The sequence below is a fragment of the Lepisosteus platostomus genome, chromosome 12 (assembly GCF_059453375.1).
Source record: "Lepisosteus platostomus isolate fLepPlt1 chromosome 12, fLepPlt1.hap1, whole genome shotgun sequence".
Taxonomy (NCBI): domain Eukaryota; kingdom Metazoa; phylum Chordata; class Actinopteri; order Semionotiformes; family Lepisosteidae; genus Lepisosteus; species Lepisosteus platostomus.
Genome location: NC_142622.1, coordinates 30424555 through 30710229, shown reverse-complemented (window position 1 = coordinate 30710229; position 285675 = coordinate 30424555). Strand labels below are relative to the sequence as shown.

At 38.8% G+C, this 285675-nt stretch overlaps 4 protein-coding genes across 8 annotated transcripts; 2 read left to right on the top strand and 2 right to left on the bottom strand.

Annotated features, from left to right (window-relative positions):
* The first annotated feature begins 6377 nt into the window (after positions 1 to 6377).
* Positions 6378 to 18670, top strand: LOC148651392 (tektin-2-like). Of its 3 annotated transcripts, none has more exons than XM_088600293.1 (10): positions 6378 to 6475; positions 7163 to 7350; positions 8256 to 8381; positions 9026 to 9231; positions 13859 to 14002; positions 14313 to 14427; positions 15918 to 16025; positions 16114 to 16257; positions 17668 to 17747; positions 18336 to 18670. In XM_088600293.1, the coding sequence occupies exons 2-10, from the start codon at positions 7195 to 7197 to the stop codon at positions 18535 to 18537; spliced, it is 1281 nt and encodes a 426-aa protein (XP_088456419.1). In that variant the 5' UTR covers positions 6378 to 6475; positions 7163 to 7194; the 3' UTR covers positions 18538 to 18670. The 3 variants fall into 3 exon arrangements, with proteins under 3 accessions (XP_088456419.1, XP_088456418.1, XP_088456420.1); XM_088600292.1 differs by having other exon boundaries at positions 6384 to 6475; positions 7160 to 7350; XM_088600294.1 differs by having other exon boundaries at positions 6388 to 6475; positions 7182 to 7350.
* Positions 18671 to 26070: 7400 nt separating this feature from the next.
* On the top strand, positions 26071 to 36531 carry stmnd1 (stathmin domain containing 1). Its single transcript, XM_088601602.1, has 5 exons — positions 26071 to 26253; positions 33718 to 33862; positions 34995 to 35131; positions 35660 to 35791; positions 36056 to 36531. The coding sequence occupies exons 1-5, from the start codon at positions 26179 to 26181 to the stop codon at positions 36338 to 36340; spliced, it is 774 nt and encodes a 257-aa protein (XP_088457728.1). The 5' UTR covers positions 26071 to 26178; the 3' UTR covers positions 36341 to 36531.
* Positions 36532 to 80641: 44110 nt separating this feature from the next.
* LOC148651390 (adenylyl cyclase-associated protein 2-like) lies at positions 80642 to 204002 on the bottom strand. Of its 2 annotated transcripts, XM_088601624.1 has the most exons (14): positions 203753 to 204002; positions 175991 to 176127; positions 163188 to 163321; positions 160827 to 160927; positions 147713 to 147790; positions 133276 to 133419; positions 127043 to 127128; positions 124536 to 124641; positions 119549 to 119729; positions 110350 to 110525; positions 109199 to 109322; positions 93314 to 93396; positions 83854 to 83994; positions 80642 to 81578 (listed from the first exon to the last, which is right to left on the bottom strand). In XM_088601624.1, the coding sequence occupies exons 3-14, from the start codon at positions 163309 to 163311 to the stop codon at positions 81495 to 81497; spliced, it is 1428 nt and encodes a 475-aa protein (XP_088457750.1). In that variant the 5' UTR covers positions 163312 to 163321; positions 175991 to 176127; positions 203753 to 204002; the 3' UTR covers positions 80642 to 81494. The 2 variants fall into 2 exon arrangements, with proteins under 2 accessions (XP_088457750.1, XP_088457748.1); XM_088601622.1 differs by lacking the exon at positions 175991 to 176127 and having other exon boundaries at positions 203753 to 203996.
* A 40939-nt stretch (positions 204003 to 244941) lies between these two features.
* On the bottom strand, positions 244942 to 253999 carry rbm24a (RNA binding motif protein 24a). Of its 2 annotated transcripts, XM_088601601.1 has the most exons (5): positions 253568 to 253999; positions 252333 to 252456; positions 251830 to 251884; positions 246724 to 247114; positions 244942 to 246220 (listed from the first exon to the last, which is right to left on the bottom strand). In XM_088601601.1, exons 1-4 carry the CDS (start codon positions 253733 to 253735, stop codon positions 246769 to 246771), a joined length of 693 nt encoding a protein of 230 aa, XP_088457727.1. In that variant the 5' UTR covers positions 253736 to 253999; the 3' UTR covers positions 244942 to 246220; positions 246724 to 246768. The 2 variants fall into 2 exon arrangements, with proteins under 2 accessions (XP_088457727.1, XP_088457726.1); XM_088601600.1 differs by having other exon boundaries at positions 244942 to 247114.
* Positions 254000 to 285675: the final 31676 nt, after the last annotated feature.

Below are 285675 nucleotides of genomic sequence, written 5' to 3'. Positions count from 1 at the left end.
TGCACAAAAGTAGTGACATACCGTGTTCATTCATGTTGAGCAGGCTGGACTCAAAACAGGCCAAGTAAACTAAGGAAAACTTAGCAATAATGTTGTTTGTTCAAAGTTTAAATACATTTCTCATCTCATCTGTCCCAATACAAAGATAACACTACAAGGAACATAACATGTTCATTCACGTTAAACAACTTTTGGACAAAGCAAACTAAATAAGGTAAACATGGCAGTACCTCAAAGTTTTCTACTGTTACTTTGTCTTTCGGTGTAGAAAATACACCACAGGTAAACAAATATTTATCAGTCGAAAAGGGGTAACAAAATTATTGCTTTATGTCAACACTTCATAGCTAGAATGCATATGAATCTAACCTGTGTGCAATTAAAGTGGCTAACCATTTCTAAATCATACTACTTGATGTTATGGGTTGCTTGTACTCAGTTCTTGCTAACAAATAAGTCTGCTTGCCTGCATGTCTGAATAATGGGGGATTTGTTATTCCTTGTGGCTCCACGAGGGCTACAAGAACTGTGAACCATTCTCTCAAGGAGACTTAAGAGTTGCATAGACACAGTCATAAAACCATTTGGCCATGAACAAAGTAGGCCTGGTGATTCTCAAGTCAAGAGAAGAGAACACCAAACACAAGTCCATAAATTTGGGGCCACTACTTAGCAAGGAAGGACTTTTGTAAGCTGCAGTTTAAAGAAAATGAGCAAACATTCCTTAAAACCATCCACAAACAGTATACTGTATATGTACTGTGAACACCATGTTTTGTAAATTCTACTGATATTAAATGAAGGAATCACATGGTTACATTAAAAAGAAACATTACCAAATCCATTAAAACTCAAGAAACAAAGTATGTCCAAGCAAATGTCTGTAGATATCACTTGTTTCATCTTAAATTAAAGGGCAATTTCTAATAAAACAGATGAAACAGTCAGACTTCTAATCACAAAAAAACATTTTTTAAGGATTCAGAATTTAGAAAACAGATTATTCTGATCCATCCACATCAATTGAGGGTCCCAGTGAGGAAAAGTGAGTCACTCCTCTAGTGGCTAAATAGGATACAGCCCCCTCCCATTGCTTGTATAGCAAATCAGAATTTTGACCCAGTAAAATAGCATCCTTCATTGCTTATTGGTAAAAGACTGTATGAAGTACTGGCTGTATTGCCAACGTTTCATACTTCATTCCCTAATAAAAGTGTAAACCAGACATCTTAAATTAAAATACAACGTAAGGCATCATAATTATTTCAGGAAGAAGTGGGCTATGCTTGTTTGGTATTAAAAGAATGGACAAAGCATGAGTAGTTCAGAATTCTAATTATTAAACTTGTTTGCATTATTCAGAAGAAGTTATGAGTTTTCCCAAGTACTGGACATTTCACCCTGTCTCTCGCGATAGAAACAATAAAAATTTCTGAAGGAGAGAGATGCAAATTGCAGATTTGAATTGGCCAAGCAGAACCCTGGCAGACAAGACTATGGAATGTCTTTGAGGCTAATAAACAGGGCAAGCCGAGAACCACACCTTGGATGTCAGGCCCGTGAGACTGAAGGAAGTTAGGCCCACGAAGAATACTAGAAGTTAGGCCTGAGGAAGTTATATGCTGGAAGATAGGCATGTGAGATCCAGGACGGAAAGCCCAAGAGGACTGGACGTCAAAACCCAAGGGAGCCCGCATCTGAAGGAGAAAAAGTAGCAAAGAGCTCAACTGGACCAGGGAAGCAAAGTCCGATATGCTGCTCCACCTTCTCCAGCCAGCAGTCCACCTACTTGCGCTCCACAGCAACACTGGATCAGCTCCTGAGCTGGGTCACAGCACTCCTCTCCTAGCAAATCTCCAAAGATCAGGTGATGCCTACTTCTCCGCTATTCAGAATATAAGCAATAGGACATACATACAGTACCAAGCTCTCTCATTTGCACACCTCTTAAAGGAATAGGTTGCATTCACCTTGTGCTTGGGTTCAATACTTGATAGCGTAAAATAGTACCTTAATGAGAGTTTATATCACTTTATGCCTTTTGTCTCAAATTATATTTTAGCAACTCACACTTTTCTAATTCTTATTTGCACCAATTTCCTCATCTCTTTCCATAAGCCTTTGTTGTATTAATGCTATTTCTAATAAACGCACCTATTTTAATCAACCAAAGCAGTACTGATTTGAATTCACACAGATTAACCTCACCGCTATCTTGAATTTGTGTTGTTAAGCATTGTATTAATTATCACATTAATCTGGCTGTGCTTTCAGAGGACATGGTCATATAAGGGTTGGTGTGGTGATTATCACTAGATCACCTGGTCTTGATGTTTCAGTATCCTAGTACATGTGGTTTGGGTCTCGCGGTCGAAAGTGCTTATAACAGGATCTAAGATTTAGTCACATGTGCTATTCCACCAGAATATGTACACGATTGACTGCAGGTTCGGGTAACCCTCCAAAACCATCTGATCTACATATTCAGATTGAACACACTTGTCTTCGTAAGGATAAATACATCTGTTTGGTGAGTGCCCACTTTTGGGCATTGCATATAAAGCAATATGACAAAGGAGCTTCTGCGACAACTAAGGAGCAGAGTTGTGGGCAGACACAAGTCAATTGAGGGATTTTAAAAGATTTCTGATACATTGAGTATTATTAAATCAATTATAAGGAAGTGGAGGATTTACAAAAAACCAGGTCATCCTGGCAGCAGCCAAGAAGAAAATTGATCAGAGTAGCATTCAAGAAGCCAGAAACAACCCTCCAAGATCTACGGTGTCTCATAATTGAGATGGGAGTGTTACGCTCAGCTGTGTGGGTGTGTTGTTAGAAGATAGGAGGATCCTGGGCTGAGTTCAGGAAAAGATTTCCTGGACAAAGTTTAATGTGATCAGCAAAGCAAAAGCCGAAAAGAACTCCACCATATCTGGACTATGTGGTAGAGTGGCAAGGAGAAAATCATTTGAAAAGCTCATATGAAGTCCCTTCTTGAAAAGGTACAGTATGTAGGAGCTTCTGAAACAATGTGGAAAAATAGTTATTTGATCTTAATGCCAAGCGGTTAAAAAGAGCACTGCTCATCACTCACAAAACACCATCCCCACATTGAAGCATGGTGATGGCAGCATAATGTTGAGGGGTGGTTTTTCATCAGCAGGGACAGTAGGCTTGTCAAAATAGGGCAGAATGGATTGAAATATAGGCAGATCCTGGAGCAAAACCTGGAAAAGTTTGCAAAAGATCTAAAACTAGGACAGAGATTCATATTTTACCAGGATAATGACCTCAAAGCCATCGTCAAGTAGCTTAAAAAGAAGGTGGAAGACCTTGAATGGCACAGTCAAAGTCCAAACTTAAATACCATAAAAAATCTGTGGCAGGAACTGAACATTACTGTACAGCTCCTCCAGCAACCTGCAATAGCTGGAACAATTGAGTAAAGAAAAGTGGGCAAAAACTAAACCCACAAGATAAGAAAAGCTGGTTACAACGTAATGCAGAAGACTTAAGGCTGTGATTGCTGCAAAAAGGGGAGCAACTAAATACTGAACGCTTAAGGTCTCAGGAGGGTGAATACTTGACCAAACTGGATTTTTCAGTTTTCTATTTTTCATAAAAATTGTCTTTTACAATACCAATTATTAACAAAACATAATATTTTGATGGTGGCATAATCATACAACAAATCCATACAACAAATCCAGTTTGAGGTTACAGCCTACTTGTGCCAGTTTGAGGTTGCTGTGCAGCAAGATGAGGTAGAGGTCCAGGGGTGTCAATCTTTCTACACCCACTCTATATACTCACCGTCCTGGGTTCAATTCGGGGCTGTTATCTGTGTGGGGTTTTTGTTCTAACTGTGGGTTTCCTCCCACAATCCAAAGGTATGTTAATTGGCTTCTGGGAAAAAAAATCTGATGGTGCATTTGTGTCTGTGTATGCCCTGTGATGGACTGGCATCCAGGATGTATGCTGCTTAAAGCTTGTTGCTTGCTGGGATGGACTTCAGCTCTCCCATGACCGTGTCAACATCCCTGTGATACATTGGGTAGAAAATGGATGGATGGATATGTACTCACTTAAAAGTTTAATCCCTTCATACCTAAGTTAATTTTGTAAAGCAATCGACGAATGAAAATGTAACAATTTAATTATATTACAAGAAATAGATTCTTATGGCAGCAGTGCCACAAGAATCTGTTTTCTCCTCAAATGTTTTTTTGAGGATAATAGAACTCCATTCATACTATTTTTTCTTCATATCTTCAAAGTAAAAAATAATGGTAAAGATTTTAAGATTGACTTTTTGATTAATATTGTAGAGCAAAAGCACACTAATTGCATGTCCAAAGCATAAACTGCCTCTTGCGGAAATAAGACAAGCTCCTTACCTTCTTTGTTTTCAAGCATATACTGTAGTAAATAATGACCAAAATAATATAACAAAACTATTTATTTAATAACTATAAAACAAATTATATTGTTTTTAATTATTTTATTTCCAACATTACTTTCTTGTATCTTGTTTAATGTAATACTGTGTACTGGCAGTGTTGTAATGCGCTTTGCTCTGGCAGACAACCACGTTTTTAAGGCAGACACGCAATCCAACAGCAGATGCTCGGTGATATCCGGAGGTTTACGGACTCGTCGAGAAAAAGGGGAAAAATGGCGGAAAGGGAAAATACAGAAAGTCAGGAGGTAGGGCAGGATCAAGACAGGGAAGAGTTGCATTCTCTTGTGGTTACTGTAGGTGCTGTCGGTTTTGGCGTAATAGGCAGCAGATGAAATCTTATTTCTGATGCTATTTGAAGAACCGTTTGGGTCAGAGAGCTCACTCCTAAGCAAGCTGTATTCTTCCACTTCAACAATAAGTTTTAAGTTGACTCTTCTTTAAAGTTACTCTTGACTCTTCACTCTTAACTTACTCTTAACTTTTCACTGAACCCAAACAGGATTTGAGATGTGGATTCACAGTTCATTGTTGATATGCTTATGGGTCAAGTAAACTCCTCACTTCAGCCACAGAGTTTGAAATACAGCATAGGATAAGTGGAAATTGGTCTGGCCAGCACCCCTGCACACATCCTGTAAATTTCTGGAGTTAAGTGGGCTATTGGGATACCATTTGATAGGATGGTATGATGAAACAATAGAATATTCCTATTGCTTTATATTGCTGATTTAAGGATGCTTAGCCTCTGTCCTGCTGTGCTGCTAATGTGCTGTGCACACTGCCAGTAGACTGTAGCATTAACTACACTGAGCTTGTAAGAGAAGTGTCAGATGATCATCAGATGAATGTAAAAAACACATTAAAAACGTGTCTAATTTAGCTAAGAAGATTAGCTTTGATGCAGTTTGTTTTCATTTCTTCTATATATAGTTTACACATAGAAAGCAAAGGAGGAGTTTTGTATTGTAGTTAAAGTCTTGTGTTGAGAAAAGTACATTTGGGTCGAGGTCAGTCTTGTGGTGAGACAAATCCTGGGTAAGGGGTAGTTTTAGAGTCCTAATAAAGTGGTCACTTACAGTATAATACTCAGTGTTCACCATCTTTGTAGGTTTAGAAACAAGCTTATAGGAAAGGTTTGTTTACGATGTGTGCTTTCTCTGAGATGCAAGAACTCCAGTGAGAAAAGAGGTGGGAGCTTCCTGGTGGATGGAGTCACTTCAGCCAAGAGTTCAGGCATACGAAGTCCTGTAAGGTTAAGTAAAAGGGGAAATGGTAAAGGCCTGTAGGTTCTCACTATACAAGGGTCAGAAAGCTGATTATACAAGGGTTTTTCTGTCCTCAGCCCAATTTCTGTATTAATTTAGGACAAAGAAGTCATAGTTTACCCAAAGAACACAGGATGGTTATAAAGTTGGTATCTAGTTTTGGTATCTAGTATCCCATTTGTCCAAGCATCTCACCCGGATGGACAATATGGCTTGATTGGTTGTTAAATATGATCAAAACCATTTGGATACAGAAGTCTCCCATTTAAAATGCACTAGTGCGTTGTGGGTCACATTAAACCAGAAAAGTCGTTGGTGGGTGGGACAGGCTTCTCAACAAATTGGGCTCTTTCATGAAACCATTGGTCAATATTTTAATTTTATTGAACTGCTAAATGAACAAGATGGGCTGAATGTCCTTCTTGTTTGTAATTGTTCTTATGTTTTTATATTTTTAAAATAAGTTAAAAAAGGAAGAATTATATATGTGCCTGAAATTTACAATAAAACATACATGGTTTTATTCTTCATTCTGCATAAAGCTTCCGTGCACCATCTTTTCAGTATCTGTCCATTCCGGTGTGATGTCATAAATGTGATGTGACAGCTGATGATGTCACAGTAAGAAAAAACAAACATTCTCTAATATATTCTAAATCTGTGTTCAATTCATATTTCTTATTTTAAGTAGAGCTAATTTTGTTGCCTTCGTTAATAGGTTTTCTCCCTACACAGCATCATTGTGGTAAGTAAATAAACAAATGTTGCCATTTTATAATGCCTTAAAAAAGGGTTAAGTACATTCCGTAGGCACATCAGCTCATCCTGGATTCTGTAGGGTTAAGTACATTAGTTTTCAGTGGATGAGACTAGTCCATAAAAGGGATTATCTGCAGCCATACAGGTACAGTACACACTTGTTCATCTGGGTAGACTGGAGCAACTGGGGTAAAGTACTCACTGAAGGTACCACTGGAGGGTCTGCATCAGGGACTTGATCCCACAGACTGTCAGTACTTTAACTGACAGCTTTACAGCAATGCTGTGCTGCCTTTACTTGTACCTTATAGGGCCAATTGTACACACATTAGCCAATTATTATGTTTCATTTCCTTGGTAAGCAGTTGTGAAATATTTTGCATAATAGACATAAACAAAATTACTATTATTTTATATATTTAATTTTTTGTGCCTCTTTTTTGTGTCCAAAGGAAATCTTATTTTGTTGTTTTATTGATTATCTACAGTATTTAAATATTTCTGCAAGATAACTACAATCATTATTTTAATGTTTTTGAAAGTTATAACAACAAAAGTAAGTGGCACAATAGAACATTATTGAAATACCTGGATTTAAAATGGTATACAGATGCAGTTCAGGAATCTTATGTTGCCTGTGTGTCTTTGATTTTCCTTGAATTATCTTAAGAAGGCTCAACTTTGTTGTGAAGGAGATTTCAAACCATGGCAACAGGCTTTGAGAAGCCATCTCCCAGGTATACACACTCTGATTGGACTGCAAGCTCTCGGGTCCTGATAAAACATTCTGAACAGTTGAGGGATACAGCCAATAAGATAATACAAGATGTAAAATGTACGATGGAAGAAGCCACCATTCAGGTAAACACTCCCTAGAATCTTTCAAACTGATGTTATGATTTGGGATCCTACTTTCATTGTTCTGAAAATGCTATGTATTCGCTAAGCATCTATATTAAATTAACTGAAGGGGCACTGTACTGTTGCATCAGCTTTCATTCTGTACTCTTCGTTATGGTACCTGTCCAGTTCACCTTATCCTGGAAACACAGGGACTCTTCACTCTGTTCTAGATTGTTCTGTAACATGCCACTTATAAATGCCAAGCTGTAACATGCACACAGCTGCCAAAGGTGATTGATATTGTTTTATACCATCTTTGTCTTGTCTGCCATGTTTTGATTGTCAGCAGCCTGTTGCTTGTTGATGGTGCCTGCTCTCAGCAGTATCCTGACAAAAAAATGAACTTGACTCAGATGTGATTTACTGATATGATTTTGTGGTGCATGTGGTTGTTGGATGGCTGCAACTTGGAGTGGTGCAGCTGACATAGTCACAGCCTTGTGCAGGTGCTTGAACCAGCCCCATCACTATTTAATTAGCATATATAATTGGATTTAAGTGTCCATAGGTTTAATGCTTGGAGGGCAGTACCACTCAGGGGTTGGTGGAGTGGGGAGTTTTTTAATTTATTTTTGGATTGTGATTTATGTTTAGAAAAATAAAAACTTGTTTGCAAAATGTAGTTTCGTGGCCCTCTAAACCCCTGGATGTTTGCATGTATACAACAGATTTTGAAGTTATTGGAAGTGTGAAGGAGCAATACCATTTATGTGGTCAATTGTTATAAAAAAGCTAACTTAATTATCTTACCTATCTTCAGGAACTGGTCATACTAATTATTTTGAGAGAAATAGAGAACAGCATTCTTCAACACACTGAGTATGCTTCTCATTAACAAAGTTTGGGACCTGGACTCTTCACAGAATAACTGGGTCCAGAGGAACACACAGAGGAACTTGTGCAGCAGAATGGAGGAGCTGACTCAGTGGAATGAACAGATAGGAAACTGCATCGATAGGCTTGACAGAGAACTTGGCTGCTTGGAGAAGGTGTCACTAGTTATTTTTGAACAGGAGATACATACCTAATCGTTGCTTTTATGTGTTGATGCTAACTGATTTGTAAAGAGTTTTGTGCAATAACTAAATGGTAACAAATCTACACTACCACCATTTCTCACACAAGTTTGTAATTTACTCTAGAGATTTTTTTTTGCTTTGCATTTTACAGTTCTGTCACATTTTATTGTTATAAAACACATTTCATTGACGGTATTTGCTAGGTGTTTCCTATGTATACAGATTTTCATGATGGCTTCATATTTCCCTCTATTTGTAGTTTTGTGCCTTAGTCTTTTTCACCTATATCATGAAATAGTGTGTGCTTACAGAAATATACATGCAGTGAAACAGTGCTTGTTTCACTGTACAGTATATATGCAGTACCTATAGTATCATCTGGTTTAGCTGCCAAATATTATTTTTATGAAGATCTAAGGCAGTGCTCCTTATTCCTGGTCCTGAGCTTTTGAGCTATAATTAATTGACTTGAGTGTTTACTTAATTGTTATTGAAAACAATTCCTGCCAAGTTTTCAGTACTTTTTGTTTGAATCCCACTAAACACTTGCTGCATTTTGGATCTCCAGAACTAAGAAAGATGATCTCTGACTTGAGGTATTTCCCTGTTTTCAGGTAAAGATCGCAGCAGAGGAATGTCTGCAGGAGAGGCTGGTGTATCTGAATATTGTCCTGGAATGTTTTACTCTGCGGGATGTACGACAGGGTGGTGACCTGATCCACGACCCTTTTGAGGCCCAGTTAAAGAAGGAGAAAGAGCTTTGTGAGAGCATGAAAGACCTGTTTCAGAAGAAGATTTTTGCTTCATTGAACCAATTAAGGTAACATCTTCATAGTTTTTGGTTATTAAAAAAAGGTTTTTAAATGAGAACAGTTTTACAATGGACTGGTTAGCATTGTTGCCTTGCAATGCTGGGACCCTGGATTCAGTTCCTGTGATGCTATCTGTGTAGAGATTGTATGTTTTCCCCATTTTCGCATGGGTTTCCTCTGGGTGCTCTGGTTTCTTCCAGAAGTTCAAAGACGTACTGGTAGGTCAACTGGCTTCTGTAACATTGGCCCTGGTGTGAGTGTCTGTGTGCCCTGTGCTGGACTGGTTCCCATCCAGGTTGTACACTGCCTTGTGCCCATTCCTTGCTGTGGTTAGAAAATACAAGGATGGAGTTTTATTATAGCCAAGAAGTAACGGTATTTAGTGAGTGATGCGCTCTGACCGCAGGCTTCTCTCCCTGTATGTGTGTCTACAGTATGTGTCTCATGGAGAGCAAGCTGGGGTATGTGAAAAGACAAATTCGTTGTGCAAGAAATTGTATAGGGCTAATAAAGTGATGTTATGTTATGTTATCTTATGAGTTAGTTGTTTAAAAAATGAAAATGCTGCTGCATTGATTTTTTTCCCCGATCATTTACTCTTTTAAAGTTTCAGGTTTGAGAAAGAATGGCATTGTGTACTTCTACATGACTAATTCATTTGCCTGTAATGGGACTTTTTATGGATTTTTATGGATTAAGTGGAAAATACATTAAGGACACAAAGCGGGACATGAATCTTTATAAAAGGAGGTTCTGGGGTTTTGTAACCAACTCACTGGTCAGGTTATTCAAAAAGAGGCTGTTGGGGACGGTAAGAATGATGATGTTTTTGGATCAATAAGCTGTTGATCCGTAAGCAATTAGCTAGGGTTGGGTACTGCCTCTGGAAAACGTACTGCGATGTATACCGCGGTACACATGCATTTACCACGATACGTACTGCGGCATCCCACAAACTATTTTACATGTTTATATGTGGAGACTCTCTCATAGTTTGATTTCATGATTAGTAAAGCATATTGAGTTGTATACAAAATAATGAAAATGATGTTGTTTTGTTTTATGGGAACCAAAGAACTACCAATAACACTGAACAGTGTAACAGAACAATTTAACAACATGCAGATTTTTGTCAATCGTTAAATGATTAAATCTTTTTTCACGAGGTATTGGAGGTTAATTTTGCTTAGCAAGATAATGTAAAATTCAAAATTTTACATTATCTTTTACATTAAATTTTACATTATCTTATTAGCTTGTAAGTTGTCACATTTTTTCTTAAAATGAGTAAAGTTGACATTCACAACCTTATGAAACATATTTAGCATTTTCCTTGGCCCTTGGCTATTCCATCTAAAACTTAAAAAAATCCTCAATAATTGTTTAAAACATTGCTGAGACAAGACATTCTATATTGACTTAAACAGCTTAAGACAATTGTACTTGCAAGGTCAAAGCATGTCTAATGGCAGTAATGGAATTAAAAACATGATCAACACTAGACTTCCTTCCTGACTAGAGTTACAGCAGAATCAGAAAAACCAGAAACAACTGCACATGTTCAATGGGTCATTGGGAATGCCCATATTGATGAAAGTCAAGGTTGTTCTGAGCCAATCAGCTACAATTATTTCCCTGTGATTTAAAAAATCACATCATATTTTTGAACATACTAGCCAATGATATGCAGGAAATACCTTTAGTAAAACTTTTTTTACTCAGTCTTTTAAAGTTAATGACATTTTTTTGCAGTCATTTTGTTTTTTGAATCAAATTTGATTTTATGAATGTAAACAGTAGAAAATCGTTGTTAAAATAGAAAAAATAAAGCCACTGACTGAAATTACAGAGCATACTGGTGCGGTCTAAAACGTACCACAGTACGCACCACGTGACTAAAGAACCGTGGTTTACCAGTATACCGATTTTACTGAACACCTCTGTTATTAGCAACCAAAGAGGCAAAATGGTGCAAGTGGTCTCCTTCCGTTTGGAACTGTTATGTTCTTTCCACTTCCCTGTCAACGTCCGTTTTTTTCTTTAAAGATCCAATTTCTCAGGTATTTCCAAGGTTTCTCATGGACTGATGTCCTTTGATAGTAGATAAATTACCCCAAAATAAATATTTCAGATTATTTTCTCTATGTTGTCATCATAAATTATCTGTAATTAGAGCTAAATATGGCATACAATAAATAATCCCACACTGCTAATATTATTGTTTGTTGTTTGTTGTTTACTTCTTGAATTTAACATGAAGCTAGTACTTGACATTTTATTAGCCAACTGCAACTGTTTCCCCAAGTGAGTGTTACCTCTGTATAGAGAAACTGGATATATAAATTCTGGAGGGAAAATGACATCTAAATAGACCAAACCTTTTCTACTCAGGATATTTGTGGGGTTTCATTATTGAGGAAAGAGGGACATTGTCCATTTTGACCACTCAGTTAAGCATCCTCAAAGTTTTGCATTTTCTGCTTGAATTTGGGAGAGAGAGCTCCTGAGACTTGCTGGGCTCTTACACACATACAGTGACTTACTCTCCTGTTATGCTGTGGCGGCTACAGTATGTTAAAAGAGAAACGTCTCTGACAGGTGGGCATGTCAGAGGCATGTACAGTGGGTATAGAAAGTCACCACCCCCTTTCAAAATATTCACTTTTGTTGCTCTAAAGCCCAAAAAGAAGACAAATAAAATCAGACTTTTCCCCCAGTTTTATTTACAAATTGTACCTTGCAACATCCAAGTGAAAAAAGAATGCAAAACTTGAAAAATAAAAATAAAGTAGAATAACTGGGTTGGATAAGAGAACGCCCCCTGAGTTAATACTTGGTGGTAGCACCTTTTGTTTGAATTACAGCCTTGAGTCTGTTTGGATACATCTCTATCAACTTTGCCCACCTAGAGGGAGGAATATTTGCCAATTCCTCCTTACAGAATTGTTCAAGCTCAGTCAAACTGCATGGTGACCCTTGATGGACTGCCTTCTTCAAGTCATTCCAAAGGTTTTTGATAGGATTTAGGTTGAGGCTCTGACTAGGCCATTCAAGTACATTTGCCTTCTTTGCCACTGTACGGTTGTGATGGGTCATTGTCATGTTGAAAGGTGAATCATCTTTCCATTTCCAACTTCCTGACTGAGGGCTTCAGGTTTTCTTCAAGAAATTGTTTGTGTTTTGCACCAACCATCAGCAGCCCCACAACAGGATCCTGCCACCATCGTGCTGTACTGTATGAATGGTGTTCTTTGGATGGTAAGATGCATTGGGTTTTCGCATTCCGGTCAGAAAGTTCACTTTTGGTCTCATTGGACCACTGTACCTTTGCCACTTGGCCACAGAATATTTTAGATGCTTTTTAGCAAAACATAAACGAGACTTGATGTGGCTTTTTTTAAGGAGTGGCCTTTTTCTTGCCAACCTCCCATACAGTCCAGATTTGTGGATGCTTGTGATATTGTTGTCACATGCACACAATGACCAGTCTTTGCCATAAAGGCCTATAGCTCGTTCGAAGTTGCCATCGGCCTCTCGGTAGCCTCTCTGATCAGTCTCCTTCTTGCTCGGTCATCTGTCCAAAGGACATTGTTCCAGAAATCTTGTGATTTGTTCAGATGCAACTTTGCAAAACTAAGCTGTGCTGCCATGATCTTTTTGGAGAGAAGGGGCTTTCTCTTGGCTACCCTTCCATGAAAGACATAGTCGTTCGGTCTTTTTCTTATCGTACTGTCAAGAACTTGAACATTTAACATGTTGACTGAGGCCTGTAGATCCCTAGATGTAGCTCTTGGGTTCTTTGCGATTTCTCTGAGCATTATAGGGTCTGACCTTGGGGTGAATTTACTGGGACGCCCACTCCTGGGAAGATTGGCAACTGTCTTAAATGTTCTCCATTTGTGAATAATCCTTCTCACTGTAGAATAATGTATCTCAAATTGTTTGGAAATAGCTTTATAACCCTTTCCAGATTGATGAGCAGCAACATCTGCTTGTCTGAGTTCAGTGCTGATGTCTTTTTTCCTTAGCACGGTGTTACCACACACCTGAATGCTCCAGACCACTAAACTGCCCAAAGTTCTGCTTTTATAGAGGTGGTCACACTTCCTGATGATCAACTAATCAAGTGCATTTGATTAGCAGCACCTGGCTCAATTTTTCCCACATGGTTTCAGCATTTTGGCTTACTTTGTGTTGAATAAATAATGACATAGTGAAATCTGTTTTGTGTTGTCTGTTATCTGAGCTAGATTTGTCTAATTATAGAAGTTGGTGAGGACCAGACGATTGTTATTTATGCCCTGATATGTAAAACCATTGAATTGAAAGATTGTGTACTTTCTTTTTCACATGACAGTATATATATATATTTCTATATATTTTATTGTAAGGTGTTCTGTTTTTATATGATTTCTATATGTTAACTTCCACTGATGGTCCAGTTAATTCTCTTAACCAAGAAGTAAGACTTTTTATAGTTTTACATTCAGAAATAGTAAAATTCATTAAAAAAATCTTATTTACCACACTGTATTATAATGTAACACTAATAACATGAGAAGTTGGAATAGTGTGAATGTTTATTCTTATAACTTTGCTATAATGAATATTCACTTTGTGTTTCATGTGTCTCAGGTCTCTCAGTGAAATTCGTAAAAAGCTTGCTGTGGATTACCAGGATACAGCTAAAGCTGTAAAACTCAATGGCCAGTGTCTTTCATTTGACCCCAAGTCACCAGCAGTGGGGTACAAGTGTCACACCATGCTCATGACAAAGGAGTATGTTACATTATTTGCTGTAAAATCCTGTCTTCTTTCCTGTATTAATTAATCAATTAATTTTCCAGTCAGAATCTAAAGCACTTTATCCCATCCACTGTTAACTAGTTTCCATTCATAAAATGGAAACTATGACAGCAAATAGCTAGAAGACTGTCATGTTTTCTGTTACATGATATACTATTAAAATAAGAAGAGCAGTAATCGTGTCACTAATTGAAAATTCTGAGTGAACTGATTTGTTGATTTGTAAAAACAAATTGAAAGCCATTTTGTTTTGTTTTTTATCATGTGATTGCTTCTTACCCAGCATCCTCAGCTATGAGGAGTGGGCTGCCCACTGTGATCATTTGAAGAAGACTGGAGAGAAGGAGGTTGCTCGAAGTGCTCTGTTTCGTGGAGACGCGGAAGTAGCTCTGTCAAAGGTACAAAAATTACTCTGAAGTAGTGTTTATGTGAAGTTTAATAATTTAATATTATTATTAATTTAATTTAGTCTAATAACCTTTTGTTATGAAAGGGCTTTTCATATGAAACAATCTTTATAATGTTGGGTATTGAAGCACAGGGAAAAGAATAAGAAGGTCAGTTTTTGAGAGACACTTTTCTGGTTTTAATGTGTAGTTATTCCCATTATTGCAAGCTACGTTTGTCCATTCAAAAATTGTACTTATCTCAAACTAGATTCTTAAAACATATTATATGAATCCATAGGTTTTCATATTTTTTTATCTTAACTTTGCATGAGAACTAGATTTGCAAAAAACTGGATGTGTAAACTAGATTTGCAAAAATGTCTGCAAAATTATATGCAGGAAAACTATTGTGTAATTAATTGTGCGTGAATAACAACATGCATCCAAATTAAATATCAGTTATAAGTTGCAAGTAGGCATCTGAATATTTGATATCTAAATATCTGAATCTAAAAGGTTTCTTAATTAAACTTCAGTTTAATTAACTGAAGGTTAAGTCAGGTTAAGTCGATAGGTAAAAAAAATATTTATAACCCTCAACTTGAAATCAACGTTATTTCTCCAGAATATGCCCCAGTGGTTGGTATAAATAGAGGCATGGTGAAAAGAGTTATAATCCAGGCATACTTACAGTAGTTAAACAAATACTTCCAATGATGACAGCACAGACACTACTAACATAAACATACAACACACAACTTACTCTACATGTATGTACAGTATTTACAGACAAGGGTGTTTCAGAGGTCTAACATCCTTATCACCCAGAAACCCCCCTGCAGTGCAATGCATCCTGCAGTTAAATCTCTCTCTGTACTCCGGAAGCCACAAAATAAATGGGAGCCTATATCCCTACTCTAAAAATGCACCCAAAGCAGGAAAGATGTCTCTAACCAAGGTATCTTTTACCCAGGAAACCCAAGTTTCCTGAAAACATAAAATAGCAAGCATTCTCTAGCAAGGTTCAAATACTTAGCTCCAGTCAGGTTCGGTTGATAATGTAGTAGGGGCTCTCATCTGGCACAAGTTCAAGATCCAACTCCTCTCTTGTCTTGTCCTCCTCTTCTTCCCTGCCTCTTGTCCTTTTTGTGTTGTGCTTCCACCTCCCTTTGGTCTTAATGAGATCTTATATCTACTGCTCATTGACAATCATTAACACACAGCTTAATTACCTAGGTATACCAAGGTAAACCTAACAATTGTTTTTTATGAGGGAATCCCCCACATCTCAGCAAACATTCCCTCTGCTTTGAAGCTAGAAGTGTTCTACTCTGCCAAGAGGTGTCATGAGCTTTATCTAAAATCTAAGAGACACTTCCCTGTCAGTCACCAAAAGCTGTAACATTTTTCTTCTTTTTCAGTCTTTTCAGTAATGTGAGAAACTTGAGATTAATTACTACCATTCATAATATTACAAAGCTAATTCTGTTCTTGTGCAGGCAGCTAACATGGCAGAAGCCCAGCACAGTGCTACCGAGTTTGCTCTTCGAAAGAGACTACACGAGCTCAACCAAGCAAAAGATAACCTGGAATGGGAGAAACAGCACGTGAGCTTGCAAATCATTCATCTGCAGGGTCTTCCATTTTTCATTAACTTCTAGAAGAAAGATGTACTGTATATCCTATTTCTTACAGATCAACGATACAATAAGTGAACTGGTGAAGGAGATTCAGAATTTAGACCTTCAAATCCAGAACACAGCCAATCAGATCAAGCTGTCTCACACACGGCTGGAAACACTATCCCATCGCTCTAATGCCGAGCTTTGCAAGGACCAGGTTGGTGTGAAGGCAGAGATACAACTTTTTTTTTTGTCTTTGATAACAGTTTAATACACAGTTTGCCTTAGATCACAAAGCTTAAAAAAATGTGCTCCACAGAGAATACTAACTTTATTTTTTACTGTTGCATTACTATATTCAGTTGAAAACACACATGAAAACACAGAAGGGTACAAAGGTGAAACTCACATGTGTCCATGCAAGGCAGTGGTTTTCATCCCCAAGAGGCAGTGAGCTGAATTCCCAGTAAAACTGCTCAGTTTTCAAGGGCGGCTCTTAACTTTATCATACTCTAAGTCATTGACCAATCCCAGAGCACTTCACTGTACATCTTCAGAGATCCCAGAGCACTTTACATTATATCCATCAATGAAGTTCAGGATCCTCCTGAGTGTCTTAAGAGTATCCAATCTGTATCATCAGTTCACTATACAACACATATTGGAAAAGTCAGAGTAATTCAATAGTTAAAATCAAATAGAATTTTAAGTAGAGTATAATAATAATAATAATTGCTTACACTTATATAGCACTTTTCTGGACACTCCACTCAAAGCGCTTTACAGTTAATGGGGACTCCCCTCCACCACCACCAATGTGCAGCATCCACCTGGATGATGCAACGGCAGCCATAGTGCGCCAGAACACTCACCACACATCAGCTATTAGTGGGGAGGAGAGCAGAGAGTAATGAAGCCAATTCATAGATGGGGATTATTAGGAGGCCATGATTGGTTAGGGCCAATGGGAAATTTGACCAGTTGCACCCCTACTCTTTTTGAGAAACGCCCTGGGATTTTTAATGACCACAGAGAGTCAGGACCTCGGTTTTACGTCTCATCTGAAGGACGGCGCCTGTTTACAGTATAGTGTCCCCATCACTATACTGGGGCATTAGGACCCACGTGGACCACAGGGTGAGCACCCCCTGCTGGCCCCACTAACACCTCTTCCAGCAGCAACCTTAGTTTTTCCCAGGAGGTCTCCCATCCAGGTACTGACCAGGCTAACACCTGTTTAGCTTCAGTGGGTTGCCAGTTGTGAGTTGCAGGGTGATATGGCTGCTGGCGTATGAGCAATACTACTTTAGAATGTAGTCAAGACCAGGAGGATAGCTATCTTAAGTTCATTAATGACCACATTATGAGGTCCAGATCTCAGTGTAATGTCATTTACAAAAGTCTGTGCCAATGCAGCAGTTTTCCTTGTCATCCTGAGGCGTTGTTTTAATTGGAGTTTCTGATTTAGTGGGCAGGCCATCAGCTACATGTCCACCAAAACAGCTTCCAGGTGGAATGTTGGGTATCCTGTCTGAGTGCTGACTAGAGTCAGTGTTACTGGTAATTAGTGTGTGTGAATTGTGATTTTAACTGTGTTCTTGACTTCACGCTCATTTTTTATTTTAAGCCCCATATAGGTTTGTTGCATGAAACTGTACAACTGGAAAGAAATGTGTTTTCTTTGAAGAAGAAGATAGTTTTGTCTCAGTGAGTACACAGCTCTAAGGTTTGCTTGATTTAATGTACTATAGCACTGAAATGCAATGCTTCCACCGTATGGTTTCAAAGAGAATACATTCTCAGTATGACTTTCTATATACTGTATACTCAGTAGAAATGATGGAGAAACTTTCACTTCTTACAATCTCAGTGAAATCCAAAGGTATAGGTTTGGCAGTATTTGTGTTTACATTTTAATAAGCAGCTAGTTTACAGGTAGCTAGACAACAAGTATCCCCTTTCAGAATCAGTCTTTTTTTCTCTTTTTTAAAAAATATCTGGCTTCTGTTTGCAAAGCAGTTATCATGCAGAATGCAATTTCAAGAAAAGTCAATGTTTTGCATAATGGAAAGACAAGCATAATCAACAGATACAGGCAAACTGGTTACTAAACAAAAATTCACTTTAAATGTAAATGTAAGCAAAAACAGTATACGTAATATTCTGAACCAATACTAAAACAGGAGACTTCCTAAACACCATTTAAAACAGTCATCCTAATTATTAAAAAATATGCTGCACTAGAAACTCGGAATCAAACACCAATAAGTATTCTAATATTTTCTTGCCATGTAGGAATGTATTAAAAGAGATGCTGAGACATCTGTCCCATGTGGAGGATGAGCTGTGCCACAAGACAAGGTCAATTGAGATTGATACCAAGTGCCAGGAGATAAGAAGGAACCTTCTTCCACTAAAACGAAATCCTGCAGCCTCCATCAATCGTACTGAGTACCAGCTGTCCCCTCTGAATTCTTGGCAAAAGGAATATCAGTGAGAGACTTCACCATAGTTGTTGAAACTATACACTATAATTGTCAAGAAAGACTGTACTTCTAAATTTCCAAGTTACTTTACAGTGCAGTTATTTTTGTAATACTTTCCTTATTGAATAAAAGCATTCAGTCATGCATTTCTGTGTTAATGTTTTTCCAATTACTTTTATTCTGCGGTGTTTATACAACTATGTATACTTTTAGTTGCTAACTGATCAGATGGACTTATCTAGATGTTGCTTGAAAAACAAGATGACATTGATTTTCAATAACATACTGTAGCTTGGTAGCTTATTCAGCATTAGCTTGTGCACTATTGTACATATTCCCTACTGCTGGATTTAATTATTGATTTATTGAAAATGTTCGACAATCTCTGACCTCTCTTCCAAAATTAAATTCTTCTGATGTGGTCCAACATAAGTAAACATTCCAGAATTGAACAAGACATTTTAACTACCAAGGTGTATGTGTCAATACAGTTTACATATTTAAAGGTACAATTTTACCTTTTTTAAAAAAATAAAATAAAATAGACTACAATTTACGGCATTTGCCGATAATTTTTCTATTGACTGGTTTTCTGGTTTTAGTCTAATCCAGCTGTCCTTGCATAGCTTTCTTCTACTCAGATGCCATCTTAAGTGAGTGGCTTTAAATATTTTCATTTTTTCTTCTGTGTTCTTGATAGCCTTTCCCTCAGCCTATGGCATCTGCAGTGGCTGTGTGATCTCAGCACTCATCACTCTGTCCCAGCACTGTGAAAGAAAACAGTTGCCCAGGACTTGTTGCCATTGTTCCAGGCATTCTGTGGGGTACTATTGAAAGATAGTGTACCATGAAAGATGACAGTCCAAAATATGCAACTTTCTTGCACCTCCACTCATGTAGCCTCCAGGCTATGTGAGTCTTCTGCAGGGCAGTTTCCTTTTTTTGTGGTTTCCTGGGTCCTTCTGCTGATTTTAACACAGTCGACTTTGGGGAGGTTACACCCAGATAGCACACAAGAGATATGCTGGAATATGGGTTGCATTCTTAAAGCTTAAAAAAGAAAACCGCTTTCCTTAAAGGAGCATTGTGTGCCAGTGGAGAACTCTCCTGAACCTGCTGCACATAAGAATTTGCGATGCAGGCATGAGAGACACGGGTAGCTGCAGGAGAGTTGCATGTTGACTAGCAAGTTATGAGATCAAGCAATGACAGCTAAAGGGGTGTTTTGTGTGTGTTGCACCTTAGCCTGTTCTCAGGCTTTGGCTACATTCTCCAGTGACTAGCATGCCCACTATAGAGTGAAGAACAATAAAGCTGTCATAATGAGCTTGAAGCAGTATCTTCCAGCTTCTCACTCCCCACCTTGCCTACTGTACACAAGACGGGTTTCTCCATGTGGGTGTCAGAGCAGGAAGAGTCATCTCTATGGAAAGAATGGAACCTGAGACCATAGTAGATCGACTCGGCTCTCCAATCATAAGTCACAGAAGCCATAACAGAGGGTTAGCAACGAGCATGCCAAAAGCAAAGTAGGGTAGTGTATGTGCCCATTCAGAAATTCCAGATTCAGTATGCCAGAAGTCTCAGGTTGATGAAAGAATTACAAGAAGACAAGAATTCTGCAAACTATTCAGTGCACTAGAAGTAGGAGATCACATAAGTGATATGCATAAGCGTCATACTAGCCAAGGGGGAAAGTGAGTGGGCACAGAGTGACCGGGGTAGTGAGTGCAGGTGCGGACAGCCAGAATAAGAAATCTTGGGGGTCTAGAGAAGGACCTAGAAATGAAGACTGATGTACTTTTATATTTACAAGACCCATCAAACTCAATACAGGAAGCCGTCAATCTCATAAACATATTTTCTGAAATATCCAATTATCCTATAAAGTATAATATTACCACTGTGAGGTGACAGCTGGAATGCGGTGGCTCAAAAACAATCTCTTCAGGTAATATAAGATATTTAGGTATCAACATTTCCTCTAAGCTGTCAGGCTTATTTCAACTAAATTTTGACCCACTGCTTAAAAGAATACAAGATGATATATCAACTCTTAAGAAAAGAGAAAAAGAAAAACACAACAATAGTTTGTAAAATTTAGAAACTATTATGTTGTGTTTTTCTCTTTCTCTTTTTCTGACCACTTTTTTAATACTTTTGAGATTTGACTACCCTCTGTAGTTGCCAAGGCGATTATTACATTATTAAAATTTATGAACACGATGAATAATGCTAACTTCACCTTTTTGCAAATTTGGATCCACAAGTTCTCTACAACTACAGACCTATCTCAAATGTTTCATTTTTATCTAAAATTCTTGAGGGAATAGTTGCGGCCCAACTTCAGTCTTATCTGGATTCAAATAATATACTTGAGAAATTCCAATCTTGTTTCTGCCCAGGCCACAGCACTGAAACTGCATTAACAAGAGTTGTAAATGATATTCTGTTAGCAACTGACACAGGGAATCCAACAGTGCTTGTGCCCCTAGACCTTAGTGCTGCCTATGACACAGTTGACCATTTTATTTTGCTACACATGCTTGAGTCTGAGGTTGGCCTATGTGGAACCTCCCTAAAGTGGTTTACCTTCTATTTAACTAACCATTTTCACTATGTTCAAACATCTATTTTTACTGCTTCGTCACTGTCACCAGTCAAATTTGGGCTACCACAGGGATCAGTACTTGGACCAGTTTTGTTCTCTCTGTACATGTTGTCGCTAGGTAGGATAATATGAAAGCATAATATTAACTTTCATTCCTGTGCTGATGACACTCAAATATACACTACATTTCATTTACACCTAATGACAACTGGTCGATTGTTACTTTAGCTAATTGCATTAATGAAGCAAAGTCTTGTATGTGTGAACATTTTTTGTCACTCAACTCTGAGAAAACTGAGGTTCTGTTGTTCGGAGGCAACAGTGCGGATAGGACTGCTATAACCTCAACACTCAACTCTTAGGGATTAAAATTTTGCTTCAAAGATTCGGCATGTAATTTAGGCGTCATCTTAGACACAAGGCTCTTATTTAACTCTGATGTTAATGTAGTATCAAAGGCATGCTTCCTACAGTTAAGAAATATTGCAAAACTAAAGTATTTGCTCTCCACTCAAGACACAGAGAAACCAAGACATGCTTTTGTATACAGCAGATTAGATTACTGTAATGCCCTACTATCAGGGAGCACCTATCACACTTTCAGCATCTTACAGCGAATTCAAAACGCGGTAGATAGAATTGTTACCAGGAGTATAAAGTACAACCACATTACGCCTATAAATTGCTCTCTCCATTGGCTTCCTGTTAGGTACAGGGCAGACTTAAAATTATTTTACTTACTTAGAAGGCTCTCAGAGGTCAGGCACCTGTCTGTTTAATGGAGCTAATTAATGTATACAATTCAAGTCGCCCACTTAGATCACAGAATGCAGGTCTACTTCTTATTCCACATATTAATAAAAAAACAGCTGGCGGTACAGCCTTCAGCTACAGGGCCCCTAGTTTATGGAATAGTCTGCCTGCCTACGTACGGGATGCTGAGTCAGTCTCAGGATTTAAATCCAGACTGAAAACCTATTACTTCAGCCTAGCCTTCTCATACCTTACATCATAGCTCGTTGCAACTATGGCTGCTGGTACTGCTGTACATGCCATTGTGTGTATTAGTGTTGGTCCACCAGGTAGATACATCTGTTCTGACCAAACTATCCTATTCTACTCCCCAAATGTCTGGATAGTACCTGGGCTGGGCACTATCTGAGTTCGATGCTGCATCACTGCCATGAATCCAAGAGGGAGATCGTGAATATAGCTATCATTTAGGAGGATTTGCTAGTCTACAGAGAACTGCATGGAGTACTGGCACACAGAATGACACGATGGAAGACTTAATACTCCACATTTAGTACTTTTTAGAATTGTATGTTAGCATGCCCAGGGGGATTGGGCAGCCAGTTAACCTTTGACCCCTAGAGTTTTTTTTCTCGTTACAGAGAGTTTTTGGTTCCTCTCCTCCATTGTCTCCTGGCTTTTTCTCTTTCTGTATTGTAGTGTCATGTACTGTCACACAGCTTTGTTAAGTGCCTTGGGGCAACATTGTTGTGAAAGGTGCTATATGCAAATAAATTGAAAATGGAAATTCTGTTGACTCAACAATATCCCTACCAATTGTAAAGTGGGAAAAAGACTTATCATTTAGTCCCGGCACTGGCTTCTGGAACACGTTTTCAATTACTAACAATACTAATATACAGCTTATTCAATATAAAGTGAATTACAGAGTACATCTCACCCAGCACAAGATTTATAAGATGCGTTTAATAAATTCAGATACATGCTCACACTGTACACTAGACACTCCAGATAACTACTTCCATGCTATTTGGCTCTGCCCTACAACACAACGTTTTTGGCAGACAGTTATTGATAGAATGTCCCTCCTTGTGAGCAACGGCATTCCTCTGTCTGTATCTTTTTGTTCACTGGGAGATCTCTCAGTAATTAATTCCCCCATTCAGTACCCCCAAATAATACTCATCGCCTTAACCATTGCCAAGAAAGTTATTTTCTTAAACTGGAAAACCAGAAATACACTTAATGTCACACAATGGTTAAATCTTCTTACAGAACATTCAGTAATCAATAAAGAAAATGAAAGCACTATTAAAAATAAAATTACACATTTAGAATAAATTTGGGCTCCATTTATTGAAGATCTAAATCCATAGTGCACACTCGCACACACTGTATACAGTACATACGAAGAGACGTACATATACAATACATTTAGACTTTAAAAGTATCACCATGTCTGATTTTTCAAGGGTACATTATCTTATTTATCATCCCATATTATTTATGTGATTATCCCTCCTTTAGATGTAATAAGTAACTGGTACTAAATGGAACCATAAAGTTTCCCTTCTATACCTCACATTTACATTCTGTCCTGTCCTGTCATGTATTTTGAATGTGTTTTATCCTATTTGTCTGTCTGTCAAGTTTTTTTCCTATTCTTGTTGAATTTGCAGAATCAAAATAAACTGTAATGAGATTTCTTAACCACTCCAGTATTGGATCAATGACGGCCCACAGATGGGATAGCAAAGTTATCTTTTTTTTTAAACAAACATATATTTTGCCGAGGGTATTGAGTCTGACCTGAATAATATTCCCTATGGGATAAGATGGGTGACTGGTACTGTGTCCTGCTTTGTGGCACTTGCCCCTAGAATGCTATTCCCCAAAAAGCCTGACAATCTCCTGCAGTGAGGTGTGCGTGACTGCGACCCTGCCTGCTGGCCCCCTGGAGGGGATCAAGGTTCAGTGCTGGATCCTGAGGATACTCTGTGACTGAAGGACAACACCTGAGCACCCTGTCTATCCTGTACACTGACTGCCATGTCTGGCTTGTGGATTTCGGGGACATGGTCAAGGTGGTGGACGTTCCAAGTGATGTCCCACCATCACACTAGTGATGCTGCCACATATGCATTTCCCAAGAAAAGCCCAGGAAAAGTTAGTTATACACCAGTCTGTCTACAGTCTCACACCATACCCCCGCAGTACTTAATGCATGGCTGCTCCAGAGACCCTGGAAATAGAACCCCCGAGGACATGTGAGATAGAGAATGTTCTTGGAGAAGTTAGCAGACACCAAGGCCCTCTCAAAATGCAATTTAGACTCTGAAACATACAGTAGGCGATGACTGAGAGGTAGAGCAGCCACAGGTAGTCCGCTTTACCACCTAGCAATTTTAAGTATTTTAGGACCTTTTTTACCACTGCAACAGGTTCTTTATATCTTATAGACCTACCAATGCATCTACAGTACAAACCAGCACAAGGCATTAGTATCAAATTGCCCTTTTTATTCTTCTAACACCTACTACATATCACTATGTCTCTAAAAGCACAGAACACATGATGCAAAAAGTATCCCCACAGACACACACTCACAGAGTCACATGAACATCATGGACCCCAGTTACCCAAACAGTAATGTTCAAAGGAAATGTCCGGCACCACCTTTCACCAAAAACAGCTCCTTCGGTGCCTTGGAGTACCTCCTTCCTCCATAGAAAAGAAGTACTGTGGAGTCTTTTGGTGGTCTTAGGCATCTTCTTCAGTCCAACCAAAGTGGTGCCTTATAATCCCCTCACTACCCTGTTTTCTCTGAGTCCAACATTGGTTACGGGAGAGAAGGCAATGCCAGTAGGGGAAGGCCTATTGCTCTCATGTCCAATAGTGCAGTCAGTGTCTGACTAAACTTTTCTCTGTTCCTATGTTCTCAGTGTGACTCCCCAATGGGGCTCATGATACCCTTTTCCAGATTTTCCAGCCAGGGCTCAGAACTCATTCTGGTGGGAGCTGGACATGTCCTTGTGATGTCTGGGGTATAGGCAGAACCTGGTCATTTAACTAATTAACAATGCATTGTCTGTTCATACCCTGTTTTAGAGCCCCCCTCTCACAATCACAGTCACAGAGGTCCAATTAGACATGTGTTGCAATCCCAGATGTCAGCTTAGAACTTTGTGGTAATAAACAAGTGTCTGTGTGTAACAAATATACCCCTGCATATAACAGGGATCTCATCCGCCCAGTCTGATGGTGTTCTCCATTAGCTCAGCTGGCAAGTTCCCTGTTGTTTGACACTGGGTTTGTGCCCAGGCACTGAGGGATGAACTGGCAGGGCAGAAGTGGCGAGGATGGAAACCCCAAGAACTGTTACATGTGCAAGAAGGTCCTTTGATCAGTTCAAAGGATAAAAAAAGACAAATGCACCAATCCTTATAGAGGCATTATGCAAATTTAAATAAGTACAGCTCCCGACACCTGCTGCCACACCACCATTTTTTCATTCCAACACTACCACACTGACACTCCCATGCCAACCTGTAAAGTGAAGATCAATACTGTAAGGCCGTATTGGGGAGGCAGATCCAGTCTCTTCCACCTTATTATTCCTCACCTCATTTGTACGAGACCTGTATCACCACAATACACTCTTCCAAATGTTCTAATCGTGTTCCATAGTTGACTACAGTTTGCCATGGTTTATAAATACCCTTTTATACTTTATATTTTATACTTTACAATGATTTCACCATGTTTTAAATCTACTGCATTTTTACTATAACATAGTTTAATCTTTTTAGTGCAGTGCTTTGTAAGAAGCGTTTGTTACACCTACTGATACAAAAGGAAATGGGAATGCTACATTACACAAAAGCCTCGGGGGTGCCCTTCATACAGAGCTTAAGTTTAAATAATGACACTTCGTTTAATTAAGCAGCGCAGTGAAGCTGCGTAAAGAAATATGGTACATTTGTAGTTTAAAAACTTTTTGAAAAGACGTAGATGTATTTCGCTTTTGCCACCTTCACAATGATTGGTCATTAATATATTGCACACTTATGTCTACAAACAAACTCAGGGAACACTAATTAAGGCTTTTAACTCGACAGTGAGGTCAAATTTATTGTAGCAACGATCCGTAGCAACGCCGGGAGTCCATGACAACTGCAGTCGCCATAACTGGCAGGAGTATAAGAATGTGAGAGGATGAAAGTTTGTGTCGCTCGCGCAGTCGCTATAAACGGAGCTGTAACAGGACAGCAATCCTAGACTTTCTGACATGGGATGTGGAAATTCGAAGTCCACGATTGTCCAACCCGTAGGCGAACGCAATGGCTGTGAAGAAGGAAACAAGGTATAATTATTAAACTGTACTCATGCTATTAACTGCAATTGGGTTGAAATTTAAAGTTGCGGACATTTCAGTGTTAAGTATTTACAAGTTTGGAAGGTAATTTCTTCTACCGTAAACTCAAAGAAAAGAAAAACTCCAGTATCCCAGCAATGCTGTTTGTTGAAATCAGCATTGTTTTTGTCTTTCCCCGACTTTTGTAATAAAAAAAGACAGAATGAATGCCAGCTGGAAAAGTTCAGCATTCGTTCTAAAGTCCCGCAGTGCTTTGTAATAGTCTTGTTACATGTTCTTGTTTTTAAAAAATGTGACGAGAGCATGTCAAAATTCCTTCAGCCCTTAGACTGCAAACACTTCGCCCGAAAGCTGAAGTACGTTTGCCATGACTCATGTACATTTACAGTATGTTACTGAACTTAAACTATGATCATTTGTATGACATCAATTAATATAATGAGCATTGTAAGGAAGAGTGGCTCATTAGTAATTTTTTGTGTAATGTTTTCATGACGCTCCATGGCGACACTAGGAAAAACATCTGTAGAGAATTGACTCTACCGGGTAAGCACGTAGAGGAGAGAAAATTAGCTCCTACTAATTTTATATAAGTGCACACCAATGACTTGTATTATACTTTACTCTTGTAATACCTTTCTAATGTGTTTTTTGCATCAATAAGATGTTTTTTTGGTACTATGGAGTATCATTCCAAATCTTGTTTGTGAGTATAACACATAAAACATTTTTTATTACCTAATATAGTAAGAGAAGAGTGTTTAAAATAAATGTTTAGCAGGCACAATTATTTATGGTGATTAACATATGAAATAAATATGGATTAGCACTGCTGCATTATAGTGATGGGATCCTAGGTGCAAGTCCTGGGGTGCTTTCTTTGTGGAGTTTGGATGCACGCAATCAGAATAGAGACCTCCCCTCCCTTTGTTATGGTAAGGAAGAGGAAGGAGTAAGCCTGGTGAAAGGTAAAGGGGAAAAAATCAAGACAGTCCAATGCCAGGGGGTGGAACTCTACAATACACATCAAGTGGTATTTAAGTGTTTGTAGAACTCGACACAATTCGAATGACCAATATGCGACAGACATCTAAGTGAGCTCTGTATTTTTCAATGGCTTGGAGAGCTTGGGACAGTTAAACATGGAGGCAAGCTAAGTGAGAAATGTCTGTCATGTCTGTTTCTTAAGATGGAATAAAGCAATGGCCATGAGTTGTATGTGGCCATGTGGGATGAGATGGTAGCAAAACATGAAAGCAGCAGGCAGGTGGTAGGAGGCTAGGTACACGGGCATGTTTCAAAGCCAGATAGAGATGCAGCACAGTGACAGCAAAATGGGAATTCTACAGTCGTAGCTGAGACAAATAGGCAAGGTTTATAGCACGGGAAATAATTGGTCCAAGGCACCAACAGACAAATTCAGAAACATGGTCAAGGCAAAGTTAGGGTTTAGTTTCCAGGGAGAAACACAAGTGAGAACACAGGAACTTGGCAACACAGATAGGGATCAAAGAAAGTGTCAGAGCTAAACTCTATACCAGAGCATTGTCATTGCAGACCTTAAGTATTCTGAACCACCTGAGGAGGGCATGATTGACAGGTCTCCTGTCTGTTCGTGAATCCATGGCAGCTGGCAATGATTGACAGACAGGTAGAGGTGTGGCCAGCTACTATGGCAGTGTTAGCTTTCCCTGCAGCACCGGTCGGTCACCTTAGTGAAACAAATGTGTTCAGTGAAAATTTCACAGCAGAGAATGTTTTTTTCTGGCATTTAACAGAAACATTGTTCTAGTCGAAATCTTCACTTTTTAAGTAAACACAGCTTCAAATACTAAGAAAAAGTCTGCCACACAATGTCAACGGACCTTTGCTGTCTGCAACATTCCAAATATTTGAGGGCCGTTTCAGACTGAGCCCATAATATTTCAAAGGAATACAAACATATTTCCAAAGGCTTTGTGTATCATCTGACTCAGAAGAATTAACAGAAATGCATGTATGAAATGATTCTGTTTTGGTTATTGGAAACAATACCAAAAAACTAAACTTGAATAGCACAAAATGGATTCCCAAACTACTCAGTTTTAATGGTGATAGGTGCTGCCATTTGCTGCATCTGTGATTGTAGCTAAAATTCTGTTTAAAGGAATAACGCTTACAGTATAAAGATAATGAAATCATACAAGTTCATGTGCAGTATGATTTTCTATCGTGCTGTTTTTTTTTCTTGTGTATATTTATCTGTTTTGAATGATGCAATAAATCTGTTATACAGATGTAGCCATTCAGAATGCACTTCACCATGGCATATGATTCAGTGGCCAAAAATGATCGAAAACATTTCGATCATTTCATGGAATGATCGAAACATTTCATGGAAAACATTTGTTTGTTTTAGCTACATTTCTGAGTGGTGAGTTGATGCAGTGGGTTGGGTGCATGCCTCTCGGACCCTAGAGGGTTCAGTTTCCACTTAGGGCACAGGTTTTTGTTCTAACAAAGAAAGACTCCTTTTTAAAAATAAAATAGTAAATATTATGTAATATTGATTTTTAAAATTATTTTTATAAATCAAATCATGTTCAATGTTAAATGATATTGTTAAAACATGAATGATGTATTACTGTCAACAGTGGGAGTAAAAACCAGTTCACCCAGTTTAATTAAATTCAATTCAAAATTCTTTGTCCATCCCTGTAGGGCAATTTAACAGATGCCTTTACAACAAGCCTTAAAACAAAATCATATATATTATAGTTATAATTCAGAATAACAAAGTAGTATTAAAAAGATCACTTAAACTTATAATAATATATAATGTATCAAATCATTATTAACAATATGAATTATTAATAATTAATAATTTCAAACTTTTTTGTTCAGGTCATTGGTTTTCTCAGGTTTTCATAACCTTTACTTTCTTATTAAAATTCCTCTTTGTGAGACACAATGTTTCAGATGTCAATAACTTTGCAAACAAGTAAGCATTTTAAAGACAGCGATCTGTGAAAATTTTCAAAACTTTTCTTTAAACAACATCTAGTACCTGGTTCCATTTTTAGAAACCTTAGTTTGAATAACGTTTGAATAAATTGTAAAAAATGTAACATAATACTCTACGGCCTGTATACTGTATATATATGTCATGTTCATTTTATTTGCCAACCTGCTTTAAACCATACAGTGTTGTGGGAAGTCGGAGCCTACCCGGCAAGCAACGAGCGCAAGGCAAGGTGTTGCACTCCATCAGCCACGGTAAAGGCTGAGGGGCGAAATTTGGCCCAGACAGTGGGATAACTCCCTACTCTTATCGAGAAATGTCAGGAGATCTTTAATGACCACTGAGAGTCAGGACCTTGGTTTAATGTCTCGTCCGAAAGATGGCACACACTACAGTATAGCATCCCTGCCACTATATTGGGGGCGTTAGGACTCACACAGACCACAGGGTGGGCACCCCCCGCTGGTCCCACTAACACCACTTCCAGCAGTAACCATAGCTTCCAAGGAGGTCTCCCATCCAGGTACTGACCAGGCTCAACCCTGTTTAGCTTCAGTGGGTAGCCATTTGAGAGCTGCAGGGTGATATGGCTGCTAGCCCATTTATATATATGTATCTGCCTCAAATAGACATTGCATGACTTTAAAAGCTAAATGGGTTTAGATAACAGGTGATTTTTCTGCCTCGTGAACAGCTTAGAATCTTTGTGTACCTTGTATAAGTTATAAAACATTTTTTTTAAATTTTTTAATTAACGTAATTTTAACACACTTTAATTTCGTAAACGCAGCACACGTTTCAGACAGAAATCCCCTGGATTTGGTGTGACAGTTCGTTTGGTGTGGTGTGAAGCAGATCAGCAGGTCTTTTAGTAATAACATGAATGAATGAACCTCCAGACCTTCTCCAGGATGCTCAGAAAGAGAACAGGGGGATTGTTTTGTGCCGGCTGGCTAGTGCATTATCACCTCACAGTTCGGTGGAAGAGAAACTCTCCATCAATACACATACCCAATAAGAAACATTTAATTCCAGATAAGAAGGCTCCACAGCCGAAACATTGTTTGTTTTCTTCTCTTTTCAATATGGAATAAACCTTTACTTGTTCCTATGCAGCCTACGCATGCTGATGCAGCTGCCTACTTGAAACACATTCCCAATAGTGACTGATGCAGCTTTAGCTAAGTAATTCCTGGTTTTAAGAGGAGAATGTGATTTTGTTTGTATATATTTCATGTTGCATTGGCAAAATTATTTTTACTTACAGTGTTCACAAAGATTCTAAGCTGATCACGAGGAAGAAAATTCACCCATTTCGTGCAAAATGAGTGGTGTTTAACTATCTAAAACCATTTTTATAGCTTTTAAAGTCATGCGATATCTAAGCTAGGTGAGGACACGTCATTGTTTTGTATTTTGTATTTTCTTTAAAAAGTAAAAAAAAATCAGCTGCCCACTTTTACCTTGCCATAACTATAGTGGGGCTGTAGTATATTTGGGGGCTTGTTCAGGGTCTTTGATCTGTTTTGTTAAGCCGATATTTTTTCCTTGGTTCTTGGTGCACTTGGGTTTTTTTTTGTTTTTAGTGGTCCTTTGTATTACGGGTATTATGGTTTGTATTACTGTTAATTGTGGTGTCCATTATGGTATTTAGGATTTTACTCTATGCCCGACATTGGAGCAATTTGAGAAATGTCGCATGGCAGATATTTTATCGATAGCAGGTTTTAGTCTCTCTGATTACCAGGGGCTTATCAGATGTTAAATTGAGGAGGGGAGACAACCCCCATCACCCAGGCAGAAAAATGTGATAAAGGTGATAAAAATTCATTCAAATTGGTGCAGTGTGTTAACACCCACTCTAACACCAACTCAGTGCCGCTTGTAAGAGCGAGGTGACTTTTTCCTCAATAAGAGGTACAGTACAGTCAGACAGATTTTATTTTTTTTTAAACAAAATTAACTGTTTGTCAAAATCAGATACTTTGCAAGCACTACACAACTTCTCAAAAGGTACCTTTTTCTGAAACAGTATTGTATATGTAAAACTGAAAGAGGCACATCGCGTTTGCAATAAAATATTTTTATATATTCAGCTATGTAAGAAGCAAACCAAAAGTAAAGCTCTGATTGGGCTTTAAACCGCCAGGGTGCAGCGTACTACATTAAGTCTATAAGCGTTTCATTGTCCATTACCGCTATAAGGACAATAAAAGTAAAAAAAAAAAACGAATGTCAAACTTTTTTACAATAACAGCAAGTTGTGTTTTTACTACGTATTCTTAGAAAAGAATAAAACATTATAGCTTTTTATGAAGTACAGTATATATTACATTGCAACTTTTCCAGAATACCCACCATAAGTTACTAAGTTAAATGATGCAAAAAATATTTATGAAGAAGGTGGAATACTGTTTTGTACTTTTTTATATTTATCTACCATTACCATCTACTACATGTGCATTAGGTACAGTATATATTATGCTATACTTCTGTTTTTATTTTCTGCTACCAAAATTTACCTTTAGATTTTCTCACTGCAGAAATATAGATGAAAGAGGCAAATCGTGTTCACAACCAGCTACAGTATAATAATTAACTCATTTTATATATCCAACTGAGTAATTTTGTTTTGATAAAATAGACATACTTTTTAATTAATCTAATATTTAACATACTGTAATACACAGTTTACAATTAATAAAAAACTTAACAGCATACAGCTTAAATTCTATAATTGGAAAAAGATTATCTCAAGGGGCTCAGCATTGACCAACATTCAAAACCAGGCGATTTCTGGTAATAGCTCTAATGCTTCCAAATCTCATGTTAAGCGTTCACTGCGCTACCTGGTAGTTATACAAAATAGTGCAATTCAAAAACTTTTGTTTTTTAAAGGGTTGCATTACAGCGCACAGTGATGCAGTACCCGGCACATATTCTGAATGGCTGGATCTATATATTAATTTCACAGAACAATATCATTATTATTATATTCATCTTTAGTCTAAGATGTGTAAATGCTTTGGTATAAGAATGCCAAGTGTCTGGATAAAAGTCCTGAAGGTCTGCATGCAAAACATTAAGTATATACTTATAGTTTGTCACTTAGGCATGGATGTAGTGGAGCAAAATAAACTATATGAAAATATCCTGTATAAACTACACAGGAAAATGTATTTGGCTGTTTGTTTGAAGGAATTCATTGAATCAAGTCAGCTGGCCATGTATTTTATTTACCCTTACATCTGATTGTAAACATTATGAGGTGATAACCTGCATTTTATAGATTATCAGTCAGGCTCTCACAGCACCTGTACTATACTGTACCTATTGATTGGTACTTGATCCAAAACTAAAAACTAAACTAAAAATTAATGGTGATGATCATTGGAATATTGGATAATGTTATTAACCTTATTTTTCAGCAAATCCCCATGAGATTTTAATAATAATTCCTTACACTTATATAACATTTTTCTGGACAGTCCACTCAAAGCACTTTACAGGTAATGGGGACTCCCTCCACCACCACCAATGTGCAGCATCCACCTGGATGATGTGATGGCAGCCATAGTGCACCAGTACACTCACCACACATCAGCTATCAGTGGGAAGGAGAACAGAGTGATGAAGCCAATTCATAAAGGGGATTATTAGGAAGTATGATTGGTAATGGGAAATTTGGCCTGGACGCCAGGGTAACACCCCTACTCTTTTCAAGACAAGCGTCCCCTGCTGACCTCACTAACACCTCTTATAGCAGCAACCTTCGTTTTTCCCAGGAGGTTTCCCATCCGGGTACTAACCAGGCTCACACTAGCCTAGCTTCAGTGGGTTGGCAGTTGTGAGTTGTGGGGAGATTTTAACTTTGATGATCACTGTGCTTTAAGAAGACGCTGCATTAGTATTCAAACCCCTTTACTACGGCAACTATAAATCAGCTCGGGTGCAAAAGAAAAGTTTGAAAGATCACAAAAGTAATGTAATATTCTTTGGGTCTGATCAAAAGAGATTTAATCTGACTTCAGAGTACCTTTCTCTTTAAGTTTCCTCGGATATTGAATTTCAAGCCAGAACTTGCATAGTGATATGACAAATCAACATGAGGAGATTTTGAAGCACATTATGGATAATGTGACAGAAAGCTACAGATGAGGTTAAGGTTCCCTAACTCTCTGAGTACATTGAAGTTCATCATTAAGAAGTAAAATGTGCATTATACCACCCAGACACAATCTAGATCAGGCTTTCTTCTGAAAACAGGTTAGGGATGCCATTGTGAAGTCAAGTGACTTTGAAAGATTTGCAGAGTTCTATGCTTCAGTCACTGTTAATACATCAACAATATTCTGGTTTTCTTATTTATAATACTATTGGCAGAAGGTTAACACATTTGCAAGGAATTGTATTTATGAAGCTGTCTGAAAAATCATACCTTTAATTTCAAGGGGATGGGTTCTTCCAGTGGCAAGCTAGACAGTCTTCGGGGACATTCAGCAGTGTCAAAGCACACAACAGACAGTGGCCTGGGGCTGGACAGTGAAGGGACAAACTTACCTGGAACTGTGCCAAGGAAACTGCCCCCTCTGAGAGGTAAGAATTATAGATGCTGTTGGGAAAAATAAGACCATTTCCACAATCTCAAAAAATGTTAGAAATGTATCTACAGAAAATATGAACAACTCCAGTTGAAAAGGAATAGCATTCTCAAGAGGTAAAGAAAGTGTTGTTATTATTGTACATACCGGAACACAGAAATACCGAATATCTGACAACTGTTGAAATATACAGTATATAGAGAGCAAAAGGAGGAAATGTAATAAAATTAAAAATCCAAGACTCTTTGCAATCCAATCATCATTCAGTGTGCTGATATGTTCAATTAATAATATTTTGGTATAAATAATAAAACTTTACAGATTTAACACAACTAGTGTGATGGGTGTAGAGTTCTAAGTCTTTGATTGTGTCAGGAAATTGTCAAAGATCCCTCGAATGCCTCTAAACCATAAAGGTTGATTAGAGGAGCAATGGAGAAGATTATTATGGCAAAACACTTATAGACATAGTTTAGAACACAAAATGAATGACCGTGTCATGGTCGACATCCCTCCCCTAGAGGGCACTTCACTACTCCCGTCATTAGTTCTCTGTGATTGCTGGAATGTTCTCCAGGTGTGCCTTGTTTCGTCTCCCTCTATTTAATCCTAGTATTCAGGGCTCAATATTAGGGTTCGGATGTCACAAGGCCAGCCTATCACCAGGCTGTTGGATGCCTGAGGGCACATGACACATCCCCGACATCACCTGACTTTCTGAGCCCGGGGCCTGGAGGACCTCGCCCCTTGATCCCAGGACTTCCCGTGTTCGTGTTTTACCCTTCCCGGGGATTTTCAACCTTGTGTTGTCTCAGGATGGATCTCCCGGTATCGGAATCCTGGACTGTGCCCTGACCCTCCTTTGGACCTGTTCGGATTTGGATGCCTCTCTTTGTTCCCCTGTTCATCGGTTAACGAACTGTCACTGTTATTTTGATGCACTATTAAACCCCTGTGTGTTTTACCCAAACTATGTCTCCTGTTTCCTCCAGCTCATACAACTTCGCATAGAGTCTAACTTAACACCTGAGACGGACTGCTGAGCCAATCCGTAACAAGAAGGCTTGGAGATGCATAAACTAGACTGGTTATCAGCTCTCAGTTTAATGTTTCTTGTTGTGTCTTAGCTGCTGAAAGCCCTGGACTCTCACTGGAGCCGAAAGAGAGACAAAAGTCCTCTGACATCCTGCAAGAACTTCTCAGCATGGGCATTATTCAGAGCCAACCCAGAGTGGTCAGAAACGGAGAAGCCTACGATGTTAGGGTAAGTGAAAGTTTTTACTATAACAACTTGTACTTCAGAACGGCGTTAAGGATTTTTGTGCTTAAATTATGGTGGGGGAAGAAAAGGGGTTGCATAATATGTCTTTAAATGGGTTTAGATAGATAGATAATACTTTATTAATCCCGTAGGGAAATTGATGAAAGTGATTGATGATATAATAACATTAAACTAGTTAACATACATTGCTAAAGAACCATCATTTGACTTTCACACCAGAACTCACAATCCTGAAGTTTTACCCTGTCAATTTGTGTTGGGCTAAGTTTTATACTGTCCTTTTGCCTATACTGTTGCTAACCACACAGGGGTGTTTATTTACTATTTTATTTTCCACACCACCACTGCTGCTTGGGAATGATCTTCAGCTAATTCAATTTAAAGTGAGTGCACAATCATAACTACTTAGAAAATTTGACAAGAACTGAGATAAGTGTCTGCTTTACCCTTTACTACATGACATCATAAGCCACACAAAACTCATGCAATGAAAGTGTATTCAATCGGCAGGTGGATTGCTCAGACAATCAAGTAAGGGGACCACCTCCTCGTTTAGAGTCTTTAAAGGCCAAGAGGGAGCAGACTATTGTATGCAAGGAAGACATTGATAAGAAAATGAAGGCTGTGGAAGAAAGGCGAAAGGTAAGAATTACTTTAAGGGCTGCTGTGCACAGTAGTAGTTTCTGTAAAACATTTTCAGATTGTTTTCATTTAAAAGCAAACTAATGTTTTGGATGAAATGTGTGAAAGTTCAATTCCAATCTCAATCTCTTTGATAATAGGTGCTGGGCGCTGAATACTGAGAATAAGTGTGCTTAGAATGTTTAAATCATGTGGTGATCTTTAATATCACTCCAATCATAACAGTTTTGAACTGCTGTCCTACCTTATGACTCTCCTCTTCAGACCAGAGAAGAAGAGCTAAAGAGCAGACTCCGCACTAAGTCCGCGAGGTGCCGTAGTGTTTTAAGACATCAGGAAGACCTTGACCAAGGGACCTGTGAGGAACCTCATGATTCAGAGGCCGTTGTTTTAAATCAAAGGACAAGTGTTGAGCAGCCTGCTCATTCAAGAAGGAGTGTAACGGGAAACAACAGTGAGCAGATGAATGGCTTTGTAGAACATGAGACTGAAGCCACCTTCAACAGTCTCAGTACGAAACCCACAGATGATAAGGATGAATTTTTTTAGCCCTTTTTTAAAAGAGTCATTGCAATATTCTAGTATAATATAGTGCAAAGGCTTTTTCACACCCAGGTCAATGAGACAAGACAAACCAAAAATCAATATAGAATGGGTTTTGTGTATTGTAGCTTTTTTTAGTAAGTCAATGCAATAATAATAAGTATATAGTGCAGATAAAAATGTATATCTTGACATAATTCAACAGTAAGGGCTTTTTTTATAATAAAAGGGCTTTAAATATTGAGCTAAGTTTCCATTATAGCAGAATTATGACTGTGGAAGTGGTTAGGCAAAAATATAAAACTAATTAGATTGAGCCACATAAGGCTGTCTTGTTGCCATGGCAACTTGACAAGCAAGAAGTCACTATGTAAGACTTTTATTGTGGAAATTACAGTTTGGTTAGGCACTGGATGGACATGATTCACTATTTATTTATATGCAGAACCCTGGGGACAATAGTGAGAAATTGTATTAATTGAATTTATCATAACTTTTGAAAACAATAATCATCATGTAAAAACCTGTCAGAACAGCAATGTGTTTGGTTTTCTATCACAAATTATCATCACAATTTTCCTGTAAATAAAACTAATCCTTTCAAATAGTAAAGTAAATTTGCTTTATTTTACAATAACATTAAACATTCTTATTATATTACGTTTTTGATATACCTTTCCATAATGAACCCACTTTCTTTATAGTGATAAAATAAAGTGTTTCCAATATGTATTTATTCATTTTTTTAAAAAATTGACATGGTATAAAGTTACTTAAACTGGTATCTATGGGGGGTGCCATGGAGGTGAAAACAGTTATGTGGTATATTTGTGGGGGATTTGGGACTACTTTGTCATTTATGTCTCATCTGTGAAAAATGTAACTAGCTACCATTTGAATATAGTATAATCTTTTGGTTTCATGCAGCAAAAAAATAACATGAGCTAAACTATTTTTTACTTGATTATCCATCATGAACTACTGTAAATTACGGGGAAAGCACAGTGTCACAGATGGTGGGGGGGGTACAAAAAATTGAGAAAATCAGGAACTAACCAATCATAACCCCCAACTTGTAAGGATTTCTCCAAGAATATATCTGAGAGATTGGTATAGTTGTGAATGTGAATTCTTTGTTCTCTGGTACAGCTTTGGTGAAAGGAATGAAAATTCAGGCACACTTGGTTAAACAAATATTTATTAACAATAGCAAACACTACATCACATAAATATGTAATACGCAAGTTTCTCTTTGTACAAGTTTACAGGATTCAGACTTGCTTGATCAGGGTGGGGTGAATTGGCCAGGGCTCTCTCCTGGGTGTTGTTGGTGCTGCCAGTGAAGAACATGTCTCTCTTACCCAATCAGGGCTCAACCTGTGGTATGGGGATGTTAAAAGATGAGTGGCCCCAATGTGGGCAGGTTGAAGGGGTCGGACAAAAATAAAGGGTGATTCTAAATTTAAAACCTTCAGATGTGTAGAAAGTCCACCATTAGTTTGAGTTTAGCAATTGAGTTTTAAAATCTAAACAGTTTCGTGTTATGTCTGCCATAAGAGAAAGCTATATATAAAACGTAATTGTAAAGAAGTTTAATTTTTATATTTTATTGTGTGAAATAATTTGGTAGCACTTTTGTTTATGGTGCATAAACAACCATGTAATATTATGGTATAAATGATCCAGTTTCACTGTGTAATTATAGATAATTCATCTACAATATTCTTTCATTATTATTACTTATATATATAATAAGTGAGTAGTGAAGGTTTTTCTTCCCCAGTATAATGACATTTTAATAGTTTTCAGATTCATCGTAAAACATGAATGAATTTAAAACTCATTCGTTTCAAGTTCATGCATAATTATAATCAGGTTACGTTTGTAGTGATTTGATGGTTTGAATTAATTGATATAATTTTTTGGGTTTACTTTCATGGCTTTGCAAACAACCAGGAAGACCTCCAATATTCATGATCTCTTAAGCCCATGCATTATTAAAAGTAGCCTTCCCAAAGCAAGCAAATTGAGCATGTAATTCGAACAAGTTTAGGTTTAGGATTAGAGAAAACCATTAAGGTTTAAGTTAGTTTAACATTATCGTGGAACTTTGGCAAAATTAGTAAAGGTGAAAAGATGGATTGGTATTCATCCTACTTTTGATTTCACTCCATTGTAGACTATTGTTACTGTAAGCAGTAATGTAATATATTAAGCTCATATATGTGGAAGAAATTGAGGATTTGAGAAAACTGTCGGACATCCTTCATTTCAAATGGGTCCTAAAATGTTCAAGTTCAAAATTTTATCGCCAATGACGACTAGTAGCATGGAATGTACCTGTCACGCCTTCTCCCCACCACATTCTCACACGGAAGCACACTCGCACTAATCACACTCCAGCCCTGAGCACTTCTGCTAAATGACACCACTCCTGCCAATCAGCCAACCAGAACACTCCATCAATCAGCGCACCGCCTCCCTCACACAATACTTAAACCCTCCAGAAGCCCCTGTTCTTTGCCTGGTATTGGTTGTTTGTTTATTCATCTACAGTACCTTGCTCTGTTTTCCTTCTTGTGCTTTGTTACCTACCACTGAACTCACCTTAGACTGTCTACTGTCTTGCCCCTTTGGATTTGGAAGCCTACTTGTTGACCTTCACCTTTTGACTCACAGAATTCCCTTTTTGACCATGACTTCAGCCTTGCCCTATTCTGGATTGGAAACCTTCTCTCCTGCCTTTTTCTATGACCCTCAGAACTCGACTTGGACTCGCCTCTCGTCTAGCCCCCTTAGGTACTGCATAGAGTCCATCTTCCTGTTTCCTCAGCGGGTCAGTCCTGACAGTACCCATGAGGTCAAGAGATCTCCAAGTAATGTGGGAACTTAAACCCAAAAGGGGCCTTCAGAAGACTGCCCAAATCTTCAAGGTTAGTAGAAGCATTCTTTCTTTGAGTGCTCATCTAGTCATCCATTTTGTTTTGCCACATTCATCTGCACAAGGAACGCTGATGTATCAGAAGGTAGAAACTTATGCTCAATCCACAATTTATGGGTGCTGTATGACAGTCTAGGATCTTTTATTTCTACCTCTAGCTAAGAGCTGCTCTTTATACTTCTGGGCTTCTCTTGGGCACAGAACTTATTTCTCACCTGCTGCATAAAATATAGAGGGGGAAAAAATGGGGGGGGGGGGGGTTATGAAAAGGAAAAATCAGTAATTGACTGAGTGGCTTAGTCAATAAATTAAATTAACATAACCCCCAACTTATAGGTGATTTTGGCTGGAATACTGTATACCTGAGGGGTTAATATAGTCTGTGGCATATGAATTCATTATCTGGCACAACTTTAGTGAAAAGAGTAATAATCCAGGCGCATGTGGTTAAACAAATATTTATTAACAATGATGGTAACACTTACTACACTACATGCGACATAAACAAATCACACAAATTACTGTATTTACAAGTTTGCAGACAAGGGGTTTCAGAGTCCTATGTTGAAACCACCCAGAAGACCCCAGGTGGCTACCAAGTATTTGACTCTTAAATAATGCGTATAGAGGCCAAACAAGAGATTAGCTGCCTACTAAATGCAATACAACCTGCAGTTAAATCTCTCTCTTTGCAAACCCAGATACTACAAAAATAAATTGGAGACTATCTCCCTATTCTAAAAATGCACCTCCAAGTCCAAGCAAAATGCACCTCCAAGTCTTTAACCAAAGTGTTCTTTGCTCAGGAAACCCAAGTTTCCTAAAAACGCAAGGAATATCAACTTCTCTCTAGCAAGGTTCAAATGCATATCTCCAATCGTGTTTTGTTCAGATGATCATGAAGTAGAGCCTTACTTCTCCTCTCTCTCTCGTGGTCAGAGCTTCTAAATGGTGACCACTAAATTCATGAACTGCTTTAGTTTGTGTAGGATTACACCACCTAACAATTTTAGAAGTTGCTTGGACCTCTTTCTCCTACCACAGGAGTGGTGAGTAGATGCACAAAAGTACAACATTGTGTCAGTTGACCACACTCCCTTATCTAGAGCCATTTTCCCTAAACTAATGCCCCAACTCCAATGTCACAGCCACACATTGTGTTGGTAAGTGCACATGCATGAGTGTAATTGAAAATAATGTTCAGGAGGGAGTCCTTTTTCGAAGGTCACCAAGGTGGGAAATGGACTTTGACATGTCAGAGCATGAATTAACGTGGCCTATTATAGTTCTAAGGAGCCAGGGAGCTATGAGGGTGTGCAGGGCCTAGTGAGGGCCCGCTGCACACAGTAGTTTGGGGAAACCTAGTCAGAGAAAGGAGGCAAAAAGGGAATAGAATGCCTCACGGCATCTCAAGAGCCAGAGAGGAGTTTCAAATACAGTGCATAAAGCATGGCAGGGGGCCTAGTTTTAGAGTAAAAATAAAGGGGGCCAAATGACTCACAGGTTTGAATCTCACCTTCAGTGTCTCAGTTGCCAGAGAGGAGTTTCAAACACTGCTTAAAACATGTATGGAGTACTTTGTACTCCAAAAATAGACTTGGTTTGTAGGGGAGACATGGGGCGAAACCATTCAAAGACAGGGTATGGACACCCTCAAGCACACACTCTGGGGTGCAACAGTAAAGAACGCTCTATGGATAACAGAAATAAAATTCTGTCTCATTCCATCTAATTTGTAACATCTGTGTCAGAGACAGACAGTAGTTACATTTTAGACCTAAATCCCTCATAGAGTTAAGGTGACAGAACAAAATTCATGAACCACAAAGGCTGCAAAGTTTTAATGCTATTACACAAACACGGAGCTGAGCTATTCTGTCTAGCACAGTAAAAAAAAAAAAAATAGAGTATGGTATATGGGGTATGGCATTGCCTCAGTTTCTATGCAAAATAAGTAGTATATTTGAATCGATCCGGCACTTGGCTACAGTTTCTCATCTGAATACAACAGATTTATAATGATGACATTCATGCTGTCTACATGCATGTCTTTTACAAATTTTGGCACATAAGCATTCATTGATTTGACCTTCACATCTAGTTTTGTAGAAAGAATTGTGTAAAGCACTTTGTCTATAAATTCCTTTCTATTTATATAATTCTTCACTTCTGTAGTTGTTTGATTTGAACCTGTGAAAAAAAGAATGAACATGATGGTAGGAGGTAATCACAAGGTAACTATAATTTTTTCTACATCTACATCATTCCTGGCGAGAAGACCTGCAGCCCACTGCATCGCCCGGCCAGAGAGGTACGCGACCATAAATGCAATATGTTCGCGGTCAGTGGGGGAAACAATCCGAACGAAGGCTGAAAGCCATCCAGAATTGAGTCAGATAAGTCTGACACATACTCGGGGTGCCATCAAATCGGTCCGGTGTGGGAGGAGGCAGGGGAGAAGAGGAGGGAAGAGAAACTGGTGGCAGAGTGGGACTTATGGGAGGGTGGGAAACAAGAGGCTGAGGACGGGAGCTGGAGACCAGGTTAGCGAGGTGTTGAATGCTGGCATTGAGCTGGTCAAGAGCCACCATACTTTGGCTCATGATTCTGTCACGCAGGGGCTGACTGCGGAGGATAGGGATCCAATGCGGTGCGCTAGGTAGGGTTGGTGCTAGACATAGGCGGAGTCGGAGTAAACTGGCAGGAGTCAGGATCCAAGAGAGCGTTCTAGAGGCGAAGGTACAAAATCAAGTGGCAAAGAGGTAGTCCGAAAAAGCAGAGTCAAGGTCCAGGGGAGAATCAGTAGTAAGGCGAAGGCTTAGATAGAAGGTAAGCTCAGGGAGAGAATCTCAATCGTGAGCACTGACTCGTGAGAACTGATGAGAGTTTAAGTAGAGGACTGATTGACGCGTGCACGTTTGGTACAGGGAGAGCTCGTGGGTATGCGGGAGCGCTTGCCTGCGTGAGGGAGATTCGTGACAGCCCTAAGGCCAGCAGCATGGACCCTCACTTTCCTGATGCAGTCATCTGTCCTGCCAGTCTGCTGAAACCTTCTCTGCAGTCAGGATACAGTGGAGCGTCTTACTCCATAGTGTCTGGCAACGCCGGCACATGACATTCCTGCTTGCAGCATGCCAATGGCCCTCTCCCTAGTTTCTGGTGACATTCGAGGCATTATGGAATTCACAGAAAATTAAGTGTGGCCTTTTTCTTGCAGTGACCGAGCTTTGAATTAAGGTCTTTTTAAAGGTGACCTGTTCAGGCATTGTTCCATCTGGACCTTGTTGGGTACAAGTGCACCTAACAAGCTGTCGTGTGATTGGCAAGTTGCAATGCCTCACTGCACAAGCTGTATGGCTGGTCAGAGGACAACGTTTTGTGAAAGTACATAAGCTATAACTATAGTATTCTCATTCCAGAAAATGTTGAATTTCTTTTTTCCATCAGTATATTTTGGAATCCACAGTCTCAAACACTGAATGTGTGTAATTGTGGTGATATATTGCAGTTACTAGTCTGAGTGCTGCATCAGAAGTCAGGCTGAGAGTCTACTGTATGTCCAATGATCTGGAGATAAGAGTGGCCTGGGGGAGGTGAAACAGTACTGACGGTGGATGAGAACAGGCAGGACAGGGAACAGGGGAAAGGAGTGAGAATTATGTAGAGGTGGCAGCAGGAGAAGCAGAGATGCTGCTGCACATCTTAGGAGGCACCGCTGAGTGCACCTAGATCAGATCACTGAGGAAGGGTAATAGGTCAGCAACAGTAAGCAAGCAGAAAGCAACCAGTACAAAGGGTGATCCAAATGGCGGAGTCAGAAGGCAGGTGCAGGTTTGAGCACTCAAAGAAAGCATGCAGATAGCTTGGAGAACTTGCTGGAGTGCAAAACTAATTCACAGGACGACTACAAACCTGAAGTAGGAATCTTAGAACTGATTCAAAAGCAATGACAGAGGGCTGGTTTGGGGCAGAAACTGGTATCTATAATCTGGTGCTTGATGATGTAATTGCCCACTAATCAGGGGCTGACAACTCTGAGCTCCAGAGCTGACCTGGTTCTCATGGCAACGGGCTGATCAGGTTCCCAAAAAACAAATACTGTCTGTAGTCATGAAAGCTGGAGGCTGTGAGCGTTACAGGTGTAATACAGGATTATTATTAAGATTTTTCAACAGCTGACAAATTTCTCCCTCAGTGTCTGCTGTAACATTATAAGCCCCCTGGATTCGGGCAATCTATAATACTGTTCCCAAAGTCTGGACACACCTAGAGAATTATAAATGTCACAAGGACTGCTCAAAACCTATGGACTACCCATTGCGAAATTACAAACTCAACAAGAGAAATGGACCTCACTCCAATGTTGCAGGTCACAAACAAAGCACTGATCAATTAAAATAGCTTTTAAACAGGTTTGTGAGAAGCCAAAAAAGTGGCATATTTCTTTTCTATTATGTTCTTTTCTTTCCCTTTCTTGTTATTCAAAGCACCAACCACCTAGAGAAAATGAATGTGAGAACAGTGTGGCAGGTAAATGCGACACAAGTAGTATCTTTTTTTCCTGCTTTCCTGCATGTTGTCTGGAGTATGGTTCAATGAATGCAACAAAAAAAAAATGCAAGGAGAAGCTCAGCAGGCATGGGGAACCCAGGTCTTTGTCTTTGCATCAGACTGGAGTGTAGCACTGCTGATTACATTGGGGAGAGATATACTGTAGAAGTTTACTGGAATCCCAGTACCTAATTGTAATTAGAAAAATAACCTTCTGTAAATGAAAAACATCCTAAAAAATGGTCACTTTTTGACTACAATAATGTTCAGCTATGATATCACCCTCAGCTCTGCCACCCTATTGATCCAGATGAATGATCCAGATGAATAATCCAGATGGGAGGAAGGTCATCACAGTGCACAGGTGGAGGGGAGGAGGACTTTCTTTCCTAATGGCGGGCAGTGATATGCAGCACAGCACACACACCAATGATGTCACATGCCCTGTCTGTGGATACCACAGGCAGAGTCATGTACATGTTGCTGATTAGATACCATGCGTCATAATTATTTTTAGAACATAAGAAACAACGTGATGGTGGAAACTGTTCAATATGAATTCCTAAGTCTGGGTACACCCATTGTAGGCAAACACATTAAATATGTCTTTTTATGGAAATAATTGATAGTTTTTATTGTCTTTTTTGTTATTGATGTTCATATTGTTTAGGTGAAAAATTTTATTTTTTAAGTTTAAGTTCACATTTATTTTACATTCCAGCCATATACAAGCATACAGTGGAATGAAATATCGTTCCTCCTCGTCCACGGTGCAAATACAGACAGGACACTGACATAGACATTGTAGACAGGATACACATAGTGCAAAGTGCAGATAGTGCAAATACATAATACAATATACACAACACACTGGGGGGATTTAAACCCTGTTTCTGGAATTGGGGTGGGTGCAAGTAGATTCCAGGGTGTTGAGGAGCCTGACAGCCTGTGGGAAGAAGTTGTTAGAGTCTAGTGGAGCTAGCCCATACATATCTTTTTCCCAGATGTCAGGAGGGCAAAGAGTTTATGGCAGGGGTGGGAGGGGGCATCTACTATACTGGAGACCCTGTGTAAGCAGTGTTTGTGATAGGTGATAGAAATGGAAAGGAGGGAGCCTGGCATTGTTGAAAATAGTAGGATAATGCTGGTAATGAACCAGGTGAGGACAATGAGGTGAGGGACCCCCTAGTTTTTCTGGAACGTGTGTGAAGTTATTAATTAAGTTAATAACTGTAAAGTTGTCAAGTATCATACAGAGTTTTGGTTTTGTAAAATTGCACAGGATAGGGAGCTACATAAAAGCTATAAACACAACCCATGGCACTCTACAATTAGTGACTTTGTACAAATACATCGGTTTTAGGCTAGGTTCAGTAATCTGCTATATTCACTTACAGTAAGTCACCAAGGTCAGTTGAATGCTGAGGATTTCTTAAATCACATCTCAAACCTCTTACGCAGCCATACAGAAGTCCTAACCTATGAAAATGGCAGAATCATTGTGACAAATTATGTATGGTGGTGCACGTAGAATATTTAAATCCATTCTATTCAGTAGATCATTTCAAAGAAAAAAAGTGCAACTCATTGGTTGAAATTACACAGAGTAATTTTTGTTTTGTGGGCTGTAGATAGATCGATAAGATGTGTTACAGCAGTCCAGCCCAAGACAAGCAAAAACAGACATCAGAATAGACAAAAAATTATACAAAATAAATATAAAATAAATACATAAAAATAAATACATAGGTGTGTGCAAAATATGATGATCATAGTCACTGTAAAAACAATAGAATATGTGCAAAATGTGCATGGGTTTATACAGATTGATTGTCCAAAAAGTACAATGGAGCAACATGCTGTCCATAGACGAGCAAATGAAGGGCTAACAGTCCTAGCCTAGGGCAGCGTTATACACCCTGACAGCCGCCGGGAGGAAAGACCTGCGGAAACGTTCCCTTGAACACCGTAGCTGGAGCAGTCTGTTGCTAAAAGTGCTCTGCTACTGATACAGATACAGGTACAGTGTGTTGAAAAGGGGTTGCTACGGAAATGCTTTTAGACACAAAACAGATACAGCAGGATTTGGGTATTCTAGAATGGTGTGAAAACAGTTTATCATATGTTTCCATTTTTGAACCAATGATTTCAAAGTGGTCGTTAGAGTTCTGTAATACTCAGATTCTGGCTTGCAGTAGTTTACAACAAGGCCCACCTCATCAAACCATAGAACACTATTTATGCTCTTACACGATGAACACATCTACAAGATTTTCAATATAAAAGCATTTCTGTCTGTGAACGCTGCCTACAAAACACTCATTTGTGCACTTAAATGTGTAATACCTGTTCACCATGTCAGGAAAGGGCAGCAGAATTTAATACCTGTCCAATCTGTAGGTCTTTCTGCAGGAGCTCTGGTTGTCTGGAGAGGCACTGACTCTGTCACTGTGTGTGCTTCAGTGTGAGAGCAGAACTGTAACAAGCAGTGTGAAGAACCCTATGCAGGTCAGGTAGCGAACGAGTCTAGTAGGGCAAGGTGAAGACGGAGTCGAGTATACAGGCAGTGTCATTATCCAGGAGGCTGTTAAGAGGGTGCGAACAAATCCAGAGGGCGAGACGAAGATGTAGTCAGGTTTGTAATTAGTGTTGTTTCCAGGAGGCATGAAGAAAAAAGGGGATTGCAAGGTTTCAAAGGTAAGAGCTAGGAAAATGGTAGACTGTTTAATAACAAGTGGTGAAGTGAAGGTTGAGGAGGTTTAAACAGCAGGTGCGGTGGGAAGCGAGAGACATGATAGTATGATTTAGCTTGTGTGTTGTCGTTTTCGGGAATTGGATCAGGCTGGTGCCTGATTGACAGGGGTCGTGGGAATGCGCTGGCATTTATCCGAATTATGCGGTTGATTATGTGAGAGCGTGACAGTACCCTCCTCTCCAGGGTGGCTTCTGATGCCCTAGACTGCCAGTCCAGGAAGTCGCGATGAAAGTCCTGGATCAGGGTTTGGTCCAAAATGTCCTTCTCCGGAACCCACGACCTCTCCTCCAGACCATAGCCTTCGCAGTCAACCACATATTGAAGAGAGCCCCGGAACCATCTAGAGTCCAGGATCTCGTTAACTGTTAAAGCCGGGATTCCATCAATGAGACGTGGAGGAGGAGGAGGACATGGTGGAGGTCTAACAAGGGGGGACCTGTGGAAAGACTTAAGGAGGGAGACGTGGGGTGAATCCGTAGCGTTGGTAGAAGCACCAGGTGGTAAGAAACAGGCATGATCCGAGTGAGAACACAGAAGAGACTGACATAGTGAGGACCCAATTTGCTGGAATGTTGATGGAGCGGTAGATTCCGAGTAGACAACCAGACAAATTGTCCTTTACAAAGTCTGGTAAAGGGTCTGCGGCGTCGGTGAGTGGCCCTCTTGTATCGACGAGTGGTCTTCTGCAGAGTACGTTTTGCTACTGTCCAAAACAGTGGGGCTGCCCCGTGGAAGAGATGGTTAAAGAGTTGTGTGCATACTCTGCCCACGGGAGTAAGTGTATAAAATCATCCAGGGAGGCAGAAATGTAGGCTCTCAAAAATGTCAGAAGACTCTGATTAATCCTCTCAGTTTGGCCGTTAGCCTCAGGATGATATCCAGAAACCGAGACTCCCGGTGAATTACAGAAGGCTTTCCAGAATCTTGAGACAAACTGGGGTCCCTTATCCGACACCACGTCTCTGGGGATGTCATGGAGCCTGAAAACGTGATGCACAAACAGGTCTGCCATCTCTTGGGCGGTAAGGAAATCCACAGATATATGCAACCATTTCTCCTAGAGATTACAAAAATGGTATTGTACATGCACCAAAATGAAGCAGAAGACCCCCTTGTATCCACAGAGATGACGACAGGGTGGTTGACTGGAGTATGGTGTACCCTGAAGCTACCAGTGGCAATAGAAAAAGGTTAGTAGTAATGCTCTACAACCCTGGCCAAAGTGACAGGTGACAGTAGGGTGGAGCTGGGTGCTTCAGGTGTGATGTCCTACTTCCACTTCCATCAGCTTGCAGATACACTGTCCATCATCAGCATCGTGTAAGTATGGAGAGTTTTGGCACCTTGTACACTTCACCATCTTCCACCCATCCATCAAATATACAGTTAACATATCTTCCACTACTCTTGTGTTTCTAGACATAAACCTATCTATTAACCATCCACGGCTCTTTACTTCGGTCTATTACTAACCCACAGATTCACACAGCTGTCTCCTAATACCCAATTTCACTCCAAACATACTAATACCTCTGTCCCCTTTTCACAGTTCCTCAGACTACGACATCTTTGCAGTGATGACATGGATTTCCAAAACCAAGCACCCAAAATGCACTCTTTTTCCGTCAACAGAGAATATCCCACCCATGTTATCGACGGGGCTCTCACTCGAGCCAAAAACAGCCTTCAGATAATCAGATCAAGCATTCCTTTGTTGCTTTCCTACCACCCTAACACACTTCCTATCCCTAGGACCATTAACGACAACTTTTCCATCTTACAGGATGATCCCTCCATCTGTACCCTTTTTTCTGACTGCCCCATCATCGCCGACCACCTAATCTGCATTACCTTCTTGTTAACATCTCCCTTGACCTCTCTCACTTTCCCCTGCAACAGAACTTGCTGCATCACCTGCAAATATATAACTAACAGTACGCTCATTCAAGACCCCTCTAGACAAATCTGAATCACTCAGATGACATCTGAGTGATGCATTTCTTGCAGAAAATACCCAGCTATTTACATTGGTGAGACAGGAAGGAGACTGGGAGACTGCTTCAGGGAAAATGTCAGAACTGAGGATCAAAAACTCTTCAAACTCATGGTTTCCCATTTCACCTATAATGACCATCATACTGTCCATTTTTCCAGGAGCTCATGCAGAACAGGATGAACATTAAAATTAAAATCACCCATGACAAGAACTTCAAAGTTAAAGTTCTCTGGGAATGGATGTTTGTGAAAAGAGTGAACGTGGCACCAGAGGTACTGTACGTTTGGGTCATGTTCAGTTGCTGCTCAGTGCCAACGCAAAGCAGTTGAACTCATCGTGCTCCTGGATCCTGATGAGATTATACGCCACTCTCAGGTCATTTTTCATGAAGAAGGTCATCCGGCTGGCTTTGTCCAGAATACTGGAATGATAGGTAAAGGATAGCGGTTCATCTTTGTTACCTGACTGAGTCCCCTATAATCGATACATGGCCTTAGAGATTCATCCGTTTTCTTGACAAAGAATCCAGGTCCTGCCGGAGAAGAGGTTGGGCAGATGAACCCGGTCCACAGATTTTCATTAATACATTCTATCATAGCCTTTGTTTCTGGTTGAGAGAGCAAACTGGCATCTTCTTGATGGTTGGCAGGGTGGGTGAGGAGGCTGGGTTGAGGCTCCTTGTGCAGAGGACACATCAGCTAAATTGTGATAACAGGAGGGGAGAGAAGAAAGATCAATGGTTACAGACCTGATGGTAGGACTGTGCTGTGTGTGACATGTATAGCTGTGTATAGAGATTTGTTGCAATAGTCTCCTGGTGTCTTCTAAACCTCGTGGCAGTTCCATGGTATGCTTGTGCTGCACTTAAAGTGTTGCCTCATGCCATGCCAGGAGCTGAGACAGGTCAAAGGCCTCCACTGAGCACTCCTTCTGTAGCTGTGTCATTCTGTAATGAAGCAGCAAGGTAATAAAATAGCCGCTTCTAACCTATAGCTCAAAAGTAGGTTTCAGGCAACAGCGAGGTGAAGAACACTCCAACAAAAGAAAAAAGAGGAGTCAAAAAAAAGAAAAGACACACAAATATGTTGTCTCGTGTGTGTATATATGGGACCAATCACCGATGCTTGCTCGGGCATAACACCTTTTCCTTATGTTGTTAAAAAAAACATATCTAAAAGGTCTTAAGGCTACTGTATGTGGTTGACCTCATTTGCTAGTTTGCTGTGCTGCTGTCTTCACATATAAATATACATTAATTAAAGCCAGACAAGGGCAGAGTATTGCCATACGTTGTGCTGCACAGATAGATCTCATACAAGCTATTTCTAAAATTGAATTGAATACTCTTAAAAGTAATATAAGCCTTTTAGCTAATCAAGCTGTAAATCTTAAGAAAAGGAAAATGTTATAAAAGCTTTATTTAAAAAGAATGTATCTGTTAGAAGAAAGAGGACTCTGCTGAACCAGTTTGGTGGTTTTATTGGCACATTACTCTAGGCATCACAATCCCCCTCATCACAGGACTGTTAGCAAACAGTGATGCAACATGTTGTGAAAATGTACGTGGTGCTTCTTAAGCAACTGGAATGACTCTAGGTAGGACATTCTTTTGAAAATGATGTGAGGAAAATTAGGACTGAATTAGGAAATGAGGGGCATTCTCCACAATACATCTTTAAGTGAATATGATAAGGCAAAACTTTGTCAAGTGCTGCAGCGTTATCTGGCTTTGGTGAAACAAGCTGCTGAGGAGAAGGAAACACTAACTCTGCATATGCCTGCACAAGAACCTACTGATGGACTGGAAAGCAGCTCTCTCAGAACCTGTGACCAAGAAAAATGTTGAACTGTTGTTAAGGAACATGTCAAACAATACCTCTACGGCTTTCTGGATTGAGAAATGTGAATTCATGCATAAGGGTCAGCCTGTGATTGGTAACCATGTGATTGACTTGCTCAACACATTAACACGTCCTCTAACAAAGCATACTAGACCTTCAGGGTGGGAACGTTTTATGAATGCTATGGCTGAAATCAATGTTCTTCTTACACTCATCCCCATCCAAGCGAACAGAGATTTGTTGGAAGGGCTAAAAAAATACTCATGAAAGGGCTGGGATAGAAGCCACAGCGACTATATCAGAGATCCACCCTGTCCCTAAAGATTGCTTCAGACAACATGTGTGTCTCATAGAAAATGAAAATTATTTACAACACAAACATGGTTAACTAAGTAAATGTGTATGCTTTTTTCATGTGTTTAGCTAATTATTTATACTTAAAAAAATGTTTGTTATATTCTGCAGTGTGCAAAACATTGACTAAGTAAGTTACTGTACATTTTGAAACTTTCTAAAACATTTACAAAGTTATATTTAGTGTGAAAACTTTCCACACTACAAAACTTGTAGTTAGAAAATAAATGGAGTGGTGGATTTAAACCTGTAAAAACATTCCAATTTAAATGCAATATGGAAGATAATTATTAATAGAATTAATAATGAACATGAATGAGTCAGCAAACTTGGATACTATCAACGGCAGGGGTAAAAACAAGCCTTAAAATTAACAAGTAAAGGTTTATTACATGCAGAAAAATGTAATAGAAGAAAGGAGGCACGACGTTTCAACTTCTTCGATGTAAAATGAAATCATCGATTTTCCCACAAGCCCCTAGACACAACATGAACAGCACAGTAGGAAAGGGAGAGCCAACTCTCTGTTCAGGATCAGATATTTTTATTCCTTCTGTTAGCCAATCCCCCTCACAGTGTTTTCCACCAGTGTTGGTTATTTTGAATAGGCAGTTTTGCTTGGGGAATGGGGCTGAATTTACAGTCTCTTGCCCTTTTCTTCATTGTTTGTTCCTCAATCCCATGCTGAAAATTGTGTCTCATTTCTTTTCAGCATTTCAGGAATTAACCATCACTTGTTCCCACCGTCCATTAAAACAAAGTATGCAGGTCACAAAGTCTCACTGTTCATCCTACAGAAAAACCCCCCTTAATCACAAAATCATTACTTAGAATAATTTATCAGGATAAACACTCTCATGGTGGAGTCAATTTTTCCAGAAAGAATTAACCTCCCAGTATGTCTTTGAACTGTGCAGTACTGTGCATTATGTTCTATTGTGGAGTAGTCAAGTGCAGTATTATAATAATTGCTTACACCTATACTGTATAGCGCTTTTCTGGACACTCCACTCAAAGGACTCCCCTCCACCACCACCAATGTGTAGCATCCACCAGACAGCAGCCATAGTGCGCCAGAACGCTCACCACACATCAGCTATGAGTGGAGAGGAGAGCAGAGTAATGAAGCCAATCCATAGATGGGGATTATTAGGAGGCCATGATTGGCAAGGGCCAATGGGAAATTTGGCCAGGACGCCGAGGTTACACCCCTACTCTGTTCAAGAAATGCCCTGGGATTTTTAATGACCACAGAGAGTCAGGACCTCAGTTTTACGTCTCATCCGAAGGACGGCGCTTGTTTACAGTATAGTGTCCCCGTCACTATACTGGGGCATTAGGACCCACATGGACTGCAGGGTGAGCGCCCCCTGCTGGCCCCACTAACACCTCATCCAAAATCATCTCACAATCCTGACACTGTGTGAGAGACAATGTATCAGACTTTCAAAATCCTGAACTTCAGGAAATTTTACTGTACTGCACTATGGCATTGAAGCATATTTTATGTAATGCCGAAGTGTCATAATCACTGAAAAAGGTTTTTTTTTCATTCAAAAAGTGAGACAATGACAAATCATTATGAATTGCAATTAGCCTGCCCTGATCTAGATTTTCTATGTACTTTAACATGCCATGTTCAGAATGTCACAACTCAGAAATGCAACAGTGAAGTGTCGTAATTACAAATGTACATGGTGAGTGATTTTGTGTCTCTTACCTTAGTGTCGGACGGAACATTAAGATGTTTTGGTAACAGGGAAGGAGGGACAAAGCAAATCAGCAGGTGCGCTATGTTGTTTACTATAAATCCTCACATGCCATGTGTCTTTTCACATGTTGTGTTCAGAGGGTCATATTTTAAAAATGGTACAGCAAATTCCTTGTACTTCAGGATTTTGAGAGTCTGTTACATTGTTTCTCACACCTCGGTGTCAGAATTGAGACGTTTTTATAATCAGAGGGGAGGGCCATAGTAATGAGCAGAAAATGCAATCACCTTTTCCCAGTGTAAATTTGTGTTATTGTGAGTTTTTAAAATTGGTTTGCGATTTTCTGCAATATATTCCATACAAAAATACAATTTGGACAGTCGCTATTTATTTAGATACTCCCTTTCACTGAGGATATTTACACTAATCCATCAGGATTAGTACATTTAAAAATGACTGTAGAGAGCCACCTAAACGCGAAAGGTGGCATAACACCACAGCAGCACCATTTAAAGTGGAACAAAAAACGCGAATAAGCCAACTTCAGCCTCGTTTATGTCTGGGAATTCACTTCGACAAACTGCATTTGAAATACTGTACTACTGTGAAATTAATGATAGTGAAAGTTTAGTGAAGCCACTAGTACAACAAAAAAAGCTGGTTTCGTGATTTTGATGCGGCTGATCAGCAGAACTTCTTTTGTGGAGTTGCGTGAACCATTTAAAAGAAAACCAGAGGAATGATGACCGTTGTATGACGTTAAAATTCTAGAAAAGTCAGGTAAGAAGTGAGTAATAAAATAAATAATTCGTATCAGACGAGTTAATTATTTGTAAGTCGAACATAAGACATGCGGGTCTGATTTTCAAAATAAAATCGGAGCACTGAAAGCGCCGTGGGAAAAGCTAGTTTAAAGCACGATGTGTGTACACCAACAGTTCAGGAGTCGAATAGAAACCTATGCCCTCAGGCAGCGGACGTTGGGCGACCTGGTGCTAGGCGGGTCTCAAGACATCCGAATGTCAATGCTGAGCCAAGACAACTGAAAGAGCCAGAAATATATAGCCCCACCGGATGGACAGCAAAGCACCGGAAACAAGAGACAGGACAGAGAAGGAGCGCCCTCTGGCTACCGAGGTCGTGACATTAACCCTTATGGGTTGTAAAAGTCAGTCTTAACATACTGTAGTACTGGGTCGATGATCTTAAGTTCTCTGTCTCCATGGAATTTGGGAACTTTTGTATCCAGATAATGTGTCTCTATTAATTTCTCTCTTCCTCTCAGTGCAGTGTTAACGTACTAAAGGATCCAGTCACTCCGTGTCTGTATTAACCCATCTCTCTCTGTGCGGTTCTTAATATACTACCGGGGTAAAGTTAGCTTGAAGTTCGAAAACGATTTTGGCACGCCTATAGAGGTTTCGCGAAACCTCTTAGAGTTGCGAGAACACTTGTTTTGTGTATAAAATACTTTGTGAATGCTTTCTCATCCTTCACTTTGTCGTTTTTATGACATTTGTTTGACCACGCTCGAATATTATTTTGTCCATATCTTCGCAATGGAAACACAGAACGCCTTCAAATCAAATGCATTTTAAAGACCACGACTTGTGGAAATTTCCACAGCCTCTACATCAAATTATCAGTGAGCTAATGATCTTTTTTAAACCTCCGGTTTTTCAATGATGCGCAATAACGCACTAACTGGAACCCGGGGGACCGCAGTGTATACACATTCACAACGAGAGACATACTTCTCAATATGGCTTCATGCGAAAAACCCGTATATCACCATAGGAAGGAGAACAGCGCAGTCTCCAATTACCCAGACTGTAAGCATGGGAATAAAGCTTTGTTTAATTTCTGATACCCTTTCTTTACATCCTGTTTTCATTCAGGTAAGGGTCAACTATATTCACAATACTGCTGACAGCAGGAATATTCAAATATGCTTTACTCAGCAGCTTATTAAAAACAGCTCCCATGATGTTCAAACTGATTTTTTTTTTACACAGAAGACTGACACACCTTTGCGTTCTGAATCTCTTTTTCTCATGCTTTTATTTAATGTGGCACAATGCACTGGGATAGGGGTATTCTGTTCACAAACCAATAGCATTTAAACCACAGCACCCACAATGCTGCAAGTAAGTGTTTTACACACTAAGCAGGTCCTCTAACCTTTCTAAGCCTTGCTTTGGCTTGTGAAACCTGTTTTATTTTTTTAAAATTATTTTTTCAATACGGCATTATTAGACATGCAATACACTGGGATAGGGGGTCTTCTTCATGGCTAAATAGCATTTCAAGCACAACAGCCACAATGCTGCAACCAAGTGTTTTACACACCAGACAGCCCCCCTAACCTTATACAGCCTTGCTTTGGGTTGTGGAACCTTTCTTTATTTTTTTAATGATTTTTTTGACTGTCATCAAGTGTTGTGCTCACTAGGCAGACCTCCTGACCTTTCACAGTCACACTTTGTTGTGTGAAACTTTAATTCTCTTTTTAGGATTTTTTTAACATGGCAACTTCCACCGAGATGAGTGGGGGGTGGGGTGGTCCAGGATTTTAACAACTATTATTATTGTTTGCTAGAACCAAAACAAATCTATGTTAGACATTTTCATCTTCAGCCAAAAAAACACAACCTTGTGTGTTGTAAAAAACTATTGGTTCAGCTTATGGGCTTGGTGCAGATCAAGCTCACGAGGTGCCGTATGTCCCCCAGCTCCGAGCCCATTGGGCCTGCTGGTGTGACCAGAGCTGCAGGATAGCCATGCTGGTGGGGGTCAGTTCGGCTTTTCTGTTAGAGTGAACAGGGGGGTTACATGATGGTGTTGTCTGTAGTCTGGCTGTCCTGCTGGTCTGGATGAGGGGTACATAGTGTGGTGCAGGTTCTTTTCCCATCCTGCTGTTGGTCCAGGTTGGAGGGTTGCACCGATTCTGAATCTTGTTAGCTGGTATGGATGGGTTTGGGGGTGTTGATACCAGAGTGGTCCAGGAGGGGGGTGCAGGTGTCTCGGGGGCATTCTTGCTTTTCTATGAGTTTAGGTTGATTCTGTTGGTTCTGAGTGTCTTGGTTACATCCGTTTGTGTGTATAAATGAAAAAGCTATTGAAGAGCACCCCACCCATCTCGGTGGAAGTTGCCATGTTCAAAAGTTTCTCACAACAAAGCATGACTGTGAAAGGTCAGGAGGCCTGCCTAGTGTGCACAACACTTGATTACAGTCAAAAAATCATAAAAAAAAGTTTCACAGCACAAAGCAAGGTTGTGTGAGGTGAGGGGGGCTGTCTGGTATGTAAAACACTTGGTTGCAGCACTGTGGCTGTTGTGCTTGAAATGCTATTGAGTCATGAAGAAGACCCCTGTGGTCCAGTGTATTACCTGTAGTGTTATCTTTATAAAAGCATAAATAAATAAGGAAAGGTTCCACAACCCAAAGCAAGGTTGTATAAGGTGAGGGGGATGTATGGTGTGTAAAACACTTGGTTGCAGCACTGTGGCTGTTTTGCTTAAAAAGCTATTGACTCATGAAAAGCACCCCCCTATCCCCCTATACTGCCTCTCTAATGGTGCCAAATTGAAAAATCATAAAAAATAAATGTTTCACAACCCAAAACAAAGCTGGGAAAGGTCAGAGGACCTGCCTAGTATGTGAAACACCTAGTTGTAGCATTGTGGGTGTTGTGCTTCAAAAGCTATTGAGACATGAAGAAGACCCCACTATCCCAGTATATTGCGTGTCTAATGGTGCCATATTAAAAAAAAAAAAAAAAAAAAGGTTTCACAAGCCAAAGCAAGGCTTGGGAAGGTCAGAGGACCTGCTTAGTGTGTAAAACCCTTACTTGCAGTATTGTGGGTGCTGTGGTTTTAGTGCAATTGGCTTGTGAATAGCATTCCGCTAGCATTCCGAAGCCGTATTGAGCAGTATTTCTCGCATTGTGAACGTGTGTACACAGCAGTCCCCCGGGTTCCAGTTAGTGCGTAATTACGCATTGTTGAAAAACCGGAGGTTTAAAAAAGTTAATTAGCTCACTGATAGCGTGATGTAGAGGCTGTGGAAATTTTCACAAGTCGTGGTCTTTAAAATGCATTTGGTCTGAAGGAGTTCTGTGTTTCCATTGCGAAGATATGGACAAAAGAATATTCATGCGTGGTCAAAAAAATGTAATAAAAATGACAAAGTGAAGGCTGTTAAAACATACACAATGTACTTTATACACAAAACAAGTGTTTTCGTAACCCTAGGAGGATTCGTGAAAGCACTACAGGCATGTCAAAATCGTTTTCGAGTTTCAAGCTAACTTTACCCCGGTACGGGTTTTTCACATGAAGTCGTATTGAGCAGTATTTCTCATGTTGTGAAGTAAGTGCGTAATTACGAATTTATGAAAAACAAGAGGTTTAAAAAAAGAGAATTAGCTCACTGATAGTTTTATGTGGAGGCTGTGAAAATGTCCACAAGTAAAGGTCTTTAAAATGCATTGGTTTGAAGGCTTTCTGTGTTTCCATTGCGAAGATATGGACACAAAGCAAGTGTTTTCATAACCCTAGGAGGTTTCGAACTTCAAGCTAACTTTACCCCAGTGTGTTAATGTAAGTATTGTTCAGATAGTGTCTTTATTAATCTTCCTCTCTCAGTGTAAATAGTGCTGTAGTGTCCTGGCAGTGTACCTGTAATAACCACTCTCTCAGTGCAGTGTTAATATACTGTAGTATCTTTTAAGTGAGCTGTATTACCTACCCTTTGTCTCAGTGCAATGTTAATGTTCTGAAGATCCAGTCAGTTAGTGTGTCTGTATTAACCCTTCTCTCTGTGTAATATGAATATGAAAGATCTGGAGGTGACACTGGGCAAGGGGAGAGAAACACACACAGACACTTCTCGTATAGCATTAATCCCCTTGTCTCTCATTGTGGTGTTAATGTAGTGTGCTGTCCAGTCAGTGTGTCTACATTAACATCTCTGTCTCAGTGCATTTTTAATGTACTGAACAGTCCAGTTGGTGTTTCTGTACCCGCTCTCTTTCACTGAGGTGTTAAAGCACCAAGGTGTCAGGTGTCCAGTCAGTCTTTGTGTCTGTATGAACCTCTCTCTCAGTGCAATGTTCATATACTGCACTGTGCCATCAGTCAATGTTTCTGTATTCAAACCCCTCTCTATTTGTGTGTTTCTAGCAAGACTGAGTGAATGGGCAGTCTTCAAGCTTTTGAACTGTGTGGCGGTGTTTCTTCCCTGGTTTGACAGAGCCTAAACTGATTAAGCCTCTAAGGCCAGTAAATTGTATCATCACCTTTCTGTTTTCACTTTCCCTTTCAACACATTAAAACTACACTGAGAGAGATGTTAATACAGACACAGTGGCTGACTGGATCTTCAGAACATTAACACTATACCGAAAGAGAAGGAGGTTAATACAAAGCACTTACTGACAGGACACTAATTAAATTAACCCTACACTGTGTGACAGACACATTAATATAGAAACAGCGAGTGGATACTCCAGTACTTTGACATTGCATTGAGAGAGAAGAGGTGAATGCAACCACATTTCCTGACTGGAGACTACAATATGTTAAGACTACATTTAGAGAGAGATGTGAGTTAATACACTGTAATCAGACTGACTGGGAACTGGGTACATTAACACTGCACTGAGACATAGGGGAGTTAATACAGACACATTTACTAGACACAACAGTACATTACAATTCCACTGAGACATTGAGAGGTCAATTAAGACACAGTAACCCCGCACTACAGTATGTTAAGACTGCGCTGAGAGAGAGGGGTTAATACAGACACACTGACTGGATCCTTTAGTACATTAACACTGCACTGAGAGAGACTGGGCTTAATACAGACACTATGACTGTATCCTTCAGTAATTTAACATTGAACACTACAGTATAATTAAAAAACATTTTAGAAATGACACTGGGGTTGAGGTGGGAGAGACAGCCACAGAGGTTGTACAGATGGGCTCAGAGCTCAAACAAGGACATGAAGGGTATGGAGCTAACACTTGTTAGGGACAGAGAGAAAAATGGCAGTGGTACTGATGGGTATACAAGGCTCACAATGGGTGAGTATGAGACACAGAGGTAGTACTGAAAGACATGAAGGGTGAGAATCTGACATTTGACTGGGAGTGAGACAAGAACACACACAGGTAGTACTGATGGGAGCACAGCTGGAGTTTAGGCTGGGAGAGAGTATCGGAGGCAATACTGATGGACATGAAGCTGACACTGGACTGGGAAAGAAACACAGAGATAGTGCTGTGCGACTCAGACAGACCTGGCTGCCCAGAGAGGACAGGCTGTGCTCCCACTGCCAGTGGGGAACAATAGAGACAGAGATGCACTTGACAAATGTTCTTGGACTGACAATCTTCCCAAAATGTACAAATCTAGTTCCAGAACTCCCACACCTGCCAGAATCACAACAACTCCTGATCCTACTGGGAGAAGGGGGATGGAGCTCGGTTGAACTGGCAGCCCAGTATGTGATCTTCTGTCACAGCCAGAGGAACAGTGAGCCCGTCTCTCAAAAATACTTCATATTTGTATGTAAAGCTATTATGTTGTGTCTGTATTGTAAATGTCTGTAGATCTTATGTTAATTGTATATACTTTGGCAACACTGATTTATTCACCGCTCATGCCAATAAAGTTTCTTGAATTGAATTGACACAGACTGTGGTGTACTGATGGTAAGGAAGGTTTTGGAGCTCACACGGGTCTGTGTAAGAAAGAGACAAAGATGCAGTATTGATGGGCATGAAGGGTTTGAAGCTGATACTGGCCTGAGAAAGACAACTGAGCAAAATAACTCACATTTTATTTCTGACAGACCGCCATTACGAAGCTGAAGTGGGGCACGCACAGTCTATACAGAGCCAGCCATTCAAAATGCGCAAAGTATGCTGCATCAAAACACAGTAGGCATGGCGCATCACAACGCATCATACAGCATGTTATGATAATAGTATCCAAAATTACCTTGTAAAACCACCAGGTGGAGCTAATAAAGCTTAATGTCTCTCGCCAGGAATACGCCCGGTTTCGAATCCTGGTCACTGCTGAGGGACAGTCTTTTTCCAATTAAGAATTTAAGTTGTATACTCTTTAGACTTTTAATAATTTTAAACTGTTTATTACAGCATGTTAATCACTAAACATTAAGAAGTTGGTATATTTTATAAAAGCAAGATTGCTCAGTTGGACAAAAGTACACAACCTTCCACCTTCAGCATAAATATTTTATGCATCAAAGTCTTTAACTTGGTAACTTGGTGGGTTCTGGTTTTAACGTGCTTGTTCTAACATTATTAAGCTTACATTGTGTACTTCATAAAAAAGTTATAATGTTTTATCCTTTTTTTAGACTACATAGTAAGAACACCACTTGCCATTATTGTAAAAAGATAAATGTTGTAGTGATTTAACATCATATTATATGAATATGGAATCATGTAACTAAGCAGCTAAAATATAACAGGTGGACATTTCGGAAACATTTTGACATCCGTTTCTTTTTAAAAACTTTTATTGTCCTTGTAGTGGTAATGGACAAAGCACTGCACCCAACGGTTCAAAGCGCAATCAGAGTATTACTTTCAGTTTGTTTCTTATATAGTGAATACATAAAAATAGTCCACTACAATAGCTTGTTGTTGGCTCTGGCGTGAATTTGTGTATCTGGATAAATTAAGTGATGGTATTGTGATTAAGGATTTCTTCATGAAATTCTTTAAGCTAAAGGAGGGAAGAAGGGTTATTTTTACAATTGGCACTCTGTGATTCTGATTGATTTAATTCCCCTCATTTAGCTAAAACGGATAAAGAAATCATGCAGTAGTTACAGTAAAGGAACAAGTAATAGGTTTATTCCATGCTGAAAAGAGATGAGACAAAATACAATGTTTCGGCTGTGAAGCCTTCTTCAGATGTGATTTGAAGACCCTCACACCTGAAGAAGGCTTCACAGCCAAAACGTTATGTTTTTTACTCTCTTTTCAGCATGGAATAAACCTATTACATGCTCCTTTGCAGACTACGCATGCTAACGCAGCTACCCACCTGAAGTAGTTGGTCTTAGTAGTGAAGTAGAAGTAGTATTGGAAGGCGCTCTCTTTTATTAACAGACAATCCGACTCAAACACTGTGTTGTACAGTGATATAGACGTGGGTAATGTCATCCGCATTATACAATGTGCTTATCGCGCAAATCCTGTTAAACTATAAAATAAGACACAAGAAGAGTGTTATTGGACAATTTTGTCAAAGGTCAAATTCTTCCACATGGGTGGTACCTTTAAAGCAGAGATGAAAAATTTTGTTGCGCCCTCATTTTAAAGCCCTGGCCAAATATGAAGACAGGACGTACAGTTATAATTCAAACTGAATTTCTTATTCGTTTAAACAGTGACTAAAATTCAGTCCACAAATTAAGGCAAATGAACATTTAGAACGTTAAAGTGCTAGAGGTGTAAAAATACAAAAATGCACATGAGCAAAAAACTTTAGAAATGGAGCAGGTGTTACTTTGAAAGAAGCAAACAGAAAAAAGCCATGACTAGACATAGTGCAGAAGAGGGATGCAGGAACGCTTGCAAAAGCTTAGATGTACAAAACAAATCACAGAAAGGTATGTGTTACAAAAGAACATGCAAACATGAAATAGATTTGGCAGAGAGTGAGGGGCTTGAATAATCAGGTGCATTTCTGGCAGGGAGAGTATGAAGGTTTGATGGGATAGAGTCAGAAAATTAGCACACATAAAAAAACAGCAATTCTGTCAGAGAGCCTAATATGAATCAATTGCAAATATGGTTTCTTGGAGGGCCTCTCACATAGTTGGGCATTCAGGTAGATTGCCAGGTGAAAGGATTTGTAAATATATTTTGTTAAAGCAGGTCCGTTTTTTGCAACACATAAAATACATTTTTCCAAGAAAGTTTAGCCTTTGTCACTAATGAAACCACTAAATAAAGACATAAATATAGAAATCTAAAGATTTTTTATTCAATGTTTGTAGCAGGATGAACTGTCAGGTTGAGCTAAGTGTATATTTTGTTGCAGAGTTGCTGCAAGATGTTAACAGTGAAAACAGGTATTTAGAAATGACTCATTTCAAGAAGAAGAAGATTTTCAGAATAATTATAAATCTAGCACGATAGAGAAAGTACTGAAAAAGGGTACTGTAGTTAGATTGATCAGGTAAGTATGCAAAGCCATTTAGCAAAGAGGGTGTGAGAAGAGTGACAAACTAGTAAACTTTAGATCTTTTTTCTGAACCAGGGAAAATCTGATCATATTTCTCTAGAACACTAATACATTTTTTTATTTTATATAGCACTTTTAAAAGTAGCATCTCAAAGCAATATAGTAGGTGTAAAAATAGTTATAAGGACCACAGATTACAAAGTAAATACATGTAAGAAAGACAAGCAGTTAGAAGTGCTACTGAAATTAGAAAATGAAGCAGTTTCAGGCACTAAATAAGTCTTCTGAAAAGAAAGGTTTTGAGAAGATTTAATTATTTAAATGCACTCAGGGTAGTTGACTCTGATAACACTGGGAATACAAATCCAGAGCTCTGGGGTGCAGCTAGAGAAGTTCTGGGGAGCAAGAGAAGTTAACGGAGGTTTCTGACTGGGTGTCAGAGAAAAAGAAACTAGGAGAATGCAAAGAGAAATTGAAAAAGAATATGGCTTGTTTAGCGGTGTGTGGACAGAGCAAGAGTGTAGAAAAATGCATGAGTACTGGAATAAAAATAAGCAAACTGAGTCAGGGCTGATATTAGGAAACACCTGAAATGTAGACAGAATATTATCGAAAAGACCGAATGTGATAAAACACAGAAGTCCCTGACAGAAATATTAAAAGCAATGGTGGAACGAAATGAGGTACTGTTTGCAGAAAAGGAAAAAGCTAAGGGAGAAGTTGAAAAGCTTAATAGGGAAGTAAAAAAATGCCGCGACATAAATATAACACCCAAATTATATCCCAACCTGATAAATACAACAAGGAGGAGGAGACGACTGGGATAAATATCCCGACTTGCCCTATCCTGATGGGGGATCAGATTGATGATACCTGGTACAACAGGGACTGGGATGGGTCGCGCACACCCGGCGTAAAATTGTTCCCAACAACGAGAAGCGGGCACGAAATCAGACGGAGAGGAAGAAAGGCCTAAGGCGGGAGATCCCCAGGGCAGATCTTACATTAAAGATGATAAACCTAAACCTGAAGATATAGACCGTTGGGCTAAAGAGGTTCTGCACCCTAAATCTGGTATGCAGCAGACATGGAGTGCTCTTTAAGAATTAAAAGTTATGTGCGGTATCAAACCCATAGAAGCTGCAATGATATTGAGACACGTAGGGGAGAAAAAGGCAGGACAGCTAAGAACATCATGCAAGGATCATAGTGATAAAGGGGGGTGGGAAATCATGTGGGCGTTCTTGAAGGAACACTACCCACCCTGGACAGATTGGAAAAAGGTTTCCTCATCTCAACAGAAGGAAAGTGAGGACGTTTCAGATTTACTGAAAGGTTAATTACATTATAGATAGAATATTCAGAGCTAGCAGATGAAGGGGGGAGTGAATAACGATACTTTGTCAGTGATAAAACAGATTTATCTGAGCGGTTTGAAGCCAGATATAGCTAAAACCATCATTCTACGCCACCCTGAACTAAAAGAAGGAGACGAATGACTCAAAATGGTCACCAGGGAAGCCCACAGAGTAGAGCGGAGCATGTTTGCCAAAGTGAGGGCTGTGCAAATGGAAGGAAGTAGTGTAGCTCCTCAAAGTAAGGGCAAAGGAGGCCCTGAGGGCACAGGAATGGTGTGCTTTTATTGCAATAAACTTGGGCACATTGCAAGAAATTGCCTCAAAAAGAGGGCTGAGGCTGGTAAAAATGGCAGGAGAGAAGATAGAGAACTCGCTTTTAATCCAAATAGTAAGGAAGGACAGAAGGGGCTTGTGTCTCAGTTGAAAACTATGACAGAAGCAGAAAAAAGGGCTTTAAGAGATGTGCTTAATTTAAACTAGACAGACCCCTTGTGATCTCCCTAAGTCTGACACAGAGCCTAGGGAAAAGGGAACTAATGTTACAATGTATTGTAAATGATGTCCCTGTATTACTGTTATGGGACACTGGAGCTCAAATATCCTGCTTATCTACTAAAACTGCAAAACAATGTCAGATACAGATACAGATACTTTGTGAAACATTTGGAGGCTACTGGGGTAGGGGGGCAGAATGTGTGTTATTTGTATGGGGGACAATGTACAGTTTCAATTGCCCATGTGGGTGGGGAACACTCCAGATCTATTGGGATGGGATGCCCCGCAATATTTACAGGGAGTTTCATTGCTAGTACAAGAAAGTACTGTACAGGTAAACATTTGGTCTCTGCAAAAAGATTACATAAAAGGGCATGCTATATGGTCAAAAGACAAGATGAGTGTCGGCTTTTGGTTATGCCACCTGTTATGTTTACAGGGAGTCAGCCTCCTTATACGAAACCACATAGGATTAGTTCTGAGGCAGAGCAGGGCATACGACCTGTGGTACAGAAATTGCTGGAACAGAGAATCATCAAGAAAACTCTAAATAAAAGTAATAGCCCAATTTGGCCAGTTCAAAAGGCAACGGGGGCTTGGAGATTCACTGTCAACTACAAGGTGGCAAACCAATATATTGACAAATTGACACCCTTGGTGGCAGATCCCTCTACTATTTTCCAGTTACTGCAGCCTGACCAATATGTTCTCAGTTGTAGATATGGCTAATGGTTTCTGGTCTGTGCCATTGCACCCAGATGTACAGGACTGGTTTGCATTTGTGGCTGACAGGGATCAATATACCTGGATGCGACTGCCGCGGGGTTTCATAATAGTCCAGCAAGCGATATCACGCTGAGGGGATGTCATGGGCAGACGCAATCTCACCTGTTTTTGTGCATTGTACTAACCGGGCTGTGGGCCTCAGTACATTTGAAGTCATCACAGGACGCCCAGTGAGACTGCCTGGATCACCAGACATGGGAACTCTGAGTTTACTAACTGATTGTCTGTTACAGTACAGTATGTGCAGCTCCTTACGACAGCAATTCAAGAGGCCCGTAACCAAGTACTGAATGGCCTGGGAAAACTGACGGAAGGAGGACATGACCTGTTCCCAGGAGAGTGGGTCTGGATTAAAAAAATTCCCTCACAGACCCTTCAACCTAGGTGGGAAGGACCTTTTCAGGTGCTCCTTACTACAGATTCTGCAGTTAAGGTTGCTGGAAGAAACCGGTGGGTTCACACATCTCACTGTCACTGAGCTACACCTCCAAAGAAAGACTGAAATAATGTGGGTACTCCTGGGGTTGCTCTATTTAATTAGTGTAACTAGGGGGATATACTGTACTGGAACAGCATGCACAGCACTGTCTAGATAAAGGAGAGCATGATGTCAATACATTCTTTGCTCTTTCCTATCAGCTGGCTTGAGACTCGAAAAGTTGTCTGTTGGGTGTGTTGGGTGTGTTTAGCAATCCCCAGATATACAGTATGGGGGGGTTCTCCTCATGCCCATGCCTTACAATCTATCGGATGATTGGGGGGGTAGGAAAATGGTTACAATTTGTGTTCAGAACATGGGTAGGATCCCTTGTACAGTATATTTTTATAGGTTTGGATTTGCTGGTCATTCTTATTCTTTGTGTAACTTGTCTTAAAGCAATATGTGTTAAGGTAACGAACTCTGTTATGGTCGTTCAATATAATCATTAAGGCGAAAACCCCATATTATAGAACATGATTGGTGATGTCGCAATATGTTCTAAGGGGGGGACTGAGGGAATTAAGAAATGTTTAACTACTCTTCTTTAATCTTTCTTGCTTCTTGACAAAGAATTGAACTGTTCACCTCTGTGCCCCTACAAGTACCACGGGATTTGTGCTGTTTCAGCATCACTAAGAATAACATAAGCACAACCCCTTATGAAACGTTGACCACATATCCTCTTTTCTGAAGCTGTGTTCTAAAACTTACCATATATAGAATTGTTTTTCTGTTAACCCAGCTCAAGAACATTGTTAACATTTGTTAAGGATGTTGTAACAGAAGAAATAAGGTTCTTGATCCCGAGATGAAGTGAAACAGATGAGTTTATTGCATGCAAGGAACAATAAAGCCGAAGTCTTGTTTCCCGCAAGAAACAACAAAACCGAAGTATTGTTCGCCGTATTGTTACAAACTTTTGGGTTATATATAGTTTTCTTCTCCGTTTCTGACGTCACTCGGTCTGATGGTAAAGAGGGGGGTTCATGGTATTTGGCCAGTTTATGATGTTCTGGGCAAATGGTCAGTTTAACATTACACCCAGGGGGGTTCCTAGCTGGCATCTGCACTCCTTATCAGTTAACCCCCTTTCCTGCCATAAACCCCCGCTTGTGACTTGGAAGTCTAAACCCCCTACAGAAAAGATTAAATACAAACCCCCGTCTTCACATCTTTCTTCATTCCCCCCTTATAAAATATGGCATACGTCAGTGTAGCCTATTTTTATACATACAATGTCAGGGCAGATCTTTCCTTTCTTGGCGAACAGGTATGTATTGCCATGACATTGTTCGTTCCACGGTTATGGCAAGATGTGATACATGTTTTTGTGCACGTGATGATTACAATTACACATATAAACAATACTATTCCTACAAATAAACACTGTAAAAAAGTTCCGCCCCAGGCCCCAAACACAGACTTTACCCAAGATCCAATTCCCCAATTTTCAGTATAATAGTCCTGATATTTCTGTCCCTCATTGTAAATGTGTTGGGCCAGATCTGAGATGTGCTCAGAATTATCAGGGATATATGTGCAGCATTCAGTGCCAATTACTGCACAAGTTCCTCCTTGGGCCGCCAGTACATAATCTAAAGCTAGTCGGTTCTGCATGGCCACTGTTCTGAGGGCTACCATCTCATCATTAACAGCCTTCAGACTAGATGAGGTAGAATTTGCTAATTCTTCTAAAGTCGAAGCCATTTGAATTAACTCTCGACTCAGAAAGTTCATGCCGGCTTGTGGAAATATTATACCTAAATAATATTCCCAATCAGCCAATTTTCTTTGTGGTCTGTGGTTAGGTCCGAAGGGGGTGTGGGTTTGAACACGGATATGAGGAACCACATATCCTAAATAACATGAGCCAGACCACTGGGCTGGCAACCATGGGTAGGCTCGTTTTCCACAAATGAAATATGTTCCGTTTGGCGCTCCCCATGCCTCTGAAAATAAGAAACTTATACCGAATTGTGGGGTGTGCCGATCCCATCCTGGAATTTGGAAGGTAGAGGTGGATATATTTGCAGCGATGGTAAGGTTGCAACGACTCCATCCAACCAAGTGCAGACCATTAGTGTGCTGAAAGCATATGTTTCCCTCACGTTCCTTATTTAGAGTCAGGTATGGTGGTGTATGGCTTCTGTTATATTTAGGAGCGTAAGAGCCTGTGAAACTCGTGGGCTCTAAGCCTCGCTCCTGTAGATACTGTAATGTTGTGCAGGTTAAAGTCGTGTTATGGCAACCCCCATAGTTTGTCATATTAAAATCTCCTAAATTATCCCTCCAAATGATCATGCCTATGACTTCCTCGAGACGCCAAGGAATGGCCCCCATAGGAAGTCCTCCCTGTACATATTTGGGTAATGCGGCACACACCCAGCAGGCACTTTGGTTGGTTTTCTTAGCTGTCAGATAGGAGAGGCCTAAAAAGGAATTAATTCCATGTTCTCCTTTGTGGGAGAGATGATCATTAATCCCTGCGGAACATAGTTCTACAGCAACAATTATCATTATTGACAGAAATGTTTTCATTCTGGGTCCGGGGATGAGGCTCGTCGGCAGTGTGACGCGTGGATCCAGCGATCTTTTCCTTCCACTCGAACCGCAGACTCGGTTGTCAACAGGATCTGGTAGGGTCCGTCCCACCTGGGCTGGAGAACCTGTGAAGGAAATTTCCTGATCCACACCCACTCTCCTGGGATGAGGTCGTGCCCTCCTTCAGGTGGTGGTCCCCACGCCTCCAGGACCTGCTCACGGGCTCCTTGGGTGGCCTCTGTCAGCAACTTGCAATACTGTAACAGAGAATCAGTTAGTATACTCAAGCCTACTCTGTCATGTCCTGGAGAGTCACTCAGTCTCATGGGACGCCCCGTGATCACCTCAAACGGGCTCAGCCCCACTATTCGATTTGTCCCAGCCCGGATGCTGCACAGTACGGCGGGCAATGCATCCACCCAGGGGATCCCTCCCAAGTGGTACTTTGTCAATTTAGCTTTCAAAGTCCGGTTCACCCGTTCCACCATGCCGGAGGACTGCGGGTGATGAGGGCAATGCAAGTCCCATTTGATCCCTAGTAGGTCTGCCACCACCTGACACACTTTTCCAGTAAAATGTGTGCCCTGGTCTGAGTCTATGCGACACGGGAGTCCCCATCGGGGAATTACTTCTGTCACGAGATATTTGGCAGTTGTCTGCGCAGTCTCTCGTTTGACAGGGACAGCCTCCACCCATCTAGAAAACTGGTCCACCATCACTAGGAGGCCTGTTTTCCCTTTACAGGGTGGCAGTGAACAATAGTCTATTTGCCAGTGTCTAAAGGGCCCCTCGCGTGCAGGACGTCGAAGATTAGGAGCCCGAACCGGCGGTGCTCCAGAGGCTTTTTGGCACTCTCCACAGCGTTGTACCACATCAGCTGCGAAGGGTGTGAAGCCTGTGCCCACCCAGCTCTGAGCAAAGCGTCGAGTCATTTGGCTAACGCCTGGGTGCCCTGTGGAGTGTATTTGTTGTGCCAGGTAGGGCATTAGTTGCTTGGGACAGGCGGGTCTGCCCGTACGCTGGCACCTCCAGGTCCCATCCTTCTGCAGCCCCACATTGCGTTCCATCCAGGTCCATTTCTCAATCCTTGGAGCCTGGGCCTGGAGCTCGCTGAGCTGTTCCGTCCGGAGTGCCTGTATGTTCACTGTGCAAACTGAAATAATCTGAAGAGGTTTTTCTATAGCCCACTCCTCCCATTGCCCCAGGGCAGCTTGACGTGCTGTCCAGTCTGCTAGCTTATTGCCCCTGGCCTCGGGAGTGTCCTCTCTGCTGTGGCCCTTACATTTGACTACAGCTACCTGCTTTGGGAGTTGGAGAGCCGCAAGCAGCTCAGACACCAGATCTGCATTCTTTACCGGAGTGCCAGCAGAGGTTAAAAAATCCCTATTACTCCATAACCTTCCAAAATCATGGCATACTCCAAATGCGTATCGTGAGTCTGTGTATATTGTGGTGGTCTTGCCTTTTGCTAATTTACAGGCTTCCACCAAAGCTTTCAGTTCAGCTCGCTGTGCTGACGTGGGTACCTCAAATCTTCCCCCACATTGGATATCATGTTCTGTAGTCACAGCCCAACCCGCTTTCCTCTCCCCACTAGAATTTATGAATGAAGTTCCATCAGTGAAAAGGATGAGGTCTTCATTCCTTAGTGGTTGCTCGGCTATTTTGATGCCCTCATCTTCTCCCATTGCCCAAACATCACAGCTGTGTTCTAACATGTAGGCTTCTGATGGGTCAGGTAACAATGTGGCTGGATTAAGAGCTCCTTCACGTTCAATGGTAATATTTGGAGCCTCTAACAAGACCTGCCACTTGCTCCATCGTATCGCATTAACCTGACTGACCCGATTCAGGGACATGAGGGTGTGTACCGCATGTGGGCATCGAACAATCAGTTGTTGATCTAGCACTATGTTATTGACTGCCTGTACTGCTAGACAGACGGCCTGAACGGCTCGTAGACATGGTCCCCAGCCCCTGGCTACCTCGTCCAAGGATCCAGAGTAATACCCTACCGGGCGGTACCTACCCCCATGTTCCTGTGTTAGTACAGCTGTCCAAAATCCATTCTTTTCACTTACGTAGAGGTAGAATGGTTGGTCTGTCTGAGGAAACCCCAATGCAGGAGCCTGTAACAGAGCTTGTTTTAAATCATTAAAAGCATGTTCAGCTTCAGGACTCCAAGCAATAGGATCAAGGGACCTCCCTCCCCCCTTTAATAGGTCTGTAAGTGGTTTGGCCCTTTCAGAAAAAGCATCAACCCAATTTCTATTGAAATTGCACAGACCCAGAAATGATCGGAGCTCTCTCACCGTATTGGGACTAGGGTGTGTTCGGATTGCCTGGGCCCGATCTTCTGTCAATTCCCTTTTTCCCTGACTAATCTTTTGTCCCAAGTAAATTACGGTGTCTAGGCATAACTGTGCTTTGCTATAACTAGCCTTGTGTCCTTTTTTAACCAAATGGTCGAGAATAATTTGGAGGTCCTTCTTGTGGGTTTCCTCGTCAGGAGACGCGATTAAAATATCATCCACATATTGGATAACGACGGAGGACACTTGAGGCAGCTCCCGGAGATGCCTCCGAAGTGCCATGTGATACACGGTGGGGCTGTTATGAAACCCCTGTGGTAACCTGGTCCAAGTATATTGTTCTCCATCTACAACAAAGGCGAACCAATCTTGTACCTCTGGGTGTAGAGGAACAGACCAGAACCCATTAGCCATGTCAATTACTGAAAACACCTGGTGCTCAGGGGTCAGTAGTTGAAAAATAGCAGAGGGGTCTGCTACTAAGGGGGTGAGACGGTTGATGTGTTGATTAGCTTTTGAGTAATCAACTGTGAATCGCCATGCTCCGCTGGCTTTCTTTACGGGCCATATTGGACTGTTGCTTGTACTATGTGTTTTTCGTACAATGCCTTGAGTCAATAGTTTTTGTATTACTGGTCGAACCCCTTCCTCCGCCTCTTTGTTGATTTTATATGGCTTTGTGTATGGCGGGGATTTCCCAGTAAATGTGGCGGGTTCCATATCCAGAAGCCCGCATTCGTCCTTATCCATAGTCCAAATTGGATGCCCTTTTAGTTCGTCTTTTTGGAGGGACCAGATGTTTACCTCCACCCTCTCTTCATGTACGGTTAATGTAACCCCTTGTAGGTATTTCAGAGCATCCCATCCCAACAGATCTGGGGTAGATCCTACCCACATGACAGCATTAAATGTTACCTCCCCATCTCCTAGTCTAATCTTGAGTTCTTGAGTTTCTCTGAGTGTTATTCTATTACCCCCTACACCAGTGGCCTCCAGCTCCTTCCCTGTGAACATGACACCACACCGTTTGGCTGACTGTTCAGATAAACACGATAATTGAGCCCCAGTGTCCCATAAAAGTGACATTTGAATCCCATTAATCGTGCATTGTAATTTGAGCTCTTTTTCACTCAGTTCCTGAGATAGGCGTAGGGAGGCCACTAGGGGGAGTCCTAGTTTAAAAGCTCCCTGATAGCGCGTTTGTCTGCTTCGCTCAGATCCTGTAATTGTGACAACAGGTTTGTTTGCCCCTCTCGATTCGAGGGATTGAAAGGGGGATCTCGGTATCTTCCAAACCTGCCCTCACTGGCTAATCGCTTTTTGCAATTCTTTTGCCAATGTCCGAAATTTTTACAATAATGGCACCGAGTTGTAATTTCGCTTTTTGGATTTAGTCGGGTGTCAGGGCCAGCTCCACCCTTCAGTATGGGGGGTGTCCACCCTGTTTGTATTGCCCGCACCTTAGCATACATATTTCTCTCGATTTGCCGTGCCATTTTAACTATTTCCTCAAATTGTTTAGTCGTATCCTGCCCTATTTCGGGCTCTTTTAACTGAAGGGCTTTGGCTATATCAGGCTTAAGACCGCCCAAATAAATTTGTTTAATTACAGCAGAGGCGTCGCTATTCACATCATCTTCGTCACTCAGTCCTGAGCATTCCAGCCAGAGTGTGACGAAGCGGTCAGTGAAGTCAGCCACATCCTCGCTTTCTTTTTGCTGACACGCAGATATCTTTTTCCAATCTGTCTTTGGTGGATAATTTTGTTTAAGCCATCGCCAAACCCATTCCCATCGCCCTCCCCTGCCGTTATCCTCACACAATTGTTTAAGTTCTCCGACACGCTTTTCCCCTGTCCTTCTGAGGATCATAGCGGCAGTCAGGGGGGAGATACCATAAGTATCTTTTAATTCCTGAAGCGCACTCCAGGTTCGCTGCATCCCTAATTTTGGGTGCGGTACTTCTCTAGCCCACCGGTCAATATCCTCCGGTTTTGGATTTGATCGTATTGGGGGTTCAGGGAAGGTAGGTGCGAGAACTGACCCCCTCGGAGGGGTGCGAGACGGAGTTAGAGTGGCGCTGTCATCAACGGCACCAGCCCCTGCTACATCAAGTCCTTTCCCACTTCGAGTGAGAGTACAGACCTGCGGGCGCCCTCCCTCTAACAGGGGAGACCCTGATCCGTCTTTATCACACTCATACCAAGTGTTATCCCAATCAGACCCCCCTTCTCCATATGGCCACTGAGGGAATTGATCCCAATTATTTTCGTTTCCTGCCTGTTTGTTCCCCTGTGGGAGAGCAGGATATAACTTAGTCGCCGGCTGTAGCACATTAACCAGTGCAGCGTGACCAGGAGTTAATTCCTTCTTTAATTTCTCATTCTCCTGTACTGCCTCTTTTAGTTTTTTTTCTAGTACCTCTTTTGCCGCGAATAAATTATCTTTCCTCTCATTTAACGCTTTTATTTTTTCTGTGAACTCCTTCTCTTTTCTATCCCATTCTGATTTCTCCTTCATGCTAATCTGCCACCTCAGGTGTCGGCCGATCACCAGGGCTGCAGCTAAATCTTTGTTTTTGTTCCAATGTTCGTACGCTTTTTTACAGGCATCTTCGCCCCAAACTCCTTCTGACAGACTCAGCTTCTTCCTATATTTCTCTTCCCTTTCAGTCAATTTACACTTTTCTGATATGTAATCAGATACTTCCACCACTTTCTCAAACACCCAATTAGCACACATGTTTGGTTTCTTTAAGATTTACTTTTGTCGTGTGTGAGGTAACAGCTCATTCAGTAGGGGGATGTTTTCACTTGGAAAAACCTGTGCATTACTGCACTCATTCAGCTAAGGGCGTCTGTTACCTCCAGATCTAAATGCCTCTCCGAGACTTTAGAGAGGACTTACACCGCACTGTTCACAGGTAAGAAACGAGACCTCGAAAACCCCCTTTCTTGATCAGTAATTCACCATCCCCAGAACGCCAGCATCGCTGCTTTTGCCCCGGGGTGGACTTACGCACTGAGCTCAATCAGGGCGATTCTCGGGTCTCAACGTCCTTTAAATCCTGCTACTTAATGCTTTGCTCTTTTATTATGAGGTGTGTTTATGTTAGTGTAGTGCGTGTGTATATGTATTTCACAAACAAGGAAAACACCAAAAACATACATACATATATCTCTTCTACTCCTGTTTCCTTTAAAACAAAAAAACCACGCCACGCCAATCTGTGCACGATCAAGGCGTAGCTAATCTCAGGACCCCGGGCGTAATTAAAGCCCACACCAATCCTGGATTATACGTGCATTTAATGCACCACTCAGCTCCAGAACCCCGGGCGCAATTAAGGCCCACACCGATCCCGAGCCACAGAACTCCGGGTGCAATTAAGACCCACACCAGTTCTGACCTTCAGAACTCCGGGTGCAACTAAGACCCACACCAGTCCTGAACTACGTGCATTTAATGCACCACTTGCTCTAGAACCCCGGGCGCAATTAAGGCCCACACCGATTCAGAGCCTCAGAACTCCGGGTGCAATTAAGACCCAAACCAGTTCTGAGCTTCAGAACTCCGGGTGCAATTAAGACCCACACCAGTCCTGACTTCACGGTAAGGGTCCAAAACCCGTTCAAAACTCCACGCGCAATTAAGGCATACACCAGCTTCGAACGCCTGTACACAATACCGCGGAACCCCTGCCAGACCAAATTCTGGGCTTACAGCAAACAACCCATTACATACACCGGTGCCTTCCCCGGGCCAGAGGAATTCAGAAACTCACGTTTACTCCGTCATCTCGGGCGATTCTCGCAGGGAGCAGAGATTTCCCAATCGGTCAGAGAGAGTCGGGACTTTTAAATAAAAGAGGAGTCCTTACCTCTTAGTTATGTGCGCGCTGACCGTCTCTCCTGCCGATGGGAAGTTCTGCGCCTTCTGGAGCATCCGCCGACTACGCCAAATTTGTTGTAACAGAAGAAACAAGGTTCTTGATCCCGAGATGAAGTGAAACAGATGAGTTTATTGCATGCAAGGAACAATAAAGCCGAAGTCTTGTTTCCCGCAAGAAACAACAAAACCGAAGTATTGTTCGCCGTATTGTTACAAACTTTTGGGTTATATATAGTTTTCTTCTCCGTTTCTGACGTCACTCGGTCTGATGGTAAAGAGGGGGGTTCATGGTATTTGGCCAGTTTATGATGTTCTGGGCAAATGGTCAGTTTAACATTACACCCAGGGGGGTTCCTAGCTGGCATCTGCACTCCTTATCAGTTAACCCCCTTTCCTGCCATAAACCCCCGCTTGTGACTTGGAAGTCTAAACCCCCTACAGAAAAGATTAAATACAAACCCCCGTCTTCACATCTTTCTTCAAGGATATTGTGTTATGTGTTGTCTATGCCAAACTTTGTTTGTTACACTGTATAAAAGGACTAACTTTATAACCTTTCGGAGAGACTGGCCGGTGCAGGCTGCTCTCCTGTATGCATACGAAATAAATGACTCTTCTTTCACAGACAGCAGGAGACTGTCATTTATATGACACAACATTTCCCAGGCCATTATCAGCTCCAAAGCCTTCATTTCCATTATTGTCTCTGTATCTGTCTCCTAGCCCAGAGTCAGCTGTGAATCCTTCATGTCCATCAGTACTGCCTTGGCAGTCTCTCTCTCTCCCCCGTGCCAGTGCCTGCTCCAAACCATTAATGGCCATCAGTATTGCCTCTGTTTCTGTCTCTTTTCCAGCCCAGTGTCAGATCCAAACTGTTAATGTCCATTAGTAGTGCCTCACTGTCTCTCTCTCTCCTCCAGACCAGTGTGAGCTCCAAACCCTTCATGTACTGCGTGTCTCTGTCTGGCCCAACCCAGTGTCAGATCCAAATCCTTCTTGTCTATCATTGCTGCCACTGTGTCTTCTCAAATGTTAGCTCTAATGTTAGTTCATGCACACTGGTACTGTTATTCAGTTGTTATCAAATGTTCTCAGTGTTCCCAAATGTACTCCAATGTAACCTCATTATCATATGCTGTCGAATGTTACCAAGTTTTTTAATATTCCCAGCGTTTTCAAAGGTTATCGTGTTTCTATTGTTTCCAAAACAGTTTTTCAGATCTTCCCAGTGTTTTTAAATGTGAACAATGTTAACAATGTCTTTAAAGGTGCACCTTTGTTTAAGCAACATTTTTTTCAGTTTTTTAGAAGGAAAGCTAGCATCAGGGTTAGTGCTTTTATACTGAGAAGCATGCGTCGCACAATTTCTACAAATGCTTCGTAAATATAAATGAGTAAATTTCTTTTTAAAGTACTACCAAATAAAAAAATAATTGAGTGAACAATGTCAACATATGCAGCTTTGCCAGAGAAAAAGGTCCTACTGTAGCATCAGGTGTAAACCATTGTTTGCTGCTGTTTTAGGGGTCAGTAAGTTGATCCACAAGCTCAAAAGACAATCAGGCTTTTTTATTATTGATATAGAAATCTGTTTGGTTTCATGTATTTCCTAGCATCCTCTGCAGCTATAAGTACCTCTTGAACATTGGATGGCATGACTTCAGGTAAGATCACAGATCTTTTGCAATGCTTTGAAGCTCTCTGAAACCTTTATGTTTTTAAAGTGTAACACCACAACATTAAGTTTATTTGTCATATGCAATAAAATGCTTATTTTCATGTATACTCCAATACGTAGACATTAAGGAAAAAACTAACATAAACACAGAACAGCAGTAACAACAAAGTTAAATAACATATAATTTAAATACAAGTCAGCACAAACAGTATGCCAAAAAAAACATCACATCAGTGTGATTTAGAGGTAGAGGTAGAATACAATAATCTGACACTTTGTAGGAAGAAGCTGTCTCTGAGTCTTAAGGTTTGTACGTTTGTGCTCCTATAACAGTTACCAGAGGAAACTGGAGAGAAAAGTGAGAAAACGGGATGATAGTTATTCTTAGCAATACTCCCATCCTTCCTGAAATAGCGAGTTATAAAAATTTCCACAATAGAGTGGAGTTTTAATCCAATAATGGACTGGGTCAACCTGATCACCCCCTGTAATGCCTTTCAGTCAGAAAATGAGCTGCTGCCAAAACACACTGTTATACCACATGTGAGCATACTCTCAATAGAGAACCTACTTTATAAAATTTAGTAAGAATAGTTGAAGACCAATTTTTTTCAATTTTCAACTGTGAAGTAAAGGCGTTGTTGCGTCTTCTTTGTAGCTTCAGTTACGTGCTGGGACACAATGTTTCGGCTGTGGAGCCTTCTTCAGGTGTGAGGGCTCATACCCGAAGAAGGCTCCACACCCGAAACGTTGTTTTTTTTCTTCTCTTTTCAGCATGGAATAAACCTATTACTTGTTCATTTATCAAGTTTTATGTTTTGTTTATACAGTATAAATATTACTGTAAACATTATTTTTTTCCATGCATTGAAAAATCTTATCTTCTGGTGCAAAACTTCTCCAGTCCAAGAAAGTAAAATAAAAAATAACAAGAGTACTGTCACGCCCTCTGCAGCCAGAGGGCGCTCCTTCTCTGTCCTGTCCCTAGTTTCCGGTCTGCTGTCCTTCCTGTCCCTCTCTTTCCCTTGGGCTATATATTTCCGGGTCTTGCACTCTGTCCTGGCTCAGCACTGACGTTCGGATGTCCTGAGACCCGCCTAGCACCAGGGCGCCCCACGTCCGCTCCCTGAGGGCATAGGTTTCTATACGGCATTCCTGAACTCTTTGCACTAATGAGCCCTGGCCTTTTTCCCGTCTCGCCGCTACGCATATGGGTCTTTTTCCGCTCTCCTGCTCCCCACGGTTAGTCCCCTTGGACGTCCGTGACAAGTACACTTTAATGATGAAAGAATGTTTATTGTACGTCACAATATTTTTTTAAATAATAAAACTAACATTGTAAAAACTGCAACGGAACAAGTAAAGGTTTATTCCATGCTGAAAAGAGAAGAAAAGAAACAATGTTTCAGCTGAGGAGCCTTCTTGGGGTGTAAGGGGAAAGAGGAAAACTGTCAGTAGATAAAGCATGAGAGAACAAAAGCTGGGATTGGAGAGGAGGCGAGAGCGGGAGAGAAGCAGTATGATGGTGTGTGAAGGTGTGAAGTCAAAACCTGCATATGAATAGAGAAGGAATGAATGAATGAATACTAGCAGGAAACAAGTCTGTTTTTGAGAGAAGGAGGAAGGTATGATCCCAGTTTTAGGATAATTTTGGTTTTGGATGTCTTTCTGCAATAGGAGTTTCAAAACCCCTCTGTGAGAACGCAGATGGAGAGATCAGTATGATCATGGCATGATACTGCTTCTCTCCTGCGTCTGCCTCCTCTCCGCTACCAGCTTTTGTTCTCTCATGCTTTATTATCTTCCGGTTTTTCTCTCTCTGTTTGCAGCCTACACATGCTGACGCAGTTATCTACTAGAACTTATTTAATTGTAAAAACTGTAGGGGTTTTGTGCATTTGCTGGGACAATTATTAATAGTAGCAGTAAGTCACATTATTCTTCGATGGCTGTTAGAAAACCGACCTTGCAGAACAACTCAGCAACGAACACACACGGCTACCAATACACAAGAATATATTTATAAATACATAAAATGTGCATATAAACATAACAGATCTTAAGAGTGAGGGTTAGCAGAATACATAAGGTTTATATTCAATCACAGAGAGTTACAAATACTAAGAGACATAAATTCAGTATACCATTCATTTATACTGATTCGTTAATGAGCTTTGATTACAACGTCTACACTAGATACTCAAAAGCAAGTACATCACTCATAGGAATTAAATTGACATCAACTGGAATTGAGGTAACAATTGAATTCCAGAGCTGTAAGGTAGAATGTTGAATAATCATACAATTTATGTGGATTCAGATTTCCCGTAGACATAAAGGAACAGTAACGGGCTGTTGCTGCATCCAATCGGTGTCCTCTGGCTCGGTGACACGTGGGATTACCCTGCCCTACCAGTTCCTGATTGGCTGATCAAGATGGAGGATGAGTAACAATGCTCTCTGACCTTACGGTTGTAAACACCTTGGGATGAGACTCTCCCTTGGAATCTCCCAGACAGAAAGGCACCAGAGATGATCATTCATTATGGTGGCTGGAGAATCTCAGACCTGTGAGTTCAGGAAACTCTGACAGAAAAACACCTTAAATCTGAACCACATGGAATGGCCTCTCTGTGTCCAGCACCCCAGAGATGAGGGAGAGAGAGACTGGCAAGGGAACAGCAAACTTGATTCCTGTATTATTAATAAGCATTGCCACTACCAAACTATAGTCTGCCTATAATTTGCCATTGATCAGCAATTTTTAAAAATATTTTGGAAAAATACTGCCGCCCATCCATTGTTATTAGCAATAAGAGTGACTGTCACAAGGAAAATGTCAAATAATAGGAAATTGAGAAATACAGGTACACTTTGGGGATCTATTCTTAGAAAGTGCACCGTAAACCTACATAAATAATTTTCCCAATTAAAATTTTCAGAATTAAAGGATTAAATTTAGAATTTGATTATAATCAACTATGTACTTTTTACCTTTCCTTCCTGCTGAGTGTGTTTTTCTGGACAGGATTTTTTATAAAGAAATAACTAAATGTGCTGAGCTGACATTTTAATCCAAGAATAGGATAATACTATATAAGTAATAGGAAACATCCAGTGGAAAGCCAACAGACAAGATGTAAAAAAAGACCTCCAGCCAAATAGTCATTTTCCACCTGGAATGATGTTCCCTAAAACATGACCTTCATTTGTAAGGTTATACATTAGAAGCCTGGTTTATATCCTGAATAAAGTCTAACCCCTTGGGCATTAAGTGTAAACCATCATTTTTTTTGTCTTACTGTGTCCATTTAACAGACAGAAATATCCAGGACAAAAAAATAAAAAAAAACAAGAAACTGATTTTTTTCTTGTCTTCAAAGATCGATTTTGGAAGTTGCCGCCCTGTCAGTCAGCTAAAATGCTTGTAGACCTTGTCCTGTCTACTAGTTTGAATAAAAATTAGAGACAAATTGGACAAATAAATAATGAAAATATTCTTCATTATTTTTTTGTGAAGACAGGACTTATAATTTTCACATATGCAGAACATTTATTTTAAAATATTAAAAGCTTGGCTGAGTGTTCTTGAGTCATTTTACAGAGGCAGTGACGTCTTATAGGGCTCTGAATAGTAAAAAAAATAATGAATGACAGCAATATAAACCAATTAGACACCCTTTTTTTCCAGACTTGGACATCATGGTCAGCTGAACAAATTTACTTTTTCGCTTGACCCAGTGGATTAGCAAGTACATTACCACTAATGTATAAAGTATATATAACATCTAATCTTATATGTGTTGCTCAGCTTTTGATTTTTAGGTTGTATTTTTGTGTGAGATTGTTATTATTGGTTTATGATGATGGTTCCTTAAAAAAGGTGTCGTGGAATTTTATCAAAGAAGAGCCAGGAGAGGTATTCTCATTCACTCAGTAAGGTCTTTATTCATAATGCAATATGGGAAAAACCCATAACCCATCTGTGCAGAGAAGCTAAAGCTGATTCAAAAGCAAGCAGGGAGAGCCCTTGTTTTATATCTTTTTTAAGCTGATGCAACACTTTAAGGACAGGCAAAGCAGTAATTTTCCATTCCTTATAGGTTTCTGCTTTAAGCAAAGAAGAGCAGTTATTCAAATAGTTTCTCATACTCGCTTCTTCAAGCAGCAGAGATAAACATTATTAAAACATCCCGTGCCCTTGATGAGTTGGGTGCTATCACACTTTGTTCTAAGTATCCAGCTGCTTCTGCAGCACAGCTCTGTCCGTAAACAACTTTTTTAGGATAAAACACCTTTTCTCAGTAACTTTCCATTACAAAGGAAACAAGTAACAAAGGGCTGTATATATACATAAAACTGTATATAGCAAAACAGTTTTAGAAACATTGTAACTACAAATTAACACAAAGCATAGTTTGGGCCAAACTTACATAAGAATATTTACAACTGAACAGTAACATGTCACTAGAAAACATATTATGGGTGGCTATCTTTTATTTGTGGTTATACAATGTACAGTATATATATATATCTCTGCTCTTACAATTAACTAGTTATGATGAAGCAGTGTAGGAAAAACATAACATCAACAAAAATTTTTAAAATCCTAAATATATTGGGTATTGTTTTTCTTATTTCAACTTATATCGTTCTGAAAAACTGAAAAAAAAAACCAAACATGTAGAAGTCAAGATTTATAAGCAATGCTAGGAACAAGATCATGAACCAAAAGAGTTCAACTGTCAATGAATATGTATGATAAATTAACAACATACATTAAAAGTGTTGTAATATGAATTACAATATGAAACAAGTCAACTAAAAAAAGTCATAAACAATTTCTTTTAACAACGGTGATAAAATACTTGGAATTATGCTAGCAATAAATAAAATGAGCAGCTCCTGAAATGGTGGTGTACTTTCAGGGTTGTCTAAAGTATTTAATATGATTTAAGTTATAAATGTTTTTAACTAGTTTGCTTTTGGGACAGAATGGAGTTCAGAAGTAAATTTGACATTTTCTGTTCCATGCTGTTTGGATATACTGTATATAACTTACTGTTACATAAACATACAGGGCCATTTTTAGTTTCACAGTGTTATCTTGTATCTTTCCATAGTACTGTATATAATTTATAGACACACGAAGAAGGGTCCACAGCGGAAACGTTGTTTGTTTTCTTCTCTTTTCGGCATGAAATAAACCTTTACTTGTTACTTTATAATTTATAGATGTGTTTTCTTTGTATTTCTTGCTTTGTAGAGTCTATCCCAGATGTCTTCTGCTGTTTAAGTCCCACCTACAGTATTTAGAACACGCATTTTCAATCAAAAGTATATTTTAAAAAGCTTACAGGATTAACTCCAGTACTACATTGCACAATTCTCAACTGAAATGTTTTATTACAACAGCCACCAATCTGATAAAATAACCTTTATTAAATTGACACTTTCAAACACAGGACTTCAGAATAAGAGTTATTTTGTACATCAATAGTGCGAAGACTGACAACTTCATGACTTCATTGAACTTCTGTACATCCAAACTCACTATGATGTTAACTTTGTTCATGTTATGAAGAAGTTGCACTTGTTTTCATGGAGAATTAGTTAAATCAGGTTTTCAGCCTAGGTGTTACCAATAAGTAGTTACCAAACTGACACCACAATGGAAGCAGATATGTGCCAAAGATAAAACATTGTAGAGCACTTTAAAAGTATATTTAAACCCAAATATAAATGTCAAATAATTGAGACTTCGTAAAATATAAGTATCTTCAGTGAAGAAGACATTGAAATTGTAAATAAAAAACACAGTAAAGACATGACCTCATTTTCACATCAGGACATTGGCTCAATTATGAAGTAGATTCCCACTAAGATTGTTACAATAATCTATAAACAGGAAGTCATTTTAGACTATTCTTATATTTGTACAGCCAAGTGCTTTGGAGAGAAAGAACAAATTCTACAGTTTTCATTTGTTCATTCGAAACCTAAAAATGCAGGACAGAAAATTTACATAACCAAAAGTTTCTCATGCATCAAAAAACGTAATTATTTTATTATTTCTTTATTAAGAAAGAGTGAAATGTAAATATTGGTATAGCAGTTATAAAATAAACATTTTAATATCAGCTATTAATATATTTAGAATCCTCAGATTCTAACTACAAAACTCGTTCAAATTACTACTTGAAAGTATTAATTAGAATCATAAAAATGAAATTAGCCAGCAATCTCAGTTGGTTCTGTGATCAGCTTTGATCCATCCCAGATTGTTTTGAACTGCTCAGGAACAGGAAATTCTCTCTGCAAAAGAGACAAAGTACCATTTATTAAAGGTAATACATAGTCAGCCCATCCTGTAATGATTACTTATCTTAAAAACTTAAATAAAAAATATAAGCACAGAAAACCAAAAAAAATACTTATTTCTTACAAGTTTCATTATCTGTATCAATGTGTTGCAAGTCTAGTAATGTGAACCATAAAAGATAAAAAATAAAAATGTTTTATGTTTTTAATGTTTAACTTCTTAGATCTTCCTGTAAGGTCAGTGGCCAACTACAATCCTCAGGGAAGGAGATGTTATATAGACGTTTATTTTTCAGATAATCTGAGGCAGGTTTGCATTACTCTGGAAAAATTGGTGGCTGGTGGCGCACTGAATCCGTAAAAGTACCACAGCTGCGTGTGGCTGTCACACAAATCATGACAGTATTAAATGTTTATTAACCCATTAGTGCTTTCTTGTGCTAATTAAACTGTATGTATACTGTACTAGCAACATCATCAAATACAATTTTTACATTTGGTGAGACAGGATGTTGTTACCATGTTGACACCAGAACTATAAATGACATACTGTGTAGTGTGTCACAGTCACAATACTATATAACACTAATACTGTCACACTCAGCAGTTTTTAAACTATTGAGATCACATTTTGGCCAGCAGCCAAATTTGAGACCCTGCAGCTCTCAAATGGCTACCTACTGAAGTTAAGCAAGGTTGAACCAGGTAAGTACCTGGATGAGAGACCTCCTGGGAAGCTATGGTTGCTGCTGGAAGTGGTGTTAGTGGGTCTGTGTGGGTCCTAATGCCCTGGTATAGTGGCTGGGACACTACACTGTAGTGGGCGCCGTCTTTCGGATGAGACATTAAACCAAGGTTCTGACACGAAATGGTCATTAAAGATCCCTGGGCATTTCTCAATAAGAGAAGGGAGTTATTTCCAGGCAAATTCCCCCCCTTGACCTTTACCGTGGCCTCTAAATTGTCCCCATGTATGACTGGCTTGCACTTGCCCTGCAATGGAGTAGCGCCCCATCCAGGGTGTACTCTGCCTTGCGCTCGTTGCTTGCCGTGTAGGCTCCGGCTTCCCACGACACCATATGGTATAAAACGGTGTGGCACATGACATGACATATCACATTTTGCCGTTTTCCTTATGGTAAATGTTTGCAAGATATAAACAGTTATACCACATAAGTTTAATGATCATTTGGGAAAGCAGGGGTGCTAGTAATGGCAGACTGCAACAATGACGCAAATCAGTACTATACTGTTGTTGATGTACTGTACAGAACTGTTAGGATATCTGTGAATATGATCATGCTATTCTCATGTGTCGCACGTCAGGAATTGTAGTCTATATGTTCATGCATTTGGCTCACGTGGCCGATGTTTTAAAACTATAGTACAGCACTTGGTGTGAAGGAAATACTTCCTGTTCCATCTTAAATAGACCATTTTAAAATAAAAAAAGAAGTTAGACTATCATCAATAATCTTTAATCTCCAAAAACAATGTGCTATGTTTGTGCTGGTTTTTGCCGTTAAAAGCAGCATTCATGCAGTTTTTGTTCCCGAGATATAGTGCCTTTTTTAGGGGTGTCAGCTTCCCATGAGTTGCACAGAAGAACTGCACTAATCCCTTTTATTAATGCTCCAATATTGCCAGTTTGTGCCATACAATAGTACAATTAAATCTTAATGTTGTCATATAATAACATATTTTGAGTTTGTGGTTCTGCTTCATATGATCTTTTGGTTATTTTGCATAAATACCTGTTAAACAGTAATTGAATCAGTGTATGAACTGACGATTGCGCATAAACAAATAAATTGTAAATGTTTTATTATAACATATAACATTATAACTTTTTATGAAGTATATAAACTTAATATAGTCAGAAGGAGCACATAATAACTTTTCCAAAATAACCATGGCATGTAACTAAATGAAAGACTGATATATGCACACCACTATACATACTATATCACTATTTCCAGCACCACAGCAAATCGAGCTGTTGTACTCTTTGGATACTTAACCACTGTGTACTGGGTGCTGTCATTGATACTATTAAAAGCTCTGAGTGCACTGTCTAAAACCATAAAATATGTTATTCTCAGTACTTCAATAATATACTAAAACACACACCAATATCTAAAGGAATCTTTAGGAACATTCTATCTTTAGAGAGAATAATCTAGATTTTCCTTGAAATGACCTTTCATTAAACTATTAACACATAAAAATACAAATAAAGTGGGTTATTGTGAGATGCATTTAAACTTACATAATCACCATCCAATGGCACCAAAATGTTCATTTCTGAAGACTTGGCACTCACAATCTCACAGTTCAAAGATTCTTCACTGAGGTACACGTGGCAGCCTTCTGTTTTGTTAATAGAAATTAATGGCACCTTCCCCATTACCTGTAGGATATAATGAATGAAAAAAACATAATCAATCTTTAAGGAAAATGTGGTATAGCACGTTGCTTTAATTGTCAAGTAGTATTTATACCGCTACTACCGTTGAACTGCAAAATCCCAAGTTTGCACCTGGAGTTCGCTAAACATTACTGGAACTTTGATTGGAACCAGGTTCTATGGTCACACTAGACAAAAATAGAGCCTTTTGGTAACAAACACCAGAGTTGGGTTTGGTGTAAAAAGAGTCAAGGTCATGCAGAAAAGAACCTAATACCCAATGTTAAGTATGGTAGTGGATCTGTGATGTTGTGGGGCTGTTTTTCTTTCAAAGGCCCTGGGAATCTTATTAAGATACATGGCATCATGGACTCTATCAAATAACAAGCGATTTTATATCAAAATCTCGCTGCCTCTACCAGGAGGCTAAGACTGTGTAGTGGTTGGATCTTCCAGCAGGACAATGATCCAAAGCATACCCCCAAATCCACACAAAAAGGGTTCACTGACCACAGAATCAAGCTTCTGCAGTGCCATCCCAGTCCCCTGACCTAAGCCCCATCAAGAAACCATGGGGTGAGCTGAAGAGGAGTCCACAAGCAAGGACCAAAGACTCTGAAGGATTTGGAGAGATTTTGTATGGAGTAATGGTCTCAGATTCCTTTAAATGTGTTCTCCCACCTCATCCAGCATTATAAGAGAAGACGCAGTGCTGTTATCTTGGCAAAGGGAGGGTGCAAAAAGTACTAAATGCAGGGGTGCCAATAACTGTAATGTGTGAAATGGAAATCTAATGGGTAAATTGATTCTTGAAATGTAAAGAGCTTTAGAAAAATATATAACAAAGATGTAACTGCTGGGCTACGTGCAGGTTGTCAGAAGACAGTTTGTCAAGACAGGACGTACTGTCTAGATGACCAAATTAGCCGAGTGTAACTGCTAAGCTTTGCAGAATATGTATTGGCACTTCTTCTTTCGTTTCTATGCTGTAATCTTTCTTGTCCTAAGGAAAGGGGAAGTATTAGAAAAGTGCTGTATTTTTCCACTGCATACAACATCTTTATAAAAAGTTTGTACTGCCTGTAGCAAGCTGAGTCTCTGACACATTCTGCAGAGTGACAGCAGGGCTCCTAATATTGCAATATTGAAACAAAGACCTCACTCAGGTGAGAACTCTCTCTTGTTGCTTCCTTGACATATAGATTTCCATAACACGTGTTTTTGAGAAAAAGGTATATTTTCTCATATGAATTTTTTTTATTTGAATATTTTTACCCCACTGAAAGGTTAGGTTTATCTCATATTTTCAGTGTAAGATCAAGCTTATAAACAACAAATACTTTTTTTTGCTCATCGTGACCAAGGGTGCCAATACTTCTGGAGGACACTGTATATGTTCTAAACACTGCATTTCCAAGCCTGGGTTGTATCACTGGCTAATTGTGACCAGGATTCCCCAAGCAGCAGCACACAAGTAGGTGTGTGCTATATGAAACTTATAAAGGGCTGAAACAGTTTACAAACAACATAACCAAAACAGCAGAATAAACATTTGCCTTCATCTTACATTTCTGCCATATTGTATATACAAAAATGTCAGCAGGTATGGAGGATCATGCAAAAAAACCCAACAATTGTCTGATTGTGAAGAAACACAACAAACAACAAAAACGTCTACACATAAATATCACTGCATATTTTCTCATAAACTAGAATCAGAGATAAATTGAATCCATGTTTCCCAGTATTTGCTAAACCTCTCTGCCTGCAATCTGAGAGAAAAAGTTATTTTTTTCCATTATGTAGATCTCATTCACAACATTAACCTATTGTTCATGTGTTGGAGGTTCTTTTATAAGCCATTTTAATGTAATTACTTTTTTACTAGCTGCTAGAAGAAGCCTTAATATATATCTATCCTTTACTTCAATATCATCAAAGTCGAAATTGCCCAAGTATATACAGTAACAGAAAATTCAAATGGTATATTCACAATTACTAAATTATTAAGAGTTAAATTTATAGATTTCCAGTTTTGGTGTATTTTTGGGTATGACCAAAATATGTTTGAATGAGTCGCATCTTGCTCTCCACATAATCTCTAACAATCTTCCTTTTTGTTTGTCTTATATTTTAGGGCTGATAAACCAGGTCAAATTCTTCCAACAAACTCTCTCCAAGTCTGTGAACTTGTAGAGCCCTGTTGAAATCTACTCATATAGTTTCACTGATCCATAGAAATTGTTGTGTTGGTTTCTTTTTTCCATTTTGTTTTAATATATTCCGTTGAGTCTTTTTCATATATTCAATACTACTGTACCACTTTGATATAATTTTTTTCAACTTACCTTGCTGATATACAGCTACAGAGTTATCCAGCAATTTATTACTTTCTTTTTTACGTGGCTGCTTTCTCCAGCTATTTACAGTATATGTCTAATTTGAATATATCTATAAAAATCTTCTTTTTCCAGATTATATTGTTGTGATAGATCTTCAAAGTTTTTCAGATGGTCTTGTTCCATCAAAGTACATAATCCCTTTTGTAGCCCAAATCTTAAACCTTGAGTGTCAGATTGTGTCAGATTTGTGCGATTTCCCAGAGGGGAAATCTCAGTCAGAAACTATCCATCTTAATAGTTTTACCTCTCTCTCCAAGTCACAGGTTTTTATTATCTTAAACCAAATTTTAATTCGTAAAGTTATCCAAGGTATAGCCGTTTTATATATAATTTTTTGCCAAACATCTATCTTCCAGGACCGTCTGTATTGGGAATTCACCTATAATCAAACACTCCATCTCTTTCCTTTTTGCAGTATAATATCCATCACACCAACATATTAGTGTTCTATGGTGAGCTGCTTGGTAGTATGACTTTAGACATGGTAGGGCTAATCCACCCTTCTCCCTGGACAACTGTAGTGTTTTAAACCTAATTCTTGGTTTCTTTCCATTCCATATGAATCTTTCATTCAAATCATGTATTCCCCTTCATTAAACTGTTCTGATGAAATTTCCACTGGAAGAGACTGAAAAAGATATAGTAATCGCGGCAGAATGTTCATTTTAATGACTTCTACTCTTGATCCCAATGAAAGAGGTAGCAGACTCCAGCCAGCCTGATCATCTTTTATTTTACATATTAGAGGACTGAAATTAAATTTCTACCCTGATAGCAACCAAAAGATCCATCACTCTGACAAATGATTCATTGGGGTCATCCAAATATAGCAGGACATCATCTGCATACAATGCAATCTTATGTTTTTGTCCTTTAATTTCTATACCTTTAATTTTTGGGTCTTTTCTAATCCACTCTGCTAAGGGTTCTATATATAGAGAAAAAAGAGGTGTCAGGGGACATCCCTGTCTTGTACCTCTTTTCAAACAAAATCTCTTAGACAGATGTCCATTGATTTTGATTTGTGCTATAGGATTTAAATAAATTGTTTTTATTATGTTGATAAAATCGTCAGTAAATCCAAATCTCTCCAATGTCTGATATAAAATTCCCAATTAACCCGATCAAAGGCTTTTTCTGCATCTAGGCTGACTAAAAATTGCTTCCCTCCTTTGATCATTAATATGCCTCATAATATGAAGGGTACATCTAATATTGTCTTGTGTTTGTTCTGAATGAAACCAGTTGGATCTAAGTAATAATCTGAGGTCATATTTTCTCTAATCTTTTAGCCATTATTGAAGCATAGTCTACATTAAGTACAAAAATTGGGTGAAAAGACCCACATCTAGTTTGATCTTTTCCTTCTTTTGGGATAACAGAAATGATAGCTTCATTCCAAAAGGGTGGTAAATCCCCTCCACCTCTCATCCAGTTGCAAGTGGACAGGAGCAGGGGAGCCAACTGTTTTTTGAATGTCTTATAAAATTCACATGGAAAGCCATCTGTCCCTGGTGTTTTATTAGATTTAAGATCTGAAATAATATGATTTCCACCTCATTTATTACTCTAGTTAATGCGTTATTTTGTTCCTCATTTAAAATAGGAAGGTTAAGTGACTCTAATAAAAGTACTATATCTTGTTAATTTTGAGTTTCAGAAGGATATATAAGTTTTTATAGTATTCTGTAAAGATTGATTGTATTTCTGGAGTGTATTTGGTTGGTTACTGGATTAACTATTTTGGAGATTATTGATTTAGAATGTTGTTTATGTAACCTTCTTGCTAATATTTTTATTGATTTAGCTCCTGATTTATACTAACTTTGTTTTAGAAAGTTTCGTTTCTTCCTCTATAATTTGTAATTTATTTATTTCTTCCCTAATTTTCAGTTATTGTTTACGTATTGTACAAGTGGGTGTTTTTAAAAAGTACAGCTTTGACTTTATCCCATAATATTGCTGGGGAAACCTCTCCAGTATCATTAATCTGCAAAAACTGTACAATCTCATGCGTAATTTGATCTTTAACATCATTATCATTCAATACACGATAGTTAATCGTCCTAGCAGTATTCTTTTTTTTACCAGATTTAAGTCTAAAGTCAGATAAACTGGTGCATGGTCAGACAAATCCAAGGTTCCAATTTCACAGTCCTTTACTCTTGATATGTCTAATTTATACATAAGAAAGTAGTCTATTCTACTGTATGAATTATGAGGTGCAGAAAAATGTGTATAATCCATTCCTGTAGGGTTTAAAATCCCTATAAACTAGGCCAAAATCTTCTATACATCTATTCACATACTTCTCTAAAGGCTTAAGTTTCCTTTTACAATTCTTAGAGGTATCTAATTTTGTATTTAAATTGAGATTAAAATCTCTGAATATCAGCACTCCTACTGTTCTGCAGCTATCAAATCAAACACTTTTTTGAAAAAAAAGACCACTTCCTGGTGGTGCATAGATATTAAACAATGTAATTAAAGAGTTTTCTATCTTCCCTCTTATAACGATGTATCTACCATCGTTGTCGTTGATCTCTGATAAATACCAAAAGTTAACTGTTGACAGAATGAGTATAGCTACTCCCCTTTTACGTCCCACTTTACGAGATGAATAGAACACTTTATCAAAACTCATCCTTTTCAATTTAATAACTAACTAACTAACTGCTTACACTTATATAGCGCTTTTCTGGACACTCCACTCAAAGCGCTTTACAGGTAATGGGGACTCCCCTCCACCACCACCAATGTGCAGCACCCACCTGGATGATGCGACGGCAGCCATAGTGCGCCAGAACGCTCACCACACATCAGCTATCAGTGGGGAGGAGAGCAGAGTAATGTAGCCAATTCATAGTGTTCTATTCATCTCGTAAAGTGGGACGTAAAAGGGGAGTAGCTATACTCATTCTGTCAACAGTTAACTTTCGGTATTTATCAGAGATCAACGACAACGATGGTAGATACATCGTTGTAAGAGGGAAGATAGAAAACTCTTTAATTACATTGTTTAATTTAGCATGTTATTCATCAGATAGATGTGTCTCCTGGAGAAACACTACCTGGGTCTTATCTCGCTTAACTTTTATTAGTGTTCTACTTACAGTGCCTTGCGAAAGTATTCGGCCCCCTTGAACTTTTCAACCTTTTGCCACATTTCAGGCTTCAAACATAAAGATATAAATTTTTTATTTTATGTGAAGAATCACCAACAAGTGGGACACAATTGTGAAGTGGAACGAAATCTATTGGATTTTTGAAACTTTTTTAACTAATAAAAAAATGAAAAGTGGGGCGTGCAAAATTATTCGGCCCCTTTACTTTCAGTGCAGCAAACTCACTCCAGAAGTTCAGCGAGGATCTCTGAATGATCCAATGTTGTCCTAAATGACTGATGGTGATAAATAGAATCCACCTGTGTGTAATCAAGTCTCTGTATAAATGCACCTGCTCTGTGATAGTCTCAAGGTTCTGTTGAAAGCGCAGAGAGCATCATGAAGACCAAGGAACACACCAGGCAGGTCCGTAATACTGTTGTGGAGAAGTTTAAAGCCGGATTTGGATACAAAAAGATTTCCCAAGCTTCAAACATCCCAAGGAGCACTGTGCAAGCGATCATCTTGAAATGGAAGGAGTATCAGACCACTGCAAATCTACCAAGACCTGGCCGTCCCTCTAAACTTTCAGCTCAGACAAGGAGAAGACTGATCAGAGATGCAGCCAAGAGGCCCATGACCACTCTGGATGAACTGCAGAGAACTACAGCTGAGGTGGGAGAGTCTGTCCATAGGACAACAATCAGTCTTACACTGCACAAATCTGGCCTTTATGGAAGAGTGGCAAGAAGAAAGCCATTTCTCAAAGATATCCATAAAAAGTCTCGTCTAAAGTTTGCCACAAGCCACCTGGGAGACACCCCAAACATGTGGAAGAAGGTGCTCTGGTCAGATGAAACCAAAATCGAACTTTTTGGCCACAATGCAAAACGATATGTTTGGCGTAAAAGCAACACAGCTCATCACCCTCAACACACCATCCCCACTGTCAAACATGGTGGTGGCAGCATCATGGTTTGGGCCTGCTTTTCTTCAGCAGGGACAGGGAAGATGGTTAAAATTGAGGGGAAGATGGATGCAGCCAAATACAGGACCATTCTGGATGAAAACCTGTCGGAGTCTGCAAAAGACCTGAAACTGGGACGGAGATTTATCTTCCAACAAGACAATGATCCCAAACATACAGCAAAATCTACAAAGGAATGGTTCACAAATAAACGTATCCAGGTGTTTGAATGGCCAAGTCAAAGTCCAGACCTGAATCCAATCGAGAATCTGTGGAAAGAGCTGAAAACTGCTGTTCACAAACGCTCTCCATCCAACCTCACTGAGCTCGAGCTGTTTTGCAAGGAAGAATGGGCAAGATTTTCAGTCTCTCGATGTGCAAAACTGATAGAGACATACCCCAAGCGACTTGCAGCTGTAATCGCAGCAAAAGGTGGCTCTACAAAGTATTAACGCAAGGGGGCCGAATAATTTTGCACGCCCCACTTTTCATTTTTTTATTAGTTAAAAAAGTTTCAAAAATCCAATAGATTTCGTTCCACTTCACAATTGTGTCCCACTTGTTGGTGATTCTTCACATAAAATAAAAAATTTATATCTTTATGTTTGAAGCCTGAAATGTGGCAAAAGGTTGAAAAGTTCAAGGGGGCCGAATACTTTCGCAAGGCACTGTATTTTTATCGGATTATGTAGACCATTTATATTAAAATACATTACTTTAATATTCTGTGAAGACATATTCTTCATCTAATTCTTAGATGAAGAATTCTACATTTAAACCTCCCAGTCTCTCAACCATGCTGCCATTTTAAACTATTGTACAAAAACAATCATAAACAAAAAAGAACAACAACTTTTATTTTTTTAAACTTCAGAGCTTTACGTGGGGGTTCTAGAATACAACCCCACCCTTTATGCCCCGATAAAAATCTCAGGGAATTAGGGAACAAGAATAAAATTAAACCTCTTCTTTTATAAGAGGACCCTAAATAAATATACTACTATGTTTCCTCGCTTCTCTCCATCTCTAATCTATTTGAATTTATTTAACGAGGACATTTTTATCATACAAAAAACTAACATTATATTAAATCTTAATTTGCAAGATTAAGTTTATTATTATGTATCTACATCAACCAAATTTATATTACAAAACACAAATAACTCCATAAATTTCTTACTTCACAACTAATTGAATCTAGTACTTTTGGAAGGTAATGAAAGGGGTGGAACCTTACAGTGAATTATAACATTAATCCCATAGATAAAACAGGCGCTTTAGTTGTAAGGCAATACAGTCTCTGTCATCTGGTGAAGTTTGGCGGCAGAAATCTTGGTCTGGGCTGGGGGTTCACTGGTTTAGGGGCAAGAGCTCTGTGAGCTCTTTCAATCTCTAAATCAGTCTCAGGGGGGAATTCAAATTGTTCTCTAATAAATTTTTCAACGAACTTGGTTATTGACGCTCCTTCGCTCTCCTCTGGGCTTCCATAGATCCTCAGGTTCTGTCTCCTCAACCTGCCCCCCAAATCTGTTATTTTGGCCTCTAACTGCTTCTGTTTCCAGAGCAGGTCTAAAAGCACGCCATCTGTTTTTTCACCCCACGCTTCGGTATGCTCAATGCGTTCATCCATTTAGTTTACCCTCTTACTCATTCTGTTTATCTCTGTAAATTCCATCAAGGTTTTGTTAATATCCCTTCTGAAATCTCTCAGTTCGTAAAAAAAAAATTTCGAGGCTCACAGGGGATTCATGATCTTCACGAAGTTTATCGGACTGGCTCCTTAAGCCCCGCTGAGCAGGCAAAGTATTGCGTTCTCCCCGTTCCTTTTCAAAATCCTTTTTCAAGTAGTTTGGAGTGTTTTTACGTCCTTTTCCTCATTTTTCCATTGTCACCCAACACTAAGTGTTTGTTTTATATTATTTAAGACACAATTTTAACAAAGTTGTTGGGTTTTTTAAAAGATAACCAAGAGAGCGAAAAAATGAAGCAGCCATTGCTCACATGACTTCACTGGAAGCTGCCAGATGTACTTTAAAGGTCCTTAGCAATAAAACCATAACACCTTAAAGACCTATCTCCAGGAGAAAATATTAATTCCAAGTAGAACCATGGCAGATTAAAAGGCTTGAGAGAAAATGGAGAAACAAGTCACTGAGAAGAGATGGTAGCAGCATGATGATTGGTATCTTACTAACCAAGGAGGCATTTCTCCAGATGCCTGGAGAAGCTGAGGGAACAATATGAAGGAATTACTTGGGTATAATCCTGACAGGAAGGAAGTCTGTTCTAAATCTGTCACTTCAGATATACTGTAAATCCCATTCATGAAATGAGGCTGGTAGCAAGGGTGCATTCTAGATATGCTAAGTTATAAATAAGCCAAGAATCTGTAGGGGAGTGCAAGTCCTGTAGAGATGGTTGGTTTGAAATGTGCTACATAATCAGAGATGATTGTGCTGACAGGTTATCTCTGTGACTCAGATCCATCTCAGGTATAGTTGTAGCAAAGGTATAGCAAACTGGCTGTATGATCACTGGGAATTAGAACAGAGAAGGAAAGAGAATCTGAGGCATATGAGTTATATTATATTATTATATTATTACAAACTCCTGAATTTTGGTCCAAGCTAGGGTGGTCATGATTAGGGTTCTGTGAATAAAAAATAATTAATCTACCAATTATCTACCATGTCCTACATAGTTTAGTATTGTAAATGAAATGAGTGTAAATACAGTTATTGTCACATGATGATGATAGCATCCATAATCACATAATGTCACAATATCAATATTTCCATTCATATCAATAAGGTCTTTGAATGAGGTTTTCAGCGGCCTTTGAGATTTACCTGTATTTGAACATCTCTTGAGTTTATTATCTCCACAATGCCAACCACATTGTTAAATATCAGGCCAAGCTTCTGGCAATTGTCTGAAAAAATAGAAGAACAAGGTATAAGTCATGGATCAAGTAACAGTTTAATTCATTCTTTGACTGAAGATTCCATTAAAGATAAATAATTCATAGAGCTTCTCTTTTGCCTGTGTAAGAAAAATTATTTTGATTAATTTATTGGAGATCTTAAAGATGACAAAGTACTACATACTTCAAGAATATAAAAAAATATAAAAAGTAAAAAAGAAAACAAATTTTACTGAACAGGTTGCTCACAAACTTACATAAGCCAAAATGTATGCAAATCAGAACATACTCTTGAAACATTATGTTTGTAGTTTCAACTGTTATTATTACTGCAGAACTGTAATAACAGAGAATTACACCATTACAATATTAATAGTAAAATAAAAAGTATTATTAATTACTACAGTATACACTACAGTACTTTAATAATAAAACTACTCTTGTAACACGTATTACTCTTGTATCAATAATATAAAGTAATTGTATCACGCTTCTTCACTGCACTTTCACATCACTACTTTTCAGCCACACACAAGGCAATCTGGAACAAGAATGAGATCACATTAAACTCTGAGTCAGCTTTACGTAAATCAGCCTTATATAAATTGAGTGGTACTTTTATATAAAACTTACACATCAAGCAAAGAATTACATATCAAGAAATCGTAAATACATTTATTTTTATAATTATAATCTAGAACAGGGGTTCTTAACCTTTTTGAAAGTGCAACCCTTTTTTAGGGTTAAAAATATTTTGCAACCCCCCCCAAGAGATTTAAAAATTGTCACTTTGTATAAATTGTAAGCCCACTCACTTAATGGGATGGTTGAGCATTGTGCATTGATGCACAGAGGTGTTCCAGACATGGCTTAGTAGGGCCGAGGATGTCACGAATCATCTTCTACCCTGAGATGGGCTCTGTATCTGTTTTGAAGGTAAGTATGTGTAGAAAATACAGACTCACATAGAATTGTCGATGCGAAGGGGACAAGTTTTTTAAGTGCCAAAGTCTTCAGTCTTGGAAATTCAGTTTGTACTGAAGTCCAGAAGTAGGCCAGAGGCCTCTCCATGAACCTCTGCTTCAGGGCCATATCAGTGGTCAGATAATCAAGATGAGCCCGAATAAGCACACACAGGTCAGCCTTTAAAACAGTACTTTCATTCAAACACTCCTCTAGTGAAGAGAAAGTTCTCGTCGACCAGCCGAGTTTGCCACAAGCACAGATTTCTAAGCTTAAATTTTGTTGGAGAAAAAGATGACGGATGCATATTTCCCTTGCAGTCCCGCATTCAACTCGTTAAGACGTTTACAAATCTCAGCCAAACAGGCCAGCAGGGCGAGTCATTATTTTCGGCAGAAAATTTAGCGGCTAGCATGGAGTTTTTCTCAAATAGAAATGTTCTCGGCTCCTCTCAGAGTTTGTAAAGTCGATTCAGTACGTAACCCATGGACAGCCATTGTACTTCACTGTGGTACAACAGCTGATGATATTCAGATACTCCCAACTCTTGACAGAGAATCTTGAAAAGTTCTGCACTTGTTGCACTGGCCTTGATGGAATTTACAGTATGAACAGTTTCATCCTTTACTTGTTTGAGTTCGTGACTAGCCCACTGTGTTTGCCAGTCATAGCTCGTGCACCGACGGAGCAGATTCCCACACACTTGTTCTAGTCATATAAATTATTTCATGCTCACGTATATATGTGTCCAGCAAAACGAAAGTTGATCACCAGTGGCATGTGGGGAAAAGGAAGAAGGAAAAAGAAAATTAATTTCTTCGGAGACATCAGTGGTCTCAATTGTTAAGAAAAATACAGACTAGATCTTACTGATCACCTGGTCTTCCACGTCTCTTGAAATACACCCAATGCAGTATCATTTGAGATTGGTATCAATGCTAAATATTTAAGAACTGTTCTAGGTTAATTTGAGAAAAATTCTGAGACAGACTCCTGAAACGGAAATGGGTAAAAATGCAAGCTTGCGGATTTCTAAAGCAGGTAAGCCCCACACTATTTTTGAAGAACCTTATTTACCATTGGCAAAAGAGCAAACGTATTATGTGTGGAGAAAAAGCTGCTAAACAGCTCGACCCGCTTCCCCCTCTGAAAGACACAGTCACTTATAGAATTATTGAAATGGTGGATGATATCAAAAGTACGCTGATAGAGCGCATTAAGATGAGCAGATGCTATTCACTGCAATTAGATGCGTCTGTAGTCGATTTGGCCAGTTTGCTCATTTACGTTAGATACGAGTTTGAGGGTACGTCCCATGAGGACTTTCTGTTCTGTAAGCTGCTACCAAAAGGAACTACAGGAGAGCACATATTTCAGCTTCTGAATGAATTTATCGAAGAGAATGGCATCGACTGGATAAAATGCGTCCGAGTTTGTACAGACTGTGCTAGAGCAATGACAAGCCGACACAGCGGTGTAGTGGCACGAATTAGAGAGGTTGCTCCAGAAATGAATGGACACAATGCAACATCCACCGCGAGACCTTTGCCGTCAAGAAAACGCCTGACGATTTAAAATCTGTTAGACTCTGTTGTGAATTGTATCAAGGCTCGAAAAATGAATTAACATCTGCTTTGCTCGACTAAACAGGCAAACCCCTCTCACTGAAATGGTGCTTTTTTATTGTTTAGTTTTATTTGATGTTGTTCCATTTTTTTTCTGTAAAGCGTTTTGAGAAGCAACCTCAAAACGCTTTACACTATATCAAATTAAGTTTATTATTATAATATTCATTATATGTGTATGTGAGTGTGTGCGCACATGCTCATGTTGGTCACTGAGAATTTCTGGGGTTCCTCTGAGAAGATGACTTGTACGTGGTACTTGGATGCTTTGGTTTGATCAGAGGTGGTACTTGGTCCAAAAAGTTTGAGAACCACTGCCTTAGCCCATGGTAAGGCAAAAGTCTGACCTAATGTGTGTGGCTTCCAAGTTTTGACAAACCAATCTATGATGAAAGACGCCTGAAGTGCCTTCTGGTTCACAGGGTAGATTGTTGGCCTCTTAGCTCCTGTAGCTTTCATTCAAAAAACGGTCTGGTCTGCAAGTGGCACAGGAGTTTGGAGGGCTTGAGGCTTTCCTTAGCCAACACTTCGCCACAAATCACACATAGTGGTCATGCATCCTCTCCATCACTTGTCTGTGTAAATCCGTACTTTAGGTTCTTTTTGTTGTATTTTCTCATTTTCTTTGTTTTTTTCTGTTCTGAATTTTCTGTTGTGCGCTTCTCCACATCTTTAGCTCTCATTCTTCCAGTGCCACCTATTAAAAAACGCTCAATTCCTAGCCTAATCACGACTGCTTTGCACAGAAGAAAAAAGTGCTACCAATATAAATGCAGTCATGGCCTTATGTTACATTAAGGTGGTGCCACACTCATCAAAATTATTTTCTCTGTATTTTCAGGACAATTTACTTTCACATCTTTATAGTGACCCCTGGGTTAAGAACCCCTGATCTAGAATAACAAAGTGGTATTAAGAAGGCAACTGAAACATACTACTTTCTAAAACCACCAAGTAGAGCAGTGAATGTTTAATGTGGTGTGTAGAAGCATTTGGGCTGTCGCCAAATGAATCCCAGTCAATGAGGAGCCCCTCGAGTCAATCTATTTTGAATGATAGAATTTAAGTTGTACACTGTTAAATCTTTTATTAATTTTAAACTGTGCATGTCAAAAATGAAGTTAATTAAAAAGAAAGTTAATTCAAATTCAAAAAAAGAACGTAGGGTCATTTTACAAAAACAAAATTACTCAGTTGGATATATAAAAAAAAGTTTATTATTATACTGTAGCTTGTTGTGAACTTGATGTGCTTCTTTCAGGTTTACATCTGCATTGAAATAATCTATATTTTGTCTTAATACAAATTTCAGCAATGAGTAATCAGGAAGCAATTTAAATTTACATTTTGATTATGAAGAATATATTTTACACATACTGTACTGATTGGCTTTTAAAGCCGTGTGATCATACATATGCCATACGTAGATGTTAGTTGTAGCTAAATTAAAAAAAAGTACACAACTGTATCCCAGACTTCTTCAAAACATTTAATGCATCAGTCTTGTTCTTGTTCTAACTATATAAAGTCTATATTCTTCATAAAAAGCAATACTGTTTTAACTTTTTCTAAGAATACATAATAAACACATTGTACTTAGCTGTTGTTTTTGTTGAAAAAAAGTTGTCATACTGATTTAATACCACTTGACAGGGAATATACAGATGCAGCCATTCAAAATGCACGGTACATACCCGCGGTACGGGAAAGCCACCGCAGGGCACCGCGGTAAGTGATTGGCTGGCCAAAATGACCGACAGGGGCACTCGTGGTGCATTGGTTAGTAGTGAAAAGATTTAATCATTTAATCTCTTTACTGTGCACATTTTAATCCATTTAGTATTGAATATTTATATGAAATTTTACCACTAAAGGGAAATTTTAGCAGCTGAGCATAAAAAGAAGAGGAGCATAACGCATCTGAAGGTCATAAACGATATTAATTTAGGAACATAAACATTACTGTATGTAAACTGTACTGTGTATGGCTGGTCTTGGTAGTTTAAAGAAAAAATACACACCAGTCTTCCATTTCTCCCTAAACATTTTAAGCATGAAAGTTTTATGAAACGGTACCCAAATATGCGATTGCTGTATAGAATGAATTTTAATTTAAAAAAATATTTAACACGAAAATTAAGCTGTTTACATCTTCCGCCTGAGAACATAGTCACCAGTTGCTACCCAACGCAGAAACACAGCCACTAACTAGCAAAGAGGACATTAGCTTGCCAATATGATAAAGAAATAAATGACTATTTTGTTTATTTCTTTTGCACATTTATTTGAACATTTCCATCGATAGTACAAGCACTTGGAAACGCCCGTTTTCCATGTAAATAGTTCCCTGGTTCCGCACCCCGCACCAAACAAATCTATATTTCTAAATATCACAACATGATCTAATTTAAGTCATTTTAATAACAAGGAATAGTCACCTATGCGTTACAATATAAACATTTATATTGATTTAAATCGCCTTTATTTAAAACCCATAAATAAAGCTGATACTGTTTAGACTTTTAATTATTTAAAACTGTATTACAGCAGCACAATGCACAATGCAACGTAAATCGCTATCTTTGTCTTCTGCGTAATAATGTTCAACTCTCTGTCCAGCAAATTAACAACAATAATAATAATAATAATAATAATAATAATAATGAACTTTATTGTATATTGCGCCTTTAAAGGTGGCTCCTCAAAGTGCTTTACAGGATAAAAACAATAACAACAATAGTGTTAGGCTGGGCAAACTATTTTTTATTATAGAAATACAAAATGAGATATAATGATGTGTTCCGGCTTAGACATTAACGAAGCACCGATGCACTGCAAGTACAACCCCCCTCTCTGCGGGAGTGCTGGCTGTGACGAATTAAACCGGTTTCACAGGTATTTTCAAAGTAGAAGGGGGCAAGATTTCCAGCGAAAGACACCTTCCCCCCTCCAAAATCCAGTAAGTAAAGTACTTACTAGTTAAGAAAGTTAGGCTCCTCAATGAAATCGCTTTAACATGCTAATGCATTGGTGTAACAGTCCGGCTGTGTCAAGCTTCTAATGTCAACCCGACTACGGCGAAAGGAACCCTTCTTTCATTGGAAGACAATGAACATATTCTAGCCCTAAATGAATTAATAGCAAACATGGTTTACATAAAAGACATTTTTCCAAGAAAGTTTAGGCTTTGTCACTAATGAAACCAATAAATAAAGACATAAATATAGAAATCTTAAGATTTTTAAAATACATGACTTTGCTAAAATGTATTTTAAAATAAAAACGACTACAAACGCCTGCGGAGAGAGAGAACAGGGGAGGGATGTAGGTTTTGCATAAGGGGCAGGGCTATGGAAATGAGGTCTATTTGGGAATGTGGAGTTACATGTTCTGGCTGTTTGTGAATTATCGTTGTTGAGTATAGAGTTTTGAGGTATTGATTTTGTGTAATGCTTTATGTTGAAAATTGAGCTGGATTTTGTTTATAATAAAGAGGATAAACTGGGATGGGAGGAGGGTTTGGTTTTGCATAAGGGGCGGGGTTATGATAATTGGAGGAATTTGAGAGAGTTTGCGGGCTATTTTTGGTTTGTATTACGAATAATTCGTACAAGATATTGAGATTTGTTGTTGTTTTGTTGAGATTTAACTCCGCAAGTCTGAGTTCTTGTGCCCGTCCTATCCGAGCCCGAAAGTATTACAATATGTATCTTTATAGCAGGTGGTGTACAGCTTTTTAGTATAGATTACACTTTTCTAAAATATATGTAAAAAATAAAAACCTATGCTGAAAGTTTATTAAGATACTTAGAAGACAAAGATATCAATTTATGTTGCATTTGTCTGATTGTGAATAAAAAAACACATATATTTAAACACGCGTTTGCGATTTAAATCAAAACGTGATTTAAATCTATATAAATGTTTATATTGTAACGCATAGGTGACTATTCATTGTTATTAAAATGACTTAAATTCGATCATGTTGTGATATTTAGAATATAAAAGTCAATTAATTGTCCATAATATTGCTATTCTATTTTTTTAAAGAAATGTCACAGTACACGAATATAATCATATCGTTATTCATTTCTTTAGATACGCAATTCCATATTATATTAGCAGAAAAGCTTAAAACTACCACTTTTTTACACGCTATTTCACAAGTTAGTTAAAGACTTCGATGCTTAAAATGTTTAGGGAGAAATTGAATTTTTTCTTTAAAGTACCGATTCCTGGAATCTGACTGGCTGACACCCTTCTGAAGTGGTTCCATAATATCTGGCATACGGAAAAGAAAGCGTTGATTTTATGAAAAATCAATTATGAAATTATGAAACGCTCTGTTAAAAGCAAGGGAGTTTTTATGTCCGTTGCAGTAAAAGAAAATGCCTGACAAAGTAGGGCTTGGGCAGATTCCAAGTGCTTGTACAAATGTGCTAAAGAAATTAGCAAAAAAAGTCATTCCTTTATCATTCCTTTATCAGATTGGCTAGCTAATGTCCTGTTTTTCAAAGAAAAATCTAAAAGTATTTTAGTTTAAAATGACGGTTAGAAAGAATGTGGACCAGCGTAATACTTTGAGTTTACAGCTTTTCCAAAGTCATTCATTATCAATACTATCAGTAATATCTTCGGTAAAGGCTTTGATGCATAAATATTTCTGAAATCTTGCTTTCATAAAATATACCAACTTTTTAATGACTGATGATTAACATGCTGTAATACACAGTTTAAATTTAAAAGCTTAAATGCTGTACATGAGAGGTTGTTTTATTGGCTCCTCCTGGCGGTTTTACAAGGTGATTCTGGATACTTTCTGGCATGACGTCAAATGATGCGATATACCGCGTGATACTGCCTTTTGATCCGACGCCCAACGGGGTATTCGGCAAAATACCCCACCCATTTTGAATGGCTGCATCTGTAATATGTAATCATGTAAAGAAATGTTGGCAGCTAAAATATTTTGGAAACATTTTGATGTTCGTTTTAGGCTTTTGTTCTCGTAATGAATAATGAACTGCTCATAGATTGTTATATAGAGCATTGCGTTCAAGCAGCAGTTTTTTTACATAGACAGATTGTCATGATTGCAATCCCTCCCCCTTAAGGGCGCTCCGGCTCGTTCACATTTTAGTTGATTTTCAACACTTGCTCCCTGTTCCAGTCTCCCTACAAAAGCCAGACACTCACTCTGTTCCGGGCTCTGCATTGGAACACGGATGCCTGGAGGCCCGCCTACCACAGAGCCACCCTACGTCCACGGCTCAGGGGGCATTCGCCTCATATTGGCATTCCGAACTGCATGGGCGGTGCAGCGGCTCTGTGGCTAAGGATCCACACCTGTGACTGGAAGGTTGCTGGTTCGTATCCCATGGCCGGCAGAGGAATCCTACTCCGTTCGGCCCTGAGCGAAGCCCTTAACCCCAACTGCTCCACGGGTGCCGTATAAATGGCTGACCCTGCGCTCTGACCCCAAGCTTCTCTCCCTGCCTGTGTGTGTCATGGAGAGCAAGTTGGGGTATGTGAAAAGACAAATTCCTAATAAAGGAAATTGCATATGGCCAATAAAGTGATCTTATATATTATAAATTGGAAAGTTTTTACAAGCATAAATCCACCAGTCCAAATATTTTTTAACAGCTTTATCCAGGACAGTCAAGGCAAGCGAGAGAGAACATGCAACCTCCACACAGATAGAACCCCAGGAATTGAACTGGAGTTCCTCAACTAAAGCTATATCAGTGACTATTGGGAATGTGTAGTGAAGGCAAAGTGTGATAATAAAAGCCCTCACCTCCCCACTGCGAGGGGAGACCCTCTAGGCACAAAACACACCCTCCACTTCAGAAAAGTTAAGATGAAATAGGTGCTACACCCTACAAGTGCAATTTTGTTGTACTCACAACTTTTTAGTTGTTCTAAAAACTAATTCTAACAACTTTGATGATTAAAACTACTAATGTAATAATACAATATATAAATGCTATAATTTTATCAAGTACTAGGAAGAAAAAAAGGGAAGCAAAAAAACATCTAAAAATTAACATTTATATTTTACATTTTATCATTTAAAAATATACATAGTGGCATTAACATTTTTATTTAAAACTAAACGCTATACCCATAAAAACTCAATTGCGATTTCTGTTTATATTCAAATTTAAATTCTCTTGCTGCTTCCAGTGAACCTCGAGATTGTTAGTTTGTTGGTCTGGAGGCTCATTCATTACTTAATATTTAGAAATGTGAATATAGTTTACATATAATTTTATTGTTAGAGAGTATTCATTATGCCCAAGGAACAATTTGTTAAAAAATATAACTCAGGTCAGTACTGGAATCGAACCCAGACCCTTTTGTGTGATAGCACAGAATCCTACTACTGAGCCATCAATGTATTTAAAGGAGCAAGTCACCACTTTCCCAAAGTTACCGCAGCAATTGACCGAGTTGATGCAGAAAATGTTCATGAAGAATGTGGAATACTAATGAGTACCTTGTTTTTATTTTTAGCTATATACAGATCCATCCATGCCACTACATACCCTGGATTTACAGTCTCATTTTATTATTGGCTTTATTAAGGTAGGGGTGTGACCTACAGTATTATGTAACATTTTTTATGTATTTGAGAGACTTTGAGAACACTTTGACGGATGTGTAAAAAAACGTAACATAATGCGTGCTATGGTGGCTATTGAGCACAGAGTGTCTTTCCTCCTGTCAAAGAAATGCATATGTAGTTTATTTTTATATGAGTAAAAACAGCAAATATGGAAAGAGTTTCACAAATTAAAGAGAGGTTGAACTCAAGGAGTTTGTGTTATTCTGCTTGATATGGTCAGGTGTTTCGTATACATAGCTTTTGAATAGTAATTCTTGCATTATGAAGTCACTTACACCAGGGATCCGCTATATTCAATTTCTAAAAATGGAACCAGGTACTGTATGTTGTTTAAATAAAAGTTATGATAGTTTTCACAAATCGCAATCTTTAAAATGCCTGTGGTTTGAAGGCTCTGTGTCATTTGTTCGCAAAGTTACTGAAACATTGTGTCTCAAAAATAGGTGTTTTAATAAGAATTTGAAGGTTGTGAAAACAGTTCAAAATAATTATTTATTCTTAATGATGATCTGAGACATTATTATACTCTTATTTGTTAATATAATTTCAATATTTAATGTTGTGATATATAAAATAGTGTACAAATGTCAATATAGTATACAAATTATTTACTATTTCATTTTTTAGGAAGTACAGATGCAGCCATTCAAAATGCACGGTACAAACCCGCGGTACGGTAAACTACCCACAAGCCACCGCAGGACACCGCGGTAAGTGATTGGCTGGCCCGACAGGGGCACTCGTGGTGCATTGGTTGGTATGAAAAGATTTAATAATTTAATCTCTTTACTGTGCACATTTTAATCCACTTTGTATTGAATATTTATATGAAATTTTACCACTAAAGGGAAATTTTAGTAGCTGAGCATAAAAAGAAGAAGAGCATAATGCATCTGAAGGTCATAAACGATATTAATTTAGGAACATAAACATTACTGTATGTAAACTGTACTGTGTACGGCTGGTCTTGGTAGTTTAAAGAAAAAATACACACCAGTCTTCCATTTCTCCCTAAACATTTTAAGCATGAAAGTTTTATGAAACAGTACCCAAATATGCGATTGCTGTATAGAATGAATTTTAATTTAAAAAAATTATTTAACACGAAAATTAATCTGTTTACATCTTCTGCCTGAGAACATACTGTAGTCACCTGTTGCTACCCAACGCAGGAACACAGCCACTAACTAGCAAAGAGAGGACATTAGCTAGCCAATATGATAAAGAAATAAATGATTATTTTGTTTATTTCTTTTGCACATTTATTTGAACATTTCCATCGATTGTACAAGCACTTGGAAACTGTCCAATCCCTAGTTCATCAGGCATTTTCTTTTACGCTGCGGGCATTCTCCTGGTCTGGCGCCGTTTAGGATATAATGCCAGCGATTTTTTGTTAAATTTGGGTTTCCAATAATGCCGCAGCAAACTCTTGTTTTTATGTCCACTATAACAGACAATCTCCTTTGCTTTTAACCGAGCGTTTAATAATTTCCTAAAATGAAAATTATTTACTTTATTTCCCTCACGGGACCGATAAAAGTATCTATCATCTATCTAAACTATGGGACAGAATTCTGGGGTCTCCCTATACCAGAGATTACGGTAGGGCTTCAGAATGGTGATTGGCTGACACCATCTGACCCCTCTGATTGGAGAAAAAAGACGTGCTGGTCTGCTATACATACTGTACCAGGAAGAGGATTTCTTTCTATTCGAAACGTGTATTTTAAAAGTTTAATTAAGAAGTAAAAACCTTACAGCGTACTCAGATTTCTAAACTGATCAGGAGGAAGAAAAATCACCCGTGTTTCATCCGTATCAAAACCTGTTTTATTTATTTTATTTTTATTTAGATTAAGAGTTCCTGTCACCCCCATTCCCATTTAAATCACAAACCCCTGTTTAATCAAATGTCTTTTAACGTAAATTGTTATCTTTGTCTTATGCATAATAATGTTCACCACTCTGTCCAGCAAATTAATAATAAACTTTATTTTATATAGCGTTTTAAACGAATAAGTAATTAGATTGCTCATAAACCTATTCACTTATTCTACATAAACACAGCGTAATTGCTCTCTGAAAATGTTTTTTCTTTTTATTTAGGCTCAGATTTCAACTACAGATCGTACACTAATTACTAGCAGTAAATACTGATGTTTTGCTCCCTCTTACCACAAAAATATTAAAAATAATGTATTGTAGCTGGGATGAACTTTTTTTCGAACGTGTCTCTACCTGCAGCGACTCAGCCACGGAATGGTTAAAGATGGCTGTTTCAGTAACCAAGTATATATCTAAAGTAATAATTTAACAATATATGTAAATGTTTTAAGATATGTTTATGTTGTGAATGTCTGTAGATTGTATCTTATTTTTAGTTTTTGTTTTGTTTCAAATGGCCTTGCAGATCAGATACTGTATCAAGGAATATCGCGCCCGGCTCCTCAATGGAATCGCTTTAACATGCTAATGCGTTGGTGTAACACTCTGTGTCTACAATACATTGTGAAGAAACCCGTTTCACAGGTATTTTCAACCCCCAACCAATGTTATTTCATCGGTTGTGATCCTGTAAAGCGCTTTAAGGAGCCACCTTTAAGGCGCTATATAAAATAAAGTTTATTATTATTATTATTATTAATATTGATAATATTTTTCCTCCCAGAACTTGTAAATTGTTGTTGTTATTGTTGTTGTTATCCTGTAAAGCGCTTTGAGAAGCATACTGTCCAGCTTGTCAGGTGCATTCTTTTGTAAAATAATAAGTAGAGCTTTGGGCTTATTAGAGCTCCACTTACAGCAACCCAATGTAAATACATTTTGTCTCCAAATCCACCACCACTTGTATGAATCATAGCCCTGCCAATGATGCAAATTCCCCTGCAATGGTTGTGTGCAGGAATTATTCAGTTTGGCATCTCCATGTTCAAGTAAACACTGCTCTGTGTGCAAATGCATTTAAAAAAAGTTTTTTTTTAAAAAGCCACCTTTAAAGTCGCTATATAAAATAAAGTTTATTATTATTATTAATATTGATGATATTCTTCCTCCCAGGACTTGTAAAATTGTTGTTGTTATTGTTGTTATCCTGTAAAGCGCTTTGAGAAGCATACTGTCCAGCATAATGTATTTCATTGCACTTTGACAGATCGTCTTATAATCACTTGTTGTTAGAATATCCCCCAAGAGGATATTACCCCCAAGAGTATATAGAGGATATCCCCCAAGAGGTATCCAGGTAACAGTGAAACGGGCGTACAGTCCGGGGAGATCGCCCATTTTCCATGTAAATAGTTCCCTGGTTCCGCACCCCTTGGTCTCTCTCTCTCTCTCTCTCTCTCTCTCTCTCTCTCTCTCTCTCTCTCTCTCTATTTTGATTATTACATCCAATAATCAAAAATGACACAATAAACATACTAACCATAATAACGACCAACCAACAAAAACAACCATATAAACATAATACCAACCAAAAACATAGATAACAATTGCAATACAAAATCAAATATATCAAACCATTAAAGCAAAACCGTCCTCCAATTATCAACAAATCTCAATATCTTGTACGAATTATTCATAATACAAACCAAAAATAGCCCGCAAACTCTCTCAAATTCCTCCAATGATCATAATCCCGCCCCCTATGCAAAACCAAACCCTTACACAAAATCAATACCTCAACACTCTATACTCAACAACGATAATTCACAAACAGCCAGAACATGTAACTCCACATTCCCAAATACATTTCCATAGCCCCGCCCCTAATGCAAAACCTACATCCCTCCCCTGTTCTCTCTCTCTCCGCTGGCGTTTGAAGTCGTTTTTATTTTAAAATAAATTTTAGCAAAGTCATGTATTTTAAAAATCTTAAGATTTCTATATTTATGTCTTTATTAAGTGGTTTCATTAGTGACAAAGGCTAAACTTTCTTGGAAAAATGTCTTTTATGTAAACCATGTTTGCTATTAATTCATTTAGGGCTAGAATATGTTCATTGTCTTCCAATGAAAGAAGGGTTCCTTTTGCCGTAGTCGGGTTGACATTAGAAGCTTGCCACGGCCGGACTGTTACACCAACGCATTAGTATGTTAAAGCGATTTCATTGAGGAGCCTAGCTTTCTTAATTAGTAAGTACTGTACTTACTGGATTTTGGAGGGGGGGAGGTGTCTTTCGTTGGAAATCTTGCCCCCTTCTACTTTGAAAATACCTGTGAAACCGGTTTAATTCGTCACAGCCAGCACTCCCGCAGAGAGGGGGGTTGTACTTGCAGTGCATCGGTATAGATGGGAAAGCCAGAGCCGACCGCTACGCCGCCCACGTTTTATGCTCTTCGTTAATGTCTAGGCCGGAACACATCATTATATCTAATTTTGTATTTCTTAAAAAAAAAGTTTTCCCAGCCTAACAGTATTGTTGTTATTGTTTTTATCCTGTAAAGAGCTTTGAGAAGCCACCTTTAAAGGCGCCATATACAATAAAGTTCATTATTATTACTATTGTTAATTTGCTGGACAGAGAGGTGAACATTATTACGCAGAAGACAAAGATAGCGATTTATGTTGCATTGTGCATTGTGCTGCTGTAATACAGTTTTAAATAATTAAAAGTCTAAACAGTATCAGCTTTATTTATGGGTTTTAAATAAAGGCGATTTAAACGCGATTAAATCAATATAAATGTTTATATTGTAACGCATAGGTGACTATTCATTGTTAATAAAATGACTTAAATTCGATCATGTTGTGATATTTAGAAATATAAATTTGTTTGGTGCGAGTGAAGTTTTATTTAATCTCTGAGCCAGGGAAACGTTTTATTTTTTCAAAGAAATGTTTGTTAAAAAAAAAAAGTCATGGCTCCAGTTGGATTCGAACACGCAACGTGTGATGTAGGAGTCAGGAACCTAACCCACAGCGCCACCGGCAAGGTCACATGAGGAGTGTTGAAAAAGCCCTACAAACATTATCAACAGACATCGTACAGCGTGTACTATTCTTGTGTTGCGGTACATGAATATAATTATATCGTTATTAATTTCTTTAGATACGCGATTCCATATTATATTTCCTTTTAATCAAATTCTAAAAGTATGCTTGTTGACTCCGGTATCACGTTAGTTAAAGACTTCGATGCTTAAAATGTTTAGGGAGAAATGGAATACTGGTGTGTATTTTTTCTTTAAAGTACAGAGACCAGCCATATACTGTATGTTTATGTTCCAAAATTAATATCATTTATGGCCTTCACAAGCGTTACAGTATGCTCCTATTCTTTTTTTGCTCAGCTACTAAGATTTCCCTTCAGTGGTAAAATTCCATATAAATATTTAATACTTAAATGGGCACAGTAAAGACATTAAATATACATATACATACTGTATACAGTACAGTTTGCATACAGTAAAATGTTTATGTTCCTAAATCAATCTCTTTTATGAGCATGTGAAAGGCATGGTTAATCGGAGATTCTAAAAAATTACTTGCGTGATTGGAAACAAATGCGATATTGCGAAATGCTGTGGTGTTACTTTTACAAAGACGGTCAATGAAAGAAAGAATATGGACCAGGGCAATACTTTGAGTTTACAGCTTGTCCAAGGTCATTCATTATTAATACTATTAGTAATATCTTCGTTAAAGACTTTGATGGCGACAGCGCAAACATGAGAGGTTGAGCTTCATTAGCTCCACCTTGCAGAAATTCCGGATACTTTTATTTTACTTGCGGTACTATAGGAGAATTTACGGTAACTCGCGGTAGACTGCGTAAAGCGCACCGCAAAATAATGCGGTATCGCCCGCTTGTTTTGAATGGCTGCATCTCTACAACATTTTTACAACAATAACGCTAGCAAGTATTAAAAGAAAAAGATAAAACATTATAGCTTTTTTAAAGTATATAAACTTAATATAGTCCGAATGAGCGCGTAAAATGTTTTCCAAAATAACCACAGCAAGTGACCAAGTTACAGGCTTTGATGCAAAAAACGTTTATGAAGAAGGTGGAATACTGTTGTGTATTTTTTATTTTTAGCTACCACTACCAACCGTATAAATATGTACAATATATTTACTGTATATTCCTAAATTAATATCATTTATGACATTCAGGACGTTATGCTGTTTTTATTGTCAACTACCACAATTTCCCTTTAGAATATTAATATTCCATATTAAGTGGATTTAAAAATAAACAGATGATATTTCACTAACGTCTATCGCACCACAAATGCCATATATTGATTGTCTTTGGCCTATGAATCACATAACTTACCACAACAAATGACACATTCTGAATGGCTGCATCTGTACTCTTAGAACTTGCCTGGTGGTGCTTATATGCAGAAATTGCTCTTATGGAAAGAAGAAGATTTTTTGCTAAAGCAAAACCTAGCAAAATATAGAAGTAGCCTTTTCCTATACTAGAAACTCATTTATTTACCCACTTTTTCCTTGCCTTAATGTGAGATTTTCAATTTTTTACTTTTTGTGACATTTTTTTGTGCTGTTTGGCAAATCATTAAAAATGTTTAAATGCCAATGTATTCTTTGTAAAATGAAGTAAATATTCTCAAAAACTCACCAACAATAATGGAATTGATTTTGCCTTTTATCTGTAGTGTGGAATTACTGCACTTGAAGATGTATATCACCTGTTTCAGCTCAGTTTCAGATATGACAAGATCATTTGACCCATTCTGGTATTCCTAAAAAGAAAAAAAGAATGGAAAATAATTAACTTCATCTGGCCCATGTGTTCAACAGTGAGATAAATGTGCACATGGTTGCTTCACTATAATTGAAGATATTCAGTAAAGCATTTAGATCATTCAGATCATTTACAAAAGAAATTCTAAAAACCAAACTCTCCCTAGCAAGAAAAGTCTGAGATTTAGCAATAGCTTAGTGAAAGCAGTGAAATGACTTCAATGAGCACCAAGTGCAAGGATATAAACTCTTAACCCTGCCTCTTCCCCCTGTGCAATGCAAGATGCCTTTTCAGCCCAAGCTGAGTCAGTATTTAAACTCACACCAGATGTCAGACAACAGATGCAGTCTGCCTGACCACAGGAGTTCATGAGATGAAAACGGGGGGGGGGGGGGGTTATTGTGTTAATCACATATTTTTGAAAGATCGGAGTTTGTGTTTATCAAAACAAAGTTACACAACAGTTTACAAAATTACACATTTATTTGTAATACATTACAAATTTACCCCCCCCCCCCCAAAAGTGCCAGAATTACTGGCACCCCTATTTTCAGTTCTTTCTTTGTGTTATTTCAAAGATAACAGAACGGAGCTTTTTCTATAATGTTTTATGAGACTGGAGAACACACGGGAAGGTATCTTATACCATTCCTCCATAAAATTCATCCAGATCCTTGATTTTTCAGACCCAGTCCACACATATAGGCTTATTCAATTCAAAACACAGGTTTTCAATGGGGAAACTCAGATGTCCACTGCTAAATATTGATTATGTTGTCAATTAACTACTTCTTCTTAGATTTTGATGTGTGTTTGAAATCAGTGTCTTGCAGAAAGATCCACTTATACCAAATACCAAAACGTCCTGGTATTTGATAAGAGTTCATGATTTAAAAACAGACCCAGGACCATTGGAAGGAAAACAACCCTATAACATCAAAGATCCACTACCATATTCGACAGAGATGATGTTCTTTTCTGCACACACACACATTCTAAAGCAGCCAGGTTCTTAGGGTACGTACCACTCTCCATTTTTTGCCCTCGAGCTGAAGCAGTGGTGGATGGTTGTGGGATGGGCTTCTAGGGCAGGGTAGGTTGGAACTGTGGCTCTTGCTTGGTGGCAAGCATCCTACCCCACCCTGCAATCTCAGGCTTGGGTTCTTGTAGGTTTTTTGGTCATCAGAAATATGCCGGAGGCCTGTGATGCAAACAAAAAAAAAATACAGCATACTATTGCAGGTGAAAGAATCGACGACTGACACCAGAAACTAACCCAACTGAGGCTGACTTACAAATGCAGCCATTCAAATTGCAAGGTACAACCCCATACCGCGCAAAATTATCTACAGTTCACCACGTTGTACTGCAGTACTGTAGGTGATTGGTTGGCCAAAACAACCGACGGGGGCACTCATGGTGTATTGGTTGTTAGTGAAACGATTGAATAATTTAATCTCTTTACTGTGAATGTTTTAATCAGCTCAATATTGAATATTTACATGGAATTTTACAACTAAAGGGAGATTTTAGTAGCTGAGCAGAAAAATAAGAGGAGCATAACACGTCTGAAGGTCATAAACTATATTAATTTAGGAACATAAACATATTATGTAAACTGTATTTGGCTGGTATTGGTAGTTTAAAAAAATACACACCAGTATTCCACTTTCTTCCTAAACATTTTAAGCATCAAAGTCTTTAATTCGGTTTCATACCGTGGTTATTTAGACAGTTTTTACGTGCTCCTTTTGACTATATTAAGTTTATATACTTCATAAAAAGTTAAAGTGTTTTAACCTTTTCTATGAATATGTGTGCTCGTTATTGCAGTTACAAAACACATTCTTTAGAATTTGATTAATAGGGAATATAATACAGAATTGCATATCTAAAGAAATTAATAATGATATAATTATATTCAAATAGCTCAAATTATCACAGTAGAACAATTTCCCTGTCAATATCTGCAGCAGTTTAACTCATTAACCTGTGATTACGTGAAAACAATTTGCCTGCCCTTTGCAGCTACAGCTTAAGCTGTTAAGCGACACGTTGGTGTAATGGGCTAGGCGTGTGTTATGCTGGAGGTCAGGGGTTCGAACCCAGCTGTCAATATGAGTTGTCTTTTAACAAATAAACATTTATTTGAAAAACTAAAATACCAAATATTATGGACACTATATACACATTTTTGATATTTCTAAATATCACAACATGTTCGAAGCTAAGTGATTTATTAATAACAACGAATAATTTCAAACTCCTACTGTACTGCCACTAAAGTATATTTTGTGGGAAATACATTTATTTGTCCTGCATCAAAGTTTAACTCATTCAGAGTGCCCTACATTACAAACTCCAAGCGTTTCATTTTGTCTATTGCTACAATATCAACAGCAATGTAGTTAAAAAGAACGTCAAAATGTTTCCAAAATAACCACAAGTGAACGAGTTGAGGGATTTGAAAATAATAGAGAAATCATAACAATGACCCCATGTTGCTAATCCTGCATACCCAACTGAAAGAAGGAAACTTAAATCGACACGTGATGGTTTTGTGTTTAAGCATTTCTTAATGGAAATCTTTAAGTTAAACAAGGAAGGGGGAATAGTTATTTTTTTTACAAATAATCGCAGTAATCGGAGAAAAGCATATCAACACAATGGGCAAACAATTTTTTTTATTTAAAAAAATTAAATAAAAACTAAGATACAATGAAGTGTTCCTGCCTAACTCAAACATTGTGTGGCTGTAAAAATGGTTTAGATAGTTCAAAACCACTTTTTATTTTTTTTAATAATGTTTAAACTATTTCATAAAAGTTGTACTGATTTAATACCTCTTGATAGTAATATTAATATGGAGTCATGTAACTAAGCAGCTAAAATATTTTGGAAACATATTTTGGACATTTTGGAAACATTTTGACATTTTTTTTTAAAGCTCGTATTGTTCTTACAGTGGTAATGGAGAACATACTGTACAGTATGTTGAAACCGTACCATGACAGTGAAGACGTGTTACACCTTCAAGTAAGCCAGTGACTGTTGAAATTAGGTTGTGTAACCTTGCGGACATTATTCTGTACGCTGAAGAGTTAAAGAGCAGGCATGTCGTATATCACCTCATACACTGGGTTCGAACCCAGCTGTCGCCAAGAGTTTTCTTTTAACAAATAAACATTTCTTTGAAAAACTAAAATAGTAAATATTATCTATATTTATAGCAATATTATTAAATTTGTTGGGATTTCTAAACGCTTGTTATTGCAGTAAAAAAATGCTTTTTAGAATTTGATTAATAGGGAATATAATTTGGAATCGTTTATCTAATGAAATTAATAACAATATAATGAAATTAATAACAATATTAATTTAACGATCTAAATATATGTATTTATAAAGCTGGTAGTATTACTGGAATCCATTTTCTTTGTAAACATGTTTTATTTTTAATTTAATTCATTCACACATGATGAATTGTGAGAGAGTGATAGATGGAGACAAGATGGAGGTTCTTGTCAAAACTACATTCCCTGGAATGCAGTGGGAAATAATGTGCCACCCTCAGTCACCTGACCAGCTGATGCACTGCTGATTAGCCCATTAAGAGTGAGTTTATTTTAAACAACCTGGGGGGAAGGAAAAGTGCCCGCAGTCATTTTTATCACTGACAAAGTTGATTAAAACTCATTCAAAGGTGGTCTTGTGTTAACACTAACTGCTTAACAGAGCCACAGCTATATCACCCTGCAACTCACAACTGACAACCCACTGAAGCTAAGCAGGTGTGAGCCTGGTCAGTACCTGGATGAGAGACCTCCTGGGAAAAACTAAGGTTGCTGCTGGAAGAGGTGTTAGTGGGGCCAGCAGGGGGCGCTCACCCTGCGGTCTATGTGGGTCCTAATGCCCCAGTGTAGTGACAGGGACACTATACTGTAAACAGGCGCCGTCTCCGGATGAGACGTAAAACCGAGGTTCTGACTCTCTGTGGTCATTAAAAATCCCAGGGTGTTTCTCGAAAAGAGTAGGGGTGTAACCCCGCCGTCCTGGCAAAATTTTCCATTGGCCCTTACCAGTCATGGCCTCCTAATAATCCCCATCTATGAATTAGCTACATTACTCTCTGCTCTCCTCCGCACTGATAGCTGATGTGTGGTGAGCGTTCTGGCACACTATGGCTGCCGTCGCATCATCCAGGTGGATGCTGCACATTGGTGGTGGTGGAGGGGAGTCCCCATTACCTGTAAAGCGCTTTGAGTGGAGTGTCCAGAAAAACGCTATACAGATGCAGCCATTCAAAATGGGTGGGGTATTTCGCGGTATACCCCGGTGGGCGTGTCGCATCAAAACGCATTATCACGCGGTATAACATGGCATTTGACATCATGCCGGAAAGTATCCGGAATCACCTTGTAAAACCGCCAGGAGGAGCCAATAAAGTTTAACCTCTCATGTACAGCATTTGAGCTTTTAAATTTAAACTGTGTATTACAGCATGTTAATCATCAGTCATTAGAAAGTTGGTATATTTTATGAAAGCAAGATTGCTCAGTTGGACAAAAGTACACAACCTACCTTTATCAGAAATATTTATGCATCAAAGCCTTTACCGAAGATATTACTGATAGTATTGATAATGAATGACTTTGGACAAGCTGTAAACTTAAAGTATTACGCTGGTCCACATTCTTTCTAACCGTCATTTTAAACTAAAATACTTTTAGATTTTTCTTTGAAAAACAGGACATTAGCTAGCCAATCTGATAAAGGAATGATAAAGGAATGACTTTTTTTGCTAATTTCTTTAGCACATTTGTACAAGCACCTGGAATCTCTCCAAGCCCTACTTTGTCAGGCATTTTCTTTTACTGCAACGGACATAAAAACTCCCTTGCTTTTAACAGAGCGTTTCATAATTTCATAATTGATTTTTCATAAAATCAACGCTTTCTTTTCCGTATACCAGATTTTATGGAACCACTTCAGAAGGGTGTCAGCCAGTCAGATTCCAGGAATCGGTACTTTAAAGAAAAAATTCAATTTCTCCCTAAACATTTTAAGCATCGAAGTCTTTAACTAACTTGTGAAATAGCGTGTAAAAAAGTGGTAGTTTTTAGCTTTTCTGCCAATATAATATGGAATCGCGTATCTCAAGAAATTAATAATGATATGATTATATTCGTGTACTGTGACATTTTTTTGAAAAAATAGATTAGCAATATTATGGACAATTAATTGACTTTTATATTTCTAAATATCACAACATGATCGAATTTAAGTCATTTTAATAACAATGAATAGTCACCTATGCGTTACAATATAAACATTTATATTGATTTAAATCACGTTTTGATTTAAATCGCAAACACGTGTTTAAATATATGTGTTTTTTGATTCACAATCAGACAAATGCAACATAAATTGATATCTTTGTCTTCTAAGTATCTTAATAAACTTTCAGCATAGGTTTCTCCCCGTTTAGATTTATTTTTCTTGGGATCTTGGGATCAAACGTGGAAAGATTAGATTGTAATCGTTTTTATTTTTTAAATACATTTTAGAAAAGTGTAATCTATACTAAAAAGCTGTACACCACCTGCTATAAAGATACATATTGTAATACTTTCGGGCTCGGATAGGACGGACACAAGAACTCAGACTTGCGGAGTTAAAGCAAGTTAAAGCCTTGATTTTATATATCACCTTTAAAAGTGGCATCTCAAAGCAATACAGATTACAAAGTAAATACCAAAAACTGATTGTACCCATCTGTCATGCTAATAAAGCACCTTAAATTGAAATGAATCGAGAGAGGGAGGGGGGGAGCATGTTTGAGCTGTCGCCATCAAAGTCTTTACCGAAGATATTACTAATAGTATTTACAGTATAATGAATGACCTTGGACAAGCTGTAAACTCAAAGTATTGCCCTGGTCCACATTCACAATGCCTTTCACATGCTCATAGAAGATATTGATTTATGAACATGTGTACTGTACTGTATACAGTATGTATATGTATATTAAATGTCTTTACTGTGCCCGTTTAAGTATTGAATATTTATATGGAATTTTACCCATCGTTTTTAATTTCTTTAGATACGCAGTTCCACATTATATTCCCTATTAATCAAATTCTAAAAGTATGCTTGTTGACTCCGGTATCGAGCGTATTCACAGAAAAGCTTAAAACTACCACTTTTTATACACATGTTATTTCACGTTAGTTAAAGACTGCGATGCTTAAAATGTTTAGGGAGAAATGGAAGACTGGTGTGTATTTTTTCTTTAAACTACCAAGACCAGCCATACACAGTACAGTTTACATACAGTAATGTTTATGTTCCTAAATTAATACCGTTTATGACCTTCAGATGCGTTATGCTCCTCTTCTTTTTATGCTCAGCTACTAAAATTTCCCTTTAGTGGTAAAAGTTCATATAAATATTCAATACTAAGTGGATTAAAATGTGCACAGTAAAGAGATTAAATGATTAAATCTTTTCACTACCGACCAATGCACCACGAGTGCCCCTGTTGGTCATTTTGGCCAGCCAATCACTTACCGCCCTGCGGTGGCTTTCCCGTACTGTGGGTTTGTACCGTGCATTTTGAATGGCTGCATCTGTATATAAGTGTAAGCAATTATTATTATTATTATTATTATAAGGTGACTTTCTGCTATCTAAACCATTTTTTACAGGTTTTAAAATCACGCAATGTTTGACTTAGGGAGGAACATGTCATTGTATCTTATTTTTTATTTCATTTTTTTAAAATAAATATAAGGCAACCAGCAATCAAATGTCCTGTTTTTTTCTTAACACTCATTTTTCTATCCATATTGTAGTTTGAGTCTTTGTGTAAGCTGTAAGTTCTTTTTACTTCTTAAATAAAAATTTGAAACACTTTAATTTTGTAAACGCAACAAATTTCTGTACAGAAATAAAATATTGTTTTCTACTGGTGTTAAGCACATTAGCCATGTAGCGGCGAGGCTTATTAATAAGAAAGAATTAAGTGTTCTGAGCTTTCCCAAAGAGGCCCCATCTCTGTTCATCTCTGTGGTGCAGCCACAGAGAAACTATTCATGCAGGCTGATTTAAGGTTTCCTCAGATAAGGACAGCTCCCAAAGGGGGATGCACTTAGCTAAGCCTGGCTATCATGATCAATGGTCATCCATTGGCGCCTATCTGTCTAGGGAGTGCCAGATGGACATCTGGACTGCATTCCTAAGTGTCAGGAGTAAGTGACTCATATCTCACCTTGATCAACCAATCAGGGACTGGTAGGGCCGAGTAACCCACGTGGGGCTCTGATGCCCATGGAACTTTCAGCCAATCAATGAGCTGAAGTTCCTCCAGGTAAAAACAGGCAACACAGAGAGCCTGAGAGATTCAGTAAGATTCAGAAGGAAGATTCAGTAAGATTCAGTGGAATTCTGTGGACTATTCTAAAGGGAATTCAAAGGAGAATTCCAGGGCAGGACGGCCCAGGAGCAGAAGGCTCCCAAGGGTAGGACATTCTCGCAGAGCGCCTCCTGACCATCCTGAGACTCAGCCCGGACAACCACGGAATGGCCAGTGTGTCCGAGTGCCAGAACTTTCCTTTGTTCTAAGTCTAGAGCGGAGGTTGCCAGAGAGTAACCAGAGGATCCACCCGAGGCTAGCACCAGCAGCAGGCCTCGTGAACAGGTCAGAACTGTGGACAGCTGAATCACTATTCAGAACTAGCTCTTCATCAGGAACGAACCGGTCCTCTTCCTGACTTGCTGGGACCCACAGTCATCTTTTCTCCTGTGCACAAACTTTGCTAGTTAAAGCCAACACTAACTAGCCGGTCAGTGAACATCTGCAGCGCACCATCGCAAGCCGCACAGCACAGCCTGGCACCGAGCCAGAGAGCGCGGATTGGACAGCAACAGCCTGCAACTGTTTCTTTGTGCCCGCAGGAGATCTGAATCCCCAGAGATTGGATGAGTATTCAACTTCAATGCATTACAGCTCGAGAATTCAATTGTTATCCCAACCAGTTGATATCAACTTAATTCCTAAGAGTTATGTACTTGTTTTGAGTACCTAATGTAGAAGTTATAACCAAGTTCATTTATGAAACGGTCTTAATGAATGATATACTGAACGTATGTCCTCCTGATATGTGTAACACTTTGTAACTGACTGAATATATATCTTTTGTATTCTGATAACCCTCTCGATAAGATCTGTTAGGTTTATATGCATATTCTATGTATTAATAAATGTATCCTCGTGTATTAGTACCTGTGTGTGTGCGTTGTTTGAGTTATGTCGCATGGTTGGATTCTAAAGCCATCAAAAGAATCAATTTTGTGATTTACTGCTACAATTAATAATTGTCACAGTAAATGCCCAAACCCTACAGAACTGGTGCCTTCAGAGAGCCACTACATTACATTTTGGCTATGGCAACGTTACATATTTGGCGTCCCTGGGCCGGCTATGATTACAGCCAGTTACTGACAAAATAGCGCACCGTCCACCACTGCCCAGTGATATAACTTTAATATAAACAAGATCAAGAACTTTACATTTTTATTTCCCACAAATTGTAAATATGATGTTTACATTGGCGTTTTTATTAAGTTTTCACTTAAGCGTATGGGAAGTGTCAGCTGTGAAGGAGAGTTCCCCCCTTCCCTCCACGGACAGACTGATAAAGCAATTTTGAAGTGTTAACTATCAGGCCATTGCAAGCCACTGCAGCAGCCACAAATAAATAAAAAATAACCTTTTTTTCTCCTGATAGTAACTGTAACAAATTTGTCACGTTTCACATCCTTGTGAAACAATCATGACGTTTTCATCCAATCAAAGGTTTGATGTTTTTTTTTATTTTGAAACTGTGATCTTGACATGCAGGTGTGAAGTAGAGTTAACAGCTTCAGATTTAAAAGGTTATTAATAATATCTTCCGTGTTGCATTAACACTGGAATGTTCTTACAAGTATAAAAAGAGGCGATACACAATGTGTCTCCTCTATAACTCTTCAGTTTACAAAGAAATTCCGCCAGAGCCACACAAAATTGTCCAATAATACTCTTCTTGTGTCTAATTTCTAGTTTCGCAGGATTTGCACATTGTTTGATGGGGATGACATTACCCACGTCTACTGTATATCACTGTACAACACAGGTTTGAGTCAGAGTGTCTGGAAACAAAACACAGCGCCTTCCAATACATACAGTATAACTACTTTATGATTTCTTTATCCGTTTCAGCTAAATGATTGGAATTAAATCAGTCAGAATCTCGGAGTGAAAATTGTAAATATAACCCTTCTTCCTTCCTTTGTTTAACTTAAAGAATTTTGCAAAGAAATCCCTAATCACAATACTACTGTATCACTTAATTTATCCAGATACACAAATTCATGCCAGAGCCAACAACAAGCTATAATAGTGGACTATTTTTATGTATTCACTATATAAGAAACAAACTGAAAGTAATACTCTGAACTCGCTTTGAACCATTGGGCGCAGTGCTTTGTCCATTACCACTACAAGGACAATAAAAGTTTTTTAATGGATGTCAAAATGTTTCCGAAATGTCCACCTGTGATATTTTAGCTGCTTAAAGCCTTTTTAAAGACCATGCATCTGTTTATTTATTTTGTACTAACTCAACAAAGGTTTGATTTACAGATTTTTTAGCACTTGGGTTCCAGCTAATACCCACTACAGCCCCCTGCAACACAGCCATATTACAACCCCTAATGTCAGTGTTTAAGCCTGTACTCCTCCACCGATGTCTGCAGCTCCTTGCTGAGTCATAACACCTATACAACCATTTCACTGTTTAAAGTCAGTTGCTACACTAATGAGCCCTAATAAAGGTGAAACAGCTGTTTGTGGCTTAGCTTTTAATTTAAAATCAGAAGTTTACTGTATGAACTGACTCAAGTAAATTATCAAGCCATACAGTGGAGAATAGATATTTCACAATTAAGAATTATTTTTTAAAGAAAATGTTCTTTCTGCTGAGGAAAATAAAACAAAACACTGATCAACCCACTTGGAGAATCCCACTCAGAGCTGTGTATAGATATGTCCTAGGATTGACCTCATAATCATAGAGTTTAACCTAGGCCTGGGCAAGTGTCTTTACTGGTTTAGTTACTCAGTATGCCACAAAAGCTTTTGAAGAATCTTTCTCTTCTCTCATTGACTTGCGCTTTGGTTACCTTTGGTGATAGTTTCTCCTTGGTTGAGCTGGGCAAAGAGAGCAGAGTGGAGTGCTGATGAGTCTGTCTTAGGAACTTCATTTTCCTGGACAGGAGGAGGTCCAGGAGGAGGAGGAGGGGGGGGTGGACACTGCCCTCCAGCAGGAAACCCAGCAGATGAAAATTCAGAGACCAATGGGCCCTGGAGAGGATTTGAAAGAGAATATAGTTCAACTCATTATCACTGTTTGATACCATGTAGTTCAACATGGTACCAATGATGATAATGCATTTATATAGCACTTTCCCTCCCAAGTCTAAAAGCAAATACAGGAAGAGATCCACTTCATCTACCACTGAAATGCTACACCCATTGTGTTTACACATGATAGCCATTATGTACCAGCAGCTCTTAAATAAGTGAGACAGTGCTTCAACAACTGACATTTTCACAAATGTCTCAATGTCAGAACTCCCCTTTCAGCTGTGTTTGCTTACATTTATGCAACCAACTGGGTTTCTGCCAATGGAAAAACAGCAATTGTTTGATATACTGTCATTTTCACTTACAGATCCAGCCATTCAGAATGAGTGCCGGATAATTCACCAATTTACAGTGCGCACACCCCAGCGGAACATAACGTAACACCGACAGTAGTAATTAATAATTGCCTACACTTATATAGTGCTTTTCTGGACACTCAACTCAAAGCGCTTTACAGGTAATGGGGACTCCCCCCCCCCCCACCACCAATGTACAGCATCCACCTGGATGATGCGACGGCAGCCATAGTGCGCCAGAATGCTCACCACACATCAGTGGGGAGGAGAACAGAGTAATGAAGCCAATTCATAGATGGGGATTATTAGGAGGTAAGGGCTAATGGGAAATTTGGCCAGGACGCCAGGGTTACACCCCTACTCTTTTCGAGAAACGCCCTGGGATTTTTAATGACCACAGAGAGTCAGAACCTCGGTTTTACGTCTCATCTGAAAGACGGCACCTGTTTACAGGATAGTGTCCCCGTCACTATAATGGGGGATTAGGACCCACATGGACCACAGGGTGAGCACCCCCTGCTGGTCCCACTAGCACCTCTGCCAGCAGCAACCTTAGTTTTTCCCAGGAGAGAAGTGGTAGCATGGAAATATAAGTTAAAAATAACCTTATAGCTAGAGAATTGAAACAGGTGGGTACAGTTTAGAACTTGTATGACTTAAGTGGAAAATATAATTTAAGGGATTTAGCAACAGTTGCTACACATCATCTAACACAGCCATGGGTGCAAGTTCTTAAAATCAGGAAACTATGTAGCAAAAATGATGGTATATTATAAAGATATTTCAACATTCAACACATGTATCATTATGGAAATTCAGAAGCCAAAACTGATATGGCTAAAAATGACATGGCGTATTAACGTATTAACAAACATCAACAGAACAGGTGCACTGGAAGAAAAGGGATAGTAACACAGTATTGTTAAATATACACTTAAATTTTAAAAACAGTCTAAAAATAAGGTTAACAATTTTAAAAACTACAAAGAAATGAGGAAGGCTTACAAGCAGTTAGCTAGGAACAGATACATAATCAATGGTTAAAGACTGGTCATATTTCAATAACACAATGCTAATGACTCAAAATGAATTAATTTTTTAAAACAATGAAGATTAATGCTATTAAAGCCTTAGTTTAATGGAAATATTAAACATCAAAGTAGGAGAGTGTCCTACAGTATGCATAAAGGCTTTTATAGGCTTTTTATAGCCTTTTATAGGCTTGGAGATTCAAATACAAAAAAGAATACTGTATTCTGCACCTTGGTACAAGCTGAAAAAATACATTAAGAGTAGTCATTACAGGGAAACTATACTTTAGTTTCCACATTGGGAATAACAGTAGATGACAGACATGCTAAATGAACGTCTCAAATGGGTTTATACAGTAGAAGATGTCAATGGCATGCTCCATGTTTGGATTCTCCATAAGCACAAAACTAAATTCAAATCAACCTGCAGTTAAATCTCTCTCTCTCTCTCTGTACCCTGGCTGCCATAAAATAAATATGTAGCCTATTTTCTCGTTCTAAAATGCACAATAAGCAGGAAAGATGTCTCTAACTGAGGTATCTTTTACTCAGGAAATGCATGTTCCCTGAAAACACAGCTAAGCAAGCTCTCCTAGCAAGCTTTTGTCTGGATGATCATGAAGTTGGGGCTCTTGCCTGCTGCAAGCTTCAAGTTCCAACTCCTCTTGGCTCATCTCTGATCTTGTTTCTCCTCTACTTCCTTGTTTCTCGTTGTTCCTGCTTCTTTTTTTCCCCTGTGCACTTAATGTGATCTTATAGGGTGTGTTTCTGTAAAGCTCGTTGACAGTCATTAATCCACAGTTTAGCTAGGTATGTCAAGGTAAACTTTATAATTGTTTCTGCTCAAGGGACCCCCCACATTTCAGCAAACATTCTCTCTGCTTTGAAGATAGAAGTGCCAGGTGTCAAAAACTTTATCTAACACCTAAAGCTGTAACAATACATACTGTTTAATGCTTTCTTTCAGTGTAATGAAAAAAGTAATGCTTGTAGTTTTTAATTCATGTCATCCAAGCAGAGGTGGTTCAAGAATTTTTGTCTGTCATGTGGAAGGTTTGGGTTCAATTTTAGCCAATATGCAAGTTGTACTTTCAACAGTTTGATCCTTGGGGATAATATAGACTCTTTTTCTAATAATACAAAAATAATATCCTACATTTACAATTTTATTAATTTTATGTATCACTGTATGTTAAATATTAAATTAATATAAATAATATAAATAGCACATAGAGTACAGTGCAGCAAACATGAAACACGGGGGCTGTTTCACATAGAGCTGTTTTACTCAGCAGGATACACAAAAAATAGTTTATTGTGCAGCCTGTTGTGACGTGAATGTGGTCTTTTCAGGTTTACATACACATTAAACAATTTATATTTTGTTTGAATGCTAATTTAAGCAACAACATCAATGAAAGAGGCAGCTGTCAGTACTGATGTAGCCAGGATTTATATTTGGAGTGGCAGGGACACCAGCATAAAACAGTAATCCCAAGATCTGGAAGTGTTGCTATTTGACAACTAGAGTGCAGAACTTTGCAGCCACTTGCCAAAAACGTGGCATATCTAAGCAAATCTGGTGCGTATGCTTTCCTAATAATGTATTTCTGATACTCCTCTCAGAGGCTGTAAAATTTGTTGTTTCTGAAAACCAGGGCAACCAACTAAGTACAAGAAACACATTTCTCTTACAAAGATAAACTGCCTTTTTATTCATTTGGAGATAGTTAAGAGGGTAAAATGTACCCTATATTAAGGTTACATTATACTAAGCTAAGTACATAAAATATTTCATTGATAATGTAAATATTACAATTGTTAGCAAAAGTGGCAATTATGTTTGCATGTAAAATACTTTTGGAAAGTAACCTCTTGCCACAACAACAAAGATTTATGCTACTTACTTAGCTGGGTGAATATGTGCTGTCTGCCATACACAAGAGGAGTATCAAAAGCCCTAATTGGGAGAAAAAAAGTATTGTGTACCATACCTGAATATTTTAGTATAAGACGGAATTTGTGTAGTAATACTTTACACCCACCCACACAGCCATTACTGGTACAATACATGTCTTGTAAGTATGACTTGCATTATTAGGCGAAAAACAGTACAATTGCAATTATATTCAACATTGTATTAATAGTTACCATAAGTACAAATTCTAAACCAAATCTGAAATCTTTTTAAGAAACAAGTTATTAACTTTGTTTTGCACCCACTTGAGAGTTCAAGCAGGGTGTGCCCAACAAATATTGTGTTAAGATTACTGAGGGTGTTAAGATTCAATGCGCTCCACGGCGCTGTGACACAAAGTGAAATTGAGTGATGAGTTTGTCCTATATTTGTCTGTAGATGTTGTGTTGATTGTACACGGTTTGGCAACACTGTAATTCAACTATATATCTTAAAATGGTCTTTTTATTCCTTTCTTACATTTTCCACAGGAGTTAATGATGTTTCAACATAATTTTTAGCCTCATGCATTTTAGAATTCCCAATTTGTGTTTGTAGTTTGTTTTTTGTACCTGCTTAAGCTTAGACTTGCCAATATCAAATCTGTGGAGTGATTGCTCCATCTTGAATTCTACATCTTAAACAAAAATTAAGAGAATTTAATCTGTTGCTTCAAAAAATGTTGGTCTATCCTGCTGTTTTGTTTTCATCTGCAAGTATGACTAGTTTACTTTATCAGAAACTCAATAAAATACAAAACATAGCAATTCCCATACAGATCCCTGTGATATTCCTCAAATAATGTCATCCCAATTTGAGCATTTACCTCTTAGCTTTATTCTCTGCTTTCTAAAGTTCTCAATTAAAAAATATACATTTTCCTAAATGCCTGCACTGTGGAAATTAATATTTTAAGATACAGTTTGAGATACTATTCTAACAAACACTATTCTTAAATGTATGGTAATGTACAATATGGAGCTTACATCTACATTTCCAACTCAAATGTCTGAGTAAACAACTTGCCCTGTTTTCATATAATCTGTGTTTTATTGTTCACTGTATCTATGTGAATTTTTTCTATTATGATACATTATACATTATTATTACACTTCTTATATTATTATATAATAAGTAAGCATTTTAAAACATTACATACTGTTCCAAATAGTCTTTAAATGCATCAATTGTGCCTCTGACAATATATTTATAATTACATTGTAACAAAAATGCAAAACAAGGAAACTTTTTTAAAACTTACACACATTAATGCTTTTCTTTACACTTCAGAGAAGTTTAAACTTTTCTTATCAATGTTTTTTTTCTGAGAATGCATTATAGAGCTTTAGCATATACCAGTAGCTGCAACAGAAGACACTGTGTGAAGGCAAAAACATGAGACCTGAGCTTCTCAGCAGCTCAGTATATCCTGTTGGTACAAAAACAGTACAGTACTCACACTCTTGCTCCAAGCCACCCCTGTAGTGTGGTGCTCTTTGATGTAGGCTTGCAGCTCTGTCCAGATATTCAGATATGACTTTACCCAGTCTACATGTCGCTTATCACTGTGAAGCAGAAAACAAACACTGGAATTATGATAGGAGCCTTGGGAAGAACGAAATTAAGGTAAAATGGGAAGTACTGACTATTATGGTGTTAGCTGTATCTTTCTGTGAACCTCAACTTTGAAATATCTAATTCTATTGCTATACTTATTATTATTATTATACTAAAGAACATAGAAAATGCAATGGTCCTTGCTGTAACTCCACTAGAAGCTCATGTCCTGCTAGTATGCTCCTCAAATTCCTGTCAGCATATAGCTACTGGCACCTCAATGCCACACCACACCACCAGGCTGTGTCACACACTCAAACACAACTAGCAGCTACTGGCTACACCTGGGTTCAGCCAACTGTTTCTCACACATTCTCAGCCCTGCACCACCAGGATGCATCTCATACACTCATTAAATACATATAGCAGTACTGGCTCGACTTGGGTTATGCCAGTCTGCCTCTGACACAGTAATGAAACACAATAATAGCTAACATAAAACACACTCAAATCTCTTATTTGATTATGTAGATAATAATGGCAACAGAATGAATTCTGAAGTGTACAGAAACATTTTGTCCCACTAATGTACAAAATTCTTCCATACTTATTAGGAGGTGCTTTGCCATGCAGTGTAACAATGACCAACAACATGTGAACAATGTAAACAAAAGACCAAGAGGATTTTTTAAATCCTGAAGAAAAAATTAAAGTGAGTACATTCCGATAACACACTGAAGCAAAGGTCTGGCAAACCATCTCAATTATTACATTGAATATGTGATAATATATATATATAACAAAAAAACATATCATTAATATAGTTCATATAGTGGTCATAATACTTCATCATGCGTGAATGAGCAAAATGAGCAAAATTAAAAATAAAACGTGTTTACAAAGAAAGCGGATTACAGTAATACTACCAGCTATATAAATATATTTAGATCCTTAAATTAATATCGTTAATAATTTCTTTAGATAAGCAATTCCATATTATATTCCCTATTAATCAAATTCTAAAAAGTATGTGTTTCTTTTACTGCGATAATGGGCACAAGTATTCATAGAAATGGTTAATCACTTAACTCACTTAACCTTGAATGTGTTGTGATATTCAGAAATATCAACAAATTCAATAGTGTCGATAATATTTACTATTTTAGTTTTTCAAAGAAATGTTTATTTGTTAAAAGAAAACTAATGGCGACAGCTGGGTTCGGACTCAGTGTAAGAGGTGATACACGACATGCCTGCTCTATAACTCTTCAGCGTACAGAATAATGTCCGCAAAGTTACACAACCTCGTCTCAACATAGTAAACAACAGTCACTGGCCTACTTGAAGCTGTAACATGTCTTCACTGTCATGGTTTGGTTTCAACATACTATACAGTATGTTCTCCATTACCACTATAAGAACAATACAAGCCTTTAAAAAAAACGAATGTCAAAATGTTTCCAAAATGTCCAAAATATGTTTCCAAAATATTTTAGCTGCTTGGTTACATGACTCCATATTAATATTTATATCAAGTGGTATTAAATCAGTACAACTTTAATGTTTTTACAGTAAAAGCACGTGGTGTTCTCACTACAGTACATATTCTTAGAAAAGGATAAAACGTTATAACTTTTTACAGAATATAAGCTTAATAATGTTAGAACAAGCACGTTAAAACCAGAACCCATGTAAGTTACCAAGTTAAAGACTTTGATGCAAATAAATATTTATGATGAAGGTGGAAGGTCGTGTACTTTTGTCCAACTGAACAATCTTGCATTTGTAAAATATATTGACTTATTAATGTTCAAGGATTAAGATGCGGTAATACACAGTTTAAAATTGTTAAAAGTCTAAAGAGTATACAACTTAAATTATTAATTGGAAAGAGATGGTCCCTCAGCAGTGACTGGGATTCGAAACCAGGTGTTTCGAATCCCAGGTGTTTTCTGGTGACAGCTCAAATGCTGTACATGAGACATTAAGCTTTATTAGCTCCACTTGGCGGTTTTATGAGGTGCTTCCAGATACTATTATATTTCAATTTGCATGTGTGTAATGCGGTATGATGCACCATGCCTACCGCATGCCAAGTTAAGCTTTCACTGCTCCACCTGCCGGTTTTACAAAGTGGTGCAGTCCCACAACTGAATATTTCTAAAAAGCTACAGTATCCCACAGACACTGAAGTGCAAACTACTGCAGAATCTCCCACGCATTCTGAATGGCTGGATCTGTAGGATACCATAGTGTGTATGAATATTTTTCATATTAATCACATATACCATTTTTTACCTTATTGACCAAGTACTTTTGGTGAGCATTGTTATTCTTTTAAAATGTAATTTTCTAAAATAAAAAGTACTAATTCTCAGCCTTAAGCTTCTGTAAGAAATGAAGACTTACCTGTCTTTGTAATCCTTTAACACCCTGTTAGTATAAAAAATGGCTGCATCATTCATCTCTTTGACATAAGGACCTGGTTTCTGTGACTGAAGCAGAAAAACATTAGAGAAGGAAATGATCAGTTAAAGTAATTACACAAGTAATAATATTCTACACAAGTAATAATCTCTAAAAAAATGTGAATGAGGTTTCAAATACATTTTTTCATGTTAAAATATTTTGGTAAAATATAAATATAAATATAAATTATATAAAATATAAAATTTGAAGATATTATCCTTATCAGAGAGTATTGGAAGTTATAGATAACTAGATAACTCAAAGATAACTAGGGAAATTTTATAGTTGTAAGGGAAAAATATTTGGATCAAAACCAATCTAAGTCTAAATATCCAACAGGCTTTATAATGATGTATGAACTGAACAGTGAGTTATTAAGGAACAGGTACATACAATAGATACATACGAAAAAGTGAACCCCTAGTTTCATACACTCAATTAAAGAAATAATTAGAATCAGGTGCTTAAATAATTTGGTCGATCTTGGGGGCCAAGTTTAAAAGGCCCCATCTTGTATAATGATCAGAAACATTGTGACACTGGTCTTCACCATACAGGTTTTTAGATTATAAGGAAATCAGAAAGGACTGTTCATCAGTCTGAAACTTTTTCTAAGGATTTTGGTTTCCAACAAACCACTGACAATCTATAAATGGAGACATTTCAATACCATAGCCACACTACCTAGAAGCTGTCATCTTACAAAAATCTCTAAAAGAACAAACCAGAAAATTAAGAAAGTTGCCAAGACCACAGAGTAACACCCAATTAACTGCAGACCACTCTTTTCTAGGTGAATGTGACTCTTCATGACGCAGATATCATTACAAGAAGAAAAACACAAGGCTTCTGAAAGAATGGTCTCTGGACTCCTTGACCTCAATGAGAAATGTGAAAATTTAGTGAAAATAGTTTTCCAAATGAACAAAACTCATCAAACTCTAAAGCGTGGTAGTGGTTTGAGATTGCTTTGATGACTCAGGATGTGATCTGCTTGCCATCATGAATGGCTGAACCAAAGGTGGGTCCAGCAGCAAAATAACTATCCTGAACATACAAGCTGATCTACACAAGAATGGCTGCAAAGAAGAAATTTCGCATTTGCATTGGCCTAGTCAAAGTCTGGACCTAAACCCCATTAAAATATTTTGGAAGACTGTGAAAAAGTTGTTTCAAATTAATAAAAATCCTAGGGGGTTGTAGCAAAGCTGTGGTTGGAAACACGGGTGAATTCCCCAGGGGTGGGGTCATCTCATTTAGGAGAATCACATTCTTCAGATTCTCATGGGGAAATCACTAAATTGGCTGCACCTGGTGACTTTAGCTCTCTATAAAAGCAGTTCCGAAAACAGTCAGAGGTTGTCTTTTCACGGACCCTCATTGTTTAGTAAGACTGTGAGTATTCAATTCAAGCTCTATTGTCCCCTAGGGGAAATTTGTTTTACGGCACAGTCAAACACACAACACAACGACAAATAAACATCATCAAAAGGGAAGAGAATACAGTAGCGTTACAGGAGAAAAGAAACAAGAGACAAGGAAGTTATTTGGAATTTTCTAAAAGTGTAATTGCAGTGGGAATGAAAGATTTCCTGAGTCTGATGGTTTTACACCTGGGGGCACAGAAGCATCTCCAAGATGGGAGGAGTGTGAATTTGCAATGGAGGGCATGAGACACACACTCCATGATGCTTTTGGCTTTCTTAGTCACCCTCTGTTTGTAAAGGATGCTTAATTCCTGATTATTTTGCTACTTATATTCAGTAATTTACCAAGCTTATTACAATTACTGGTACTTATGTTGCGAAACCAACAAGTGTTAAGTGTAAGTGTATGTTAAGACACTTTCAATCAATAATGTGTGGAAAAGTGTAAGAATAGTTTTATTTACCTTATAGTAGCTGCGTTTTCTAAGAAAGAAGAGTCTCTGTTGACCTTTTTATAGTGTCACAACAGCTAGCAGCTATATCACCCTGCAACTCACAACTGGCAACCCACTGAAGCTAAGCAGGTGTGAGCCTGGTCAGTACCTGGATGGGAGACCTCCTGGGAAAAGCTAAGGTTGCTGCTGGAAGAGGTGTTAGTGAGGCTAGCAGGGGGCACTCACCCTATGGTTCTTCTGGGTCCTAATGCCCCAGTATAGTGATGGGGACACTATACTGTAAACAGGCGCCGTCCTTTGGATGAAACGTAAAACCGAGGTCCTGACTCTCTGTGGTCATTAAAAATCCCAGGGCATTTCTCGAAAAGAGCAGGGGTGTAACCCCGGCGTCCTGGCCAAACTTCCCATTGGCCCCTACCAATCATTGCCCCCTAATAATCTCCATTGATGAATTGGCTTCATTACTCTGCTCTCCTCACCACTGATAGCTGATGTGTGGTGAGCATTCTGATGCACTATGGCTGCTGTCGCATCATCCAGGTGGATGCTGCACATTGGTGGTGGTGGAGGGGAATCCCCATTACCTGTAAAGCGATTTGAGTGAAGTGTCCAGAAAAGCGCTATACAAGTGTAAGCGTAATATTATTATTATTATAATTATTTGTCCCATTTTAGGTTTTTGTCAATGACCAGTCCCAAGTATTTATAGACATCGACCATCAATTATAGTGGGTTGAGGGGTTGTGGTGTTTTTCCTAAAATCAATAATCAGTTCCTTTGTTTTAGAAACTGAACTTTAGGGAGAACTCATTGCACCAGTGAGTAAAATTATTTAGAATGGGCCCATGATGGTATTCTGTGTCCTTTAGTTAACTGACCAGGGCTGTGTCATCAGCAAACTTAATGAGATGTCGATCTGTGTGTTTGCTTATGCAATCATTAGTGTACTAATGTACTAATTACATGGGGACAAGACACAGCCCTGTGGTGAACCAATTGATGTGTAGGGAATGTCAGATAAGCACTTCCCCAATTTGACCTGTTGAGACCTGTTAGTTAGGAAGTCTAGCATCCACCTCATCAAGTTACCATTCAGATTGAAGTACTTTGAGAGTTTCTGTGCAAGCAACAGTGATTGTATTGTATTGAAAGCAGAGAAGTCAGCAAATAAAATCCCTACAAAGGTCCCTGTTTCAAAGGTTTAAAGAGACAATTCAGAGATAACACTTTTGTTAAGCACTACAAGTCAGAAAGGACTTATAACGGGATATAACGGGTCGCAGCCTCTATCGTTCTCTGAGTTGGTACGCCGGTAAACAAGAAGACTGTTAATGAGCGTACCTGGGCAACTGGAATCGACTGAGAGAAGTTATTACCACTGCTATCCATGGAAGATACAGTTACGGTTTGTGTGGAGACCCCCTCCCACTCCTCTAAAGGGAGATCTTTCACAGGGGTTCACAACCTTTTTCTTACCAGTGTAAGAAAATTTATTTTTAATCTATTAGAATCACAATGTATCTTTCCTATCTACACAAACCAATATTGACTAATAAAATTCTTCAATTTTGTTGTGGCTGGGGAAAGAGGTAGGTTTTAGAAATGTTAGCAATGACTGTAGTCCTCGGTAAAGTTGCCTTTTTATGATGGTTTAAGACGATGGATATTGTTTTGCTGTATAAAGAGAGCTTCTGTTGGCTTTTGCACCCAGTTTATTCCTTCTGCTTCAGAACTGGACATTGCTTTGGATCCTTGTCCTAAACAAAATGCTATCTATAGCCATAATGCTCCATGCTATTTTTTTAAGTAAGCAATACAAAAATGCAGAGCAGAAATGTATAAAAACAGACCAGTTTAAGAAAATACTAAGGTCTGTTCAGTTAATGTCTGTGCTCTGCTGCTCCGAGTTTTTCCCAGTCCCGTAAAGATTCCATGAGCTTTCACTACAACTCTGTAATAAATATGATGAAATGTTTTGTGTGTTTTTCTCAGTAAATTCATCCAGCATTTTTAAAATTCATATAATTTTATTTTCAAAACACTTCTGGTTCAAACGTTATCTGTTTTGTAGTGTTTTAATTAATACAGCAGGTTTTTCAAACTTTTTTGCAAGAAGGAACCTCCATAGTATAGAACTAGCCAACGTATGTGCAATGGTCCATGACAAATATCTATTATTTATCAATAATAAACATTTGTGCTGTCTAATTTTGGGTCTGATTATTACTCTATTATTAAGCTGTACTGAAGTAAAAATGATAATCACTGACATTAGAGGTGAAAGTATCTTTATAATTGATTTAATGACTGCCATGAAATTATCTTTATAATTGATTTAATGACTGCCACATTTTGTCATTTTATTATACCCAGGTTTTCACAAAATTATGAAGCACTGACTAAAAATTCTAAATATTTACTAATAAAATCTTTTAGTACTTAGTCGAGTACTTAGTCGAGAGTAGAGTAGAGTGATTCACTACTTCCAGAACAAGGCTAAATGCAGAGGATGTATCCATCCTTGTTGCAGTTCAGCTGTTCCACTCTCAGCAGTAAAATATCTCCTACAGTCCAATAGAAAGTCTACAACCCTTTCGAAAGTTACACATTTTCTGGCCTAACAGCCTGAAATCAAGACGGATTAAATTAGAATGTATTTACCTTTATTTACACATTGTAACACACAACCTCTAGGAGAATAATAAATGCCAAAACATTCTGAAAAATAACTACCAAATCCTAGAAAAAGTAGTTGCATAAATGAGCTAAGCAAACGTTTGTGGAATCACTTTTTGCTTGTCACTGGTGTAGAGGCTCTTCTGGAAAACATTTTAAGCAGTTTAGGTTTCCAGAGGAGCTGCATAGTGACCAGGGTTGGAAATTCGAGTAAGCTGTCTTTGGGGAGGTTTAGAGATCTATAAGATTTGAACAGCTCCATGACACCCCCAGAGTGATGGGCTGACGGATAGCTTCAATTGGACACTTGCTACACAGTTTATCACCCCTTACTGCCACTCACCATGAGGAATGGGACAGACACTTGTGAAGAGTTTATTGAATGTACTCCAGCAGATTTGATGCTGGGGCAGGAACTGTGTACCCAGTGAATATGGTGTTCAGTAGGCCCCTGGATTACTACTGGAACAAGTGGTCTCCTACAGAGTATCTAATCAGCCTCTAGGAAAACATGGGCAATGTACATACATTTGCCCTATGACATCTGTCTAAAGTAGGAGCCAGGCATAAGAGGAAGTGTGATGTCCACCAGGCCAGATGGACCTTTTCTGCTAGGGTGCTGGTGTGGATCTATAAGCCTCAGAGGGAAAAGGGTCAGTCATTCACCATCCTGGGAGGGCCCCTTTACTGTGCTTAGTCAGCTATTGGATGTGCTCTACCAGGTGAGGCTCGGGCACTGTCACTGGTAGCTGTGCTGCACTGGGACCGGCTGGCCCCCTATGAAGACACAAGGACTCCACATCAGCCAGTGGCTTAGACCCAGACAGGCCAAAGGAGCCAGGTCCAGAAGGTCCCACACAGGACCTTTCTGATGCATCTCCATAGCAACAGAAGCCCCACTGGAGCTTTCAACATGTATCTGTATACCCACAAGCCTCTTAGGGGACTTTGAGTGTAGCCTTGTAAGACTACTGGGGGCCGATGGAGATGTCTAGCTTAGGTGGGGTGAAGCGCGACACCTAGAAAGAAAAGAAAAATAACCACAACACCGCCTTAAGATACTATTGAGGGCAATGATGGCACATTAATTATGTAGCCTCTGCCCCAGAGGTGCTGCTGAGAAAAGACTAAGAGTTGCTGTACACACATACATTGTCTTTGTATGGTTATTTCTTCCCTATATCTGATCTCCCAATTTATTTAATCTCCCAAGTTAGACTCCTCACCAAGTTGGTGTTTGCAACCTTGTCAGCAGTGGGAGCATCAGTTTACTGAAAACTGGACTCCAGTGGTCTATGGACAGGCTGTTCTGATGGTGAGCAGCAGCGTGTTTTTTTAATGTTTTTGGTGATGTTTTTGTAGTTGAACCAATATGGAGGATGTATTTACCGCAAATCTGTTTTCATCCTGAGTGTTGTCTTAAAAAATTCAGTTTTCCTTTCCAATTTGTTACTATGGAAAGGATGTGTAGGCTTTCTATAAACCCCATATTAGTTGTGAGGCTTACTGTAATGGACTAGCCTCCTGCCTTTATCAGCTCTTCTAGGCACCCTAATGATCCTCCAAAGAATGAAGAGGATAGCAGGATATGAAATGTTTAAAAGCCGAGACCTACCACAGCAATCCAACCAAGGGCAGGGATACTTTCACTGACAGCTGACAAATGGTTGAACAGCTTGCTACCACGATTCCTTTCCCTGAAGTTTTGGATCTCCTGGATCTTTTCTGAGATGGGCTCCAGGAAGGTGGCAAGTTCTGCCTGTAAGAGCAAAAAGAAATAGTGGGCTAAAAATAAGAAACAGCAGGTTGTTATCTCTCATCCCATATAAAATTAATCTCTTGGCTTTGTTTCTCATTCAAGACTTTTGTTGAATGCAAGATTTAAGAAATGTATTTGGCTTAATTACATATGAAACTTTTAATCCTCATTACTGCATTAGTGGTAACGCAGCATAGCACAGCGTGGTTCACTGGCCAAAGACGATTGATACAGATTCAGCCATTCAGAATGCAGTACATTACAGTGTGTGCTGTGGGGCATTGCACATTTTAAAAAATATTCAGTTGTCAGACTGAATACGTTGTAAAACCGCCAGATGGGGCAGTGAAAGCTTAACACGTGGAAGCATTTGGGCTGTTGCCAGAAAACACCTGGTTTCAAATCCCAGTCAATGCTGAGGGACAATCTTTTTCCAATTATAGAATTTAAGTTGTATATTGTTTAGACTTTTAATTTTAAACTGTGTTTTACAGTATTTTAAATATTAAATTAATTAAAAAAGAGGGTAGGGCTATTTGACAAAAAAAACATTACTTACTTTGATATATGAAAAATAGTTTTACATCCACATTGAGATAATCTATATTGTGCCTTAATGCAAAGTTCAGCAATGACTAATCAGAATAATTTAACTTTAAATTTCAATTGTGAAAAATTTCACACATACGGTAATGCAGTGGCTTTAAAGCCATATGGTCTCATACAGTACATAGTATATACCTAATGTACATACAGTAGATGGTAGTGGTAAAGCTATGTTTAATGTTTAATGATAAATAAAGCATTTCAAGTTAAAATAAATTAGTTACATTTCATTATTAAGGCAGACACGCTCAGTACCATAAACACTGCAAGCTGCAGAACTGTCTCCTTACAGTACCGCCTCTTCTCTGACTGAGCTCAGTGGGCGGTGCGTTATTTTCTCAGCCACCTGCTAATTTTCTTCACACCATGGGAAGACAGGAGAATGTAATTGTACTGTATCTGTAGGAAATGTGTGTTGTGTTTACAAATTTAAAATGTTTAAAATGTTTAATTAAAAAGTTAAAAAAAACTTACATCTTACACAAAGATTCTATGCCGATCACAAGGGAAAAAAATCACCCGCTTTAATGTTTTTAACTAAACCCGTTTTTATGGGTTTTAAAACCATTAAATGTCTATCTGAGGCACACATGTTATTGCTTCCTATATTTTATTTTCTTTCAAATTAAAAGAATTGGTTGCCCATCATGCCACACAATATGTTACATTTTTATGTTTTTGAGAGACTTCAGAAGGCTTCAATTGAAGCACAAAAATATAGAATAATGCCTTCTCGCGTTATGAAGTCACTTGCACCTGGGATCCGCTTTATTCAAACTAAGGTTTCTAAAAATGCCACCAGGTACTAGATATTGTTTAAATAAAAGCTGTGAAATTTTTCACAAATCACAATCTTTAAATCTGTAGGTTGCAGGCTCTGTGTCATTCATGTTTATATTTCATTAATATTAATATCATTTAACATTGAATATGTTATAATATATATATAAAAACACAAGAAATGTTAATATAGTGTGCATAATATTAACTATTTTAGTTTTTAAAACAGTCTTTGTTAGAAGAAAAACTTGTGCCCAAACCAGGTATTAAACTCAGATCACCTAGATAAAACCCCTATCGGCAAACCCGCTGTACCAACGGGCTGCTCTGAAACACAGCTGTGACGAACAGCTTAAAAATGTTTCTACAGTAATCATGCGTGAATGAGTCAAATTTAAAATAACACTTGTTTACAAAGAAAGTGGATTATAGTAATACGACCAGCTACAGAAATACATATATTTCGATCCTTAAATTAATATTGATATTAACTTCTTTAGATAAGCAATTCCATATTATATTCCCTATTTAGCTGATTCTAAAAAGTATGAGTTTTTTTATTGTGATAACGAGCGCAAGTGTTCATAGAAAAGGTTAAAATATGGAATACAGAGGGGGTTTCAGAAATTAAACAGAGGTCTGGAACACCCTGTCTCAAAAATAGACGTTTAATGAATTGAAGATTGTGAAAACAGTCACAAATCCCCCAAACAAAATACGATTTTAAAATACAAGCAGTTCGAAATTATTAGTCGTTATTAATAAATTTTAAACTTTGAATGTGTTGTGATATTTAGAAATACCAACAAATTCAATATAGTGTCGATAATTTTTACTATTTTAGTTTTTCAAAGAAATGTTTATTTGTTAAAAGAAAACTCATGGCGACAGGTGGGTTCGAACCCCTAACCTCCAGTATGCAAGTCATATGCCAAAACCATCACACCAATGTGCCGCGTGACAACTTAAGCTATAACTGAAAAGGGCAGGCAAAAGGTTTCCAAGTAATTGTGGGTGAATGAGTCAAATTGATGCAGATGTTTAAAACGAAAGTGTACTTCTGTAATAATTAGAGATATGTGTACAGATGCAGCCATTCAAAATGAGCGGTAAAAACCCGCGGTACAGTAACCTACCCGCAGGGCACCGCGGTAAGTGATTGGCTGGCCAAAATGACCGACAGGGGCACTCATGGTGCATTGGTTGGTAGTGAAAAGATTGAATCATTTAATGTCTTTACTGTGCACATTTTAATCCGCTTAGTTTTGAATATTTATATGGAATTTTACCACTAAAGGGAAATTTTAGTAGCTGAGCATAAAAAGAAGAGGAGCATAACGCATCTGAAGGTCATAAACGATATTAATTTAGGAACATAAACATTACTGTATGTACATAAACTGTACTGTGTATGGCTGGTCTTGATAGTTTAAAGAAAAAATACACACCAGTCTTCCATTTCTCCCTAAACATTTTAAGCATGAAAGTTTTATGAAACAGTACCCAAATATGTGATTGCTGTATAGAATGAATTTTAATTTTTAAAAATTATTTAACATGAAAATTAAGCTGTTACATCTCCGCCTGAGAACAGTCACCCGTCGCTACCCAACGCAGAAACACAGCCACTAACTAGCAAAGAGAGGACATTAGCTAGCCAATATGATAAAGAAATAAATGATTATTTTGTTTATTTCTTTTGCACATTTATTTGAACATTTCCATCAATTGTACAAGCACTTGGAAACTGTCCAATCCCTAGTTCATCAGGCATTTACCGGTCTGGCGCCGGTCTGTGTCTTCTAGGATATAATGCCAGCGAACTCTTGTTTTTATGTCCACTATAACTACGCTGGGCAAACGAGGTGGAAAGGCTGTTTCCTTAAGCCAGCACTATAAAATATTTTATTCTCAGTGAGATGCTGCCATTTCATAGTGGGTTTCTAACACTGTGTATAGTTCCATCCACATAGTGCCTTTACTTCCATCCATTTCTAATCTCTTTATCCAGTACAGAGGATTTGGAGCCTATCCCAGTAACGACGGACACAAGGCAGAATACACCCTGGACATAGCGCCAGTCCATCACAGGACAGACAGACACAAACACACACACACACACACACACACCAGGGCCAGTTTTCCCATAAACCAATTAACTTAACAGTATGTTTTGGAGTGCGAGAGGGAGTCATATCACACATATGGAGAAAAACCATGTAACCCAGAGAGAACATGTAAACCCCACACACACAGGATGGCAGGAATTGAACCTAGGACCCCAGTGCTGCAAGATAGCAATGCTAACCACTTCGCCACCATTATAAATGGATGGATATCTTAGTTATCTTTCTAGTTCACAGGTTTGCATGCATAATTTAATTTTGAAAGCCACTGAGACATCAGGTACTACTGTTGTATTTATGAAAAAGAAACAAAACAAAAAACATACTAACAACTGTGCCATCCTACTCCTTAGTTAATACATTTTATTATTCATAAACAGTTAACATTGTTAGCAAAATATTTTGAATTATATTTAACCCTATTTTTTCTTTAGTTTTGTATTTAACTTATATGATAGTCAGACTTAATGTATATTTGAACAATGAAAATATATTTTTACAAGATGCGGGGGAAAGTGCAACAGCTTATTACAGTGCTAAATTTAATATTATTGATTGCTAATAGTTTATGCTAACACCTAACTTTCTTAATTAGATGTATTTAAAACAGTGAACTAAGTGTTACATACTATTCAGAAATACAATAGAAAATAGTTTTGTGGTGTTTGTATGGATGAAACATTTCTAAAATGTATAACGTAACAAAATTAAAGACGATTAAAATCTGTAATCTTTCCACTTGTAATGTCATTAGACAGAACAACACGTTTCTGGTTTGACTAAGGATGGTATCAAAAAGTAGTCTAAGTGGTGAGAAAGCTGTGCTTAATGATAATTAAGGGACTTAAAAGTAAAAAGAGATGCTTCATATTGCTTGATTAATTTTAAAAACTAAGTTATAAATGCAGACGCGATTGCTGCCATAAGCGCTCCAGGCAGCAGAATGTTCGTTCTGTACTGCTGAGCTCCGCGCCTCCTCCCTCTCTGTAAAATCCTGGGTTCGGTAAAATGTTTCAGGCATTGATGTGAAGGACAACAGAGCTTTCACTGGCCGATTATCATTATTATCATTATAATCATTATTATTAATAATGATATTAATTTAAGGGTCTAAATATCAAAACATATGTATCTGTATAGCAGGTAGTATCACTGTATTCCACTTTCTTTGTAAACACGGAAAAACAGATTCACAACGCAAAGCTGTATCGCTGTGTAAAAAAACCCGGTTTGTAATGAGCTGCTGAGCTAAGAATAGGAATGTTCCTGCTGGCAGAGGGTGTGGAAAGTGCCTGCGGTCATTTAATTAGTATTGCAATTCGCACTGATTCCCTTGCGAAGATATGGACTTAAGAATATTCGTGCCTGGTCAAAAAATGGCATTAAGCACTTAAAATTAATATGGTTAATAATAGTAAACTATAACATGCTGTAACAAGATCGGCTAAACTGCGAAGAAAATGCTTTCAGAGAAAATGTTTCAGGTGTGAAGAACATAGATCTCCAATGCAATTTCAACCAAACCTGTTCCCACATACCCTGCCCCCACTACCATTAGAATATACACAAAGCACTGAAATCTTTCGAGCTAATGATCAGGTGACCCGAGAGAGAGCGAGAGAAACACCAAGGGGTGCGGAACCAGGGAACTATTTACATGGAAAACGGGCGATCTCCCCAGACTGTCCGCCCGTTTCACTGTTACCTGGATACCTCTTTATTTAGAACTCACTAACACTGATTTTTAGTTTAAAAGGATTCAAGTAGGGTTTTAGATGAAAGGCAGACCTTAATCAAGCCCAAATCATAATTGAACCCATTCAGAGCCTACATTACATTTTAGCGTTTCATTCTGAGCAGAAGACCCTCACACCTGAAGAAGGCTTGCGTTTTCTCTCTTCTCTTTTAAGCATGTGTACAATGTGTAATACAATTACAATGTGTAATTACAATGCTGTAATACAATTTGAATAGTATGGGGGGGGGGGGGGGGGGGGAGGTGTCTTTTGCTGGAAATCTCGCCTGCTTCTACTTTACGAGTACAACCCCCTCTCTGCCGGAGTGCTGGCTGTGACGAATTAAACCGGTTTCACAGGTATTTTCAAAGTAGGAAGTACAGTGTTAACTGGTAGCTGGTTCAAAACGCGATTCAAATCAATATAAATGTTTATTTTGTAACGCATAGGTGACTATTCATTGTTATTAAAAATACTTAAATTCGATCATGTTGTGATATTTAGAAATATAAATTTGTTTGGTGCGAGTGAAGTTTTATTTAATCTCTGACCAAGGGAAACGTTTCATTTTTTCAAAGAAATGTTTGTTAAAAAATAAAGTCATAGTTCCATGGGATTCAATCAGACCATGTGACATGGGAGTCAGGAAACTAACACACAGCGCCACCGGATTTGATAACGCTATAAAAACGCTATAAAATAATGTGACTAGGCACAGAACAAGTTTCCAGCACAGTACAATAATAAATGCTGACCATGACTTTAGAAACATAAATTGCCTTACACTCAATTTAAACACAAGCTGTCTTTAGCCCTCTAAGCTGGTTCATACAGAAATTTAGAGATCCAGGCTCAGAACACACAGCTTCATTAGCGAATACATATGCAGGACAACTAGAGAAGACGTTTTAGGATGGATTTTTAGAAACATCCCATCAGTGACATCACTGAAGTCAACTCCTAGGTACTGTAACTGTCGTGTGGATAGTTTCACAAGAATCAGACAAAGGTTTAAGCATCGCTTGTTCTAGATAAAACTGCAAAAAAAACCAACAACAACCCATAATGTACTTCTTTGTGGCTCTGTTTGCCCAAATCATATATTCACAACGTGAAATCTAGAAAATAATATTACGTAACCAAAATCCGCAATATGGAAACAGAACCTGTGTAATTGTTGATAGATGATGTACTCGTAACATTTTTGCAAGACGAACTACAACATTTAAAAAATGACTTGTATGTACAGATGCAGCCATTCAAAATGGGTGAGGTATTTCACGGCATACCGCGACACGCCCACCGGGGTATCACGCGGTATCACGTGTGTCACGTGACTAGCTATCCGGCGTCGCCTTGTAAAACCGCCAGGGGGAACTTAACCTCTCATGTACAGCATTCGAGCCTTTAATTTTGAACTGTGTATTACAGCATGTTAATCATCAGTCATTCAAATGTTGGTATATTTTATGAAAGCAAGATTAATCAGTTGGACAAAAGTACACAACCTACCTTTATCAGAAATATTTATGCATCAAAGCCTTTACTGAAGATATTACTAATAGTATTAATAATGGATGACTTTGGACAAGCTGTATACTCAAAGTATAATTTCTTTAGCACATTTGTACAAGCACTTGGAATCTGTCCAAGCCATACTTTGTCAGGCATTTTGTTTTACTTCAACGGGCATAAAAACTTCCTTGCTTTTAACAGGGCGTTTCATAATTTCTAACTACGAAAATGATTTAAAATGCGACACCTATCATGAAAAGAAAAAAATACACACCAGTATTCCATTTCTCCCTAAACATTGTAAGCTTTGAAGTCTTTAACTAATGTGATACCGGAGTCAACAAGCATACTTTTAGAATTTGATTAAAAGGGAATATAATATGGAATCGCGTATCTCAAGAATTTAATAACGGTATGATTATATCCGTGTACTGCGGCAGGGCTGTTTCGCCTGCCTGCTTATGCGAGCTGTCTTGTAGCCTACTGGTCTAGGTGCGTGACTACCAACTGGCAGGTTGTGTGTTCGAATCCAGCTGGTGCTGGACCTTTCAGTTTTATTTATTTATTTTTTAATCGCGTAACATAAACATATTACCGTATGCAAACTGTACTGTATACAATATGTATATGTATATTTAATGTCTTAACTGTGCCCGTTTAAGTATTGAATATTCATATCTAATTTTACCACTGAAGGGAAATCTTAACATAAACATACAGTATATGGCTGGTCTCGGTACTTTAAAGAAAAAAATACACACCAGTATTCCATTTCTCCCTAAACATTGTAAGCTTCGAATGAAACCACTAAATAAAGACATAAATATAGAAATCTTAAGATTTGTTTTATTTAATGTTGGTAGCAGGATGAACTGTCAGAGTGTATATTTTGTCGCAAAGTTGCTACAAGATGTTAACAGTGAAAAAGGTATTTAGAAATGAGTTATTTCAAGATGAAAAAGAAAACATACACGAAACATGGTTTCATTACGACCAGAATCGGTCTTGAGATATTTTTAACTTGATTTACAGTATTTGAGAGGTATGTCTTAACACCGATACTACAGTGCTTAAGTACTGCTCACGTATATGTTTCTAGGTTTATATTATGCATTTCATACGGTCAAATTACTTTTGAGCAACTAATAAGAAGCGCTAAACGGTATGCGTTTTAGTTTCGTTTTGTGCTGGAACCCGTGGATTGATTAGAGATATCAAGTACATACAAGTCATTTTTTAAATGTTGTAGTTCGTCTTGAAAAAATGTTACGAGTACATCATCTATCAACAATTAGGTTCTGTTTCCATATTGCGGATTTTGGTTAGGTACAGTATTATCAAATCCAGTGGCGCTGTGTGTTACTTTACTGAGTCCCAATCTGTGATTGAAACCTGTAAAACCGGTTTAATTCGTCACAGCCAGCACTCTTCAGGTGTGAGGGTCTCCTGCTCAGAATGAAACGCTAAAATGTTTGTGTATATTCTAATGGTAGTGGGGGCAGGGTGTGTGGGAACAGGTTTGTTCTTCACACCTGAAACATTTTCTCTGAAAGGATTTTCTTTGCAGTTAACTGATCTTGTAACAGCATGTTACAGTTTACTATTATTAACCATATTAATTTTAAGTGCTTAATGTAAAATCTCGTAAAAATATATTTTCATTGTTCAAATATACATTAATATACATTAAGTCTGACTATCATATAATAAGTTAAATACAAAACTAAAGAAAAAATAGGGTTAAATATAATTCAAAATATTTTGCTAACAATGTTAACTGTTTATGAATAAAATGTATTAACTAAGGAGTAGGATGGCACAGTTGTTAGTATGTTTTTTGTTTTGTTTCTTTTTCATAAATACAACAGTAGTACCTGATGTCTCAGTGGCTTTCGAAATTAAATTATGCATGCAAACCTGTGAACTAGAAAGATAACTAAGATTTTAATACTAATTAAATGACCGCGGGCACTTCCCACCGCCTCTACATTCTCAGAGTAGAACAGACTAACCTTCTAATGAAAGACGGTCCACCCCCCACGGACAGGAAAAGTGCCCACAGGCACTTAAACTTAATATGGTCAGTAACGGTAAACAGTAACATGGTAAGAAGGAGCACGTACAAACGTTTTCGAAATAACCACATGTAAGACTCTGATCCTAAAAATGGGATTTCTATATGTCTTTATTTAGTGTTTACATTAGTGACAAAGGCTAAACTTTTAGCTTCAGTAACGTGTACATATCTCCCCTTTTTATAAAACGACTTGGTTGAAAACTGTTCCAGAGCCACTGTTGTTTCATCAGTGAAAAGTACATCATGAAATGCCTCTCCCTGTTCAATCCACTGGAAAAAAGAAAAGGAGCATAAAGCTTCTGATGGTCATAAACGATATTCATTTAGGAGCAGCATCAGAGGTATGTTTTTAACTGCACTGCATTGGAGAGAATACCATAGTGTGTTTTTTTTTTTACTCCCTGGCGGAAACTGGCTTCCAGAAGAATCAGTATGGCTCAGAGATTAAATAAAACTTCACAGACATTAACGAAGAGCATAACGCGTGTACTGTATGCACCGCAAGTACAACCCAACTCTCTGCAGGAGTGCTGGCTGTGATGAATTGAACCGGTTTCACGGGTATTTTCAAAGTAGGAGGCGAGATTTCCAGCGAAAGACACCCCCCCCCCCCCCCCTCAAAAACCCAGTTAATACAGTACTTACTAGTTAAAGGCTAGGCTCCCGACTACGGCGAAAGGAACCCTTCTTTCATTAGAAGACAATGAACATATTTTAGCCCTGAATGAATTAATAGCAAACATGGTTTACATAAAAGACATTTTTCCAAGAAAGTTTAGCCTTTGTCACTAATGAAACCACTAAATAAAGACATAAATAGAAAAATCTTAAGATTTTTAAAATACATGACTTTGCTAAAATTTATTTGAAAATAAAAACAATTACAACCGCCAGGGGAGAGAGAGAACAGGGGAGGGATGTTGGTTTTGCATAAGGGGCGGGGCTATGTTTGGGTATGTTTGGGAATGTTTAGTTACATGTTCTGTCTGTTTGTGAATTATCGTTGTTGAGTATGGAGTGTTGAGGTATTGATTTTGTGTAATGCTTTATGTTGAAAATTGAGGTGGATTTTGTTTATGATAAACAGGATAAACTGGGATGGGAGGAAGGTTTGGTTTTGCATAAGGGGCGGGATTATGATAATTGGAGGACTTTGCGAGTGTAAAATGGTTTGATTATTTGATTTTGTATTGTGTTTGTTATCTATGTTTTTGGTTGGTATTATGTTTATATGGTTGTTTTTGTTGGTTGGTTGTTATTATGGTTATTAATAATACGATCTATAGTTGAAATCTGAGACTAAATAAAAAGAAAAAGCAAGTGATTAGGTTTATGAGCAATCTAATTACTTATTCGTTTAAAAAGCTATATAAAATAAAGTTTATTATTAATTTGCTGGACAGAGCGGTGAACATTATTATGCATAAGACAAAGATAACGATCCTGATCAGTTTAGAAATCTGTGTAGGCTGTAAGGTTTTTACTTCTTAAACTTTTAAAATACACGTTTAGAATTGAAAGAAATCCTCTTCCTGGTATAGCAAACCAGCACGTCTTTTTTCTCCAATCAGAGGGGTGTCAGATGGTGTCAGCCAATCACCATTCTGCGTTGGGTAGCAACGGGTGACTGTTCTCAGGCGGAAGATGTAAACAGCTTAATGTTCGTGTTAAATATTTTTTTTTAATTAAAATTCATTCTATACAGCAATCCCATATTTGGGTACCGTTTCATAAAACTTTCATGCTTAAAATGTTTAGGGAGAAATGGAAGACTGGTGTGTATTTTTTCTTTAAACTACCAAGACCAGCCATACACAGTACAGTTTACATACATACAGTAATGTTTTAAATTAATATCGTTTATGACCTTCAGATGCGTTATGCTCCTCTTCTTTTTATGCTCAGCTACTAAAATTTCCCTTTAGTGGTAAAATCCATATAAATATTCAAAACTAAGCGGATTAAAATGTGCACAGTAAAGACATTAAATGATTAAATCTTTGCACTACCAACCAATGCACCACGAGTGCCCCTGTCGGTCATTTTGGCCAGCCAATCACTTGCCCTGCGGTACCCTCCGGTGCCCCGCGGTGGCTTGTGGGTAGGTTACCGTACCGCGGGTTTTTACCGCGCATTTTGAATGGCTGCATCTGTACTTGATATCTCTAATCAATCCACGGCGACATTGTTAAAAGCAGAGTCCCAGCACAAAACGAAACTAAAACGCATACCGTTTTGCGCTTCTTATTAGTTGCTCAAAAGTAATTTGACCGTATGAAATGCATAATATAAACCTAGAAACATATACGTGAGCAGTATTTACGCACTGTAGTATCGGTGTTAAGACATACCTCTCAAATACTGTAAATCAAGTTAAAAATATCTCAAGACCGATTCTGGTCATAATGAAACCATGTTTCGTGTATGTTTTCTTTAAAGTACCGAGACCAGCCATATACTGTATGTTTATGTTCCAAAATTAATATCGTTTATGGCCTTCACACGCGTTGCAGTATGCTCCTATTCTTTTTATGCTCAGCTACTAAGATTTCCCTTCAGTGGTAAAATTAGATATGAATATTCAATACTTAAACGGGCACAGTTAAGACATTAAATATACATATACATACTGTATACAGTACAGTTTTCATACGTTAATATGTTTATGTTCCTAAATCAATCTCTTTTATGAGCATGTGAAAGGCATGGTGAATTGATTCTCAAAAATTACTGTACTTTGCATGATTGGAAACAAATGCGTGATTGCGAAATGCTGTAGTGTTACTTTTACAAAGACGGTCAATGAAAAAAAGAATGTTGACCAGGGCAATACTTTGAGTTTACACTTACAGCTTGTCCAAGGTCATTCATTATTAATACTATTAGTTATATCTTCGTTAAAGACTTTGATGGCCACAGCTCAAACATGAGAGGTTGAGCTTTATTAGCTCCACCTTGTGGAAATTCCGGATACTATTATTTTGCTTGTCGTATTATAGGAGAATTTACGGTAACTCGCGGTATTTGCCGGTAGCTTGCGGTAGACTGCGTACAGCGTACCGCAAAATAATGCGGTATCGCCCGCGCATTTTGAATGGCTGCATCTGTATATAAATATATCAATATTAATTTCTTTAGATACACGCTTCCATATTATATTCTCTATTAATCAAATTCTAAAAAGTATGCATTTTTTTTACTGCAATAATGAGCGTAAGTAGTCATAGAAAAGGTTAAAACATTATAACTTTTTATGAAGTATATAAACTTAATATACTGTAGTCAGAAGGAGCACATAAAAACTTTTCCAAAATAACCACAGTATGTAACCAAATGAAAGACTTTGATGCTTAAAATGTTTTTGAAGAAAGTGGAATACTGGTTTGTATTTTTATACCAATACCAGATATACCAATACCAGCAATATACAGTTTACATAATATGATTATATTCCTAAATTAATATCGTTTATGACCTTCAGACACATTATGTTTCACTTCTTTTTCTGCTCAGCTACTAAAATTTCCCTAACTTTGTTAAATTCCATATTAATATTCAATATTAAGCGGATTTAAACATGCACAGTAAAGACATTAAATGAAACAATTGTTTCACTAACAACCAATGCACCACGAGTGCTGCCTCTCTGTCATTTTGGCCAGCCAATCACGTATTGTGGTATAATGCGCTAAACTTTAGATAATTTCGCGTGGTACGGGGTTTTACCATGCATTTTGAATGGCTGCACCTGTATATTTATTATGAACTGTTGAATCATTTCTGCTGAATGCAAACTCCTGTACACATCAGTTAAACCTATGTCTTAACCTGCAATTCTTAATACAATAGCTACTTTCTTTGCTCTACGTTTAACACTACGTTGACAATCCAATTTTGAATTCACCACCAAAAGTTGAAAACAAAAGATGGAGAACTCAACTAATGCTATAAATTCTCATTTGTTATGTTTTAATTACTTTCCATTATATTAACATTTTCTATTGGTTAATCTTTTTTTATCAATCTGGAAAAGGTTAAAAATTTGGGTACCCACATTTCATTATCCCATATTCTAGTACAAAAAAACAACATTGTGAATTGTGCGTATTAATACAAATAATAGAAGTAATACTAAAATACAAAACAAATGAGCTGAATATTTACAAAAAAAACAACAACAACTTGATATTGCCTTGAGATGAAGGCCAGTAACCTGCAGGGGAGTTTGCAGAGGTCAACAATAAATTTTCTCTTTTCGGTTTTTCAGAAGCTGTTTCAATATTCACATTTACAGAAGAGTTGGTATTGATGTTTGAAATAGCAGCCAAGAAAATGATTCCTAATGACTGTAAATCTTCCCACTCTCCTTGCTTTTACAGTAGGAATGATAGTGTGAAACTGATCACATCAGGATATGTTTTTGGATTCCAAGTCACCAGAACATTTTCTGAGGGTCTGAAGTCCAATCACGGACTATATAAAGAAGACTAACAGCACCGGTCTGTTATTTATTTCCATAGTATAATTATCAATGTAAAACTTGACAGTTGACACAAGCTTATAACAATAATAATAATAATAATAATAATAATTGCTTACACTCCACTCCACTCAAAGCGCTTTACAGGTAATGGGGACTCCCCTCCACCACCACCAATGTGCAGGATCCACCTCGATGATGCGATGGCAGCCATAGTGCGCCAGAACGCTCACCACACATCAGCCATCAGTGGGGAGGAGAGCAGAGTGATGAAGCCAATTCATAGAGTGATCTGAAGCTTGGTGAAAAGTGTGGCTGGCATCTATATATTAGTTCATTTACAATATTTTTAAATATTTCATTCTTTTGTCTGAATGTTTACAAATTTGGTATAGAAATAAACTTAAAATTAACAATGGTGAACAATAAAGTTGTCACCTTCCTCCAAATCTAAAGGTTAGACTTTAGCTTAGTTGTTTTTAGCACAACACTCCTTGAAACCATATACTGACACTGTAGCCCATTCACACTTTGCTGACTACAATTCCATCACCAGCTCCAATTCTCACAGCAGAATATTCTTTTAAACTTAAAGCCTCCGTAACATGGATGATGAGGTTAATACAAACAACATGGAGAAACTAAAAGAGCACAAAATACCAACACAAATAACACATTGTACTGAACAATGAATTGTACTGATTTTTTTACCTATTCAATAACTCAAATTCAAATGTTATGAAATAGGACTTGGTGTGATTGAAAAAATGACCATTTTGCAAATGTGATCATCGAGAGGAGACTAATTTAAGACCGAAATTGTGAGAAATATCATTTGACACAAACAACAGTGGGGTTGTGCAACAAACTACTAAATCTTGTAACGCTAAGATTCCGAAACTGATTAGCTTCTTCCTGAACATATTCATCTTATTTTTAGTAATATATTAATAAGGGAAATGGTACAACCAACCTCAGGTGGCTGCTGGTGTAAACTGGCCAGTTTCAGAAAGCTTCTTTGCAGTTGGAAAGCAGCATTCACCATTTCAGCCTGTAAAACAACAAAACAAATATCAACAATATTTGATATGCCAGTGTTAAAAAAGTAATATTTAATTTCTTGCCTCTTTACCTTTATCAGAAGTGCCTTATTGTTTTAAGATGTTCACTACACCATGTGAGGACAATTCAGTCTTAGGTTCACCATCTTGGTCGGTAACAGTTTAAAATGATAGCAGTTTCTAATGTGAATCTATTGACATAAGCAAATACAGTGTCTTGCAATAGAATTTACCCACTGCCGAAAAGATTACATTGATAGTAATGTATATTTTCATAAAGACTTTATTCAAAACTGGAATGATCAAACTGAACACTACTAAATACGGTATGACAGAGGATCAATATCAGCAAAACCTGCAAAGTGTATATTCAATGTGAAATTTTATAATAATAATAAACTTTATTTCATATTACACCTTTATAAAATACAACAACAATATTATACCACAACAGTAAAAAGAATACACAAGATAAGCACAATGAGAATACAGATAGAGGACACAGTAGATGGTGTTACTAAATACAGTAGGAGCAAAGGGGTAAATAACAGAACCAGTTAAGTAAAGGCTCTTCTAAAGAAGAAGGGTTTGAGTTTGGATTTGAAGGAGTTTAGAGAAGGTGACTCTCTGATATCATTGGGGATAGTTCCAGATCTTTGGGGCATGACAGGAGAAGGCTCTGTCACCCATTTAGTGTAGACAGACTTGGGGGACAGATAGGAGACCAGAATAAGAAGAGTGAAGGCTGCGACATGGGAAGTAGGGCGATAATAGCTCAGACAGGTACTGAGGTGCCAAGCCACGCAGAGCCTTATAGGTGACCATGAGGATTTTCGACACGAAACTTGACAGTAAGCCAGTGCAAGGACTCCAGGATAGGAGTAATGTGATCACTTGTACTAGACCTGCTAAGGATTTTGGCTGATGAACTGTAGACATACTGGTGTTTATTCAATGTGGATTTAGAAACCCCAGTGAGTACAGTTACAGTAGTCGATTTGGGAGAAGACAAATGTGTTTATCAGCTTTTCAGACACAATTAGTGATAACACAGGAGGTAGTCTATCGATATTTCTGAGGTGAAAGAAAGATGTTTTGACAATATGCTGCACATATGGGTCGAATGTCAAAGCCTAAATCAAATATAACCCCCAAGTTTTTAAATTTAGACTGAAGCTCAAGTAAGGTACCATCCACAGATAGGGTTACAACATTGGCTTTACTAAATTGAAGGGGGATACTAATAAGCATGACTTCAGTTTTGTCACAGTTTAGATGAAGGAAAGTTTGAATCATCCATGTTTTTTTGTCAGAGATGCAATGAGATAGGGTAGAGACAGTCACATCCCAGTGTCAGGTTTGGTATGGATGTAGATTTGAGTATTGTTAGCATAGAAATTATAGTTGAAGCCATGTGATCTTAAAAGCTGACCAAGTGAAAACATGTAAATGCTGAAAAGTAAGGAGCACAGTATCGAGCCCTGAGGAACACCAGACTTAACAAGTCCAATTTCAGACCTAAATCCACCAAGAGAGACAAAGTGACAGTGATTAGTGAGGTAAGACCTGAACCATTTGAGAGCAGTGTCAGAAACTCCAAACACAGTCTTAAGATGAGAAAGTAAGATATCATGGTTAACAGTGTTGAAAGCAGCACTGAGATCAAGAAGAACGAGGATAGAAAGAGAACCAGAATCAGAAGCTATTAAAAGATCATTAGTGACTCTGACCAGGGCAGTTTCTGTGCTGTGAAGTTGCCAGAAGCCAGATTAAAGGGGTTCAAAAGGTTATTTGCAATTAAGTGTTTATTTAACTGAATTGTAACAGCACATTCTAGAATTTTTGCAAGAAAGGGTAAGTTGGAGATGGGGTGAAAATTGGTTAGATTGTTCAGAGCCATGTTAGGCTTTTTTGGCATGGAGTAATGGAGGCAATTTTGAGGATCATAGGTACAACACCAATGTATATTGAGGACAATGGGGCAGAGAGAAGTGAAACAGGACTAAAATAAAGGGACAGGGATGGGATCTAATATACAGGAGGTGGATTTCATATGTGAAGCCAGTTTACTGATGGATGCAGAGTCAAGAAAAGAGAAGTTGAAGAGAAGGGAATGATATACATAGTGGAAAGAATGTAATGGTGGATGTTGTAGATCTTGGAGCAAAAGAAACCTAAGAATGTGTTCCAAAGTTGCGATGAGCAAGTATTGTAGTGGGGCAGTTTGGCTTAAGCACTCTGTTGATGGTGGAGAAAAGATGTCTGGGGTTGTTATGGTTATTTTTAATGATGTGAGAGAAGTAGGTTGATCTCGCGGACCCTATCATATCTTTATATTCAGACAAGTAATCTTCCCAAGCCTGATAATGTATGTTTAAGCCAGAAAGATGCCAACTACACCCAAGTTTTCGTGAGAATGCCTTCATTGATCGCAGATGGTCAGTGCCCAAGGGGGAGAGTGAGAAAAAGACATGGTTTGAGTTTTTAGAGGAGCAAAGCTGTTGAGGGTAGATAAAAGAGCACTATAAATTAAATGTATTTTGTCCTCTAGAGCAGTGGTTCTCACTTCTGTTTCTTTCACTTCTGTTCTGCATCTTACTCGCATCACTATCGTCGCTATATTTGCATTTCAGAGTGCTATATTTGAACCAGTGATCCATAATAACCCTTCTGCTTTGACTGCTTCTTTAAATTACACCTTGAACTTTCAAACTCAAAGTAAGATATTCAAAAGTGAGAACAAAACGGTACGAACAATAATAAGTGCAACGGTCGAACCACACTCACATATCAAAAAGTAAACGGCGTAACCACGCAATCATGACAACTAGTGATGTGCGGGTTTGACTCAAGTTAAAAAAAAGATTTTAGATCGGGTTGGGCAGGTGGGGGTTGATATATGACCAAAAACAAAATATTGCAGAAAACCGATCATTTGTATCTTAGATTTAAGTGATTTTAAGTTTTAAAGCTGACATTTTACCATATTTAAGCCCCATTTGGTTGTATCACAAGGCAAAGAAGGAGAAAATGAAATCAAACAGAAAACATTGTATTAGTAATAGTATTACAAAGAAAAAAACATAATGACAACCTCGTTAGGGCAGATGAGGAAAGAACTCCAGAACAGTGAGATAAAATAAAGAAGAGAGACGGACAAAAGCCACGTAGGAGAAGTTTGGCGAGCTAGGCAGCAAAACAGAAGAAAAAAGCACAAGTTTCGTTATCTGCGTCGATTGTGAAGCAATTTACAAAAATGACAGTCAGAAGACTAGCCTACTTTAGTCTGTTTAAAACAAGGAATCTGGATATGCTGTTTCAGTAAATGTTGATCAAATGAATGTTCGAATATTGTTCGGTGTAATTTCTAATGGAGCGGGTTCAGACCGGCTTCGGGTCAGTACTTTTATCATTTTAAATTGGGTTGGGCGGGTCAAAAAAAAGCCGACCCGTGCATCACTAACGTCAATAGACTGCTGCTGGGCGGCAAGGACGTCGCCGCCAAACTGACTGTCTCGTTTTCAATGTGTGACATAATTTCATTCATGGTGCATAAAACTAAAACACTGAAGCGATAGGCGCTGATGGGGAGAATGAAGAGGCGAGGTGGTTCGCAATACATTAAAAGCCAGCATTCCAAAAACACTTGATCCTCTCCAGTTTGCCTATCGCACAAACCGCTCCATGGAGGATGCGATCTCTAGCTTTACACACCACACTAACCAACCTGGATAAAAGGAACACCTATACAAGAATGCTGTTCATTGACTTTAGCTCAGCATTTAACACCATCATACCCATAAAACTTTCTACCAAACTCAGGGCTCTAGGTTTAGATACAACCCTCTGGAGCTGGATCCTAGACTTCCTCACCAGCAGACCCCAGACTGTCAGGATTGGCAACCTCACCTCCAACACACTCACCCTTAACACCGGTGCCCCTCAAGGCTATGTGCTCAGCCCACTGCTTTACTCCCTGCTCACCCACGACTGTACTGCTAAGTTCAGCACAAACACCATCATCAAGTATGCTGATGATACCACAGTTGTGGGCCTGATCACTGACAACGATGAGACTGCCTACGAGGAGGAGATAAAACAACTTGCAGACTGGTGCCGAACCAACAACCTGCTGAATGTCTCAACATCAGCAAAACCAAAGAGCTGATCGTTGACTTCAGGAGACAAGGAAAAGTCCACTCCCCCATCTACATTGAAGAGTCTGCGGTGGAGATGGTGAATAACTTCTAATTCCTAGGTGTTCACATCTCAAAGGACCTTACATGGACACTCAACACCTCCAGTCTCATCAAGAAGGCACAACAGCGGCTGTACTTCCTGAGAAAGCTGAAGAAAATATGCCTGCATCCACAGATCCTCACCAACTTCTACAGATGTACGGTGGAGAGCATACTGACCTGCTGCATCACAGTCTGGTACAGCAGCTGCACCGTATCCGACTGTAAGGCACTGCAGCGGGTGGTCAAAACTGCCCAACACGTCATCGGCAGTGCCTTACCATCCACCCAGGAAATCTACAACACCACAAGTCTGAAAAAAGCCACCAAAATTATATCTCACTCACTCACCCCAGTCATAACTTGTTTGTCCCCCTACCATCTGGTAGAAGGTTCTGGACACTCCAGTCGCACACAACTAGACTCCAAAATAGCTTCTTCCCCAGAGCCGTCAAGCTGGTGATGCCCCCACTCCCTCCCATCATACTATGATCTCTCCTAACTTCTTCCTATACCCACAATGACTGTACTCCAACACCACTAAATACACGACAACTGAATGTAAGCCAAAATTGTACTTAAAACTGTATTAGTTGTAATATTTATTAACCACCATACTATTTTTGCACTGTTCCCCAAATTACTTTGCACTGTTTTTGTCCTGTTGTATTATTTTCTCTGTTTGCGTATTTGCACAGTTTTGATTATGTTATGTTATTACACTGTTATTGTTATTGTGTTACTGTCTATTGCCTTATCTTCTGTTCTATTTATATACTGCACCTGAGTGACTAATGAGAAACACTTTTCACTATACTATGCACCTGTGTAAGTATAATGACAAATAAAGTTGAACTGAATTGAATAACTCAAGCTTCATTAAAACACAAAGGCAACAGAAGGGTTTCAGCCAAGTAGAATGAATAGAAACTTTGCCCTTTCGGCAGACCCTCAAGCCAGCCAAGCCAACGACTAGCCTGGTGCTCACCCCATTACTGACACACACAGTCCCCTTAACGGCTGGTGAAACCCCAATACCTAGAACCAACATACTGTACAGCTCCATCCTCCCACTATTTTCAGCTTGCAGTTCTTAACAGTGCTCCTAGGGGGAGCCCCTTTGTAGCGGACGCTATAATATTCATTCCTCTGACTTAGCTTAGACTTGCTTTAATACAGATGTTTAGGTCAGCCAGCGGACCACCTGGTGCACACTCCCACACTTTGAGGACCACTGCTCTAGAGGGTCAGAAGAAGAGAAACAAGATAAGGAGGACAGAACGGAATTTGTGAACCTAGGCTGATCAACTGATATCCAGTTGCGTAAATTTAGAGCATGAGGGGGAAGTATTAGAAACAGGTAATTCCAGATTGAAAAGAACAGCTAAGTGGTCAGAGAGGCTCGGTTCAAGGGAAGAGCAGTGGGAAACAAGAGAGTCATTTGAAATGATTAAGTCTAGGGTGTGTCCTTTGTTATGTGTTGGGCTAAGAACAAACTGAGTTAGATCAAAGCTTCCCAACAGAGCTAGAAAATCCCTAGCCAAACTGGAAGACCTTGAGTCAATATGTATATTAAAGTCCCCGAGAATAATGATCCTCTTGATGAAACTCCTTGTTAATCCTGTGGAATTTTGTGGAATCTCAAGGCTGTAAGGGAGGGCAAGCACCTTGACCTCTGGAATTCTTGCTAACTGTTCTGAACATGATCTTAACCATACACCCTGTCAAATTCTTTGTAACCATGGAAATCTTGACGTTACCAAGCTGCTGACAACTCTTCTTCTGTGGTACTCTTAAACCTTTTTGATCTGGGCGTATTTCACTGCTACAAATCTGAGCAGACCCATTTGGTAACCAAAGTTTTGGGGTTTTTTACAGGGCAGAGACCTCAAACTCACACCTGAATGTCATGTCATTGATTCAAACTTCTGACTCCAATTATCTTTAATAGAGGTCATTATCCTAGAGGATAACATACTTTGTCCAGCATAGACAGTGAAAAACAATGTGTTTAATATTGACAAGAAAAAGTACAATTGTTTGTGTGTTATATGTTTAATCAAATTTTGTGTATCTATTTTTAGGAGGAATTCATCCAGGAACACAGATGATTCCAAAGAGTTTAATTATTTTTTTCTCACAAATGTATAGAAAAATTATCATGGTATATTTAAATTAATGGAGAGACCAGCTCCCTGCTGTACCACAAGAGGGCACTGTGGAATCAGGCCAGTGGGATTCCTGTAGGCTGATACCTGTACTATATTTTCAGCCCTGACCCAAATACTTGGGCCAATAGCATATACAGTGTACAGGTGTAAGCTTGCTGAACTTCTCACCCACAAAAGACAAACAATTATTCTTACAACTATTTATAAAATCTATTTTCTTTTTCTGGCTTGCTGCGGCAATACATAATGTAAATCGTCTGCAAGATATCATTATTTTATAGCAAAAAAGTTGTATTTGTATAACACATTGTAACAAATTGTATTACACATTTGGTATTTAACAGATCAGTTCTGTTTTAAATCTTGTCAGAATCAGACAGCTTTCCACCATTTCAACAGAGAAAAATGTAATTTATTGATATTGTAATTAACACTGACATTATGGTTTAAAAATTCCCTCACAAGTGCCTTAAGAAGTAAATATTTTATTACATGATTAAGTGTATCATATAGGGTCAAAGTATGAATTTGCACTATCCATTAAAATAATATTTAGAAAACCTGTCAAGCTGTTAATTATAATTCAGAATCCAGTCCAATCAGTGTAAAAAAACCTAGAAACTACAAATTTAAAGAGTTTTATACCTGATCTCAAGTTTCCAAAATACTAGTTGAATGCATTTTTTCCTCCGTTTCTTTTTCTATAGATTTTTTACAGTTAAAAAAATAACGAGATGGTTTTCCTTTTCTGGCATCCAGTAAGCATTTCATTTGTTTTAGATCATTACGTATTGTGGTTCTTACATTCATTTTAGTGTGATAGTTGGTAAAAGTGTGTCTCATGGCCACAATAAAAGGACTTTATGAAATAGATTTTAAATAAAAATTCACTGCTTAACTGATTTACTGATATCAATATTTTTATTAACTTATTTTTTTTCTAAACTACCTCATAGGATATTTCTATAAAAGCTTTCTTTAAAATTAGATTACCTTACTGTTGATTACATTAAAACAGGCAAAACCAGAATTTTCAGTTGTACATTAATTTTGAGATTATTTAGTCTCATTCCTGTGATGAAACATTCAATATTTCAAAATACACAACAAAATCCACTTTTACGAATATAGCGGAAATTATTTTAACATATTTCAAATCAATAATGCAAGCATTTATAATGTATCTACCACTAGAAAAAAATGTTTTCAAGCACCAAATGAGCTCTTAATACAGTCTCTACCTAGGCTATATGGCTTAAATAGTCATGACGAAGGCATGGCAAAACAGTGGGTGGTAGCTACAGTTGCATTACGTTTTAAAACATCAAGCTCAAGGGCTTTTAGAGTCATACAAGCTTCAGAGATGACCTTAACCAACAGGTTGAAAAAACAGTGGAAGTAACAAGTCACAGAACTAAATTTGGAATGAGATTTGGAATTATGAGGTGATGAACAGCAAGGTAGCTCAGGAGGGGCAGAGATCATTCTGTGTATCTCTGTCTTCTGTCATGATTCATTGCCTGATGACCTCATCACGTACGGAGAGGATGAGATTGACACTCTAGTAAAATGGTATAAAACCATTTTGCTGAAGAATGGGTGTGATTTGGAGGTAATGCAGACTGTGTGCAGATTGCTCAAATTGCTCATCAAAGGCCAGTTTGCAGATGTCCTACAGTAGTTTGTTGGAGATCACCTTGACAAAAGAGCCTTACTGTACAGATTTCCGGAATGTTGTGCATTTTGTTCAGATCATGCTTGTGCTACCCATATCAACTGCACAGTGTGAACGAGGCTTTTCTGCACAAAACAGAATCAAATTAAAAGTGCGCAATTCACTTAATATCTCAACATTTGAGGATTTAATCAGGATCAGCTCAGAAGGCCCTTCACTTTTCACTTCACAGTTTGATCCCGAGCCCTGTGTTAGGCACTGGCGAAGCTCAAACAAGAGGAAGAGGAGGCCTCTGTATACAGGATGGCCAAGTGACACTAATATTTTGATGGTCAGTGACACTGGCTCATAATCTGATGAGTATTCACTCCATTTGTGACTGTATATAGTTTTAATGTTCTAACATAAAGAGTACATAGTTTTAAAGTTTGAACAAAAGACCAATCAGCCATCAGAGGTCAGGCACAATGGAGGAGGGCAAGAATCAGGCAATAAAAGAGGACAGACCTAAAGGCACAGAACAGAGGACACAGTAAGTCTTTTTTATGTTAATTTGAACTATTTTGTTTCTGTAATTTGGCGACTAAAAAAAGTCATTTGGCTCCTAAATGTTTCATTTTAGGAGCCAGTGGCTCCCAAGTAATTTTTTTAGTCTGGAGCCCTGACACACAAAGAAGGCTCCACAGCCGAAACATTGTGTTTCGTTTCTTATCTTTTCAGCACAGAATAAACCTTTACTTGTTCCTAGACACTATCATTACCAGTACCAATTATCTGGGAGATTATAACATCCCAATTAAACAATGTACTAGCTAAAAATATAAGTTACTTTAATAAATAAATGTTTTGTTTCAACTAATAAAAAAAATGGTTTTAGGGTTTTTGTTGATTCTGATTTATTTCCAAAAATCAAATACTTTGAAATTACCTGTGGTCATGCTCACAACAATGTGAATTACTGTTGTATTTGGGCATGCTTAATGCTATTTTCTACAGATAATCAGTTCTGGTTTATGTTTAACTGAATAGTCAGATTGTGAGATCATTGCTTGTATTCATGCTGACTACAATTAGCAAACTGATGGATTAAAAAAAATCTATTCTTCAGCTTAAGTCACAATACGTGGACACAGTTCATACACACTATACAAATGAGTTCATGTTAATAAAAACAAATGATCATATCTAGTAGGCATGCTACCCTCATTCAGTACTCCCTTTAACTCAGTTTTCCAATGTAGTAACTTTAGCAGAGAATTATTCAGAGACTTGAATCAGAGAAATAGATTAATTAGATAAACTGCAGATCTACAAACTAGTTCTCTAGTTTAGTACTCTAGAACTAAAAAAATCAAATAATTAAAACTCTGAATAAACACTGTCTTGTTTCTTTGAAACACAGCTCCCCATTCAGGGTGGTAAATTATCCTCTGTAATGGCGAGAGAAAATTATCTGGTATTGATGTATGAATATATTGGTTCTGATCAGAGTCACCTAATTAACTGTAAGACACCTTTGCACGTCACTACAGAAAATGTCTCTAGGGTTTATCATCCTTTTTTAAAAGGTCTTATCCACGTAAAAACAAAATCTTAATGCACCCATTCACACAACTCCTTAAAGCTCTTGTAATGGTACAAATTATTTTTTACAAAGGACTTTGGTAATTTGTTTCAAAGCCCCATATCTCTCCACATCTTTTTTACTGTCTGAAATGTATTCAGTCTCCACCGCAGTTTCCTCACTGAGCATGATCAGGGTTAATTTTTTGGATTCTGAACCACTGTCATAAGGTTCACAAAGTTTTCCATTAAATTCTCTTTAACTGCTCAATATACCTTAAGTGCTAAAGAAGTACTCTGCTCTGCTTTCCATTGCAACAAAACCTTTTAAATGACCAACCTTGCAAGTTTTGTTGGTTGTATGCTATGCTTACTAGACTTAAAGCTAGGAGCTATAGTAAACAGATGTGTCTAACAGTTTAGCCTGATAATACCTGTAAGAGAGCTAAAAATGCTTCACTCCAATAAACACAATAAGTGCAAAATATTCTTTATATACTACCAACAACCACATCATATTAGCTGCAACAGTAAAATCATCTTATTTCTGTCCTGTGTTTTAGGCATCTCATATAAAATAAATCAAATTTAGTGAAATGCAGTTTAGTTTTGGTGACAATCCAAACCACAATACTAAGACCTATACATGGTTGTGTATATACAGTGCCCTCCAGAATTATTGGCACCCTTGGTAAAGATGAGCAAAAAAAGATGAGATGAAAAAATCTCTTTGTTGTTCATCAGCTTGATTTTACACCAAAAATATGAGAGAAATCTAACCTTTCAGTGAAGTAAAATTATTGAGAGGAAAAAAATCCTTATAAAAAAACACACATATATAGGGATCTGAGACCATTATTCCATACAAAAATCTCTCCAGATCCTTCAGAGTCCTTGCTCCTTGCTTGTGGACTCTCCTCTTCAGCTCACCCCATAGGTTTTCGATGGGGTTAAGGTCAGGAGACTGGGATGGCCACTGCTTGATTCTGTGGTCAGTGAACCATTTCTGTGTGGATTTGGGGGTATGCTTTGGATCATTGTCCTTCTGAAAGATCCAACCACAACCCAGTCTTAGCCTCCTGGCAAAGGCAGCCAGATTTTGATATAAAATCGCTTGGTATATGATAGAGTCCATGATGTCATGGATCCTAACAAGATTCCCAGGGCCTTTGGAAGAAAAACAGCCGCACAACATCACAGATCCACCACCATACTTAACATTGGGTATTAGGTTCTTTTCTGCATGACCTTGACTCTTTTTATGCCAAACCCACCTCTGGTGTTTGTTGCCAAAAATATCTATTTTTGTCTCATCTGACCACAGAACCTGGTTCCAATCAATGTTCCAGTGATCTTTAGCGAACTCCAGGTGCTCATGTTTGTGGTTTGATGACAGCAGAGGCTTTCTTCTGGCAAGCTTTCCAAATAGTTTGTTGGCATGGAGGTGGTGTCTAATTGTAGTTTTGGAGACTTAGTGACCCCAGGATGCAACCAACTCCTGCAATTGTCCAACTGTTATCCTTGGAGAAAGTTTTGCCTCTTGGACCATCTTCCTCACTGTGCGTGGGGGCAAAATACACTTGTGTCCTCTTCCAGGCAGGTTCATCACAGCTCCAGTTGTTTAAAACTTTTTAATTATTGTCCTTATAGTGGAGATGGGTATTTTTAGGTGTGAAGCTATTTATATAGCCATTGCCTGATTTATGAAGATCAACAACCTTTTGTCTCATTTCATTTTTGCATTCTCTGGTCTTCCCCATGTTGATGGATGACTTAGAGTGTTTGGCCTGCATGATACTTCATATTTATACCCCAGTGAAACACGAAGTCATGGATGACCACTTAAGAGTTCCTAAAGACTCAGGTGTGCTTACAAAAGGTAAAATATGAATTAGATTTTGTTCATAGGAATTTCTAGGGGTGCCAATAATTGTGACACCTGTGTTTTTGAGAAAAATGTTTTTTTTTCCCTTTGAATATTTTTACCTCACTGAAAGGTTAGATTTCTCTCCTATTTTCAGTGTAAAATCAAGCTGATAAACAAAAAATACATTTTTTCATAGCCTTTTTTGCTCATCTTCAGAAAGGGTGCAAATGGTTCTGGAGGGCACTGTAAAACAAGTCCTTAAATTATGCAGTTGTAGCTTATTTTGATTTTGAATTCTAATTCTAAGAAACTGTAGTGCCCAATAAGACAATAAATCACACACACACTAAAAATAAAAAGGCTATTTTTAGGCTATAATTTTAACTATCAATTACAGAAGCATTCTGTGAAGGGGTCACTTTGGAAGGCCTTGTGAGAAATTGGTTTCCTAGACCGCATATTTTTCAAAAATAAATCAGTTCAATCAACAGCTAACATAGGAAGAAACCTGCAGAAATCATCATAAGATTACATAAGAACTTTAATATGTTTATTACTAACTACAATTTTAAGATATTGTTCAGCTGCTTCATAAATTACTCTTCAAATCTGCAGTTTTTATAGAGTAAATTAGAAAGTGAAGGACACGGTGTACTAAGAAATGAGTGTACTAGTTTTCCTAGGATCATTAAAATTATTTTTAAAGGGGTGTATTTTACACAGTAGTTTTTAAATCAGATTTAGTAGTATTTTCCTCTAAAGGTCCAAATGTAGTTGTAATTGAAATAATGTTCTGTCTTTTTGCAAGCTACTGAACTGTTTTTTTCCCTGTGGAGCCTCCAAAAAAGTTTTCTTTTCAACAGGTGTTGAGTTTTAGTATAAGAACTGAATATAGCTGCTATATAAATGCACACATGATAGCAGCTGCAGAAAGCTCAGAGCTTTATCAAATGTGACCATACGTATTTAAAGAAGCCCTTTGTTCAATTATTTTGGGTTGGCTGCAGTTGTTGGGCTTTCTTTGCACACATCAACTTAAATAAGACTTTGAACTAAATGACCAGCTGTCTTTTAATATCCTCCCTTAAGTGAATACTGATCCTCAATCAAACTGAGAAGCTATTTAAAACATACATTTTGCCAAAGGAGAAAAAGAACAGTGATTGTCAATTACTGCATTATCAGATTTAACTTGTTAATCTTATCTACATCCAGGAACATATATTGTTTGTTCACTAAAAATGTGCTACGAAGGAAAAGAAAAGTCTTAACATTCATAAAAGTTTAAAAATGTCCTGTTTTAAATATAATCTGAATTTAAACTAAGTGATATTATTCAGGAATTTGTCATTCTTGTATTTTGTAAATAGCTCCACTAACACTTATCATGGAAGACACATGATGCACCAGGGCTTGAAAATTTGAACCGATTTGGAAACAAAGGAGCTACAATATTTTATATAATTTGTTCAATATGCTGCTTGATAAAACATGCTGACCAGAAGTACTCACATGTTTCTCCACATCTTCTCCTATGTCCCTACTGTTCTTGAGATACCTGGTCACAGCACTGGCCAGTAGAATGTCAAAGGCCTCTAAAGAGGGTGGCACACCTGTGAAGTAGAAGATCTTTTTGGTTACACAGAGAAGGAAAATCAGACCTCTTAGCTTTATTGTGGAATATAATTATAATTCTAACATTGAGGTAGCAAGTGATAAAGAACGGATTTAATAATGTGGAATTTAGTTAAGATTTCCCATACAGGTTCTCACAGACTTTTCGTTTTGAACTATACACACACTCTGTGTTAAGTAAGGGTTCTGTTCTGCAAGTTTTTACCTGACTTGAATCTTATATAAGGTAGAAGTCACCATTTCTTAGGTATTGCATGTACCTGTATATAAAGAATTTCAGTTCATGATATTGCAGCAATCTCCCTTATCTTTCTAGCTGCATGTGTGAGTAAGAAAAGGGGGACAGGAAAGCAGAAATTCAGGCTCAATAGTGTTTATTGTTAACAGGTATGTGTGCTAATCATGAAGGAGAATAGAGAACAGAAGCTAGCAGAAGCTGGAGGTAGACACAAAAAAGAAATCTTTTTTTTATATAGAAGGAGGTCTGTATAAATGTCAAAGATTTAAGTGCGGCATCCACAGCATAACTTTTATATTCTCATCTCACTGAACCACATTGCACTACACAAGAAGCAAGAAGATTAGCACTGCTCTGCTTCATCCTGTTTGAATTGTTATTATTTGTAAGGCAGGGAGGCAATGTTCTCAAACTTGTTGAGAACAATGTTGTTAAACTTGTTTTACTGTCTTTCAAATGAAGATGCCAGACAAAATCTGAAATTCAAATCTCCATGCAGCGGTCCTTTGTAAGTCACTGCTGTTGTCTTTTTTCATATTTTACATGAATACCACTTTATAACATTCTGGAAATTACTAAATTTTTATTGTAAAACTTACATTGCAGTCTGCTGTTGTCAACAGCTTTCTGCTACTTAGAGCAGTTCTCACTATGACCACTGGTCATTAAAAGGTACAATTTAACGGATTTTAAGTCCATGGAAGTTAATGCAGCACAAAACCAAGCAAACAACCCTGCCTATGTATGTCCCATATGTTTTTTGGGTTTTTTGGGTATTAAGAGGTATGTCATTCTTCTTTTGGGACTCCTCCAGGATACTAGGTTTTACTTGTTATTTATATTGCACATGCTCATCATACTTATTAGATCTTTCCATCACCTCTTCAATGTCCTTTTAAATCTGCCTCTTCATTAATCACCAGGCATTTCAGTATTCCCCACAGTGTCGCCCAATTCACAAATCCTTATTCACTAACTCAGTCAAGCACTGGAGTATTCAATAAGCCTCACTGCATGTCACTTAGCCACACTCTTTGCATTATCTTGTCTTTTTCATGGTGTATAGAAGCACAAACCAACATCAGTCACACATTTTATTAATCTGTGCCTGGGCATGTATAAATTGTGGTTTCAAACAATCACACACTACCACACATACCCAATTAATTTTCCTAATCTTTTTTTTTTGTTTTTCAGCAATTTAGCCAATTTACATAGCAAAAACGACTACATAATTACAAAGGTATGACAACTCACCAACACAACATTGTAGATCTCCCTGATTAAGAGATAAAATTTGCACCCCTCTATATTTTTAATCCTAAGAAAACTATATAGTGAAATATTTTTAAATACACATTAGTAAAAATAAATTATTTTGACGAATCTGTAATTTGGTAGGACATTTTCCAGGTCTGAAAAACACAGTTTTAATTTTCAGTGACGTCTTCAGGATTCTCTGACTGTACAATTGCTTATATATTGGAACTAGGAAACCAATAAGCTTAATTTTCATTTAAATTGGAGGTAACATTTCAGATAAAGTTTTAAACCCTGCAATAAGGGATAAATATTTTAAGAAATCTCAAAAGCCTACTATGGTTGGTATTTTATAATAAAGTGCTTCAATTAGTATAGCTTGACAGAAATTAATATTGTGATACTCCCCTCTGCTGTACTAACACTAATCATGGAAGACAGATGATGCACCAGGGTTTGAAAATCTGAATCCAATTTGGAAACAAAAGAGCTACAATATTTTTGTAAAGATCACATCACAAATAGAGAATACAGAAAAACCTTACTTTTGAGACACTGTGAACACATTTGTATGCTAAACATTAATACAGAATCAGATGGCTTAAGCGTAAATTAAGCTATGAAGCTAGAACTTGTTCAAGGACTCATCAGAATACACCTTCTGTGACCAAATAGATATTACCACGCACAGGGTTCTCTTATTGTATTGTGACAGTATGCTCATGATCATTATACACTACCTCCATTAAGCCCATTCACAATGTTATCCTCGGTTAAAGGTGATCTTTGTAGCTTGGATGACACACTTTCAAGTCGTATCACAGCTTTTTCTAGACGTTCCATTAGGCCTTCCAAGTCAGACATTGTGGGTACACTGCAAAAACAAACATGGGATAACATTCTGTTCATTACAATTATCAACACACATACTAGACATTAAACTTGTACATTCCTGTTAAAGTACACACAGCATCTTCTAAATATTCTCTCATGCGTTACACTAAATACAGTGTGTCCATAATAAAATTTGTTCACAAAAAGACACCTACAATTATCAGAGCATTCCACATTCAAAACCAAAACAAATTTCAAATCACACATACTTCCAATGTACAATGTAAAGTTCAATGTTAGCTCTATTAAAGATCTTATGGATCAAAGATTTTTCTGTACCTACTTTTAACAGACAGCAGAAAACGCTGGATTCTCCTTTTTTATAACACACACTTGAATCACTTTTAGTGCGATTCAATTTGTCCTCTGTTGAGTTTTAAGTGTCATATAGAAAATATGGTTGTCACACACCTCAAATAACGCTCTCACAAACAGTTGTCACATGTATGGTTTTTTACATTAAAAACTTAAGTTTAATGAGTCAGTAAAAAGTTTCAAAAAGTCATTTTCTACCAGAAGCCTATTTAGACAAACGAGCTTCCTACAAGGACTTCTACAACAAATTATATAAAACATATCATTATCTTGTTTGTGAAATATAAGGCACTGTTATAGTCTGATTTTATCAAAAACAAAAAACAGGTTCTTAAAGATTTTTGATTTTCTATTTTTCTAGTTCTAGTTATTTTTCTTGTTCTAGTGAATGCACTGAAATGAATAGCAACAACCATCCAACTACAGAAGGATCAAACTTTTGTCTGGGCTTCACCGTTTCTATATTGTCTATATATGTATACATGCTATAGACACCTTCAAAAATACTTTTTGATACAATGTTTTTGAGATTATATCCAAAAACTGAAAAGTCTTAAGAGACATTTTCAGTTTTCATTTAAACCTTATTGAGATGTATTATTAGAGTTAGGGAGTTTTTCTTTGTGTCATAACATTTCCTTAGAGTTTGACTACTGACGGTATGGAGAGGAGCAAAACATAGCATAAATGGTGAAGAGCTTGTCTAGGAAGCACTGCAGTTGTTCTGGAGTGTAGTTCTGGCAGGTATCAAGTACGCTTAATTTATGATGGAGCTTTTGAGCTCCGGCAACTCACAATTTGAAACTATTGAGACTCCAGGTCCTATTGAGGCACAGTTCCAGTAGAAATTCTATTAAAGAAGTCAGCATTTTATGATTTGAACTTTAAAGAGAACAGATCATGACACAGAATTTAGTGCTTTGCTGCACTGACATGCTGCTAGTGTAGACTTCGACATGGTCTACAATGGGTATGGAAGAGGAGTGGCGACAGATGTACGGTATGTTAAAAATCTGTATTTTGGCATGCTAACTAGTTACTCTGCTCTGCATGGTCGGCGTCCAACTTCTTAGAAGGACTAGCTGCATTCAGCTGCACAAGATGAAGCTGCCCTTTATACTCACCATCTGTCACAACTACTGTTTGAATGTTTTAATAAGGTCTTTGGATTGGCTCTGCCATGATTTAGGTAGCTAACCAACTTAAGAGTTTTTTTAACAAGCAACAGTAGGAATAGACGCATATAGTGCATTTTGATTTTATAAAAACAACAACTTTATTTTATATAGCACCTTTTAAAGTATCTTCTCAAAGAGCTTTACAGGAAATCAATAAATACATTTAAAACTGATGATAAACTATTGTATATAGCACTTTTAAAACTGGCTTCTTAAAGTGGTTTAGAGGACAGGAAAAAAGCACACAATGAGAGGAGACAGCAGAATTACACAATTGCAATAAGGATTTGCAATACAGTAGGAAATCAAAGGGACAGACATACAGTAGAACCAATTTAAATAAAATAAAATGGAATGATTTCAGTCTTGATTTCAAAGTGCTCAGGAAAGGTGACTCTGATATCTGATAGAGATATAATTCCAGAGCTTTGGGGCTTAGCAAAAGAAAGGCTATTCACCCATAGTATGTAGACGGACCTCGAGGTGGTAGACAGAAGACCAGAACTAAACAAACAAAAGTTGTGAGGTGGGGAGTAGAACAATAATAAGTCAGATAGGTACTGTACTAAGGTACCAAGCCATGTACAGCAATTTAGGTGAGCATGATGATTTTGAAGTCATTATGAAACCTGGTTGGAAGCCAGTGAAAGGACTCCAGGACACAATATTTTGCAAATGTGAGTCACACATCAAGCCTGGATCAAATATCAACCCCAAATTCTTCACTTTAGATTGAAATTGAAGTACAGTCTCGCAGCAGTTTAAATAAAGGAAACTGTGAGTCATCCAGTTATTTACAGCAGAGATGCAATGAGACAGTGGAGAGACAGCCATTTAAGTGTCAGGTTTAGTATGGAAGTAATGGGGGGCAGCAATGCTCACCACCGCACCACTGTGCCACACCTGGTCTTAAACACTGGTCCTAAATTAGTTCAAATGACTTTATTCAATTCAACTTTATTGTCATTAAACTTACACAGGTGCATAGTATAATAAAAAGTGTTTCTCATTAGTCACTCAGGTGCAGTATATAAATAGGACAGAAGATAAGACAATAGACAGTTACACAATAGCAATAACAGTAACATGTAATAACATAACATAAATAACATGTAATCAAGTAATCAAAACTGTACAAAATTCCGCAAACAGAGAAAATATAACAGGACAAAAACAGTGCAAGGTAATTCTTGGAACAGTGCAAAAACAGTATGGTTAAAAATAGTATGGTTAATTAATAAATATTAAATATTATTATGCCTGTTACAGTTTTACTGGGCTATCGAGGGGACAGTACAATTTCGGCTTACATGTGTGTGTGGTGGTGTTGGAGTACAGTCGTTGTGGGTACAGGAAGACGTTAGGAGAGATCATAATATGGTGGGAGGGAGTGGGGGCGTCACCAACTTGACAACTCTGGGGAAGAAGCTATTTTGGAGTCTAGTTCTGTGCGACTGGAGTGACCGGAACCTTCTGCCAGATGGTAGGGGAACAAACAAGTTATGACTGGGGTGAGTGGGGTCAGACATAATTTTGGTGGCTTTTTTCAGACTCCTGGTGTTGTATATTTCCTGCATGGATGGTAAGGCACTGCCGATGATGGGCAGTTTTGACCACCCGCTGTAGTGCCTTACAGTTGGATGCGGTGCAGTTGCCATACCAGACTGTGATGCAGCTGGTCAGTATGCTCTCCACCATACATCTGTAGAAGTTGGTGAGGATCAGTGGATGTAGGTGTATTTTCTTCAGCCTTCTCAGGAAGTACAGCCGCTGTTGTGCCTTCTTGATGAGACTGGAGGTGTTCAGTGTCCATGTAAGGTCCTTAGAGATGTGAACACCTAGGAATTTGAAGTTATTCACCATCTCCACCGCAGACCCTTCTATGTAGATGGGGGAGTGAACTTTTCCTTGTCTTCTGAAGTCAACAATCAGCTCTTTGGTTTTGCTGATGTTGAGACATAGGTTGTTGGTTCGGCACCAGTCTGCAAGTTGTTTTATCTCCTCCCTGTAGGTAGTCTCATCATCGTCAGTGATCAGGCATACGACTGTGGTATCGTCAGCATACTTGATGATGGTGTTTGTGCTGAACTTAGCAGTACAGTCGTGGGTGAACAGGGAGTGAAGCAGTGGGCTGAGCACACAGCCTTGAAGGGTGTTAAGGGTGAGTGTGTTGGAGGTGAGGTTGCCAATCAAAACAGTCTGGGGTCTGCTGGTGAGGAAGTCAAGCATCCAGCTGCAGAGGGTTGTATCTAAACCTAGAGCCCTGAGTTTGGTAGAAAGTTTTATGGGTATGATGGTGTTAAATGCTGAGCTAAAGTCAATGAACAGCCTTCTTGTATAGGTGTTCCTTTTATCCAGGCGGGTTAATGTGGTGTGTAAAGCTATAGAGATTGCATCCTCTGTGGAGCGGTTTGTGCGATAGGCAAACTGGAGAGGATCCAGTGTTTTTGGAATGCTGGCTTTAATGTGCGGAATAAGTAGTTTTTCAAAGCACTTCATTATGATGGGGGTGAGTGCAATAGGGCGGTAGTCATTTAGGCATGTGGGGGCTGATTATTTCGGTACTGGCACGATGGTGGTCATCTTGAAGCAGCTACCTGTAGGTACAGTGGCCTGGGCCAAGGACAAGGACAAGGACATGGACCCTGGGCCAAGTGGCCTGGGCCAATGGTAAATGACTTTACCATTGATATAAGTGTTTGCTTGATTTGCCTCAAATCTATGGAGTAGATAAGTCACTACCCCCTTTCAAAACATTCTCTTTATGTTGCCCTGAAGCCCAAAAAGAAGACAAATAAAATCAGACTATTTCTAGTTTCATTTACAAATTGTAACTTGCAACATCCAAGTGAAAAAAAAGCAAAATTCCTGAAAAAAAGTAAAAGTATAACTGGGTTGGATAAGAGAACACCCCCCTGAGTTAATACTTGGTGGAAGCACCTTTTGCTAGAATTACAGCCTTGAGTCTGTTTGGATACATCTCTACCAACTTTGCACACCTAGAGGGAGGAATATTTTCAAGCTCAGTCAAACTGCGCAGTGACCGTTGATGGACTGCCCTCTTCAAGTCATTCCAAAGATTTTCGATGGGATTTAGTTCAGGGCTCTGATTAGGCCACTCAAGGACTATGCCAATGCTTTGGCAGTGTTCTTTGGGTCATTGTCATATTGAAAGGTGAATCATCTTTCCATTTTTAACTTCCTGGCTGAGGGCTGCTGGTTTTCTTCAAGACTTTGCTTGTATTTTGCTCCATCTTCCCATCTATCCTGACAAGTGCCCCAGTCCCAGCTAAAGAGAATCACCCCCAACAACAGGATGCTAGCACCACTGTGCTTTACTGTACGAATGGTGTTCTTTGGATAGTAAGAGGCAATGGGTTTTCGCCAGACGTACCATTTTGCATTCCGGCTAAAAAGTTAGATTTTGGTCTCATTTGACCACTGTACCTTTTGCCACTTGGCCACAGAATCTTGAAGGTGCTTTTTAGCAAAACATAAATAAGACTTGATGTTGTTTTTTTCTTCCTGCCCTCTCATACAGGCCCGATTTGTGGAGCACTTGTGATATTGTTGTCACATGCACACAATGACCAGTCTTTGCCTCTTGGTAGCCTCTCTGATCAGTCTCCTTCTTCCTCGGTCATCCAGCTCGGAGGGACAGCCTGATCTAGGTAAGGTCTGGGTGGTGCCATAGGCCTTTCACTTCTTAATGATGGTCTTGACTGTGCTCCATGGGATACTTAAAGTCTTTAAAAAATCTTTTTAAACCCATCTCCTGACTTGTGCCTTTCCACAACTTTATCTCTAAGTTCTTCTGAAAGCACCTCCCCCCCAACAGTGGATTCTTTGCTTTGAAATGCACTTCCAAGCAGTGGAATCCTCTAGAAACAGCTTTTATTCAGAACTAATCAAAATCACCGCAATTAATCACAGGTGGGAGTCAATTAGTTTGTTGTGTGATCTGTAAGGTGATTGGTTATTCCTGAGCAAGTTTACAAATGCAATTGTAAGGGCGGTGTTCACTTATCCAAATTAGGTCTTTTACTGTTGTAATATTAATTTTCAGAATGTTTTAGAAAAAATCATTTTCATTTGGCTAATGTGGGTTACTGTGTGTAAATAAAAATGGAACAAGCCTTATTTAATTTGCTTTTATTTTAAGAGTGTCATACAACAAAAGGTACAACTTTTGAAAGAGGGCGGTGACTTTCTATACCCACTGTAAATGTGGAATAGTAGGGGCCCAGTATCGAACCCCAAGGAACACCAGACGTAACGAGTCGAATTACAGAACTGAGACCCCAAGAGAGAAAAAGTGCTGGCAATCAGTAAAGTAAGAGTTTAACCCTTTAAGAGCAATGTCAGAAACTCCAAACACAGTTTAAATATGAAAAACTAAGATGATTAACAATGTCAAAAGCAGCACTGAGGTCAAGGAGAATAAGGATAGAGAACCAGTAATAAAGGCATAAGAAAATTGGCATTTCAGATTTTCAGTTAGGCTTTGAAAAAGTTCCCCACTTTCAAATTACAGCCAGCTGGCAATCAGGAAATATGCACATTTGGATTTAGCATAGGTGTCAATGCTTTTGAGGATTTGAAAAGTCAATGCAATGGACTTCAGAATGAACAACGAAACGTGAAACACAGGGGGAAACTAAAGGACCTTTAAAACTGAGCACTGGAGGCATGTGCTTTACCTTAAGGGTAGTGGGAGTATGGAACAAGCTATCCAGAAATTTGGTTGAAACCAATACCCTGGCTTCTTCAAGACACGGCTGGATAGAAAACTTGGATCAATAGGCTATGAACTTATGTTGTTATTCGATAACATGTTTCCTGAGAAACTAGGAGAAAAGTGCAAATATAGTAGAGTGCAACTAACTAACTAATACAAGATGGCTAATACTTGTAGTTGTTACTATGTTGCTGTAGAAGGCTGGGGGTTTTAATTTGCTGTTACAATCAGAAATTGTAACAGTAAATTGCCAGAGTCCTTGTCAGCTTTTAGAAACCAGTCAAACATTTAAAATTTAGTCTCACACATGGATTCTAAATACACAATATACAATTTATTGATAGAAGCAAACATGCATAAGAAGCAACTACACAATAGAATATGTATCTGTGAACAATGAGCTGCTGTGAACATGAATGCTGTTTATTGACACAGGAATTAAAAAGGTCAGAGTTAATAACTTCAGAATTAAAATATGCATCAACTCTAACGTGGTAAAGTCTAGTTCCTCGGCTCTGTCTCATAAAACTAAATCTCATTTACTGTATATTCTCAGACACAAGTAAATATATATTTACTATCATAAATTAAACAACAAATGTGTTTGTAATAGCTCTCTCAAGAATGATGTGATTAATAAAGCTGAATTCAACAATCCATTGTCCAGACATCCTTAATGAGTTTACATTTCGTGCTGGAAAAAAAGTTGGCTGGGTTTCCATAGCAGCTAGAGAAATGAAAGGACTTTTCCTTGTGCTGGGATCAGACAGCTCTGCCAAAGAAGTGTTTTGCTGGCTTTGGTCTTTATAACAGTGTGTGCACAGTTTGTCTTCCTGAGGTTCACAAGGTTTTCAAGATGAAAGGGGAACTCAGTTTGTTCCATGCTATAGCTTTGTTCAGAATATTCTGGATGTTGACAAAAAAAAGTACAACTGTCTAATTTAATTGATCAAGTAAAAATAGCTGGGTTCATAACATAAAATTTCTTCTGTTTCAGAGAGAATATCTTGGACAGAATTCTGTACTTTCATGACTCACTCTCCTGGCTTCTTGGAGAAAAGCTGAAGTCCTGACTTGGACTGCTTGCAGTGACATGGTCATAAAAATCAGTTGGTCAGTTCAGAGAGAGATTTTCAAGTCAGTTTAATGGGAGGACATCACCAGTAGGCCCTTGGCCAAGATGCTATCAGGTTTAGTTCTGGTATCCACCTTAAAGATCACTTATTGGAAGATCTTCCTTTGGGTGGTGGATAGTGACATTTGACTTATGGTACTGGGAATGAACCAGCCTGGAGACTTGCTGGAGCCCATCTGCTCTATAGCTCACTAAATGTACAGCGTGATTCTATGATGTCTCCTATCAGATGGACCTCTTTAGCCAGATTCCTGTTCATTTAGGGAGAGGCACCAGGGTGGTTTGTCACGGTATAGAAATCTTTAATAACATGTAATTCTAAGTGCAACAATAATAATAGGCTTAATTCTAAGTGAAATAAAAGTACTTAAATCATGGTTTTGTTTTAGGAAAATAATGAGGAAAATAATGAAGTAGTAATAGATTTCATCCATAAAACAGAAAAATATATTTTTGTCAATATGGTTAGCCATAAAACATTTAAATTTAAATGTAGTTCAGGTGGATAGCTGCGTAGGCTGCAAAGGGAATACTGAAAAGCACTGCTGAAAAGAGAAGAAAAAAAACACAACGTTTCAGCCGTGGAGCCTTCTTCAGGTGTCAACATTCTTGTTTACATTTAAAAAACAGAGTAGGCCTAATGGCATATGATTAAGATATTTTTAAATTAATAATTAATATTTAAGTTACCTTTTTATCATGTTACTGATGATGGTTACTGGTAAGGGAAGAATTAATTTGAAAGCCTCTGCATTTATTGTTATAGGACTTTTGGGGTACACTTCAGACAGTTTTTAAATTTTTAGTAATGAATTTGCGATTTGTAAACAGGCTAAAGAGGGTGAATTACAGTTTCTTTTCTTCAACAAAAAGAGTGATTTCTTTGTTGGTCTGTGAACACACACTATAGATTTTTATACTTAGAATCTAACTTAATAAAGGTCCTTAACTTGTCATCTGCAGTTTGTGTAATGTAATGGAAGAACTTCAGCAGCCAGACTACAAATGTAAAAACTGCCAAAAACACTTCAATCTCAAAATTGTAGATGTCTTTATACAGAAATACAGAAACTGAGAGAGTATTATGTGTTGTCAAAGAAAATTCATGATGAGGAGATTACCAGTACTTGAAAGGAAGGCTTCAAGTACTGGCTGAAACACTGTAACCCCAAGTACTGAGGTCCTGGTACCAAGCAAAACAACTTCAATCAGTGCCAGTGCAACCAAAAAAACATAAGAAAATAGACAAGGTGCTGTTGGAGACAATTCTCAAGAACACTTTGTAGAGCGAGAAGCAGATGAGACTGTAGGGCACAGACAGGGGATCTACACAGCAATATTCCAACTGAAAAACTGCGCAGTGCCGCATGCACACATGGGCTGAGCTGTATGGACAGTGCGCTCTCTACAGAGACTGCTCAGTACTGCCTGCACACAAGAAATCTCTGCTGCGCTTTAGCTTTGCAATTCGCCAGCTTTGACCCCCGACTTCTTGACCATGATCTTGGACTGTGTTTACTTTCTGGTTTCCTAGCTTGCCACAGCATCACATAGAGATGCACAGCAGACATTTCTTGAGAGTAGTCGGGGTTCTGCAAAGTATGAAATTCATACAAAGTAGTAAAGCACAAGGGGAGAATCCAAGGTGAAGTCATAGGTAAACAAACAGGGTGCAAGCCGACTAAACAGAGCCCAGGGGAGATCCAGGTACAAGTCATAAGCATAAGACAAGGTCAGGATTCCAACAAAGCAAAGGACATAAGGAATAATGCATGAAGGGCTCAAAGACAAAATTCTGTGATGGAGCCCAGATCTGAGTTAAATATTCTGAACCAACTGGAGTAGTTATTCAAGTTTTCAATTGCTAGTTCAAGAGGTTGGAAATCATCCTAAGGTGGTTTAGATCCTCTGTCAATTGGTATCAGCGGTAATTGGCAGATAAAAACAGGTTTGAAGGTGCCTTGGATGTTAGGGAAACAGTTGCTTCATTTAATCAACTTCCCTACTGTTTATCATCTTTAATTGCACTTAATATGGAATATTAATAAGGGATGCTGCAACTAAAGTGACATTTTGGTAGCTGACAATAAAAATAACAGAAGCATAATGTACCGTAGGATTACCATACGTCCTGATTTTCCCGGACATGTCCTCTATTTTGATTCTTATATCTCCGTCGGGGGGGAATTTTCAAATATCCAAAAATGTCCGGGATTTCGACCCCATTATTTTCGTCATAAAGAATAATTAAAAAAAGTTTTAAGGACAACAGATGAGGAGGTAAGAAAGAGAGATAGAGAATTTCTTAACTTTTCTAGTTCGCTTCGCGACCTACATCGTTGTTCAGTTTCCGTCCTGTACGTTTACTTGACTTGCAAGCTCATGTTGTCTCGGACAAACAAAAAGGCAATTTGTGGAGAGAATTTATCAACCAAATTAACAGATTATTTTGTCAAATCTGGCATTAAAACAGAGGATACTGTTACTTTAGCAGAGGGACTTTTGCATTTCACACAGTTAAACATCATCACAGTTAAAAATCAATGGACTGTTCCTCTGTCTTGCCAAAGAAGATATTTCCTGATTCTGAGGTAGCACAAAAGTGTTCAAGTGCTAGAACCAAATAGGAAGCAATTGTGAATTCTGTCTTTGCACCACTCTGTTGATCAAGCCCTGAAGACATTAGAAGTAAATAACATTGCTTACTGTGGCGTTGCTACAGCTGGGTGCAATAATGGCTCAATCAAAATGTTCCCTTTAATTATTAAATATTTTGACTGGAAGAATGATGGTTTGCAGTCAAAGCTAACTGAGGTCCAAAACACACCAAATGAAACTGTTGAAACAACAATTGCAAACTACATCAAAGATACTCTTGAAAAATGTGGTGTGTTTGACAAATGTATTTCATTCACAGGTGACAACTGCAATACCGTGTTTGGTGGACTTCAATCAATCAAAGTTTATTTATCAAATGCACAACAATACAGCATGCAGCAGTAGTTGCTGGAAATTAAATGTCTTTTCTACAAGCTCACCGGGGGGGGGGGGGGGGGGTGTAAAAAATGCAAAATTAAGGTTACGTAATAGAAATTGAATAAAACAAACTCAATAGAAATAGAGCTGCTATGTGTCCATGGTGTACGCAATATATTATGTCCAAGTAGTGCAGTATGCACAATACAGTGAAAACTGTATGTCCATGTAGCCATTTGGGTGATTTGCTAAAGGAGCTGCAGGTTGGTTATTTAGCAGTCTTACTTCCTGGAGGTAGAAGCTGTTCCATAATCTGGTGGATTTTGACCGAATGCTTCGGTACCGTTTACCAGACAGTAGGAGAGAAAACAGTTTGTGACTGGGGTCCTTGAGAATGAACCTGGATTTCTTAAGACATCCAGCTGAGTAGATATCCTGGATGTTTGGTAGCTCACAGCCGTTAATGAGCTGCGATGACTTCACCACCCTCTGCATTACTTTGCGATGTGATGAATAAAGAATGTGTTTGCAAATTTAAAGAAATCATTAATTGTTGTTGGTTGCCAAGCATGCATTTTGAACAACTGTGTACATCATGCAGCAGAAAGAATGAACATTGATATTGAAAACATTATCTTTAAAATTTACCAGTACTTTCACATCTACATTGTTCGAACAGAAAAGTTGAAGGAATGCTGTGAATTTGTTTAAATTGAATACAGAAAGTTGCTCTCTCACAGTAAACAAGATGGCTGTCATTGTTTCCGAGAATTGCAAGACTGCTACAGATGTTTTCAGCCTTAAAGTCTTTCATTCTGTCACCCACAATGATTAATAATTTTTTTGAGCATGAATTGAGTGAGATTTATCTATAGCACATGCATTCTCTAATGAGTGTTTTCCAAGTTCATATTCAAGAAATCGAAAGAGAAAGTAATTCTGTTGCTGAAGTGTTGAAAGGTTTGAACTGTGTTCACACCATCCTTGTTGAACGTAGAAGTAATGGATGGAGAGTGTGACAGATTATCTGCTGAAGTAGATAACTTGTATAGTAGTTGCATAAAATATTTGGAGAAATGGATTAAGCCCCTAAAAGAATTCTCTTGTTTTCACTGGATGGCTCTGAGTGAAACCATGTATCAAATATCTGACAAAGGAGCACCAATTGACGACGTGAAATGCTTTGATCAAATTAGCAAACTAAGGAAATTTTCAGAAATTAACAAGAGTGATGGAGAGTTCACTAGTTTGCTGGCCCATTAAAAGTGAACCAAATACTTTGAAAAATCAAAAAATACTGAGTGTCACTCAGAACTGTTGGAAATTGCACAGTTCCTGTTTGCAATACCTTCTCATAATGCAAATGGTAAGAGGGTTTTTTCACTAATGCAAAGCCAGTGGACAAAGGAGAGAAGTAACTTGACAGTCAAATCTCTGAAAGGCATTCTGTCTGGTACAGTACAACTTCAAAGACACATGTTGCAAAAAATTCCATTTTTTCCCCATGAGTAATCAACCATTGCTGAGAAAAATTCGATCTACAGAGAAATATGCTTGGGCACATTAAGGGGAAGATAAGTAAAGTTCTACACAACAAAGGAGGTAAGCCAGATAAAAATCTTAGTAATTATTAGATATTTTTATTTACAGGCACAGGACTATTCTGTACTTATACCTGATATGCAGGTAGATTTACCAATGAACATAAAATGTGGGATATTTTATATAATATCCCATCCCCAACCCTTTCCCAGATAAAGCAATAGGATAGTTCCTCATGGCGTCCTCTTTTTTTAATGTCTCTGAAACTCATAAAGGATATTATAGAATATAATTAATAGAAATATATTATACATATTGTATATAGCTGGTAATGGTAGCTAAAATATAGATGTCTGGTATAGACAGAAGCACATTAATTCTTTGTTCGCTTTGGTAAAATAAACAATAATTTAGGCTCACTTGGTTAAATATTTATTAACAATGACAATACAAATACTACTCTATTCACAACAAAAATATACAACACACAAATGTGTATTTACAGTACATTATGTACAGACCAGGTGTTTCAGAAGCCTAAAGTTTTAATCACACCAAAAAACCCAGATTGCTATCAAGCTGCCTTCTAAAAAAAATCTGAATGCTATACAACCTGCAGTTAAATTTCTCTCTCTGCAAACCTAGATGCCACAAAATAAATCAAAGTTCCCTAAAAACACTAAATGGCAAGCTCTCTTAAGCAAGGTTTAAACACTTAGCTCCCATCAGGTTTTGTCTGGATGATCATGAAGAAGGGGCTCTCACCTGGTGCAAGCTTCAAGTTCCAACTTCTCCTGACTCCTCTCTTTTTTGTGATCTGACCTCCCTTCTTCTTTTTTTGTCTTCTGATCTGATCTAATATTGTGTCTTTTTGAGCTGTTGTTTGACACTTAATCATTTACCTAGAATTTAAAGTAAAACAGGAGGTTCTTTTGATCAGTGTTTCTCATACCGAGTACAACTGAGGAAACATCAATTGGTCTGAAGCTCTAGGAAGTGAAAACACTGACACCAGTTACATATTACCTATTATGTCTAAATTCAATCCCCATTGTCATATAATTCAGCCTGTAACATTATCCCTCCTCTTAAAAAAATATTGTCCCCAATAATTGCTTTCATCAAATGACCTTATCAAGCACAGAGCTCATTAAACAGATGAAGGTAACAGATTTCTGCTTTTACCTGAAATATATTTCAGTATTTAGACTACTAATTTTAAATCCCCCCATTTTAAGAGAAAACCAGTAGCTCTTACTGACAGAGTTTAAAGTGTTTTCCAACTTGATTCTACGCTGATTAGAATGTAATTCACTAGGCATCCAAAATCAAGCGAGCATCTGATTCACCAGTACTTCTGCTACAGTGTTAGCTTCCTGATTCTTTAATGGATAACCCTCTGACCATTAAGAAAAATAGTTCATAGCTACCCAAAAATATTCAAAACCAGACTTTGATCTTGGGAAAGGTCCGGCAATATGCCAACTGTAAACCTTTCATGGAATCGTCCCACTTATTACAGTATGTGCAGCCATCAGTTCAAATTGCCTGATATAAGCAGACCTGTCATTTTGTTCATTAAATGTTGGAACCTTTAATAATGCTGGGCAACTGATTTTTTTAAAATAAAAAATAAGAAACAATGACGTGTCCCTGCCAAGCTGAGAAATTGCATGACTTTAAAATCTATAAAATACGGGTTTAGATAGTTAAAAAACATTTTTTATGTGTGAAAAGCAGGTGACTTTTCTTCCTCGTGATCAGTTTAGAATCTCTGTGTACACTGTAAGTTTTTTACTTTTTAATGATACGTTTAAAATAGCTTAATTCCGTAAACGCAACAAGCATTTCGTACAGAAAAAATTACATTCTTCTCTTCCTGTGGTGTGAAGCAGATCAGCAGGTCTTTTTTTTCCCCACTCAGAGGCTGAGAAAATAGCGCACCGCCCACTGAGCTCCGTCAGAGAAGGAGGCAATACCAGGAGAGAGAAGAGGCAAGGAGCTCAGCAATACAGAATGAGCATTCTATAGCCTAGCCCGGAGAACTTACAACACCTATCGCTTCTGCCTTTACAACTTTTATTTTAAATTAAGCAACGTAAATCATTTTCTTTGACTTCTAAGTCCTTTAATTATCATTAAGCATAGCTTTCTCACCAGCTAGATTTATTTTTGACACAAATTATTGTACTTCCTAACGACATTACACATGGAAACATTATAGATTATAACATTATAGATTTTAATCGTTTTTATTTTTTTATAAATGTAAAAACATTTTCATCTCATGCACATTCTCTCTGGGTTCACGTGGGTTTTCTCCAGGTGATCTGATTTCCTCTTGCAGTCCAAAACATACTGTGGGTTGTGGGAAAGGTGGCCTTGATGTGTTTGTGTCGGTTTGTCTGCCCTGTAATGGACTGGCATTATGTCCATCATAATGCCAACTGGCTTGCTGGGATAGGCTCGAGATACCCTGTACTGGATAAAGAGATTAGAAAATGGATGGAACTAAAAGGCACTGTGTAACTATACACAGTGATAGAAACAGCAGTTATCCTCACTGGGGATAAATTATTTTATAGTGCTGGCATAAGGAAACAGCCTTTCCACCTCTCTGGCACATCAGTATCCACAACTCATCTGTACTGAAACAAATTGTCTCTAAATATAAACATCTTAAGATGCTGGCTCCGTGGATCAGCATCAGCTATGTTTGCCTATTCCTTCAATTTATGAACATACACACAGTTCAATGCTAGCAACTACACAAAATTTAAAATACAATCCTCATTTTAGTATCTATAGAAACATTCAGCAGTAGAAATGCAAGGAGTCTGTTAACTTCATCATCTTCACTAGGGTAATTTAATCTACACCAAGCAATCTCCAGTATGTTCAGAAGTTGGCAGCAAGCATCCTGACCGGGTCGCAGGCAAGCAATCACATTATCTTTGTTCGTCTAACTCTAGTCTTAAAGATGTGCTCAAGACAATCTACATTCTACAGGTGACAGTATTTTTTTTTATCCCAAATAGCTGGATTTGTATCCCATGATATCAGTTACCTGAGTGCATTTTAATCTAAACTTAAAACCTTTATTTTCAGAAAGGCTATTTAGTGTCTGTATCTACTTCATTTTCTAACTTCTGCAGCACTTCTAACTGCATGTCTTTCTTATACAGTATGCATTTACTTTGTAACGTGTGGTCCTTATAACTGTTTTACACCTACTGTATTGCTTTGAGATGCTACTTTTAAAGGTGCTATATAAAATAAAGTTAATTATTATAGTTATAGAGAAACATGATCGAATTTTATCTGGTTCAGAAAAAAGATGTAAACTATATTGGTTTGTCACTCTTCTCACACCCTTTGCTAAACGGCTTTGCCTATTTTCTGTGCTTGCCCTATCTTGTTACATTTATAATTATTCTGAAAATGAACCATTTCTAAAGACCTGTTTTCACCGTTAACATCGTGCACCAGCTCTGCGACAAAATATACAACGAGGTCAGCCCGACAGCTGCTGAGTCCTAAGTTCATCCTGCTACCAACACAGAATAAAATATCTTTAGATTTCTATTGTTGTCCTTATTTAGTAGTTCCATTAGTGACAAAAGCTAAATTACTTTATTGAAAAAAACTCTTATGTAAAACTGACTTGTTTTAACAAAATATATTTAGAAATCATTTCCCCTGGCAATCTACCTGAATCCCCAACTATTTCAGAAGCCTTACATTAAACCATTTTTTCAATTAAAACCATTTAAGGCTTTCTGACAGAACTGCATGGTTTTTCATCTGTGCTAATTAATTATCCCATCAAACCTTCATACCCTCCCTGCCAAAAATGCACCTGTTTCAAGCCCATCTCTGCCAAATCGACTTCAGGCTCACATTTTCGTTTGTAACACACAGCATTCTGTGATTTTTTTTAAATCTGTGATTTTTAAAATGTTTTCTTTCGCTTGCTTATTAAACACTGAGATTCTGACTGATTTGACTTTGTATACCCCAAAATGTAGCTGAAACTGAAAAATATTTTTTATTAACAGACACTCCTACTCAAACCTGTGTCGTACAGTGATATAGACGTGGGTAATGTCACCCCCATTAAACAATGTACTTAGTGCGCAAATCCTGCTTAACTAGAAGCACTGCAGAAGGTGATATACTGTACATTATTTACTGGAAAGCAGTTTAGTTCAAAGAAGGAAGTCCATGAAGTCCTGCTGTTAGGTGGTACCAAACATTGATGAGATGTCACGGTTCTGTACAGATTAAAGAAAACTGAACGCTGAAACTCCACCAGACATTGTATGTACTGTTTAACGTTAAGCAAGGACTGATGCGCTGTTCCCTTTTGTAATAGGGTTATTTGCTGGGAATTAGACACAAGAAGGGCAATGTTGGACAATGTTACTGGGAAATTTTTCTGAAGAGTTATAGAGGAGATACATTGTGTATCACCTCTTTTTATACTTGTAAGAACATTCCAATGTTAATGTGATACAGAAGATATTATTAATAATAATTCTTTATTAGCCCTATACAATTTCTTGCATTAGGAATTCGTCTTTTCGCATACCCCAGCTTTTCTCCAAGGAGACACAGACACACAGACAGGGAGAGAAGCTTGGGGTCAGAGCACAGGGTCTGCCATTGTACGGCGCCCCTGGAGCAGTTGGGGTTAAGGGCCTTGCTCAGGGGCCCAACAGAGTAGGATTTCTCTGCCGGATGCGGGATTTGAACCGGCAACCTTCCAGTCACAGACGCAGATTCTTAGCCACAGAGCCACCGCTCCGCCCTTTAACTCTTCAGTTTACAGCTCGTCAATGCTATTAGAATTAATAATATTAATTCTTAATATATATTAATAATATTAATAATGAATGACCATTGACAAGCTGTAAACTGAAGAGTTAAAGAGAAGACATGTCGAGTCTTGTCTTTTTAGTCTTCTTCAGCTTTTCAGCTTCCTGTGATTCCTGTGTGGAACAGCGGGAGGTGAGAGTCGGTGAGGGTGGGGCTGGGGGGGATTATTTTTCATTCTAATATGAATGAGTGTGCTATAGCATATCATCCAAACTTCAGATTTATAAAAAATAAACCTTTAATGAGTTTGAGAGAAAAAAGTACTTTTTCAGAAGTCGTGTACTGCACAAAGTAGGTGAATTGGACAGCTAGTTGTTTAAAGAATTTAAAATCTATCCGATTGTACTTTAGATCTCATGTAATTGAGCAGAAAGTCACCTTGCTCTCACAAGCGCCTGTTAGTTTGGGTTAACACACTGCACCCTTTTGAATGGATTTTTATCACCTTCATCGCCTTTGTCTTTCTGGGCATGGGGATTGAATGCCTTCCACAGCTTAACATCTGATATGTCCCCAGTAAACCGAAAGACTAAAACCCACTATCTGCCTTCCGAAATTTCCCAGACTGTCCCAAAGCCCGGCGCAGAATTAAATCCACTAAACTGAAAGCCACAATGGACACCACAATTACCCATAATACAAACTGCAGTACCGCAATACCTGTAATACAAAGGACCATTACAAACTAAATCAGCAGCAAGCGTGAATCAAGGGAAAAATATTGGCTCCACAAAACAAATCAATGATCCTGAACAAGCCCCCAAATATGCTACATTCCCACCATAGTTACGGCAAGGTGAAAGTGGGAAGCTAATTTTTTAACATTTTTAAAAGAAAATCAAAAATAAGAAACAATGGCAAGCTTAAAGTAGAACCTAAATTATATTCGTCATTGTATTTCCAATTCCACCAGATACAAATCTTAACACAAATCCAAAACCTTTTAAAAACAGAAGCTGTGAACTACTTCACACCCAGCAGCTCTTTTGTTTGGATTATACTACAGATAGGATAAGTCCCTAGGGCATACCATCCCAAGGTTTTAAAATTTAAAAAAATCAAACCTATGGATGACAGAAACGGGTACAATATCTTCAGAGAAATCGTGTACCAATTGCAAAGAATCTGATTTTGACAAACCTTAAAAGGCTAGTTTTGCTTGAAGAATTTAAAATCTGTCTGCCTAACTGTATTGAAGTTTATTTCATTGAACTGTTCCGACACCTACGGAGAAACCCAATATAAGTTTAAAGTCTACTTCTTTCATGGTTTTGTTAAACAGTCCAAGATCCTGACCGATTTGACTTTATATTTGCCCCATTAAGCTGAAACAGAAATAGAAGACGTTCTTTAGTTAATCTTTTTAGAATTTGATACTTTATATTATTATTGTTGTTGTTGTTGTTGTTAATAATATTATTATATATTTTTTTTATAAAACCACCAACATTGACACAGGTGCTGTTGCTGTTCATAGCCTCTCAGTAATTTAAAAGGCACTGAACTCTGCCACAGGAACCCCTTTGAATTTTTAACATCTTTATCACCTTTGTCTGTCCAGGGTGGGTTCCCCAGTACACCACTATGAGAACATAAATGTTTTCCATCACCATCCCCCAAGCATAACTGTCTATTCCACATAAACACAGCGGGGTGTAACACTCCTAGTCTTTGTGACAAGATGTTTGTTGAAGAAGTACAGACCTGTGTTACATAAAGTGGCTGTAATACATAAAAGTTAATTCCAAGTGGAAAAGGAAAGTCTCATCGATTTTACTACTATAAATCCACCAGTTTTTATTTTGTAACTGCTTTATCCAGGACAGATAGTAGTCTCAGCTACACTTTTAGTTACATTTATTATGATTCTGACAGACTTCTGTATGCTTCGACTGATGCTTAAAAAAAGGAACATAATGCGTACTGTGGTGAAAGACCCAATAAGCACAGAACATCTTTCCGCCTGTAAAAATATTTGCATATGTAGCTTATTCTTATCTGTGTGAAAATAGGAAAAACAGAGAGTTTCACAAATTAAAGAGAGGTCTGGAACACCCTTTCTCAAAAATAGGTGTTTTAATAAAAAAGAGAAGGTTGTGAAAACAGTAATAAATCACCCCGAAAAAAATACAATTTCAAAATACAAGCAGTTTGAAATTATTAGCTGTTATTAATAACACTGTTAATAACATATTCATATTATTCATAAATATTAGATACGTTATTATAGTTCAGTTTCAAAGGTCTTTTTAATACCGTTTTGTTATTTGTGATTATAATGATAATATATACAATTTCGTTTTAAGGCTAAAAAAATCAATATAGTGTCCATGACATCTACTATTTTAGTTTTTTTTAAAGAAATGTTAAAGGAAAACTCATGCCCTGAGTAGTATTTGAACCCTAGTTTCCAGGGTATGAGTCACACACTTAAAGCCATTAAGCCATCATGCCACTTGGTAGCTGAAGCTATAGTTGAAAAGGACAGACAAAATGTTTCCAAGTAATCACAAGTGAATCAGTCAACTTTATGCAGATGTTTACAAAGAAAGTGGACTATGGAAATACTTTCAGCTACTTAATAATAATAATAATAATAATAATAATAATAATTGCTTACATTTATATAGCACTTTTCTGGACACTCCACTCAAAACGCTTTACAGGTAATGGGGACTCCCCTCCACCACCACCAATTTAAATATATTTAGATCCTTAAATCAATATCGTTTTTCATTTCTTTACATACACAATTCCATATTATATTCCCTATTAAGCAGATTATAAAAAGTACACGTTTTTGAGGGGGCATGGCCCCCCTAAGAGGAGAAGGACGTGTATCTGTTGAGCTCCTCGCTGAATTTAGCAAAATAGGCATATAAATAGTCTTTGAACACAAAATACTAATATAACACTCTTACAGGGAAATAATGTAACTTGTCGACTATTTCGGGCAAACCCTGCTCACCCAAAACCAAACAAAAGCATCAAGAAAGACACGATGACAACGGAGAGAAGGCGAGCAAGATGGCAAATTCACTGGGGGAGACGGTACAGTTGAGACTAACCTAATCATAGAAAAAGTAACAGCAAACATCACCGAAATATTAGATTCAGAACTCGCAATGATTCGAGAACCTGTCACTGCTATATCCAATAGAATGGACATAGTGATTAAAAGAATAGATTAAGTGGAACAGCGAGTTTTGGACCTGGAAGACGGCAGTGTAACGGCGGGCAATAGGATACGGGTGCTCGAGACAGACCTGCGCAAGGCACTGGATCGTCTTGAAGACTTTGAAAACAGAAGCCGGCGGAAAAATGTGAGAATCCTCAGGCTAAGAGAAAACATCGAAGGAAACAACCCAGCTGAGTTTTTTTGAGAGATGGATCCCTGAAACCCTTGGCATGAAAATGAAGGGGGACAAAATCAAGTTGGAACGTTGCCATCGCATGGGACCCCAGCACAAGTCGGGGGAGGGCGGAACACCTGTACCCAGGGCCGTGCTGGTGAGGCTGCACAACTACTGGGATAAGCAGAACGTAATGGAAGCGGCCAGGGCCAAGAAAGAAATCATTGTGGAGGGGAAAAGAGTCCAAGACTTCTCGGAAGACTTTTCTCAAGACTTTTTTTCTTCAAAATATATGTAAAAGTTACATGCAGCTGCTCTATTTGCTATTCACTGTTATGTTGCATTATACTGCGATTCAGCCACCGCGTTACCATATTAGAACTAAAAAAACACCATGAATAGTGTTAAGATATGCACTTGGAATGTAAAGGGGGTGAACAGCATAGTTAAAAGGAAAAAGATTCCAAATGTCCTGAAACGAGATAAGACTAAAATAGCATTTTTACAGGAAACTCACTTGATGATCTGGAACATAAACTTAAAAGGGAATGGGTAGTTCAAGTTTATTACTCATCGTTCTCCACCAAAAAAGGAGGTGTGATTATTCTCATGCATAAGAATCTCCCATTTACAGTCAACTCAACTTATGTGGATAAAGAAGGTAGAGTGGTAATAGTTAAGGGATTGCTATATGGGGAAGAAGTGGTGATAGGATGTATATATGCCCCTAATGAACAAGATGAACAATTCTTTATTGATGTGTTTGGACAACTCACTATTATGGATTGTAATAATATTATCCTTGCAGGAGACATTCATTTTTCCTTCTGACCTAGGTTAGATAAGATGCTTTCATCTAAAATCTCCAAGGTAGTGACCAATGGATGTTATTGATATATGAAGATTCTTCAACCCAACTGCTAAGGGCTTCAGATTTTACTCCTCACCAAATCAAACAGCTTCTGGTATTGACCACATCCTCCTATCCAGCCATATGGTATCCAGCCACATCCTCCTATCCAGCCATCTAGTAACAGATATAGGTATTGATCCAATTACTATATCAGATCATGCTGCTGTGACAATGAGTATGTCCTCTCCACGACCAGTGGAGCGCTCTTGTATGGAGACTAAATCCATTTAATCTGCTGGATGATGAATTCAGAAAGTTCCTTAATGAACAAACAAAGCTATACTTACAGTGCAATGACATTGAAGAAATCGATCCTAGGGCAGTATGAGAGGCTTAAAAAGCATACATGAGAGGTATGTTAATTTCTTATACGAGTACAAAGAAAAAGGAACAAATCTCTTTGCAATTAGCATTCGAGAAAAAGAAATCAAAATTGGAAGAAGAGTTCTACACTGCTAAATCTGAGAAAATTCTAATTGAAATTAAAGAAGCTAGGTCACAATTTATTAACCTATTGACAAAAAAGCTGAAAAAGATGTTCTATAACAAGACAGCATCTATTTGAAAAGGGCAATAAACCCAACTGCCTCCTTGCAAGAATGGCAAGAATGGAACCATCCAAAAATTTCATTTCTGCCATTAAAGATGAGAATGGCCAGTGAACACTAGAAAATAAGAAAATAAATGGCATCTTTAAGAATTCTTTTTTGAGAAGCTATATAGCTCAGAAACAGATAAAAAAACTGCTTCAGGAGAGCACTTTTTTAAAGGCATAGATATACCTCAAGTCAATGATACACAGAAGGAACTTCTAAATAAACCTATCTCCAGTAAAGAGATTAAAACAGCTATCATATCACTACAGTCAGGAAAGACACCGGGACCTGATGGCTACCCTGTAGATTTGTTTTAAATAATGAAGGATCAGATCTGTAACATTTATCTCACGGCCATCAATAAATCTATTAAAGAAGCTTCCCTACCAGAATCTATGAATATTGCCAACATAACAGTTATTCACCAAAAAGGAAAAGATCCTGAACTATGTATCTTATAGTTCATGAGTTTTATTAATGTTGATATAAAAGTGCTAGCTAAAATACTGGCAACACGCTTAGAGAGAATAATGACTAGCATTATTGACCCAGATCAGACAGAGTTTATTAAAGGAAGAAACTCATTTAATAATACCAGGAGATTGTTTAACATAAGGCACCATCTTGACCAGCTACAGGTTTCAGGCCTCCTTGTGTCGATGGATGCTGAGAAGATATAGTGGAGTGGGAAAATATGTTTGATGTTATGAGCAGATTTAATCTGGGTGAAGACTTTATCAAATGGACTAAGTTATTATATACTGCACCTAAAGCCACAATACAAACTAACGGTCTCATCTCCCCCCCCATTCAGGCTGCACAGGGGCAGACGACAAGGGTGCCCCTTGTCACCCTTACTATTCGCTATAGCAATTGAGCCACTGGCTATATATATTAAATGTAATCCAAAAATCAAGGGGGTCTAACTGGAGGGGAGACATCACAAAATTATGCTGTATGCTGATGATGTTATTATGACAGTAACAGACCCTGTTCACTCCCTACCTGAAATTATTACTGGTATAAAAATGTTCTCAACCATATCAGGCTATAAGGTCAATTTCAGTAAATCTAAGATTATGCCTTTGGGAACATGGGAAAAGGAGAACCCGCCTATAATAAACCATTACACTGGAATCCTAAAGGTATCACGTACCTTGGGATTCAGGTGACCCCCAAAATCTCCCATCTATATTCTGTAAATATAAGACCTCTCCTGATACACTTAAAGGAAAACATGAATAAGTGGACAAACTTACCAATATCTTTCCTGGGCAGAATTAACCTGGTAAAGATGATAATATTAACCTAGACTTCTCTATCCTCTATCTACGATATTCACTACCATGACTAAAGCTGACATAAAGGATCTGAATAAAGCAATATCAACATTTGTATGGACAGGAAAAATAACAAAAATCAAATATAAGACTTTGCAGTTACCCATGGATTGCGGTGGATGTGCCTTGCCAAATCTGAAATACTATACCTGGGCAAGACAAGCTAGAATCCTCCAGCAGTGGATTCATGTACCACAAGACTCCACCTGGGTGGATATGGAGGCTGAACTCGGTAAACCAGCTTCTCTTGTAAACCTCTTAAGCAGGAAGATGACTAATGTACCCCCACTTGCTAAAAAGAACCCTTGAATAATAAATGTACTGAGAACATGGGTCAAGATAACTAAATTCTTAAGTTATCATCCCTCTCTTTATATGCTATCTTCACCTGTGGGCAACCCGGACCTACTACCTGAAAAGACAGGCTTCCTTATTTATGGTGTTTTTAATGAAAGTTTGGGAGGAATGAAGGCAGCCAAGCTCATTCGACACAGCTGCTGCAATTCCCACTAATTTTGACGTAACCAACCAGTCTCCATATATACCAAACATCACCCTCTCTTCTTCCTCGTTCGTTTTCTGCATGGCTTGTTTTCGCGTAGCCCAAATCCATGCTTACTTCTCGCGCTACCACTTCTCATGGATCTGCAAATCACCTGCTCCGATGAAGGCCTTTTCAGCAGTGCAGGGGACTCTCCTACATCCCCTAACGTCTCCTTGTCCAGTCCTCCGCCCCTGCTCCCCTTACCTCCATCATTCGCAGTGCCACACCAGCGCCGCTCATCTCCCAGCCAGTCCTCACAAGATCCAACTCCTCGCCAAAGACGGTGTTTCGCCGTCATAGTCCCTCTCTTGTCAGAAACCCAGCCTTCCTGTTCCTCTACGGCAAAGTCTCCAAATAACCCCCGCTTCTCACGAGGTCGTCCCCGCCGCCGTGCTTCACGCACATCAGCTGCCCCTTCTCCTGGATCATCTCTCGTGATTTCCAATTGTACCGTAGCAAGTCTCCAGAGGATACTTAGAAAATATGGCGTCCGTTTTAAAAGAAACGCTTCCAAAAAGGCTCTGTTTTGCCTGTACCTAACTGCAGTCTACACAAAGGAAACCTCGGCTCCAGAGCTTCCCCCGGTGCCCTCTGATGACATCACCTGTGCCGCTGCCCCTCATCCCAACGTGAGGACCCTGAGGTCGCCTGCGCCTCTGCCTGCCGCGTCTTCCATCTCGTCTTATCCAGGTATATCTGTGGCCGTGTCTCTTCCCCAACCAATCCATACCTCTGCTGGCCAACTGCACCTAGCCTCTTCCACTCAGCCTCCTTCCCTAAACTCCTTGCTGCCGAGTCCAAGGCCCCAGGTTTATATCCCTCCCCCATCCCCTTCTTCTCTGCTTAATCCAATTTCTGCACTCCCCTCTGTCTCTACCTCCGGTGTCCAACACAGCTCGGGCTCCGCCTGCTTGGTGCCTTCGACCCCGGTTTCTTTTCTTTCGGCCCCTGCTGCAGTCTCCATGGCCCAAAGGACATCCAGCAAACGACATGCAGCTCAGCCAGCAGGTGGCCCTTACCCTCCCCCACCCCCTGGCGTACAAGATAACTCAGCAGCCTCCTCTGTTCTTCACGCAGCCTTTGCCCCTGCTTCAATTCCTCCTCAACAGTCTTCGGCTTCCATATCCCAAGCTACCGAGCTTCAGGCCCTAGATCTGTCTAACCCCTCCTACCACAATCTGCTTTCCACTTTTCTTCCCTCCTCATCTTCTCCCATCCCCGGTGTCCAACATGGCATCAGTCATCCCATGCCTTCGGCCCCGGATTCCAATCTCCCCTTTACTAGGGACTTTTCTCTCCTAACAGCCGTTCCTCTCCCAACTCCTCCTAACGCACTAAAGTTTAGTCCTCCTCCCATCCCCCTTTCACTCCAGCAGCAAATTCTACAAGATGCAGACATCAATCTAGCTCACCTTCTCTCTTCCTCCACTTACAACTCCGATTCTAGAACAGTCGACTGTGGCACGATCTCCGTTACTCTCAAATCTTCCTACCCTCACTCTGCTTCAGACCTTAGAATTTCCGAGTTCTGTCTGGATTTCAGAATTTTTCGTGACATCATGTGCTCAGCCTTTCGCAAACGTCCCCAGGAACTCGATTACATGCACATTGTCCTCAATTTATCCATCCGTTTCGAGGGCTCCCTGATCTACGATTATCCCTTTCTCGGCCAAGGCCGCTGCCTGCCTACTCCAATGGAATCGGCACACCTACTGGGGAGCCCTCGACATCGAGACATTGAGCTTTACTGCCGCACTTTCACCGGCGTCGGAGCTCTTTCCTGTGACTCTTTCAAATCTTTGCCCAGATACCGTCTGCAAGCTTAACCTCAACTCCGCCTTTTCTCCCCCACAGCATCAATTTTCCCACCAGGTCTTCTTCAAACCTCGGTCCAAAGACGTTCGCGGTCGCCCCATCGTAACGATCGGAGGCCAACAATTCTGCAACAACTTTAATTCCTCGACATCTACCTCTTCCCTTTGTCGCTTTCTTCACATTTGCAGCCTCTGCCGCGAAGCTCATGATCTCTCTGCCTGCCCCCGCCAGCCCTTCCATGCTCGCTCCACTTTCAGCGTTCCCAAAAGACTACTGGCTTATCCGTCTACCTCAATTGATATCCCCGCTCTTGCTTCCGAACTGCTCCGTCACCCCGACCCCTCTTCCACTCACATCTTACTCTACGGCCTTTCCTTTGGATTCTCACAAGGCCTGTGCACACTTCCTTCTTCCCTCGTCTTTTGCAAAAAATCTGCAATCTGCTACTGCCAATCCCCAGTCCGCCGATTCCTCGCTAGCATCCGAAGTCGAGAACGGTTTCATGATCGGCCCACTTGACTCTCCCCCATTCCCTGCATACCGCATTAATCCCATCGGTTATAATTGACTTGTCAGCCCCTCATAACTCCCACATGCCAAGTCTTAATAGCCTCGTTCCCAGTTCAGACTTCTCCCTCCACTATGCCACAACTGACCACACCATTTCTCTCATCAAAATAGCAGGTCCGGGTGCCTGGCTTGCTAAGGCCGACATCTCTAGTGCCTTTAAAGTAATGCCCTATCGACCCAGACTTCTGGCACCTCTTCGGAGTTTATTGGCGGAAGTTCGTCTTTGCAGTCTGCCTAACTTTCAGATGTACAGATGCAGCCATTCAAAATGGGTGAGGTATTTCACGGCATACCGCGACACGCCCACCGGGGTATCACGCGGTATCACGTGTCACGTGACTAGCTATCCGGCGTCGCCTTGTAAAACCGCCAGGGGTTGCTTAACCTCTCATGTACAGCATTCGAGCCTTTAATTTTGAACTGTGTATTACAGCATGTTAATCATCAGTCATTCAAATGTTGGTATATTTTATGAAAGCAAGATTGCTCAGTTGGACAAAAGTACACAACCTACCTTTATCAGAAATATTTATGCATCAAAGCCTTTACTGAAGATATTACTAATAGTATTAATAATGGATGACTTTGGACAAGCTGTATACTCAAAGTATAATTTCTTTAGCACATTTGTACAAGCACTTGGAATCTGTCCAAGCCATACTTTGTCAGGCATTTGTCAGACGTTTTGAATAGAAAGAAATCCTCTTCCTGGTATAGCACACCAGCACGTCTTTTTTCTCCAATCAGAGGGGTGTCAGATGGTGTCAGCCAATCACCATTCTGCGTTGGGTAGCAACGGGTGACTGTTCTCAGGCGGAAGATGTAAGCAGCTTAATGTTCGTGTTAAATATTTTTTTTTAATTCAATTAAACGGGCACAGTTAAGACATTAAATATACATATACATACTGTATACAGTACAGTTTGCATACGGTAATATGTTTATGTTACGCGATTAAAAAATAAATAAATAAAAATGAAAAGTACAGCACCAGCTGGATTCGAACACCCAACCTGTCAGTTGGTAGTCACGCACCTAGACCAGTAGGCTACAAGAGAGCTCGCATGATCAGGCAGGCGAAACAGCCCTACATAGCTCTGCCGCAGTACACGGATATAATCATACCGTTATTAAATTATTGAGATACGCAATTCCATATTATATTCCCTTTTAATCAAATTCTAAAAGTATGCTTGTTGACTCCAGTATCACGTTAGTTAAAGACTTCGAAGCTTACAATGTTTAGGGAGAAATGGAATACTGGTGTGTATTTTTTTCTTTAAAGTACCAAGACCAGCTATATACTGTATGTTTACGTTCCAAAATTAATATCATTTATGGCCTTCACACGCGTTACAGTATGCTCCTATTCTTTTTATGCTCAGCTACTAATATTTCCCTTCAGTGGTAAAATTCAATATCTACAACGGGCACAGTAAAGACGTTTACAGTAAGTCTTTCTACGACAGTCCAACGGACCACGAGTGCCCCTGTCGGTCAACCAATCACGCACCGCGGTATCGCGTGTCATCTTACCTGCGGTACGTGTCTGTACCGCTTACTTTGAATGGCTGCATCTGTAGGAGTAGCCCAAAAATTTTCGATACATTAGCTGAAGCTCTCTGCTGGATCCTCTTGAATAACACCTTTGGCAGTTATTCTTGGCCAACTGGAATGGCATCTCTCTCTTCTACGACGACTTCCTCTCTGATCCTGAGAATATCCAGCTTTCTGCAGACGCAGCCTAATCAGTTGGTTCCGGAGGCTATTACCAAGGCCAATGGTTTGCGGCCCCTTGGCCTCCTGAATTCTCTTCAATCCCTCTTGCCAATCAGTCATCGGCCTTATTCGAAATATTTCCTATTGTCGTTGCCGCTTTTTGGGGCCACAATTGGAAACAAAAATCCGTCCTCATTCATTCGGACAACTCCACAGTAGTTCATATAATCAACAAAGGAAGGTCTTCATCCCAATCTATCATGAAATTTCTCCGCCGCCTTATATGAATTTCTCTTGCACACCAATTCATCCTCGTAGCAGCTCATATTCCAGGCCATCTTAATGAGATAGCTGACTCTCTCTCTCGCTTTCAATTTCAGAAATTCAGGAACTTGGCACCAGATGCGAGACTGAATCCGTGCACAGTACCTCCCTATTCGGAACTCACGTTCCTCTGAATCATCCCTTCCATCACTATCTCCAGCTGGCCCAGCAAACTATCCTCTCAGGGATTATCCCTCAAACTCAGTTCTTACTGGACTGCCTGGAAGGGCTTCCAATCCTTCCACCTCTCAGCGAACATAAAATTCCCTTCTTTTGATATTCTCACCATATCATCCTTTGTTTGCTATTGTAGAAACTCACTCAAAGTATGGGTATCCACCACCAAAGTATACCTCTGCGGCATCCACTTCTTCTATAAACTCCTTTTTGGCATGACCTGTCCATCCCTTATCCACCCTCAAATTACTCTCCTTCTTAAAGGCTTTCAGCGATCTGAAAAACCACTTCCGAACCAGTGTGCACCACTTACCTCAGACATCCTGGAATCCTGCATCTACGTTCTCAGGTCTGGTAACCACTCACCCTGGGTCGACCGCACTCTCTAATCATTATTCTTGCTAGCATTCTTCGGCTTTCTGAGGTGCTCCGAACTTAACACTGCTTCCTTATCCTTCGATCCTTCTTCTCAACCCTGCTTATCTGACATCTCTATCTTATCTTCCGATACATTGACCTTCTATCATAAGAAAAGCAAAACTGACCAACTCAGGTCCGGCACCCTCATTTATTATTTCAAACTCCGTTCCTACATAAGAGCCTTTATCTCTTTACGCGCATCTTTGCAGCTCTGCTGGAGCTTTACCTACCGAGCCTCTGTTCCTAAACGAGAAGGGCCTTATCGTGACCCACGACTGGTTTCTCTCTCACCTCCACAACGTCCTTCTAACTGCTGGATACCCTCCTGAACGATTCTCTGGTCATTCCTGTAGATCAGGGGCCGCTTCCTCTGCCGCTCGCCAAGGCATACCTGAGTATCTTATCAAACAACTCAGCCATTGGTCCTCCAAGGCTTACCACGCATACATTAAAACTAACCCTGGTATCCTCAAGCAGGCACTTTCTCTCCTCGGCTGAATCAGTTCAATAATCATTGTTTTTCTGCAATGGTGACTGGGGGTCCTGCTTGGTTCTTTTGGGGGTCCTATTCTCCCCGTCCAACAGCCGGGAGGTTGGCCCTCAGCCAAGCAGGTTAAGCCAGGTCTTCACATCCCAATAAACGATTCTAATTTCTCCCAACCTTTCGGCTGCTGTCATTCCTCGTGAAAATAATTGGCAAACAGCATGTATACATAGAATTTTTGACTTATTTGAAGGAGGGGTATTTAAATCATTTGAACGTCTTCAAGCACGTATACCAACATATATACCAACAAGAGACTTCTTTAAATATCTCCAGGTCAGGCATTATGTGGGTACCAAGAATGGTGGTCTTGATTTGTTCAGCAGTTTGCACACACTAGAAAAAATCTTTCTAAAGAACGGGAACTCAAAGAAATTTCTATCCAAGCTTTACACTTTCTTGTCTAGGCATGAGGTTGACTCCCAAAAATCTTTGCAGACAACCTGGAGCCAGGAACTGAGTTGCTGTATAGATGATAACACTTGGAAAACTATTCTTTCATTGCCTTCAACAATCTCCATCTATAACCGGTATAAAGAAATGCAGAACAGTTTGTTACATAGAGCATATATATCTCCACAGATCTATAGCAAATTTAGCACAGACATATCACCTAACTGCCCTAAATGTAAAACCCAGGTTGGAACACTGTTCCACTGTCTGTGGGAATGTACATATGTCCAGAAGTTCTGGGAGAAGGTATGTAGAAAAATCTCTTTGATCTTTGTAATACAGTTAGATCCTCATCCTCTGACGTGCATCTTGGAAGTCTTGCCTGTTCAGCTGCTGAACCATTGAGAAGTAGTCCAGCCTGTTCTGATGCTGGCAAGAAAGGCAATCATGATCAGGGGGGTGGGTGATGAGCCTCCCTCTCTAGCTCTCTGGGAATTACTAATAAGAGACTTGATCTCTTTGGAAAAGTTAAGATTCATCCTAAAAGGTGAACTGGACCGTTTTAAAGATTTGTGGGATAAGCCTCAGAGAGCACTAGGTTTAAAAAAGGAGCTCAGTATATACTCCTAAGCCATTATATATAATTATGTTATAACCTTTATGCCTTGTTATGGTAAACTCTGATATAGCTGTGACTGTACCTGTTTTTGGTTTGTTTTTTTTTCTTTCCTCTTTCACTTCTTTTCCCTAATTCCATTCTTTGTTTCTTTTTCTTACATTCATTGATATTCTCTTACAAAGTGTAAAAATTGATGTCAATTAGAAGACAATTCCTGACATGCCACATGAATCACATGAAGTTACAGATGCAGCCATTCAAAATGGGTGAGGTATTTCGCGGCATACCCCGGTGGGCGTGTCACAGTATCACGCAGTATCACGCGGTGTCACGTGTGTCACGTGACTAACTATCCGGCGTCGCCTTGTAAAACCGCCAGGGGGAGCTTAACCTCTCATGTACAGCATTTGAGCCTTTAATTTTGAACTGTGTATTACAGCATGTTAATCATCAGTCATTAAAATGTTGGTATATATTATGAAAGCAAGATTGCTCAGTTGGACAGAAGTACACAACCTACCTTTATCAGAAATATTTATGCATCAAAGCCTTTACTGAAGATATTACTAATAGTATTGATAATGGATGACTTTGGACAAGCTGTATACTCAAAGTATAATTTCTTTAGCACATTTGTACAAGCACTTGGAATCTGTCCAAGCCATACTTTGTCAGGCATTTTGTTTTACTTCAACGGGGCATAAAGACTTCCTTGCTTTTAACAGGGCGTTTCATAATTTCTAGCTACGAAAATGATTTAAAATGCGACACCTATCATTCAACTAGAGCTTAAAATATCACAAGGAAAAATACACACCGGTATTCCATTTCTCCCTAAACATTGTAAGCTTCGAAGTCTTTAACTAACGTGATACCGGAGTCAACAAGCATACTTTTAGAATTTGATTAAAAGGGAATATAATATGGAATCGCGTATCTAAAGAATTTAATAACGGTATGATTATATCCGTGTACTGCGGCAGGACTGTGTAAGGCTGTTTCGCCTACCTGATCATGCGAGCTATCTTGTAGCCTACTGGTCTAGGTGCGTGACTACCAGCTGGCAGGTTGTGTGTTCGAATCCAGCTGGTGCTGGACTTTTATTTTAACAAACATTTCTTCGAAAAAATAGAATAGCGATATTATGGACAATCAATTGACTTTTATATTTCAAAATATCGCAACATGATCGATATTTGCGATATTTTGAATATATCTTCCCTTCTGACAGTGGTTCCTGCTTCTATTGTGTGTGTGTGTGCAACAGTAAATTTTTATAGAGAAATGGAGGCTGGACAGTATGCGTTACAATATAAACATTTATATTGATTTAAATCGTGTTCTGATTTAAATCGCAAACGCGTGTTTAATTATGTGTTTTTTAATCATGATCAGGCTAATGCATTTCTACATTTTCTGTATGAACCAGCTTAGAGGTTCATACAGAAAGACAGCTTGTGTTTAAATTGAGTGTAAGGTAATTTATGCTTCTAAAGTCATGGTCAGTATTGTTGTACTGTGCTGTACTGTGTCACATTATTTTATAGCGTTTTTATTGCGTTATTAAATCCGGTGGCGCTGTGTTAGTTTCCTGACTCACATTATTTAAACTGCGACACTGATCATTCATCTCTAAATAAACTTTATTTTATATAGCGTTTTAAGCAAATAGGTAATTAGATTGCTCATAAACCTAATCACTTTTTCTACATAAACACAGCGTGATTGCTCTCTGAAAATGCTTTTCCGTTATTTTTAAAGTAGGCTCAGATTTCAACTATAGATCGTATTATTATAAACTTTCTTGGAAAAATGTATTTTATGTAAACCATGTTTGCTATTAATTCATTTAGGGCTAAAATACGTTCATTGTCTTCTAATCGAGTCGAGTTGACATTGGAAGCCTGCCACACCCGGACCGTTAAACCAACGCATTAGCACGTCAAAGCCCATTGAGCCAGTATTGGCTTTAGTATCCCCCCCTTCTCCCCTCAATTCAATTCAGTTCAAGGTGTTTTATTTGCATGACAGATGGGTACAAGCAGTGTTGGGTACTGTATGTATATTGTAACGCTTACGGCAGACAGGCACTGTGTAGGAGCCGACGCACCAGAGCAGCGCCTGCAATTTTTATATTTATATCTTAGTTTTTAAAATTAGTCAAGCAATACGAAGCATCTCCTTTTACTTAGTGCCTGAGCATACTGCAACGCGTGTGAAGCCCATAAACGATATTAATTTTGGAACTTAAACATACAGTATATGGCTGGTCTCGGTACTTTAAAGAAAACATACACACCAGTATTCCATTTCTCCCTAAACATTTTAAGCATCGAAGTCTTTAACTAACGCGATACCGGAGTCAACAAGCATACTTTTAGAATTTGATTAAAAGGGAATATAATATGGAATCGCGTATCTAAAGAATTTAATAACGATATAATTATATTCATGTTGCAAAAGATCTGCAACGGACATAAAAACTCCCTTGCATGGTTTCATTACGACCAGAATCGGTCTTGAGATATTTTTAACTTGATTTACAGTATTTGAGAGGTATGTCTTAACACCGATACTACAGAACAAGTTTACAACACAGTACAAAGATAAATGCTGACCATGACTTTAGAAGCATAAATTGCCTTACGCTCAATTTAAACACAAGCTGTCTTTAGCCCTCTAAGCTGGCTAGGCTCAGAACACACAGCTTCATTAGCGAATACATATGCAGGACAACTAGAGAAGACGTTTTACAGAGGATGGATTTTTAGGAACATCCCATCAGACATCCCATCATATTCACAACGTGAAATCTAGAAAATAATATTACGTAACCAAAATCCGCAATATGGAAACAGAACCTGTGTAATTGTTGATAGATGATGTACTCGTAACATTTTTTCAAGACGAACTACAACATTTAAAAAATGACTTGTATGTACTTGATATCTCTAATCAATCCACGGGTCCCAGCACAAAACGAAAGTAAAACGCATACCGTTTCTCGCTTCTTATTGCTCAAAAGTAATTTGACCGAATGAAATGCATAATATAAACCTAGAAACATATACGTGAGCAGTACTTAAGCACTGTAGTATCGGTGTTAAGACATACCTCTCAAATACTGTAAATCAAGTTAAAAATATCTCAAGACCGATTCTGGTCGTAATGAAACCATGCAAGGGAGTTTTTATGTCCGTTGCAGTTCTTTTGCAACATGAATATAATTATATCGTTATTAAATTCTTTAGATACGCGATTCCATATTATATTCCCTTTTAATCAAATTCTAAAAGTATGCTTGTTGACTCCGGTATCACGTTAGTTAAAGACTTCGAAGCTTACAATGTTTAGGGAGAAATGGAATACCGGTGTGTATTTTTTTCTTTAAAGTACCGAGACCAGCCATATACTGTATGTTTATGTTAAGATTTCCCTTCAGTGGTAAAATTAGATATGAATATTCAATACTTAAACGGGCACAGTTAAGACATTAAATATACATATACATATTGTATACAGTACAGTTTGCATACGGTAATATGTTTATGTTACGCGATTAAAAAATAAATAAATAAAACTGGAAGGTCCAGCACCACCATTATGTTTATATGGTTGTTTTTGTTGGTTGGTTGTTATTATGGTTATTAATAATACGATCTATAGTTGAAATCTGAGCCTAAATACAAAGAAAAAGCAAGTGATTAGGTTTATGAGCAATCTAATTACTTATTCGTTTAAAACGCTATATAAAATAAAGTTTATTATTAATTTGCTGGACAGAGCGGTGAACATTATTATGCATAAGACAAAGATAACGATCCTGATCAGTTTAGAAATCTGTGTACGCTGTAAGGTTTTTACTTCTTAAACTTTTAAAATACACGTTTTGAATAGAAAGAATTCCTCTTCCTGGTAGTGTGTATAGCACGCCAGCATGTCTTTTTTCTCCAATCAGAGGGGTGTCAGATGGTGTCAGCCAATCACCATTCTGCGTTGGGTAGCAACGGGTGACTGTTCTCAGGCGGAAGATGTAAACAGCTTAATGTTCGTGTTAAATAATTTTTTTTAATTCAATTAAACGGGCACAGTTAAGACATCAAATATACATATACATACTGTATACAGTACAGTTTGCATACGCTAATATGTTTATGTTACGCGATTCAAAAATAAATAAATAAAAATGAAAAGTCCAACACCAGCTGGATTCGAACACACAACCTGCCAGCTGGTAGTCACGCACCTAGACCAGTAGGCTACAAGACAGCTCGCATGATCAGGTAGGCGAAACAGCCTTACACAGTCCTGCCGCAGTACACGGATATAATCATACCGTTATTAAATTCTTTAGATACGCGATTCCATATTATATTCCCTTTTAATCAAATTCTAAAAGTATGCTTGTTGACTCCGGTATCACGTTAGTTAAAGACTTCGAAGCTTACAATGTTTAGGGAGAAATGGAATACTGGTGTGTATTTTTTTCTTTAAAGTACCAAGACCAGCCATATACTGTATGTTTACGTTCCAAAATTAATATCGTTTATGGCCTTCACACGCGTTACAGTATGCTCCTATTCTTTTTATGCTCAGCTACTAAGATTTCCCTTCAGTGGTAAAATTCAATATCTACAACGGGCACAGTAAAGACGTTTACAGTAAGTCTTTCTACGACAGACCAACGGACCACGAGTGCCCCTGTCGGTCAACCAATCACGTACCGCGGTATCGCGTGTCATCATACCTGCGGTATCTGTACTGCGGTGTCTGTACCGCGCACTTTGAATGGCTGCATCTGTATGTCCTGAAACAATAGTGTACAAGTCGATAATCGGTATACTATATAAATATACTGTATATACAGGAAGTACAGTATGATACTGTATGATTTTAAAGCCATTACAGTACAGTATGTGTGAAATATATTTTTCATATACAAAATTTAAAGTAAAACTGTTTCGTCATTACTTATTGCTTAAATTTGCATTGAGACCAAATATAGATTATTTTAAGCACTCACTGCACTAACCGGCAGTTTCACAAAGTACTGCAGTCAGAATATTTTTTTAAAAAGTGCAGCTCGGTGGGTGTGTACACTGCATTCTGCTGCATTATTCGCCATGCATTACTACAATATAATGCAGTCTTAAGCGGTTTCTGTGGTTGACCAATTATATTATAATAATTCTATATTTATTACTATAAATATTAACAATTCTGGCCAATTTCCCTTTACTCTTAATACTCAGGCTACCATACCACACAGCGATACAAAATGTAGGGATGATTGATATCATCATGCTCAAAGAGATACTATGGATCTTTGAAATGTCCGTGCCTTTATCTTTATCCTCAAGTTGTTTTGAAAGTTTCTTGGTCTCATGGTTTAATCTCATATTGACATTCACTACCTGACTGGAGGGGTTTACAGAAATAGGTGTCTTAACTTTGAAATCATGTGAATCACTATTATTACTGTACATACAGGTATTATACCACACAATTAATTGTGTGGCTAATTAATGTAATTTTGTACACATATATTAATTTAGGTTTGCCATTGCAAAATAATTTGAATACTTATGCAATAATGACTTAAAAGACTATTTATATTTTTTGTTTAGCTTTAAAAGTGTGGAGTAAGTTGTGTACATAACATGTTAATTGCTACTTCAATGCCATGGCTTTAAGCATTAAAGCAACAAAATGTGCAAACTGTGCAATGGTCTGAATACTTTTGCAAATCTCTATAAATTGAAAGCAAGAGCTTCTACGCAGGTGTGGCTCATGCATTAAGCAAATAACATCCCAGTATTATGTTTACATTCAGCATCTACACCAAGCATGTGTTATATATAAAGTGCTTGTCCTCGGTGACTTTGAAAGAAGAGTGATTGCTGGGGAGCATTTATCAGGTTCTGTGTCAGATTCAGTGACCAAACCAATTCATCTTGCTAATATTTAATGAGCAATGGTATCTAAACTGATGTCTGCATGGAACTCCAAAGGAGTTAGGGAAGGGAAGAAGAATAACCATTTAAATAAACCTCAGACCACCATAGATTAATTATAACACAACTATTAATGTTATTATGTTTTTCAATAAGAAAATCACGATTGTACATGTAAATAAAAATTCCAGGTCACCACTTGTAAGTTCTACATCATTCAGAGATTTAAAGTACACATCAACTGTTGACATATTGCAGTCAGTTTCCCAGCTGTTTATCACATGTATTACCGTAATTGTTTCCTGGCATTTAAAAACAATTTGGTAGGTAAGAGCTTTCCCTTTTGGTGGTGCCTCCACTAACTGGGTTTACAAGTATTCATTAACCATCTAAACCATATCAAATGTCAGCATCTATATTTCTTATCACAATATCTTCATGTGTAAGATATTAAGATCTTCCTGTAATTTCACATTACCTTTGATACATACTTTACCTTGCTATTCATATCATATAGTATGCTACTTATGGATTAGGTGATCTGTAGTAGACCCCTATTCTGTTCTTAAAATTTAGTTAAGTTAAGCCCAGACGATACAAAGCACTACTATGGCAAATGACTGTCTTCTACCATGGGAGAATTCTATTCTGTGTAAATTTCATGACATCACTTTTTTAACATGCTCAATACCACCGAGCTATGTTACATGGGCACCCTTAGTCTGACATCCAACTGCACCCCCTAGTTTGTGCCAGTGATGTTTAAGTTAGCATTGTAACTGGTTAGACATGCATCATTCTTCCAGTTAGCGCTCGTTTCAATAATGCCATGGGAAGTAGTCAAACAGTGAGCAGCTTGACACTGTGAATGTCACAGAAGAGCATTCTCTTTGCTGGTCCAAAACCCTTTTTATTGTTTTTACTACCATCTGCTTCATGCAGTATATGTTTCCAATGTGCCAAACAAAATAGCTGAAAACAGTGTTTAATGACCAATATACACAGAATGTATTACACTGTATAAAGACTATGTCTTATTTCTTTATTTTTCTCTACATCTATTTCATGACCCCTTCAAGGTCACTGTTGGTTTTTCGTTTAATTGGAACTCTCCCAAAGCTCGGCTAATATTAAACACAATATCTTGCCAAGTCTTTATTATATACAAAAAATAATCTCCCAACTATCGTGGAATACAAATTTGTGACCCTGGGAAAGGAACTACTAAGCTATACTTAGCTGAAGTGCCCCAGTTTGAGTTTTAATGCAAATACAGAAGAAGAAACCACATCGATACTCAAAACAAAAGAGACCACTCAGAACATAAACAAACATGTAAATTAAATATAAATGATTAAACTACAAATTTACCAATTTAATGCTTTAGCCTTGCCTGTTATGTGCCAACCAAAAATTACTGCCCTTTATTAGTGTATTTACCTTATTTTTTACCATGCATGAAAGACTTAACTTTTGCTCTGAGTGCACCCACAAAACCAGCTAAGCCATCACCAAAATCATACAAACCTTGTGGTAACTGCTAATGACCACATTTGTACTTTCTTCAAAAAGTGAATCATGTCTATGTGACTGAGGATCCTTTTGAGTACTGCCTGGGTTGATGAAGGAGTTTTCATTTACAATTCTCCTGAAGTACAGATGTAATCCAAGATTTGCTTACAACATTCTTCTGCTTCATCATGATATACATCTACACCTCAATAATTGACTCATTACAGCTTTGAAATCCAGGTGGGCATCAAACAAGGAAGTGAGCACCATGTTCGATTTAACAACAATTCTCTGCTGGAGTGTAGCTGACCCACCTAATAGACAGTAAATTATTTAACCATCAACAACTCAAGATTATGAGGCATGTGAGAAGAGGTGACTGTGAGAAGTAGTTTTGTGGGAAAGTCAGCATAATGGATCAAAATTCAAGTCCAGTGGTTTGGCATTGAACCAAGATTTCTGCCTGTTAATTGGGAAACCCTGCATAATGAGGCACAACAACATTTTAATAAGTCATTCGCACTCAGAAGGTGTGGTATTCCACATAAGGGAAAGGAACTCTGAGGATAGTCCTTGCATGGAATTAGCCACTCCTTGGGGCTAATTATGAGGCTAATAAATCCAGTTGGAAGGAAAAGGCTTGCAGGTTCAAGGAGAGAAGTAGGGACAGAATGAGTTTTTACTAGTAAAGGAATGGTCTGGCTTATAAGCCTGTTGGACTCAGCAAGGTAGGGAAGTTTGAAAAAGATACAGCTTAAGCTGTAATGAGAAGTATCACAGGCTCTGGATAGGGGGGCTGCATCATAGTGTGTGTGCCAGACCCAATGGGGAAGAAATATACTAGCAGGGAACAAGGTTGGCTTGCTAGAAAAGGAACAAGTAAAGGTTTATTTCATGCTGAAAAGAGAAGAAAAGTAAAAAACATCATTTCGTCTGGGGAGACTTCTTTGAGTGCGTCAGAGGGCTCCACAGTTGAAATGTTGTTTCTTTTCTTCTATCTTCAGCATGGAATAAACCTTTATTTGTTCCTTTGTAGCCTACGCATGCTGACGCAGCTACCGACTTGACCTACTTGCCCGGAAAAGAGCTGACTGCACTTAGCACTTTAAGGTAGCAGCATGTCTTTGGTGATTTAAAAAAAAAAACACCATTAAAAAATACATTTTTACTTCACTTCATTTTCAAAACTGGGCAGAAAGTGTTTCTGGATGCACCATTCAGTCTGGGCTCTGTTTCATTTATCGTTAATTAAGCTTACATAAATGATTAGTCCATAGAAATTGGAGCATTTGTAGAATGTTTGTCCCCTTTGCTTAAAATCTTTTGAGTCTGAAATAAAAGATCTGACAACACGAGCATCATAAGAATGTGATCTCGTAAGTTTGCACATTTAAAGGTTAGTTTTGAATGTGAAATAGTATCTTCCTCCACCAGGATTCGATCATGGCCACTTAAAGATGTCTCTGGTTTCAAAGCCCCAATGTAAAAAAACTTTCCACTGCACCAAAAGACCAGGTCCCCATCTATGGGAGGATTGCGAGCTATCCAAGTTCCAAGGTGATGTCACCTTCCGTAAAAGGCTAAGTGGCAGTGAGCCATGCTGTATGCCCTCCCTCTATACTATCCACAGTTTTGGATGTTTCTATCTACGTCCACTGATACAGAAGCAAAACAATGCTTGTTTGTTAACCATTTCACACTATAAAAGCTAGACATTGCCAAATTCTTCAATGCTAGGAGAGGGCATATCTGTAATTTTAAGATCTGCGTCATTAACATTCAGGATAATAAATAGTACATCCTTTGAGGTTTGTATGAAACAATACAGCTTTAACAGTGGTTAGATAGCAGTGGGTAGGGCTCTGGATCCACTGAAATGTCATAATCTCAATTCCAATGTGTGGCACTGCTGTGGAACTCTTGATTAAGGTACTTAATTCAATATAAGCTTGTTTTGAGAAACGTGTCAGTCAATTTAACAGGAAATTAAAATAAACAGGAAAAAAGGCAATTAAATAAAAATTCCAAAATTTCAAAAACTCTTATTATGTGATATGATGCTATTCTATCATCTATTCTGAGGCCCAACCTGTTGTATGACTGAGAAGGGCACAATGCCCTAATTTCTCATACATTGTCTGAGGGCAAGTCTGTGAGCTCAACAGAATTTTTCTAATAGTTTAATGTAAAATCCAATGGGGAACCACAAACACTGTTTATTTTGTAAACAACACCATAGCATTAAAGCTTTTGCTGCCTTGGATAGTAAAGTGTGGTCTAATATACCAACAATTGTATACAATAAGTAGCACAACGGATCGCATTCCAATAACTGTTGTTTATCTGATTGGCTTTTTCAGTTAAAAATAAAATTTTCTTACCTGAACTGATATTTGCATTTAAATAATGTGTGCACAAAAACTGCAATTCATAACCTATTACTTTGAGTTGCATTAAGTGTGAAATGCAAAATAAAGGAAAACCAACAATAAATACCGACATAATATCGTGAAAAGGGTACTGTTCAACTAAAAATATAAACGCGTGGCTTTTTGCAGTCTGTTAACCTTGTACCATGCAACACAATAGAAACCTTATCACTCCAACGCAATTTTGAAAATACAACAAAGTATTAAATAAACAAAATAGATTTTAGGCGTAGTCAAACTAATACCGTATCTGATTACTGCCACTTCCGCACGCCCCTCCGTTATTTCCTGCCAAAACACCATGATGGTCCCTACACCTACAAACGATTTTATTATTGTGTATAAAATACATCAGTTAAATCAAAGTTCTTGACTATATTATGCCATCAAATTACACTGCGTAGTAAATGTAATGTACGAGTACTACCTGGATCTGTATGTCCCCCTTTTCCTCACCACACTGATCCCTGCGTTGTGAAAGGAATGCCGCAGCTTGCAACCCTGGTGTTTCAGTAAAGCAGTAACAGTACAGCTTCCGGGACTTCCAAATAAAGCAAGGTCAGTGAACCTAAGAAAACGGAGGAAAGCTCGATGGACAGCTCCCAGCTTTCGTGGCTACCGCCTAATAAGGAATGCAGGAATGCTTGCAGCCACCAGGAGAAAGTGTGGACTCAAGAATGAATAGACTTAAATTCAGGTGCTGAGATGTACTGATATGCCATCACTTACTGCAGTCTTAAAGCTATTGTGCAAGCTGCGTCTACCGCAAAAACAGAATGTGAAGGTCTCGCATTAATCCTAATCTAAATGAACATTATCCAATAAGAACACGCTTCATTACAGTATAATATCAACAATATATAAACAAATATGCATGTTGTATAAAAAAAGTTAATTCATATTCGTCTGGCATTGCATGATGTCTGGAATTCAAACAGAATCTGCGTGTCCTGTATATGTTTGTATATACAGTATGTTTTATGTACAGTAGTTCAGGTGGGTAGCTGCGTCAGTATGCGTTGTCTGCAAAGGAACAAGTAATAGGTTTATACCACCTATTATATATTTATTCACCCATTATAGGTTTATTCCATGCTGAACAGAGAAGAAAGAAAACACAACGTTTCGGCTGTGAAGCCTTCTTCGGGTGTGAGCACCTCTTCACACCCGAAGAAGGCTTCTCCACAGCCGAAACGTTGTTTTCTGTCTTCTCTTTTCAGCATGGAATAAACCTATTACTTGTTCTTTATGTACAATATATTATAATAACATGTACGGTATATGTATTATAATTTGTATACAGTACATTATAGTACAGTATATCATATACACATACCCATACGTACAATGTGAGCTGTTAAGATTTGTACATAAGGTAATAATTTGGACAGAAAGCAGTGTTAACATGTATGGGTATCAATTGTATAAATATTGTCCTTCATCATGCTTGAATTACTGCAAAAGCCCTTTAGGGCTTATCAACCACATGTTTCTTTATGGCAGCACTTCAATCTTCCCCTTGTCATTTCTGATTTCTGGTCTAGAAAGAGATACTGTATTAAGGTAGTGTTGAGGTACATACACCAAATGAAACCTAGTGCAGAGAAGAAGTCAGATGTAGCTGTACGATTATACATACCACTATACCCACTTTGAACAAACAGCTTTCTGTAGAAAGGATAACTGTGTTATTTACTATAATTTTCTTTAGCTAGATAAAATTGTGATGTGTTAAAAGTAAAAGAAATAGAATTTCCATTACAGAGATACAGAAAATAAAATAAATTTTCTTAATGTCCAAAAAGCCAGAAATCAAGTCCACCCATAGAACACATCAAGTTCAAATGCAGGAGTATTTAAGACTTAAAGCAATAGACACTTTTTTCCTTGAGTGTCTATAAGTAGATGAACAGAATTTACCTAGTCTTGTTGTTGAGGCTTATGTTGTTGAGGCTTTAGGTAACAAGCTGAATGAAAATTATTGGACCATAAACCTCCTAGCAACAGCATAAGCAAGTTTTATTAAAAAAAACTGTTTAGCCATTCAAATTCCTTTGATCCCTATGTCTTAAGTAGAAATTGTAATTATTTTAAAAGGCAAAAAAAAATACTTCTGTCTGTACCTTAATGTTTTGTCTGTCAAATACTTGTGCTCCTAGCCAGGTTATTCACCAGATTAAAGAATCATCATACTCTATCTGCCCACTAGCCTCTGGTTGTCTCATTAAATATGTAAGGAGAGATGTTTAAATAAAATGTTGTATCCTGGAAAAATCCTTCTAGATCTATTCAAAGTTTAGTAGAGATATGTCCTGTATACTGTAGTTTTCCCCCAAAATATAATGATCTTAAAGTAATTTTGTAGTAATTCTCCTTTAAAATAAATCAAGGTTGAAAACTACTAAATTTAGTGGCATTTTAACTGTTGTTTATAACAGTTATTTAAAGGTAGAAAATTCCCATAAGAAATTAACAAAGTTGAGATCAAAAGGTTAACAGCACAATGTGCATTCTTGTACAAATTACAATATATGTTTTAAATTGTGACAAATACATTAACAATAAAAAGTGAAAGAACAAGCCCTGTCTCGTTTCTCTCTGAATACTGTGACAGAGTAAAAGATTTAAGTGAACAGAGAAGGCCTACACTTGTGTCAAAATCCTCAGATGTCAACAATGTCAACGCAATTGACTTCTTCAGAATCAACAGTGAAACACAAACCAGAGGAAACAAGTGGAAACTATGTGGCAATTCATTTAAAACTCAGAAAAGAGTGGTGGATCTTAAATTACTCAACTTTGTTTCTGAAATTCATACTCCAGATTTTTCTGAAGGAGCAGCTGGACAAAATCCTGGTATCACTTAACTACTAGCAATCAAACAATACATTGGCTTATAGTTGTAACGGAGTGCCAATGACACCCTCCCCCCCCCAAAAAAAAAATCTCCACAGGGTTAAGTATATTCCATAAATAAAACTGAGATGAATCATCAGATGATTTGGCGTTCCAGAGCAAAGAGACCATTCTGCCCATTTTGCTTAATTGTTTGCTAAGTGATCAGAAGCTCTCATCCATGTCTTGAATGAAACTGGGGGTATCTACCTGTGAAGGTGATTATTCAGTGATTTAGTAAGGCAAAGGTTTACAGTATTTAAACCTGTAGAGAACAAAAAATAAACTTTTACTTAGCTAGAAATGATCAGTTTTATATGAAAAACTGTGTCTGCCTTACCTATCAAAATAAGTTAAAACATTGGTAAAATATTATTGTGTAAATAATGGCATAGACAGAAGAAAAGAAGTGCCAGGTAAATTAGAATGTGAATGGTAGTACAAAGGTAGTTGTCATTATTCAAAATTGCAAAAATATTAATAAAAAGCAACATTATGAAGATGATTGAGGAGTACAAATACCAAATTAATTTACTTAAATTATGCCTTTCCGCCAAACACAATTTGTACAATGGTCAAATAATTTCAATTCTACCTTATAACTTCAATCATACACACTAGTGACAACAAAATATAGTACTATTTAAAGAAATCCCAGATTTTCCTCTGGAAGACATAATGAAACAAAAACCTTAGACTCAAATCCATACAAACCCCTATTGCTGCAATGCCCAGTAGAACAAATGAAGAGAAATTAAAATTAAAATTTGGTAGAGACATTCCTCCTGTGGATTTAACACCCTGTAATACATGGATGCCTTTCCTTCCACAGAAATTTAGAAATTATTAATTGCATCTTACTCTAGTATCCTGAATGGAGAGGGAATGGAAACATTGAGCAATATGGAATTGTTTCATTTAGAAATGGGTAGATTTCCAAACAATCCCCTCATTTTCTAAGCCACTTCACCCAATTGAGGCTCTGGCTCCCCAGTGACTGTATATTGGCAAGCAATGGGTGCTCTCAGGGATCTGGCAGGTAGTTCTCCGGGGATTCTGTGCGTAGCTGTGAGCTCTGCGGGATGCAGAGGCAAACAATCTAAAATCGTAATCCAGAAGGTCGATAGGAGAGGCTAGAGATCAGTAAACCAGAAAGAGCTGAGACAAACTGAGAAGACAATCCAAAAGGTGAAATCCAAGAGACAAGATCAAAAGGGAAAAGTTGGAAAAGTCCAAAAACCGGGAAATCCAACAAGACAAAAACGCACTAGAAAACTCTAACAGAGGCTTTTCAATAGTGAGCAAGGTTTGGTGCATGAGGGAACTTTAAATAGTGTAGGGAGAGGGACGTGGTTGGATAATTGGTTCAGGAGCGAGAATCTGTGGAATCTGGTGCATGTGAGAATGGGTTCAGTGATGGGTTCAGTTAGGAATGGGATCATTAAACAGTGGGTTTGGAAATATAATAGCTTTTGCGAGTGGCGAGTGTGGGGCATGACAGTACCCCCCCTTTACGGTCAGTTCCTGATGATCCCATTGAGCGTTCATGCAAGAAGTCATCAATGAGGCTGCAAAATATTTCCCTTGTAGACCCAAGAAATTTCCTCAGGGCCATAGCCCTCCCAGTCGACAAGAAACTGCTGGCGGCTCCAGAGCCAGCGGGTATCCAAGATTGTATTAACTGTGTAAGATGGCAGGCTATCAATGATTCGTGAAGGACGTCGAGGTTGGGAGAAGGGAGATCTGTGGTAGGGCTTCAAGAGAGAAACATGAAAGAAGGGAAGCACCCTGAGAGTCGGAGGAATGGCAAGATGATAGGTGACAGGGGTGATCTGGGAAAGAATGCGGAAAGGTCCAATATAACAGGGTCCGAATTTATGTAAAGGTTGCCTAAGGGGTAAATTCCTGGTTGACAGTCAGACGAATTGCCCTCGCCGTAACCTGGGAACAGATTGTCGATGACGATCAGGGGTGGCCTTCTGTCTCAAGGTGCATTTGAGAAAGGAGGATCTGGCATGCCTCCAGATCTTCTTTAGGGAGATGAGGCGGGTTTGGCGGGCGGGAATATCTGAGTCAGGAAGAGAATCCGGGAGAAGGGATGGTTGGTATCCCAGTGAACAATAGAAGGGGGACATCCCAGTCGTGGAAGAGGAGAGATAATTATGTGCGGATTCCGCCCATGGGAGAAGAGAGGTCCAGTCATCTTGTGAAGGGGAGACATAAGCTCAGAGGTAAGTGAGAAGGCCTTGGTTGGTTCTTTCAACCCAATACTGTTGATATTCATAGATGGCCACCAAAAATATCTAGAGAATAATTCCAGGGTGCGTTTGATACCGGGGTGACCTACAAAAAGCGAGTCATGACCCCAGTGGAGAACAGTCGAACGAATGGAGTCAGGAACAAAAAGTCTGGCCGGGGGCATTGGGGAGGAACAGTTTGGTTCGTAAGTGCACATTTGATCTGGTTCTCCAGGTCCCATCTAATTGCGGCAATGAATTTCTCAAGGGGTATAACAGGTTCAGGTGGATCCACAAAGTCAGGTGGGTCATGGAGACGAGATAGGGCGTCAGCCTTTACATTCTTGAACCCTGGTGTATAAGTAATGAAGAAACGGAATCTAGAGAAGAAAAGCGACCAGCGAGCCTGGCGTGGGTTTAACCATTTGACAGCCTGCAAAAAGGAAAGATTTTTATGGTCTGTGAGGATAGTGAAAGGGTGTAGTGCCCCCTCCAGCCAGTGTCACCATTCCTGCAGGGCAAATCTGATAGTCAGGAGTTCCCTGTCTCTGACATCGTAATTGACTTCGGCCCGAGACAGCTTTTTGGAAAAATATGAGATAATGTAGCCAAGGAAATGAATTCTGGGAACTTGAAAGTACATTTGTCCAGTTTGGTGTAGTTTGTTCTGTATCAAACAGTGTAGCACCTCACGCATTTGGGAGATATGATCCTGGAGACTGCTGGAAAATATGAGAATGTCATCCAAATACACCAGGGCATATTTGTGTAAGACATCCCTAAAAACGTCATTCATGAAGCCCTGAAAGACAACAGGAGCATTTTGCCAACCCAAATGGCATTACCTGGTACTCATAATGACCGTGGGTAGTAATGAACGTCATTTTCCATTCATTACCCTCTCGAATGCGGATTAGGTTATAAGTTCTGCAGAGATTCAATTTGGAAAAAATAGTAGATCCTCGGAGTGATTCCAGAGCCAACATATTTAAAGGAAGGATGTAATTATTCTTAATTGTTAAATTATTCAGACCACGATAGTCAATGCAGGGCCTGAGGGACCCCTCTTTCTTTTAAACGAAAAAGAAACAAGCGCAGGCAGGTGAGGAAAAGGGGTGAATGAAGCCAGAGTTTAAAGATTCCTGAACAGTTCTCCATAGCCTGCGTCTCCTCACGGGAGAGGGAATAGATATGACCCTTGGGAGGAAGGACTCCTGGAATTAAATCTATAGGGCGATCGTAAGGGCGGTGAGAATGGAGGGATAGAGCCTCCTGTTTACTAAATTCCAGGTGTAGATCAGAGTAGTGAGAAGGTATTTTGGAGAGATTATTGTGAGAAATACAGGAAACTGAAAGTTTCCGGGGGAGTACACAGTAATGCGAAAGACAGTGAGCTCCCCAGGCAGTGAGTTTGCTTTCTGACCAGGAAATGTGTGGGTTGTGTGTCTGTAACCAAGGGAAAGCAAGAACCACTGGGTGAGAAGGGGACTGGATGATAAGGAACTGAATAACTTCCTGGTGGGTGGCTCCAATACGGAGATTGAGAGGAGGGGTCTGCCATTTCACCAAACCAGGGGAGAAGGGGGATCCACCAAGTGTAAGCAGATGGATAGGAGGCGTGGTGTGTAACAGAGGAATGTTGCAAGACGAAGCGAGTCCGGAGTCCAGGAAATTCCCCTCGCATCCTGAATCAACAAAAACAGAGAGAGGAATTCGCTCCTTGTTCCATGAAAGGTCAGCTGGTAGAAAAAGCACTGATCCAGACAAGGAAGAGGAAGTAATACTGACCCTGGCTGTGGGTGGAAAGGTGTGGGGGGGAAATCTGGGGCAGAAGGCTGGAGGTGATCAGGGAAACTGCAGTAAAGACAGCGCCCCTCATCGATTCGGCGGCTTCTCTCTTCAGGGGGTAATCTAGAAAAGGAAGGAGGACAGGAGGGGGTGAAGGGGGTTCAATTATCCAATTTATGTTGTTGAAGCCTAATCTCAAGTTCAAAACTTGTGCGATGAAAGCCTCAAGTGATGGGGGGTCGCTGCATAACAAGATCCTTAAATTCATCCGATAGTCCAAGGCGGAACTGGTGAATAAGGGCTTCGTGATTCCAAGGGACTAGAGCAGCCAGGAAGGGGAACTCAGTGATGTAGTCCTGAAGGGAATGGAATACTTGAGCGAGGGAAGTGAGGCGTGCAACAGTGAGGTGATGCAAGTGAATGTGCCTGGAGACCAAATGAAGGGCAGCTTCAATAAGGTAAAAGTTGGAAGTCTCTGGAGCATTCCAAGGAGGAATGGAGAATGGAGAAAGGAGATGTGCGGCCCAATCCAGAGCTCATCCAGTGAGATAAGATACCATAAAGGCAATTCTTACTGTTTGCATTTGGAAGCAGTCTGGGTGGATGTGAAAAGCCATACAACATTGAGTCAGAAAACCCTGACACTTGGAGGGGTCTCCACCATCAGATCTTTTCAGGGTGGGGGTGGGGGTAATGGATTTACAGGTGCAGGAGTTGGGGGGGCAGGAACCGGAGCTGCAGGTTGTGGAGGTGGTGATCGTGTGACATGGTTCACTAGTTCCTGGACTGCCATAGTTACAGTAGTTGGCCCAGAGTCTGGGATTGTTTGCCTCTGCAGGATGCAGAGGCAAACAATCCAAAATCGTAATCCAGAAGGTCGATAGGATCAGTAAACCAGAAAGAGCTGAGACAAACAGAGAAGACAATCGAAAAGACAAAATCCAAGAGACGAGATCAAAAGGGAAAAGTTAAGTCCAAAAACCGGGAAATCCAACAAGACAAAAACACACACTAGAAAACTCTAATGGAGGCTTTTCAATAGTGAGCAAGGTTTGGTGCGTGAGGGAACTTTAAATAGTGAAGGGAGAGGGATGTGGTTGGATAATTGGTTCAGGAGGGAGAATCCGTGGAATCTGGTGTCTGTGAGAATGTAATGGGTTCAGTTAGGAATGGGATCGTGAAACAGTGGGTTTGGGAATATTATGGCGTTTGCAAGGGAGAGTACAAGGCATGACAGGTGCAAGGCGGAATACATCTTGGACTAGACACAAACTCCCAATTGGAAATTTTCCCAGAAGCCAATTAACCTACCAATATGTCTTTGGACTGTGGGTGGAAACCAGAGTACACAAAGGAAACCCATGGAAACTCCACACAAATAGAACCTCAGGTCTAGAACTGAATGCAGGGCCCCATCACTGCATGGCAGCAATGCTAACAACTGGCCACTGTGTCTCTAAGTTCCCAATCCTAAATAATAATAATAATAATAATTATAATAATTGCTAACACTTACAGTATATAGCACTTTTCTGGAAACTCCACTCAAAGCGCTTTACAGGTAATGGGGACTCCCCTCCACCACCACCAATGTGGTGGTATATTTATAGAGCAGCATCGCAAATGGATTTGAATATAAAAGTTTGATTATTTTAATGAATTGCCACCTATATCATATGAAATAAAATTGACCAAAGATAATCCACCATATGATCTTAAATAATAGGAAGAAGACAAACATGTCTGCCACTGACCAAATTTTATTAAATCCTATTTGGTTATGATTAATTTATTTATGTAATTATCAAGTATACATTACATGCAAGGACACATGCAGCTTAACATCAGAATTTATTAGGCAAGGTCAATAGCTGGCACAAAGAAATGTGGCATGTTTTCAATATTAATCAAATAATTGAACATTTGTCTCTTTTAAAGGACCAGTTACCTCTGTATGTTCACATCATCTTAAATAGTAAGTGTTCCATCTCATCCAAGAGAAATAACTCAGCCATCCAATCTAGGGGATTTGCTTTTGTTCAAACACAGCAATGCTTCCTTCAATTTGCTCAGAAAAAATAGACCCTCCCAGAGAAGCTGATTGACTCTCAGGAACATGGCACCAGAAAGCCTTCATTTGTCCATGTCATGGGGGATGTTAGAACTATTTAATTTTGAATACCAAAAAAATACAATTTACTAAGATTGAATTTGAGTCTATAACTCTACTTGTACTTTTGATATCAAGTTTAATTGTTGCAGAGTCCTAAATCTAGAAGATCACCCCATCTATCCATCAATTCTCTTTCTTACCACATGACCAAGTCTGAATGAAAATAAGTTCAACCAGTCTAATGAACAAGAAACTCTTAAAGTCATGTTTCAGAAAAAGAGACTTTCAATGTGCGCTTACATTATTCCAGTTCTTTTATTTTGTAAGTTTTTCTTGTAAGCATTTAGATAGATAGATACTTTATTGATCCCGTGAGGGAAATTGCACTGCAACAGCAGCTTAACACACACAACACAGCCACAGTGTAACGAATTATAGAATAATAGTACAATACATACAATACAATACAAGAGTTACTCACAGTCCGGACACACAAGAACAAACTAGAACAGAACAGTACACAGAAAATCGTATCACACATATGAATATAAATATAGATGTAACTATAGATATAAATATAAATGTATTGCACAGGTCCCTGGCATATATTGCACAAAAAATGGTTGTAAACGGGAAAAAGAAAAAGAAAAAGAAAGAGAACAGATGTAGCAGTAGATGTGTATATGCGTTTAGTCCAGAAACAGGTCACTGTTGATGTTGCCTCTGCCAAGACGCAAGGTGGATGCGTTGTACAGTCTTATGGCAGAAGGCAAGAATGACCTCCTGTAGCGCTCCCTGTCGCACTGTGGATGAATCAGTCTATTGCTGAACGTGCTCTTCATTCCTGCAAGCCTGTCATAGAGGGGATGGGAGTTGTCCATGATGGCCTCTAGTTTGGACATCATTCTCCTCTCAGCCACTACCTCCAAGGGGTCCAGGTCAGACCCAATGACAGAGCTTGCTCTCCTGATGAGCTTGTTCAGCCTTTTGGAATCCACTGCTCTAATCCCAGAGCCCCAGCACACCACTGCGTAGAAAATGGCACTCGCTACCACCGACTGATAGAACATAGCATCTTACTACACCGATTGAAGGACCTGAGCCTCCTCAAGAAGTAAAGTCGGCTCTGTCCCTTCTTATAGATGGCCTCGATGTTCTTAGACCATTCCAGTCTATCGTCGATGTGCACTCCCAGGTACTTGTACGAGTCCACCATCTCCACACCACTCCCATGGATGTAGACAGGAGTAGGTTTGACCTTTTTCCTCCTGAAATCTACCACCAGTTCCTTTGTCTTTGTTACATTCAGTTCCAAGTGGTTCACCCCACACCACTCCACAAAGCTGCTGACCAGTCCTCTGTACTCCTCCTCCTGCTCACCCTTGATACATCCCACAATTGCAGAGTCATCTGAGAACTTCTGCAGGTGGCATGACTTTGAGTTGTACTTAAAGTCCGAAGTATAGAGGGTGAAGAGGAATGGAGAAAGAACTGTCCCTTGAGGTGCCCCTGTGTTACTCAATTTCTTGAGATTAGGCGCATATCATAATAATGTAATATAATGTAATGTTTCTTTATTAGCCCTATACAATTTCATGCATTAGGAGTTAATCTTTTCACATACCCCAGCTTTTCTCCATGGAGACACAGACACACACACAGGGAGAGAAGCTTGGGGTCAGAGCGCAGAGTCTGCCATTGTACAGCGCCCCTGGAGCAGTTAAGGTTAAGGGTTTAAAAGGGTTACAAAGTGTTGAGTAAACCATGCTCTGATGTAAGTCATTCCCTGTTGTCTACACATCCTGTTTTTAAAAGAAACAGGATTACCTGCTTCAATGTCAATGCCAACAATTAAATTATGGTTACAGAGGTCTGAAAGTAGTTTAGTTAGAGATTCAAACTAGAGCTGAAAACATCTGGGCCAAATGCTGCCAGTTCATAAAGGAGAGCAAAGACAAGTTTTTTTTCACCGAGATGCTTGTTTTCAGAAATGCAGCACTTCCTTCTTAATTGTACCCATTGACCAGGTCATTAAACTCAGATACACTGTAACAGGATTAGAGAATTACACCTCATACGTTTAGTTGAATAAGTGGCCATGTAATAGTATTTATTAGGAACAAGTAATAGGTTTATTCCATGCTGAAAAAGAGAAGAGAGAAAACAACGTTTCGGCTGTAGAGCCTTCTTCAGGTGACAAGAAGACACCCGAAGAAGGCTCTACGGCCGAAACGTGTTTTCTCTCTTCTTTTTTTCAGCATGGAATAAACCTATTACTTGTTCCTTTGCAGCCTACGCATTCTGACGCAGCTACCCACCCGATAGTATTTATTAGCTAATCACTCAATAGTCAATCCCATGGATGGTAAAATCTCCTCTCAGCCAACACAAATGTCAGAAAAGTAAGACCACTGACAGAATATTCCAGGACATCATCATCCCTCATCCAGAGAATGTGCTATCCACCCCTTCCCAACAATACACAGTGTTGTCAGTCACTAGAATGCCACTTCCCATAATTTAGTAAAAACTTATCACTCATTCACAATCCCGTATTGCATACCCAATCTTATCTTTATTTTATCCTGTGTTGGATAAAATGTGTTATCAAAAGCAGATCTCTTCTTGAACAACTGAACACCATGGACTCAAAAGAATACTTATCATATCTACATATGACTCTAAACAGAGTAAATCAGAAAATTATTCAGTATTTCTTATGAGAGTCTGACCTTGACTCAGGAAAAAGCTTTATGCTTTACTGCAGTTGTTTTAAAATAAATCACTAAGAAGCAAAGGTAATGATGAGCAACATCTACTAGCTGTGATTCCTGTGTAACCTGGAATATGGCCTGTCAGTTGAACATAGAAGCCTGAAGATCAAAATGTAGGGTTTTATTTAATTCAGCTGGTTAACCACCACAGTCAGAACTGTGCATCTCAGTTTAGCTGGTGAATAAGAGGAGAGACAGAGGACCCAGCAAGGAATATTTGAGGAATATTTGCAGCAGCATAACTTATTCTCAACACTAGCTTGACCTGAAATTTATTGACCACAAATAAGAACTATTCCTAACCAGTATAAAGTAAGAAAAAGCAGTCTCTTATCTCAAGGGATAAATTGATTGCAGAACAAAATCACGAACATTTTTCCCCATCTGTAATGTCCCGTCCAAAGTTCCCACAAGATTCCTGAAGTGAAACCATAGCAAACTCGCAGAGTACAATAGTCTAATACACATCTAAAAAGTAAAATAAACTATCCAATGATGCCTGAAAAGTTAATGTTGATGTTCCCAACAATGGGACAGTCATTAATTTCACTGGGGCTTGATAAAAGAGAACACAATCCCTTACCCAGGCTTACCCAGACTTCCAGTGTTTCCTTATTCTTCTTGTTAAATTAGACTGTTCATAAAAAGTCAATTCAAATATAACAGAAATATTTTTTACAAATTATTAAAAATAAACATTCTAAGGCCAAAGCAGGTAACGGTAGATAATTGTAATTCAGAGACACCTAATGAAACCAAACTCAGTAAGATATAACCTAAACCACTCTAACAGTATTGAATTCCGTGTAATGGAAACAAATAGCTGGGGAACCCATGTCTCACCAATAAATCATTCAGTGCTTTAACTAGGTCACTACAATTATTGAGACCAACTCATAAGACAAATTGACAATTGTGCTTCATTTTGATCAGAAAACTGTTGTTTTGTATTAATTATGCATTATTTCAGTTAGAGAAGGAATTGTAACAAATTTGAAGATAGTTTTATATAATTCCCACTTCGTAGTATTTGTGCTTAAATTTTTTTAGAAGAATAAAATATGAGCAGCCATCAAGGTTTTATTGAACTTGAATTGAAATTGTCTCCAATCAGCAAAGTGATTAACCAATCTTTTGCCAGTTAACAATATGAATGTTAACTAGGTATGTAAATTTGCTATAGCAAATGTATTTCTGAGGATTAATGTAACAAGGATTATTGATTATTGTACCAAGTAACACATCCATGGACAAGAACATAAAATAACATAAAAAACTAGTAAATGGATTTAATATGATGACAAAGCTGAAGGTAAAATTAAAGAGAAACCTAGCAGGCTATGATTGTGACTGTGATTTACAGTAGGATTTAAAACAAAGTATACAGTCCCTTGAAAAAGTATTCAGACCTTTCCTATTGTGTCACATTTTGTGACATTCCACAATTATACATAAGCATGTTTTTAACTTAAAACGTTAATATTGTGACAAAAAGGGGTTATGAAAGAAGAGAAATACAAGAAATAGATCAAGTGGATTAAAAATCAAGTAAAATAAATAATCATACCCTCAAAAAAAAAAAGATTTTGCCAAGAATATACCTGAGGAGATTTAGGAGGATCTAAAGTGGGGCCAGCAGAGGGTTGAGTTTCAGAAGTGTTAGTGAAAGAGATACCTAGAAAATTATGTCTCCACTGGATTGGTGCTTCCTAGATATAGTAGTCAAAGTCGTAGTTTTAAGAAGAGTGTTACCCGTAGCCTTTAGCAGTACAGCTTAAATGTCGGAACACTGATCTATTGGAGAGTTCTACTTTAAATATTCCACTAACCAGTGTATTGACTGCCTCATTAATAAATATTTGTTCTAATTAAGAGATGACCAGATCTTGTTTGCACAGGTCTGGTGGAAGGCTAAATCCCCATGCCAATATGCTGGTTGCTCCTGGCTATGATACAAGTCTCTCCCAGTCAGGAAAACAAAGGTAAACTTTATGTTTGATTTGATCACTGAATCTTGCACACTTACATCTCAGCAAAAATCTCGTTGTGTTGAAGCTCCCAAGAACTGCGAATGCTGACAGTAGCCAGGTGTTACCATCTATCAAGATTCTTAAAGACACTTTAATAGTCACAATAGTTGTAACAATATTTTACTCAAAACGTGCAGCTGAATATTTTAACTGTAATTAACTGGCAACAAAAACTAAAGAAAAAATTTAATTCTGAAATAAGCGGCTTAACTCAATATTTGGTGGAAGAACCTTTGGCAACAATTACACAAGTCTTTTTGCACAAGTCTCTATCATTTTTATTTATTGTCCTGGTTCAGTTTTTCCCCATATCTCTAAGATGCTTGGGGATCGCTTATGGACAACAGGATTCAAATCAAGTTTGACTTTGTCTTTGACTGGGACACTCAAGGATATGCTCTTTTGATTCTTAATCCATTCCAATATAGTTCTGCTAAAAAGTGAGTTTTTGACCCAGATTCTCATTAGGATTCAAACCATTACTTATAAAAATGCAAACTGGAGACTATAAAAGGCAAAATGGTGACTTATCTAATTTTCCCTAAATAAAATAATTTCTAAATAAAATAATTTAGTAGTCAATCCTGCTGAATAGGTCATACCATTAAACAATAAATATGCAGTTATTTGGCATTTATTATTTTGGTCTGACAAATTAAATGTCATGCCTGAGAATATAGATCTACTACTGTACACTTTTATCTGAGAACAAATATTTAATGGATTATTCTTGTTAGTTCAATATTTGACAGCTTTTAGGATCCAATCGAACACCTTTCACACACGAAATCTAAATATGCAATAGATTGATATAACCTAAAATCAGCAGCAAAATAAAAGCACACCACAACAAGCTATATATTGTAAGAAATTATCCTTGTAATCCCTGAATGAACAATCAGCATTCGCTAGCTGGCAGATCGTTTCTCAGAGATATTCTATTTGTTGTTTGTTATGCATGTTGTTTTTTAAGCATGCTATCATCTCAGCCATTCCTGTAGGAATCATTGTTATCATTCTGGCATTCACCCTACAGATCACTCATTGGAGTATCTTACTTTAGGTGATGGATATTGACTATTGTGGTTTTGGGATGAAACCACCCTGGAGAACTCCTGGAGCCCATCTGCATTATATGTCATTAAATGTATAGCATTGACTCAGGTTAACAATGTCTCTTATCAGAGGTGCCTCTTTAGTCACATTCATCTGCATTTAGAGACAGGCACCAGCTTCTTGGTCAAGGCACACAAAGAATTTTAGAAATCTTTTTTAGAAATCTTTTATGAAACTTAATTCTAAGTGAAATAATAGGTATTGTCCCTACATTACTACATTACTACAGTATGTTGCTTATACTGTATTTACGCACTCAGAAAACAAACAACACGTCTTTATGTTGAGCAAATCCATATTCGTCTCTCCAAAATATCTGAAATGAGTAAACATCTAACTTTGCTTTCTGTGCAACCCCCATTTTGTCCAAAATGTTTGACTTTACATTTTTAAGTATAAAAAATGTTATCAGTGGCAGAGATTGCAAGCTTTCCAGGTGGATGCTGCACATTGGTGGTGGTGGAGGGGAGTCCCTATTACCTGTAAAGTGCTTTGAGTGGAGTGTCCAGTAAAGCGCTATATAAGTGTAAGGAATTATTATTAATTATTAATTATTTCCTATGAAAACAATAGGCTACTTTTACACCAAAGGTAGAATGTTGTAGAGAATTACAGGACAGTCATAGTTTTTTATGACTTTTACACGTATCATTAAAAATCCCTTTGTGTTCCAGTAATGACACTGATGCCATAGGTTGCCAATCCCAAGCTATATTTTCTTAAGACCTACTGAGTTCCCACAGGCCTGTGAGACAGGTTAACCGAGAACTCCCTCTGATGCTCTTACCTTCATCCCATGCTGGAGCCTTAATAAACACTAAAACTCTTTTCTTCCTGGCTGCTACAGTATACATCTCTTCATTAGCCCTGACGAGTGGTCAATTCTAAAAAAAAAATATCCTATCTGCTCCTCTCCCTTATGTTGAATCTACTCTCTCTCTGTGTGCAGTTATTATGTTAGACCATGATCGTCTCATTTAAACTTGGTCTACTCCATAATAGCTGTCTTTCTCTTAAATCCACCTCTCACTCCCTCTTACTTCCTTTCAAATATATTTTCAACAAGGAAAAAAACGTACATTAATTAAAATCACCATCTGTGTACAGATTTAAAAAAGAAACGTAATGCAAAACAATTTTTTAAATTCTAAAAAATATTTCTGGCAGAAATATCTCAGTTAAATATTGAAAATACTACAAAAGGTCCATCTATCCATTTTCTTAGCTGCTTTATCCAATACAGGGTTGCAGGGGATGCTTCAAGCAATGGGATCAAGGTTAGATACACACTGCATCCTGAATGGGATACCAGTTCATTGCAGGACACATGCATGAATACAAGCATCTCATTCTAGGGTCTATTTGACAGAATCCAATTAACTTATCACTATTTCTTTAGATTATGGGAGGAAACATGGTACAATACATGGAGGCAAACCACATGAACAAAGGAAGAACATACAAACTTAATGCAGATAGCACCCCATGAATTTAACCCATGGCCCCAGCATTGTGAGACAGCAATGCTAACCACTGCACCACTATGCTACCCCTCTAAAAACATATTCATGGCAGGATATTAGCATGGACTTTGCAAATACAACTCATGATCCACCTGATGACAACCTTCTTAACCTAATGGTAGGTGCCTAAGGTGCCCACTGTCTCATTCCAATCAACTTGCAGTACAGAAGGCACCTTCACTGGCATGGTTACAAACCAACCAACTGCACAATCCATTTTAATTAATCTACCACAAAGCTATTTCCTGGAAGAGAGGCAACTGTTTGTCTGGCATCCTCAGAGGTTTATTTTTCCCACTGGGAGCTCAGATGAGCAGTTAAACACTCAGTGACAAATTGTTTGATTGGAATACTAAAACATTATTGAAGTATTTTGAAATTGTCTCTGATGATTTGAGAAAAACCTACATATCTAAATTTGATTCTGTTAGGAATAAGTGAACATTAAAGTACTGTCTAATCTGGGAAACACCACAGTGACTCTGAATAATGTGACGCGGAAAGCCTTTTAAGCTGTGTCATGGTCTGTATTACTTATCTGTATTGTGTAACACAGGTGCATAAATAGGATGCTTAGCGGGATTCTAAATTTTTAATACACCTCTGCTCTGATCCTTAGGGACACAGAGGGAGCCTTGCCACGTACTGTATATCATCAACAAATTCAGCATAATGAAAAAATTGGAATATTTCAGGTTTCCAAGATTTAAGTCACAGATTCCATAGCATGATTCTCAGAACCGCATCCTTTTAATCACAGTTATTTTTATATTCCTTTTTGTATTGAAAAAATCTATATTTTGTCTTTATCAAAATTTCAGCAACCAGTAATCAGCAAACAATTTAACTTTAAATTTAAAACTCGAAACCTTATATTGTAATGTACAGTACTGTACAGTCCAAAGACTTACTGGGAGTTTTTTTCCTGGCAAAATTGGCTCCAGCGTAAGTGTGTTTCTGGAGGAAAGTATTAGAAGTGATGGTTTCATGATTAAGTTTTTCTTCATGGAATTTTTAAGTAAACAAAGGAAGGATTATTTTAAAATTTCCAGTAACTTGTGAACAGCTTATCAATATGTTGAAGCCGTACCATGACAGCGAATACAGACATTTTACACCTTTAAATTAGTCAGTGTTTACTAATGTATACTGTCTAGATGCGGTCTAGATGGTCCTGAAATGCTAAATATTTTAGACCAAAGCTCTCGCTTATTAAACTCCAAGATTCTGACTGATTTGACTTTCTATTTGCCACATTTAGCTTAAATGGAAAAAAATAAGACATAGTTAAATTTATTGGATGGCACATTGTTTTGTTAATAGACACTCTGACTCACGTTTGTGTCATATAGCAAGAAGAAGTGGGTAACGCCGCTGTTGTATCTTCGCATAAAGCAAAGAATGATACGAAGGCAGGTGTGGCAAAATGAACTACTGTATGTATTAAAGAAAAGTTAGTTTGTACAGCACATTACAGTACTGATCCAACATCTTTCTCTCACGCTAACTATCTCCCAACTGTCCCCCCATTCTCTCTGGTTTTCTCTCTCTTTCTGTCGCCAACACTATAACATCCGGATGAGTCCTACAACCTAGGAAAATGGGTAGAGACACTTGGTGGACTATTACATGTAATTACAACATTTATACATTTCTATATCACTTTCCTACAGCCACCCCAATTAAACAATGTCCTTATCATGTAAAGTGTTGCAGAAGGCGATATACTGTACATTATTTGCTGGAGTACAGTTTAGTTCAAACAAGAAAGTCTGTGGAGTTCCCCTTATTATTGGTACCAAACCTTGATGGGACATCATGATTCTGAAACTCTACCAGACACTGTACAGTATGTATTGCTTAACCATAATCAAGGACCAATAAACTGTTCCCTTTTGTTATAGGGTTACTGCCTGGAAATTAGACACAAGAAGGGCATGGACAATGTTATGTGGCTCTGGGGGAATTTTTCTATAAACTGAATAGTTGCCTCCCTAAAAAGGCAAAAGTGACGTCCCTGAACAATAACCGCCCAGTAGCATTAACATCTGTGATGATGAAATCCCTGGAGAAGTTGGTGTTGTCAGACATCAACTCCTCCATCACAGAGTCCCTGGACCCCTTGCAGTTCGCCTACCAGAACAACAGATCATTGGATGATGCTGTCTCTCTAGCTCTACATACAGCCTTGGACTTGAACGTGAGTAAAACAAAAGAACTAATAGTGGACTTTCAGAGACACAGGCCGCACACTCACAGCCCACTCAGTATTGATGGAACAGAAGTGGAAACAGTCACCAGTTTAAGGTTTTTAGGAATTCACTTTCATTTCTAATGACCTAACCTGGACATCATCTTGAAGACGGCTCAGCATGCCTTTATTTCCTGAGGTGCCTCAAGCGATTGGGGAAACCAGTACCTGTGTTAGTGAATTTCTACCACTACACCATCGAGAGCATCCTCACCAACAGGATCACCGTGTGGTACGGCAACACCTCTTCTCAAGAGAGAGAAACACTGCATAGAACGGTGAATGTGGCCCAGAAGACCATTGGCTAAGATCGCCCCACTGCTCTCAGGGAAGAGGTACAAGAGCATACAGACACTTACCACCAGACTCTTCAATAGCTTCTATCCACAAGCAATGTGATTGGCGAACACATTTGGCCATGCCCCTCGGACCACACCTACACCATCTCATTATAATTTTATTTATTGCACATCTGCAGTCATTGTTTACATGTTGGTACTTGTTTACTTGTACATTGTCTACTGTTTGTTTGTATATTGTTTTGATGCACTGTCTGCACTTTGTGTTTTACACTTTTTTAACAATTGAGAGACATGTTTTTTCTTTGTGCATGTAGTGTAGTTTTAAAACTTGAACAAAGATATGCCACACACATAAAGTTATATCCACAGCAATGCCAATATGATAGCATCCAATTAACTGGGAGTATACTATAAACAATACTGCACATTAAATACAGCATAATGCCATATGTTTTTTTTACGGCAGTATAGACAGCAAGTATTCATAGAAAAGGTTAAAACAATATAGCTTTTTATAAAGTTTTACTTTTTATACTGAGAGTCAGGACCTCAGTTTTACATCTCATCCAAAGGACAGCGCCTGTTTACAGTATAGTGTCCCCATCACTATACTGGGGCACTAGGACCCACATGGACCACAGGATGAGCACCCCCTGCTGGTCCCACTAACACCTCTTCCAGCAGCAACCATAGTTTTTCCCAGGAGGTCTTCCATTCAGGTAGTGACCAGGCTCACACCTGCTTAGCTTCAGTGGGTTGCCATTTGTGAGTTACAGAGTGATATGGCTGCTAGTCAAATGAGGAGAGAGAAGAGAAATAGGTGAGAAACAAGAGAGGAGTCAGGAAGAGTTGGAACTTGAAGCTTGGGCCCCTACTTCATGATCATTCAAACAAAACTAAGTATTTTTCACTTTTCTGGAGAGACCATGCTATTCTTTGTTTTTTAGGGAACATGGGTTTCCTGGGTATAAGATACCTTGGTTAGAGACGTCTTTCCTGCTTAGATGTGCATTTTTTGAATACGGAGATAGGCTCCCTTTTATTTTGTGGCACCCGGGTTTGCAGAGAGAGAGATGTTGTATTGCAATTATTAATCAATACAGTATAAGGCAGCTTACCTCTTACTTGGCCTCTGTAGGCATTATTAAAGAGTTTAATACTTAGTAGAAGTATTAACGCCTTGTTTGTACATGCCGTAAACATAATAATGTGTTTTGTTGTGTGTAGTGTAGCCTGTGTCTTGTCGTCATTAAATATTTAAATACTATACATGTATATTTATTTATCCAAGTGTGCCTGGATAATTACTTTCTTCAACAAGTCTGTGCCAGAGATAAAAAATTACGTCTCTAACTTTAGCAACTGCTCTGACTTATTCTGGGGAAATCATTTACAAGTTGGGGGTTATAAAAATGATTTTACTTATGGACTAACCTGCTCAGTCAATTCCTGATTTTCATAATCCTCCTTTTGTAACAATTGGACTTAGCGTTTGATTCTCTCATTTAAACAGTTTTGTGAGTGAAGAGTAATAATTTACATTTTTTTTACATTTGAGCAACAGTTCACTTTAACCTTACAGTGGCATTGACACAAAAAGCTATGGATGTACTGAAATGTTGTGTTTTCTTTCTTCTCTTTTCAGCATGGAATAAACCTATTACTTGATCCTTTGCAGCCTACCCATGCTGACGCAGCTACCCATCTGAACTAACTCAGAGGGAAGGCTAAAAAACAAAATGAAAACAAACTTGCAAAAGCTAGAAAATGAAATAAAAGTCACTCACAGAGAACTAGGAAATAAAATAGATAACTGGTTTTTAAACTTCAATGTAAAGACTATAGGATCAGTGGAGAGATTGGTAGCTTTAGTGGAGAAGATGAGAGGAAGAAAAGAGAAGAGAAAATAGAAGAAAAAAAAATACAAGTCAAAAGCAAGTTTGATAGATACATCTGAACCTACATTGAAATCCCTGTGAGATGAAAAAGGAAAAAGGAAGACCTGGGGAAGTTTGAGCAGCAGATTGGATTTCAGTGAATGCTGTTAGTGAAAAGGTAGACGTGTGCGACCCTAGAGCTGACCGGGTAGATGGATCAGAAATAGGGAGAGTGAGTTGTTCACTAAGCAGGAAAGAACTGTTCTGCTGGTGATAAACCCGGGAAAATCAAATTTCAGGATGATCAAGTATCAAGGCTACAACAGTCCATGGTAGAATGTTCTACTGTACAGAAGACAGCAAACAGCAATCCACCGCTCAATACAGAGACTGCCACACAGCTATCAGCTCCACAGCAACATCTACAACCAAAGGAACATAACCTGAGGGTGAATCTTAGTTTCCTTCCACCTAGCTTCTACAACATGCCTAAGACTGAAGATCCAGTAGACAAGAGACTCTGAGGACAGCAGCAGCAAAAGCAGCCTTCCCAGACTAAGCAGTGCTGACAGTGCTGGCTGGTGTCAGTAGCCTAGTGTCTGGGTCCCTGATCCGACAGGTTTGACCATTGATTTGGACCTGGAAGAGCACTGTGAGACTCCTATGTTATCATCAGACCAGAGCCCTTGTAACACTCAGGCTGTATCAGAAGACTGGGTAAATTGTGAGACACTGCATGACCAGGGCAGCAGCAACAAGATTTGACAGCACCAATTTGAACTTGGCTGGGAGTTCGCAATGCAGTGCCAACTGGAGACATTGGGCATTGATTTGGACCAGACTAACATCACAACTGGTAGTCCAGCTTTGCTGAAGAAATCGGGCATGCTTTTGTGCAGGGTAGACCAAAGCCGCCTGTGGTGATCTGGCATTGTATGAGGGTACCATTTGTGGAGCCTTGTTGAAAAGGAAAAAACAGTGACTGTATTGATAGTCTGTCTCTGAGTGGGGAGATGTGATCCTAGTTTCAGGATAATTTTGGTTTCGGACATCTTTCTGAAATAGGAGTTCTGAAACCCCTCTATGAGGATGCAGACGGAAAGATCAGTATGATCATGGCTGTTAGAGGTGAAATGGGAAACTATAGGTTTTAAGAGATCTTTGATCCTCACAGCCCTGACATATTCCCCTGACGGTCTTCCAGTCTTTTTACCGTCTGAGCAACGTAAATAGCTGCACATTTTCTGCAAGAATGCAGTAAATATGGTTGCTGGAAATACAAGATATCATCGGAGTGATCCGGAATTATCCAGGGGGTCCTTAAATGTGAAAGTTCTGTTGCAGGGGAGAGGTGTGAATGCCTGGTGTGGATGATTGCTGTGTGTGGTCAAAGGACCTGTGAACAAGAAGGTTACGCAGATTAGGTGGTCAGTGATATGAAATGTGGAGGGATCATTCATCCTGGCTGGGAGACCTCCTGGGAAAAACTAAGGTTGCTGCTGGAAGAGGTGTTAGTGGGGCCAGCAGGGGGCGCTCACCCTGCGGTCCATGTGGGTCCTAATGCCCCAGTATAGTGACGGGGACCCTATACTGTAAAACAGGCGCCGTCCTTCGGGTGAGACATAAAACCGAGGTCCTGACTCTCTTTGGTCATTAAAAATCCCAGGGCGTTTCTCGAAAAGAGTAGGGGTGTAACCCCGGCGTCCTGGCCAAATTTCCCATTGGCCCTTACCAATCATGGCCTCCTAGTTATCCCCCTCTATGAATTGGCTACATCACTCTGCTCTCCTCCCCACTGATAGCTGATGTGTGGTGAGCGTTCTGGCGCACTATGGCTGCAATCGCATCATCCAGGTGGATGCTGCACATTGGTGGTGGTGGAGGGGAGTCCCCATTACCTGTAAAGCGCTTTGAGTGGAGTGTCCAGAAAAGCACTATATAAGTGTAAGCAATTATTATTATAATTATTATTATTATTATTATTATTATTATCCTGTAAGAAAGGGTGTTAGGGTAGTTGGGAAGCACCAATGGAATGCGGTTCTTAGGAGTCTAGGAGTTACTAATTAGGTTGATGATTCAAGGGCTATTTTTGGCTTGGGAGAGGGCCCTGTCAAAAATATGGGTGGGATAACCTCTGTTAATTAAAAAAGAGTGTATTTTGAGGGCTTGGTTATAGAAATCCATATCATCACTGCAAAGTAGTCAGAGTCTGAAGAACTGTAAAAAAGGAGAGAGTGTGTGTGGGTTGAAAGGAGCTGTACAGGAGACAGCTGTGTGAATCCATGGGTTTGTAATAGAAGTAGAGAGCTTTGGATGGTTAATGGATAGGTTTATGTCCAGAAAAAGAAGAGTAATGGAAGTTAAGTTAATTCTATACTTGTCAGATGAGTGGAAGTTAGTGAAGTGATGCAGGAAATGCTCTAGCTGGTCGTTAGAGCATGTGGCGGCATCAACACAGTCATTGATGTATTGCCTGTAGTGGTGAGGCATAAAGCTGGTGTAGGAAGTGAAGAAGCATTCTCCTATGCAGCCAACAAAAACCTTAGCATAGTTGGGTCCAATCTTGGTGCCCATGGCAACTCCACTAAGCTGCTGTTAAAAATGGTTATTGAATGAGAAGGCATTCAGTGTGAGGACCAATTCCACAAGACGTACAAGAGTGTGGGTACGTGGTTCAAGTATTGTGCATTTGCAAAGCATGTACTTGAGGGCTGTAACACAAATGTAAAGTTACTTTACCAAATGTGTCACAGAATGCAAACTGTTGAAGGAGGAATAGGCTGTGATTAAGTTTTATTGTCTTAATAATGTATGCCTTTTTCAAAAGGTTTTCAACTTTAAGTTTTGGTAACACTTTATATTAACTTTCATTAGTAAGTCATTAACAAACATTATACAATGCTTAACCGATCATTAGTTCATTTACATTCACATAGTTATAAATGTAATTAAATGATCATTCATATTTTAGGTCATGTGTTAAAAATATTTACAAATTATTTAACAAATGTATAATCAAATATTTTTTACCATTCCATAACACATTATTCATGTTGACAAATCATTCATTAACGTCTAGTTAATTTGTAACAAATGTCTTTAAAGACCAATTAAACCTGTTTTATCATATACTGTACAAGTTTGTATTTCATGATTTGTACAGTCTTTAAAACTGTCTATTTCATGTTTCTGCCTGCTTTGTAACATTGAAAGAATGTATGCAGGCTTTTACACTTTACATATCATTTATACATGAGTTGTACAGTAGATCTTTTTGCAGTACCTAACCTAAAGTTGAAACTATTCATCAATTGTAAAGGTTTACTATCTATTAATGACATTTATAACTATGTGAATGTACATGAATTAATGATCTGTCAAGCATTATATAATGTTTATTAATGAAAGTTATTATAAAGTGTTACCCAAGTTTTTTTGATGCAGATGGTGGATAAGGGAATAAGTAGCAACAATTTAAGAACACACTGGTTATCCAGACAGGAAGCAATAACTACACCTTAAGTAGTGAGGTATGGTGGTGTGAGGGTAGCTGTGTTTCAACCAGACCTTGGGCAGAGCAAACAAAGATATAATAGAGCCGATGACACCTAAGGCATACTCACAGTTCTCAAATGACCCAAGCTTCCTCCTGATAAACTACAGTTTAGTTGTAGTTCAGTTTCCCACCTCTTCTACTGTGTTGGGTGCAACACAGGGAACCTCCACCAGGCGATAAAGGCTATCAGGGGAGAGAGTGTGGTCTGTGGTCCTCCATATAACTTCAGCCAAACTCTGCAAACATATTTGTTCTTACTGAAAAGAAAAGACTTCCTGATTTCCAACTATCATTTCCAGGTTCTGGGTAATGAGCTGGTTAATGGGAGGAATGTCAACCATGTCATGATCTCACACACAGATGTCAAATCAGGTTAACTTATTTGATTACTTAAAGTCAATTCTAATATACTTACAATGTCAGTAGATTTGAACATATCCAAATTATAAAATTATCTCAGACCTAAAATAAGAAGACATAATTTCACCAAACAAAGTTAAGTTGGCTACAGGACCAGAAGGTACGTTATAGCAGCCTGTCTCTCTCAGCCACTTGTTTTTGAAAAAGTGGTGTATTAGTAAATCAAATTATTCAATCTCATAAGGGATGTATTTGAATAAATCAAGAGAGCATTTTAAATGTTCTTTAAAATAAATGGCAACCCTTCTTCCCTTAGAAAATCTATCCATACAAAAGGACCCATTTCATTATCAACCAGATCAGATTTTTGTATAAAACTTTGCCACTTTTAAGATGACAACTTAGAGGGCCTGAATTAGGATAAATATTATCATAGGAAAGTAAACCAAATCCGCATAGTGCGAGGGTTACACTGAAAGAGATAGCATATTTTCTGGTGTCGCAATCAGGATGAACATCTGAAGGTAATTTGATAATGATTTGGAAATGTTTCAGCATGAAACACGAGAACAAAGTGGTGAAATCATCAGTAGGTTACTTAAGCGCCTAAAAATAAAGAGTCAACATCATGTGCAATTTGGAGGTTATTTGACAGTAACTCTAGAAGAAATAACATCATGAGTATAATGTCACGGATTATGGTCCTCACATTGAAGACATGTTAAGAAAACAAAATTATATTTGTCAGAGTAACAGTAATACAAAAAGATATCGAAGAAAAGCATAAAAGAAAAAAAATCCATGCCACATGGTTCACAGCAATTACATGATGGTTCTGAGAGTCATTGTTAGTTGAGTTCATTAGTCTTGTGTTGATCAAGGGTTGTTTTCACAGCTCCAATTTCAAACAATTGGTAAACATGTTTAAAGACCACAGATTAAAAAGTGTTTACTAGTCATTGAATATCTCCTTAGTAATATGTATATACTGTATGAGGAAAATCTGAAACACTTTTGTTGCTACCTGGTTGAATTTCACATTTCTCAGGAGGAATGTCTTTGGGTAGTGAAAGGTTTAATCACAACAAACATCTACAGTAACTCTAACCAGACTGATCTCTATCTAGCAGTCCAACTAAATAGAAGTAGAAGGGAATATTATCATATTATAGCAGAACAAAGGCTAGAGGTTCAAGGAGGTAGCTGCATCAGCATGCGTAGGGTGCAAAGAAACAGGTAAAGGTTTACTCAATGCTGAAAGGAAAAGAAGAGGGACACAGCTGTGGCACACCTTTAGGTGTGAGGGAGAGAGGAAAACCAGCAGGGGAAAGTGCCTGGTGTAGATGATTGCTGGGGGTGGTCAAGGGAGCTGTGAACAAGGTTGCGCAGATTAGGTTGGTCAGTGATATGACATGATGGTGCATTCAGGATAGAGGGTACCAGTGGGGGGGGATCATCCTGTAAGTAGGGTAGTTGTTATTAATGGTCCTGGGAAGAGAGAAGGTGTGAGGGAAGCACCAATGTTGTGTGTTTCTAATTGAGTTGATGATCCAAGGGCTGTTTCTGGCTCTGGAGAGGACCAGGTTCAACAACATGGCTGGGTAACTGATTTCATACTCCCACAGCCTTTTGGGTAAAAAACCTACTGTTCTTGGTTTTAAATGCACTCCCACAAAATCTTCCCTGGAAATGAAGTAAAGAGACCAGCTCACTTCATCAAGAGTGAGGCAATTTAACTCTAAATTAACTATACTTAATTTGCATGTCTGTCTTCAAATCATACACAGGGATTTACCAAATACAGAATTATTTATGTTGTGGGGTCTCCGGGAGAAACATTCATGTAAATGAGATAAAAGTACTCACACCACACTTTTTCTTTAACTTTTTTGGAGTTTTACTGTTTCTCCAGTACGTTTAGCTTACAAGCCAGTCCACAATCCGTTCTCACAATCCTTATTCAATCAGATTAAAGTCCGTTAAAGTACCACAAATCCGCGTCATATCCAAATCAAACCATAAATCCTTTTTCCCTTCTGTTAATCCATAATTCGTCAACTCTTTCGTACACCAACCTAATTCCTCTATCTCCTCCAAAATGCATTCACCCACTGGCTTCTGCGCCTGTTCACCGCTTTCATGGGCAAAGCCCTCCCCCGACCTCGTTTCGGCAAATCTGATCACGCCTCCGTTCTGCTACTTCCCGTTTACAAGCAGAAGCTTAAACAGGAGAGGCCAGCGTTAAGAACCATTCAACGTTGGTCAGATGAATCAGATTTTATACTAAATCACTGTTTTGCTACAACTGACTGGCAGATCTTCCGCGAACCTGCCTAAAATAATATCAATCTGTATACTGACTATGTTACTGGCTACATCAGTAAATGTATAGAAGATGTGGTTCCCAGAATTACTGTTCGCACATATCCAAATCAGAAACCGTGGGTAAATGGTGAGATACGCGCCAAACTGAAAGCTAGGACAGCTGCTTTCAATTCTGGCGATATGGGTAAATACCAAAAATCCAGATACGACCTCAGGAAAGCCATCAAAAGAGCTAAATACAACTACAGAGTAAAACTAGAGTCATATTATTACGGCTGCAACACACGGACCATGTGGAGTGGTATACGCACCATTACAGAGTACAAAACGCAACCCAGCTACAGTATATCGCACAACAGTCTGCCTCTCTTCCTGATGAGCTTAATTCATTCTATGCTCGGTTGAGGTCAGCAACGCAGATCCAGTCAGGAAGATTCCAGAAATCCAAGACGGAAACCCACTGATCATATCCAGAGCGGATGTGTGTAAAGTTTTTAAAAAGACCAATCCACGCAAGGCTCCTGGCCCTGATGCCATCCCTGGCCGTGTTCTGAAGGCATGTGCAGACCAGCTGGCAGATGTCTTCTCGGACATATTCAATCTCTCCCTAGCTCATCTATAGTTCCTTCCTGCTTTAAGAAAACCACCATTGTTCCTGTTCCTAAAAAATCCAGAGTCAGCTGCCTAAATGACTACCGCCCTGTTGCACTCATATCAGTTATCATGAAGTGCTACGAGCAGTTGGTCAAAGCATACATCACCTCCTCACTGCCTGACACCCTAGACCCACTGCAATTTGCATACTGCCAGAACAGATCAACAGAAGATGCTATTGCCACTGCCCTCCATACTGCCCTCTCCCATCTGCATAAGAAAGGAACATATGTGAGAATGCTGTTTTTTGATTACAGCTCAGCATTCAATACCATAGTGCCCACAAAGCTCGTCATCAAGCTCTAGGACCTGGGACTGAACACCTCCCTCTGTAATTGGATCCTGGACTTCTTGACGGAACGTCTGCAGGTGGTGAAGGTGGGCACCAACATATCTCTACCCTGACTCTAAACACTGGAGCCCCCCAAGGCTGCGTGTTTAGTCCTGTCCTCTACTCCTTATTTACCCATGACTGTGTCACCAGGCGTAACTCAAACTCCATCATCAAGTTTGCGGACGATACAACAGTCATTGGCCTGTTCACAGATGGTGAGGAGTCTGCATACAAGGAGGAGGTTGAAACCCTGGCAGTATTGTGCCAGGAGAACAACCTCTCTCTGAACATCAGTAAGACTAAGGAGGTGATTGTGGACTATAGGAAACATCAGGGTGGAGACCACACACCTATTCACATCAATGGGACTGCAGTGGAGAGGGTCAGCAGCTTTAAGTTCCTGGGAGTTAACATCTCAGAGGATTTAACCTGGACCCACCACACCAACACCGTGGTCAAGACAGCACGGCAGCGCCTGTTCTTTCTCTGCAGGCTAAAGAAGTTCGGCATGCCATCACATATCCAGGCCAACTTCTACAGGTGCACTATTGAGAGCATCCTGACTGGTTGCATCACTGCCTGGTATGGGAGCTGCTCCGCACGGGATCGCAAAGTATTGCAGAGGGCGGTGAAGTCAGCGCAGCTTATCACCAGCTGTGAGCTACCAAGCATCCAGGAGATCTACTCAGCTAGATATCTGAAGAAGGCCAGGTCCATTCTCAAGGACCCCAGTCATCCCAGTCACAAACTGTTTTCCCTCCTACCATCTGGTAAAAGGTACCAAAGCATTCGGTCCAGGTCCAACAGCCTACGGAACAGCTTCTACCTCCAGGCAATAAGACTGCTAAATAGCCAACCTGTAGCTCCTTAGCAAATCACCTGTATGGCTACATGGACACACAATTCTCACTATATTCAGCATAACTGCACTACATGTATATATTGCATACACCATGGACACATAGCAGCTCGACTCACATTGAGTTGTATTCAATTTCAAAAATGTAACCTCAATTTTGTGATTTTTGTGATTTTTTGTGGTTCTTGTGAGCTCGCAGAAAAAGACATTTCATTGCCAGCAACTACTGCTGCACGCCATACTGTTGTGCATTTGATAAATAAACTTTGATTTTGATTTGTGTTTCTGTCACGAATGACCCGCTGAGGAAACGGGAGGATGGATCCTATGCGGTACCTAAGGGGCTAGGCGAGAGGCAAAGTCCGTGTCAAGTTCCGACGTTCGAAGAAAAAGGTAGCAGAGTAGGTTTCCAATCCAGAATAGGGCAAGGCTGAAGTCGTAATGGAAAAGGCAGTTCCTTGATCAAAAGGTGAAGGTCAATCAAGAAGGCTTCCAAATCCGAAGGGGCAAGGCAGTAGCTGTAGTCAAAGGTGAGTTCCATGGTCGGTAACAAAGAGTGAGAAGGAAACAGAATCTAAGACGAGGCAGGTGTACAAAAGAACAACCAATACCAGGCGAAGAGCAGAGGGTTCAGAAGGGTTTAAGTACTGTGCGAGGAAGAAGATGTGTTGATTGATGAAGTGTCAATTTGCAGGGGCGGTGTCGTTTGGCAGAAGTGCTCAGGGCTGGAGTGTAATTAGTGCGGGTGCATTTCCTTGTGAGAATGTGGCGAGTAGAGGGCGAGACAGTCTCGTTGTTTATTTGAATAAGCCCTTTCCCTATGTGGGTCAGCTGTTTTTTCTTAGCGGCAATCTTGCTCAGGTCTAAGATTGGGAAGAGGATTGCTACCTGAGCGACGACCAACGGATCGGGTTTTTGCCTGTGGATTACTCTTTGGCTAGGATTGCTTGGATTTTGGGGATTGCTTTGAAGTCTTTGTGCCTTTGGATTGGAGTGGACCCTTTGGAGAGCCGGCCTGGAGGCTTCTTCCAGGATGGTGGAAGGGTTTGACTCCTACGACTGGCCTTGGGAGGCTCCCAGGCTGAAATTGACTTTTCGGTTCTGCTGGATGGGTGAGGGAGAACAACCTGGACGGCGTGAGTTTGAAGATTGTTTTGTCTGAGGTTTTGGGCCTTAAGTCCAATGATGTGTGGTGTGTGCAAGGGAATAGACCCTTGAAGTATATTGATGTTTCTTTGAGAGATGAAGAGATATATAAGAGGGCGTCTGCTAGAGTTACGGACAAGAAAAAGGAGAATTTTTTGAGAGGTGTTGGGTTGCTACAATGACAATTTTGGTGTGGTGATAGTGCACTTATACGACCCCTTTCTTGAGGATGATGATGTAACGGCTTTCCTCCTACGACATGTCTCAGTCATGTCGTCATGGGTCAGCCAGAGAAAATTATGGATAGCTATAATATCTGGACTAGGAAAATAAAGGATAGAGTGCTACTCCGATCTGACGCACGTGGGGCAGGCGCTTCCATCACCCCCCGGCATCCTTTTCTTTGGGTTCCAGCAGGAGCTATTTATTTTATCAAAATCAGCACAAGTTCTTTAGGAAATGTCGTAACTTCGGACATCATGTGGCCAAGTGTAGGGAGAATGTGTGTACGATATGTGATGAGACCGGGCATGTTGCGAAGGAATGTCGAAAGAAGGTGTGCACTCTATGCAGCGTGGAAGGACACTTGTTCAAGGGCTGTAAGTAGAGAAACATACAAATTGCACGGGAACATGACCAAGGCATACTTAGAGTGGATGGAGGAGGAGGAGAAGGCCTCTGAGGAAGAGGAAGAGAGGGCTAGACCGGAAGTGGGTGTGGCTCCAGTTAATGAGGAAGCACAAGAGGTTGAGCTTCAGCAGGAAGCAGCGCAAGGCCCAGCTGGTCAGGATATGGACGACAAAAAACGCCACAGTGCCGGAAACGGCAGAAAGTGAACAGGACCCCGGCAAAGTGATAGCTAAAAGACAAAGGGAAGAGGATGAGGGCGATTCCGGTGCGGAAGAAGAGAAGAAGGTGAGGGAGGAACCAGTGGAAGAGGGCCAGGACGAGGAGATGGAGGATCAACCAATGCCAGGAAAGGAGGTCGAAGCAGAAGAAGGTGACCCTGTTGAGGAGGAATCTCCAGCTTCAGCCAGGAGGAGGGAGAAAACTTACCTGAGGTCCTAGTCGATTGCCCTGGACATCATCGACACAACGTCTGGGGAAGATAGTTCGCGCTATCCCTCTATGGGGGGGTACTCACCTGTGACGGATATTTCGGAGGATTAGTCAGATGGCATGGAGAAAGAGACAGGGCTGGAACCACCATGAGTCTCCGTATCTGTATGGTCAATGCAAGAGGTCTGAAAGACAGAATAAAGAGGACTGCAGTTTTTGAAACTTTGAGGAAGCACAGGTTTGACATGTGCTTCCTACAAGAAGTTCATTTAGCTGGGGAATATGACATTCACAGGTTCGCAAAGGATTGGGGTAGTTTGAAGTCACGGTGGAGTGTGGGGGGAATGCATTTGGCAGGGGTTGGAATTGTTTTCGGGAGCACAGTGGTGGAGGAAACAGAGTATTTTGTGGTAAGTCCAGGAAGGGTGATTGTGGTGGATGGATTGTGGGCTGCCACCAAAGTCCGTTTGATATGTGTGTATGCACCAGTAGGGGGATTTTATCTAAGGCATTTTGGCACGGACAACAGGGGCAACCGAGATTAATCAGCTGTGACTTTGAACTAAAAGACCGTTTTAAAGGTTTCTTCTCAAACTTTCTGGTCACATGGCAAAATACCAGGGGAGAGGGGAAAAGATTGGATTATATGTTTGTACCCTCGGGCATTTCAATCCAAAGTGTCACAGTGACTCCAACATGGTTTTCAGACCATGTAATCATTCGGGTGGAAATCGGTGATTTGCATGTGTTTTGGAAGAGGGGTCTGGAAATTAAATACAGCCGTTCTGCAGGAACACGATTACATCCATCTGATCAGAGACAAACTGCAATTATAGGTAGCCCAGAAAAGCAGCCGGACAGCTTTAATTGAATGGTGGAAAGGTGTGAAACGACGGCTTAAAAGGATCTCTCAGCAGTACTGCACGCTGAGAGGACGTAGAAAGAACATGGAGGTTTGGCAGTTACAGGAGGAACTACAAAAGATCTATGAGCAAGGGAATTGTGGTCTGGTCTTTGATGGTCAAAGAGCTCAAGAGTTGAAGGTCCAGCTGAAGGAGATTCACGTTAGTAGGGCACAAGACTTTTTGTTTCGTTTGGGTGACCGTGTAATGGAGCAATCAGAGGATGTGTCAGACCAGTTCTTTAGGTCCGTGAGGGCAAAACAAGTAAAGAGAAACTTTGAAGGTATCAGAGTGAGCTCTGATAGGGTGGTTCGGTCATCAGAAGTAATAGCAGAGGCTGCCTCGAGATATTTTGGGGCATGCTTTCAAGAAGAGAGTAAAAACATAGAACCAATGGAAGAAATAGTTGGACTGGTGGTAAATAGATGGGAGGCACAGGAGATGGAGAGACTGGACTCAGGATTTGAGCTGCTGGAAGTGGAGAAGGCCATGAGCAGCCTGGGGAAAGGCAAGGTCCCGGGCATTGATGGACTGCCCGTGGAAATTTACTTGACCTTTTGGTACCTATTCGGACCAGTTTTGGTAGAGGTGTTTGAGGAAAAGGCCGAGGGTTGAGTGAATCCATGAGGCAGGGGGTCCTGGCCTTACTCTATAAAAAACGCGACTCCTTAGATTTGGGTAACTGGAGGCCAATCCAACTCCTCTGTGTAGATTACAAGATCCTTGCTAAAGTATTGTGTAGGCGACTACGGAAGGTTTTGACAATATTGATCCACCCTAATCAGATGTGTGGTGTGGCGGGTAGATCTATATCCTGGAACTTAAAACTTATAAGAGACTCAATTGCCTGGGCAGAAGACAGAAATATGCCTTTGCTTGTAGTAAGCCTGGATCAAGAAAAGGCTTTTGATAAGGTTCATCACACTTTTTTGTGGTTGGTACTGCAAAGGTTTGGCCTGAGTCCTAGGTTCGTTAATTGGTTAAAGTTACTTTATGTCAACGTTGGTTTTAGGGTGTGTATCAATGGGCACCTGGGTGGAAAAGTTCTGATAGGAAGAGGGGTAAGACGGGGATGCCCTTTGTCACCCTTGCTGAATATTCTGTATGTGGAGCCTTTGCTTATCATGATTAGATCTAATAGTAAGGTAGACGGTCTGTGTGCGCCAGGAGGTGGAGGTAGGCAAGTTAAGCTTGCTGCATATGCAGATGATGTAACTTTGTTACTGAGTTCGGAGTTTAGTCTGCAGTATGCCCTGGACACTGTGGACAAGTTTGGCCGGGCGACAGGCTCTAAGGTAAAAAGGGACAAAAGCATGATAAAGATCTTTGGAAAGTGGAGAAACAAAGCCGAGGTGTCAGAGACCCTGAGGGCAGAACTTGGGCCAATAAAGATAATAAATAATAAAATCTTCTTAATAAAATACTAGGAGTAGAATTTGGATCTGAGGTGCTAGGGCTACACAACTGGGAAACACAGCTGAACCAGGTTAGCCGAAAGCTAGGCATGTGGAGAAACAGACATTTATCATATATTGGGAAGGTGCAGGTGATCAAAATGGACATATGTCTTATGCTTGTTTTTTTGGCAAATGTTTTTCCTGTGCCCACATGCTATCATAAAAAGTTGACAAGGTTGGTGTTTCAATTCATCTGGTGTGGAAAGTACGAGTATGTGAGAAGGGTGGATATGTACAAAGGATGTCATCAGGGTGGGAGGGATGTACCGGATCTTTCTTTAAAGTTAAATGCCATATTTGTTGTGGGTGTGTGTGAAGCTTTGCACATGGAGGTATAACATGAGTACCAGTACTTCACAAGGCTTTGGTTCTCCTGGTCAGTGTGGCCTCTGTGTAAGTGGACAAATACCACGCCCAAAGCGGTAAGGAAACCGTGGTTTTATAAACAAGCAACAATCTGGTTGACAAAGTATTCGAATGGAAAGCTGGATGAGGTGTGTGTGCGGCGTAGAGCCTTAGATGAAAGAGCAAGAGGAGGTGTGTGTGCAAAAGGAATACCCAGGCATAATGGTCCCGGAGTATCGCTGGAGGTTCCTGCACTATAAAGGTTTATCTAATAAGATGAAAGACCTGAATTGGTTGTGTGGGTGTGAGGCTTTAGCTGTACTGAGGGTGGAGAAGAAGAATAAAAAAGAAAATGGGCGGGGCTGAAGGAGGCAGAGTTGAATGAAGGGAATTTTCAGGCTTGAGCAGATGGGAGTTAATATTGGTTACAGTGCGAGAAAGTGGTTTGAGAGTTTGAGAAAGCTGCTGGGAAATCTACAGAGAAATAATCTGCTAGAGAGCTGGGTAGCTGTGGAGGAGGAGAAGGCAGAACTGGAGAGTTGAGTGAAGGAGGAGGGGCTGTCCGATTTGCAGAAGGCAGAGCTACAGGTACTGCACTAGAGAGAGAAGGATGGAGGACTGGTTGAGCTGAAACGGAATCACATAAAAGTAAAAAAAAGAGGTTAAATGATCAGAGTGAGGTGGAATAGGAATACATCTGTTGACCAGTGATTTGAGGAGCTTTGGAAGAGGCCAGTCCTTGTAAAAGAGACGAGTTGGGGCATCCGAGGTGGTGTGGCGGCGTTTTGAACGGCGTAATGCAGGAGGCTGGATTGCAGAGGCAGAAGCATCGGCGACGGGGGAGAGGAGGATTAGGTTGAAAATTAGAAGGTTGAGATGGTGAAACAGAGGAATACGAACGGAGAATCTTCAAGGAGCTGGAGGAGAGAAAGGCAGTCTGGAGATAACGGAGACTTAGGCCTGAAAGGTTTCCTTTGCTGTTCAGGGTATCTCAGACCTGAAGGTTCTGCTGGTATTAGCCACTGGTAGGTTTGAGGGAGTAGGAGTAAAGTTATAGAGAGCACTATCCTCCTCATTTGAATCTCAGCTGAAAATACCCTTGTGAAGGTCAACATGAACTTGAATTTTGTGATGATGTAGGGATACATTGTACTTTAGCAATCATCTGTTTCTGAGCTCCATTCCTGGCATCTACAGACATTTTGGATGTTTAAAATCATGGACTACTGTCTTGCCAGTGGGTTCCTCCTCACCTGAAGGTAAAATGTGTTATAACTACACCCTTTTCATGGGGCAATGCATCACATGGAAGTCTCAAAACCTTGTCTGGGTCATAATGTGCAAGCCTATACTCCTGTTATTTAGGAGTTGTTGAAATGCTTCTTCACATTGTGCAGACCAGTTTCTCTTCTTGCCTGCCTGCAGTTACTCATACAACGGTTGTTAAAATGTAAAAAAAAATTGCAAAGAACCATTCATAATAATTTAGCAATTCCAGGAATGACTGTAGGTCTGTCACATTTTTGGCTCCTGGTGCACTGACAATAGCATCCACATTGCTCTCTGTTGGATACAAAGCCTTATAATCAGCCTAAATATTCCACAGCATTTAACTAACATCATTCTAGCTCCATACTTCTCCTGTCTATTTTAACTTTTTCCAGAATTGACATCTGTCAGAGCAGACACCAGAATGTCATCCATGTTACATACTACATGATCCAGGCCATGCAAAATCTCATCCATTGTACACTGAAAAATTGCTGGTGATGTACCTGTAAAACCCTCTGTGTGTGTTTATTGTCTTATAGAATACTGACTCACCAGACAGTCTAATTCCTTTTCCACAGCTTCCTTCATGGCATAAAGCACTGAACAAGGCTTATGGGATACTGGAGCTGCTCCCGACTCAATATTAATGTTAGCTTTCAATTCTTTTATCTTCTCATATCCTTCCTTGAAAATAGATTTGTAATTGTTTAGCTTTTCTTGTACGTGCAATTTGTGATACCACATTTTTCCCTTCCCAAACTAAAGATTTCCTTCCAGTTTAATTTTATCTTTTCAACCCTATTCCTCCATAGTAAGCAGGTCGTTCTTCTTGTACCTAAAAGAGGCAGTGTCTTCTCTGTCTGTTTATACTGTACTAGCACCAAAATCTATCCTATCACTGGAATAGTGTTCCCCATAGGGTTTCACATGTACTGGTTGCAGTTGGTACTCTGAAAGCTCTTTTTTATAATTGTGCCCCGACAGCAGTGATACAGCCGCCCTGTATCAAGTTCATGGTCACAGGTAAATTCCATCATCTGTGCCCTGAGTTGTATAGGCTTGGAAAACCTCAAATGCTAAATGTCCCCTGAATCTGGACTTTCAGAGGACCTTTTGATAAGATAAGATCACTTTATTGGCCATATACTGTACAATTTCTTGCATTAGGAATTTGTCTTTTCACATACCCCAGCTTGCTCTCCATGAGACACACAGGCACACAGAGGGGGGGGGAGAGAAGCTTGGGGTCAGAGCACAGAGTCAGCCATTGGACAGCAACCCTGGCGCAGTTGGGGTTAAGGGCCTTGCTCAGGGATCCAACACAGTAGAATAATTCTGCCAGCCGCAGGATTTGAAACCGGCAACCTTCAAGCCACAGGCGCCTTAGCCACAGTGCCACCGCTCCACCCCAAACTTTGAACTTGATCTCATCCTGGCTGCTAGCAGATAGCATCGTAGTAATGCATACATCTCTGCAAGAGATAGACAGGCTCTGGGGGGCCTCACGGTCAGGGAGTATTACTGCCACTGGTTCTTCATAAATGTTGGGGTTTCTATTCCTGTCTACTGGTCCCCATGAAACATCGCTTGGGACCATTCTGAGCATCATTGCTGTGGATCCCAGAGCCATTCAGTAGAGCATTTCCAGCACTCTGTGAAATAACGGCATCCATTTTCCTCTCTTCATTTTTGTAGCCAGTCACAGAAGGAAAAAGAAAATAATAATAATTGGGCAGCCAAGACTTGTTCTCCAAGTCCTGCCCAGCACTAATATCAGACCTCCCCTTCAATTCACATAGGTATATGCCCTAGATAGACTCTGCTTCTCCATTCAGGGTCCTCTTCTCTTCCTCATATCCATCCTCAATGTCCTCACCCCTTAACTAGTTTTTTATAGAATTCTCCCATGGGGAAACTGCCCAGGTCAGACTCAAACCCCTCATTAAAATTATTTTGGCTTCAAAAAACATAGCTTTGCTTTCCCATCTGTGAGCAGTCATTGATCGAATATCAACTTATTTTGATTTACCAAATTCAATTCAAGAGTAGGAAAAAAAAAGTTAACAGACAGACCAATTGAATCAAACACATTCGAAATACATGACAGGAAAGAATATAAATTCGAGATATAAAAGGGAAACTTTATGGTTACATTTTACTCCTCTGTCACTGAGCTTCTGTCGTTTTTCTTGGAAAATGCTCCACTTGTGCAATTCTTGTCTCCCCTACAGTAATCTATGGTGAGAGTACAGATGCTGCCACTCAGAGTGCAAAAATCTTGTCTGCAGCAAACTGTCTGCGGCATACCGCACTATGCACCTAAATGAACTTTACTACAGTACTTCTTTAAATCCACTTTATATGGTTACTGAAAATAAAAATAACCAAAGTATAATAACATCTCTGAAAGCCATCAATCATATTAATTTATGAATAGAAGTACGACTGTGATGACGTCCTGCATGTCCCGTCCAGCTCTTGGCGCTTCAGCATTGTCACTGACATACACAGAAGGAAAAATATTTGAGACCTTAATATATATTTAATAATGGGTTTAGTTTGAACTCTTTAGTTCTTAAACATGTAGGAGGTTGTCTTTAAACTATTGCATTTCAAAGTAATTTTTAATCCTCAAATCTTGAGTACCATTAAAAATAAAAAGGTTCCAACCAAGCAAATTGTTCATTCATTTAATGCAATGAAAAAAATAAGGTCTGTGGGAATGCCTGACATAACACAACACAGGTTTGCCATATATATTGTAAACACAAGGTGTGTATCAAAAGTTTATTTTTTAAAAAATTACAATAAAACATAAGAGAATTTCCAGAGGTACTCACAGGTCAGGAATACTGCAAGCTGGTAGCAGGGATCTACTGTAACTACAGTACCAGCCTGTACGAGGACGCTCATCACTGACTCACCACCTCATCACCTGGTTACAAAGGCTACAGTACGTGATAAATTCATTTAAAATACTTTTTTTGTTTTTTTTAGAGTACGTATTTACATCATGTACCTGTATGTTATTAACCCATGACCATGGACTGCAGTGGGGTGTGCAGGAATGACAAGCTGAATTCCAGCTACTTAACTGGATACGATTTGATCTTGCTTCATGAAACAAAAAATCCAGACTTCTTGAATCTTCACACCCTTAGTAATCTAAAAACAACACCTGCTGAGTACACTCTCTGACTGATTTCACATATAGGTACAAAATAGGGTTAATAATTTCTGTTTTAAAAAATTTTAAATTAGTTTTAGAATTTGTATTTGTTGTAACTGTTAAAACAATGGTGAATACATTTGTGGTTCTACTGTTTATCCTGTAATATTATGAGTAATACACATGATGTGGTTGGGTCTACAATATTACTACTCAGGTTTGGTCTTTCACAATGAAAAGATATGCAGCTATGTTTTATAGTTTTATAATAAATCCAATATGTATTTTTATTCATTCATGGTATAATTTGTGTTACATACAGTAGTTAAATAATTTTAAGTTACATTTCTAGACTATATACAGTACAATATATACAGCGTCCAGGTGGCACAAAGAAAAAAAAACATCTAGGTACTGTAGGACTTTTTCCTTCCCATATCCCTTTGAGGTAGTAACGGCATGAAGTCTGTATTCCATTGTACTCAATAATTTATCATGCTGTATGTTGTAGCACCACCCAATAAATACAAACACATTTTCTTCTACATAAGAGGAGTAAACCAATTCATGAAGTAAGAAGAGTGAGCCATGCATGCATGATACCTACATATGCTTCCATATGAATGTTGATAATGTGAATCCACAGATGATGCGGTATACTTTGGAGCATCTGCCGTTTCTTTCTTGACACTTTAAGCTTTCCATTGGTAAAGGTTTATGTTAGTCTTATCTGTCCATAAAATGTTGTTGCAAAACTATTCTAGTTCATCTTTGTACATCTAAGCAAATTCTAAAGCATGGAGAAGTTCATATAAATGTCTGGAAATTCATGGTTATTTCTGGAAATTAGTCTTATTCAGAGAGCCAGAAACTCTTTATTTCTATATTTAGGCATTAAACAGAATCATATAGCAGACTACATAGAAAACCTGGTATTCATAGTTACATAGAAAATATAGAAAACCATGGTACTAAAGGGTTTAGTTTTATAGCAAATGACCAATTTAATACAATGAGAAAGGAGAGGATCTCTATCAACAGTTGAAAAATAAGACTCATTCCATACACTTTTGCTACTTCTCGTGGAACAATTTATCCACAGTTTTCTCTATGTTGACCTTTTCTTTTGCCCCATCATACACACACAGGAAACTGGGCTTCCATATTTTAACTCTGTTGTTTTTTAAGCAGGTGAAAATCAGATCATTCAGACCATTACCAGTAGACCATAAGAAAGTAATCGATCATTTAATACAAAATAAGCAAAACTAGAAGATAAATGACAAAAACAGTGTTTTAATCAGCATAGAAGAAATAATCTAAGTTTCTCACTCAGAGAAACAGAATCTATATTGCCCAGATCTTGCTAATAATCACAGTACTCTGGGAAAGAATGGGTGTTTTGTTTTCACAGTGACCGTTTCATGAAGGTTTCCGAATTACTGTAGATGGACTGTTGTAAGAATAAGCAGCTGTTCCTCTTTGTTATTATTATTATTAGCCAAATGTAAATGCCTTGGCAAAAGCACTGCTGCTAGCTAGGTTTCTGTTTTCCTCTTGCCCTGCTAAGGCATTATTATCAGTATGGTGATGTCTATTGTTCCTACCTTAATGTAAACTAGCTACTACCATAGTCTTATTTTTAGGGTAGACGTTTTCTATGGGGAAATAATAGATTCCTAAAACTAGGGGTACAAGGGTACACACAATGGTTCTTCCAATCCAATGACATGCAGGTCTTTGTCATCATAAGCCCCTTAATTTCTATATTTTAGTGAATTACCAAATAATCACATGGTTAAGGAGCAGGTTGTCCTAGGACACTGGAAGGTCTGGTAGTCCATTGCTACGGTAGTAGCTTTAGGAAAAGTATGGTATGGCATGGTGAGTATGGTGTTATTTACACAGACATTCCTAAAGAAAAGATCCAGGCAGCAAACTTTACATTTATGAAGAATAATCCCAAATGTATAGATTTTGTGCACTGCAATAGTAAGACATCTAAACTATTGTATACATTTTAATTATCACATTACAAAAATATTACTGCTCTAGAATCATTCCAGAGATAAGCAACAAGATACGTTTCAGCTCTTAAAGGAATGTCCTTTACTGACAAGCTGAATGAACTGAACCATTGAAGTGTTGAGCAGAGAAGACAACAACCAAGTGAACGTCTTCAGAATTAACAGTGCAATAAAAACCAGAGAACACAAATGAAAATACATTGAGGGAAAAATGAGACGAGGAGGCACTTTTTGATGAAAAGTGCTGTGGAAGTCTGTAACTAGCTGCCCAGCCATGTTGTTCAAGCTGACACCCTGGTTTCTTCCCAGAAAGATTTGTCAGCAGACAAATTAGCTACCATTGCCTTTTCTTGTTCTTAACTGTTCTTATGTACATTGTTTGCCATTTTTGGACTTAGATGAAACATTTTATTTCTGATTCCATCATTATATGGTCTAAATGGCCTCCATAAAAATTCCTTTGCAATACAATATCAAATTAAATCACCAGTCTTTCTATTAAATAATTTTGTAGCAACTCTAAAGTTGTTATACTAAGCAACTTGTCCATATGCATAATTTTAGTGTAAAGTAACTAAGTCAATTTTCCCAGTAATGTCCTTAGTAATTTGTACTGTATTATCTGAAAGACAAAAGATCTAAGCAAAAAAAGAAGGAATTTACTGTATGTTAAACTACTTTTAAGACATTCTGGTAAAGATTTTGATTAGGTAAGACAGTGCAATTATGGAAACCTATTCAAAGGCCAGCAGTTCTCTGTGATTTAAGTGCCGTAGTTTTGAAAAAAATACTCCTCTATTCAACACTGAAACGAAGCTCCCAGACTAGCATTTTTTTTGTTGTTCATTTTCTTTTCTGGCAAGTTCCTCTTCCAGAACAGTGCTTCTTAACTGTCTGCTTTATGCAAAACCTTTACCCTCCATTCTAGTTGTGGAAAAAAGACCAGAAGAATCTTACTAAGAATCTTCAGAAAATAGGAAAATTAAACTAATGATTCTTTTGATGTCACTTGCAATATAAGCAATTTTTAATAAGGATTCGATATTGCAGCAACCTGCTTCTGTCAGTGAAAATTGATGTGTAACTTGAACTAAATTACAGCAGACTTCCCATATTTAAAATCACACTCATTTTCTGAATTGTAAATGTAAAAAAAAAAATCAAAAGAAAATGTACAATGAAGTGCCATTAAACCTCCCTTTCATTAAAGTTGTATATTTCTAAAAAAAAAATACAGCAAAATTAGGACTTACATATCATTTTTATTTTAATTCAGGTTAAATAAGTATTGAAATTCTGAAATTATAAACTGAATACCAACAGGACCATTGCTTTTAAATTGTATAACACTGGCTGTATGCAAATGCTTTCTATTATCCATGATGTAAAAAGGATCTTTAAAAAGATTTTTTCCCTTGTAAGAAATTGTTCAAGTATCAAAATTCCCAACAGTGTAAAACAGTCCATTTGAAAACGATTAACAATAAAAGCACAAGTACTTAGACTTCAGAAGACAACACCTTCTAATACATAAAGCAGCATTTGTGTTTTTTTTTCATTTTTTAAATACAAGGAGCATTGATACATCAAGAGGTCAGCATTTAAAATGTTTCACAGAAAAGCTACTAAACTAGCAAATATTTCATGTCAATTTCTAAAATTCAAAGGCAAAAATATCACTAAACAGTGCATACGTAATAGTATATACCTAGTCAACATTTTTCTCATTGAATACTTATTATGCTACAGGTAACTCCTACTAAATAATTTATAAGCCATGAGATGAAAACATAAGATTAATTTATACAGTACTGCAACTAAGTTTCCTTCCTTAGTGCGCAACATAGTCAAAATGCTCAAAATAAATATATTTTCTTTTAAATAGTATTACAAATAATATAAGGCACAGTAAGAACCACATTCTAATATTTAACCCTTTAAAACGTCAGTGCTGCTTTTAAACAAAATAAAGGTTTGCATAATACATCTTTTTGCAGTGAACAGAAACTTATTTTAACCTATTAGGATAAGAGTTGTATGGTAAGTTAACATACACAAGTCAGCTGAAATAGCATGTTTTAAAGGGTTAAGTTTCACATTTTTTTTCTCCTGCATTTCATTCAAAAAGGCATGGACAGGTGCAATACATAAAAAGAGAAGTCTGTTGTAGTCAAGGGCTGATCCTGTTGCAGAATTGGAATAGCTGACACCAGTAGTTAAAGTTTCCCAAACGGACGGGGAGAGGGATTAAAATGTGACAGCTCATCAAACATACACAAGTGATGTGTTCTTTCCAGAGCTGTCTGTGTTATTGATTGTCCAGACAGCTGCTGCACCCTTTTATTCCGCACTGCTCACTCCAGAGTTCCACTCAGGCAGAACACAAGAGAGAAAGGAACTTTGGTGCCTGTCCATCAATAATTTTTAGCTGTTTTTTCATCGTCGTTATTATTTTGGAAACTGACAGATTGCCTTTAATTGTTCGGTGCCCTTTAAAAAGAGATATCAAACTTTTAGTTTCCTGAAACAAAAAAAAATTGCATAGGTCAAAATGAAAGTCAGAAAGGACAGTCAGCATTTGGAAGAGCAAAAATAACTCGCATAGAATTAGATACATCTTATTATTATTTTACAGGCTTATTTCTATTATTCCCTGATCTGCAAATTTGTTAAATTAGCTGAAAAATACTGCATTTCCCTGATAACCAGAAAAATCAATGCACTTGTGAAGACCATACAACCGAGCCCTCAAACACTTTACCAATAATAAATAACTTATCTATTATATCAATTAGGGACATCTCTAAAAATGACCCAGTCTTTTGCAGAAAGAAAACATCCATGTGTTCTTTTTACAGACAGCAGGATTTAAGATCAACTTTAACACTACAGTTTTTTGCTGTTTTTGTCTTTTAATAAATATCAAGTATGATAAAACAAAAAAGATAATATTCAGGTTTTTTTTTTTATAAAGTTTTGCTTTCAGAATCACTGCAAGTTGGAAAGCCAAGAAATACCCCCCACCCAGCTCTCAAGGCCATTGCGGTTGTTACTGCAGATGTCCAGGTGCTATTGCATACGGTCAGTCTGCAGTTGCTGTGGTTGGTACTGCCCAAAGGCCGCGGCTGCGGCAGCCGCTGATCCAGGAGCTGCAGCTGCAAGGGGCTGCTGGACTGCGTAGCCATAGCCAGCAGTGGTCATGTAGCCGGCTGCTGCAGGGGAAGCTGCATAGGGGTACTGCTCATAGGCGGCGGCGGCGGCAGCAGTGGCAGCGGCTGAATACTGTGCATAGGCAGCACCAGTGTAGTCGATGTATGGAGAGGTGGCAGCTGCTGTAGCTGCAGCTGGCTGTACGTGTGGAATAACAACGCTGGGCTGTACAAAGGCCTGAGGATAGACATAATGGGCAGGGATCCTGCAGGGCAGAAAAAGTAGCCATCAGCATTTTAAAGATACAATACACAACAAAAACTTCAAATAAACCATTACATTTCAGAAAACTCCATGTAGTTGTTATTAGATACATAGGGTTGCCAAAATAGAAATTTATAAATGTTAAAATGACTTCTGTACACAGCTGCTATTGTATTGATTATAGTTTTTGGATATAATGCTGCAGATAAACTTTTGACTCAGTGTGCACTGTGTGTCATGTGCACTTTGTGTTGCTTTTGTTTGCCTTGCTGTGTAAGCCATGCTTAGAGGGGAATGAATGGGCATTGTGGCAATGTCATTGCCATTTTGACAGCTGGATAGTTTTTCTCGCCTACCATTCCCTGGGTCTCATTAAACAAATCCCTTAGGATGTTATGAACAGTATTTGATTTAACAAGCACCCATCACAATGAGGGAGGACCTCCTGTTGCATGCCATCAGTTTATTTCAGATTTATAATCCCTTCGTACTTCACCCTAATCAATATGACTCTCAACCTATTAATATTCACAGCAATGTATTGTATTTTTCACTTCTGATTTTCACCTATTTACATAAAAGGCTACTTTCAAAACCATACAATACAATAGTGCACCAACTAACAAAGGGTAGAGGCTCTATGCCTTCTCCAGAAGTGTTCGTTCTACAAATAAATACAACGGGTTAGCCACTGAGACACTTATGGTAATCTCAAATGAGTTCTAGGACAGCAGGTATTATAGTATATCACTAATATTGAAGAATTGTAAATATATAGCTGTATAAAATAATTTGTCAGAAATGGTCTGGGTGTAGACAGATTTTATAAGTACTACTTTCGTTATTAGAGCATTTGTTATGAATGCTCATTTTCACTGTGTGAATATCTCAAACATAGCAAAGCAAAAGTGCAGGGTTATGAGGCAATACACCAGAATCAGTTTAACGATTTGAACTCTAAAGTGCCTCAATAATCCCACAACAAACTGTTGAAAGACATGTTGTTTATCAATTTTATTTACTTGAATCACTTTTTTCTATAATATGGGAAAATGCTCCAATTTCTTACAGCAACAACTTCAAAAAGGAAACGTAACAAATTCCACAAATTTCAAACCTGTAAAAAAAGAATAGTCTATTATGGCAACCCTATATAATTTGCATACTCAGCAATCCATTATGTAGTTCACAGCTGCACAACCCCGATCACCCTTATTAAAAAAAACAAAGAATGCAGGCGTCACAAAAATGTCAACACAAAATCCACAAGTGTCATATACACAGCAGAATCACTCATTAAAGACAAAAAAGAATACATCTAAAACTCCAGTGCAGCTCTCACTCTGTTTAAATTGTCATCCTTTGACAACAAAGCAGAAAAACTCAGCACTTGTGCATCTCAGTACACTGAAATATCAAAAGCAATGTTATAGTCAAACAATTACACTTACACTGCAGGCCTTCAATATCTGCCCACTTACATAAAGCCAAAAGACACGAGTTAAAGAGTTAACAGATTGCTCAGCTACAAAAGGCCATGATACTTCTTTGTAAAGCAAAGAAGTGAAATATCTGTGTGAACAGCTTAACTTAATAAAAAACACTTTTAAAATGTAAAATTTTGACAAGGTTTATCAACTTCCAAAGTAAAGGAATTTACATTTCCCTTACCTGTATATCTGAAAGTTTATTTACAGTTAAGACTGAAGACATTGGAAAGTTACAACATGTAAAGCACAATTAATGGGTATAGTGTTTAAAGGAACAGTCCTTATTAAAATATTTACTGAAAGCCCCCCTGTCTTTGAACATAAAATATGCAAAGGTTTCTTAAATAATTGGTTGCAAACAGTCGTCATTACTAGGTAATAACCCAATGCAATGAAAATGAATGCCTTGCTGATTGGTTTAAAATTTTATCTGTAGCTAAATGTTATTATTTTAAACTGACTTGATTTGTCTTTCTGTATTACACTGAGAAAATTAGTTTATAAATGAAAGTTGTTTTTTCAGATTTTTTATGTTTCCAGAACTTCTGGTAAATTTCACAACGTGGCCCTCTATTATTTACAGGAAAAGAAAAGGTGACAGCAAGATAAATGGCTACAGGTGCTTGTATACAGTTAGCACACAACCCCCTTAAAGTGTTTTTTTTAAATTAAACTCTGGAGCACAGGGAACAGGTGGTGGGGCAAGAAATCTTATCTGTCAAGCTAAGTCATATGGGAATCAGAAGCACAGAGTCTGGCAGTGTGCTCTTTAGCACCCCACTGACTGACAGGGAGGGCTGAAGCAGAGCTATTTTTATTCTGGTATCATCCAAAAGGCTGTATAAGGTCAAAGGGAATATGTTTCCATACAAGAGATATTCCTTGCATGTTCTGGAATTCCTTTTCCACTCTTAACCCACCCTGTGCCATTTCTTAATCTCCCTCTTGTGTGCACATCAGAGAAAACCTCTTTCTTGTACTCTCATACAGATGAAGACCTCATCTTGCCAAATGAAAAAATGCTCCGACATATACTTTAGGTTGTTTGCTTTCAAAGAAAAGGCTGCCAAGTATGAAAATTAAAAAAAGACATATTAAATTATATATCACTTCTCAACATAATAACCCTGCTTTTCTTACCACAGAGTGTGGATAGTTATGCTTTATTAAATTCAATGCCTGTCATTCAATGTCAGGAACTGTCTAGTGTGCTACAGATAAAACTTTTATGTAAACACATTCTTAGACAATTTGCAGTTTTCAAACTTGAAGAAGTTTTTTTCTTAATTAGCAAGAACACAAAACAATCCAAACTTACAGATTGACCCAGCATTTGTGTAATACTGCATGCTCCTCAATATAAATTTATTTTTAAGGCTGACCTCAGTGGTCTTTGAAACTTCAGGGCTATATATAGACTCTTTGTCAATCACATGGGTAACCATTAAGGAAATATTAATTCTGCTATTCCACTGACCACCTGTTGTTTTTTGCTGGGTTTAAGTCATCCATTATTTATCACTGTGAAACAGATCTAATTTTCCCAATTAATTTGAGAAAGGGAGTAATTTAACATCAACAATGAGTTATACTTTTGAAACAACATTTCAATGGATGTTGATCTGTTTATGTGTATAGCCCTGGTGTTTTGTTAATGTTTCACCTCAATGACAGCCACAATGTTTCAAAACTACTGATTCACTTTGTGCACTTGTGTACTCAATATTTTCTGTGTACAGAAATATGTGGTTTAGAACAGAGGAAACATTTGAGACAAAAAACATCTCTATTGCTTTTCTTTCTACATGCTAATAATATAAATCTCCCTTGCATAATAAAGGCCGGGGATGTAATAGTATTAAATACATGTATTTTTTGCTATATTTCAAAAGTGTGATATGTTCTTCAATAAAAACAACACATCAATATATACGCAGAATATCTGTCCATGATTTAAAAAAAACGTTTACCCTGTTAGTATGCTGTTAGTCTAAGGAGGACAATGCTTAATAAATACCACTACCAGATGCCCCCCAGCTATTCTGTATTACTGTATTTCAATGATTTATAACAAAACCCTCTCTTTCACCAAACACACAACAGTTCCATGTATACAATAAAGATTAAACTCTACAGCGGATTTAGAATCTGTGTTTTTACACCTAACCAATGCCTGACAAAGAGCAGAGCTACAGGAGCTCTTTGGTAGTGGGCTATCTCTACAATGTCAGACATACAGGGAATAAAGACACACACTGAACCTGAAGTATTTACAAAGAGAAACTAAAAGGAGACCAGGGAAGCAAGGCATTCCCTTCTAAGGAGATGACAGTGTAAGCATGTAGTTAATAGAAAGGGAACAAACCAACATCAAAACCAAAAGAAATGGAAAGAAAATTCCCGCAACATGCAAGCAACAAGTGAAATATTCGTCATCAACTTCACACAGAAAGTTTGCACTCACTCCAACAAAAAATATTTGTTAAACAACAAAAAAGAAATTGCAGGCTGCAGCATAAAAAGCATAAAAACAAAAAAGACCGTTTGCTCCCCATGGGCAAAGTCAACACTCCTCAACAAAAATGAAAAAAAAAACCCAAATCCTTAATTCAGCTTTTTTCCATTAAATAAAAGCACACAGTTTAGCTATCAACACCACTTCATTACAGTAAGAAAGCACACACAGGTCTATTGACTATTAAAAGAAAAAACATACATGCATCGTTAATCACCATTTTAGCTTGTTTGTGTGTGTTTGAGTCTACTGGTAACAGTTTTAGATCTGCTCAATGCGGATCAGAGCTATTCCACCTCATATCATCATATCCTTCTCATGACATCAGTTATCTTAACTGTAAACGATCCTGTCAGATCAGAAAGAAATAGATAACATTGAGTCAAGCTTGAATGAGAACATGTGGACTTCCATAAAAACACACCTCTTTGCACAACAAATATTAATGATTTGGTGGTCATTTTCACTAGGCTCAAATTAAGGTTGACAACAGTACTTGACTCAGGCACATAATTATAATAACTTATTCTTGTTAACCAAAACATACTACAAGAAAATTTAACATTTTGAAAAGGAAACAGAAAAAAATAATTTAAATTAATATTTCCACATACAGTTCTGAGTTTCCACAGAAAACGTTCATGTACAGAATATAGAATTTAGAGTGCTATTTATAAAATACAGTATTCATGTTCAAGGACAACAACATACCCATAAGGCCGCTGGATGAATGCAGGTGGGAACTGCTGAACACCAAAGGTAAAACCTAAAAAATAAGACATGTTTTAAAAGAAACCAATACACCTAATTATTGTATTTTAAATGTAATAAAATACACTTACTATTTAGCAAATTACACTAAATATACTGTTTACCAAAGCAGTTTAAAGATTAGCCATTTGCTTTTTTGATAGCCAACAAAAAGCTAATTTTATGTCAAATCTTTTCTGCACAATCTACAATCCTAAAGCAACAAAGTATTTAAAAAGTCAGGTCAAATCAAATGTTTCATCTGCATTTTGAAACAGGGTGAAGTGAATTTACTAACAGTGTTTAAAAAGTTAATATTTTCTTGACATATGCAGTTTTATTTTGATGTATTGATTATACAGTTACACTACTGCATCTCACAGATTTGAAGGATCTGAGGGATTTAAAATTCTTTTGACACAGATTAGATCCTCAGCCATCTTAAAAGCAAGTGGTCTTCTTACCTGGTTGCATTACCCTTGGTTTAGCTCCTAGATACGCCAAGTTGACATTTGCTTTCCTGCCATCTATGATAGGATTGGGATCTTTACAGGCCCTTTCAGCAGCAGCTCTGTCAGCCATGGTGACCTCAAAGACACAAACAATATCATGAGAACCCATTCCTACAATGGCAATATAGTATTTATTAAGACATACAGGGGGAAAACACTCTTATTTAGAATTGTGAACTCAGAGAACACTACAGAGAAAGAGACTATACCACTACGCATGCTGAAAACCGTGAATCCCTTATTTTTTGCTAATAACCAAAATAATATTGGTGTTTGGATGTGCAAGCGTATACACTATTCAGTGCTGTTTAAATTAGGAGTATGGCTATTATAGATTTTGCAGTCAATCTGCAAATAGTGCATTTGTAATTTAGTATGATTTTGTAAACTAATCTTACACGAAAATTGTGTTCATTCTTTAATAACCAAAAAACTAGGGGAAAAATCATATCCCTACAAATAAGTCCTTCTTGTTAAATGACTGAAATATTTATATCCTTGTTAACCCACATTTAGATAATTTTGGATGACAAATTATCAGCAAAATACCGGAACATGATGTAAAGGCTTGTATAGTATTTCTCATTATGTATTATCATTTAAGGTTTACACGCAAGCTCAATAACACTTAAATGAAATGGCTCAAAATAAAATGCAATGACAGTTATGACGTCATTATTTAATTATTCTCATTCAGATTTGAAAGCATCTGCACTTCATAAACAAACAGAAGGAGCAAACAGAGAATGAACAACAGTAGTTTTCCCATGTTTTCCACCACGGCAAATTATCCCGAAAGGTATTATATATATGCGTTTGTTTTAATTATTCGCAAGCACAGTTAACCATCATTGTTTACTAGAGGAACAAGTAAATATTTATTCCCTGCTGAAAAGAGAAGAAAAACAACGTTTCGGCAGTGGAACCTTCTTTGGTTGATATGGTTTACTAGAGCTACTCTTAACATTGGCCATCTTAACGCAACTTGACGGAGTTTTTTTCCTACATCACCTTTTTCAGGTACTCGGTAACGAGACCTTCAGCTTTGCACTAAAACCCCAAAAGTGTGAACGAAAAACAAACATCTCCGAGCGCGATTTTGAAGGTCTGATTAAAATAATCAATCTGTTTCGACTTAACACTTGCAACGGCAATTAAAATTGCGGATGAGCATATTAAATACTTACGAATCCATATCCCCTGGATTTGCCTGTTTGCCGGTCAGTAATGACTACGGCTTCCTCTATTTCACCAAACACTTCGAAATATTTCCTGAGACTCGAGTCCGTTGTATGATAAGGTAAACCTCCAACAAAAATCTTGGTGTAAGTAGTGTCCTTCTGAGTGGTGTGCATCTTCAGAAAGCAGTAGTGCAAAACAAGTCAAAAGAAGAAAAACAGTGCCACTTGTTTATATCAGGTATTAATATTCCTATTAAAAACAACTAGTAAGTAAATAGAACCGGAGACAGAACTTCGAGAACAAAATCGAGGTAGATGAATTTTTAACACTGGAAAAAGAATAGATTGTCCAGAACAACTGCGAGCAACTTTGCTTCTCCTTGATTCTGTTGTATCTGGTTTCCCCCTGACCCATTCCTCTAATGAACTCATGGAAACTCCACCCTGTTTGAAAGCAGAGGGAGGAATCGGACACAAATTCCTCCCCACCCACAGCTCACTTCGTCAGCCAGCTGTTAAACCGCTGAACGGCTGGTTTGTTCGCTGGGTAACCACTTTGATGGTGAGGCTATTGTCAATTCTAGTGCTCCTTACAATGGTCACTGATATAAGAGCTTGAATATTATATATCATATACCTTAACTCAATCCAAATAAAGTTAACAACTGTTTGTCCAACTGCAAATGTGAACTTCATCTTATTAAACATAATTACAGATATTTAGACAGAATATAATTGTACCTTCCTTCAGGTACAGTTGTCAGGTTGTGTTATGTTGAAATGTAGTTTGGACGCATTGTAATGTCAACCATTGCTGTGCACAGTTAATTGTTAAAATGTAAATCAACACCCAGTAGATGCTATCTGACAAACAACGTTAAAACTTCATGATGTGTAAATAATTAACTTTATGTTTAATTTTAATTTTCAGAATTTAGTTTTTACTTGCAATGGACTGGCACCAGGGTGTACTTTCTCCCTAAACCCTAAAAGGATAGGCTCTGGGATATTTCAACACAGGTGGCACAGTGACACAGTGTGTAACAGTGTTGGGGCCCTGAGTTAAATTCCTGGGGTGATATACATGTGAAGTTTGTATGTTCTCTGTATGTTTGATGTTCGAACAACATGCTGGTACTGTAAGTTAATTGGCTCCTGGGATAATTGGACCTTGGGTGAGTGTGTACATGTCTGTTTCTGTTTGTGCCCGGAGATGGACTGGTGTCCTGTTCTGTGTGTATTCTACATTCCGCCCAATGCATGCTCCAGATTCTCCATGACCGTGAGTTGGCTGAAGCAGTGAGGAAATGATTTAAATCATCATCATCATCATCATCATCATCATCTTTATTGGGATCTCACAGAACTACTGAATATGGTAATTGATGGTATATATCTAGAAATCTTAAGTCTAAAATAGTTTTTTTTTATCATTTTAACCAAGCAAAATATAACATGATCAGACAGAGTTTAACTTCATGGGCAAACCAGTTAAATTGGTGCAGTAGATTAAATTTGTGGGTACCTAGGACAGGCTTCCCAGCCATGTGGTTGAAGTCCAGACTGGGCTCGTTATACTAAAGGCTGGATGAAATTTTAAATGCACTTATCTACTTGAAGTACTAAGCTACAGTGTAGTAATTTAAACTCAATGGTGTCCTGTTATTTTCAGTCTTTCTTATACTCATCTTAGACACATGTATTAAATGTGTCTGTAAATTTGATTTTGTGATTTTTAGAAAGCCAACTGTGAAAGTAATACCATTTTTATTAATAATAATATTGCTAAATTGCTTAATATTAAGTATTACTATGTAACTACTGCTGCTATTATGCTGCTAAAGAATTTTTTGCATTTACTACAGTATATAGTGTTTATATGACTTTTCATCTCAAAAGATCCCAAAGAACTTTCCATACAATACTGTATATGATGGGACCCACTTCATCATTATTTAAATGAAGCACCCACCTGAGTGAAGCTGTTCCACTGCAGAATAGATTAGGTAAAGAAGTGAGAAATTGCATTAAGGGAGAGCACATTGTGCTTAATATAATAATTCAATAAGTAGAATTTAGTTAGGAGTAACACCTCTACCGATGGAGTAGCATATTGTTTACAGAATATTCTTAGCTTGGAAATAAACTCTGTGACAGTAGCCACTATTTATATAGCAAATAGATAGCTAATGACTTACCAATGATTACCTAACAATTGTAGATTAGTGTTTATCATTCTAAACACTCTACCACTATGGTGTAAATACTTCTCTCCATGTATGACATCACTTTCATCCTAGGTATTTCAAAACGATAAAATTATTTAAGAAAACTGTTAGCCAACCTGGTATGGAATACATTAAATATTAAATCTTTAAATTTTTAGAGTGAACAGCAATACTGTACAGTTTTCATACTGTATGTAGTTAATATTTGACAACAACTCTTTTAAAGCAGCTAGCCTGAGGCGTCTGTCACCTGCAGTTATCTGCTTTTGAATGTGGTCAGCTATTATTTGGATAAATAAACCAGTAGAAGACAGTCTGACAATCTACCAAATGTTACTAGCACCTTAAGCCAGCAACTTGATCAAGGACTGTATCTTGTGGCTTTGTAAATTATTCATTTGGTGCCATATGCCTATCATGCCAAATAAAAGTAGGTGCATTAAAGCAAGTCATCATGTTACAGAACATAACAAAGAAGCCCAGATTGTGTTGCTGGCTACTACCTTAGTTTCATTCCATTTTGAAGCAGCACCTGAGGAACAGTGGACAGGGAGCAGAACTGCTTTAGCTTCCATTTGAAACTTGCTGTCCAGAAAAGTAAGCAAGAATCCAGAATTAAATTCTGCAGACTGGAGCCCTTGATTTCCTGACAATCTTAGAGAAAAAATAACAAGTTCAAATTTTGAAATGTGCCATTTTCTTAATTTTACAAAGGGTAATTATTAGATTGAGTTCTAATGAAAGGTCAGGAGGGATGTTGACAGCTGAGCTAATTAAACAACCTGACGGAATTGCCTCAGTTTCCCATATAAACCACACTTCACCCTCTACTCCTTGCTTTTTGCATCACACAGTCCGTGCTCTACCTCGATTTACCATTACCTTAGCGCATCTCACTTCTCCATAGATCTTCATGGACAACAAACTCTTAGGTAGTATCCAGGAATTTCCTACTCACTACAATAACCTTCTTCTTCTCTTTCTGCTGTAAAGCCACCTCAATCACCTGCCTTTTCTCAGCAAAGCTCATTTCCCAGTCATACAGTACCTTGCAGGCTTCTACATATCGCTAAAGATTATGATTATGATACTTATTCATTGCTGGCGAACTCTCCAGGAATCCTCAGTCTCAGACGTAAACATTTGCAGCGCAGTATCTGTATTCGCACCTCATTCATCCTGTCATCACCAACTCAACTGTAACAAAGCTTCAGAGAATGCTTCAACTGCATGAAATCCCTTTCAAAAGAAATACTGTACCTCCAAATGATCTTTTTTTCTCTATAACTAGCTAATATCTACAGCAAGCAAGCTTCAGATGTTCAGCATTCCTCTGCACCCTCTAATGATGTCACCCGTGCTAGTAATCCCATTCTCAGCTCCGACTTGCATTATGTCATGATCAACCACACTCTTTCCCTTATCAAGACGGTGGGCCCAGGAGCTTGGCATGCTAAAGTTGACATCTCTCTTATCTCTCAAGACATCACTCGATGCCTCTCAACCCTGACTTCTTGCACCTCTTTTGTGTTTGTTGGTGACATAAATTCTAAATTCTACTTTGCAATTTGTCTAACCTTTGGTTGCAAGAATAGCCAAAAAATCTTTGACACCTTAGCTGAATCTTTCTATTTTGAATAACTACAACCTCCTCTTTCTTATCCTTCTTCTCAATGATTTGCCTTATCATCAATTTTCCTCACACACCCTCAGCAAGAACCTTAATCCACCTTTATTTCTGTTTTCGGAAAACTGGAGGTGTGTCCCACCCTGGACAAAATATCTGGTCTATCCCAAATTACTGAATTCGTCAGGATCATTCACAATTCTATTTTTCTGCTTCCCTGCCTTACGACAAGCTTTTGTGCACATTTCCATACACTCTTCTACTAAGTTTTACACTAAAAAATCCCTGCTGGGCCACCTTAATTACACTATGCAAATCATTCCTCAAGCCCTATCATTTTTTCCTCCCATCTCGATTTCACTTTTTCACTGTCCTTCCTTCATCATTATGTAGACATTTCTGCAAACTGCAAAACTGAACACCAGTTATGGAAATTGTTCTTTGCCAACTGGAAAATAATCTCCCACGATTTCTTGATTTATCCAACTCCATGCAGTTTCACACCTTATCTGGAGCATCTCCTATCGACTCCTTGTTTGTTCATGAGAAAAACCTTGACCCAGGCCTGGTTTCTCTTTCACCTCCATGAAGTACTATTAAATGCTGGATTTCCTCCTTATCAATTCTCTGGTCATTCCTTCAGGATGGGGGCTGCTTCCTCCGCAACTTGCCAAAGCTTATCTTATTAAACAACTTGGGTGCAGGTCCTCAGAGGCCTATCACGGATACATTAAAACCTACTCCAACATCTTCAAACGAGCATTCTTCCTCCTGGAATGAGTTTAGGACAATGATCACACCTTGTCTTCTCCACTGGTGGTTGGGGTCCTGCTTGATTCTTTTGGGGGTCCTAGCCTCCCCGTCCTATGGCCAGGAGGTGGGCCCTCAGCTAAGAGGGTGAAGCCAAAGTTTTTGCAAAATTCAATAAATTAATCTGTAACTCCACAGTCTACGGCTGCTATCATTCCTCATTAATTTATTAAGTCAGTGATTAGCTGAGCATTGCTTAGCTATAGAATGCTGAATTGGTCTATTTTGGATAGAGAGAGATGTTGAATGATCACACTGAAACAGGCAGGGTAAGACCTACTAGGTTGGAGGCAAGCACTATAAAAGTGGAAATTAATCTTGCTGCCCACAAATAAGTCTATTAATAAGATAGAACTGAGGTTTATGGTGTTGATGATGGAGATCCTATTGACCTTAGATCCATAACCCTGAATAGGTTTAAAGAAGTGAGTCAACCACACATACATCAAAGAACCTCAGAGTGTTGCCATAAGTTAGATGTCTGGTTCTAGAGGTAACATTGCTCCATTTGTATAACATTGGGAGGCCTACATAGTTCAAGGGTGAAGGACCAGAACACACAGTCTCCTCAAGTAATGGGGTGTATTTGTGTGTTTTGTTGTATTCTAGTTTAAATTCATTATAACATTTTAAAGTAAAAGTGATATTGTAAGTACCTGTATTTTCATAATTTACTATGTGGGACTTCATCCCAAAGCATGTTCAATATAGGAAAAGACACACATCATGAACCACTGAAGTGCATCATTTACCTGGGCTCTGGGTGTCAGCCATTATGCAGCAGTAACCCCACTACAGTAATGTGAGTGGAGAAGTGAAATCTTACTTCCCCAACTTAATAAATCGGAAAATGTGGTGTGATAGTGTCAGTAGAGTTAGGAAGCTGCCTGAGCACTGGCAGAGCGTGTGATGTCTTCCCTGCGGTGTGCCAGTGTGTAGTCATCTGCAGAGATTTCGGTTCTCTGGTACAGGAGAGAAATCTTTCTCTAAGCAGAGAAATTAGTTTGTGTCGCCGGTGAGGGGAACGCATTCAGTTCTATCGTGAATGCCGTCTAGCGGCGCGTGGGGAACTTAAATCGCAGCGCTGATTGGAGTCAGGTGTGGAAGCTGCACATTCCCACACACCGCTGAGTAGGAAGTGCAGTGGGAGGTGTGTTCCACTGTCATATACCCTCCCCCTCAACTTGGAGGGGATCCCTCAAGCGTCCACTTGATGTTGTCGGGAGAGAACATCCGCGTTTCGGTGTGCAATCCCTGCCCGGTGTTGTACCATGAAATGATACGGTTGTAGTGCAACTTTATTAGACTTCATCCAGGTGAGCGGTGCATGATCCGTAACAAGGGTGAATTCCCTGCCAAACAGGTAATACCTTAGCTTTTCGATTGCCCACTTGACCGCCAGACACGTTTTCTCCACGACAGCATATTTTTGCTCCCAGGGCAGTAGCTTTCTGCTCAGGTGTAGGACAGGATGTTCTTCGCCATTAAATTCCTGAGATAGGACTGCCCCAATGCCCTTTTCGGAGGAATCCGTTTGAGGGATGAACCTCTGTTGAAAGTTCGGGACCCTTAAGACTGGACCCTGGCATAAAGCCCTGGCATAAAGCAACCTTGAGGTTACTAAAGGCTTTAGCCACTTCCTGGGTCCAGCGCACGGTCTGTTCGATTTTGGTATCGGCCAGTCCTGGATGGCCTCTATTTTGTCCAACTGAGGCCGGATTTTTCCCTCTCCCACAATGTACCCGAGGTATTTGGTGCATGCAAACCTGAACCGGCTTTTCTTCGGGTTAATATGCAGACCCGCCTCCTCCAGTGAAGAGAGGACGGACTGGCAATATTCCAAATGTGCTGGCCAAGATTCAATGAAAATAACCAGGTCGTCCAGGTAGGCAGCCACATAGTGGAGATGGGGTCTCAGAAGCCGGTCCATCAGGCGTTGAAAGGTGGCGGGGGCTCCATGGAGTCCGAAGGGGAGCACTTTGTACGGGTAAAGCCCCAGAAGAGTCCAAAAATCGGTCTTCGGCTTTGTGTGGCTCAACAGGGGGATTTGCCAATAACCTTTTGTAAAGTCTAAGGTGGTCATAAATTTGGCCTTGCCCCGCTTCTCCAGGAGCTCATCTATCCTGGGGATCGGGTAAGCATGAAAACAGGAGACGTCATTGAATTTCCTGAAGTCATTGCAGAAGTGCCAGGAGCCTTCAGGCTTCGGGATGAGCACAATGGGGCTGGACCAGGGGCTGTGGCTTTCCTCGATGACGTCCAGCTCCAACATCCTCTGGACTTCCTTTCAGATCTCCTCACACTTCGCTTCGGGTATCTGGTAAGGGGGCACTCGTTCAACAACTCCAGCGGGCGTCTCCACGTGATGCTGTGCCAACTGTGTCCGCCCCGGCAGATGTGAAAAGAGGTGACGGTTCCGGTGCAGGAGCATCTGGGCTTCCTTGACCTGTGGGGGGGAGAGGTTTGGAGAGAGAGTAATTATATCCACAGAGGAGGAGGTAGAGTTGCTGGACAGCAATGCAGGGACTGTCTCTTCCGCAGGGGGTTCTCTCCAAGGTTTCAGGGCGTTCATCTTTTCGGTGGTCTGGATGGTATACCTTGTATGTAACTGGCCCTGTTTGTTCGCGGATTTCGTAGGGTCCCTGCCATCTCGCGTAAAGCTTGCACTCCGGTGAGGGTAATAGCAGCATTACGCGATCCCCATGGCGAAAGATCCTTTGCCGCGCTGAACGATCATAGTACTTTTGTCTGCTTTGCGCTCGCTGTAGGTGTTCTCCTACTAGTGGCTTCAGCTGTGCAAGCCTGCCCTGAAGGGAATGGACATAGTCGAGCACATTGTGGGAGGACAAGCGCTGCGACTCCCAAACCTCCCGGGTAACGTCTAGGATTCCTTGGGGTTGTCTCCCATATAATAACTCAAAGGGGGAGAACCCTGTGGAGGCCTGGGGTACCTCTCGGATGGCGAACATCGGGATAGGAAGGATTGTAAAAGGCGTGAAGTGAACGGAGTCCCTTGGTCAGTTAATATTTCTTTTGGCAAGCCGAAATGGGTGAAGAGATTTACCATCTCTTTAGTGTTGCTGGTGCTGATGGCCCTACGTAGTGGTATCACCTCCGGATACCTGGAAGCGTAATCCACTATCACGAGGATATATCTGTTTCCCCAGGCAGATTTAGGAAGAGAACCTACTATATCCATGGCGATGCGAATGAAGGGCTCGTCAATGACCGGCAGGGGCTGTAATGGTGCTCAGAACTGCGGTTTCGGGGCACTTAGCTGACAGTCAGGGCAAGGGCAAGATGCACTAGTATTAATTGGGGTAACGCCCCCTTTCTTTTTGCACTTCCCCAGGGCACAGATGCCTACCTCTGGCTTGGAGTTTTGTTTGCGTTTCGGTTTCTTTGCCAAGTCGCAGTTCAATTTAGAGCTGTTTCCAGAGTACAGCTCACTGAACAGGGGGAAATTCCTTCTGAGAATCAGGGGGTGTGGCAGCCCCTGTGCTACAGCAGCTGTGATCACTACCGTGCGCCCTCTAAAACAAAGCTGAAGGCGGGCTACCAGGTGTTCCTGTTGTTCCCCATGAATGCAGCCAATAGAGATCTCATGATGTTTTCCAACCTGGTGTGGTCGGACTACATCAGTGGTGACCAAGCAGAGAGCGCTACTGGAATCGACGAGGACTAGAAGGGGCTGTCCATTAAATAGGATGGGTTCTACCGGTGGACTCATTTGCGCCGTCCCCTTATACCAGTTATGGGAGGAGTGGACGATGTTGCAGTCCATTTTTGTATCTTCAGCAAGACACTGAACAGACTCGTGTCCCTCTATGGCACCTCGGGTACAGCAAGATGACCCCTGAATTCTCCTGGTGGCCGGTCTACGGGGGTTGAGTGCACCTCGAATTTGGGGTAGACCTCCCGGTAGGTTACTGATGTCATCCCCTCCTGCTGTGTACCTGCGCTGGTGGCTACCTCGTCCCACCCTGCAAGGTCGGATGCGGCCAGGTGTTTCTCTAGGGTGGCCATATAATCGTCCACTGTCTGTGGGTCATGCTGGGCCACTGAACACCGCAGCTTGGGGGACAATTGCTGCAGGTGAACGTCTAGGATGACCAGCTCGACTATTTGACCCGGAGGGTGTCTGGCTCAAGACATTTTTGACAAGATATATCAAGTCGTACATTTGAGAGCGGGTGGAGACCTGGGGCTCATAGCGCCACTAATGGAGCCGCTGGGCTCTGACGCGACCCCTTCCCGGGCGAGGATTTCTGCCTTCAGGCGGTTATAGTCCGAGGCAGACGCGCTGTCCAGATCGTAATATGCCTTCTGGGCCTCACCACAAAGAAAGGTAGCCACGATGCTGGCCCATAGGTTGCGGTCCCATTGCAGGCGCTCCGCCGTCCGCTCAAAAGCTCTCAAGTAAGCCTCCACATTGTCTTCAGGTGTCATCTTCTGCAGGACATGGCTGGGCTGGACCTGAGCCGGTGCCGGTGATGCGGGTGTGATAGTGTCGGTAGAGTTAGGAGGCTTCCTGAGCACCGGCAGAGCACATCATGTCTTCCCTGTGGTGTGCCAGTGTGTAGTCATCTGCAGAGATTTCGGTTCTCTGGTACAGGAGAGAAATCTTTCTCTAAGCGGAGAAATTAGTTTGTGTCACCGGTGAGGGGAATACATTAGGTTCTATCGTGAACGCCATCTGTGGGCGTGTGGGGATCTTAAACCACAACGCTGATTGGCATCAGGTGTGGAAGCTGCACATTCCCACGTGCCGCTGAGTAGGAAGTGCAGTGGGAGGTGTGTTCCACTGTCACAGTGGGTAAACCTTTTCTTGCACGTTGGAAGTTAAATTTCTCCTAAACGACAGTGGGGTTAATATAACAAGTCTTTCAAACAATATAATGTGAATGTAGACCGAGTGATCTGGTTTGACTACACATCTGAAGAATAACATCTCCTACAGTATAGTGTCCCATCATCATAGTGGTTTTGAAATTGTTGTAAAGACACCAGAACAGTGGTCTCTGATCCTGCTCCTGTTGAACCCCTGTCCAACATACAGTTTAAATTGCCAAATAAATTGTCATTTTTTAAAAACATGGAACAACTTAAATTTGGACAACCAAACAAATTAAAGCTATGTTGTCCTTAAATCAATACCTCTACGAGGCCTCCTCGTGTTTGCAACTATCTTATGTCTTTAAGATTAAAGAAATAAATCTGTGAACCTTGGGAGGTTGACTGATTGATCCAACTCTTTTAAGACATAATTGTGATTTTTGGTGGCTTGAGATGTCTGATATGTAAGGATAGAACAGTTGAAGCAAGAGGTGGAGTCTGAACTTGAGTGTATTGTTAGTGAATGTGGAGCAGTAGCTGTTCATGAGTGTGAAGCTCTTTGGTTACAGGATGGCATTCATTTTAAAGAAGATTTTCAGAATTTTCTAGACTCTGGGTGTGAAATACAGTACATACTGTAATGCATAAGAACAGGAACCCTGAATGGCCTTCAGAGCTCTTTGTGAGCAATGTCAACATAACAACTCTCATCTTACACTTGTTTTACAACAACATTTTCAGGTTAAGGTACCTCAAGAGGGATTACCCCTTTAATAAAGCAAGAAAAGAAATTGAATATCACAATATCATAAATGGAATATCATTTTGACAAAACAACTGGAGCATCAGAAGGTGGAACTGTTGGGACTGGCTGCTCCAGATACTGTATATGCAACTGTGTTATGGTAGTAATTGTAAGACAGCAAAATTTTCATATACAAAGATACAGAATTGCCACATCAAGAAATAACACTAAGCAAACCATGATTTGAATTTGAATTTCCAGCACATTTGGTATGGCTCTCATGGATGGAAATACTATGTACCTGTATTGTTTTGCTTTCCTTTACTTAGGAAAACTGGTTCCATTCTTCACCCCTCTGCTTTTCTTAGTATCACCAGCCATGGTCTCCTCTATATACTGTAATTGTGTTTTATTTTGTGTCTTCTTATTTATTGTTGTTGTCATCCTGTAAAGCGCTTTGAGAAGCCACCTTTAAAGGCGTTATATAAAATAACGTTTATTATTATTTCCTTGTGAGTCAAATGACCTTAAATCAATCAAATACGTACCCTGAATAAAGTGTACAAACTGAAACAGGAATATGGGGAGAACATACAGGTTCCATGTAGATAGCACCCAAGGTCTAAAATTGAAATTGGGTCCAAACTCTGCAAGACAGCAATGGTTACCATTGTGTCACCTTAAAAGAAGATCATGCTTAATGTAAAGATAGCAGCTTAAACAATCTTTTGTCAACTCTTTAAATTAACTTAATAATTAATAATGTATGGAGAACAATGACTTTGAAAAAATAACAACACTATCCCATTACATTCATTATTGATGACAGTACCAGCTATAAATTTTTAAAAGATATTCAGTATTCTCTTTTCAAACCCACAAAAACTATACATATTTCCTCAATGTTGATGCAAAATATCAAAGGGTTCTGGCTAAGATTATCACAGAGTTAATTCTTATATGCAGTGGAGAGGGTACTCATTCTATCATTCTATCTTCATAAGAAGTCAGTATAATATAATATATATCCCATAGGAGCTTATTTTGAGATACTGTACTGTAGATGATCATCTACTGTAATTCACTGGTTTCTAGTTAACATTTCTTGCTTCCCAAAGTACAGTATATCTGATAAAATACCACCAGTCCCAGAAGATCTGTTTATCTTAAATGATTCTAGTACCAGTAACATGTCTACTTCTTCTATGATATTATTATTTAACATAATGTATAACTTTGTCTTTCTTCAGTCCAAGACACATTTTCATTTCTTCTGTGGTGAACACCTGAGTGAAATATTCTTATAACACATACTGTATCAATGTGATACCACAAAAGCTGTTCATTTAATTTATCCTTCCTTTTCCTTAAAAAATCTTAGCAAAATTTAATGGGCACTTTATTTTATTATTTTTTCATTATTTACAGATCATTTTTTCAGTTTAGTTGAATGAGCAGTTGGATTGTTTTTTTCTTAATAATACCTTACTTCTGTCCTCTAACAGTTGCTACAGCTATGATGTTAAGACCTATGATAGGAGATGGAAGGGTCTGATCCCCCTGCACTTAAAGTTTCTGTGTGGGAATCTTCCCCTCCTGCATTACTTTGGGTGTTAGGTGCAACATCCATCAAACTCTTGTAGCTGTCACCATTTCCTTTCCCAACACTGGGCATAGAGACACCATGGGGGTAGGGAGGTTGCCTAGGAAATGAAGGGACACTGGAAATGCAGTGAGAACTTACCTACAGTACAGCTATGAAGACTGTCCTGCATTCCTTTTTTTAATTTTTGAGTTACCACTTCAGTTTGTGAATAGCCCTTTCTGTACATTAAAAGGGCATTAAAAGATTTTTCTTTGTACAGTACATCATGGTATTGACCTCAGTCACTCACTGTACACTCTGATACAAACTGACATTTGCCCTCCATGAAACCCCTGGTTGTATTGCCCTGTGATCGGGGTCAGTTATAATGTTGCAAATAACACACTTGACAAATGTCATCACTATTTATTTAACTAAATTAATACGGTATAGTTGACTGCTTGCCTTTACAATTCGCAAAATTAAACATATTTGTTTGGTACAACCTAAAACGAATATGTAATTCTAAATCAAATTTTGAACATAAGATTTGTTTCCTTCTTATAAGTTTTTTATGTCTGTGAGATACTTGATTAACATCGAACCCATACAAGTTTGGAGAGTGTGTTAGTGTGTTTGGAGAGTTCTGGTGTATTTTTCATAACAGGAGGTATTCAGGGGTGATTGTCTCATCACTTTCTGTATGTACTCATCAGTGCAGCCTTGTGCTGCTCAGTGATTGCAAAAAAAAAGGAAAATTTCTCTAGAAATGTGAAATTATTTTGTACAGAAATAGGAGACCTCTGTAGCTTGTTTGACGTTTAATCAGAATGTTTGATACTCTAGAATTTCTACAGGCACACCTGTTGAAATCTGTTGATGTCCTTTGTTTAACTTATTAAAAATGTTCAAGCTAAACTTGCATGAATTTAACGGTACGAACTGTCTGAGCACTGATCAATGCAGAGAGTTTTTTATTTAAGAAAATAGTTATTAGTGAAATTATATTACTCAATACAGTACACCCTCAGCTTAACAGAATAATGAGCAGAAGGGGTATCCATTATTGCTCAATATAGGTTAAATAATAATGCTGTATTTTTAACAAAAAAACCCCAACAAAAACCAACACCTCCTCCTCCACACTCTGGCCCTCCCGTCTGCGTGGAACAGGCTGAAGAGTGACTCGTTTGTGAAGAGGACCTGATGCTACTGCTGACGAGTCCATTGCAGCCTCTGTCTGGCCCAAGCCAGTTGGGTGTGACGTCTAGGAGGTGTGAGCGAAGGGCCTCTGACAGGTCGCCTTCCTCTAAGGCCAGCAGCATGGAGCCTCACTGTCCTGTCACTGAGGCGGGCATTGTGTCTGCCAGCAATTTCAGCAGCAGTACGGGTGGCAGATCTCTCTGATGGACCAGTCTGATGTGTCGGCCCTGCACTGTTGTGGTCACTCGAGGGCGACCGGATCTTAGACGGTCATCTGTCCTGCTGGTCTGCTGAAACCGTCTCTGCAGTCGGGACACAGTGGAGAGGCTTACTCCATAGTGGCTGGCAACGCTGGCATATGACATGCCTGCCTGCAGCATGCCAATGGCCCTCTCCCTTGTTTCTGGTGGAATTGGAGGCATAATTGAATGCTCAGAAATGTGATTGGCAAGTTGCAATGCCTCACTGCACAAGCTGTATTGCTGGTCAGAGGACTCAAATTGACAACTTTTTGTGAAAGTAAATAAGCTATAACTATAGTATTCTCATTCCAGAAAATGTTGTGTTTCTTTTATCCTTCAGTATACTGTATATACACTATATATACTATAAACCTTCTGGATCTTTTGACTTATTGTCTTAACAATTGCATTAATGGTCATTGACAATTATTTCTGTGCCTTTATTATCATTAATATACAAGCTCTGGGCAATACAATTGCACAGTAGTTAGTATTACTGCCTCACAGTGCTAGGGCCCTGGGTTCACATGTTCTCCCCACATTCAGGTTCCTGACAGAGTCCAAAAACAGTTAGGTTAATGGGCTTCTGAGAGAATTGATCCGGGGATAAGTGCATGCATGTCCCCAGCAATGCTAACCACTGTGTATAGCTAACCTTAGTATGTTGTACAAATTATGTTATTTATTGTTTCATTATTTTTGCATGTTACTGAGACCATTATTGTGGAGAAAGTCAGTTATTTCTGATTTTACAGACAAAATTCCCCTTTAGCATATTTTGCTAAACCTATTATTTACTACCGTATACAGACATATATTATGAAGTTTGAAATTTCAGAATGTGACTTCTGTGCTATTTAGTTGCTGGTTATTGAATTCTGATATGATGCCATTTAAGACTGAAACTGGATATGTTTCATACTTTATTCATGTGCATAACAATATGAAAACACATAATGAATGTATGGACACTATTGTGTACCCAATCATGCACTCACTCTGCACTTTCTCATGTAAAAATCAACACATAAGAATGATGGTACTGTGCTATCCTCATGACTTGCCGTTACTGATATGAGGTGAAAGAACGGGAGCAGTGTGCCAGATAGTGTAATAAAACAGTGCCATCTAGTGTTCAATAAAAGAAGTTTTGTCTTTTAACTTTTTCTTTTCAGCTACTTTTTGTCTTGTACTTTACCTTAATGCACCTTCACTTTTACCACCAAACACACAAAAGATAAATTATAGCCACAAATAGGGAGTTACAAAAATGGTGAATGTAAAAAATAGGCCGAGTCTATTTGACAATACACACACTAAACAACATGCAACATTAACATACTGTACAAGTTACACTATGTAGAAATAGGGTGATCTATAGGCCCGAATACCGAGAAAATAAAAAAACAGCTCCTACCAAGTATTTAAATCCTCTATAGCACCTACACAGGCCGACAAGAGTGATATATCTGCGTTCTAAACTAAACAGAATAAGACCTACAGTTAAATCTCGCTGTAAACCTGGATGCTATGAAATGAATAGGAATCTCCCTATTTTAAAAATTCATCCAGTTTTTAACTGAGTACTTGTTTAAGAGGACTTCTTCATACAGGAAATCAGAGTGTCTTAAAAAAACACAGAATGACAACCTCTCTTAACAAGGTTCAATTTGCTTGAATACTTAACTCGAAACTGTAATTCTGTCTCTTCTTATGTCCTTATTTTCTCTCTGTACCTGCCTGTATTCATACTGTGTTCCTATACTGCTGATGACACTCTTAATGATTTACCATTAACTTATTTAACTAAGGTAAACCTTATGATTGGTTTGATCAGTGAATTTCAGACCCCTACATCTCAGCAAACAGCTCCTTGTTTTGAAGCTCCTGAGAGCTAGAAATGTTGGCTCTACCCATATGCTGATCATTGTCTACTGTAAGGTTAAGTCTCCCTGTCCTAATAGCACAGGCTAATAGTTCCATGGAATATAAATATTTGAATATTCTAATGAAGAACCAAAAAGGTAAATCTACCTGTTATAGGATTTGTTACTTACCATTAAGGTAATTTTTATCTTTGTGAGATATATATATATAATCACTGATAAAATCATGGTGTTTTCTTTAAAATTCCACCAGAAACATCACTTGTTAGAGAAAATGGTTTCAGATGTACTATATGCTGGGGGTTGGAACACCTTTTGGGTGGTGAATAAATGGGGTTCAAGATAGACACATCCACATTTAAGTCCACAAAGAAAATAGTTTATTGAAAACAAAACACAAAACAGCAGGAAAATAAATCCCAAGCTCTTGGGTGGAGCAACTGACTACACTAAAGATATCTCTGTATAGAAAAATTGCAAAAATGTACTCTTTCTTTTCCAGTGTTTCTGTCTTCGTTCGCTCTTTATCTCACACTTATTAGGCAGCCTGCCTCCCTGCAGGCTCCCACTGGACTTACAAGACAGAAAGACAGAGAGAAGTCCCTCTTCTCTCTCTTTCTTTCTCTTTTCTACCTCACACATGAAAGTTTTTTAACTCGTAACAATATAGAGCTTATTCACTGATACAAAAATGAAAATCTTTGGTATACTACCTCTGGGGGCATTACATCACCCCTAATTTGGACATCATTTTCCTGTGCACCCTACGCATTAAGGCTGAACATCTGTGACAATGCATCCACATTAGCCTGCATCTTTCCAGAATGATGCATAATAATAAGTAAAACTACTTATTCCGCACATTAAAGCCAGCATTCCAAAAACACTGGATCCTCTCCAGTTTGCCTATCGCACAAACCGCTCTACAGAAGATGCAATCTCTATAGCTTTACACACCACACTAACCCACCTGGATAAAAGGAACACCTATACAAGAATGCTGTTCATTGACTTTAGCTCAGCATTTAACACCATCATACCCATAAAACTTTCTACCAAACTCAGGGCTCTAGGTTTAGATACAACCCTCTGCAGCTGGATCCCAGACTTCCTCACCAGCAGACCCCAGACTGTCAGAATTGGCAACCTCACCTCCAACACACTCACCCTTAACACCGGTGCCCCTCAAGGCTGTGTGCTCAGCCCACTGCTTTACTCCCTGTTCACCCACGACTGTACTGCTAAGTTCAGCACAAACACCATCACCAAGTATGCTGACGATACCACAGTCGTGGGCCTGATCACTGACAACGATGAGACTGCCTACAGGGAGGAGATAAAACAACTCGCAGACTGGTGCCGAACCAACAACCTATGTCTCAACATCAGCAAAACCAAAGAGCTGATTGTTGACTTCAGAAGACAAGGAAAAGTTCACTCCCCCATCTACATAGAAGGGTCTGCGGTGGAGATGGTGAATAACTTCAAATTCCTAGGCATTCACATCTCTAAGGACCTTACATGGACACTGAACACCTCCAGTCTCATCAAGAAGGCACAACAGTGGCTGTACTTCCTGAGAAGGCTGAAGAAAATACACCTACACCCACTGATCCTCACCAACTTCTACAGATGTACGGTGGAGAGCATACTGACCAGCTGCATCACAGTCTGGTACGGCAACTGCACCGCATCCGTAAGGCACTACAGCGTAAGGCACTACAGCGGGTGGTCAAAACTGCCCAACACATCATCGGCAGTGCCTTACCATCCATCCAGGAAATATACAACACCAGGAGTCTGAAAAAAGCCACCAAAATTATGTCTGACCCCACTCACCCCGGTCATAACTTGTTTGTTCCCCTACCATCTGGCAGAAGGTTCCGGTCACTCCAGTCGCACACAACTAGACTCCAAAATAGCTTCTTCCCCAGAGCTGTCAAGTTGGTGACGCCCCCACTCCCTTCCACCTTATTATGATCTCTCCTAACATCCTCCTGTACCCACAACCACTGTACTCCTACACCACCACACACACATGTAAGCCAAAATTGTACTGTCCCCTCGATAGCCCAGTAAAATTGTAACAGGCATAATAATATTCAATATTAATTAACCATACTACTTTTAACCACACTATTTTTTTGCACTGTTCCAAGAATTACCTTGCACTGTTTTTGTCCTGTTAAATTTTCTCTGCAGAATTTTGCACAGTTTTCGATTACTTGATTACATGTTATTTATGTTATGTTATTACATGTTACTATTATTGCTATTGTGTAACTGTCTTATTGTGTAACTGTCTATTGTCTCATCTTCTGTCCTATTTATATACTGCACCTGAGTGACTAATGAGAAACACTTTTCATTATACTATGCACCTGTGTAAGTTTAATGACAATAAAGTTGAATTGAATTGAATAAAACTAAGGATAAAGCATTTTTTAAAGTTGTGAAGGCTTCTTCTGGCTCAGGGGACCACCTGACCTGGTCTGGCAGGGAGCCTTTTGTTAAGGGGAAAGTTATTCTTGAAAAGTTGATGATGAATCTCTTACAGTATTCGGCATGTACAGCATAGAGTGTTCCACCAACAATATAGATAATTTTAAATGCCAGAAATGTTTAGTTATAGTAGAGTTGGAGGATAGAATTCACATTTTGGAGGGGCGCATTAGCACACTATTAGATATTAAATAGATTGAGGGATGGATAGATTCAGCTCAGTCAGAGCACTCATTCAATTCAGAATTGGCTGCAGTCCCTCCCGGCACAGCTGTCTCCAGCTCGGCGCTGGCATAAGCAGCAACCACACGCAAGCCCTGGGTCACAGTCAGACGGGGGTCTAAGAGCTCAAAGACTAGACCTCCTGTACACCAGTCATCAATCTGACTCAGCAATAGGTTCTCTGCTTTAGGCAGTGCATCTGTCGCTGTAGATAAGGTGCTCATAATTGGCAACTCAATAATCATGAATGTTAAAATTCCTAACCATCAAAAAGTAGCGGCCTCTGTAAAATGCCTCCCTGGGACCAGAGTTTCTGACATTGAGGTGAAACTAGACAAATTTTCAAGCAATGAATGAAGTCCCAACCTTGGTTGTTCACACTGGAACTAATGATATTGTAACGCATACAGCCGACAGGCACTGTGTCAGAGCTGGCTTACCAGAGCGGTGACGTCACCATCCTTCCCTGTAATAGCAGGACCACAGCCACTAGGCTGGCAAGAGATCTCGAGGACGGCGAAGGGCTATCCCATCCCACTCTGACACCAACGTAACACTTTGGGGTTCTGGTGGGCGCCCTTGCCTGCTGCCTACACAGGTTGGCCCCGCACCGTCAGGGACGCGAACCCGGGCCTCCGGCGTCACTCAACAGGGACCCAGCCTGGTGAGTTAAAGAGAGATCTCTCGCCAGCCTAGCAGCTGTGGTCCTGCTATCACAGGGAAGGGCGGTGATGTCACCGCTCTGGTAAGCCAGCTCTGACACAGTGCCTGTCAGCCGTATCCGTTACAATATAAAGTACCAACAATCCGAGGTGTTAAAGAGCAACTTCATTTCTATGTGCAAAAGAGCACAAAGAAAATGTCGGAATTTAATTGTGTGTGGTCCCTTACTAATCCTATACAGAGGGGATGTACCCTATAGTAGGCTATACTCCCTAAATCGCTGGTTAGAGACTTGGTGTGAATCCAATAGAATAACCTTTAATAATAATTGGGACATTTTTTGGGAACGGCCTGGCTTTTATAAACAGGATGGTCTCCACCTTAACCAGAGGGGATCATTAATTCTATCCCAAAATATAGCAGAGAAGTTGATTGCTTGACTACTAAGAGCACAACCCAGGCCTCAGCCATGTGATCTTAAATTGCGTGCTGTCTGTACTCCCACCTCTGGTTCACCTTCTGTACCGACCCAGGTTCTCTACCACACGGCATCCCATCTATCACATTACTATTCAGAACCAGATATGAGTGTAAATCAACAGAGTATTGCAACTATCACTAGACCTAGATTAGAATTCAGACGTTCCTTTAGGGGCTCCTGTGTTGACAATTTAATCTCCATTTCATTGGTAGACCTAAATCAGTTAAAACATGAAACAACCATAAAATGCTCACTATTAAATGTTTGCTAACGAGGCAACAAATCAGTTCTGGTTAATGATATGGTGCTTGACACCAACTCTGACTTGTAACTACTAACAGAAACCTGGCTTAGGCCCACTGACACTATTCCTTTAGTTGAAGCCTTACCTAATGGCTATACTTTTTTACAGAAAGTTCATTGCTCAGGGCATGGAGGTGGCCTAGCAGCCATCTTAAGTGAGTCTCTGAGAATTTAATTAAAAACTATTAATGACTTTCACACATTTGAAGCAATGCTCCTTAAAATTGCACCCAAATCATCTACATACTGTACATTCTTTTACTGTACAGACCCCCAGGACTATATGCATTGTTTCTTGCCGAATTTGGTGAACTGATTTAATTATTAATTTAGACAAAGTTGTAATATTAGGTGAATTTAATATACATATGGACATACAGACAGACACCTTCAGTCAAAATTTCTTGTCTCTCCTTGACTCTGTACGTTGTAGTCAGCATTTAACAGGACCAACACACACAAACAATCATACACTAGACTTAATTGTCACTCATAGAGCTGATATTCATCATGTACTAATCCATCCCATCAATAACTCTTTTTCTGACCACTCTTTATTTACTTTTGAGATTCGACTGCCCTTGATAGCTGCCAAGGAGAAGACTATTTCAATTCGACACATCAACAGGGGTACTTCATTAAATTTCATGAACACGATGAACAATGCTAGCTTCATCTCTAGTAATAATGTTCATGAAATCACATATAACTATAATACAGTGGTCAGACAGGCCCTCGATGAAATTGCCCTGTTAAAGACTAAGGTAGTCAAAACCACTGGACACTTGCCATGGTATAATGATCACAAACAATCCGTTAAACAGAAGTGCCGCAAACTAGAGCACAAATGGAGGTCTACTGGTTTTCAAGTATTCAAGTCAGCATGGACTGATGGCCTGCAACAATATAAGAAAGCCCTTTATACTGTAGATCATTCAGCTTACTACGCTGAACTAATAGAAAGCAATAAAAATAACACTCCCTACCTATTTAAGACAATAGCTAACCTAACAAATTAGACCGATTCTATAGTACCATCTAACGTTAGTAGTGATGATTTCATTTACTTCTTTAATGATAAAATAAACACCATCAGACTTCAAACACAATCAAATAAGCCACAAAGAAGTCTGGTACAGAAACAATATGAGCACTTCTTTAGTGTTTTTCAATTAGTTAATGAACAAGAACTCAAGAAATTAATGATTAAGACAAAGTCAACCACCTATCCGTTAGATCCCATCCCCACTCAGCTAGTGAAAGATTCCCCTGAAGTACTGGCAGGACCTATAATTAGTAATTAGTATGATGAACATGTCCCTTGCATCGGCATTGTACCTGATCAATTTAAGGTAGCAGTTGATAGACCACTCCTTAAGAAGACAAATTTGGATCCACAAGTTCTCAACAACTACAGGCCTGTCTCAAACGTTCCATTTCTATCTAAAATTCTTGAGAGGATAGTTGTGGCCCAACTTCAATTGTATCTGGATTCAAATACTTCAGAAATTTCAGTCTGGTTTCTGCCCAGGCCACAGCACCGAAACTGCATTAACAAGAGTAGTAAATTATTTTCTGTTAGCTACTGATGCAGGGAATGCAACAGTGCTTGTGCTTCTAGATCTTAGTGCTGCCTTTGACACGGTTGACCACTCTGTTTTGTTACACAGGCTTGAGTTTGACGTTGGCTTATCTGGAACTTCATACTTGAATACTTCATATTTAACTAATTGTTTGCATTATGTTCAAATACCTAATAATTGTAGTGCTTTGTCAATCTCACCAGTTCAATTTGGGGTACCACAGGAATCAGTGCTGGGACCATTATTGTTCTCTCTCTTCATGCTGCTGCTAGGTACGATAATACAAAAACATAATATTAACTTTCATTCATATGCTGATTACACTCAAATATACATTTTGTTTACACCAAACAACAACTCCTCTATTATCACTTTAGTTAATCGCATTAATGAAGTAAAGACTTGGATGTGTGAAAACTTTTTGTTACTCAACTCTTATAAAACTGAGGGTCTGTTGTTTGAAGGCAACAATACTGATAGGACTACTATAACTTCAGCACTTAACTCAGAGGATTTAAAAATTTGCCTCAAAGACTTGGCACGTAAACTAGGCGTCATATTAGACACAAGGCTCTCATTTAACTCTCATGATAAAACAGTATCTAAAACACGCTTCCTACAGTTAAGAAATATGGCAAAACTAAGGCAGTTTCTCTCCACTCAAGACACAGAGAAATTAATACATGCTCTTGTATACAGCAGGTTAGACTACTGCAATGCCCTACTATCAGGGAGCACCCACCACTCTTTCAACACCTTACAGCAAATTCAGAAAGCAGCAGCTAGAATTGATACTAGGAGCAGAAGGTACAGTCATATAACCCCCCTACTTAGCTCTCTTCATTGTCTTCCTGTCAGGTACAGGGTGGACTTCTACTTACTTACAAGGCTCTCAGAGGTCTATCTAATGGAACTTATCGATGTTTATCATCCAAGTTGCCTGCTTAGATCTCAGAATGCAGGTCTTCTTCATATTTCACAAATTAATAAAATATCAGTTGGAGGTAAAACCTTTAGTTACAGGCCCCCTAGCTTATGGAACAGTCTCCCAGCCCATATTTTGGATGCCGAGTCAATCTCAGTATTCAAAACCAGACTGAAGACCTATTACTTCAGCCTAGCCTACTCACACCTTACATTATAGCCTGCTGCAACCAGCAGCCTTATCACTCTGCAACTCACAACTGGCAACCCACTGAAGCTAAGCAGGTGTGAGCCTGGTCAGTACCTGGATGAGAGACCTCCTGGGAAAAACTAAGGTTGCTTCTGGAAGAGGTGTTAGTGGGACTAGCAGGGGGCGCTCACCCTGTGGTCCATGTGGGTCTTAATGCCCCAGTATAGTGACCGGGACACTATACTGTAAACAGGCACCGTCCTTTGGATGAGATGTAAAACTGAGGTCCTAACTCTCTGTGGTCATTAAAAATCCCAGGGCGCTTCTCGAGAAGAGTAGGGGTGTAACCCTGGTTTCCTGGCCAAATTTCCCATTGGCCCTTACCAATCATGGCTTCCTAATAAACCCCATCTATGAATTGGCTTCATTACTCTGCTCTCTTCCACACTGACAGCTGATGTGAGCATTCTGGTTACTCAATGATTCCTGTCTTGGCCATTGCTTGGACGTCTTCATAGATAGCTTCCAAGAGAGGTTCTGGAACACAGTAAGGAGGCAGTCATTTTCTTACCAAGTTCTGTGATGTGATGTAGTATGACATTGGTCCTAACTGGTCAATGTGAGAAGACATCCCTATTTTGCTCCAGAAATTCCCATATCTTCTGTTTCTATGAGGGGCTTAGGTCTCCAAGGTGAACTTTTGTTTCAACAATCTCCTCCAGAGGGTTGGGTGGCAATAAGCAATTCTCTTTCAAAAGTTATTTCACTAGAATCACTTTGTCTATTATTTCTTAAGGATCTTTCCAAGTGGCTAAAAATTTGCACTCGGTTGTGTGAACTAGTCACAGGGCAGGAATTCTCTTAATGTAGCTTCTCCTCTGCTGTTTTTGGGCTTTCTCAAGGTGTTCCTTAACAATTGGCAAGATGGTTTTCATCCTCTCTCACATCTGTTCTACATGCTAATTTATTGAATGATGTGGGCAGTGTTGTTTCTCCCATGTCTCCTTAGTAATATTACACAATCAAGGTCTTCTGGTGTGGAGAAGTTCAAATGGTGAGATACCCATAGAGGCCTGAGAGACTTCCTGACAGCAGGTGGCTGTGCACGAGGTTGAGTACTATGGCCTTGTAAGCCTTTGGAACTAATAGTTGTTCAAGTTCTTGTTCCTTTTCTCAGCAAACCCAATGCACCAGACCATTCTTTATGGCAACCTAAGGGAACCTATAGGAACAGTATGGAGTCAAACTGATTTCTTACTGGGATTCTGACTCGTTTCCATGCACTTATTAAATTGTTATTCTCAATTTGTGAGATGCCAAACTAACCACGGCAGGGTTCAATCTCTTTCCCTGGGATTTCCATGGAAGGAAATTTTTCTTCCATGGGTTCCTGTAGAGCAGGTTGCCTGAGTGGAAGGAATCTTGACTCACCATGGGTTTCTCTGGTTGCTTCTCTGAGTTCTTCTTTGGAGTGTAGATCTTCTTGAGGAGAGTCTTCACTCCTATCCTCACCTGGCTCAGCTGTTGGTGTAATCTCCACTGTGGGAGCCTCTTCGGTTTCCTTGTCTTCCCTAGCTTCCTTTTCTCCCACACAAGCAAGGAGTTCTTCTGGATTGCCATCTGTACTCTCCCATAGGACCTGAAAGTATGGGCAGTTGCATCTTAATATGGCAGCATAGGTAAGTTTGGCTTGACACCTACCATGGCCATATGATCTCCTTGGGAGTTTTAAACTCTTAGTATCCCCATGGATACTAATAGGCATTTTTCATAGGGAGATGATGTGGATTTGGTCTAATAAGACCCATAGAGCGATCAGCGTTATGCTGCTACCCAAGTCCAGGGGCATCAACTGCACATTCTTCTGTTGTAATTGCTAGATATCTGGCAATGAAAGCCAGGAAAGGAGCATGAAACTTTTCCAAGGTGAGACAAAGTTGCAGTGCCCTGTATCTGCATGGTTTCTAATCCCTGGGGGCAGTCACAGGCAAAGTGTCCCTCATTCTGACAATTATAACACCAGACCAGCCTTGGAGGGCAGTACACTGGTCTTTGGGGTCATGTTCCGAGGTCTCAGGTTTCCGAGATCCTTCACGTTTTTCTTCTGGCTTGATGGTAGAGCTAGTGTCTTAGAGGCTGACTCTCTCTCAGTGAAAGTGAATTTTGCATTGATCCACAATGGTTTGGTCCCCTCCAATAATGTACGAGAGATTTGACATCCCTCCACCAATGACACCATTTTGTCAACCGTCTTGGGCTGTTCTTCGTTCACATACATCTTCTGATCGACTGGTAGACTCCTCCAATGGTAGACTCCACGAAATGGTTGACTATTCTTTCAACCACTTGGGGTGTGCACCTGTGGCTGTAGCCATTTCCTCACTAGGTACTTGAACTTGAACTTGAACTTTATTGCTATATGTAACCGGTACACATACTGGTACAATGGAATTCTTACTTACAGAAAGTCTCTAGATTGTTAAAAAAGTGTAAAAACACAAAGTGCAGACAGTGCATTAAGACAATATACAAAGTAAACAAGTAAACAGCTCGAATGCAAACAATGATCAGGTCAACCATTTGGGAGCGAGGAGGCTGCCCCGAATGGTACACAACAATGAAACCACTGAACGTGCATTGCAGTGATGACCCCAAACATGTCTAATATTTTCCTTTTCAAGATGGTGTAGCTTTCAGCCCTTTGTTGTTCCAGGTCATCATTTACTTTTTGTACTTTTCCAATTAAAAGGGGAACAAGGAGGCCAGCCCACTGTGATGCTGGCCATCTGTTTCATTCTGCTGTTCTCTCAAAACTAATAAGAAACACTTTATCAACATAATCAAAAGGGGTCATTTTTTGCTGTCCTGGGTTCCCTATTTCTGTAAGGAAAGGAGCCTCGGGGACCCTTGTTCGAAGTTACACTATAGTTTCACTATCAGAAATCACATTGCTCTGTAAAGAGGGAAAAAAATCAAGAAGAAATAATAAATTTCCTTTTGAGGAGAGGAAAAATTCCTGACTTACTATAAGGGTGCTGTCTTGTACACACCTATATATCCATCCTCCACCACTGATGTCCTGGGGGGTTGGAACACATTTTGGCCATGAATAGGTGGGGCTCAAGACAGTAACATTCAAGTTTAAAATAATAAAAAAAAATTGTATCACATTGCACAGATTCCTCTGGGGCATGACCTGCTGCTCTATCACCTGACCAATTGGATTCCTGTAACTGGTCAGGTGATAGAGCAGCAGGTCATGCCCCAGAGGAATCTGTGCAATGTGATACAATTTATTTTTTTATTTTAAACTTGAATGTTACTGTCTTGAGCCCAACCTATTCATTAAAAAAAGGAAGTGGAAGCATCTAGAAGTCGGTCTGGGGGTGTGCATTCCTTCTGTTGCAGGCTTACAGAAGATAGAACCCCCCTGTGTGCACCACTCACCACAGGAGAAGGACTGAACAAGGACCAAGGAAGTTTTTGTGAGGAGTCTTGGAAAAAAACATTCTAATTTGGAAATTATAGAAGAGTCTGAGAGACTGTTTTAGGAAAGATTTTGATAGTATGATAGTAGACAGTTGATAGAGGATAGTAAGGATCTGCAAGATGTGTACTGTAGGTAGGAACTCAAGGAAGAGCTTAGGCTTTTGTTTTGTTGGTCAATACAATGTAACATTTCTAGCATTACAATTACAATACACTTCATTCACACCAGACACTTTTAACTTAAGGTCTTAACACACTTAACTAATATAGTTCAGTATTTCTCTGACTGCCACAGCCTCCCATGTACGCCTTTGTATACCTTTAAAACAAATACTTAAACCTTAAACAATGAACCAGTAACATTACTTAACATACAAGTATATTTTAAAACCCTATTTTCTCAGGTTTATTGGTCTTACCTAAAAAGTGAAAATAAACATGGGAGGGTTTCATAGGCATTCACAGGACAGGAGTTCTACAACTGGCAGCAGGGATCAAAGTACAGTTGCAGTTGAGGCCTCAAAGGATGCTACCCCTGACTCCTGAGCCAAAACCTCATCACATATTAACAAATATACCTTAATATCATCGATATAGATACTATATGCACCAACACTGTTTTACCTTTCTGTTGATATTAAATGAAATAATTGCACGGTTATACCAGTTATACATATAATAAATATAGCAAACTGCATTAAAACTCAAGAAACAAGGGATATCTGAGCAAAAGCTCTGAGATATCACTTGTTTGGTCTTACATTAAAGAACTAGTCATGAGAGATGAAACAGATGCCGTTCTGATTGCCACAAACATAACTGAAGAATGTCAAATTTAGAGGTTAGGATTAGGGCACTTAGTGATGCCATCTACTGTCAAAATGAAGAGTGACACCTCCTATTGCTTGTAAGGATATCAGAATTTAGAACAAATAGCACCTTTCATTCTTTATTGGTAAAAGACTGCTCAAATTACTGGATGTTTTGCCACATTATGTACTGTATGCCATTCTCTTACAAAAGGGCAAATTCAAAATATTCAATTAAAATTGAATATTATGCACCATAGTTGTTGGAAGGAAGAACAGAAAAAGTTGAGTTTTCACATTTTGTTTCCATCTGTTTCTCCTGATAGAAGCAATAAAATTCCTAAAGGTGAGATATGCAAATATCTCATATTTGAACTGGCCACCCCAAAACTGGCACACAATACTTTGGAATGTGTTTGTCTGTGGCCAATATAGGGTAAGCTTAGAAACAGAATTTGTAAGTTAGAAAGAAGAGGTAGTTAGGAAGATTCAAAATTCAGGGCCAAGGATGTCAAGACCCAAGGAAGACAGTATGCCAAGGAGTAGAAATACTGAGAGCTCAAATGGACCATGGAAACAAAGTCTTCTATGCAGCTCCAGCGTCTTCAACCAGCAATCAATCTACATGCACTCCATAGAAACGTTGGATCAGCTCCTAGGCCAGTTCACACTGCTCCTTGCATTGATGAATTCTAAAGGATCAAGTGATGTCTAGTTTCCTACCATCTGGCACACTGACCTTTTCTAATTTGGACATCTCCTAAGGGAATAATTTGCATTTACCTTGTCCTTGGCTTCAATGCTTGATATGAATAGCATAAAATCTTAGCCTTGATAAGTAATTTCTGTAACTCCAGGCCTTTGCCTCAAATTTAGTAAAACTTACACTTAGTTGTTCTAATCCTTATCAACTTTACCTTTTCTAATTTTCCACTTTCTAGCCATTCCTTCAACTCCTGCTATAAGCCTTTTATTTGTATTATTTTTGTACCTAATAAACATCTATATTAATACACTTATTTAGCATTGTGTTAATTGTCACATTAAACTGCGTTTTCAGACAGTCATTTTCATAGGGGTTGTTGTGGGGAATGTCACTAGCCCATAAGACCTGTTTCATGCCTTCCCTTGGTGTTTCAATAATGTTAAGCACAAAGTGGTATGTGTCTTGCATTCGAAAGTTATTACAACAGGGTCTAAGCTTTAGTCACATGTGCTGCTCTCCTAGAATATGTGCCTGATTGACTGAAGGTTCAAGCAACCTTCTTACCTTTCAGATCCACATGGTGTATTGCCACATCATCCCCCTGCTAAATCCTGACACTAATGCCAATGTTCCTCAAGGGCTTTTTCCTTGGAAATCACTGAAATGTTGAATAAATATCTAATTTACATTTAATGATTTACCACAGCAAATATTCACTACTATAAATGTTATTATTACCAATTTGTAATACCCTGTTAATTGTACGGTTATACAATTAATAACAATAACACATCAACAATCCTTATTTAACAAACAACTCAGTGATTTAATATCAAAGTAAATTATGAAGTCCTGCAAAACTTTGTCTGAGGTGTGAAAGGCATATTTCCCATATTTTATTTTTGTTTGTAAAGATTAGTTGGATACTTTAGCATAATTTAAAAATTATTACGAATTTCTCAATAAATGTCATAAGGCATTAGTACCAAATTTGGCTAATCCACATAGTCATACTTTACATACTGGACATGAAGACCTACAGTATGGAGGTTGCAAGTAACAAAATATTCAATTACAACATTTTGTAAGTATGAGGAATAAAAGACTGAATTCCAAATAATTGATTTCTATACACTGAGTGTACATAACATTAGGGATGCTTGCTCTTTCCTTGATATAGATTGATCAAGTGAATCCAAGTGAAAGCTATGATCCCTAATTGATTTTAACTGTTAAATCCACTTCAATCACTGTAGATGAAGGAGAGGTGACAGGTTAAAGAAATATTTTTAAGGCTTGAGACGACTGAAACATGGACTGCGTATTTGAGGGAGAATGGGCAAGAACAATTACTGTAAGTGACTTTCAACGGGGTATGATGGTAAGTGCCAAGTGCAATAGTTTGAGTGTGATTTTTCAAGCGTATTCCATCTGTAATGGCCCACCAACCAAAAGACATCCAGCCAACAACATTCCAGTGATCAAAAATGGCTCATTGATGAAAGAAGTTTAAGGAGGGAGACACGAATTGTGCAGATCAACAGATGGTCTACAGTTAGTCAACTGACAGTCCAGTACAACTTTTGTGCCGAAAGACCCATAAAAAAAAGCAGAACTTGTTGCACCATGACACAAATGGGGTATGGCAGTCGACAACCTTAAAGAGTTGCACTTCTTTCCGCAAAAAACAAGAAACTGCAGTTGCAGTGGGCTATAGAATGGAAACATTGGACAGCGGAGGACTGGAAAAACATTGCCTGGTCTGATGAATCCTGGTTCCTGTTGTTTCGAGTTGATGGGAGGACTAGGATTAGAAGAAAACCACCTGTATCCATGCATCCATCATACCGTAAGTCAATACTGTAGGCTAATGGTGGTGTGATGGTGTGGGGTGTGTTTTCAAGGGCACACATTGGGCCCCTTGAAAAAAGTGGAGTAAAGTTTAAATGCCACAGGATATCTGAACATCATTGTCAATCAGGTCTATCCCTTCATGGATGCAGTGTATCCATCTGCGATTGGATTTTTTCACCAGAGTAATGCCTGGTGCCTCAAGGCTAAGATTGTCGAGTAATGGTTCCACGAACATGACAATGAAGGCAGCTTAATGCAGTGGCCTGTCTAGACACCAGATCTTAAACTAATTTAACTTGTGTGGGATAAGATGGAACAAGCTATTTGGAGTAGAGATCTGCTGTCAGCCAACACGACACAACTATGGGAAGCACTGGAATCAAAAGGAGCCAGCATCCTTGTGGAATGCTTTTGACACCATGTTGACTTCATGCACTGACGCACTTTGGCTGGCCTGAAGGCAAAAGGGGGTGCAACACAATATTAGAAAGGTGTCCCTAATATTTTGCGCACACAGTCTAAACACATACAGATGCAGCCATTCAAAGTGCGCGGTACAGACACGTACCGGAGGTAATTGGCTACGGCCTCGCGTGCGTTGACGCAAAATACCGCGGTACGTGATTGGTTAATCGACAGGGGCACTCGTGGTCCGTTGGTCGGTCGTAGAAAGATTTAAATATCTTTACTGTGCCCGTTTTAGTATTGAATATTTATATGGAATTTTACCACTGAAGGGAAATCTTAGTAGCTGAGCATAAAAAGAATAGGAGCATACTGTAATGTGTGTGAAGGCCATAAACGATATTAATTTTGGAACATAAACATACAGTATATGGCTGGTCTCGTTACTTTAAAGAAAAAATACACACCAGTATTCCATTTCTCCCTAAACATTTTAAGCATCGAAGTCTTTAACTAACGTGCATACTTTTAGAATTTGATTAAAAGGGAATATAATATGGAATCGTGTATCTAAAGAAATTAATCATACAGTCTTTGATGTGCTCTTGAGGATCCTTGTGATATTTTGAGCTCTGGTTGAATGATAAGTGTCGCAGTTTAAATAATTTTCATAGTTAGAAATTATGAAACGCTCTGTTGAAAGCAAGGGAGTTTTTATGTCCGTTGCAGTAAAAGAAAATGCCTGACAAAGTAGGGCTTGGACAGATTCCAAGTGCTTGTACAAATGTGCTAAAGAAATTAGCAAAAAAAGTCATTCCTTTATCGTATTGGCTGTCCTGTCCTCGTTAGTTAGATCTACGAAATTCTGTGATGTTTGTCAAAGAAAAAACTAAAAGTATTTTCGTTTAAAATGACGGTTAGAAAGAATGTGGACCAGCGTTATACTTTGAGTTTACAGCTTGTCCAAAGTCATTCATTATTAATACTATTAGTAATATCTTCGGTAAAGGCTTTGATGCATAAATATTTCTGATAAAGGTAGGTTGTGTACTTTTGTCCAACTGAGCAATGTTGCTTTCATAAAATATACCAACTTTCTAATGACTGATTATTAACATGCTGTAATACACAGTTTAAATTTAAGAGCTCAAATGCTGTACATGAGAGGTTAAGGTTTATTGGCTCCTCCTGGCGGTTTTACAAGGTGATTCCGGATACTTTCCGGCATGACATCAAATGACACGATATACCGCGTGATACTGCGTGAACTGCGTTTTGATGCGACATGCCCACCGGGGTATACCGCAAAATACACCACCTATTTTGAATGGCTGCATCTGTATCAATCTTATTGTAGATCTTTGTTTTAGGCTCAGAAGATTTATTTACCTTATGTTCTTCTAATACCTCTACCTCTTCTGCTTCTTCTATGCTAATCTTATTCGAGAGTTTTTTACTCAGTCTTAGGCAAATTGGCAATTACTTCTTTGCTTAACAACCTACAGAAAATACAATTCAATACAACTATTATCTCCCTTTTATTATCAAGGTTTTTCAGTATATTCTTTGAGATACTTCATCCTTTACATTTTGTTGCTGTTGAAATACTGAAGAAAACACATTCTCAGTCTACTATTCACTTCTAGAAAGATGTTGTTTACTTGTGCTTCCAATTCATTATATTCCTTATCTTTATCTGGATCCTGTTCTTTTTAGTTTTCAAAAATGTGCTTTTATCTCTATTTTCATTTTGTATGTATTTTACTATTCAGGCCACTACTGTGCAGTTTTTCTCATTCCTTTCTCTTCTGTTGGGTTCCTCATTTCCAGGTTTGAACCACACCCTACACATCTGCCTTGACTTTGTGGAAAGTGATGTAGTATGTAATTCTGTGATAGTGCTACCATTGTGCTCATTCAATTAAGAGGACTAGAACACCTGATTAAAAGGAGCTGCCGCAGACACACAATAGAGCCTCTGCAGACCTGGAAGCAGGCACATTTTCTTTTTTGGGGGTTTCTTTCCCTAGGACAAGCTACTTTGCTTACTGGAATTCAGCAGAGTAGCACAGGAATCCAGGAGGATGATTTTAGCTTTATTTGGATAAGCCTGTTGTTGATGTTAAATGTTATCTTGGGTGTACTTTTAGGTCCGCACAGTGCTTGTTTTGTGATAGCTCAGCAGTGTGTTTATCACAATTATTTATATTGTTACTCTTGTAAATTGCTAACAGTTTACATTACATTGTGACACATGTGACACCATCTGGGCTGCTTTGTGGGTTTTCACTCTCTTGAAAGCTCTACACACCACATGTTTAGAGAGCTGTAACACAAAGTTCCCTGGTTCACAGGGAGCCTTGATAGCAGGCTTGGTGTTCTGAGCCTCAAAACTGGAGTAAAAGGTGTTCAGCTCACCTGGTAGAGATGCTTCAGTGGAGAAAATACTGCTGGTATTGCCTTTGTAGTTCATGATATTCTGCAAGCCTTGCCACAAGTGCCTTGAATCACCCCCAAGCTGTTTTTCTAATTTGTCCTTGTATTCCTGCTTTGCCAGTTTAATAGCTTTCTCCAGGTCGTACCTTAATTTTTTTACACAGTTCTCTGTCACCTGATTGGAAGGCAGCAGACCATGCTTTAAGTTTGGAGCAAATGTCTGTGTTCATTCAGGGCTTCTGATTGGGGAAATATCTGTCTATCCACACAGTAGTTGACGTAGGATGTGACCACCTCTGTCTAGTCAGTTAGATCAGTGGATGAATCTTTGATTCATGACTCATGATTAAAGCAAATGCTATTAAATAGTGCAGGTAGTACTTAT

Excerpts from the sequence above, each read along its gene's own strand:
- stmnd1 (XM_088601602.1), top strand. The coding sequence starts at position 26,179 with ATGGGATGTGGAAATTCGAAGTCCACGATTGTCCAACCCGTAGGCGAA. Across the intron at positions 26,254-33,717 it reads GCTGTGAAGAAGGAAACAAG|GGGATGGGTTCTTCCAGTGG; the intron begins GTATAATTATTA and ends TTTAATTTCAAG. Across the intron at positions 35,132-35,659 it reads GAGAAGCCTACGATGTTAGG|GTGGATTGCTCAGACAATCA; the intron begins GTAAGTGAAAGT and ends TTCAATCGGCAG.
- LOC148651392 (XM_088600293.1), top strand. The coding sequence starts at position 7,195 with ATGGCAACAGGCTTTGAGAAGCCATCTCCCAGGTATACACACTCTGAT. Across the intron at positions 14,003-14,312 it reads ACCATGCTCATGACAAAGGA|CATCCTCAGCTATGAGGAGT; the intron begins GTATGTTACATT and ends CTTCTTACCCAG. Across the intron at positions 16,258-17,667 it reads CCGAGCTTTGCAAGGACCAG|CCCCATATAGGTTTGTTGCA; the intron begins GTTGGTGTGAAG and ends TTTTATTTTAAG.
- rbm24a (XM_088601600.1), bottom strand. The coding sequence starts at position 253,735 with ATGCACACCACTCAGAAGGACACTACTTACACCAAGATTTTTGTTGGA. Across the intron at positions 252,457-253,567 it reads AATCCAGGGGATATGGATTC|GTCACCATGGCTGACAGAGC; the intron begins GTAAGTATTTAA and ends TGTGTCTTTGAG. Across the intron at positions 251,885-252,332 it reads ACCAAGGGTAATGCAACCAG|GTTTTACCTTTGGTGTTCAG; the intron begins GTAAGAAGACCA and ends CTTATTTTTTAG.
- LOC148651390 (XM_088601624.1), bottom strand. The coding sequence starts at position 163,311 with ATGTCTGACTTGGAAGGCCTAATGGAACGTCTAGAAAAAGCTGTGATA. Across the intron at positions 133,420-147,712 it reads TACACCAGCAGCCACCTGAG|GCAGAACTTGCCACCTTCCT; the intron begins GTTGGTTGTACC and ends TTGCTCTTACAG. Across the intron at positions 110,526-119,548 it reads AGGAGAAACTATCACCAAAG|GCCTCCGGCATATTTCTGAT; the intron begins GTAACCAAAGCG and ends TTTGCATCACAG.